Source organism: Danio rerio, chromosome 8 (assembly GCF_052040795.2).
Source record: "Danio rerio strain M-AB ecotype USA chromosome 8, GRCz13ab, whole genome shotgun sequence".
Classification (NCBI taxonomy): Eukaryota; Metazoa; Chordata; class Actinopteri; order Cypriniformes; family Danionidae; genus Danio; species Danio rerio.
This window is the reverse complement of record NC_141028.1, coordinates 15,385,941-15,674,298: the sequence shown is the minus strand read 5'-3', so window position 1 is coordinate 15,674,298 and position 288,358 is coordinate 15,385,941. Positions and strand designations below refer to the sequence as shown.

Here is a 288,358-nt window from a genome sequence, read left to right as displayed (position 1 = left end):
TTGCGATAAACTATATTATTTATACGTTTATGCTACTTATTATATAATGCCAGAATGACAAAATAATATCATCCCAATGCAGGTACCCACCTCCAAAAAACACATTTTATATTTAAGAATATTCATTGAATATTTATTTAATTATAGTCATTTTAACAATTTAATAATCAGGCATTTGAATCAGAATGTGAAAACAAAAATCCCAAATAAATCATAATAAATATTAACAAAAAAGTGTGAGGTAAAAAGTAAGAGAGCCTGCGATATTTGCTACCAGATCTATTTTCAATTGTCAAACACCACATGAAAATATTCTGACATTGACACCTCCAATAGAGATAGAGATGTTGTCAGAATTGTTTTTTTATATATGGAAGATATATATATATATATATATATATATATATATATATATATATATATATATATATATATATATATATATATATATATATATATATATATATATATTGCATCACCAAAATTGATTGAGAACATGTATAGTTTCAAACTTTATTTCAAGAAAACAAGAATCTCAACTTCTGGACATTGTTAACAGACTCTGAAAAGTAAAGTTGTTTTTTAAAAGTGCACAAAAAAAAGCAGATAGCAGAAGAAGTGTTTGTGTGCGTAAACCTACCTTGGCCTTGTGGATGGTGCAGTGCAAGCAGTTATTTTCTTGGTCAAATAGCAGGTTGAACTCCAAAGTTCCCAGGTAGGCTGCAAGAAACAAAAGAGGAACTTAATCCCTCGCACGCGCATTAGCAAAAATAGCTTAGCTGGGAATCAGTCTTGCCTGTAACGACCTAATCAAGGCTGTGCACATACAGAGGGCTTGTAGTGTTTATGCACCATTACAGAGACTAATGAAGTATTTAACACTCCAATCGCGTAGCTCAGTTATCACGCGCACTCACACCAATCCAGCAAACACCACACAAAGCAATCAATACTGAACAGTATGAGATGAAGGTCCGGGCCGATGGGAAGTATTCGTGCCTCATTTGCTGCTTACTGGTGAATAAAATCGATCCAACAAAGGGAATCCACAACGAGATGCATCAATGGATTCATGTGTGTAGGTGTTTTGCAATATAGACGTATGTTCTTACAGGATGTAAAAATGCTGGGTTGTTTAAGATGAATGTTGTAGGTTCAAAGCCCATGGGGATGCTGCGTGTCCTTGAAAAAAAGGCACTTAAACTCAGGTCATTCCAATTGGATGTCAGCTGATTTGTGAAATGTGGATGTGGGTGGTTCGTGTTTTTGGAGAATGCAGGGCTGGACGATTTGGCCTAAAATTAAAATCTTGATTAATTTAACATTTTGACTAAATAATAGTATTAATACTATATAATGAATGATTATTTAATTATTTTATTTTTTGTTATCATAGTTCACTGACAGGTTTTGTACAGTAAATATGCTCACATAATCCATGTGAAAGATATCTGAATGAAGGGTGCATTGCTTGATTTTAAAATTCCTGTGAGCAGAGATGGGTTGAAACTGAACATAGAATAATCGCAGTTGTAAAGTCTCATGCTTTTAACGTTGTGCAGAGAATTTGTAGAAAAAAAGGATGTATGTATGGGTGCGGCCAACGGAGGACTGGAGAATTATTGACAAGTGACAAATTCCACTAAACTCCACCTGTTAATATTGACTGCGTATAAAAGCTGGAGTTAGGAAACAAATATTGTTGTGCACCTCCTAAATGTAATTCTTGCATTGTATTGGGGATACCAAAATTCTGTGATTTGAATGATTTATTTTTATCTAATAAATTAGTAATAGGTTTGGCATTGAAGAAAACCCTCTTCCGACTTTTTTAATTGAATACACATGGAATTGAATAGATATTCCTACAAGTTGTACCCCAATGTTGTGGGGACATTGCATTTTGTTTGGAAATGGAAGTCGGGTTGACGTCAGAAACCAATGTCAGGCTGATGTCAATGTCCAACGTCCAATCTAAAAATCAACCAAAAAATAATGTGTAATGATGTTACAGCTTGACGTTGTGTGAGCATTACTATTATGACATCTATCAGACAAATAAATCTATCTGACAAATAAATATCAGTATTTGAAGCCAATATGACTGTGGTCACTTTCCAACACAACCTAAAATCAACCAAATATCAACGTCATTTGATGCCGTTATTGAACATTAAAAACACATTATTCTTAGACGCTGGTTAGACATGGAATTTTGGTCACCTGACGTCATGACCTAAATCTAACCAAATATTAACGTCTTATGACATTGTGTGCCTGCTGGGTAGTTTTAACATGTTTGAAAACATGAACTTTTTTGTTTAATTTAGTGTATTTCTCAAATGGTCTCAAATTTTTTTCCACAATATCAATAATTAACATTAGCCATAAAATGACACTAATGATTTTAAAAAGGAATCAGCGTTGGCCAGTTTTGTGGTGTACAGTATTTTTTTTTCTTTTTTGTTACATGAAGGTCAAATTTAAACTTAAGTTTTGAAAACTTACATTACACTTTTCCTTGGATGTACAAATTTAGCATTCAACGCTTGTCTGAGATTCAGATTTAAAAAAACTGAAAGCAGAAACAGATTTGTTTTTGTACAGTTTAGAGGAAGAATGTAAAAAGCAAGTGAAACAGTCACTCGCCAGAAGACAAACTCATCATCATCATCCATGAATAAACCCTATTTAGAATCATTCAAAAATTTATTTCACAGAAAATAAAAAAAATTAATGTTTTTGTTAATTGTATCTTTAATGATTGAAAGTCACAGTTGTTTCGAGGTAGTTAAAACATTGGTATTGTGTCGAAAACTACCCAGCAGGCATAAGACATCAACATGACTTCAGATTGACGTTGTACCCCAATGTCATGGGGACTTTGCATTTTGTTTGGAAATGAAGGTTGGGTCGAAGTCAGAAACCGATGTCAATGTCAGGCTGATGTCAGTGTCCAACATCCAACCTTAAATTAACCTAAAATCAACCAAATATCAAAGTCTAATGATGTTACAGCTTAATGTCGTGTGGACATTACCACTATGACGTCTATCAGATGTTGAATTCTGGTTGCCATACCTGACAAATAATAGTCAGTTTTTGATGTCAATATGATGTTGGTTTAAGATGTTGGCTTGACATTGGATTTTGGTCACTTTCCAACACAACCTAAAATCAACCAAATATCAATGTCATTTGATGTTGTTATCAGACAACAAAATAACGTTTATGTTTAAACGCTGGTTAGACATCAAATGTTGGTCACCTGACATAATGACCTAAATCTAAGCTAATATTAACGTCTTATGACATTGTGTGCCTGCTGGGTAGTCTTAACATGCTTGAGAACAAGGATTTTTTGTTAATTATTTTGAAGATTTTCAAATGCTCTCTAAATTATTTCCAAAATTTTAATAATAGGCCATAAAGAATCAGCGTTGGCCAGTTTTGTGGTGTATAGTATTTATTTATTTATTTTTTTGTTAAATAAAGGTCGCATTTAAACTGTTTTGGAAACTTTATTACACTTTTTCTCTGATGTACAGATTTTAGTACTCATCTTGTCTGAGATTCAGATTTTAAAAACTGAATGCAGCCACTGTTTTCTTTTTGTACAGTTTAAAGGAAGAGTGTAAAAAGCAAGTGAAACAGTCACTCGCCAGGAGACAAACTCACTGTCATCGTCATCCGAGTCGGCGAACTCTCCATTCTCCTCTTGCTCTCTCTCCCTCTTGCGATCTTTCTCTCCATCTCTGTCTCCGTCCTTGTCTTTGTCCTTTAAGACCTGCTTCTCCCGGGGTGGAGGGGGCGTGATGGGGAAGTCGTGGAAGCGAGGGAAGAAGTCGGAAATCTGTGGGATGGGGAGGATTGGCCCGGGACACACATTGATGGCGAAGTGCTCCTGCATGGAGATCTTGACTGGAGAGGGAGGAGGAGGCACTGCTGGACTTGGGGGTCCCGCCGCTGACGGAGGCGTGGAGGGCGACGGGGTGGACGAGGAGGACGGAGGAAGGGGGAGGTGGGAGGTGGTGTTATTGGGGGGGAAATGGGACTGGGGTGGAGGTGGTTTGGAGACGCTCATTGGGACCACTTGAAAGAACTGTGGAGATTGAGAAAGTTTTAAAACAATGTACATTACTTTAAAAGCAGTTTGATCAAATATTTATAGACTACATAAAAATTACATAACAGATATACTCACAACACACACAAACACTGGGAGCATGCTTCCATCACATAAACTGCTAAACTGATGTATAAAAACTAAAAAAAAAAAAACTTTTATTTTATTTTTCTATACATCACATAATCAGATAATAATATTTAGGCTTGGTCAAGAAATATTTAGATTAAATGCTAGCCAGCTTCAGCGCTTCCAGTGAGCTGTTTTTCCCTTATAAAATTGCCACGTTTAAGGTTTGATTTCTTTAAAAATCAGTGATCTTCACTGCCTGATTGATATACAATATGAAGTGTGTCTCAGGCTGGACAAGAAGCACTGCATTAAATTACATTATCCCCTGCCATGTCTTTAAAATATGACAGTTTATTTTACCCCAGTATTTTCAATGGGGATTCTACGCTCGACTGCTGATACGGATGGCGCTAGCGGTTACACGGTCTTTCATCTTGTTTTACGCTTGAACAACTAAATAAATGCTTAAGTCTATTTAACTGAATGTGTTGTTACAACATCGATGCCGTCAAACACACAAACACTGGGAGCATTCTTCCATCACATAAACTGCTAAACTGATGTATTAAAAATGTATAATGTAATATATAAAAAATAATTTTTATTTTATTTATTCTATATATTAAAGAATCAGAAAATAATATTTAGGTTTGGTCAAGAAATATTTAGTTTAAATTATTTTAAATGAATAAAATAGAGTAAATATACGGAAAAAGAATTTAAAATATTTAATTATTTAATTATATTAAAAAAATGATGCTTTCCCTCATGCATTACAAAAGATTATGACCCAAATATTTATTTGAAACTATTATTAAGAAAATATTATTAAGTTGAAACTTAATTAATGTGACACAAAAGCATATGTTGTCATGACTTTGCAAGATTTAATTAAAAATAATTATTTGAAAATTTTAAAATTATTTTACAATTATTTTGAATTATTTTAAAATTTTAATAAACTGGAAAAATCATTAATTTAATAACGTTGAAACGTAATTAATAAAATATGCCATAAAGTGATAATGAACCAAAATATTTATTTTAAACAAAATCAAAAAAATCAGTCAAACAATCAATTAATCAATCAATTTTACCTAAACATGAATAACTTTCCTGTTCCATAAAAAAATCTAAAATTATCATTTTAAAATACAAAAAGGCTACTAAATCTCTTCTTTTATGTTCCACAAAAAACAAAATACATGTTTGAAATGAAAGAGTATTAACAAAATAGTGAGATCGTACACATTTCCAACCAATTTTGCGGTGCCAAATTCTGTCCTCAGCGAAACTAAATTAAAATGTTTGAAGTGACACAAAAGTGAAACAGAAGAATGCCCCATGGCTCCCAATCCAGACAGATAAAGATGCGTGACAGACTTTCTGCTGATAATATCTTTCATTACCAGTAATGCGGCTGTTTTGATTACACTACCTCCCTAAGGACAGAGATATAGAGTCTGTTTCATACTCATCCTCTTCTCTGTGATCTATCTCTGTCTCACACATTCTCTTTCAACCTCTGTTTTTCACATCTTTCCCTGTAGTTCGCAAGATCGCCGTCTCCTAGACTGTCTAACAAGCCAAAAATAGAACGAGAGAGATAAAACGGCAAGTCAAAACAAAGTTTATTTTGCTTTGTTTAGTGTGAGATTTCTGAAAATGCCACACAAATGGACGATAGCGCAAGTCTAAACGTTCAAAGCTACTACACACTTCTCAGATTTACCAGACTCAAAATGAAGTGTTTACACCACAAACAACCCAATCCACAACATTTGCGCTTCACATGTGTGACAAGACTTATTACCATAAACATACACACAGCGTGTCTAGTAAAAAACAATACACATGCACACCAAGGCTGTCAGCCTGAATAACATACACACATAGCCTTCCACATTCAAGAGATGCATCATACGCAGAGTTAAGCAGAAGTGCAAATAAACAGCTACAAGCGTACGATGATTAAAATGCACAAATACGCTCTCACCTAGAGGCAACATCACATTCACACACAACAGAAGCACATGCATGTGGACACAGACATAGTCTCACACACACACACACACACGCGCGCGCGCACTAACAGGTGGTCAAGCTGATGCACAAACCCACATTTATCTAGCAGACAGAAACACTCGTCCACACACTCACCCAATGACAGTCTTCATCTGTTCCAGCGCTCCATCTTGTCTCCACTCATGGTCTCTCTCACACACACTGAAGAGAAACCACCGTCGTTTTGTATCAATATATCCTCCCTCGTTGTCTGTCCCTCTCCCTCCCTCCCTCTCTCTCTCTCTCTCTCTCTCTCTCTCTCTCTCTCCTCGGTTGTGACGTTTTCCTGAATTTCTCTGCGCAGAGCGTGCACTGATCTGTCACTCTTTTAGTGCTGCTGAGATTTAACAATGAGAGAGCGAAGCGAGAAAGAGAGAGAGAGAGAGACGGAGGACGGAGGAGATAGAGAACAGACATGGGGAGTTCGTAAAAAAAGATGAGGGAGAAGGAACTGCGGGGAAGTTATGAACTGAGCGCCGGGGATAGTTGTCAACAAATTATACTTTATGTAATAAAACAATTCTGCTCTCGCAATGAACGTGGGGAGAATGTGGAAATGGTAAAAATGTCATCATTACCATACCGTTATAGCGGAGAATACAAGGCACACGTCTTAAAGTCATCGAAGTCTTATGATGGATTGTGTATAAGGTAAAATACTGCAAGTTCATTCATTTTCCTTTGGCTTAGTCCCTTTTTCATTAGGGGTCGCCACAGCGGAATGAACCACAAAGTATTCCAGTATATGTTACACAGCAGATGCCCTTCCAGCTGCAACCCAACACTGGGAAACACCCATCCACACTCATAATCACACACTATGGCCAATTTGGCTTATTCAATTCAACTATAACGCATGTGTTTGGACTGAGGGAGCACCGACACAGACTCCACACAGAAACACAAACTGACATAGCCGAGGCTCGAACCAGCAGCCTTCTTGCTGTGAGGTGAACGTGCTACCTACTGCGCCACCGTGTAGCCCTAGTTCAAAATTATTTACAAAAAACGGTGTTCATGTGGAAACTAGCTATCTTTTGATTCAAATCTTTTCAGTAAATTGGATGACCCAGATAGGAAAAAAGGACTTAATGATTTATTTCTAATCAATCCAACTGATTAAAATCTCAACTTAAAACCGTTGAAGGGATTTGCTGATAATTCACACGCCAGGTCACTGAAAATGATTCAAGGTCATTTTTTTTTCTTCAGAACATCAAAGCTGCAAAATTTTATTTATTTTTGTTGCCGAAACCTCTGTGTTTGTGATTCATAAAATGCAAGTTGGCTAACAGTACACTGAGCATTAGGAAAACATATTCAGTCAAAACTAAATGAATATTTAGCATATTTCAACATAATTGAGTACAGCCCATTTTGAAAATGAATATTTGTATCCATTTCTCAGTGAATATAGGCAATTTATTTTGGTGCATTTAAACAAAACAGATTAAACAGATATATTTATTACAATAACATTTTATGTACCAAACATTTTTAGAAACTTAAAGATAATACACTTAAATCAATTAATTCAAGCAAAATATTGGAAAAAAAACACATCCAACTAAATTATTATTACTATTTATTTATATATATATATTTTTTTTTGCTTTTCTTGATTTTTCCTCTTTTTTGAAAAAAATTGTATTTAATATTTGTCTATAACGTGAATTTGGGTGTACTAGTTTTTGGACCGTTATCATAAATTATTTTGTTAGCTCCAGATTTAGCTTCAGTACTGACTAATCTAATGTAAACGCACAAATATAATATCGTATGGCTTTTCATTAAAATTAGAATTTAAAAGAGATTTGTGAGTGTGTATTTACACATGTATATGCTGAGCACTGTAGCATTCGTTAAGGACTTATGAAGCTAAATAATTGGTTTGTGCAAAAAACAGAGCATGATTTATAACTAAGGGTGGGAGAAAGAAAACAATTAATCGAAGCACAGTAACTCTTACTTGCCATTCTAAATGGATTCAAAAGTTTAAAACTCATTCTGTATTCAAATTAGGTTGCGACAGTGTGGACCTGCGCATACATAAAAACTGACAAAATAATAAGTTTCTACAGATGCATGTACAGTACATTTGCTCATGAATTCACTTCATTTGAACATATGGACAAACTAACTGATTTTAAAGAAGAGACGAAATGCAAACGAACGAAGCATTGTAAAGTTCTCTGTGATTCTGGATTAAATCCATTTACTATATAATTTCCAAATATCCTTTTTATATAAACATTCAAAGAGATGTCTTTGCTTATTAAAAAAATGAAAGAAACAAACAAAAAACAATGCTCTCTTTTTTTGGAATAAGTATTGTTTGTTCTTTTCAATAGCTCTTTTTTATGTAGCATTTCAATGTTAAATTCAGATAATTTTCCTCCTGAATATAACTGTTAACAAAATAAATAATTTCTAAGATGGCAGCACTAGGTTCCAGTCATAAACGAAAGCATAGAAACTCCAATTCTTGTTTTAATTGTAAAGTTAAAATGCATAAAAAAGTGAGGGTTAAGAATCGTTTTGGAATCAGGTTGTATGATTCACCATTTACAACATTATTATTTTTAATCCACAGCCTCTTCAACCAGTACTTAACACAGCCAGCAGTCTAAAGCAGAGTTGCCATATCTGAGTAAGAAAACACTTCCCATTGTGTAATAATCAAAACTACCCAAAAAATGGGTGGATGGCAGTGTTCATTTCATTAACGAAAATAGGTTGACACAAACATAAGCTTGACATGTATGCTGTGACTGAATGTGCATGCTCTCATCCTCTCAGCTCAATACAGGGGATTATAACAAAAATTAGCGTTGCATCGTTATTTTTATGTTGGTTAGTATCTTTTTGACTACATTTTCATCACCTTTACTACTGACTACATTACATAATCTTTTTTTGGCAACAATGTTGCCCTCTTCATTAGATGAGTGAGATGGATTCTGTATGTTACTAGCTGTGTCAAGCTGTAGGCAAGGAACATTTTCCCCTTATTTTCTTTGACAAATTTAACCCTGGTGGGTGGTCCCACTGCATTAAACTGTGTTTTGGATGAGCCCACCTCGGGTGAAATCCCATTCTGTGAAATCTTTGCTAAATTGCATTTTTGTGGTCTCCCTTGAAGCAGCGTTCATTTCCCCTTGAATAAACCTGCAGACAAAAATAAAAGGTAAAAGTCAACATAAAGAGATCCGTATTGAAGAAAAACATGCATTTATTATCTATAGTATATAAAAATATTATATTTTTTTAATAAAGATATTTTTTTTTATTACATAAAATTTCCTTTTTAATCATACACCCAATATTCAACCTAATTATGCCCTTTTTGTTCAATGCATTTTTAAAAGACCCACTTTATATGCTGGTAAAAATCTTAAGTCAGGAAAAAATCTATTGTTACAAGAAAAGAACACTGCACAAAAGCCTCTGTCATCAAACCTTTGCTGAACCACTAGCTATAGAAAATGCCCCCCAAAAAGCATCATGGGAGCTAATACGTGACCGGTTGGTGCTGAGATTTGCTAAAGATACAGTCATATTTTACTGTTCTGCCTCCTCAGGAGTTCTGTCAGAAAAATGTGCGTCATGAAAATCAGTCTCTAGTTTAAAAACTCTGCTGTCACCACACAGACCTAATATTCAAGTTTCAATCGGCTTATTATCTACATAATTACAACACTGAATTGCACACCATTTTCATCAACTACAGTACATTATGTTCCTGCAGCAATGTGGCTCAGTGGTTAGCACTGTCGCCTTACAGCAAGAAGGTCGCTGGTTTGAATCCCGGCTAGACCACTTGGCATTTCTGTGTGGAGTTTGCATGTTCTCCCCATGTTCGTGTGGGTTTCCTCCAGATGCTCCGGTTTCCCCCACAGTCCAAAGAAAATGTCTTATTCGTTTGCGCAGCCCCTTCACATGCTTCAAACTTGCCGCAAATTGTCTCATTCGTTTGTGCCGTTGAAAGTTCCATTTGTGCTGTTTCTGTTATTGAAGTGTTACACTTTTAAATATCGACGATGACAAAACCAGCCCTCTCGACATGTCCAAATTTAACCAAAAAAGTCCCGCTTGTTTGTGCTGTTTTGGTTTTTGAGATATTAAAATAATATTTATAGGTCATTCAGTGGTCACGCAGCCTCCTAACATGCTTCAAATTCACCCCGAAACCGTCTAGTTCGTTTGTGCTGGTTTGTGGAGGTGAAAGTTCTGTTTGTGCTGTTTCTGTTATTAAAAACATTACACGTAGAATAATGGATGATGATGTCATAAGCCCTCAGACATGCTCCAAACTGATCCAAAATAGTCCTGTTTGTTTGTTCTGGTTTGTGCCGTTAAACGTTTGATAAGTGCTGTTTCAATTTTCTAAAAATTAATATAATACTTATGTTTATTTTTTGTTTTTTTTTAAAAGTCATATATTAAAAGGTAAGGCAAGATTCAGACACCAAATTGCATTAAATACTGGAATCCTGAAATGTTACAAACATGTTTTCAAAATTGACCTCAGAGTCAGTGGATCAGAAGATGTGGACAGCATAGCACAAATTCAAAAGTAAGTGTTGTCACTTTAATTCATTCCTTCATTCATTTTCTTTTCGGTTTAGTCCCCTTATTCATCAGGGTTCACCACAGCGGAATGGACCGCCAGCTTATCTAGCATATGTTTTAGGCAACGGATGCCCTTCCAGCTGCAACCCCTCACTGGGAAACGCCCGTACACTCTCATTCATACACATACACTACGGCAGGGGTGTCCGTTCTCGGTCCTGGAGGGCTGGTATCCTGCAGAGTTTAGCTCCAACTTGCTTCAACACACCTGCTAGGAAGTTTCTAATATATCTAGAAAGAGGTTGATTAGCTGGTTTAGGTGTGTTTGATTATGGTTGGAGCTATACTCTGCAGGACACCGGACCTCCAGGACTGAATTTGGACCCCCCTGCAATACGGTCAATTTAGTTCTAGGTCAATTCACCTAGTGCATGTCTTTGGACTGTGGGGGAAACAAACTGGAGCGCCCGGAGGAAACCCACACGATCATGCTACCCACTGTGCCACTGTGCCACCCGTTGTCACTTTAATGTAAAAAACAAAACAAATCCACAGTTTTACATGTATGACTTATGTGTGAAGTGAGATTACTCACTTAAAACACAATGTTTTTTTTTAGCATATTTGAAAATCCCCTTATCATAAAGTCAAAGCTTAGAAAATCCATCAATAACATTGTCCAGTTTGTCACTTGAGTGAGGTAAGTCAGTCATGCTAGAAAGGCAGCATTATCACCATTAAATTAGAGTGGTCTATACACTTAAAGTCAGAGTTATTAGCTCTACTGTAAAAAAGGCTACTCAATTATGGAAAAAATCATAATCACGATTATTTTGTTCATAAATGTAATCACGATTACTCAAAACAATTATCAGTTGAAGTTCAAATGATTCGCTCTCCTGTGATTTTTTTTTTTTTATATTTCCAAAATGATGTTTAACAGAGCAAGGAATTTTCACAGTATTTCCTATAATATTTTTCTTTTGGAGATTCTGATGTGTTTTATTTTGGCTAAAATAAAATCAGGTTTAAATATTTTTAAAACTATTTTAACAGAAATATTATTAGCCCTCTTCAGCAACATATTTTTTGATTGTCTGCAGAAGAAACCACTGTTATACAATGACTTGCCTAATTACTCTAATTAAGCCTTTAAATTGCATTTTAAGCTGAACGTTATTAGAAATGAGATATTAAAACTATTATGTTTAGAAATGGGTTGAAAAAAATCTTCTCTCCTTTAAACAGAAATTGGGGGGAAAATATAAAGGGCCACTAATAAATGAGGAGGGCTACTGATTCTGTCTTAAATTGTCTAGAACTGAAAAAAAAAAACTTTAATTATAGCTACAAAGTCAAGTCAAGAGCAGTGAGGAATTTTCTCCTTTTGTTGTTTGATTATTGATATAAACAGTCGTCAACAGGAATATGCATGCTGTCACTTTAAGAGCAGTGTAGTTCTGATTTATGGTTTCTCTTTCACATGTCTTTTAAATCTCAACTAGTTTGTTTATTACATAAATGAGGATAAATATAAATAATCTTGACTTTAGATGTGTGAGCTCTGCTCGTCTCTGAGACTGAGCGCACACACACAACAGCATGCGATCTCATTCGAGCTTTTAAAAACATAAATGATTAGAAGGTACATCAGTGAATGATGCACATCCCGTGCTGCAAAAGCTACATTACAGTACATGCTTTTAGTCATTTTCATGTGGAACTGAGCTTTGCAGATCAACAAATGAAAGCAGCACAACTGGAAAGGGGGCGGTATATTAGTCCCTTTATTAATCAGGGAACGCCACAGCAGAATGAATCGCCAACTTATCCAGCATATTTTTTACGCAGCGGATGCCTTTCCAGCTGCAACCCAACAACAGAAAACACCCTTACACTCTTACATTTGCACACATACACTACGGCCAATTTAATTTATCCAATTCACCTAAAGCGCATGTTTTTGGACTGTGGACTGACCCCTCCAACTAAACAAGCCGTAACTCGAACCAGTGACCTCCATCCTGCAAGGCGATCATGCTACCCACCGTGCCACCAAGGACATAATGTTACTACATTAAACAATTAGGTCACTTGAAAGAAAAAAATACTGATCAACTACTTTGTATTTTCTTGCTATTTAAAGCTCTGCTTATGAAGTGAAAACAACTCATGTTTTTTTGCAGATGGTGTTGCTTGTGACTTGCATAGTGAAGATAGAGAGTGTTAATTTCCACTTTATTTAAGTCCCAGATGTGGCACATCTTGGCTCAGTTCAGTAAGAATCTTGCTGAGGTGCAAAAACAAACTCGGTCAGCTTCTGTAAACCCCTCACTATAGGGAAAAGCAGGAACAAGAAAGATGACGCTTCCAGCTTTGCCCGAAAAAATTAATAATGCTGGTTACTCCACAAAAATTAATGAACAGAGAGATGTGTCTGGTTTTCACTTTGGGCATCATTTGCGCACCAAATTAGAAACATGTCTGCAAAAATAGCTAACAATTAGAAAGAAAAAACGTTCAGTGCTGGTTTTGAGCTGAAGGTCAGCTTGTCACATGAAGGTCAAGCGTCACAATCTCAGTGTAATTGCGCAAACGACTGTTTCATGACACAGAAACAGCAGCATATTAGAGCATTCAAACATGTTCCTAAAACTCCAGCGTATAATAAATGCTTAAGTATGACTCACAGCAGAAATCCCACACTGCACTGACAAATGCACAGGCATAAATACAAAATAATAGAGTCTGTTAATAATGAATTATGTATGAAAATCTATTTTCGCTGTCTGACATAAGGAAAGCACGCAATGAGAGATGGATCTGCTGAAGCAAAGCAATAGTCTTTTATTCAAAACATATTTGCCTGCAATTTACATTTGGTGCATATTCATTAATATACGTTAATGACTAATGAGTGCGTAAATGAGCATGTTGGATAGAGCCGCATATGCACAAACACAGTGATGCTTCGCTGACTCTTTCTTAAGTAATGATCACTGGCTGATCCACCGCTACAAATAAGCTGTCATCCTCCATTACAAATGCTATGGCCGACCTATTCTCTACATTAGCATGGGACACAGAACGAATTCACCTCGATTTACATACACAAACTGAAATGCCTCTCGAGCTGATATATTTATCTCTGGCTTTCTCTAATACACTGGGAATTGATGGATGTTCTACAGCTGCCCTTGCACATCTGTCTCTGTCCTCAAACACACAGACTTGCCTGTTCACTCCTTAGGGAGTCAATCCTGAAAAAGAATCAACTCTCTGATTCCGCGCGGAATCGATTCTGTTCTAGGATTTTGGAGTGACATGACTAATAGTGTGTTCATGCTCGATTACCAAACTATTACACATCCCTGAAAAGCCTTAATAGCCAGTGCTGGGGCTTTGATTCATGCCAGTGACCTTTTTGAATCTGCTATATAAAAAAAACACACATACAAATGTACTGACAAACACGGGCTGAATCATAAATAACACACAATGCAAATCAAACTTTGAGAACATCTAAAATCTCCTTAATGTCAAGGTCACTGGATTTGTCATATGAAAAGTCACATTCTCTTTAAATCTAAAAATATGTAGTTTTTTTTATTAAAGTATCCAAAAACGACAACATTTTTATGATTTGTGTACTTAAATGTGTTGAAGAATGTTCACAGGCAATTTTAAGTACTGACAGGGATACACTCTCAATTTCAGGTTTTATAGAAAACATGGAAACACCAAATACGCTTCAATATGCCATGTGTTTTATCAGACTACGCAGTGCAGCAGAACAACAACCCTAAAACATATTTAGCATGACAAAACAGTGCTGTTTCTCCATGTGATCATGAGCAAAAAAGAACTGAAAGTAGTGGATTGTGGCATAATAAAAGCTCTGCTGCTTTCATGCTGCATTATACTCGTCTCTTGTCTCGTTTCACTTTGAGGGCTTTCAGTCTTACTGTGCTTTTTACTACCATGATAATACTTTTGAATAGTTTTCCACATCCATGAACAGGATTTCTGCAAGAGTCCCGAAAGACAAAGTGAAGACAATTCCACACTCAGACATGGTGTCATGCATACCTTTGTTTATTGTGAATGCATTTTAGCTGCAAAACCGTAAATACTAAAACATTACAATTAATTAGTATTTCGGAGCTAAACAGCAATCTATTTTGACTAGCTATAAACTTATAAGCTTTTATTTTTTAACATTTTTGTTGTACATAATTTTACTGATATTTTATGTGTAATAATGTGTTTTTAAATTAATGTTGCCTTTTTAAAAAATCTGGCAGGGCAACAGATGAAAATTAGCTCTTGTGGCTAATTCTGGCTTATTTAGAGTTTTTACTGTTGATTAATGAACAGTGTCCCTGTTAAATAAAAAAATAAAAATAAATTGCCTTACCAGACTATTTGGGATATAAACTATTGATAGACTGGATGACAATTTAGTGAATGTCTTTTTTTTTATTTTTAGTCACTTCAGCATCAACTCTTAAGATTTTCAAAATGCATTGTTATACTCTCTTGAATCGATTCAGGGCTTGGTTTTTAATAGCAGATAGTGCTCTCGCTTTAAAAACAACCATACTCTGCTTGCATCTAATTCCTTATTAATACCACTTGAATCTAAAAAAAAAAATCTGCAAAAAAGTTTGGAAAAATTTAAGTGAATTACAAGAAATTTACTGGTGAGATGATTTTATGTTGATTTTCTGACATAAAAGCCAACTATAGTGTGCTAGGACTGCAAGATGCTGGAAAAATATGCAATGTTGTTGAGTATTGGGATAACGATATTACTTAGGATATACCGTAACATTACCCTTGAAAATGATATTTTTCTTAGATATGTCAAACAAACAGCAAAATATATTTTTCAAATCTAATTCAGACAAAAAAAACTGCCAAGTTGCAAACATTTAGTCTTTAAAACATGAATGAGTGAAAACTTCAGTAGGGTGACATTGTGGCTCAGTGGTTAGCACTGTTGCCTCACAGCAAGAAGGTTGCTGGTTCTAGCCTGGCTGGGTCAGTTGGCATTTCTGTGTGGAGTTTGCATAATCTCCCCGGTTTCATGGGGGTTTCCTCCGGTTGCTCCGGTTTCCCCTACAGTTCAAAGACATGTGGTATAGGTGAACTGAATAAACTAAACTGTCCATAGTGTATGCATGTAAATGTGAGAGTGTTTTCGGCTTAGTCCCTTTATTAATCAGGGGTCGCCACAGCGGAATGAACCGCCAGTGAACAGCGGATGCCCTTCCAGCTGCAACCCATTACTGGGAAACACCTATACACTCTTATTCACACACATACACTACAGACTATTTAGCTTACTCAATTCACCTATAGAGCATGTCTTTGGACTATGGGGGAAACCAGACCACCTGGAGGAAACAAACACCAACACGAGGAGAACATGCAAACACAAAGCAGAAATGCCAACTGACCCAGCCAAAGCCCGATCCAGCAACCTTCCTGCTGTAAGGCAACAGCGCTACCCACTGCACCACTGTGCCGCCCAACTTAATGATTCACCATATTTAACCAATCAAATGGGGCCATAGTATATTTGTCACCACCTCCTCAGTAGTTCTCCTTGGCTGGAGTGGCCTAAAGGTGAGCCCAGAGCTGAAAATAAATACTTATGGTCTTAAATTCCATCATAAGTATTTATTTTTAGCTCTGGGTTCACCTTTGGGCCACTCCAGCCAATAGCAGAACAGGAACTACTGGGGAGGTGGTGATAAGTATACCATGGCCCGATCTGATTGGTCAAGTTAAGATAAAAAAAAAAAAACGATGCATAAAATAGATGTAATTTATCATGTCTGTATTGCATTATCATGTTGACAATAATTTGCGATATTGTGCAGCCCTAGAATGTAATGTACTGTTCAAAACTAGCCTGCAACAAAATCTGCTGTTAAAAACTAAACTTAGAACTGATTCAAGAGAGAATATAGCGATGCATTTTGATAATATCAAAAACTAAATTTCTCCGCAGTTCTAGTAAAAATTCATGATTTTCATTCATTTAATTTTGATTAGAACTGAATAACAGAAACAGAGCACATTCTGGGAAGAACTAAATTTAAAGCTTTGTTACACCTTATTATAACACTACTGTATTTATGCTGATTTAAAATTCAAAATAATATATTAATAATGCATTAGAGCACATAAGGAGAATTTTTACCTACACTGAATTAAAATTTGATTATTTTCTGCGTAAATGCTGTCGCACTTCACTTCTGCTCTGTCCCATTTCATTTTTCATTCCAAAGAAATCCACCTCTGTCATCTTTCACCTTCACGTGCTGATAACATAACAGTGCCTGTCCATTTGCCACTCTTTGAATGTTCGCCTCTTCATTCCTCTCTCCGTTTTGCTCTTTTTCGCTTTCATAATAGACAGGCAGGTCCTATTAGCCCTCTGCCAGTCTCATCTGTAGTCCTGACAGCCAGTAACCACCGCTGTGTCAAAGTCTCTCTCTCTGCTCAGTTCAACGGACATATGACTTTTCTGTGCAGCTGTGGGGGAGAACAACTAGTTTCCAGTCACCAAACTACCTGAACAAAAAAACAAAAATAAAATAAAAAATAAGCCACCATCACTCTCAGAAAAGCTGAAAGCGGTGTGTGGGATGCAGAACAGTCAGAATTTATTAGCAGCTTTCTAAATGGAAGCATGAGTGGTTTGTTGATGATGCACTGAACACATCTTGAAAAACTTCAAAGTAGGGTTATGATAGACTGGTCAAGGCAGGATTGAATTTGTAAAGGGTTTTAACTTTCTGTGGAGCTGTGAATTGTATGAAAATATTTAGATAAATGATCACATATCCAAGTGATATGTGATTTTTGCTCTAAAGTTAGTAGGAAACTGCTGTGTACTTTACAAAAAAACACTATTCAGTCTAATTAAAACATATGCATTTAATGAACATTTCTATAAATATGTCTTTAATTAATTTATTCTTCATTTAGCATTTAAGCAATTATTTATGAAATCCATCACTTGCTTCTGTTTGCAACAATATGTGAAGTTTATTCATAAACTAATTTTGAGAGGTTCACATGCTTATGATTGACCACGACTGGTCCCATGCACGTTAGCTAACACATGATCCTCCAATCAGATGAATCCCAACTCACCTTAAATAACCAGTTTTTACCTCAGTCATCTTCATCTTGAAGAATCCCCCCTTCCACCCCTACTTCTCCTGCCTATCCAAAATAAGGTGGCATGGTGGCTCAGTGGTTAGCATTGTTGCCTCACAGCAAGAAGGTCACTGGTTAAAGTCCTTACTAGTCCAGTCAATGTTTTTTGTGCAAAGTTTACATGTTCTCCCCATGCTCGCGTGAGTTTCCTTCCGGTTTCCTCACACAGTCCAAAGACATGCTACACAAGTGAATTGGCCCAAAACCAAATTGGCACCATAGATGATCTCTTAGTCAGCAGTATATCTCTCTTTAGCAGTCCCTCACTTGTCACTAGGCTGAATAAGTCAAGGGAGTTCTCGAGATCTACATGAGCTCAAACTCCCCTCTCACCCTGCAAATGGGAAAGAACCCCAGGCTCGAAGATCTCATGAGCTAAGGGCTCTCTCCTGGGACAGCATGCCAAACATGCTTTACAATTAATTATCAGCTAAGTGTGAACTCTTGAAATGCATTTTAATAAATTTTGTTTATGAAATATTTCAAAATATTTACAAAAAACATTACATTAATAGACAAAATAGTAAATATAAATAACAACAAATGATATTGTTTTTTTCATATACATATGTACACAGTACAGTACATTATTCCCTTCAGTCAAATATTCCTGAAAGGGGGTGATTAATAGAGAAATAAATTTTTGACAATATTTCCTATAATTTTTCTTCTGGAGAAAAGTCTTGTTTTAAATTAGATGTAATAATAGCAGATAATATTTTTTTCTAGCTTTATTACATTAAAACTATGGAAAACATATACTCACCGACCTCTTTAATAGGTACACTTTACTAGTACTGGGTTGGACCCACTTTTGCCTTCAGAACTGCCTTAAACCTTTGTGGCACAGATTCTACAAGGTACTGGAAATATTTCTGAGATTTTAGTCCATATTGACATGATAGCATCACGCGGTTGCTGCAGATTTGTCGGCTGCACATCCATAATGCAAATGTCCCTCCCCACCACATCCCAAAGGTGCTCTATTGGATTGAGTTCTGGTGACTGTGGGGGCCGTTTGAGTACATTGTCAGGTTCAAGAAACCAGTCTGAGATGATTTGTGTTTCATGATATGGTGCATTATCCTGCTGGAAGTAACCATCCAAAGATGAGTACTGTGGTCATAAAGTGATGGGCATGGTCAGCAACAATACTCAGGTAGGCTGTGGCATTGACACGATGTTCAATTGGTACTAATGGACCGAATATGTGTCAAGAAAATATCCCCCACACCATTACACCAACACCACCAGCCTGAACAGTTGATACAAGGTAGGATGGAGCTATGCTTTCATGTTGCTAATGCTAAACTCAGACCCTATCATCCATTTTATGTGTTTTTCCATAAAACAAGCAAAACAATGAGTCATTTGCATAATTCAAATGACCTTGCTTTTGTTTTGAAATAGGAATATTTTATTTACACCACTAGCAGATTATTTAGTTTCAGGGAAAAACTTACTGAAATTGAATTAATATTTTTAAAATCAAAACAAAATTTTATTAATTGTCTAGAAAATGCTTCTTGATTTAGGAATTCTTAGATGTTTGGACTAGAAACAAGACAGAAAGCATTTAATTTGCACTGTGTAAAAATAATTTTCAAAGTATAAAACTTGAATGTGTTACTTGCAGTTTCTTAGTAAATGTGAAATGTATTTTAAAGATACTTCACTTTCACTGCATGACTTTCCAGGGTCGCGTAAAAAATAAAATAAAGCACTGAGCGGTGAGTTTCTTTCAAGGCTTTGAAGTTACGTAAGTCTTACGTCGCAGTGTGTGGAGCTATGCAGTATTTATCACAATACATACTCAGTCTGTCTGTGAACTTGTCTCTCCGGGGTTTAAATTAGTCTCTCTCCAGGGATAATCCCGAACCGAGGACTAACCAACCACAGCACTCTCAGCTGGGTGCAAACTCAGCCACTTCACATCTCCAAATGACCCACTTTCTCCCTCCCTCTTCATCTCTACAGTCTCACTCACTCCTATACATCATCCTCGTTTCCACCGTTCGTCCTTCTCTTGTTTTCTCTAATTATTCTTTTATTTTACTGCTGTTTCTCCCTAATGGCACCTTGCTTTTCATGCCGTTGACATGACTGATAATAGGTTAGTTTTTGCTGGAGAAACTGACATGACTGTGATTGATAGTTTGCTCTCATTCTCTGTCTAATACACCAGAGAGGGAAGATGCATATATGTAGATATATACGGTGTACAGATTGGCTCTATTCAGGAAAAAAAGAGAGAAATAGAGTGTGCCAGATATTAGCCTGAGGGCAGGATGATAGACCAGATCTGAAGGTGACTGTGGTGCAGAGAAAAAAAATAAAGATAAAAATGCAAATATTAAGAGAAAAAAGGAACGGGAGAAAAGAGAAGGAAACAGAGATAAAAACTAATAGCATAAATCAATGCTGTGAACAAGCTCACTGAAAAACTTCACACAACAACAACAACTGGATAAGATGTGAGGATGTGCACAGGGAAATAACAGGGGAAAATGGCTTGGAAAAAATTACACTAATAATAATATTATTATTATTATTATTATTATTATTATTAATAATAATAATAATAATAATAATAATAAGTAATGCATTGAACTAAATAGAATATTTAGAAGAAATACTTCTTAGAAAAAAAATTAATACCAGTTTAACATGTATTGAAGCACCTTTAAAGTCACTGACAGTAAAAATTTGGCTAATAACCATAAAGCTATAATTATTTTTATGTTCTAGTATCCAACGTTATTTTGCAAAGTAAGAAAATGTATATATAGTAGGATTGTAAAGGAAAAACATATCATAATATAATGTTTAATACTATTCTATATCGATATTATAACTTTTTTTAAATTAACCATTTTATTTTAATTTACCAACATTCCTAAAGCAATTAGTTTTAATAGTCAAAAACTAAAAATAAACAAAAATATCTCGTCTCTAATGTTTTAAAATAAACGTAAGTGCTAAACAGGCTCAAACTTAATAAATCCAATAATACAAAGTGTGTGCAATGATAAAGTGTAAATGCTGAACAATCAAAGCAAACTTCAAGGTTGATCAACATCTGTAAGGTGTCAATAATAATCTCACAGTAAACCACAAACTCTATTATTATTGTCAAATATTATAAGACAAAGTGCAGCTTCGAAATACTATAAACTCCAAATAACTAACTGTGCTTGGCAAAAATGAACTGCAATTAATTGCATATAAAATAAAAGTTTGTTTTGACATCATTTAAGTGTGTGTACTGTGTAAATTGCTTGTGTGTGTATGTATGTATGTATGTATGTATGTATGTATGTATGTATGTATGTATGTATGTATATATATATATATATATATATATATATATATATATATATATATATATATATATATATATTTTTTTTTTTTTTAAGTGTTTATTTATATTATATGATAGAAATTATTTTAAATTGTAATATCTATGTAACAAAATTGCAGCGTTTAATTTTTTCTTTGTGTGTATGACATATAAATAATAAATAATAATAACACACAAATATTATGTCAAAACAAACTTTTACTTTACAAGTAATTAATCGCTATTAATCTTTGCTCAGCACTAATTCATAACTAAGCTAATAATAATTTAGTATATTAAAAATATACTAAATATATTCAAACAAGGTGATTACATTTTTACATAAATATATGTTACAATAAAGGACAAACACAATTTCACCCATATTTTAGAATTTAACAATCACAGACATTAGAACAAACACCTCAACATGCTTTCAAATATTTAAATAAATGTATATAAATATGCACTCACCAGTCACTTTATTAGATATACCTGTCAATCTGCTCGTTAACGCACATTTCTAATCAGCCAATCACTTGGCAGCAACTCAATGCATTTAGGAATGAAAACATGGTCGAGACAATCAGCTGCAGTTCAAACCGAGCATCAGAATGGGAAACAAAGGTGATTTAAGTTACTTTGAATGTGGCATTGTGGTTGGTGCCAGACGGGCTGGTCTGAGTATTTACTGGCATTTTCACGCACAACCAACTCTAGGGTTTACAGAGAAAAAGAGAAAATATCCAGTGAGTGGCAGTTCTGTGTGCGCAAATGCCTTGTTGATGCCAGAGGTCACAGGAGAATGGCAGACTGGTTCGAGCTGATAGAAAGGCAACAGTAACTCAAATAACCACTTGTTACAACTGAGGTATGCCGAAGAGCATCTGAACGCACACAACACGTCCAACCACTGTACTCAAAGAGCTTCCACAGTCACCAAATCTCAATCCAAGAGCACCTTTGGGATGTGGTGGAATGGGAGACTCGCATCATGGATGTGCAGCCGTCAAATCTGCAGCAACTCCATGATGCTATCATGTCAACAAGAAACTAAAATCTCAGAGGAATATTTCCAGTATCTTGTTGAATCTATGCCACGAAGGATTAAGGCTTGAAGGCAAAAAGGGTCCAACCCGGTACCTAATAAAGTGGCCAGTGTGTGAATATAAATGTTTATAAAATCCCTTTTTCAAGCCAAATTTAAGGCAAACACTGAAATGCTATGTCTCAATCAGATAACAAGAGAAAATGTATGACAATGCTTTGCGTTTGTGTGTAGGAGTGTGTTGGATCTATTCATGCATTTCTCAGCATGAAACCAACACTCGACGCACATGCCAGCGTGAGACATCTTATTTTTCGGTGCGTCTAGTGATTTTCAAAGCCATGTTTAATGAAGCCGAATGCTGCTATTATGCGCTCATGCAGCAGCATCATCATCATTCACCTCTAGCTTTCCACACCATCACACCTGAACCCTCATCTATACCTCCGCATTCAAAAACACACATTACGCTCAACCCACATCAATGCAACCCACTGAACGCTGAAATTTAAACATGATCGTCTCTCTTCAATCCACTCAATGGTTGAATAATTTGCCATTCTGAGAACTTCATATCATGCACGTTCAGAGAAATTCACTTAACTGTACCTCTCAGAATATGGTGTTTATGTATCGGCAGAGGCAGCGGGCGTTTTATTCGCTGACTCTAGTTTTGTTCCGCGGCTTTAAATGGCCCACGTCTATTGGGAGCTCACACTAGAATAACATTATTGCTTGACTTGCCTTTTGGTTGTTTCTGAGAAGGCAGAAAAAAAAGTTGCGCGGGAAATGCACAATGCAAAATCAGGCCTTTTTTAGAGCACAGTAAGCATAATTGAGTGTAATAGACTATGACGGCACGCTCACCTCGACATTACACCTTCTGCCAAGTAAAGATTAGGAGAGGGAACTGAAAAAACTGCATCTCGCTTTCCTTTGACAAATGCTATGAAGGACAGCGATGAAGAAAGCATCAATAATGTCTGTTGCTCCCTAGTGTCAAACCTGAAAGTTGATGGGCAGCGTTTTGACATGTTTTCATTCTGCCAATTTGCTTTCTAATGATAACTTATCATAAATTGTAATTAGGGCTGCATTATTGGAAAAATCTGACATTGTGATATTTTGTTTGTCTGCTAATTACAGTTAAAGGCTAAGTTATTCACCCTAAAAAATATTTCTGCCTTAATTTTTTGGTTAAATCAAATGAACTTTTCTTGTCATCATCATATGGAGAATGAATGAATTGATTATCAAATCTGATCTTTATTTTGTATTTTATATTAGATTTAAATCAGGTGATTGTCTGGTCAATCCACGGCTTGATTTTCTTTCTCTGAAAGCATTTGAGAGTTTCATTGGCTGTGTTTTGGATCATTGTCTTGATGAAATGTCCACCATGGTTTCATCTTCATCATCCTGATAATGTAAATATTGGACTGAAGCAGCGAATAATAATTTACAATGATGAAGGGCAGAGGGTTGCTGAAGAACTACTGAGAGATATCAGCTGCTGTCTGGGCTTTCACTGCCTTTCTACACCACCCTTTCTTCATGTGTTCAATGTTTTATCACACATAACGTAATTTGTAAACTAATTAGATTAGTTGCATATATGGATCTAGTTTGTTGTTGTAACATCCGGGGAAGATTTCAAGTCAACAGCACCTTAAGAAGTATGTTTTCTGAGAAGAATTGTAACATGTTCAATAATTATTTTCCCTGCTGTATCAAGTTAAGCTTCACATAACTTAAATGTAGTTAAAACCTGATTAACTTATAAAGATAAGTTAAAGTAACTTAAAAACATTTGTAGTCATGAATTGTCTTGTCATATCATTTTCTACAGTGTATTGTGAATTTTTCCATCTTTTTCACATATTTCCCATGTGCTGTTTAACAGAGCAAGAAATACCTCTACAGTATTTCCTGTACTATATTTACTTCTAGAGAAATTGTTATTTTTTTAAGTTTGACTAAAATTAAAGCGGCGACGCCGTGGCGCAGTAGGTAGTGCTGTCGCAACTGGGTCAGTTCGCGTTTTTGTGTGGAGTTTGCATGTTATTCCAGCGTTTGCCTTGGTTTTCTCTGGGTGCTCCGGTTTCCCCCACAGTCCAAAGACATGCCGTACAGGTAAATTGGGTAGGCTAAATTGCCCATTGTGTATGAGTGTGTGAATGAGTGTGTATGGATGTTTTCCAGAGATGAGTTGCAACTGGAAGGGCATCCACTGCATAAAAAAAACAGATGCTGGATAAGTTGGCGGTTCATTCCGCTGTGGCGACCCAAGATTAATAAAAGGACTAAGCTGAAAAGAAAATGAATGAATGAAAAAAAATAAAAGCACGATGGCGAAGTGGATCAGTGGTTAGCACCTCACAGCAAGTAGGTCGCTGGTTCGAGTCCCGGCTGGGCCAGTTGGCATTTCTGTGTGGAGCTTGCATGTTCTTCCTGTGTTCGTATGGACTTCCTCCGGGTGCTCATTGCAAAAACATGAGCTATAGGTGAATTGGTCGTAGTGTACGAGTGTGTGTAAATGAGAGAGTGTATAGGTGTTTTCCTGGACTGGGTTGTAATGTAAAATGTAATGTGTATTTATATAGCGCATTTATCGTTTTATTTAAGTTACAATCATGAGGGGGGTCTCAGCATCCAGTAGATGATGCGATGGAAGCCACAGGACAACGGTGCCAGTGTGATCATCACACACCGGCTATAGGTGGAGTGTAGAAACCATGTGATGATTAGGAAGCCATGATGGTAAGGGCCGATGGAGGGACTTTAGCCAGGACACCGCGGTTACACCCCTACTCTTTACAAAAAGTGCCATGGGATTTTTAATGACCACAGAGAGTCAGGACCTCGTTTTAACGTCTCATCCGAAAGACTGCACCCACTGACAGTATAGTGTCCCCTTCACTTTTACTTGGGCATTAGGACTCAGAATGAGCGCCCCCTGCTGGCATCACTAACACCACTTCCAACAGCAACCTAGTTTTCCCATGTGGTCAGCTCTGCTTAGCTTCAGTGAGTAACTGGTCTTGGGCTGCAGGGTGATATACCTGTAGGTTGCAGCTGGAAGGGCATCTGCTGTGTAACACATATGCCGGAATAGTTGGCGGTTCATTCGGTAGTAGCGACCCCAGATAAATTAAGGACTAAGCCGAAGGAAAATGAATAAATAAATGAACGAATGAATGAATGAAATAAAAGCAGCTTCACAATTTTTTAAATCTATTTTTAATTAATAGCCTCCTTAAGGAATACATTTTTTTCCATTTGCTTCACAATAAACACTGTTGATTAATGACTTGCGTAATTAACCTAAATTAATTAGGTTACAATTAATTAACCTAGTTAAGCCTGTTAAATTACACTTTAAGCTGAAGACCAGTATCTTGCAAAACAACTTGTAAGATATAATAATCATGGCAAAGACAAATTAAGTTATTAGAAATGTTTAAAAAAAAAAAGTTATGTTTTACAGCACTCTGGAAATGTTATTGTAACAAAAGCCCCTTTCACACATACAGACCTTTTTGGAAAATTACAGAAAATTTTCCGGAAAGGTGTGTATGTGTGAACAGGCCCTTTTTGAAAATACCGGTAAATTCGTTCTGGCTATTTTCCGGAAAGAGAAGTTGTAACATTACCAGTAATTTGCCGGAATGCTGCGCTGTGTGAACGCAGAAGGAAGATTGCCGGAAAGAGCACGTGCACATCTAGAACGTGCTGACGTGAGACGTCTACTTTAGCCAATCAGAACACTCAGATGCATTCCATCCGCGCGGTTTGTGAGAATAAAAGCCTTTGAATATTTTTCCAGACACATTTAGCTGCTAGAAATTAGTCAGATCACGTTTATATGTTCATCTTAATGTAATTAATTATCGATACAATGCTTATGATAAGCTGTTGTTTACCTTCAAGCTTTGGGTGTGCTCGTGAAACAGCCCGTGAGCACCAGCACACACACATATTATGTACATCTCGACATGCGAAAGTGTTTCTCCATATGTTTTCATCTGTTAGGAAACGGACGGACAAACAGGGTGAGTAGAAAATATAAACGTTTATTTTTACAGCAGAGCAATAGAAGGATACGCAGGGTTTCGTTTAGTTGAGACGAAGGAGATGTAACTGTCCGTATTCCTTTTAGTATGGATGATGATATTGATGCTGACCGAATACACACACCAGATGAGTAGGGGATGAGACAGAATGATGGAGCACACACTAGATGAGTTGCGGAGACGACAATGATGAAACACACACCTCCAACTGGACACGGGGCTGACTGGACAGACTGGGGATAAAACAGAGAATAGGTAAGTTTCGGAATAGTCAATCGCTGATAATGAATACGTGGAGAGTATTCGTTATAAGTCCGCTTCGTATGAACGAGCCCGGACAAAGAGTGGTGTGAGGTGTGTGTTTATATTGTCTCACGGTGATAAGGTGCAGCTGTGCATGATTAAAACTCAGGTGATGATGGGCATTGTGTTAAATTGGTGGAAGAGCCTGGCCAATCTGTGACATTACCCCCCTCCCCAGGGCCCGCTCCTGAGGGCCTAATAATCCAACGCCGTGGTGGTCTACCTCGTCCACGAGGTGCCGGGCACTCAGGGTGATTGGAGTGGAAATCTTCCATCAGTGAGGGATCTAAGATGTCTGATCTGGAGACCCACGATCTTTCTTCTGGTCCATATCCCTCCCAGTCAACGAGGTATTCTAGCTGACCACCACGACGCCGGGACCGTAGAATCTCCTTGACAGAGTAAATGGAGTCTTCTAGCATCAGTGGTGGAGGGGTTTCCTCTTCGTGGCCAGGCTCTGTGGAGGGAATCAGAGGTTCGTGATAGGGTTTAAGGAGTGACACGTGAAATGTGGGATGGATCCTGTACTGGGGTGGTAGTTGTAATTTATAGGTGACAGGGTTGACTTGTTCTAGGATGGTAAAGGGACCAATGAATCTGGGACTAAGTTTTTTGGAGGGCAGTCGCAGGCGGATGTCTCTGGTGGATAGCCAGACCTTCTGTCCAGGGTTGTAGACGTGACCTTCAATCCTTCTCCTGTCTGACACCTCCTCGGTTCTTCGGACTGCCCTCTGTAGATGGTGATGGGCCTTGTCCCAGACCCTCTCGCTTTCCCGAAACCAGTGATCCACTGCAGGTACATCAGACGGTTCATCATTCCAGGGGAAAAGTGGAGGTTGGAATCCCAGAATACACTGGAATGGCGTGAGTCCTGTGGTGGGTTGCCGCAGTGAATTTTGGGCATATTCCGCCCAGCCAAGAAACTGGTTCCAGGAATTTTGGCGACCGTGACAGAAGGTCCTGAGAAATCGTCCCACTTCTTGAATCTTCCTCTCCGTCTGGCCGTTGGTTTGTGGATGATAGCCAGACGAGAGGCTGACGGTCACACCTAGGAGTCGGAAGAAGGCTTTCCATAGTCTGGAGATGAACTGGGGACCTCGATCCGAGACTATATCTTCTGGTAGACCAAAACATCGAAAGACATGGTTAAAGAGACTTTCAGCTGTCTCTAGGGCTGTGGGGAGACCTTTCAAGGGAATCAAACGACAGAATTTTGAGAATCGATCTATGATAACCAGAATGCAGGTATTACCGTCAGATGAGGGAAGATCCGTCATGAAGTCTACCCCTAGGTGTGACCAGGGACGATTCGGGATGGGCAAAGGGTGGAGCTTGCCTGCAGGTAGATGGCGTGGACTCTTTGACATGGCACATTCTTTACAACCTAGCACATACCTTCTCACATCTCTTGCCATGCTCGGCCACCAAAAGCGTTGGGATAGCAGCGAGAGGGTATTGTTGACCCCAGGATGCCCAGTGCCCAGAGAGGTATGAGTGGAGTGGATGAGATCTACCCGTTGATTATTTGGAACAAACTGTCGATTTGGGGGGCAGCCCGGCGGAGCTCTGATTTCAGGAGTGGCGACGGCTGGAGGAGCAGACCATCTGATGGGACAGACATCTATATGATCTGGAAGAATCTTGGCCGGGGTTTCGATGGTTTCTTGATGATCATGAATTCTGGATAGTGCGTCCGCTCGGATATTTTTTGATCCTGGTCGATAGGTTATGGAGAAATGGAATCTGGAGAAGAACAATGACCAGCGGGCCTGGCGAGGACAGAGTCGTTTAGCATCTTTGAGATATTGCAAATTTTTATGATCTGTGATTACCTGGAAGGGCTGTTTAGCACCCTCCAACCAATGTCGCCACTCCTCCAGGGCGAGCTTGATGGCTATCAGTTCTCGATTCCCGATGTCATAATTCTTCTCCGCCGGACTAAGTTTCCTGGAGAAATAGGCACATGGATGGAGTAATTTGGGAGAACCGTGGAACTGAGATAAGATGGCTCCCACTCCAGTGGTGGAGGCATCTACTTCTACTATGAAGGGCAAATCTGGGTCAGGGTGAGTCAGGAGTGGAGCTCGAGTAAAGGCTTCTTTGAGATTTCGGAAGGCTGCGGCGGCTTCAGAAGGCCAGGATAATTTCTTGGGTTTATTTTTGAGAAGGTTGGTGAGTGGGGCGGTGACGAGACTGTAGTTATAAATAAATCGTCGATAGAAATTTGCAAAGCCGAGGAATCGTTGGAGTTCTTTGATGGTTGTGGGTTCTGGCCAGGAGACAACGGCCGTGACCTTCCCCTCGTCCATACGAACCCCTCTTTTATCTATGATGTATCCCAGAAACTGAACAGATGGTAGATGAAATGAACATTTCTCAGCTTTGAGGTACAGTTGATGTTTCCTGAGGGTTTGCAATATCTTCTCTACGTGGTGGCGATGTTCGACCTCATTTCTGGAGTAAATCAAGATATCATCTATGTATACAATGACGAAGAGATGAAGGAACTCTCTGAGGACTTCATGGATGAAGTTTTGGAATACGGAAGGGGCGTTGACCAGACCATACGGCATTACCCGATATTCGTAGTGGCCAGTAGGGGTCACAAACGCGGTTTTCCATTCATCACCCCTCCGTATCCTCACCAGGTTATATGCGCTGCGGAGGTCCAACTTTGTGAAGATCTTGGCAGATCGAAGTTGCTCTAGGGCCGCAGGAACGAGAGGAAGGGGATATCGGAACTTGACTGTACCTTGGTTGAGAATTCTATAATCAATGCACGGTCGCAGCCCTCCATCTTTCTTAGCCACAAAGAAGAAACTGGATGCTGCGGGTGATGTGGAAGGACGGATATACCCCTTATGCAGAGCCTCCTGAATATACTCCTCCATGGCCTTGGTTTCCGGGAGCGACAGTGGATAGATTCTACCTTTGGGCATTGGGGCATCTGGAACCAGATCTATGGCACAGTCCCATGACCGATGTGGAGGTAGCTGGGAAGCTTTCTTGGGGCAAAACACGTCCTTGTAAGGAGTGTATATCTCAGGAATGTGGACGGATCGTGACTCGATGGGGCTTTTTTAACTGACGTGACATAGACAGATAGGGGTTTTTGAATCTGTACGGGAAGATCGGGGAAACAGCCTGGTGTACATCCTTCACCCCATCTCTTTATCTCTCCTGTGCCCCAAGAGAGGATGGGATCATGCTTCACCAGCCACGGTCGCCCTAGGATGATATCCATGGTGGCTCCCTCCAAAACCAGAAATTGTATATCTTCCTTATGCAACCACCCAATTTGGAGACTAACGGGTTCACATTTACGGTGAATACGTGCCTGTGACTTGATATTGTTGGTTATGGGTTGAATCTGGTAGATGTGCGTCGAGGCTTCGGTGCGGAGGTGGAGCTGGCGACAGAGGGAGTGTGAGATGAAATTCCCAGCTGACCCTGAGTCGATAAGGGCGGTGGCTGAAACATAAGAAGAGTGGGTAGTTAACAGTACCTTGGTAGTGAGAGGATTCATCTTCTCAATATCAAAACTGAACACACTCACCGAGGGGCGTATGGGACGGAGAGGACAGTCCAATCTAACATGTCCTCCGGCACCACAGTACAGACACAGACCCCGGGTCAGCCTCCTCTGTCGCTCAGCGGCCGTGAGTCTACCGGCTTCAATTATCATGGGTTCTGGTTCTGGAGGGATTGTGGGCTCAGATGGACGGAGGAGTGCTTGAGGTAAGTGATCTGGGTTTTGTTGATAAGAGTTTATACGATCAGAACATCTAAGAGACAGTTGGATAAATTTTTCCAAACCCATATTATCATCTAGTGCTGCTAGCTGTAGACGAAGTTTGGGTTCTAAACCGAGCCGGTAAGTGGTGAGAAGAGATCGCTCATTCCATCCGCTGGCAGCAGCTAGAGTACGGAACCGAAGGGCATAGTCCTGTGTGGACATAGTTCCTTGTTTTAGATGGTATAGTTGCTCTCCAGCTGCTACTTCTCCATCAGAGCGACCAAAAACCTCTTTGAAATATGTGGTGAAGGCTTGAATGGAATTAGTTACCGGCCCAGCTTGATTCCAGATGGTCTCAGCCCACCGGAGAGCAGATCCAGAGAGAAGTGAAATGATGAAAGCAATTTTAGACCGATCTGTGGGATATAACTCCGGTTGCATTGTGAATACAAGGGAACATTGTAATAGGAATCCGTTGCACTCCTCCTCCCCGCCAGAGTAGGGCGCTGGTCGAGCCATGGGACTGGATGCTCTGGGGGAAGCCGAAGAAGTGCGCGGTGCTGGTGGTGGGTCAGGAAGTGGTGCAGCTGGCGATAAAACTCTCTTCATCGCATCTACCAGCTCCTGGATTGGATCGGAGTCGCTCATGCTGTTAACTATATAGGTCCGGGCTTCTGTTAGGAAATGGACGGACAAACAGGGTGAGTAGAAAATATAAACGTTTATTTTTACAGCAGAGCAATAGAAGGATATGCAGGGTTTCGTTTAGTTGAGACGAAGGAGATGTAACTGTCCGTATTCCTTTTAGTATGGATGATGATATTGATGCTGACCGAATACACACACCAGATGAGTAGGGGATGAGACAGAATGATGGAGCACACACTAGATGAGTTGCGGAGACGACAATGATGAAACACACACCTCCAACTGGACACGGGGCTGACTGGACAGACTGGGGATAAAACAGAGAATAGGTAAGTTTCGGAATAGTCAATCGCTGATAATGAATACGTGGAGAGTATTCGTTATAAGTCCGCTTCGTATGAACGAGCCCGGACAAAGAGTGGTGTGAGGTGTGTGTTTATATTGTCTCACGGTGATAAGGTGCAGCTGTGCATGATTAAAACTCAGGTGATGATGGGCATTGTGTTAAATTGGTGGAAGAGCCTGGCCAATCTGTGACATCATCGAAGTTGTTCACAATACTGATCCATCCACAGAGTTTGAGATGTAGTCAGATGTATACAAATACAAGCGTAGCTGTTTAGAGCTCATTTCTAGTTAATGATGTACCAGTTTACCAGTATGTTGGAATGGATTTGTGAATGCTCTTTTCCGGAAAAATTCCGTAACATCCTCGCCTGTGTGAACCGCGCTTTTTTGAATTTACCGGTAAAGTTGTTCTGGAAATTTTCCATATATTTACCGGTATCACTGTGAATGGGGCTTAAGTTACAAGCACTGAAACTCTAACAGTATTCAGCTACAGAATTCGAATAATCAAATGTAGTATAACACAGAAAAGTCTTCATTGTATAAATAATAAAATAAATTGCATCTTTAATAAAGTTTTTACGAAAGTAAAATTGTACAATGTTTTGTGCCTGAATGCTTTAAACCGTCTTGAAATGTTCACACAGCCACAGCCCTTAAAAACACATGGAAGCAATGAACTTTTCCTCCATTATGATTAAACTTTATAATAACTTCACAAATCTGACATGTTCTGAACAGTGGGTCGGGTCCTGCTCAACTCTAATCACAACTCAACATTCTACAAATTGCAATATTGATGCTGAAACAATCTATTGTGCAGCCCTAATTGTAAACAGAACCAACTAAGCTGCAGAAAATGGCTAGCATTGTGTAAACATGTATACTCGTGAATAATATGAACCCACGACCTTTCCAAGAGTCATGAATACATTAAAAACCATCTGGCGTAATTATGCAGATGGGAATTTGTGCATAACGTACAGTAGACTACAGCACATTACTCTGTGTGTAATTGTGCAACGTTCTCCTAACATTTTCCCAAGCCTTAGAGCTACAGAAACAGTGAGGCGTTTGTGTTGTGCCCAGCTGTATATTTGGCTCCAAGCATGATTTTGAGATTTAATTAATTCAACTTTCATCATAAAGCTTGATTGTGAAGTTTGAATATACCCCAGCTGTATTACTATCCGTTTTGGTAGTAATTAAAATGTTTAATGATTATCTTGGAGACACAGTCTGCTAACAAGATGACACTCGGCCCTAGGGTTAAGTTGTGTGGCTTAATTAAAAGTCCATGCAGTGATGTGGCCGAGTATATGATCCACATCTCTGTCTTCATGACAGCCCTTCATTAGGAACTTATTATAGGCAATAGTTTGAGCTTATTTATGTCACAGTTTGGAGCCATAATTACAACCCCGAAACTTGCAATCAGCTGTCACTGCCGTGGTAAGAGTTCATTTACAATTTATGAACGAAGTTGGAATCAATCTCCTGGATAAACTTGGGTCAAATGCTGGATCTGTATCTTCATTTTCAACACACAAACACAGTGTTTAAGGCCAGGGCTATAGCAGTCACAGTTGTTACTCAGGATCAATGTCTGTATAGACACATAGATTAAAGTCTTGGCAACAAAAAATGCTATTGATCATTTCCACCACAGTCACTGCCCAGGAAAGAGAACAGTTCATTTAACACACACTCTTTTCTGACAACATGGCAAAATAGCTGGCAAGGTTTCACAATATATGGGTATGCTGTTATAATGGAACTAGATATTGGACTTTAAAAAGTAGATAACCCTTTATTTTACAGTGTACTTGACCTTAAAATTCATCCAAATATTAAATGTCATACTAGAGCAGTTTCTGAATCCTCAAAGAACGTTTTATCAATCTAAAAAGAAACCTTTTCTATTACAAAAAAAAAAAAAGTTTTGTGGAATGGAAAGTTTTGTGGATGTTAAAGCAGGGTTTCTGCAGGTTTCACATAGTCAGATTTAAGTCTTTTTAAGACCTTTTTAAGACCGTTATGAATGAAATTCCAAGACTTATTCAGGGCTAAACACTAAGGATTTTTTTTTAATAGCCCGGTTGGTCCTGCAGAAAGGGTTTACTAGCCTCAGGGTGCTTTCACACCTGTGAATCGATTCAGTTGTTCCGAAACAGAGATTACAATTGTTACATTGTTGCTCTTTGCTCTTGGAGCGGTTCGCTTTCACACTGCAAAGTTTCTAATCGGACCAAAAGAGCTAAAACAAGTCACGTGCGAGTAAACTGTCCTTACATTGGTCAGAGTGTCAGGGTTTATTTTGCAGTGTCCTGCTCAGCTGTCAGGAGAGGTGGTGGTTTGATGGTAATTGACAGGGTGCGCGCGCGCGACATGTCTGAGGAGAAACACGGTAGCATGGGTTGAGAAGGGTGCGCGACGATGCCTATTTGAGGACTGGGAGAGAGACGCGAGATTACCGGGAGATCATCACTCGTTTGCGGGCATCCGGAGACTCGCGAAACTTCCCGCCCTACTCATAATTCTCTTTATATAGCTGTAAGCCTATTACATATCCATAAAACACTGTGATATAACCGGGCTCGGATCGGATCGCTTTCTCACTGCAATCAAACCGCTCCAGGGTTCATTTCAATTGAGCCGAGACCACCTCATTCAAGCGATCTCGGAGCGATTACTTTGGCGTGGAACAGAGCGCGATTGCCCTGTTCACATATGCCAATCGAACCCCGCTAACTGGGCAAACGAGATACCATCCGAAACAAAAGTGTAGGTGTGAAAGCACCCTTAATCAAAAAAAAAATTCTAAAAAGTTATTTCTTTGCCACATTTTTTGAATTATGTGTCAAAACAAGCAAACCCTGGTTGTATACATGAATTTTTTTTTAAACAAACAAAAACAAACCAGCAAACACATATTGGTAAGTTTGGTTGAAAGTGTTTTTGAAATTGATTGTTATTGATTGGAAAGATTGACATATCAAAATTAAGACTTGTTTAAAAGGCTTTAAGATCTACAAGACAAAATTTCAGTGAATTTAACACCTAATCTAGTTTTTAAACCGAGGTAAACCGAGGTCCTGACTCTCTGTAGTAATTAAAAATCCATGGCGCTTCTCGTAATAAGTATAGGGGTGTGACCCTGTTGTCCTGGCCAAATTCCCTCCATTGGCCCTTAACAAACATCGCCTACCAATCATCCCCATCCACAGAATTGGCTCTATTACAGTCTCTCCACTCCCCCTATAGCTTGTGTGTGGTAAGCGCACTGGCACCGTTGTCCTGTGGCTGCCATCGCATCATCCAAGTGAATACTGCACACTGGTGGTGGTGTGGAGAGACCCCCTCATGATTGTGAAGTGCTTTGGGTGTATGACCCTACACAACAAATATGCTACATAATTACACATTACATTACAAATTTAAGACATTTTAAGACTTAGTAGAAACCCTGTAAAGGTTCTTGGTGGAACTATCAATGACAGTACAAATGGTTATATTAAATAATGCATAATTATTAGGGCTGTACGAATAATTGCATTTATGATAATATAGTGATATTATAAAACTAGAATTTTTTATTTATTTGTTTTCTTTTATTTTTATTTATTTTTTTTTAATCGCAGTCGTCACATGAGATGAGGGTAACACAGGCTTAAGTGGGAGCATCAGGTTATGGATTTCAGTATTTTCTTACAATGATAGGATGTCCTAAGTGTATATATAATATAGTCATTTAATGTAGTTTTATAATACAAGCATTGTAGTTGTCAAATATGAAGGGAAATAAAATAGTCTTTGAATGCACTTTCACTTTCCACTTTGACTTTTGCATTTGTTTACACGCAAAAATGAAAGTGAGTGAAAACCATTTTTGTTCACTGAACTACAGTAATGATATAAAAATAAAATAGGATAAAAATTACATGAAAAATATCTAACAAAATATAGACATTGCTTTACAATTATTTTAAATTAAAAATAGATGCAAGCAGGTTAATGAAATAGACTTTCAGTGAATATTTGCTTTTTACTTTGACCTTGGCTTAACATACAAAAATTGAAGTGATTAAAAACCATGTTTCTTTACTGAAATAGTGATATAAAAATAAATAGGATAAAATATACATATCAGATGAAAAACGTCCAACAAAAGTTAGACATGTTGGTTTACAAAGAATTGAAATTACTTTTTTCTTTTTTTCATTAAAATGCTTACAATAATTGGCTAATTTTCATAAATATTACTTTTTTTTTTCAAATAAAACCTAAATGAAAGTAAGTCATTTTGCGATTAAATAAAATGAAAATAAGTTTGGGTTAAAATACTAAAATTGCAAACTACAAATTAGTACAGATCAAGTTAAAAAAACAAATGTACATAAAATGATCAAAAAACCACTCATTCTAAAATTAAAATAAATTATCAAAATAGTAATATAAAAATGAAAATAAAATGATAAAAAACTGGAGTACATACATATTTATGTGTTTAAACATGTACTTAAAAATGCATTGTTCCTGTGTGACAATTAGCTCAGCTTAATATCTATACTGAAATATACACAATCACAATAAGAGCAGTACATCTGTTCCAGACAGTCACATTCACAGGAACACTTTCACAGCTTAAGCCAAACACATCATCATTGACATGCTCATCTAACATGCTAATCCCAACACATTTAGACAGATTATCAGCTCCTCAGATTATCAAAGGAGGGTGAAGGGTCACTTTCTACAGTCAATCTACACCTTCTCTCAGAGGAGCGTCAATTGATTTTAAAACATCGACTCAAGTGGTTTTTGGACGCTTTCATCTCCTCGTTGTGAAGGTAAGCTGAAAAGAAACAATGTATTGTAGTGAATAGAGTTGTAGTGTTACTTTGTGTAAATACTTTATACTTTTTAAATGTTGCAAAAAACGACGCATTTAAATTAAATGTAATTTTTGCTGATTAAAATAAGTTAACTAAAAAAAGTTCAGTTCAACTTCAGGCAACCTTTTCAGCTTTTAGTTTGAGTGACCAAAACTACAGAAAATATTTTTGTTAATTGTTATAAAGATTAAATAAATACATTACAAAAAAAAACTTAAAAGTTAGACACTGGTTTGCAAATAGGTGAAATTTAAGTTTAAAAAAAACAAAAACTACTGAAAATCATTTTTGAAATACAGATAAATAACATAATTTTGAGGTCTTGTAATGATCTAAAATGTAAATAATAAAATTTAAATAAAAAAATATTAAATTAAACAATTCCAAACAGATACTAATAAAATAATGTTTGTTAATTTAAAAAACAATCAAATAAAACAAATATTATAGCAAAAGCATACACAGCAATGAACTGAAATTAAAACATGCTTAAAGGTGCAGTAGGTGATCTACCGAAATGCAAACATTAGCATAATAGTATTGAAAACACAGTCCCTCCCTGACAGTAGACAACCCATCAGATCATGTCATTCACCAGTTAGAAAACTTTATAATACTTCAATTCAGAATGAAAAACTGTATTATATCTAGCTTATTTTCATTTGTGTAGCAAGCAAAACTCATAGTGTGCAATATTTCACTTACAATATTAAGTGTGCATAGTGTGCAATGTTACTTACATGTTATTTCAGACCGAATATTTAGAGTAGCGGTATACAATGTAGGGTAAAGTCTAGATCGAATATGCAGCTGGCCGCATATAGCAGCATTTTTTTATGACACTGTATAACAATAAATAATATTTTTACAGTACTGTGACGGTTGGGTTTAGGGTTGGGGTAGGCATTAAAAAACACACTTTATTGGGTAATTAAATAGATAGCAAAAATAATACTCGATACAACTACTGTTTTTATGTTACTGTGACGGTTGGGTTTAGGGTTGGGGTGGACATTAATAAAATACAATTATTGGGAAATTTAATAAATAATATAAATAATCCTTTTTAACTTCCAGCCACAATCGTATCCGATCTAGCAACAACCACAATATAGGAACTGTGTCGCAGTTTGTCATTGTTCAAAAATGAACCAATGCGAATATAAAACCAGGCAGAATATTGCTATTTACTTATGTTTTGTTGTTAAACTAAATAAAAAGCTACATTATCAATGCTGTAAAAGGACCTTATGAAACTGAAAATAGTCACTTCAATCTTTCACCAGTAGATTTCAGTTGCTGAACGACCCTTCTGTGCATATAACCCATTCATAATACAACACAATCTACATCAACTTTGAGTGACTGAAATAGTTTTGAATGTTGGCAGAAATAGCCTAGTGGTTCCTGCATCGACACATAACACCAAGATGCTCACCCAAGATGCTCAAAATGAACGACCCGAGTTCATTTCCCAGCACGAGGTCCTTTGCCGATCCTTCCCCTATCCCTGCTCCCACACTTTCCTGCCTGTAAAATCTCCACTGTCCTATCCCAATAAAGTCCTATCCCCCCCAAATAAAAAAATAAAAATAAATAAAGGGTAGTTTTAAACAACATTATCTGTCTAAAAGAAAGACTTCAGCAAGCAAAAGTAACTCTGATTCAGGATTTTAAAAAGTTTTGATTCAGCATTTATTTTTAACGCTGTCACTCTCTCATGTGCACATTGTACGCACAAACGGTAGTTCTGTCTGCATGAACAGGGGTGCTGATGTACAAATCTACATTTGTTGACAGACAGTTTGGGCTACTTATCAGAATTATGGGAATTATCTGCCTGAGAAATTTTTATTGGATGAACATTTTTCAGTCTTATGCCTCACCCAGAATATAAAAACACATATAAATACATTTAGATCATTTACTTTAATCATTACTATTGGACTATGACGAGACTTTCAACCAGCACAACAAAATATGTTTCTGAAGACAATCAACTACAGCACCTTTAAGTACAAAAACATAAAAAGACATTTTTATTATCTGAACACAGCTCAAATAAACCCGAATATCTACAGCTGCAAAGACCAAATTAACTTCATTAACATCCCAAACAACAAAGCACGTTCAACAGCAACATATCAGACACACATTGACAGCCAAAGCTGCAATCTCTTTCAAAAGCTCTGCTGTATTAGTACAGAAACCGACAAGGAGAGAAGCCATCAGACGGCAATTACTGAAACAGACTCGGGGAATAATTACAGTAATGTCGAGTGCATGAATGACAGCCATAGAGAAGTGATGGGCCTTTGAATGCAGTCAGTCAGAAGTAAAGTTGTGTCTGGATGTAAACACAGCAGCTGATGGTGGATTGTCAAGTCGAGCAAGATAAATCCCATCGCCGCGTGCCCGTAATGGCAAAGGAGGGGGTCGGCCTCATTTCAGTGCCATGACACAAAATCGGTAATGGGGATCGATCGCGCCAGTCTGAGCGCTCCATGGGTATTGTTCTGTGGCTTGTTTTCTGATGTAACCCAGGAAAGTTCTTGCAATCTATGATTGATCTAGTGCCAAAGGGCTTGTGATGGATCTCACGAGGAGACCAACACAAGACAAGGCACACAATGATGAACAACGGGCCCCCGAGTAAACGTTTTATACTGTACATGTGGCCGCGCTCATACACGGCCCTCCAATATAAATTAGTACTTTTGTTCAGCAGGGACATGTTAAATTGATCCAAAGAGACTTTGGCATTGTTGCAAAAGATGGTTTTCAAGTAACTGCAGCTGACACTGAAGACTGGAGTAATGATTGATGAATAGACCCAATCTCAGTACATTTTTTTTACCCTTACTTCTTCCCTTTGGCCCTTGAGTGTGGAAGGGAAGGGTCTCAAAATTTAGCCCTAAGAAATGGGACACCACTGCAACCTGCACACGTCATCATATTGCGATCTATTACTTCATATGAGAGCAACAAGTGGCTGATGTAGTTATTCCAGTTGCGCTATTTTTTTTTTATTTATCTTCGTGAAATCACCGAAGGCAACGATGTTATGTTATCATAACGATATGATATTGCAGTAAGCTGGTAACTGTACTGTGCATTTACACTGTGGTCATATTAGTCTATGCACACACAGGAAAACAACAACAATGTTATACCAGACTAGGGCTGGGCGATTAATCGAAAAGTAAATAAAATTCAGATCCTATAATCGATCAAATGTTTTCTATGTCAGTTTATTCAATTACTTTCCCTACCATGTGTGGAGTCATGGGATCCCACTCTGTTAAGGCTTATTTATACTTTTTATATTATGATTTATACTTATTATATTTTCATGATATTATACTTGCACGTGTACGGTTCAGCACAGCCTTCGTATACTCGCGCACCTCTCAAAGAAATGTAACATCACAACGACGTGTAGCGCTAGCTTTGTGATTTGGTCGGTTTGGTAGCAGTAACAAGCGTGGGCGTTGCGGAGAGCTGCGTTTTAGGCAATGTGTGTTTTAATTTCAGTAGTTCAGTGTGGATGTTCAATAAATAATCATAGATAGTAGATAGTGTGTGTGTTTACTTCAATTATTTTAAATCAAGTTATGCACCCTTCAGTCATAAATCTCTTGTAATATTTGCTGTACAAAACTTGTCAATGAACTAGGTAGGGCAAATAAATAAATAAATACATTAAATAATCGTTAACTAATCTTAAACGAGTTTTCAATCAATTAATACTGTAGTTTTAGGCCAAATCGCCCTGCCTTACAGACACCGTAAAACATAACCAGACTTTTCTAACAGGGTATTCAAGTGTAACTGTGTGTCAGATGTGAAAGTATGTTGTGGGATTACTATACAGGAGTTATTATTATGGATTATAAATAGCTAAATTTTGCTTTTTTTTTTAAGTTTTTTTTTTTTAAACACGACGGTTAAACACAAACACGGTTATGAATATATTAAAACGAAATTACAATTTTTGTACCCCTTAGATTCTGGAGTGTTCCTGAAAAATCTCCATTTCAAGGGCTATCTAGCGCTTCCTCTTAGCCCTACGCCTTCAAGCTGAAGAGAACTGGGACAAGGGGAAGGGCTAAGGGGTAGAATTGGGATTGAGCCTTACTGTTTATAGTTGACTAAAACTGCAAATTCTGATGGTCGGAGGATCATATTTTAATGTACACGTCTCAAGTAAGTTCATTGCACAATTTGTTGAACACTGTCATATACGACACAATTTTGTGACCTGATGAAGCAAATGTATGGAATTCTGTGCAACAAACATGGACAGAGGAAGACAATGCTCTCAAAGTTTTCACAACCACTCTCTCTCTCATAACAACTATTGATACGAGCCGTAAATGTTTGCTATGCAAAACATACAAGTTCTTTTTCAGCTCTGGAAAGCAATGATGCCTGGTCATCGTTTTTGTGAATTATTAAGCCTAGTCTATGGCAAAGACTACAGATGTACAAAGATGTAAATTGCAACACTCAGTTTGGCCGCCATAGCAAAGGATGTCGTGGCTTCCAGTCAGATTAGTCAGTTGTCAATCTTAATAGCTTTGGGAGAGGGGTTTGTACAAGTTTGATTGTTTGTTAAGTTAATCCTTGTCATTTGACAACTAATGCATTTTTGCCCTGCTTACAACAAGAAAAATGACATCCCATCACATATTGTGTATTTTATTATATTTATTATACATAAATCATATTAAATCATAAATTTTACTATACATAAAATAATTTTACTGACTCAAATCTTTTGATGGTTGATCTTTTGGTAGTTTATGTATGTTTTTTTTTAGATTGTCTAGACTTTCAGTTGAGTCAGAAAAAGAAAAAGGTATGTTTAAACTTTTATAACCAGTATATAACCCATACTTAATGCATATTCTTACTGACATTTTGTATGTTTAGTAAGACATTGAACACACAACTCACCTCCATTATATGCAGCCTATTAGTTTCTAAATATCATATCTACAGAAGCCAGTTTTATAATATATATATATATATATATATATATATATATATATATATATATATATATATATATATATATATATATATATAGCAAGTCATCATCATCATCATCATCATTTTCATCTGGTTATCCGGGGCTGGGTCGCGGGGGCAACAGTCTTAGAGAGATCTACAGACTTCCCTCTCCCCAGACACTTTTTCCAGCTCCTCCGTGGTGTTCCTAGGCAAGCCGAGAGACTTGGTCACTCCAGCGTGTCCTGGGTCTTCCCCGAGCCCTCCTCCCAGTAAGAGTTCGCCCTGCCACCCTTTGAAGAAAACTCATTTCGGCTACTTGTATCCGAAATCTTGTCCTTTGGGTCATGACCCAAAACTCATGACCATAGGTGGGAGTAGGAATGTAGATTGAGAGCTTTGCCTTTCGGCTCAGCTCCTTCTTTACCACAACAGACTGGATTACTGCTGTCACTGCACCAATCCGCCTGTCAATCTCACGCTCCATCCTTCCCTCACTCGTGAACAAAACCCCAAGATACTTCAACTCCTCCACCTGGGGTAAGGACTCTCCTCCAACCTGGAGATTGCAAACCACCTTTTTCTGGTGAAGCACCATAGCCTCGGACTTGGAGTTGAACGACATCGTCTGCGAATAACAGAGATGAAATCCTGTGGTCCCCGAACCAGACCCCCTCCAGCCCAAGGCTGCACTTTGAAATTCTGTCTATAAAAATTATGAACAGAATTGGTGACAAAGAGGAAGCCCTGCCGTTGCCCGACATGCACTGGAAGCAAGTCTGACTTAATGCCGGCAATGTGAACCAAACTCCTATGAAGCAAGTAATTGTAATAAATCTGCAAATTCACCTCAAATTCACACACCATAAATTATAATTGCAATCACAAGATAATGAAGCATTATTCACAAAATAGCCATACTTAGAGATATTGTTGTTATTATGATAAACTCAAACTGCAAGATACAGTCTATATTTGAACTTCCATGTAGATCTCATATATAAACAGCTAAAATAATTAAGCTTTTAAAGCCTTCGGTTTTTAATTAGACTTCTACATCATCTTCAATATATCTAGGACTTATTAAATAACTATACAAATACATAACATTAAACTAAAATGCCATTTTATAACATTAGAAAAGTAACAAAAGTTATCAAAGTTCTAACACAAGCATGACATCAATAAAATGCCGGTGCCCTAATGATTCTATTCAGCATTCACCTGTCAGACAGTAAGACAAAGCCATCTGAAAGCCTGTATCTGATGCCCTTGGCTGGGATAGAAATCTCAATGGGATTTAGTCTTTCTAGGTGCGAAAGATTTTTATCTATGAAGGTCCACCTTTGATTTAATCTGCATCTGTCAGGTTCAGTCATATTCGAAAGGCCAGCTCAGGAAAAAAAAAACTATACTTTATGAACTTTACTTATTTAGAAAAGTGCACAAATATCACTCTTTCCATGACTCCAGCAAACTCATGTCATTTCAGAAGTAATTGCTTTCTGTGTATCACAACGTGCATCAAAAAGTGTTGATATCTTATAATTAGGAGTAAAAAAAACTGAGCAGTCTGGTCAATTTTTGGCTCAGCACAGCTTTCACTCTCTTACACAATTCTATCAGTTTATCCATAATTATCCCCATACTCCTCTGCTAAATTATTCTAATTAGAGGAATTAGGAGCTAAAATTGCTTGTGTTAACCTGCTGATTGACAGCAATTGGTCACTTAGTTTAATAACTCTTGTAGATTAGCCAGGCAGGTTTTTCCTCTTGGTGAGTGTCACTGGTGCGCTGAAATAGACTCAGCAAATTACCCGGAGCAGAAGGAGCCCACGTTCTGTTTTAAGTACATTTCATCGCATATGAATAATCTGTTTGCTGTGACTGTGTGCCATGAAGACTTTAAGTAATTAGGGATTTTCTAAAGTAGGCATTTATTTAACATTTTCTTTTGATTTAAATTATTGAACCAACATACAAATTTATCAAAGTCAGTTTTTTTTATTGCACACTAAATATGATAAGAATTACACCAGAAGGTTGCTTTTTTTAAAGTTCAAGTATTGGTCAACTCATTTTAGAGATATTATTCAAATAAGTGATATTAATTTATAGATTCATAAAAAATTAAAGCTTCCACAAAGACAATTGTGTCATCATTTACTCAACCTTCATTGGTCGTATAACAGTTTGAGTTTCTTTTTTCTGTTAAACACAAAACAAGTTTTATTGAAAAAAGCTCAAATACTATAACCATCGATTTCCATAGTGGTTATTTTTTATGAATGCTTCTAATTTTTTTTCAAAATATTTTCTTTTGCGTTCAACAAAAAAGCAAACTCTTAATGGTTTGGAACCACTTGAAGGTGAGTAAATGGCAACACAACCCATGGCAATTCTTAACTTTTTTTAAACTCATTTTTAATAACCTAGGCGCAAAGTCTAAAGTGCAGGGTGCAAAAGCATTAAGGGCCTGTCCGAATCCACTAGCTATTTTAAAGACAGAAAAATACGCTCTGCGCCCAGGCGAATGGTCTAACAGGGTTTTGCTTATTCTATTAATGAATAAGCCAATCAGAGTCTCATCTCCCATTCCCCATAAGAGTCAGTTGCGTTGCACCATAGCACGTTTGCTATTTATATGGCAGACTTTGTAAGTGGAAAAATTGAACGTTTCACTAGCAAGAAAACACTTAAACAGACCATCTGTAGTGTGAGGATAAAGAATGAGCCTCTTCCATCCGGCCTCTTTACTTTCTCTTTCATTTTCTCTTTTTCGTGGCTAAGGAAACAGTGTTGTACGCACTCCACTGAAGACATCCATTAACCTACATATTTAATTTAGTTTGTTAAGCACAAAGATTTGTTTTAAAACTATTTATAAATTCAGTTCTCATTTTCCAGCAAACGAATAAATGAACAATAACAACGAAGTGTGTTCAAAAAAGTTTTATTCAAACACACGTTCTATGTCTCAAATGGTCCAAATCCTGACAGGTGGGCAAATCTAAGCTTGTTTTTAATAAAACAAATATAAATAAATATGCATATAATAAATACTACTACTAAAAATTCTAATAATAACATTTTACGAAAGCAAGTTTTAATAATAAACTGAAAAAAGCCCTCGAGGCATAGGCATAGACATAGTGGTTTTTATATTCATGTAGAAAATTAGAATTTTTGTACTATTTTAATCCTTTCATTATTTTTCATTTGTAAAGGTATAAGCGAGGCGCACAACAGGCGCACAACTGATGAGTTCTGTGTTGGACTTAAGATCTCCTTTCAGCCGGTCAACAATGCGCCTTAACACAACACTTTTCTAAACCGGAACACCCATGAGTCCACAAAGTGGCGCAAATGTGTTTACCATTTAAACAACGAGGCGGAAAATGGGAAAATTACTGTTGTGCTGGTCTGAAAATAGCAACATGTCAGGCCAAACACATCTTGCGCCTTATTGCACCAGGTGTATGATTGGGCCCTTAGTGGCTAATTCGTATGAATTTGTACGATATCATCAGGACAATTTTATTACAATTGGCTTATCCCCCAATGACGATTGGGTTTAGGGGTGGGGTTTAATGTCATGCCTCCTTTCTAAAATCATACATTTTCGAACGACTAAATTTGTACAAATTAGTTACGTTGTATAAAATAGTTACGTTTCCTCGTGAGATCAGGCTGGTAAATTTATATTTTTGGGTTAAGCGAAACTTTCTTTTTATTTAAAAAAGGCTATGAGGAGAATCACAAAATTTCAAAATTCGGATTCAAAGCAGTCAACTTATTTTTACAAATCTGAAAGTGACCAAACCAAATAACCTCTTTTTACATTTCACTTCATGCAATTCTTAGTAAAATCATCGGTAATGTAATTTTTGGCAGGTATTCCGCTGTTGTATGACATTATTCATTCATTTTTCTTCAGCTTAGTGTCTATTTCAGGGGTTGCCACAGCGGAATGAACCGCCAACTACTCCAGCATATGTTTTACACAGTGCTTCCAGCTCCAACCCAGTACTGGAACCATACACACTCATTCACACTAGGCCTGTCACAATAAGTCATACATGTTGTTGTCATAGAAATGATTGCGATAAGTGTTGTTATTGTCATTTTAAGACCAATGCATGTCTGTGTTTATATATATAATTACACAAAAGCATATAAATAGTCATAAACAAATTCAAGGGACAAAAACGACATGTAAATGTACAGGTAAAATGGCGTTATTCCTGAATCATCACTTTTCTGGAAGTGGACAGCAGATGAACCAAGCTCATTTGGACATCTCTTCTAAACCTGTCAGTAGTTTTCAGGAAGTTGAAGATTGATCGTCTCCAATGAAGATTAGGTGAGATGACAGAAGCTGTGCAATCAGCTAAACTTTTGAAGACATTTCATTTTTAGGTAATCATGTTGAAGGATATGTATTGTGTCGCCAAAAATGATTGAAGTCATATTCATGTATTGCACGATATGTCGATATATTGAATATTGTGACAGGCCTAATTCACACACACTCATACACTACAGCCAATTTAGTTCATCCAATTCAAGTAAAGCGAATGTCTTCGGATTGTGGGGGAAACCGGAGCACCCGGAGGAAATCCACGTGAACACAGGGAGAACATGTACACTCCACACAGAAATGCAGGGACTCAAACCAGCGACTTTCTTGCTGTGAGGTGACAGTGCAAACCCCTGAGTCACCGTGCCACCATGTATGACATTACTTTAAACCAATAAATAGATGAGAACAGAGTAGGATCAAAACGTAGGAGCATGCGAAATAAATGTTTTCACATGAATGATTAGCTCATTTTGAATTCATGCTTGCTGCTTGTAAGAAGCCATTGACAATTTTGCTTCTAATGACTTGTTTGATGGGCAGAGGACAGACAGGGGTTCACTGGTTTGCATGGGCATATTAAACTGTTGATTGTAATTTATAGGCTGTCTGGTGCGCCTGTCGGCCTCCATTGTAATCTAATTCAGCGTTTGGAGGAACAGTCCGTCCTCTTGGATCAGCCGCTAGCATGCGTTTGATTAAGCCGCATGTCCTTCTCTTCAAACAGAAGCCTTTCTACAAAGCGAAAACAATCGCATCAAAACGCTGCCATTTGGAACGGTCATTGTAATTCCAGTCTATGACCTTTCTGACTATTATGCTAGTAAGCAACCCAATGGGCATTTTCTCAACTGGAATCAGGCCTCTGCCCAACCGCTGAACTCAAGGGCAAAACAGGTTGAAGTAACTAAGCTGGAGAGCTGCTGTTGTGTTTTACGCATGTCAGAATCACTAGACTGTGCACGGCTTCATGAATGTTACATTACAACTTATGTAACTACAATGTCAGTGTGGAAGAAGAGGCGAACGAGCTGAGCAACAGCTTCTCTGAACATCTAAAAATCTCCCCTTTCTTCTTGTTTTCTACTAGTATGTCTCAGAGGAGTAGAACGTCTTCAAAAGAAAGGTACAGGACGCCTCTGAATCAATACTTGCATCGTGACATGATGTGCGGTTTGGTCACTACAGATCTTCTCTCTTTCTAACAGCAGCTCTGGTCCTTCATCTTCATCAGACACTCCTCCTCCACGCTCCGCGCTCCGCAACTCCTCCAAAGACTCAAAAAACTCTGGCCACAGGGGCTCATCTGACAGCCAAGGACGCCGCGGAAGCAGAACATTCAGCCAGAACTCAGCTATTGCTGCAGCGTATACGCAGTATCTCAATTCTCTATTCGGACAGGTGAGTTAGAGAAGAGCTGTTGATGATTTCTTAAGGGTTTTGTCAAGAGATTTACATCTATATGCATTGAGTGAGTCATTTTAATACTTGGAAAAACATCAGTGTGTTGACATCTAGGAAAATCTTAAAGGGATGTGCTCGATCAGGCCAAACATAATAGAAAAAGTCCAAAATCTCAGCACAATGCCACTTTAGCTCTCAAAAGACTAATTTAATTGGAGAACGTTTCAACCTACAAGGTTGATGAAGACCTGATGAAGAACTTGTAGGTTGAAACGTCCAATTAAATTTGCCTTTTGAGAAATAAAGTTGCAATGTGTCAATTTGTTTTTGACTTTTTCATTTTAAAGGGCATCTATGATGAAAATCAACTTTTGTAAGCTGTTTGGACTGAACTGTGTGAAGGTATGGTGCGTCCACAGTCATTTTGGGGTAATATAAACACGATAAGTCTCTTTTTTGAATTTTCTGAAGGTAAAATAGGATCCAAACCCTGTCAATTCTAAGGCTCACCACAACGTGACGTAGGAGTGCGGTTCCCCCGTCCATCGAATTGATGGACAGCTGTGTATTAACATGTCAGATAAGACTTGCGCAAAGCAACTGGGATTAATAGATCTGTTAAGCTCTCTGTTCATACTCTAGTATGGGAGATCTGCATCCTTCTTTTCAGTAACTGTGCTGTTTATCTACATAAACAAATTGACAAAACCAAAAGAGCCTATAACAAGCTGTCTGTATAAACACATACACACACACACACAGCACCAAGCAAGTGACACACAGACAACATCACGCTCTCTCTCATTCACACACATGCATACATGTGCTCGCTCACTCACTCAGGAGTCAGGAGCGATATTGTTAGACTGCCCGCTCCCGTTCAAATTACAAGTTACCGACCGCTCCCGCGCTTTTTTCGAAAATTAATTCCCGCAGACCTCGACTACAGTGTCCTAAAAGATCAAATTTCCCATATTGGGAATGGTATAATAAATAATCTGATTGGTATTTTTAGCTGAAACTTTACAAACATGGATACACAAAAGATATTAAATCTCAAAAAATGGGTAAAATATATTTACTTATGTTAATTTCCAAAGCAACATCTGTATTTTTTTATTTATTAGTCAAGTTTAATATTTTAATACGGTCAATGTTCAAAAAGACATTTGTAAAAGTTTTTGCAAACATCACAATCAGATAGTATTACTATCTGGTAACATCACACTGCTGCTGTATAAGTATACTACTGTTGTAGTAGTAGTAATAATAATGATAATAATAATAATGATGATGATAATGCTGATGATGATAATGATTATAATGATAATAATAATAATGGCGAAGCAGTGGCGCAGTAGGTAGTGCTGTCGCCTCACAGCAAGAAGGTCGCTGGTTCGAGCCTCGGCTCAGTTGGCGTTTCTGTGTGGAGTTTGCATGTTCTCCCTGCGCTTGCGTGGGTTTCCTCCGGGTGCTCTGGTTTCCCCCACAGTCCAAAGACATGCGGTACAGGTGAATTGGGTGGACTAAATTGTCCGTAGTGTATGAGTGTGTGTGTGAATGCGTGTGGGTGGATGTTTCCCAGAGATGGGTTGCGGCTGGAAGGGCATCCGCTGCGTAAAAACGTGCTGGATAAGTTGGCAGTTCAGTACACTGTGGCGACCCCAGATTAATAAAGGGACTAAGCTGACGAGAAAATGAATGAATGAATAATAATAATAATAATAATAATAATAATAATAATAATAGTAGTAAAAAAAAGATCTTAACTGGCTTAAGATGGTCTCTCTATCAGGCTTTGAATATGATCGACTAGTATACAAGTGCTGTAAACCACTTTAAAACCACCAAACTGGACTGGCTTAAAATCTTTTGGGGGATTTATAGTCTGTGATATGTCTGCTGAAAAATATTGCTGCCTGTCACCACTCCACCCTCCTCCTCAATCAGGTCAACAACAAGTGCCAAGTCAAATTATTTTGGTATACTGAAACAGACCTAAGCTAGGCTCTTGCTCCTGCTGTTAAAACTGACGCTATGAATCTGTCACGACTTATTGAATTACGCTCGTTTAAACTCAGAGACGCTTGATTATATTTTCAAGAGTACGTCTGGAGATCAGAGGAAGCCAGCGAGCAAGAGGAAGCCAGAATACAGAGAGAGGGAAAAACAGTAAGAGAGAGATAATGGATAGAGTCTAGGAGACAAACAAAGCAAAGGTGCTCCAACACAAAATGGGGAATATTCCAATATATGCACAGCCTAAAGCTTCTTGGCTCCTGCTTGGCAGAATTGGAGGGACGATTGAAATAAAACACATAGACAGGGGACCTTATTAGCATATATCCAAGGGTAAATAGCCTGCAGCAATCCACCAAGTTGTATAACCGCTATACCTCTGCCAGCCAAATCTATGAGTAATGTATTATTCTTAATAATAAAAAGTGTTTTGGGGGAGTTTGGAGGTTAAATGTGCAATGAGAGCTGTGAATGAAAAATCTGAAGGATGCCAATGCCCATGGGCAATGAAAACAACAGTTTCTTTGTCAGATCAGCCCTACAAATCTATTAGTAGAGCTTTTAGTACATATCCATGCATCATTACAAGTTTATCTATAGCTGGTTGAGCACAAGAAAAATACATTCAGGTGAAACTGAAGTTGCTGTTTTTATGTAAAAAAAATCATTTGTAGAAGCAATTCTTGTTTTATGGTGGATTGAAAATATCTCTCCGATTAAAGATTCAGACTTGACAGAAAAACTGGCTCAACCAACAGCTTGAGTTTGCAGTTAGACAGTTTGATGGCCGGAGGAAGACGGGAAAGTGTATGGAAGCATAATTTATGCAATTTCATTTCATAAAGCTGGAGGCTCAAAAATTGCACACTTCAACTTTAACCCTCTGGAGCGGTTCAGTCATTCTTGACAGGAATTTATTTTTTGGTTTATTAACATTTCCAACTTTACTGCAATGTTACACTCAGTGAAGTTTCAGTAAAATAAACGCAATTTCTAATAAATACACAATTAACACAAAATTTCATTTTGGGATTTTGGTTTGTTTGCCGTTTTGGAGTATGACTCATTTTGAACAATATATACATATATATATATATATATATATATATATATATATATATATATATATATATATGGTATGAAATGTAAAATTGTATTATATATACACTCACCGGCCACTTTATTAGGTACATGATGTCATATGATCTGCCAGGGGTCAGAGGAAAATGGCCAGACTGGTTGGAGCAGATAGAAAGCCAACAGTAATTCAAATAACCACTTGTTACAACCAAAGTATGCAGAAGAGCATCTCTGAACACACAACACATTAAACCTTGAAGCGAATGGGCTACAGCAGCAGAAGACCACACGGGGTGCCACTCCTGTTAGATAAGAACAGGAAATCGGGGCTGCAATTCGCACGGGTTGTCCAACAAAATTAAACTAGAAGATTGGAAAAATGTTGCCTGGATGAGTCTGGATTTCTGCTGGGACATTCAGATGGTAGGGTCAGAATTTGGCGTTAACAACATGAAAGCATGGATCCATCCTACCTTGTATCAATGGGTCAGGCTGGTGGTGGTGCTGTAATGGTGTGGGGGATATTTTCTTGGCACACTTTGGGCTCATTAGTACCAATTGAGCATCGTGTCAACGCCACAGCCTACCTAAGTATTGTTGCTAGCCACAGTGTACTCATTTTCTGATGGCTACTTCCAGCAGGATAACGCACCATGAAGTGTGAATCATCTCAGACTGGTTTCTTGAACAAGACAATAAGTTCACTAGACTCAAATGGCCTTTACAGTCACCAGATTTCAACCCAATAGAGCACCTTTGGGATGTGGTGCAATGAGATTTGTATCATGAACGAGCAGCTGACAAATCAGCAGCAACTGCATAATGCTATCATGTCAGTATTGACCAAAATCTCTGAGGAATATTTCCAGTACCTTGTTGAATCTATGTCACGAATGATTAAGGCAGTTCTGAAGGCAAAAGGAGGTCCAACCCGGTACTAGTAAGGTGTACCTAATAAAGTGGCCGATGAGTGTATTATATTAAATATAGTACATTCTATTCACTTAAATTAAATATACCATGTGAACAGTACCATAGGCTTTAGTAAATGATTTTGTATAACATCATCTAAAAAATCCTAAATTAAAAATAAAGTTGCATGCCAGGTTTGAATAAAAAAGTAACATTACACTTACGTTTAGTCATTTGGACGCGTTTGTCCAAATCAACTTACTGTTGTAATCTAATGACTTCTGTTTAATATAATTACATGCAAATTGGAATTTATAACTTGTGCCATTTTTGTAAATGTGCTAACATAAATTGTTAATAATCCAAATATGCGCAAGTGTTTATAAGCATACCAATTTTTGGTATGGAGCAATGTTTAATAATAAAATCGCTCAATAATATTTATAAGCCGTTACTCTCCCACTCTTTGTATTGGTTCTGTGCACACATGCCCCTTAACTATATAGGCAGTTTATGTTTGCAAAATGATTTAATCATTTTTTCCTCCCTGCATCTCTCCCCCTTTCTTTGTTTGTATAAACGCTGGCGTGAGGCATGGTAGGGCATGTTATGGTGTAATCCAATTATACAATCTCCCCCACTCCACTCTATGCGTCATTGTGCTACTGAGCAGCTTTGATAAGCGTGCAAACATAAACCTCAGTTATTAGTGATTAAAAATGGACGACGTCTCGATGGACGTTCAGCTCTAGTGCTGTAATAATTTCCATATTTAGCTGTTTTTTCTGTCACATTTTATTCCCTATTGTCATGTTACTCTCTGTCCTTATACCTCTCTCTCTCTCTCTTGCTTTCACCAGGACAGAGATTTACTGCCAGAGGAACTGGATGGTATGTACAGAACATGCATATTTAATATCTGAGCCGGTGCACGGTGCCTAGACAGACACAATACAAAATGCGACACGCATTCAGCATAAATAACTGACTGAATCCAATAACATCTGACACAAATAAATTTGATTAAAGATGGATTGGTGTTGTCATGACTGGTGAACGGAGCACAGCGGATGATGAAGTAAGCTGCATTAATAATACCAGAGCTGTGAGTCAGCCTGTGTTGATGGTCCTGCTATACCTGCTTCAGCTGCACTGTCATATGCATTATATAACTGTACAGTACAGTTTGTGGCATAAAGTAAATGTGCTTGTGTAGTGGTCAATAAGAATACATATATTTATGACGCTATATACAGTGCTCAGCATAAATGTGTACAACTCATTTTGAAAAATATTTTTATCCATTTTTCAGCGGATACATTTTGGTGCAAATGACCAAAACAGATTTACTGAACAGACATATTTATTAAAATAACATTGTAGTCACTTAGCACCTTTTGAAATAAAAAAAATTATACATTTAAATTCAAGTAATTGCAATAAAAAAAAGACATGAACTAAATTTTATATATTTTTTGTTTCTTTTGATTGTTCCAGTTTTTTATTTTATTTTTATGATTTAATATTTTTCTTTCACATTAAATTTGGCTGTACTTTTTTTAGACAGTTATTAAATATTTTATTTTGCTAGATTAGCTCCATATCTATATAATGTTTGTTCAAACTACTTCATTAAAATGACAACACAATTCCTGAGGGTTTTTGGGACAACTATTTAAATGTATCTACTAAAACTTGTAAAAACTAGTAAGTTAACTTCTCATGTGTCCCCAACAAAAATCGATATTGTGGAACCCAGTATTTTTTTACAGTGTGACGTATATGGACAAATACAATAATGTAAAGCATCTTATAGAAATACTACCTTAAAAGAGATTTGTGAAGGGTGTACTCGTATATGCTAAACACGGTATATGTCAAAGACTTGTTATGGGTCTAAATCGAATTAAAGTTATAAAAGGCATTTTATATACAGTTGAAGTCAGGAGTTATTAGCCCCCCTGAATTATTAGCCCACTGTTTATTTTTTCCCCAATTTCTGTTTAACAGAAAAGATTTTTTTCAACACATTTCTAAACATAATTGTTTTAATAACTCATTTCTAATTACTGATTTCTTTTATCTTTGCCATAATGGCAGTACACAATATTTGACCAGATATTTTCAAGAGACTTCTATACAGCTTAAAGTGACATTTAAAGGCTTAACTAGGTTAATTAGGTTAACTTAGCAGGTTAGGGTAATTAGGCAAGTCATTGTATAACGATGGTTTATTCTGTAGACTATTGAAAAAATTATTAGCTTAAAGGGGCTAATAATTTTGTATCTAAAATGTTTTTTTTTAACTGCTTTTATTCTAGCTGAAATAAAACAAATAAGACTTTCTCCAGAAGAAAAAAGATTATCAGACACAGTGTGAAAATTCACTTGCTGTGTTAAACATCATTTAGGAAATATTTAAAAAAAGAAAAAAAATATTCAAAGGGGGACTAATAATTCTGACTTCAACTGTACTAATAAACCATTACTTGTTACTGAAGTGAATACTGTAATAATTCAAATAAAATTTCAAATTGCGGGTGAAAATGAAACCGTATTCAAACACACCTACATATCTATAACTACATGACTTTAATTACTTTGGCCAGCAGAAAACAGATAAAAGCATTATTATACTCCACAGACTCCCCCCGAAAATGTGCCACTTTTTTAAAACAAAGAAATAAAGACTTGTTAACAGAGAATATGTAACTTTTTGCTTAAATGGTAATGCGATTACATACAGCAGTTTTAATGTCTATCAAAGGTAAACATTTGCATCTTTATGCTTGGCTATAGGGTAAAATTGATTTTAGATAAGAAATGAGGGTGAAATATTAAAATAGTTCTCTTACCAAAATGTAAGCTGTTTGCATTAACATCGACAATCCCACAAAAATGTCTTTAAAGGGAAAGTTCATCCAAATATGAAAATTTACTCTATTTACACTTCTTTTATGGTCAAAAAACCTTTCACATGGGGCATCAGCGTCAATACTTCCCATTCACTTTGAATGGGTGATGTCAAGCATTGCCGAACTAAATTCAGGGTTCTTAGGCGTTGCTTCAGTAGTGTTGTCACTGCAGAAGTTGGGAATTTCTCAACTTTTCAAGCACCAACAGAAGCGTCAGCCGTATGCAAATACACTCAGACAGTTGCTAATTTCATTGGCTGGAACTGCTATCCGATCAAAGATTCACATCATGGACGTGCACGCAACAAATATGCAAAAACTACATGATGCCATCATCTCAATTTGGACCAAAATCTCAGAGGAATATTTCCAGTACCTTTTTGAATCTATGCCAAGCTAGTTTCTTTGTTTAACGTTTAAAACTCTCAGTTACACAGTCTATGGTGACACATCTCTGTTGCCCATTATTACACTGAATGACAATGTCAAAGTATAGAATTTTAGTATCCCATTTATATTTCAGAGAAATTTGAAGCATTGACACATGATAATAAATACTATTGGTCTAATGCTGGGGTGTCCAAACTCAGCCCTGGAGGGCCAGTGTCCTGTTTATTTTAGTTCCAACCCCATTTAAACAGACCTGAACCAGCTAACCAAGCTCTTTCCATGTATACTAGAAACATCCAGAGAGGTGTGTTAAAGAAAGTTGGAGCTAAACTATGCAGGATAACAGCCCTCCAGGACTGAGTTTGGACACCTCTGGTGTAGAGCATTCATTATATTTTTAATGTATGCTAGATATGACCACCAAACTTTAGCATTTTACTATGGTTTAACAAGTAACACTACTAGTGGAGCACATGCATATCTATCATTTTCTAAAATGAGGCCTATTACATATAGCAGTATACAGCAATTTGGGGGGAACAGAGTTGACGATGTGATAAAAAGTGATTATATTTTCCCTTTCAGAGCTGCTTGAAGCGTTTAAAGAGTTCGACTATGACCAGGACGGGTATTTGCACTACAAAGATGTGGCAGACTGCATGAGAACTATGGGATACATGCCAACAGAGATGGAACTGATTGAGATCATTCAGCAGATAAAAATGAAATGTGAGTGCGTGTCTGTGCATATTTATAAGCAGATTCTACAACTTAAATTGCCATTCAAAACGTCTGGGGTCAGTAAGATTGAATTTTTGTCTTTAATAAATGACATTTCATTAAGCAGGGATGCATTAAATCAAATCAAAGATGACATTAAAGCTAAATGTACTTTAAAATGACTTAAAGGGTGTTACAAAAGATTCATATTTCCTCTAAAAACTTTCAAATACACCACAAATACATGTTTCTACAAAATAATAAGCAGCAAAAGTTTGTGACACTGATTATTTAACCTGCACTGTAAAAAATGGTGATAAATATAAAAATGCTACAGTAAAACTCTGTAACATTTACATTTACATTTACATTTAGTCATTTAGCAGACGCTTTTATCCAAAGCGACTTACAAATGAGGACAAGGAAGCAATTTACACAACTAAGAGCAACAATGAATAAGTGCTATAGGCAAGTTTCAGGTCTGTCAAGTCTAAGAAGGGAAGTATTAGTAGTATTTTTTTTTTTTTGTACAGTTAGTGTGATATCCAGAGAGGCAATAGCAGATTAGGAAGTGTAGTGGAGACTAAATAGTTGAGTTTTTAGTCGTTTCTTGAAAATAGCGAGTGACTCTGCTGTTCTGATGCAGTTAGGGAGTTCATTCCACCAACTGGGCAGATTGAGCGTGAGCGTTCGCGAAAGTGATTTCTTCCCTCTTTGGGATGGAACCACGAGGCGACGTTCATTCACAGAACGCAAGTTTCTGGAGGGCACATATATCTGCAGAAGTGAGAGCAGATAAGGAGCAAGGCCAGAAGTCACTTTGTAGGCAAACATCAGAGTTTTGAATTTGATGCGAGCAGCAACTGGCAAAGTTCAAGCAAGTTCAAGTTCAAGCCAGTGCAAACGGACTAGCAGCGGAGTGACATGTGCTCGTTTAGGTTCATTGAAGACCACTCGTGCTGCTGCATTCTGGAGCAGTTGAAGAGGCTTGATAGAGTTAGCTGGAAGCCCAGCTAGTAGAGAGTTGCAGTAATCCAGTTTGGAGAGAACAAGAGCTTGAACAAGGAGTTGAGCTGCATGTTCAGATAAGAAGGGTCGGATCTTTCTGATGTTATAGGGTGCAAATCTGCACGATCGAGCAGTTCTAGAAATGTGGTCAGAGAAGTTTAGTTGGTCATCAATCGTTACTCCAAGGCTTTTCACCATTTTGGATGCAGTAATGGTTGCCCCATCCATCTGGATTGAAAAGTTATGGTGTAGAGTCGAGTTGGCAGAAACTACAAGCATTTCCGTTTTTGCGAGGTTCAGCTGAAGATGATCTTTCATCCAGTGTGAAATATCCAACAGGCAGGCTGAGATACGAGTTGGAACCGAGGTATCATCAGGATGAAAAGAGAGGTATAGCTGGGTATCATCAGCATAGCAGTGGTAGGAGAATCCATGTCTCTGGATGACTGGTCCATGGTTAACAGTATGTTTCTTTTAATACATGCAGTGAATATTTAAACTTTCCCAGAATTCCCTGCATGACACTTGACTTTTTTGGTTGTTGTTGACAATAAAACTGTATCGTTTATTTGTTTTTTCCTCATGATTTATGCACATGAGAGTTTTATGCTACATCTAATGTTAATAATCTTTATTGAATTACTTTAATTTCATGTGTGTTATCATGATGGGGTGTGAATGACACGGAGCACCTTTTACGTATGTTTCCCTGCTTGTGGATAATTTGTTTGTGATGAAAATCGCTTCATCATGATTAAACTCATCACCACATGCTTTTTGTTGAGCTTTTGAACCAAAGAAACAAAGTTTAGATATTAGTACTTAGGCATGGGATGATAACCGGTTTCAAGGTTTACTGCGGTTTGGAAAAGTCAATGGCTGCATCAAAATAGCCTACTAAAAGATTCTAGAATACACAAGACATGTCACTCGTATACTTTTAAATGGGGGAAAGTGTTTACCATACCATCAGAAACCTATACGGGCACATGCCTATTAGTACTTCAAAACATTAGTGAATTAACAACAATAATTATTGAACTATGGTAGTTTTAGAAGTAGAAATTTCTTTTATTGTTTCAGCCAGATTTTAAACTGCAAATTCTGGCAACCACAGCTGCCGGTTTTTATCATCAATGTTATTGATTTTGTTTTACAGTGTGTTTAATGCTATTTTTATTATTGTATTTTGAGAATATACATTTCATTCCCCAGACCTCCCTAACACACAAAATTTGAGCATCTTTTGATATTAGGTTGAATTTTAAAGGTTTTATACCCAGTCACATTTATGTAAACTGATCTGGTCATGTGACATTAAAGCATTTTTTTAAAAGTTGAATTTCCCAAAGCCAACTAGACGCTTTTAGAGCTTCTAGCAGGGTTCTTATACTTTTTCCAACTTCAAATTCCAGCACTTTTTTAAGCACTTTCAATGTGCATTTGTATGCTTTTCCTAACAACCATGGTAAACCTGTATGTACTTTTTTACATTTAAATCCATTGTGCTATTTTAACAAACACAATATGACATTTCAACTTAAATTATTGAATACTTTGGAGCATAGATTTATTGCGATAGTTCACCCAAAAATGGTTAAAAAAATGTATATATTGGATGAAGTATCTTTTTAAGTTTGGTCTCATTCTACCAAAAGTTGATATCTCAAAAAATGAGCTTACAGTCTGTTTTAAACTATTATATATAAACTATTATTTATAAAATGAGCAGACATGTCTGTTTTAAACTATTCCTGAGTGCTTCGTTTGGCGTTTTTCTGCATGAATGTCTCCTAGTCGCGTGTGCTCTGAACATTTTGCAGTGAAAACTGGTCGCACTGCAACAATTTTATGCACTCACACAAATGTTCCTAAACATATTTTGACCTTGCATGGATAATATTTCAGGCGCATATACAACCAAAACAGTCACAATTTCGAGCCCTGTAATTTCAAATTTAAGCAGGTTCAAGCACTTTGTCTAAAACTCAAGCACTTTTCTAACCTGAAAACACTATATTAAAAATCAAGCATTTCCAGTACCCGTACGAACCCTGTTCTAGAAATAAGTAAAGAGACATGGTCACAAATGTTAAGAAATGCTACAGAAAATCCAACTTTTCAATACATTACAACTGTAAAAATATTTCATAATATTAATTTTTATACTGTGTTTTTAATTGATTGCATGCAGCCTTAAATAAGCACAAGCGCATACATCTTACCATCTACAACATTGTGAATGGTAGAATACAGTAAGTTTGTATAGCAGTGAAGATCAATGTGTATGTGTGTGTGTGTGTGTGTGTTTAGGGGGAGGTCATGTGGACTTTGATGATTTCTGTGAATTAATGGGGCCCAGAATGCTGGCTGAAACGGCTCATATGGTGGGACTAAGGGAGCTGCACTGCGCTTTCAAACAGGTGCGTGTGCACTCTAAAGTTCACTTCAAAGGAAGCTCACTTTAAAGTGGACATTAAATAGAAAACAAAAAGCCTGCAAACATCAAACTGGCATTACATTGCATATTTTCCCAACTCATAAATAATATTAGCGATTCAGTAAAAGTCCTCGGTGTCTCTCTAGTTTGACTGTGACGGTGATGGACGGATCACCTTTGAGGAGCTAAAGGAGTCCACAAAGACGCTGCTCGGGGAAAAGCTGAAAAAAGGAGAGCTGGAAGAAATTCTGACAGACATCGACCTCAACGGAGATGGAAATGTGGACTTCGATGGTGAGGAACGCAGCGTGCTTCTGAATATGTACTGATGTGTGTGTGTGTTTACAGGTGAGAAGAAGCTGTTCTCTGGACTATTGATCTAAGCAGATCAAAGATCAAGATGTTCACTGAGCAGTGAAAGAGTGAAACTCGTGATGTAACAAACAAGCAAAGCAAACATCAGGTTAACTGAGGTGCAGCAATTTGATAGATCCCCCAAAATAAAAATATACTCACAATTTACTTCCTTCAGAGTGGTTCCAAACTTTTAGGAGTAACATTTTGCCTGCTTAATCAGTAGCCATTGATCAACCTAGTTAGAAAGAAAAAAATTAACAATAAATAAATAAATAAATAAATAAATATATATATATATATATATATATATATATATATATATATATATATATATATATATATTACATACTATACTAACTGTAAAAAAAAAAATATATATATATATATATATATAATACATACTATACTAACTGGCCACTTTATTAGGTACACCTGTCCGACTGTTCGTTAACGCAAATTACTAATTTAAAAGTCACATGGCAGCAACTCAATGCATTTAGGCATGTAGACATTTTCAAGACGATATGCTGCAGTTCAAACCGAGCATCAGAATGGGGAAGAAAGGGGATTTAAGTGACTATCTACAGGGATTTTCAGGCACAACTATCTCTAGGGTTTACAGAGAATACAGAGAATGTACACTGTACTCAAATGGCCTCAACAGTCACCAGATCTCAATCCAATAGAGCACCTTTGAGATGTGGTGGAACGGAAGATTAGCATCATGAATGTGCAGCCGACAAATCTGCAGCAACTGCATGATGCTATCATGTCAATATGGACCGAAAGGAAGGAATATTTCCAGAACCTTGTTGAATTTATGCAACGAAGGATTAAGGCAGTTCAGAAGGCAAAAGTGGATCCAATAGGGTACTAGTAAGATGTACCTAATAAAGTGTCCAGTGCGTGAATATACATATGGTAATAATATATAATACATATTAAGGCTGCACAATATTTTGTTTTAGCATCGATATCGCAATGTGCACAAGTGCAATAGTCCCATTGCAGAAGTTTGGACATACATGTAACAGAGCAAAAGTTTAGCATCTTTATTTTTTAAGCCTTTTGACTGTGTGAGAATTTCAGGAGTTTTAAGCATTTAGACAAAAAAAAGTATCATTTGTTACGTTTGTTACTTTTTTTTTTTTTTTAGTTTCTAAAAACCATCAAAAAACCATAACACATTGTTAATTTAAATTTTAAATTTGCTCTGAAAGAAAGAATAGAACATCTTTATCAATCTATATTAATGACTTCTTTCCAAATAGAGCTCTGTTCAAGTCATCTAGTGAAACTGTATTCATATTGCAATATGTATCGCAGAAAAACTAAATATCGCAATTTCAGATTTTTCCAATATTGTGCAGTCCTAATATATATAGTTTTTTCCTAAATATATTTATGTTCAAATGAAGGAAGAAACATGTAAATCTTAAGTTATAAAAAATTTACATTTTTAAACAGGGTTCCTATTCTAAGCCACATATCAATTTCCCTGACTTTTTCCTGACTTTCACTGACTAAAAAGCTTATTTACTATGACATATAATTAACGAAGAGAAGAGACAGTGATTTCCATATATTTAAATGTTTTAAGCATGAATATCGTTTTGTGGGGGAAACCAGAGCACCTGGAGGAAACCCAAACGAACACGAAGAGAACATGCAAACTCCACACAGAAATGCCAACTGGCCCACCCAGTACTCGAATCAGCGACCTTTGTGTGGAGATGACAGTGCTAACCACTGAGCCACCTCAATATAAAACATACATTTAATATTTTATGTTGAGATATGGAAACTAATATTTAAAGCAACAAACAAAAACCTCCAAAATTCTGACTTTCAATGTTTGGAAATGACCTTCTAAAATGACTTGATATTCTAGAAACTCCATGCGTGGGAAACCTGTTTTAAGTGAACTCTTTGCATCTGCTATTTAAAAAAATAACTCTAGGGCGCTATCTAGTGGCCGGCAAGCGATACAGCAGCAGCAGTCCTCCTTTCACTTGAAGTAAATGTGGCTCTTGGGATCTGCTTTTCTGAGGATGTATAATTTATGTTGCCTTGAGGGTTTAAAAAGGTTTAAATATGGGGTTGTCCCCATTTGAACACTCTGAGACCAGTGCTGGCTGAAATCAATCTTGTACTAATGGTGGACTGACTACAATCTGCTTCACATTCAACCAAACTCGCATGTCCACTTTATGACATCTCTACTATTGGGATTCACTTTTGAAACTAGGTCAACTCTGCTTAACTGCTGTACTGTTTTATCCTTGACCTGTCCAAATATCCATAACTTAGTTTGGTTGGTTTTTCAAAGGTCACATACCTCATAAAAAGTACTATGGTTATATAACATTCACTCACTGGCCATTTTATTAGTGCACACCTTTCCAACTACACATTAGCGCATATTTTTAATCAGCCAATCACATAGTAGCAACTCAATGCATTTAGGCATGTAGACAGGATCAAGATGATCTGCTGCAGTTCAAATGATCAGAATAGGGAGAAAAAATTATTTAAGTAACTTTGAATGTGGGATGGTTGTTGGTGCCAGACCAGCTGAAGGTAGAAAGGGGTCCAACACGGTACTTGTGAGTACCTAATAAAGTGGCCGGTAATTGAGAGCACATCTGTAAAACCAGGGTTTCATCAAGTCAAATTTAGAACCTTTTTAACACCATTATCAATAAAATTTAAGCCTTACACAAGACTAAATGCTATGGAATTTTTCAAATGGCCCACTTAAAGCATTTAAATAACAATTAAAAACAAATGTTATTGTAAGGAAGTGACATTAACTAATTATCTTTTGTTAAAACTTTTACTGAGATGGAATGTTAAGTGATGGACTAGTGTTACAGTGACATAGAAAAATTAAACCTGCTTAAAACGATTTAAGACCTACAAAACAATATTTTAACGAATTTAATACTGTTTAAGGGCTACAATTTAGTTTGTGAAATGTAAGACTTTTTAAGACCCTGCAGATACCCCGAAAACACACTAACATGGGTTAACGATTAATGGCAAATACAGTAGTAAACCTTCATTTTTAAAGTATATTATTATATGGAACATACACTGAAATACAATAGGCTATAACACATGAACTGAAATATACTTTGCCACAATTTAACAAGCATAAACCGTAAAGGCGTGTATGAAATTACCTTACTCTGGGAACAATTGTCGCCATTGATGAAGTAGCCCACTTTAGGTGACTGAAAGTTCGAAAAACAAGTCAACTTCGTTTACCTTTAATGTTTAAATGTTATGTTTGTATTTTAACTTCTGAATCTTCAAGCTTCATTATCAAACGACTTACATGGGTTTGTACGGAATCCCTCAAGCGACACTTTTATGGACAAAGGCCTTAAACTTTCAATCACATGGGATCTAATATTTGGTGATAAACTAGTCTACTGAGTTAGTTTTGAACGGAGATAATAATAACTAAAAACTTGTCTCTGTTTTCTTTCAGAGTTCGTTATGATGTTGTCTCTCCGATAGCTGGGTGTGTCTCCATTCCTGAGAGCTCAGTGGCGGATCATCATAGGCCTGTCTGTCAGTCAAGATGTTAAGTACGTTGTAAATAAACTTCTGAGATTCATATAGAAATGTAAAAAGCATATACCTGAATTCAATAAAAGTCTAAAGTAATGTTCTAGAATCTAGTTGTTTCATCCAGGATGGTTGTTTATCTAATAAGCAGAACAGGACAACAGAACTGCGAGTTATAAAACAGCTGTTGCATAAAGCGACGCTACTGCAGCCTAGCGGATGGTGTGAGTAACGACAATAACTAAACCATTCAGACGAGTGCCCTGGTGGTCACATACATTGATGTAGAACAGGGGTGTCCAAATTTTTTGGGCCGAGGGCCAGATGCAAAAAAAACAACGTTGTCGCGGGCCAAATTTTACACACATCACACAGACACGCATATATATATATATATATATATATATATATATATATATATATATATATATATATATATATATATATATATATATATATATATATATATATACAGTTGAAGTCAGAATTGTTAGCCCCCGTTTATTTTTTCCCCAATTTCTGTTTAACAGAGAGAAGATTTTTTTTCCACACATTTCTAAACATATTAGTTTTAGTAACTCATTTCTAATAACTGATTTATTTTATATTTGCCATGATGACAGTAAATAATATTTGACTAGATATTTTTAAGACACTTCTATACAGCTTAAAGTGACATTTAAAGGCTTAACTAGGTTAATCAAGTTACAAGTTAAGGTAATTAGGCAAGTTATTTTATTACAATGGTTTGTTCTGAAGACTTAAGGGGATAATAATTTTGACCTTAAATGGTTCATAAAAAAATTAAAACCGCTTTTATTCTAGCCGAAATACAACAAATAAGTCTTTCTCCACAAGAAAAAATATTATCAGACATACTGTGAAAATGTCCTTGCTCTGTTAAACATCATTTGGGAAATATTTAAAAAAGAAGAAATAAATCAAAGAGGGGCTAATAATTCAGACTTCAACTGTGTGTATATAGATAGATAGATAGATAGATAGATAGATAGATAGATAGATAGATAGATAGATAGATAGATAGATAGATAGATAGATAGATAGATAGATAGATAGATAGATAGATAGATAGATAGATAGATAGATAGATAGATAGATAGATAGATAGATCGATCATAACAAGAACTGCTGCTTAATTGAATGCATGTAATAGCGACACCCGGTGGTTATTTATTGAATTACGTTCATTTTTGTATAGCGGGCCAGATTCTATTGATATTTATAAAAAGCCTCGCGGGCCACCACAAAACTGATTGCGGGCCGCAGATGGCCCGCGGGCCGTAGTTTGGACAAGCCTGATGTAGAATGACTAATGTGGTCTTATTTTACAGAAAACCTCCCAGTTTTACGATGCATGTAGGATATTGCATATTTTTGTTTATTTTAAGGTTTTATTTATGGTCTGTTTAGTCCATGACCTTTCTGGTTTTGTTATATTCCTCTAGGTGGCAGTAAAGTATTTGTAATCTTGTTTTGAACAAAATAAAGTTTGTATCTTATAAAAGTGACAAGGTCATACTATTGTCATTGTTGTTATTAGGTAGACAGCTATTTATTAAATGTTAATTTAAAATTACTCAAATAACTCAGTTGTATAGTTTAAACCCGTTACTGTACTCTTCTTGCCAGCAAAAACATCAAAATCAAAATTGAGTCATCAGATAAACTCTTCATATATTTCCATCATTCTTTATCACCTAATTCTGATAACTGTCATTGTTATTAACCCCTCCTGTGATTTTTATTATTATTATTATTATTATTATTATTATTATTATTATTATTATTATTATTATTATATTATTATTATTATTATTATTAATAATATTATTATTAATATTATTATTATTATTTACTATTTTCCAAAATACCCCAAGTGCATTTTTCCCTTTGGCTGGTCAAAGTCTCGTTTCTTTTAGTTTGGCTGGAATAAAAGCTTGTTTTGACCACTGGCCTGGGTCAACATTTTATTAGCCCCTTTAAGAATTGTTTTTTATATGACTTGCTTAATTAACCTAGTTAAACCAGTTAATTTGCACTTTAAACTGAATACTAGTATCTTGCAAAACAAGTAAAAATACATGTTATGCACTGTCACCATGCAAAGAAAACAAATGAGTTGATAGAAATAATTAAAATGTTAAGCCACCGTTAAGCCACCCTCTGGAAATATTTTGAAAACAATATACTGTGCACATAAAACAAATAAAACACAGTTCAGGTGTTTAGAAAGCGTATATTTTATTTTGTTTGACCAGCAAACAAACGAGCAACAAATACGTAATATTCTTCGCCATATTGCGTTTATGTACGCAAACCGTGAAGAACAGCACAGACGGGCCCGAGTGAAGCTTTACGAAGCGGACTTCTTGAGTTTGGCGTGGCTCCACTCGTACCGTCGCTATTGAACTCACCTTGGTCAAGTACAAAAAGCAACACAGAGTGAACTGACAACACTGAGAGAGAACCGACGTCTGTCTGTCTGTGTCTACACACACACTTTGCTCAAAAGTTGGGGTTTTATATTTTTTTTAATAAATTTTTTTAAAGAAAATTATTCTGTTCATTCTGGCATTTATTAAATGCAAAAAAAAAAAAAAAGTTAAATATTTATTAAAATTGTAAATAACTTTTCTTATTGTATAGTTTCAAATGAAATTATTACTCCAATCATTATTGCTTATATTACTGTTACCATTGATAATAATAGTAGTTTATTTTAAAGAAACGCTTTAATGTTGTGCAAATGTAAGTAGTGTTGTGAGAAATGCACCAAAGTTACTGAGAAAACCTGTAATATTAAGTTTTAAAATTCAAATTAATAGCGGAATTTTTTCAATAGTCTACAGAACAAACCTAATTCCTAATTACCCTAACCTGCATAGTTAACCCAGTTAAGTCTTCATATGTCACTTTAAGCTGTATAGAAGTGTCTTGAAAAAAATCTAGTAAAATATTATTTACTGTCATCATGGCAAAGATAAAATAAATCAGTTATTAGATATTAGTTATTAAACTATTATGTTTAGAAATGTGTTGAAGAAATCTTCTCTCCGTTTAACAGAAATTTGTGGAAAAATTAACAGTGGCGCTAATAATTCTGACTTCAACTGTATTTGTTTTTTATTTTGCCTTATTTGTCTTTACATTTGTTTATTTGGCTTATTTTACAATGCTTGTTTGATTGTTGTTCGTGAAGCGCTTTGATTTGCATGTATAGGAAAAGTGCAATACAAATCAAATGTATTATTATTATTAACTGTATAGCAAGAGGCAATTTAATCATAACTTAATAAAACAGCTATGATAACATCAATATGTGGCTCTTTTTGGATTAGCTCTAGAAATTAAAAATGGAAAACAGCAAAAACGTTCGGACCATTGTTTTTGTTAACATCCCTCAAAATGGTCTAAATCAAAGATGCCCAAACTAGGGTTAAATTAGAGCATGGCTTTGATTTGGCCTGCCATCCTATCCAATGAGAGAGGGAGAATGATGGTTATGGTTTAGAGATGGTCAATTCAAATGAAATGTAACCCTTTGTTTGTTTGTTTTATTGTTAAAGGCTAACTCAGATTAAATGGTGTAGATGAATCAGACTTTGTTTAAATGTTGTCACCCGACAATGCAGAGACTTTGGTGAGCAAACCAAGTCAGAGGCAGATTCTGCTTGACTAGTGAGGCCAGCATTGAACTCCGCTGTGTTATAAATGTGATTGCTTTATGTTTTTCATTGCAATATGTTATTATAAAAAAGCTGTAATGCATTCATTTATTTGTTTTAAAGATATGTTTTCGATTTATTTTATATTTTAAAATATGAACATGGGGCGACGTAGTGGCGCAGTAGGTAGTGCTGTCGCCTCACAGCAAGAAGGTAGCTGGTTCAAACCTCGGCTCAGATGGCGTTACTGTGAGGAGTTTGCATGTTCTCCCTGCGTTCGCGTGTGTTTCCTCCAGATGCTCCAGTTTCCCCCACAGTCCAAAGACATGCGTACAGGTGAATTGGGTCAGCTAAATTGTCCAGTGTGTGTGTGTGTGTTTCCCAGAGATGGGTTGCGGCTGGAAGGGCATCCGCTGCGTAAAAACGTGCTGGATAAGTTGGTGGTTCATTCCGCTGTGGCAACCCCGGATTAATAAAGGGACTAAGCCGACAAGAAAATGAATGAATGAATGAATATGATGAACATTTTTTGGAAATTGCACATGGCAACTTTAATGTAATATAGTTTGGAATATTTGCCTTCACCCCACGGCTCTCAATGATATTTGGCTATTTATACGAAAAAGTTTGGGCACCCCTGGTCTACATATATCTATATATAAATGAATAGTGTGAGTAAAAATGAATGAATGCATAAAAAATAATTACAACAACATAGATACAATGGGGAAAATGTGCCTTTATTTATTTGAAAAGGTCTAAAAATAATAACAAAAAGAAACCTAAATTGGAAACAGTTTATAAAATTATGGTATAATAATAATAATAATAATAATAAATTAAACACAGATTTAATGAAAAAAGATGTGCATTTTATTTGAAAGTTGACAACTTAAATATTTAAGCAGAGCCGTAAAAAATTACTTTCGAAACAAAACGATTTACATACAACAAAGCCATTATTTAACATTTTTTTTTACACACTTGAAAAGATTTTGGCCAAGAGGCGAATGACAAATTAAACCACAGAATTATTCCTCCGGCAACAGGAATGAAAAACTAAACAAAAACAAGCCGATGCATTATACCATAAGAGCAGAATGCAACAAGCCGTTATAAGGCAAAAGTTAGTAGGTCTGCACACAGCAAGCACCACACGGGTATGAGTTAGCATTAGCATCCATCACCATCAAAACTGCAGAATGCTTCCTGCGTCTCCTCTCAGTGTGGTGCCGGTCGCAGTCACTGATAGTCTACGTCAGTCAAAATATTGCAAGTTTCCCTTAGCAATGTTGTTTCTACTGTTATAAAAATGACATCAATGTCTCATAATGACCTATGCATGCATCAGAGTGCAGCGTGTAACTAAAAAGAGACACTTGCAACATGGTGACGGGTTGTTTACCCACCGCAAATATCAATGATATGTGTTTAACTACTGAGAGTTCTGGAAGTATTTCATTTCCCCGGCACAAATAAACACCATGGCAAAGGCCTTGCATGTTTCATTAGTGTCCATTACTGCAAAAGTGTCACAAACGAATGCAAGTGCGTCTTAAAAAACGACCTCTTGTGCGTGATTGACTGGTCAAGACAGAAGCTCAGCCGAATGCTGGATAGCTGTTAGAAGAAAACACATCGAAATGGTCTTGTCTTCAGAATTGGTGTCTAAAAATCCACCTTTAAATTATCTTGTTCTCTATCTTTTCACACACACACACACACACACACACACACACACACACACACACACACACACACACACACACACACACACACACACACACACACACACACACACACACACACACACACACACACACACACACACACACACACACACACACACACACACACACACACACACACACACACACACACACACACACACACACACACACACACACACACACACACACACACACACACACACACACACACACACACACACAAATAAAAATGAGGAATGCTCTCCGACAACATTTGTGCCCTCAAAGCACTGTATGGAGGCTACGGGCATCAGACAGAAACGTAGGTCATTTAAAAATCAAATCAAATCAAATGAGAACGGACAATAAATACTACAGGACTGAGTGTTCAAAAATGAGGTCTGCATGAAGAATCAAATGACACACACTTTCCTTTCTTGCTTCCGTTTCTCTGCATGAATTACATGTGTGCTGGTCTTTCGGGTGGAGTTTCTGCTAGTTCTTTTCGTCTTGTCTTGGCTAGCATGAGCTGGTGTGTCGTCTGTGTGGAAGCTCTATTTGCTGGGCAGGTTCTGCAGGTACGTGAGGATGTGCTGGATCTTGACTAGTCGCTCTTTTAGTGTGGTCATGGAGAGGACAGAGAGCTGGTATCGTGGATCGACAGGAAGAACAGCCAGCAGCCACCAACAGCACGCTGGACCGTTAGGAGTGGCCTGGAAAACAAAGAAAGGGTGGTTAGAGATTTAGTTGAGCGATTTTTTTTATTGTTAACAAAAGTTTGTTAAAGGTGCCCTATAATCACAATCTGGGTATACCAAGGCATGGTAGAATAATGAGAGATCAGTATGGAAATGGGCATACTATGAGCCTCAGACACCAGTTTCCTCGTTCTCATGTAAATTCCAAGAGTGTAAAACCCCGGTGAACAATGGGCCAATTAGATGACAACACAAACTGTGACGAGACTCATGGACCATGTCCTCCTCATTTGCATGTATGCCTGCTTTAGGTCATTCATCCGGACCTGACAAGTAGCTCATATACAGCTCTGAGATGATCAAAAAGCTCTGAAATCATTCATCTGCACGCCACAGGCTGCATTTGATAAGTTAACGATTTCAAGTGACACAACAGTGATCATTTTCTTCCTTTAGTTATTTTAAGCGTATATTTCACTTATTATGTATGTGGGACTTTTTCTTTTGAAAACGTGAGCCCCAAATTGTTTACTGTGCATTACTACAGCATAAGACAAACTCGCCTCAGGACGCAAAATGCAGGACTTACAGATTCTACATTCATTCATCTCTACTCTGAAGAGGCATACGGTATGTTTAGTTACATATTTAGTTATTTTATCATGCTAATTGTGAAATTTGATGCATACGTTTCAACAAACACATGTAGACTGCTGAATCTTGTCAAATCCCTCAGCTCAACTGTTAACTGTTAACTATTAATTTCTGGCTGTGTTTTCTTTGACTGTGCTGTTCAAAATACAACTCAATACATCTCTAACACTCTCTTTCGTCAAGTTCAATTATATTGAACTTTATCCACAACAGATCTGGTAAGCAAAATAGGTTAACGTTATTGTGATTGAGTTTATATTTGTCTGTGTTCAACGTATATCGTGTGTGCTTATTAATATTCACAACACGAACCATATATGGTCAATCATGGACCTGATTCTAGGGGTATTTTATGGAGTAATAAATGAGCTTAAAAAACTGTTTCTGGAGATTTCCAGAATCTATAGACCTACTAAGTAGATGGCACCTTTAAAGGTGTCATTTTAAAATGAATAGTCATAATCTGTCATCATTTACTTAACTTTTACTTGTTCAAAACCTATTTCTGGTGAACACAAAAGAAGATATTTTGAAAAATGCGAGTTGCTGGGAGGCATTGACTTCTGTGGTAATTGTAAAGTCAATGGGTGCCAGCAACCAGCATTTTTCAAAATATCATCATTTGTGTTAAACAGAGGAAAAAACTAATGAGAAAGTATAAATGGTGATGTAATTATTATTCTTATTTATTTATTTTTATTAAGGGATGTATCGTTTTTCAGCTGTTTAGAAATTATTTTATATGTTGACTTATCCACTATTGGTTTTACAGTCATTTATATTATATTATATTATATTATATTATATTATATTATATTATATTATATTATATTATATTATATTATATTATATTATATTATATTATATTATACTGTTATTTATTATATTACGATAGTATATATTGTACATTAATAAATTCTCATTTTTAAAAGTGTAATTTTAATTAGTTAATAATGTTTACGTGACCAATGAGAGAACTGCTGTTACAGTATTTATTTATCTCTGCTAACTTAGTAGAAATGATAAATATAATATTACTGTAAAACATATGCAATTGTTGGTTGATGTTAGGATTAAAACTAACAGATACAACTTTTTATTTAACTGATGTATAACTATTTTTGGATTTAGGATTACCTGTTTATTTAATGTATCAGGAGTATTTTACACTGTTAGTTCGTGTTAACTAATACAGTTGACTAATGCTAACAAACAGAACCTTACTGTAAGGTGCTACTGGGAGTCAAAATACTTCTATTTAGATTAATTTTAGTTTTCAAATCATTTATATTTTTCATAAATGTTTTTACACTCAGGATTGTTTTATGCTATAAAAACTACCAAGAATAGTCTAAGAATTACTATCAAATGAACTCAACAAGCTAATTCCTGGTGTCCTCTTTTTACCTCACTATGACTATGCAGATCTAACTTCTTACATCACTGATGTGAGGTTTTACAGCTCTTATAACTCATGAGAAAGTTCTGAGCTGCATAAAGCTTTGTTTTAAATCTCAAACCATTAAAAAAGTGTGATTGCTCATCATATGACCCCTTAAATTTCATGCTCTACTTTGCAAAAAAAAAAAAAAAGAAAAAAAAAAAGAAATTAACGAGCAAAATAAAAGCTCAGGAAACATCAGTTCAAATCTCCATTTGCCCTCTAAAATCACATTTCTGACTACTGAAATCCAGCATATAGGGAAGTGTTTTGCTTTTGGAGCTTACACAAGCATATCATTTTCTGTATAATATTCAGAGCATGTCATTCCTTTTCTGGACAACGCCCTAATATGTTTACCAGACAGAGTGTTTGTGAGAGCTGCCAAATTCACTTCCGCTCTCTGTGACACACTTATGATGCAACTGCACTTATGTAAACGCAACCCTGAATCCACTTTGACCCATTTCCTCATGCTCAGGTTATTGTAGGGTAAAGACTTTTTTGGAGAGAGCTGGATTTGTTTTCAGTGAGCAGGATATATACCTGGATGTCTGCTTCTCTCTCAGGCATCGGCCCAAAGTGCTGCAGGATCTGGTTGCGGAAACGGTTCTCCAGGTTCTGGAACCATTTACGGGCCTGATCGTACACCTGATCGTGCAACACCTGCAGCTTCTTCAAATCTTCCTCATCGTTTACCTGCAATGCACAAACATCATTTCTCAATGTTATTATTCCTTTAATAACACAGTGCCTGTAATTCAAGATTTATTTACATTTTAGTAAGAGTACTAGAAAATAACATATGGGTTCCATACAAGATACTTGAACGAGAGCGCTTTAGTAAACAGTGTAAATTAGTGAAATGAATAGGAAAATCTACCAAGAGCAGCAGGAATTAAAAGTTATGTCAGAGTAAAACAAAAACTTCAGCAAAATATATTTAGCTTTTTTCGTACTTGCATGTTTTTAGGACTGAATCACAGATCACATTCTTTATTTATTTAATATAAAGGAGAGTAAATGTTGTAATAAAGTGGTTAAAACTTGGTCACATTTAAACAGAGTTCCTGTTTTTAAGTCAAACTCAAGACTTTAAGACCTTTTTAAGACTATTATGAATGAAAGTTCAGACTTTTACTGAGAAAACGCTAAGGATTTTTTGTTATGGCCAGTGGTACTTTTTTACACAGATATACACATTTACAGTAGTCAACATTTGAAGCGATTCATTACCTTTCATCAAAGATTACTTAAAACTACTAAACAAAGCCCATTACTGTATTAGGACAATTATGAAAAGATTCAAATGTTGACTACTGTATATATACAGTGCTCAGCATATATAACTACACCCCTCACAAATCTATCTTTTAAGTTATATTTTTAATAGGAAGCTATAGAAAATTAGATTTGTGCATATACATTAGTCAGTACTGAAGCCAAATCTGGAGCTTATCTAACAAAATAACTTACGATAATGGTCTAAAAACTAACTTTAATAGGAGGAAAAATTTTAGAAAAATTTAGTAGGCTGTAATTTTTTGTTATTGCAATTTTTAGCTTGAATTTGATTGCATTATCTTTCAATTTCTAAATAGGTTTGGTGACTAAAATAAAATTTTATTAAATATACACGTTTAATAAATCTGTTTTGTTTAAATTCACTAAAATACATTACCTATATTCACTGAGAAATGGACACAAATATTCATGTTCAAAATGGGCTGTACTCAAATATGCTAAACATCCAGGAGTGTATACCTTTGTATCCTGCAGATACTCAATGTTGGCGATACAGTATCCGTCTCTCATTCCACGCGAGAGGACGTGAAACCTCTTTCCTCCGATTGTGTCCACAACGGAGCGTCCGTCAGGGAGGAAATGCACACTGCGGATCTGAAGCATGCAGCCGTGATCCACAAACCTGAACACGTCATAATGAAATAATTAGCAAACAGACTCGCAAACCCACAAAATAAAAATTAAAAATAAATAAATATACACATAAAAAACGTACCCTTTCTGGGGGTCACTGATGCACATGCCGAACTGACGCGTCCCTGTTTCCATGCAGCGGCGGATCATGAGACGATATCGTGGCTCAAACACATGGAGCGGACAAGGCACAGTCGGGTAGGCCATGGTGCAAACAAAGATGGGCACATTCTTCGTTAAACTAGGGAAAGAACAATAACAGAGAGAAGAGATTGAGGGTGAGTTGTTATTAATGAAGTATGTTTCACACAGGTGAGTGGGTTTGACAAACCACCTGTAGAAACACTTCTCTCTAATAAAAACTAAATAACCCCCCGCCCATTACTCATTTAACACTATATTCTCAGAGCACTAAAGGTTGCTTTGTATAATTAGTAATTCTTATGTGTATTGCCTCTTGCTGAATCGCTGAATGCCTTGATATTAACGCCAAAAGATTAAGCCTGATTGTATGTCTGTTGAAAAAACACTAGAGAATGAGACACTGCCTGTTTTTTTTTCCTTTTAATAGTGATAAAATGCATGTGTTCAGTTTGCAAAACTTTGAAAATGTGTTATTTTTAATGCTGTTTGATCTGTTTTTGAGTGATAAATCCTAAGAGAATTAGATTACGCGCTCTTTTAAATTCCATACAATGATCAATGCAAATAAAACTTCTCATTAACATTTTAAAAATATATATATTTTTTGTGAATCTTATTTCATTAGGTTCTGTGTTGATTTGGATCTTGGTGGAAATTATTATGCACAACAAATGTACAGTACATTGAGCCTGGAATTAGTGCAGAGTCATCTTATGTAACACTTCAAAACAGAAATCATCAAACTATGAATTTGATTAGATCAGATGGTCATGAACAAAGCAGTTGTGCTAACTTACTCTGAGAGCTCTTTAGTTTCTTCTGCATGCAGTTTCACTCTTTCTGAATGCTCTTTGGGAAGATGCTGCTTAATGATGTTGTCCAGCACTTGTGTGACTGTGTACTTTCTAAAGGCAAGATACTGCAAGAACCAAAGTGAAGTGAAGAAGAAGAGAGAGAAAAGGAGAAAGATTATAGAAACATGAGTACAATGCACTTAATGAAAAGCATGTATGAACTGAATAAAAAAATGCTAATTGAAACCTAAATGTTAAATAATACTTATATGATTAGATTAAAAATATAATTTATGAACAATTGTAACTTTTTTGTACTAACATTTATTTGAAGTAATAAATTCTTTTAATTAACTTTAATATTTAAATGTTACATAAAATGAACATCCTATTTTCAGAAAAATATAAAATAATATTAATTAATACAAATGACTTGCATATATTTTTATATGTATATTTCTATTTTAGCTCTCTATTTTTTTTATAAAATAAAAAACATTTTAAAATAAAAACAATATTTTTTACCGTTAAACATTTACCATATAAACCTCACTAAAAATAAACAAATTGAGGATAATTCTGCCTGCAATAACTCATAATAATCTCATGATAGTAACTAATTTGCTACTTAAAACATTAATGCAATTATAATTACTTATTAAGATTAATTAGTTGAATGTTGCTTGCAATGCAAATAATGAAGGTTATGCATGGGATACAAACCTCTTTCAGGCTTTCTTTACACAGAGGGCACTGGGGATTATGGTCTAGACAGCGCTCCAGACAGTTTGTGCAGAATGTGTGACCACAAGGTGTCGTGACGGGCTGATAAAATAATCTAGAAAAGAGAAGAGATCATGTTGAGCTTTATTAAACAACAACTAGCACTTTTCATTTCAGTGAGGTAGTAGAACATGCATTTTTACAGAGACATCAGAAAAGCCATTTGACAGTTTTTTTAGTTTTCACTACAGGCTCTGGATTTAACTCATTTAAGCTAAAGCTCTATTGGTTCAGCTTTTATTTCATTAAGCAACAAACTAGCAGTACTTAATACATGTAACAGTGAATTGTGCATTATTTTTATTACCAATTTTAATGACAAAACTTATTTTGCTAGTGGACACAATTCTCATTTAAAACTTTCCATTTTAAAAAGTTGTAATGTTATATACAAAATTAATGAATCAATATAGAAAATAAAAATAATCAAGCAAATGCACAACAACTGAAACAAAATAAGTTGAAAGTCATTAAGAACTTTGTTTAAAATCTAATTATAAAATGATATTTTACATAATGTATTTGACATATACGAAATACTAACAAATAAAAAACACAAACTAAATCGATTTTATTTACAATAAATAAGTCTACTTTAAATCTAAAAATAAAATATAAAGATCATAAAATTCCAAAAAATACAAGACAATATTATTGCAGAGTAATATTTTTCTGCAGTTACTTAAAATTACTAACATTCTGTTGAACTTTAGGATTTCAAAAATATATAAATTTTAATATGAAGGAATTTAAAATACAAATTACTTATAATTATTATTTTAATTATCAATAATTTAATTATATTATAAATAATAAAACAAGCTAAATTATAATTAAATAAAATAGTAACATAATACAAATATTTGCAATAAATGGTCATTAATTTTTAAAAATAAAAATAACTTTAAATGCAAGTTAAATAGTAATGCCATATAACACATTTTTACTTAATTAAATGTAACAAATCCAATGCAGTTAATATGACTTTAAGTGATAACACATTCTCAAGTTTCTTAGAATAAAACTACACATCTTGAATCGTTGTATTATTCATCATACAGTACACACTAAATAAAAGCATCAGTTTGCTGATTATATGCCCTTGAATTCACTGAACGTGAAAGTCAGATTGACTTGAACACCACTCTTTCCTCACCTCATGCAGAGAGAGCATTCAAAATCGTTCGGGTCCAGCAGGTTTTTTGGCAGAGTTTGATGGGACTTGGCTTCCTCCATGACCACAGGAGTAGCAGCACTAGCGGTCACTGAAGGAGAAATGTTGAGGATTTGTTTAATTTTATTCATTTCCGACTCACTTCACAAATGGAAATGCAAAAGATAGCCTTGTATAGTTTGGTTTGCAGTCACTGAAAAACCACCAGTGTGTTTTAACACAGCGTTTGCACACTAAGTGTTGGCATCGTGCACTAGTCAGGGGGCACAACTTACCTAGCTGTTTTTTACATTTAGTGCTGTGGCTGTGTGCGATGCCGGGCCCTGCTTCAGACACGGAGAGCTTTCTCTTCAACAGTGCACCTTTATCTGGGTCACCCAGCTGAGGGGCGGAGCTAACTCTCTTAAGCCCCTCCTCCACAACTCCTCCAATCCCATGAATGCGCAGAGAGTGAGCTCTGCTGAGGCCAGAGCGCTCCAGACTTTCAGACCGACCTGCTTTCTGCACATGGAAAAAGAGAGACATTGGAGTATTAGGAGCTGCTCGTGTCACGGTCAACTACAGATTTATTTCTTTAGGTGACATATATGAATAGGGTTTAAAAAAAAAAAAAAAAAGTGTACAAATAGTTAGGGCTTTACAATATTGGAAACATTTGACATTGCAATGTTTTTTTAGAGCTTTTCTTACTTCAAGTTTTAGTCTTGATAAACAAGCTAAATAATTTGCAAGTGGGGGGAGGGGGGGTAAGGGGGTGAAGAAAGATTATTTTAATTACACAAATGGCAGATTATTTAGCTTTGTTTTCAGGAAAAACTCATTTGATTTTGACTTATTATTTCTGAAAATAAAACAATATTTTTCAATTGTCCAGAAAATGCTTCTTTATTTTTTGGATTTTAAGTTTAGACAAGAAACAAGACAAAAACTCAGAGTAAAATGTAAAAAATAAGTGTTAGAATATCAAACATTTTTGTTTCTGATATATTAATATAAATATGCAAATAAAAAATGTTTGAAATTTCTGATATTTCTAGCACAAAACGTACTAAAAATTTCTAATGAATGGTTTGACAGAGAGAATTTTGGGAATTTCTTTTTATCAATCCATTATTTTGAAAACTTTAAGAGAAAAACTTTAAGTAAAATAAAAAAATGTAATGCAGTGTACGAAGTTTCCGAAAAGGTTGTGGCAAATATACAAATCAAACATTTCTAGCACAAAACGTATTAAAAATTCCTGATTTAATTTTTGTATCATTATTTTTCCTTTCAGTTTTTTGTTTGTGTACTTGATGTTAAGTGTTGGCGTTTATTGTGCTAAGGGTGTCACTCTTGTTATACGTGATGCCACCATCATGTCAGAATGAATTGTCCCAAGGGGATTGATAAACCCTTAAACTAAACTAAACTATAGGTTTTTACAGATGGAATTTGGGGACTTTTTTTTTTGCTGCTGCAGGACAGACTGGTGTACCTCTGCTGTTTTAGGGAGCAGCTGTGCAGATGTTGTCCACATGTCAGACTGGTGCTGGTTTTGCATCTGGATTTGCTGGTTTTGTTCCTGGTTTTCGGACACCAGGGTTTTACTGCGCAAGTGAGAGCAAGTGTTGTGGGTCGTCTCTCTCAAACCAACCTTGACATTATCACTGGCTGGAGCCAACAGGTCATGCAAGATCTTAAGAGGAGAAGAGAAAAAGGAAACAAATGCATTTAGAAAACAATGTGGAGAAAAAAAGAGAATACTATAACTAATTAATCAAATAAATAAATAAATTAGAAACCATTTATTTGGGTATGTATACGAGTAAACATGTTAATATTTGACAAAATTCCTTGCAAAATTTAAATAAAAATATTACTATTTCGAACATTTTGCTTTAGAAATTAAGGTCAGATTAACAAAATGTTTTAAAGATCATTGTTTATTCCACCAAATATTGCATTCTAATTTTTTCTTAAGTTAAAACATTTGTATTGTGCCATCTTAAGCTTGTCTATAAATATAAACGTTTCTAAAACAAGGCAAAAATTAGGCATGTTTTGCACTCAAAAAAACCCAAACATTTTTACTTTACTTTACAACACTATATAATGCACACAACTTATCCTGTTTCATTCTGTTCAATAGAAAAATATTCAAGAAAATAGACTGCAGGAATTACAAGCAATCCTTGCAAACGTCATTCAGAGATTATGATTTGTCCTTTACAACCATTCGCAGGACTAAAGTAGGCCAAAGAGAAAAAAAAGCACCTAATTACATAAGAGTGTTTTAAGCCCTCTGTAAACACACACTCACACACACACACGCTCTTAAAGATACAGACTATGCAATGCTCCCAGCACAATCGGTGTGGTTTAACAGAAAGGCACAAGGCTTCACCAGTAATAATTACGTCGTATAATAGAATCATGGTCCAGCACTGATAGAAAACATCAGTTTGGCCACAGCACATTACAACAGCTTAACCTTCCAGGACACAAATAACTAGAAGTGTTTCTTGAGCACAGAACGGGTCAGTGTCCACTGCGCTGACCTCTGACTTATAAATCAACGCTATCGTGAGACCAAACCTACTGTGCCAACAATTGGCTTGATATAGTTCTGAATAAACTAAATGCAGGGCCACCGTTAGCTGACAAACCTGCATGTTGATGATAACCACAACAAATCAGCAAAACATGTTATACAACATTAAGATGCTGTGAGAAATTCTGTAACTTCCATAAAAAAAATACTAAATAACATAATTAAATTATTAGAATTGGGATAAATGGGATGCACTTTAAATTGATGACCGAGTTTAATTTAATATACTTAATATAATATAATATAATATAATATAATATAATATAATATAATATTCAGTATTATTAATTCATGTGTAGTTTGCGTATTTGTTTACATTTTATATTAATTTAATTATTTATTTATTTAATACTCATTGAAAATTTAAAATCATTTACAATAAATTTAATAAAAATAAATAAATGAAATAGAAAGTATATTAATTCAAGTGGGGTTTGCTTATTTATTTTTAATGGTACACTCATTTAAAATAATTTAAATAAAAATATAATATAATATTCAATACTATTTATTCATGTGTAGTTTGTTTATTTAATTTCATTTTATATGCATTTAATGAGTTATTATTTTAATATTATTTTTAAATTATTTTAAATAAATAAATAAAATGAAAATTAGTATATTTATTAATGTGGCGTTTGCTTATTTATTCATTCATGCAATTATTTTTGATGGTGAAAAATAAATATAATATAATATAATATAATATAATACTATTAATTCTTGTAGTGCTTGTCTATTTTTTAAATGTAATAAAAACATTTAAAATTACATTAAATAATAATAATAATTACATTAATTCATGTAGAGTTTGCTTATTTTTTATAAATACTATTTAATTTAAATTAAATTTAATTATTTTTATTACAGTGTAATTATTGTATATTAATGCAGGAGGAGATTGCTTATGTATTTATTTTTTTTAATGAAATAAAATTGATTAAATTGAATATTAAGTATATTAATTCATGTGGGGAATGCTTATTTATTTTTTAAAATGTAATACAAATAACTTAAAATTAAATGAGTATAATAATTCAAGTGGAAATTGCTTATTTAATTTACGTAATGGTTCCCTTATTTTAAAAAAAATTACTATTCTTTATTAATGTGGTGCTTGTTTTGTTCCTTTTTAAAATGGTGACCTATTTTAATTTATAAAATAAAAATGTATATAATAACACAATTTTAATATAATACTACTACTACTACTACTAATAATAATAATAATAACAATAATAATTATCATATTTCACTTTAGTTCTGACACAAAAATATAGGCTGCAATACCAAAGCCCAGACTTTAACATCCCTCTATTTACATATAAACAAAGAATTCCATCTCACCAGTTCCACCTCTCGTTTGGCCTGGTGGAAGTTTTCGTCCAATGCCAAACACTGAAGGAAGACTTGCAGGGATTCATCTACATGACCCATTTCTTGGAGAATTTTTGCTTTCTGGAAATAACCCTGCAGGAGAGAGGCAGAGCGGAGAGAGCTTAGCGTCCAGTCATGCAGATGTTTTTTGGGTTAATCTGACTGAGAGTCTAGTCAATGGTCTGAAGGCTAATAACAGAGGGAGACGCTGTGAGACGCAACAGCATTAATACACACTTGAATGACCCACATCCCTCAACCTGTCTGTATCTGCTGAGCTTATTTGGAAACATCCTGTATGCCTTACTCATGTGTTAAACTACATTTCCATAACAGGGTTTTCCACAACAACAGAAGAAACGAGAGATAATTTAACAAACAGTGCTCAGGTGAGGTGGTGCTGAAATTTACATTTAAAATAAATAATCAGATGGATGTTTCCCAGTCATGGGTTGCAGCTGGAAAGACATTCGCTGCGTAAAACATATGCTGGATAAGTTAGTAGTTCATTCGGCTGTGGCGAACCAAGATTAATAAAGAGACTAATGTAAAATGAATGAATGAATCTAAACGAATGACTTCTTTCCAAACAAAGCTATATGGTGAATTTATATTGTTATCACAATATAAATCGCAGCAAAACAAAATATCGCAATGTCAAGTTTTTTTAAATATTACTAGCCTTCCTTGGCATTTAATGCCATTATTTTCCTGCAAAAGTGTTTAGATGTTATAGAAACATTGTAGCAGTATAAATTGCAACCGAGACATATTTTTGTCAAAATATAAACATCAAAAGCAAATGATTGTTAAAATAAAACAAATTAAATAAAAATGTTGAACATAAACATATAAATAAAGCCTCGAATGCAAAGCTGGGTCTTAAATATACTAAAAAAAGTTCCTAGGCAAATGATCCCCCTTTAAACACTTTGAAGAATTTCCTGGTCTTTAGAATAAATGTATTTATTTATTTATGTTTTCTATTTTGATGTCTATTATTTGTTTTTTGTACTCTTTGAATGTTACCAAGCCCTTCATGTCAAATGATAACATATTGATTAAAGAATGTAACATAATGTATTCCCTCACTGTTAACTATATATCTGGAAGCTTTGTGTATCAAGAGGAAATGACCTTTTTGTATTAAGATGCACCTCTTTTGTATATTCCTTCTTTTAGATCTTGCCAAGCCTCTCATGTTAAATGATAGCATATGGACTGAACAAATATGGTAAACTCTGTTTTCTCACTGTTAACTCAGAAAGTCTGGAAAGATGTTTATTTTATTTTTATGTTGTTAGTTTTTTTTTCAATGCCATGGTATGGAAGAGGTAATGTACTACTTTAAATATTTATTTATTTATTAAGTTTTTGGATTTACAATTTAAAGTAAAAAGTTACATCTGTGTAAAATAAATTAAATAAACTTATACAAGAACATAATGTTTGCATTTTTAATTATGTTTAAATAAAATAAAATCAGAGGTTAAAATGGTAACAAAGCAACACACTAGTCCAAAAAAACAAAAACAAAAATATTTTTTGGTGTGTAGATCTAAATGATTATTAAAAAGCGAAAAAAAAAAGGAATTTAATTTTATTCACTTTAAAAAACACACACAAAAGCATTTTGCACATGTATTTTTAGTGGATCTTTCATAAATAAATGAAATAAACCCTTTTTGGTGGTGACCTAATGAGTGCAAATCTTTTTTTTTTTCTTAAAAAAAACTAATGAAAATTAAATTAAATTTATGTTTCCACTTAAAACGCATGAGGCTCACACATTAAGATTAATCTTTTATCCTGTCACATTATGATTAAACACTGACACTCAAACTTGACTATTCCACCTGTTTTTAAAGCAACAATCCAGCTAGTGTAACATTAACAAAAGCACACTGATGTTGCGTGAATAAGCCATCTGTGTTGGCTTGTGTTGGGAAAATTCAGACATACCTCTGGGAATGGGGAAACTGTCAGGCAGGACTCCCAGATTTCCAAAGCCTGACGGTGATGCTTCAGTCCTCGGTGAGCCTCGGCATGGCAGATCTGCACCCACATATTACTGGAGCCTGGGAGAAACAGAGAGATAAAAAGAAACTGAGAAACCATGTAAAAACTCCAGCTTTATCTACTTTTAATTTAAAACAAGATACCGCAGGCAGAAGAGCTGCTTTTCATGCACCAGTCAATAAAGAGATTTGGGGCTTTTTGCAATTTTTTAGGCCATTTTGGTGTTTTAAATGTAAACAAAACAAGCGAAATAAACTCTTTAAAAGTGTTTGTCAACAGATTTCAGTTACAATACATATTTAAAAGGTATTTTTTTGCAAAAATTCCTTATGAAGGTTTTTTTTTTACATAGGAATTGGACTGCACAATATTGGATAAATATAACATTGCGCTATTTAGCTCTTCTGCAATATATATATTGCGATATAAGTATAATTTCACCAGGCAGCTGAAATAGCTCCATTTGGAAAGAATTCACAAATTTAGACTGATTTGGGATTAATCAAGGTGTGAATCACACATAAAATACAATAAAGAATAAAATTGCATTGATAAATACGAACAAGCAAAGAAAAACAATTATATTTAATGTGCTTTATGGTTTTCTGAGGAGTTAAACAATATTTAGGTACAGAAAATGAATCATATGTAAAAAACACACCGTATAATCTACACTGTATTCAATTCAATTCATGTTTATTTGTATAGCGCTTTTCACAATATAGTGTCAAAGCAGCTTAACATAGTTTTAGTAAAGTCCAGATTTAATTTTATTTTAGATTTAACATTGTACATAGTTAAATAAAATAAATATTTACTAAATTTAGAAATGGGGATGCAAAGTCACAGGTGTTAAAAACACACGCAAATAATAAACTTTTATTATGGTTAAACTCCACAAACCTGGTGTTTTGCAAACTTATGGCCAATTATCATTATGCTCAAATACAATCCCAACATATAAACTCTCAACATTGCATATGTAATGTAATTATTGAGAGATGGTGAGATAGCCAGACAGACAGACAGGATGGGTGAGTGTATAAATGTATAAAAGACTCCTCAAATCCCTTCTTTAAAAACTTTTTTCTCTAATATGTCAAAAAAATAATAATAAAAGGAATTTTCAGCCTGACTTCAATCAATGCTCAGATGCTGGTGATAGAAAAGTATGAAAATTAGCACATATTTAACAAAACAATGCCTTATTTGATTAAAATGTAACTTTTTATACAACTGCAATGCAAAATGAGTTTGAAAATCTTAATGTAATCGAATTTTTTAAAAAAAATAGTAATAACTCTTAGCTGTTGCCTTTTTTTTTTTACCCTATCCGGCTGCAGTCTCTTGCCTCTACAGTCTGACAGGCGCTGTGTCATTAATTTTCATACTCGTGATCCCCCAGATTTTATGATGTGTAAGATGAGAAGATCAACAAGAGACATTTGTGAACCGACATGCCACAAGGGAACATGAACTGAGTGACACTGCAGGGCTGCCTTGTTTTTTTTCTCCAGCAGGGCAAATGAGGACACAGCAGTGAAGATGAGACTGCCGCACCATGATTATACTGTACCTCTGATTTGCTCAATGATGTTACTTATCTGGAACACACACTTTTATCAAAACATGTGCCCAGAACACAGTGTGATTACTAAATTACAAAAAGTCCTTCCAATTTTAACTACACAAGATGACCTTATATATATGTTATGCAACTCAATGTTTTCTTGCCTGCCACTTGATTTTTATGAATCAACAATGCATTTAAATAATAATAAGAAGAATATTTTGATGTGAGAAAATATATATAAACTCATATAAAAAGGACAAAGATTATCTCTTTTAAATCAGGAATCACCAGCTGATGTAATGTAATACTGTTTATAACCCAAATAGAGGAATTTGTCGACATCCAGACACTTGGAATAGAAATTCAAGGTTCTCCATAACATAACATACTGAACTTAATGTGTCATGGTTATATATGGGTATTCAGGATCTAAATAGGACAAAATAAATGAATGAAAATGAATATACATTATATATATTACACACACACACACATATATATACACACACAGACACACGCACACACACATACGTGTGTGTGTGTGTGTAAATATATATATATATATATATATATATATATATATATATATATATATATATATATATATATATATATATACACACACACACACACACACACACACACACACATATATATATATATATATATATATATATATATATATATATATATATATATATATATATATATATATGTGTGTGTGTGTGTGTGTGTGTGTATATATATATATATATATATATATATATATATATATAGTCTGCAGTCTTTTCAGTCCAGCTGCTTTTGAATTTTGGTATATACAACTTGCACTTCTATTACGCCTTTTGATAAACTTAGTTATTAGCATAAACACCCAAAAATACACTCATAAAAGGTAAAAACTGATAAAAAACGTTAAATACAAAGTAACAAGTCATGCCTGTTTTGACATTGCAACCTTTTTCAGCTGTTGTTTACCAAAAGCGTTTTAGGATTTAGGTTACTATTCAACCAACAGGTCATGACAGCCCTCACGCATCGGTCTCGTGAATAAACAATAGAACATTATGGCTATAACGCACTGTTCTACTTGTTATTATAAAACTCACTTTGATTCAGATTACAAAACACTCTCTGTGTCACGACCTGCCTTACACAACGCGCGGCGAGTGCGCATGCGCCATGCGAACACGTTTTGTAATGCAGCCACTCTCCTGTTACATGACCGCGGGGGGCGGGGCTAATATGTAAGTTACAGCTGGCCATCCAAATGTTGGTCAGTGGAACTCCTTAAACCTCCTATTAATAATATAAAAACTTGACCCAATTACCCTTCCGACAGTGCATATATTTTACAATAATAATAACAACAACAATAAAACAGGAGGATGCGAACTTACCATAGTCTAATAACCGACTCGTTAGTGCAATCGCCTTGTCGTACTGTTTACTCTTCAACAGGCTTTCAGCTTCCCCTAAATATTTAGTTCTTTTGACGTCTTCTGGAAACCACTTGTCTAAAAGTCCACACAATATCACATTCAGCCGGGGTTCACCTGGCCTCCTAATGTCCTCGTTGCACACTTTGCATTGAGAAAAAGTGCTATGCTGTAAACATCTCCTACAATACGTGTGTCCACAGGTCACCGTCACGGGCTCGGCTATGAAACAGTGGCAACCAGGGCAGTCTAATTCACAGTCCTGTGTCCAGTTCGGCTCACTTCTCGCTGGCGACTCCTCTGATTTCTTCTTGAAGTTGCGCAGGACGCATCCGACCAAACTGCTCAGCTGCTCCGGCCTGACAGGACCGTATCTGAGAGCCATGGCGAACATATCGACAGCCTCTTTGAGACGGTTTTCAGACGCTAAAGCTTCAGCTTTGAGCAAAACAAGTTGACGGTGATCGACATGCTCGTCCACGTCCCAGTCGCCTTCAGTTTCGGATGGTATAAAAAACCGTCCTCTCTCCTTCAAAGCGTAGTCTTGGTCTAGTCTCCGCAACGACATGTTTGCGAGCGACGCCCACTGAACTGGCAAAATATAATAAATGATAAAAATGTCAAAGCATTCTTACGGTTAACAGTGTAGAAGAACGTAGTGACTCGCGCTCCTAAACATACTGGCGTTTTGTCCGCGAGTTACGTAAAAATACACTCACGTGACCGTGAGCGAGCGCGTCCATTGGCAGCCGAGGCGCATTACAAAACATGAAGCTCGGAGTTTTGTAACGAGCAATTCGGGACTATAGCGAGAAAAAGGGCTGATTTGAAAGAATGCATGCATTTAAATCCAGAGAAGTCAGCGTGTCATCAGACTATCATGTGTTATTCACTTTTATGCTGGGCGTTTTGGTGGAAAAACATTTTAACTGACCGGACATCGCGTGTGATATAACATCAGGATTTGTTTTGCGTGTTTCACTGATGTGTATTTGTTTTGAGAAAAGAGATCAATGATTTCCTGTGTTAACTAAATGTGTTTGTGTGAATTGTCTAGGGGCCTGGCATATAGGTTGAATGTCTGGGTCTGTTACTCAACAGTGTTAAGTCTGTCGGAATGTCGGTAGTCATGTAATATATAGGTCAACACACACATACGTAATTCCATATTGCACAAGAGATAAGTCTGATAACATTTTCCCATTGCAAAGCATCAGTGGCCGATAGATATGCGTAATTCAGGGTTGGGAAATCATTTTTATGCGATCACCACTTTATTAAGTTAAGCACAATGTGTGATGCTTGCAGTGTCATATGACCTTGAAGAATCAGTCTAGTATGCTGATTTGCTGTGACTTCGTGATTTCAGGATTGAATTATTTGAAATAAAATCTTTTGTAACATTATGAATGTATTTATTCTTTCTTTTGAAAAATGTTATATCAGTGTTGACTAAAAGAGCTGGAGTTTTTTAAATAATATATTATTACTTCAACAAAAATATGAAGCAGCCACTTATCAAAAAGTGTATATAGATCAGTGGTAGCATATAAAGTGCCGTATAGGATTTAAATCAAACTTTGCTTATCAACACATACATAAAACACGTGTATATACACCTATAAATTACTTGCATAAACACCTATACTACTGGATGTTCAAAACAACATGGATGAAACTTTTTGTATATACATATAAACTTGACGCATGAATACACCCACATACACACGCACATACATATAAACTCGATCCTCACATAAACACCCACATCAACACACGCACATACATATAAACTTGCTGCATGCAAACACACCTATACACACTCGCATACACATATAAACTTGATCTATGCATATACAACCATAAACTCTCACATAAGAATATAAACTTGATGTGTGCATAAACACCCAAATGACACTTGTGCAAACATAAAAAATAAAATTCACAAACATATATACAGTTAGTTGTGTATATACATATATGCAAGTGATTTCATATGTGTGTATGCATGAATTTTCACAGTAAAAGGAAGTTATTTCACTTTAAAAGGAAGTCATTAAATTTCAACGTAAAAGTCCTTTGAGTGTAATGAACAAGATTATTATTTGTCATGAATCAGGTTATTGCAAAGCTTAGGAAACAGAAATAATGTGATTAATAGAGGAATTACATCTGTTGAATTATGAAAATAGATTATGCTAATTATAAATAATAAATAAATAAAAAGGTAATGCAAAGGAATGCTCCTGCAAAATTAAAGGTTTATTATGCAATTAAATGATTGGAAATGTTATTATGGTTTAATAAATATAAAGTTGCTTAAGTAATCATTTTGAATAAAATATGTTTGTCTAATATTAGTTTTTTATGTTTGTTTTATTATTGGTGTCACTATTCGTCAAGGGTTATGATACACACTTATGTCCAGTAGGGGGCAGGAATGCACTTAAGTGGGTTTTCCTGTCACCAATAAACAGGCTAATGCACCAAAATGCTGGATGCCAGCTGCTGTAAAAATATAAGTAGTAGTTATTAAACACAAAAGGAGTTTCCAGATAATATATATAGCTTTTCCATGGGGGTTAACTTGACCAACATGATGAGCAGAGACTTTTAATCAGGGTTTTTTTTTTTTTTTTTTTTTGTCTATGCTGAATAATTAACAATCAAAATGATACCAAAATCTTGCAATTTTGACACCCACATTGTAAAAACATATAAAAAGCATAATAATTATAAAAATGTAAAAAACAAAACAAGAAGACTATAGGCTACATTAACATTTGCAATAGAAAAGAGGAGTTTAGTTTGAGTATATATTTATATTTATAGTTCTGGTTGCTTTTCAAACGTCCTTTAAGGGTTCTATCTGTCCATTTATATTTGTGTATGTAATTACCTAATTAAATGAAAAGGTTTTAAATAAAAATATTTCTTATTTTGAATAGTCTATTCATATATATACTAATATTTTATATAACATATGTTCATAATTTAACATATTTAATCCCTCTATTAATCACATTATTTCTATTTTATAAGCTTTGCATTAACCAGATTCGTGATAAATGTTTGTGAATTTTTTTATTTTATTTTTTTTGTGTGTTTGCGCGAGATGTTGTAGGTGTGTTTGCATGCTGCGAGTTTATATGTATGTGCATGTAAATGTGGGTATTTATGCGAGAATCGAGTTTATATGTATATGCGAGTGTGTATAGGTGTGTTTGCATGCAGCAAGTTTATATGTATGTGCGTGTGTTAATGTGGGTGTTTATGTGAGGATCGAGTTTATATGTATGTGCGTGTGTATGTGGGTGTATTCATGCGTCAAGTTTATATGTATATACACAAGTTTCATCCATGTTGTTTTGAACATCCAGTAGTATAGGTGTATATTCAAGTAATTAATAGGTGTATATACACGTGTTTTATGTATGTGTTGATAAGCAAAGATTGATTTAAATCCTATACGGCACATCATAGTAGCAGCACATTTTATTTAGCATAGAAAAAATAAATAAATACATTTTCTTAAGCACCATATTGATTACACTTAAGACTGCAAACATGATGCTGATTTTTCAAGTTTGAAGCACAGGAATAACACATTTAAAAAATTTAACATCTTTAAAAATATATTCACATGCAAATGGGTTTACTGTTTTGTAAACGTGTGACTGTTTGACTCAATAAATGCAGCATTGGTTTAAAAAAACATGAATGTATGAATATTAATGCTTTCAGACTTTGCACAATTATGATATTGCATATTAAGTATTATACATACATACATACATACATACATACATACATACATACATACATACATACATACATACGTTTAAGTACTATAAAGTTATTTAATAATCTCTGGGGAAAACTGAGGATTCAGACATAAAAGGGGAAATGAAGAGAATTAAATAAAGCAAATGAATGCACAATTCATCAAGTCTCAGTTGGCATTTCTGTGTATAGTTTGCATGTTTTCCCCGTGTTAGCGTGGGTTTTCTCCGGGTGCTTCTGCGTTTCCCCCACAGTCCAAAGACATGCGGTACAGGTGAATTGAATAAACTAAATTGTCCGTAGTGTATGTGTGTAAATGAGTGTGTATAGATGTTTCCCAGTAATGAGTTGCAGCTGGAAGGGCATACGCTGTGTAAAACATATGCTGGATAAGTTGGCAGTTCATTCTGCTGTGGCAACCCCTGATGAATAATGGGACTAAAGGAAAATTAATATATATGAATATTAAACAAAAGAAGAGAGGGGGAGCGGTGCATGAATCAAAATATGTGCAATATATCACTAAACAATATTCTGTTGTAAAAAACAGTGCAAAAATGTTGAAAGGTTGCATACGTATAAATCAGTGGTTCTCAAACTTTTTTCATCAAGTACCACCTCAGAAAAAAATTGTCTCTCCAAGTACCACCAAAATGAGTAGTATTGAAATACAGTAGCGTAGTAGGCCCAGTGAAGCAGCTACAACTCTGCACATTAAAAAAAACGTGGCAGATTAGCCTTAAATATAGGCTATATGTCATATATGGCATATTATATACATGTTTTTTTAATAAATTTTAAAATATATGTAGCATGTACATGACATATTTCATTCATGTACCACTAGAAGGAAGCCCGCGTACCACTAGTGGTACACATACCACAGATTGAGAACCACTGGTATAAATCATACAGGCAGGGGCAGATTTAACTTATAAGCAAGGTAAGCGGCCACTTAGGGTCCCAGGAAATCTGAGGGCCTCCAAATAAATACCTAGAATTTTGTACAGTGAGGATCCCCCGCCTTCAATCATGGAGCAGTCCAGCAGTCAGATCAGTAAAGATTTTGTTTTAAAAACGAAACTTTTCATTTATTATTTTTAGTTGTGAAGTCATCTTAAGTAAACAATTCGCTTCAAAAGTTTTAAAAAGTGCTTTACATGTTATTATTATTATTTAGCATTAAGATAAAATGTAGAAAATGAGATCAAATGATATAAGAAAAACAACAATAATAATAATAAAAATTATAGTACAAAGTGTGAATTTTTGAACTAACGAGCTCCATGGCTGGAATGCTCAGGGCCCCAAAATCACTAAATCCACCCTTGCAGACAATTTGCACTCATTTGCAATGAGTAAAAAATATATCTTCGAAATATCTATTTGGTTTCATACTCTGACTTTTATGAAATGACACTCTTATATCATTCTTATATCACGATCCCAAAACTATTGGGGGGACTACATTTTCTGTAGTGCGGAAATTACGTCAGTGCCTTGCGACACACATGCGCGCGCGTACCTTAGAGGACGCCGAGCAAGGCATGGAACACCTTGGTGCATTTCTACTGCTGTGGACAGGAGTGTCGTGTTTACCTTTAACGGAAGGTGAGTGAATGCTTGTAAATCTGCGTGGACGGAGGAAAATAAATGCACGTGTTTGATGTGTCGGAGTGAATCGCCAGTGTTCAAACTTTCCCATTGGACCTCAGGTTGCGCGCTGCGCGGTCACGCCATCTGATTGGATCGCGAACATGCAGCTGTCAAACTTGCAGGGGCTTTATGTTTCGATTTTCCTCGCGCATTATAAAGATGTAATTACAGACTGAGTTACTATCAAGCGCATACACCCTTATTATACAGCGGATTAAGTAGAGTGTCAGTGTTTCATTTTGCATTATAAAAGCTCGCGCGGGTTGTCCTTGGCGTTGCGTCAGGATCTTCCACGTGCGCTCTTTACATAAATGATTACTGTATTTACAGTGGCGCTTGAAACTTTGTAAGATATATTTCCAGTTAGGGATGAAATCGTCAAATGTTTTGAAATTGAACTTGTCACTTTAAATTTGGGGTTTATTAGTTTAAACAATGGGGTAATCAATGGAAAAACAAGTAACAATGTCTAGATATCAACCAGTATGGGAGCTTTTACGGCAGAAAACATGATCAAGCTTTAAATCTGCAAATCAGAAAGGCATTTCTGTTCCTAATGAACTTTTCAGATTCCATCATAGAGGTGCTCAGTAGGGATTTAGGTCTTGGCTTTGTTCTGGCTAGATCTGAGTAAATCTTATTAAATCCTTTTTTATGATGTTTTTTTAACTGCCTGCCTGGACCAGAAAATGTCTAAAAAAATTGCTGTGTAAACACTGCTTCAGTAAAGTTTTCAAACATTGTCCTCGCTGCTAATACTGAATTTGACACTGTTTCATTTGAAAGGGGAGAGTCAGGTAAGATGAGCCATTTTACTTGTGTTGTCTATAAGGAAAAAAAGAGGCAGAAGTGCAATGAAAGCATTTAACTTAATTTCTGGAGGTTTCCTTTTAATTCAAATTATGATTATGCTCACAGGACAAAGCGTTTTAAAAATACAGCATTCTAAAAAAAGCCCAGATAATAGTGTGATTTGGTATTTTAAGTGATCATATGGTTAAAAATGTCAGAATAAATATAGCATTAAAAGTCTTTTCAGGCAAAAAATAATACATTTCATTTTAAACTAAATTATATACATTTAAAATGCACTTTATAAATGTATTATTAAGCTATTGTTTATAGTCAGGCTTTTTATTGAGCAGTCAATGTTATATATATATATATATATATATATATATATATATATATATATATATATATATATATATATATATATATATAATTATTATTATTATTTTTGTAAGTAAATAATAAATATGGCATACTAAAAAAGTGGTCATGTGGTTCAATTTGCCCCATGTTAGGAGTAAATTGATCTGAGCTAGTGGGTGAACTGACCATCCTTGGTAGGAGCTATTGGATAAACTGACTACTGAACATTAATCGAGCACTGATTAATGCAAAATGTAAAATATAATTTAATTATAAAATATAATCAAAATATTATTGAAATACATAATTTAATGATGTTTTTTCTTTTGGACTTTTAAATGTAAACACTTAAGTTTGATACTATTTAATGAACAACTACCCTACATAGACATCAGTAATCCAATTATTTGACAAATTATTAAATGGTGGACTTTAACTGCAATTTGGCACTTTCATTCAAAAATTTCATTTATGCCTCTTGTGACAAACGAGATATTTGTTCAGAGGAATTGCTGGAAGCGAGTATTTTTAATGCAATGTTTGATACCACACGGCGAAGGAAGGAAGGTAGCATCAGAAAGCCGTGTGTGTTATTCCTGTCGAAAATCCTACACGACGATAATAGTTTGATTGCGGTGTTTGCATGTTTACACTCGGAGAGCAACATTTACAGCAGATTTTTCAGTCATAATATTGTAGCTATACTAACGTACGGTAAACTTAGTAACTTAGAAATAATTTCGACCAAGGTCCGTCTTTAAACACTGAAAGAGTACTGCTGATGACACGAACTAACTTTGCCTCTGAATAAACGAACAAAGATCACTGATCGCACACTTACCAAATCTGTAGAGACAGGACAATCAACACCAACTAGATCCGCATCTTTTTTAAAAGGAGACAAGCAGCAATTCCGAATTTTACCATTTCCAGATGAGAAAAGTTCTCTGGTAAACAATTTTCCTTAGACACATATTTAGGTTGAGTGTCGCGTGCACTGTAATCTACACGTGAGTTCAGCTGCCCTCTCATAGCGGGAAAATAAAAACAAAACCTTTGATGCAGCAAATAATAAAAGCAACACTGACAACTTGTGTCAAACAATTCTTCTTCTTCCACTTGTTTTGACAACACAATGTGGTGTCTCTCTGCCGTCTGAACACTGTACAGGTACAAACAGTCTTCGATTGATTAATTAATATCTTTTAATTAAGTTGCATATTAATTAAGTTGCACCACATACACAATAGAGTGCGCTGATTGGTTTGAGCCAAGTCTTTCTCATGAATGAATGCAGCCCACTCAGAGATGTCACCAAGTACTCCCAGGTAGAGACAGCCAGTCTACACGCTGGAATACACGCAAGAACCTAATCGGTGTGACGCAGCTTCAAAAATAAGTTTCAAACCTGAAGAATGAATTTGCTCGAAATATTGCAAAAACAACCAATTTTCACTTTTCTATGTGAAATATATGTGTCTTAATAGTGTTTATTGCAGCGTGGGACACGTATATGACTGTCAACATTAAAAAAAAAATGTGTTTTGGTGTTTCGTGACCCTTTAAATACCTCTTTTGCACAATAGCTTGCACAATATAGTTTTAGTACCTGTATAGTCTGTCTTGGGTTATAATCAGTTATTAAACCTGTTATGTTTAGAAATGTGTCGATAATCCTTCTGTTAAACTGAAATTGGTGGAAATATACAGGGTGGTTTGTAATTCAGGCCAGGGGTTTAATAATTCTGACTTCAACTGTATGTATAGTAAGATTACTGCTCAAGTATGTTAGTCATGCGTAAGCTTAAAACCTGCTCTTACATTCAGTGTTGTATTTTTTTAATGATTATGTTTATTTAAGTAGCACCATGACTTGCGACATGCAACATTTCATGGTATTTCCACCTCATAATTATGAACTGACTGTTTATTATTTTTATATTATATACCATAATATCTTAATTATTGTAATTTTTTATGGTCAAGTAGCAACATTTCACACTTAGGTTAAAGCATTAGTTCACATTCAGAATAAATGGTTCGATAATTTACTCATACAAGATATTTATTTCTCTTCAATCAAAAAAAAAAAAAAAATGAAGGAAAGCATGCAGGGCAACAAACTCGTTTGACACTACATCTGGGGTGCAAACTTTTGTGGTTAAAAAAAATACATATATACAGTTGAAGTCAGATTTATTACCCCCCAAATCCCCCCACACCCCCTGAATTAATAGCCCCCCTGTTTATGTTTTCCCCAATTTCTGTTTAACAGAAATAAGATTTATTTAACACATTTCTCAACATAATAGTTTTAATAACTCATTTCTAATTACTGATTTATTTTATCTTTGCCATGATGACAGTAAATAATATTTGACTATTTATTTTTCAAGACAATTCTATACAGCTTAAAGTGGCATTTAAAGGTTTAACTAGGTTAATTAGGTTAACTAGGTAGTTTAGGATAATTAGGCAAGTTATTGTATTACAATGATTTGTTCTGTAGACTATTGAAAAAAATATAGCTTAAAGGGGCTAATCATTTTACCTTAAAATTTTAAAATAAAAAAATTAAAAACTGCTTTTATTCTAGTCGAAATAAAACAAAAGACTTTCTCCAAAAGAAAAAAATATTATCAGGCATACTGTAAAAAGTCCTTGCTCTGTTAAACATCACTTGGAAAATATTTAAAAAAAAAAGAAAAAAAGGGGGTTTAAAGGGGGGCAAATAATTCTGACTTTAACTGTACATATATTTTAAGAAAAATGACTGATCATTTTGCTATAGGTGCATAAAAGATATATTTAATTAACTGGTTCCATATTTCCTGTGCCACAGGATTGCCATTTATTTATGGTTGTTAATGGCATTATGGGACCCTGATCTCTGCTCTGTCAACTTGATTTTGAAATTTTAACTCTGCAGTTTAAAAAAAGACTTTCATTGACATTTTAGTGTTTTGAAACAATATATTGCTATATATATATATATATATATATATATATATATATATATATATATATATATATATATATATATATATATATATATATATATATATATACACACACACATAAAATAAAGTCTATAAAAAAAGTACTGGCATTTTATTACCAAGCCATTGTCTTGTAATTTACAAAACGGACCCAGGCAATATATCATTTCAAACTAGGCATGGGCCGGCATAAGATTCTAATGGTATGATAACTTTGGATAAAAATATCCAATATTGTGATTACTTCTCTAAAATGTATGTTTTAAATGTATGTATTAAATGCTTTGGTAAAATCAAAACCTTTTCTCGCTTTGAACGCAATGACTGTGTCCGAAATCACATTTTTCCATACTATATAGTATGCTAAAAACAGTATGCAAGCTGAGTAGTATGTCTGAATTCATAGACTTCTGTATAGAATGTACTGTTCTATCGGTCGAGTAGTACATTCAAATTCAAATGCAGGGCCTACTGAGTAGTAGGTGATTTCAGACCCAGCCGATACCAATATGTGTTATTTTGAGAAACATTTAAAATAAAAATATTTCGGAACAGGAGACATTTCTGGATAAATAATTTAAATGAAGACTTCTGTTATCTTCATTAGTTTTAAAACGCACATTTGAGAATTTTAAATGATTTAAAAACGGCACCTTTAGATATCTTTTCTGCTGGAGATACTGTTGTCCTAAAAAACAAACAAACAAAAAACATTTTGGCGGTTTAAAAACACTGACTTTTCCAAACCTGCAGACTTTTTTTTTTTTTAAACAGTTGAAGTTAATACTCTTGCTGATTTAAAAAACTGCAATTTGTAAATGTCCAACCACTGATAGAAACCCACTATATGACAACAATTTTTTAAATATTATTCCTAAAAAGTCATAAAAAAGTAATATTATTTTTTAAACTGTACATTTTGGATGACAAAGTGCTGAGCAAATTTTCAGAAAATGTTAATTCTGGAAGTGAACTAAATCCATCTTTAAAGTGAACTCCTAATAATAAGAGCTGTTCTCTTATCTGCCACAGGTTTCCCAAAGTGCACCGTGCTTCAGTTTGTGTGTGCGAACAGCAGATGTGTATCTCTGTCTTCGCGCTGTGATGCTGTGAATGACTGTGGAGATGGCAGCGATGAAATCTCCTGCTGGAACTGCACTAATGGCTCTTTCCACTGTGTGGCGTCAGAGAGCTGTGTTTCCTCCAGCAGTGTGTGTGATGGCAGGCCGGACTGCGCTGATGGAGCAGACGAACAGTTAGACACATGCACATCATTTTCTCAAGCACAGCCATGTGCACGTTCAGAGTTCACATGCACTAATGGACAATGTGTGCCCAATTCATGGAGGTGTGACCACTCCAGTGACTGTAAAGATGGCAGCGATGAAGAAGACTGTGGTATGTTTTTTTTAAGGAATAGGCCATTTTTTCTTTATTTTTGGACTTTAAAGTCATAGTTTAACCAAAATTTACATTCCTGTTAATTTACTCACCCATGGGTTATCCAAAATGTAGGCGACCTTTCTCTTAGGTAGACTATTAAAAGGATAGTTCACTCATAAATGAAAATTTACTCACCCGCAAGTGGTTCCATACCTTTATGAATTTCCTTTTTCTGTTGAACACATTCAAAAAAGTCATTTTGTAAGATGCTGGAGACCTGTAATCATTGACTTCCATTGTATTTAGTTTTCCTACTGTGAAACGCAATGGTTAATGCAGGTTTCCAGCATTCTTCAAAATAACTTTTTTAAGTGTGTTCAACAGAAAAAAGAATCCCAAACATGTTTTGGTTCAGTAAATGACAGAATCTTCTGTTTTGGGTGAACTGTTTTTAGCTATATCTGTGATGTATATTAAGACCATTTATGTAAAGCTGCTTTGACACAATCTACATTGTAAAAGCGCTATACAAATAAAGCTGAATTTAATTGAATTGAATATATTGGCAGTCAATGGTCACGCTTTTTTAAAAAAAATATTATAAATAAACACATACAAACAAGTCCAAATCCACATTCATGGCAACACACTGCTGTCACTGATGTTTATTTGATCAGTAACGTAGCTGTAATGTGAAATATGGGTTTAAAATAACCTTTTCTGTAATTATGAGCATTGACTACAGTTGCGCTTCTAAAATGTTAGCTTGAATTATTTCTGATATATATAAAGTTAATTAATAGGAAACTAAATTGTGAGTAACAATGTATTACAGTATTTAAAAATTACAACACACACACAAAAAAAAACACAAACGTGTCTTGTGAGAAAAAGATTGTAGAGATTGTAACAAATCTGTCTGTATATACACACACACAAACAGTTGAAGTCAGAATTATTAGCCGCCTTTTTTATTTTATTATTTTTTTTTAATTTCCCAAATTTTGTTTAACATGGCAAGGATATTATCACAGTATTTCTGATTTTTTCTTCTGAAGAAAGTTTTATTTGTCTAGAATAAAAGCTTTTATTTAAAAAAAAAATAAATAAAAAATTTAGGACAAAATAATCAAAGTTAAATTTAAGGTAACTTTTTTTTGATAGTTTACAGAACAAACCATCATTATACAATAAATTACCTTAACCTGTCTAGTTAAAAATATTAGTAAAAAAATGTTAAAAAATATCTAGTTAAATATTATTAACTGTCATCATGGCAAAGATAAAATAAATAATTTTTTAACTGATGAGTTATTAAAACGATTATATTTAGAAATCTGATGAAAATTTTTTTTCTCTGTTAAACAGAAATTAGTATATATATATATATATATATATATATATATATATATATATATATATATATATATATATATATATATATATATATCTCACCACCTTGTAATTATAGGGTTCTATCTGACATTTTTGTCAAAATTTAGTTATTGACATATTCTTATTAAATGACAACTTACATTTACATTATGGGATGTTTGTTATAAGTTGTTTACATTTTAAAATTTTATTTAAAAAACAAATTTTACACACATACATGCTATGGAATGAAAAAACTTTGAAGCTCAATATCTCAAAATCATTCAGAACACAGATAGAACCTTAATAAAATGATATTAATATGATGATAATTTTGGCAACTTTATGTATAATTTAATATTTTTATTTTATTTTATTATTATTTGAAATTGGTTTGGTTGTCTATTTTATCATTCATTTTAAATATTTTTTTCTGTCTTTTGCTTTTATTTTAGCTTTAATTTTTAGTAGTTTATTGTTCTGTCATAACTATTAATGTTTTTTTGTAGCTTTTCAAATTTTTAATTTCTAATTTTACTGCTTACATTGTATGAACTTGTACATAATAAATAAACATATATTAAAAAAAGAATGTGCTTTATTTATAAACCACTTTTAATGCTCTCTCTCTCTCTCTCTCTCTCTCTCTCGCTCTTTTCCTCTCTCTCTTTCTCTACGAGAGAGAGAGAGAGAGAGAGAGATACAGTTGAAGTCAGAATTTTTTTCTTTTTTTAAAATATTTCCCAAATGATGTTTAACAGAGCAAGGAATTTTTCACAGTATGTCTGATTATGTTTTTTCTTCTGAAGAAAGTCTTCTTTGTTTTATTTTGGCAAGGATAAAAGCAGATTTTAATTTTTTAAAAACCATATTAAGGTCAAAATTATTAGCCCCTTTAAGCTATATTTTTTTCGATAGTCTATAAACCATCGTTATATAATAACTTGCCTAATTACCCTAACCTGCCTAGTTAACCTAATTAACCTAGTTAAGCCTTTAAATGTCACTTGAAAAATATCTAGTCAAATATTATTTACTGTCATCATGGCAAAGATAAAATAAATCAGTTATTAGAGATGAGTTATTAAAACTATTATGTTTAGAAATGCGTTGAAAAAAAATCTGCTCTCCATTAAACAGAAATTGGGGGAAAAAAATTAACAGGGGGGCTTATAATTCTGACTTCAACTGTATATGAGAAGCACATTCTTTTTATCATTATTAAAAAATCTATTTGATCATTGTCTCTTTTGTTGTTCTTTCTCTTATGGTGTAGATCACAATGAATGTGCGGTCAATAACGGTGGCTGTTCACACACATGTATCGATCTGCCTTTCGGCTTCAGATGTGACTGTCCTAAAGGAATGAGGCTGGTCCAGGACACACACTGTGAGGGTGAGCAATGGGTAACTTAGTAATGACATTACATGATCCAATGTAAACACATTACAGCATTGCTGCAGAAACGCTGCTTTGGAAGCTCTTCATTCACAGTCAATGATTGCCCTTTTTCCATGAACAGCATTGCCCAGAACAGGGTGGTTTCTGAACTGAAACAAGTAGTATTCTCAGCACGTATGATCTAAACATGAGCTGACCTGTTACATTTGAATTAAAAATCACCATTAATGTGTATTTGACTGTTCAACGGGAATACTGTTTTTCATGTACTTGTCAGTTTTGCGATTTTAGGCTTTTAATAGAGTTCTTGTTTTTAGTTTGAAGAAAAGAAAAACCTGCTTCACTCTTTATCAGTTTATTCCTGTAGGTTTCATTTACAATTTGTATTTTTAAAGGCCTCTTTCTTCTGCATTGAGCTGTTAATCTCCACTTCATCAGCTCTTCCATACATCAGTCTCCACAATTTTATTTATATCTGTATTCTGAAGGTTTCATACATCATTCGCCTGTTTATATACAAGATTTTATTTGTTTTTGGCTGTATTTTTAGAAAGTTGGGATGACAAAGAGATTCCTAAAATCTAAATTTAAAAACCATTTAAAACCAAATTTAAACCAGACCTGATTCAATGTTCCCATGTTGATGCTGGAAATGTATGCAAATTAGTGTATATTCACATATGACTGAATTTGCATATTTAAACGTGTTTAAATATACTTTTGAAAATGTGTCATAAAAAGTGCGTAACACTTTAGTTTAGATTCGATTTCCCACTATTAACTAGTGGCCTATTACCTGCTTATTATTTCCATATTGGCTTTGAATTAGTACTTATAAAGTATGATCTTATTCTACATCCCTAGACCTACAAAATACCTAAATCCAAATTACTACCTCACTAACTATTAATAAGCAGCAATGCAACACCTATTGAGCTAAAAGTCTAAAGCTGCAGTCACACTTTACTTTTCGCCTCATAGACTTCCATATATACACATTCGAATGTGACAGACAGGATACGCAAGCTTGTGCGACAAGTTTCACAGTTCGCTGTGTTGCAAAATTCAAGCTTGGTGGACCTGCGAAATTATGTGACTGTGTGAGACCAATCAAAAATCAAAAGATGACCGCTCTGTATAGAAATATAAAACATGGAGAAATCGCATTTTATATGCTTACAGTGTGCGGCATGAGGCTAAAAGTAAAAATAGTACCTTAAAATAAAGTTTGATCAAAGAATGTTTGCAATTCCCAATGTAACCAATCATTGCAGAAGTAGGTTGATGATGATATTAATAATAATAATAATAATAACAATAGTAATTCTTCTTATTATTATTATCATTACTATTATTATTATTATCATCATCAACATCTTTTTTCCAAAATTTAACCATTACGAAACATCTCTTTGATTATTATTTAAAAAGTATGACAATCAACGCTCTCTTCCATATTTTAGTATTACGATTTCCCTCAAAAACTCACTTTTCACTTTCAGTTGTGGACCAGTGTCTTGACGCAGACGTGTGTGATCAGATTTGTGTCCATTCCAATGGCTCTGTTGTTTGTGACTGTCAGGATGGATATCAGCTGACCGCCGGGACGGGACAGTGCAGGGCAACAGGTTAGAAGGAGATTTCAATATTGTCCTGTAAAGACATACAAGATATTGTTATATTTATATGTAAGATAATGTTTTGTGTGCAAATTTGGGTCAGTGTTAATGTAATATTATTTATACAGTGTATAAAAGTATTTAGTAATGTTTTAAGTGAGCTTTTATTCTTATTTTTTTCTTTAATTTAATTTGTGGTTATAATTTTTTATATTTCTGTTTAGTTGTATAACAAATGAATTTTATTTAATTTAATAAATACACAAAAATAAAAATCTAATTTTAGTTTGCAGATACTTATGAATTTTTGACTGGATGTTTATGCTATGATGAATATGTTTCTGACTTATAATGTATATTGTAATATGTTTATGTTTTTATTTAATGCTGTAAATTGTTTCATAAATGATTATACATTTGTAAACATTTTATTAGCATGTGTTTTATAAAAAGGAAGAGTAGTAGTTATTATTCTAATGTTAGCCAGATGAACCAAGCTCTTCATAAATCAAAACATGCTCTACAGCAGGGGTTTTCAACCTTTTTCACTTCGGGCCCCACTTCCTGTGCTGATCAGTTTTTGAAGGCCCATTTAATTATATATAAAACAAATTATATAATATATACTATATATTATAACTATATACAAATATAATTTTATATATCTTTTTTAAAAACGTATACCGATCCAAAGAGAACCTTCCAAGAGAAGATTCCAAAAGACCAGCTTCTGCTTTAAACTGGATTGATTGAATATCTACAATTAAATATCTACTATATAAAAATACACAGACAAATACAGTAAAACACTCTAAATCTGGTGAAATGCATTGATCTTATGGCGGTTGAGTTTGCAGCTGGATATTATTGAGAGATCGCTGACAGGAACAGTGAAGAGCTCAGTCAGAGCGCGTCTGAAGCTCATATGTAACTTTATTTTACATTCTATGGCAGAAACAACATTGAGCCTCGCTAGATCCTCCTGTGTGGGTGCACATCCGTAATAAAAGACACATAGGACATTTATTTGGACAACTATGCGGATATATTAAATTCACAAAAAAATACACAAAGAGAGACTTTCACTTCATGCATAGATAGGAATGAACAGACTGACGTGTACTAGTTGAAGATGCGATCATCAGGCTGTTTTTGCGCCAAATTTAAAGTAACCAATCAGAGAAAAGGAGAAAGTGCAATACTTCAATCATTTTAAAATGTCATATTAATAATGAAATCCAAAAGTTATAGTATAATATTGTGAGTTAATTTTAATCTCGCTGCCCACCTGCAGGATTGCTGAGGCCCACTAGTTGAGAATCCCTGCTGTACAGCAGGGGTGCGCAAACCCAGTTCTGAAGGGCCAGTGTCCTGCATGTTTTAGTTCTAACTCCAATTAAACCTACCTAAACCAGCTAATCAAACTCTTCTAGGTATACTAGAAATTTTCAGGCAGGTGTGTTGAAGAAAGTTGGAGTTAAACAATGCAGGACAGTGGCTCTCCAGGATCGAGTTTGAACAACTCTGACTGCACTACAGTATAATAAAATAGCACAAATTATATTTTAATGGTAATAAATTGTAGTGTGTAAGTTTGTGATTTATTGTATTCACCATTCACACATCACTAGCCATTTGACTATTCCAGACATATCTAGCATTTGACATTTGAGCGATTTAAGCCAGTGAATTATTTGTTGATTTGTATTATTGAAATTGGCTCAGATGTTTGAAAGTTTTGTAAATAACCATTTCTGCTATCGCTAGCATTAACATCAGTAATTGTGGAATTGGTTCCATGCAGGTGGCCTTGCTCATGTGGCGGTCAGCACTCAAGAGGGCATTAAAATGATGGACCTCAGCGGCTCTGAGGAAAGAAACATCACAGATAAAAGACTCTCACCAGGACCTGTTTCTGCACTGAATGCTCACAACACACTATACTGGAGCAGTCCAGAGAATGACATCATCTACAGGTGCAAAGCAAGATCCAGCATTTGTCTGATTCATCACTTATTGTTTGCACTTCCGCTTTGGGTAACTTCCATTAAAAATAACTAAAAAAAAATCTTTAAAGCAACATTATGTTTCTTTTTTGCCCATGGTTCCTCATTGCGGTTGATAAGCATAAATGCGTTTGCTACTAGTGTCATTAATCTCTCACACTATGAACTTCCTCGTGGGCAGCGTGTGTTTGCTGACTATAAGCTGATAGAACTACATTGCAGAAACCTTATTTGGAGACCATATCCATTGAGCAGGTAAAGTCTGTGTTACAGCTATAAATAAGGGGTGTGTTTGATCACACTCTTCATTCCAGATGAATTAGATCCAGCCCCGTATGCTAGATCTTGTCAGGAAATGCCAGTTTCTCCAGGTTTCTACACAACAAGTCAGCAAAGTTTCCAATACCCAAACCTGTTAACCAGTAATTAACTGAATTAACAGTCTGGTCTACCATCAATATAGGAGTTGACTGTGGAAGGAAGCTAAAGAAGAGCAGAAGCAGGAGAAGAAGTGATGGTAATAAATGAGCAAGGTTTATTGAATAATCTTAGTTGTGTTTTGGTGCGCTCTCGTTCTTCACCTGAACAGCACAAATATAACAAATGCATTATTATACATCAGGCCAAAAGACTTCGAGTTAGACACATACCCTCATATCAGTGGAGAGAATAATTTCATGAAACATTGTCACTATAAGACTAAACTATAAGCAGAACAATAATGCCGCAGTCTCACTAGAGTTTGTGCATGCAAAATTCTGTCGTACAGTGCTGTGAAAAGGGGTGGGATTAAACAAGATGATTAGACATTTAAAAAAGCGAGCGATTGGTCCATATTTTAAATTTCTGTCCAGAGAGGTCATGTTTTGATCCTTGATTGGTCTCACGCGGTCACGTGATGTGATTTCGCAGGTCAGAGTTCACCAAGCTTGAACTTTCCTTTGCAGCAAACTGCGGAACTTGTCCCACAACCTTGCGTTTCCGGTCTGACACATTCGTGTGCTTATGAATGGAAGTCTATGGGGAGAAAAGTGCTGTTTGACCGCAACTTAAGAAATATATATATATATATTAAATCAATAAATGATTAATATAATAAACAATAAACGTAAATTAATTAAAAATATGAATAAATAAATGGATGACTAAACGAATATCTAAGATTTATAAATGATTATATAGCTATAAATGCTATATAAATTATAAGCTATAAATTATTAATGCAAAACAAATGATAAAGAAACATAAAATAACATAGAATTGATTTCATTTAAAGCACACACAGGTTATTACAAATTTCTGATTTTACAGGTGAGACTCAATATATCGTGATATTTTCGGACACGATACTTTATTGATATTCTGGCACCAAGTATCGATATTGAATGAACAAAAACGGTTGAAGGAAACGGCAAGATGCGCAAAATGTGCAACATAAAAACAGAGTAGGATTAACTTTTTTTTTATTAGAAAATATGCACATAAACTATGATGGAAAAACTTTTACTGAACAAATTGCAGTATACACATTAAAGAAATAATGTAATTTTGTTATAAGAGATCATGTGATGATAATAATGTGGCAGAGCACATTGTAAAACATCTGAAATGTTGTTTTGGTTATTCTAAAACACCTTTACCATCTCAGTATTAGTGTTATTAAATTATTAATGATCTCCAGAATCAAGAGCATCTGTGCTCCGCGTCTCATGCCTTCAAATGCTACTGCACATTCACTGCATGTCAGGATTGCCTTCTGAGGCACAAATTATTTATTAAATAAAGAAAAGATTGACGCAGCTTCTCATACCATTGCAAATTCTGTTTTTACTGTTGATATTTAACGCCAGATAATCAGGAAGTGACGATATTGTTCGCTTTGACTCGTTGGATGGAAACGCTGCTTTATTTTATATTATTATATAATCCACTTTTGCCCATAAAGTTAATTCGCATTTTTGGATGGAAACATAGCTTAGGACACACCGGTGTCATTTACCTTTTTAGTCACAAACTGCTCTCTTTAAATCAGCATTTTAAGCTTGTTTGACAGCTCTGAACTTGTTTTACATATTTTCAATTCTATAAAACATGCTGTTAATAATTTGTGATATATCGTGGAATCGCTGATGTTGTGATATAAATATCAGAGGCAAAATATTGTGACAATATCTCTACTATAAATGTACTAATAGCTTATACTTAGGGAATCGTCATACGTTTATGCATATTTGTTTAGACTTAAAGTACCTTTCTTAAAAAAAAAAAAAAAAAAAACACCCACTGAATTGAATTAATGTTATACAAATTAAAATGTGTTTTTTTTTTTTTTTTTTTTGCTCCAAATTGGAGATAGTTATGTTTGTAACTCTAGAGCATGAAGAATGACTGGGCTATTTTGCCATTGAGGTGACTGGTTTAAGTTTCCAGTAAAACTAGTTTTCTTCTTTACTCAGTATATGAAGCTGATAACTGAAGGGAGAGGTAGAAGGATAAAAGGAAAACTGAGACAATTGAAAAGAAAACGGAGGATACGATAAATGAGAACTGAGCCTTTAATTATTTGCATGGCCCCAGTAGTATCTAGATCTCTTTTTTCAGAACCATCCACTGCAAAGCGTAAAACAAGGCCTTATATTCTCTTCAGCAAAGACCAAACACAGCAGGAAAAGATTGATGTACAGTTGAAGTAAGAATTATAAGGCTCCCTTTGAATTTTTTTTCTTGTATAAATATTTCCCAAATTATGTTTAACAGAGCAAGGAAATTATTACAGTAGGCCTGATAATATTTTTTCTTCTGAAGAAAGTCTTATTTGTTTTATTTCGGCTAGAATAAAAGCAGTTTTACTTTTTTAAAAATACATTTTAAGGTCAAAATGAATAGCCCCTTTAAGCTATATATTTTTCTATAGTCATCTGTACAGATCAAACCATCATTATACAATAACTTGCCTAATTACCCTAACCTGCCTAGTTAACCTAATTAACCCAGTTAAGCATTTAAATGTCCCTTTAAGCTGTATAGAAGTCTTTAAAAATATCTAGTAAAATATTCTTTACTGTCATCATGGCAAAGGGAAAATAAATTAGTTATTAGAAATGAGTTATTAAAACTATTATGCTTAGAAATGTGTTGAAAAAAAATCTGCTCTCGGTTTAACAGAAATTGGGGAAAAAATTCAACAGGGAGACGAATAATTCAGAATATATTGAAGAGTCACACTCTTTATACTGTTCATGTGTCTGGCCCTCAGCCAGTGAGAGTTCATTTATCAAAGGATGGCCTTGCTGGGTGTGGGATTTCCCGGCACTGAAATTGTGTCCCAGTGTAGCCCTGGGCCTGATAGGTTGTAAAGTAACAGAGCCTCTTTATTTGAGTGTCTTCTATTGATTGTTCTTTGGCCTTGTGTCTGAACACTTTCTGTTTCTTTGCTGGCTCTGGCATGGCATTAGTTTTGAGACTTGCATATTAGGCTGAATGAATGAATAAGCTGTGAGGAGATCTGTGACGACACCCTGATGTATCCAAGTTTTAAAGTGTTGCTCCCATATGTCACACAAAGTATCATGGTGTGTAGGAAAAAAGGTCTATTGGTTGAATGGATAATCAAGTCCAACACAAAATGCACATTTTAAGCCAGTTTATCTGTCTGTTTCAGGATGTCCTTAGACTCCGGTGACCACAGACCAGCTGTGTGGTTGAAGGCTTCAAAAGGCATTGTGGGATTGGCAGTGGACTGGATCCATGAGAGTCTGTATTGGATCAGCAACAGTACTCGTGCTTTACACATGGCCTCTCTGAATAACACCAAACAAAGGCTGCTTATCTCCGGGCTCTCTAAACCTACTGCTGTTGCTGTCCAGCCACTGTTAGGGTAAGGAAATGCAGCTTTTCTATGCCATAACAGGGCTTGACATTAACACAAACTTGCCAAATGCGGGTGGATTTCATCTGTGGCGGGTTACACAGCCACACCAGCTAGCCACTTTGGCTGGTTAAAGTTTAATTGTAGTTTTCTTAAAAAGCAGAGTTTAGGGCCAGCGTTAGAGATGACAAAAACCTATTTTTGTGTTAGTAAATGAGAGCATGATCACACGCGAGGTGAGCAGTGTTGGGTAAGTTACTTTAAACAAGTAATAGATTGCAAATTACTACTGGAAAATTGTAATCTGATTACATTGCTAATTACGTGATGTAAAAAGTAATCAGATTACTAATTACTTTGAAGTTACTTTTAAAACGTATGAAATACAACATATAGGGAAGCTCTTTCAGTAATTTAAATTCACAAAGAAATATTATAATGGGTTAATCACAGCAGCTTGACATTTTCAAAAGACTTAAGAGTTCAACCAAACTTTACAATTCTCTCATCATTCACCTGTTCCAAACTTGTTTGTTAGTTAGTTAGTTTGTTTGTTTTAACAAAAAAAGAAGACATTTATAAAAAAAAAACCTGGATACCTGAAACCATTGACATCTAGAATATGCAAAAGCACTGCAGTGTTCTGTGTGGTAATTAGTCTACCGAAATGTGTATATTCCATACAATGCATGAAGCTGACCAATCAGTCCTTGTCACATGATTCGTGGTTTTTAACTGGTGCACCTGCAAAATGCGAGTGTGCACAATATGAGCTCTGGATATGTGTGTGCAAGCCGTGCGCCTCCATTGGAATTAACGAACTTGCACGTGCAAAAGACGCAATATGTGAACTCTCTTCACATTCAGAACACCTTCACTCCTGATTCTACACAAAAATTCAACTTCCTCTTTCCTGACGAATTGTCATAGAATGCTTTTTGCTCAATCGCTCGAACAAGTTGCTGGTCGAGGTTAAAAGCAGATGAAAGCTCTTCAGAGACTAGACATAGACTGCACAGCAATAGTTTTGTTCTTTCGCTCAATGAAATCAAAGTAATGTCTGTATTTACACTCGAAAAAGCAAACACACTCGTCAGCATCCATCACCATTTCAGCTCATGTTCTCCAGCAATTTACTATTACTATTACCAACTCTTGAGGTGAGAAGCAGGCAAATTTTTTTTTTTCACTCACTAATGTGATGCACATGAGTGTTTATAAGTTTTTAAAAAAACTGTTCTTTATTGCGTGAAGCATCTGTGCCTAAAAACGCAATTGGTGTTATCGGTTCTCTTTGAAACAGACTGGACAAAAAGTGACGCTCTTGCACCCACAGTCCTGCTACTTTTAAGAGCTTGAGATTTTTTTTTTAGATGTCTTTTTGTAAGCAGCAGCGGTTGCTTTCACTTTAACCATTCTATGAACAGATTATTAATGGGCCCAACGTTACCTGTGTGACGTGATCATCTTTTCATTATCACACACAATATGTTTTTCACCTGCTTTCTTTTGCTTAGTTATTTTAGGCTAAGAATTATTATTTTTATGTATTTGTTTTTGGTGTGGCTAGAGAAAAATGTGGCAAATCCTGTTGAGGCTTAAAAAGTCATGTAAAATAAAAAAATAGTTTCAATTTGAAACTATGAAACCACAACCCATTTGTTCATGCTCACTGAGCAAGTATATACACGGCAAACAAAAAAGTGAAAAGAATGAGGTGGCATGTGGACAGAACACAGAATCTGAATCAAGTAGTTTAAGCATGACAAAGTCACATTTTATGCATATAAAATATATTTTCCCGACTACAAAATTGTGACTAGTGAAAATGGCGAGTGGCTAGTAATGTTGGAAAACTGCTAGCCACAGTGTCTGGTTATCAAAACAAGTTAATGCCAAGCCCTGGTCATATATACAGCTGTGGAAGAAAATTCTAAATTTAATGTGGAATAATGCTTTATAGTTGTGTATTTGTGTACAATTGTAAAATCATTTTCACATAACCATGCAAAATAGAAAAAAAAGTCATCTAGAGCATTTTGTGGGGCATAAAATAAGAACAAAAATATTTTAGACAATACAACACCAGTGAATCTTATTTCAGTTCCTCAGTCTAGGCTGAAATGTAGAGGGGACAGAGCTTTCTCTGTGGCGGGTCCTTGGTTGTGGAACACCTTGCCCCTTGAGATTAGAATGGCTCCATCATTATCTATTTTTAAATCACTTCTTTTTTTGTTTGTTAAAATTATTATTCAATGATAATAACAACAATAATAATATAATAGTAATATGTTATTAGACTTACGCTAAATAAATTGTGTTATATAATATCTTAAATAATTTCGACTTTTACTTTCATAAAGTATATTATGCAGCTGTATTAAAATGTAGTAATATACTATTAAATATACTATATGTTATATACAGTACTTAAAACAGAATTATAATTATATATCTAATTTAAAATTGTAATGAATTGGGATTATTTTTACAGGAACATCTTTAAGCTGATGATGCGTGTGGTGATGTTTCTTTTTCAGCATACGATTTTGAAAAGCTTAAAGGTATAAGTCATGAGTTTGCTGGTAATTTACTCATCCAAGGTGTAGGTAACAAGTAATAGTCTATTATAATGAAAGTGAATTGATATGCTTCATAAAAACATGTAAAGTGAACACATCCTTTGTTTTGTAAAGGTAAATGATAAGTGTGTGTAAAACAAATATTAACATTTTAAACTGTAGACCACTTAATTTAGCCAGCGGGCAAATGAAGCAGTATGTCAACATTTCTGCATCTACAGATTGTGAAATAAGATGTACTATGAAACTTACAGACCATATTTAAAATGAATGAACAAAAGACAGCCAGTACTTACGCAAGTATAGAGTGCGGGAAGTAAGTATTGGACACGTCATGTTTTTCATGGGAAAAATATTCCTAAAGGAGCTGTTGACATGAAGTTGAACCAGATTTTGGTAAAAACCCAAACAATACAAACATAAAAATAAAACAAAACAGAAAAATGAGTCATGTGTAATAACAATGGAATGACACAAGGAGAAAGTGCTGAACTAGCGGAATGTATTTAATATAAAAGGCTTTATTGGTGATGGCAGCTTAAAGACGACACATGCTTTGTTCAGGTGGGATTTTTTTATTTATTTTTTTTTTACTGACTTGAAGTATAAAAATCTTGATGGTTCTGTGGGTTTCGTCTATCAAATCTGGTCTTTATTTTGTATTGGATTCAAGCCAGATGGTTGGCTAGGCCATTCTGCAGCTTGATTTTCTTTCTCTGAAAACATTTGAGTGTTTTCATTGGCTGTATATTGGATCACTGTCTTGCTGAAATATCCACAATTAGGGGTGTAACGATTTATCGTTGTACAATTTATTGCGATGCAAAAATGTCACAATATGCATCGTGGCGTTATGACGATTTGATTACGATACGACGTCCGTTTTCTCTTATTAGTTGAGCTGTTTGCAAGTGAGCTACGTTCCACCGGCTGTCGCACGTGAGTTCAGATTGCAGCAGCAGTAATGTTAGCAGACCAAGATGAGTGGAGCTGAAATAGAGGATGGCCCATCCTCTCAAAATCAGACGTCTTGCAACATTTCGGTTGTACAGTCATTGCTTTAGACTCGTCCGCTTTTTGACACGCATACTGGGTCAAACATAGCCGAAGTTTTAAAGTCTTCACAGTGATTTACATTCTTTGCACAGCGACAGGGATACCTTCTAATGGTGTTGAAAGAGTCACATACTGTATTTATAAGGTACAATTCACCCTAAAATATCATTCTGTCTTCATATAATGTTCCCGCCGCAAAATCACACATGACGTGAGCTGACCGTGAACTGTTACTACAGAGGGCGGACTATGATAGACGCGCGCGTATGGCAAGCCGTTTTAGCATTTAAACCTTTGTTCTGACTATCCATAAATATATTTAGAGATATCTCTAATTATATTTTGACTAGTCATAATTATAATTCAACTAGTCAGAATGACAATTAGAGATATCTGCAATTACAATTGTACTAGTACGAAATCAGATTGGAGATATCTGCAAATATATTATGACTAGTCATATTCCTCCATTGACTTCCATTGAAAAATATTTGCAGATATCTCTAAATGAGTTTTGACTAGTCACAATTGTAATTAGAGATATCTCCAAATTAATTTAATTAAATATGAATTAAATACCTGGAAATGTGGATTTTTTTTGCACACACAAAAAACGCAAGTGACCAAGCAAAGCCTTAAGCTCTTACTGTTAAATTCAATTGAATAGAAAGCTTATTTTTTTGCACCTTTACTTAAATTTTTCCTTAATTTTGTCTCTGTCATTTCAATAATATTTTTAAGAAGTTTTTAAATTGTTTTATTTTCCAAAGACAGGCCTGTTTAATTTATTTTCTTAAAGAAGGTTCAGTTTAACAAGTTGAAACAAAAGAAATACATAAAAAATAGTTTACTTGGTAAAATTTGCATTTCAGTTTAATTTTCAATTTTTATTCCAAATATCGTGATACATATCGAATCGTGAACATTATATCGTGATACACATCGTATCGTGAGCTGAGTGTATCGTTACACCCCTATCCACAATGGTTTATCTTTATCATCCTGCTAATGTAGATTTTGGACTGAAGCAGCTAATATTCTTTTACATTGATAAAAGGCAGAGGGTTGCTGAAGAACTACTAAGATTTCAGCTGCTCTCTGGGCTTTCACTGCCTTTCTTCATGTGTTCAATATATTTCCCAGTGTCTTTTCCTTTTATAACGCATCCCTCCATTTGTAAACTAATATGTTGTTTTTCCTTTGCATATATGGATTTCTTTGGTTGTTTCCAACATCCATTTAAAATTTCAAGTTAACAGCACCTTTATAAATATGTTTTCTGATTGAAATGGTGACATTACATACTTTCCCCTCCACTGTATAGCAACCAATATATTTGTATAAACACAGCTGTCATTTCGCAAACACAGCACATACAGTATATTCATCTTATAGTATGCATTAACAATGTGTCGTTTTGAAATGTCAACCTTAAGCATCCCACCCAACTTGCATTATATGGACTCACTGATGGATTGCTTTTCTTACTTTGTGTACAGCATTTAACCAGTTTTTCTTCCTAAAGGTATGTGTTTTGGGCAGAAGGTGGGGAGTCTGCCAGAATTGAGCGTGTCGGTTTGGACGGGGAAAGCAGATTTGCATTGGTAGTTTCATTTGTACGTAACCCTGTCGCAATCTCACTAGGTAAGTATCTGCAGTACTAGCTTAGTTGTAAAGTCAAACCTCTTTTCACTCCATATGTTAATTCACTTTAATTTGCTTTTATTCATACATTAGTTTAAGGATGAGATTTAACTATACTTTATTATGTAGAATGGTGGCCAAGATTATTAGTATACTACATATTTAAAAGGTTTTTTTTAATTAGCCACAACTATACAAAAATCACTGTCAGTTTTGCAAATTCACGCAGTCATGAGACTTTACAGAAGAAACCAAGTTAGTGTGACATTCTCAGGAAATATATGGCCTTTATGCCACTAGATGTGCTAATTGATTTGTTGCAAAAGGAGGAACTCAGCAAGCATTTTTGTTTTTAAAAGATGCCTAATAGATGTCTAATAGACATCTAAACATAGTTATCTTGGCTAAAACAAGGCTAAATCAGTAAAAATCTACTAGACGTTTAAGAAAAGCCCAAAACTAGACTAGTCATCAAATAAACAGAAATGAATGACTAAACATATAAAGTCTAATCTGTATAGATTTGGTTTATTTTTAGATGACTATTAGATTTGCACTGGCAGCCCAAGTTTAGCCTTGTTATACCCAAGCTGTCTACATTTAGATGTCTATTAAACACAGAATTGTTTGCTGGGTACCGACTTCCACAGTTTTTAAAACCTTACACACGAGTATATACTGTACTGTACTGAAAGATTTTTAAAACCAATTCATTGAGATAAATGATTTCATGAAGAACCTTAAACATTAAGGGAATATTTTTATTTCACAAAACCTTTTTAATATTGGAAACAACCCAGCAGGCACACAGCGACATAAGACATTATTATTAGGTTAGATTTAGGTCGTGACATCTGGTGACTAAAATTCAATCTCTAACCAGCATCTAAGGACAACCAGGAATAGAGATTTAGCATGGACGGAGGGGACGCACCCCTCACCAAAACCCCTCAATTATAAAAGTTGTTTGCTGGGAAATCTCTCAGATAATCTTTTCAGATCTTTCAGATTAATTATTAAAACAAATCATTTTAGCCACCACTGTAGAAAAGATGTCTCTTAAGCAACTGTTTTTCAACTTCATATTTTACTTCACTTTTCATGCATTCAAATAATCAGTTCTCCCAAAAAACATCATTATATCATTAATAGGATATTTTACATGAAATCTGAGAGCTGTCTCATACTTCATAGACCGGAATGAGGGGACTTGTGGAGCTGCGCATTGATGGATTTGCTCTTCAGTGTTTGGAAGTTCAGCAGTGAAATTTAAACAACTGAACTGAACTTAAACTCTGAAAACTGGAACTTCTGTTAAGCTGCTTTGGCACAATTTACATTTTAAAATGACAGAAGAAATAAACAAATAAACAATGATCCAAATTCAAAAAAGAACAAAAAACATTGTCAAAACTGTCCATGTGACTTCAGCAGTTTAGCTGTAATTAAACAAAGCTCCAGAAACAATCTTTTGCACCAAAAAAAGTAAAAATGACAATGTTGACCAATGTCTTCTCTTTTGCAATTGGTCAGGGGGTGTTTTTACTACAGTACGTGCAATACAGCGTGTTGCGATTATAACATAACATAAGTGTTATATTACCAGAAGTAAAAGCACAGCCTGAACTTTACTATTTTTCCTGCTGCACAAAAGTGTTTTTGGAGTTTGATATGATTACAATTGAACCACTGAAGTCACATTGAATGCTTTGACAATGATTTTAATTATTTTCCTAATGGTTTGGAGACCCTTGCTGTCTATGAAGGATGAGAAAGCCCTCAGATTTCATCTAAAATATTGTATTTTGTGCTCTGAATATAGAATAGAACAACATGAGAGTGAGTAATTATTAACAGCATTTTAATGTTTGGATGCACTGATACTATAAGGATGCTTGTTTCATGTCTGAATAATAATTGTCATCTATGGTTGTTAGTTGTCATCACTGAAATATGATAAAAAATTATTTCTTTGCTCATCTAGATATCCCTCGTGGGCTTCTGTACTGGGCCGACTCCGGTCTGCGCTCAATATCAAGGGTTTCATTTGATGGACAATATAGAAAGACGGTTGTAGAGTCCAATGGATACCTGGATCAGCCATTTGGACTGGCCATATTTGAGGTACACAACACAAGCCTTTGCATTTTCATTTATTCATTTTCTTTTTAGTCCCTTTATTAACCAGGGGTCACCACAGCGAAATGAACGGCTAACTTTTGCAGAATATGTTTTACACAGTGGATGCCCTTCCAGCTGCAACCCATCACTGGGAAACACCCATACACTCTCATTCACACACATACAGTATGGATAATTTGAGAGGGTGCTAGATGCAGACCTGGTGCAGTGCAATCTGATGTGCATCCAATGCTTTTTAATGCTCTCACCTAACCCCACCCCTAACCTTACCCGTCACAGTGAAGTCACTCACTCCATTGAGTGCATTGTGTTTGAGATTGCATCGCTGAGTGATGCAATCTCAGCTTGCATCATAAAGGCTGCATCCAGATACTATTGGATAATTTAGCTTACCCTATTCACCTATAGCGCACGTCTTGGACTTGTGGGGGAAAGCGAAGCACCCGGAGTAAACCCACTTGAACACGTGGGCTTTAAAGCAGCAACCTTCTTGCTTTTAAGTGACAGTGCTACCCACTGCACCACTGCATGCTTTGCCTTTGTAATATTTAATTTATAAAACATACCAGTATCTATGTTCATGCTACTAGGACAGGAGTTTTGTTTTATGTTGCTAGTATTTTTCCATACTTAATTACTTGGATACTAGTTATTGTTAGTTACTAATACTCATTCGTTACTACTGCCTAATAAATAGACACTGGAAGAGTACTTATTTATCCGATACTAGCACTTTTTCATTAGAAATGTGTACTTAATTATCATATTATAGTACCAATTAAGCAAAGTAGTACTTCTTATTAGTTACTAGTACTTTAGGTACTTATTAGATACTAGTAGATATTTCAGTAGGTACTAGTATCTATTGTAATATAGGTAAACATATTTTAAAACATATTGATTAAATAGTGAGTCAAATATTGTTGTTGACTTCTTCGTCTTTAATATATGATCTGTTCAGTTTTGGATTAGTTGTATTCTATATGCATATGACAACTCTACATTTTATGTACTAGTTGTAGTTATTCTTTAGGCAAGTACTTATTAGATGCATACTAGTACCTATTATTATATGCTCATGCTTAATCATTAAAAACAAATACTTATTTATTTGATACTAAATAGAATAATTATATATTGTATTATTAGATACCTGTTTTTAATTATTTGGTGTAAATAGAATGTCATCGTGGTAATGGACGCAATTATTTCTCTGTACATTTTATGCAATTTTTTATTGTTTAATGAAACTATTGGTAATGTATATACTATATGTAATGAATTTTATAATGAAATGGTGTTTAGTTGCTATTGCTGGATTTTTTTTTTTTCTTTTTCAGAGTCGAGTGTACTGGAGTGATCAGTTGACCAACTCTATTTGTAGTGCAGACAAGCACAATGGCACCATGCTCAGAGTGCCTCAGAGACTGGGTTCTGCTTCACCAGCTGGACTGGTCATCCTTCACCCACTGTTACAGCCTGCAGGTAGTCTGAAATCTTAACACTGTTTTCTAAAATCCCATTCAGACTGTCAGGTTACCTAACGCGGAGTTCAGACTGCATGATTTTAGCCCCAATTTTGATTCGCTGACAGATTTTGAGAAATTGCAGAGAAATGCTGAAATCACGGGTAAATCAGTGCTCGTTCACAGAAGGAACAATTACACAGTTTGAACTATCAAAGATGCAATCTGAGAGAATCGCCGATAAGTCGCAGACTCCAGTGAGGTATTTGGCATGCTGAATATCTGGAGCTGTCGGCGACTCTAAATCATGCCATGTGAAATGTGTTCTGATTGAAAATAACATTGGCGATCCCCTACAGCCAATGAGAGAGCAGCATCCGCTAGTATGGGTATCTGCAGGCCAGCCGGGAAGGTTGGGGGAGAATTTTAAAGCGCTTCTTTTCTGTCTATTTGGACCCAAGAAATCAAGAAAAAACTAGTGTATATTTGGCAGCAGCATTGTCTGTTTGACATGTCATCTGATCAATACCACACCACCAGTTCGAAAAAGAAAAAAGTTTTAGACAAAAATGCTAATTTCCTTCAAAGGCGAGGTGAGTAAAATACGAACATTTTTACCCCACTAAAAGCTGCTTTCTCACTATGTCGTTAATAACGCATGTGTTTGGTTGTGAGACGTAGTTTGTGGACCGAGACAAAGTTATCGGTAATTTTTTGATATGTAAAGTCATGCAGTATGAAACCCCTTTTCACCGATCTATCCTACAGTATAAATACAGCACCAACAGAACGCTACCCCAGATAGTCATGCAGTGTAAAAACATCTGTGGCATGACTACTTTGAAAATCGTGCAGTGTGAACTCAGCATTGCCCTAACCTAGGGGTGGGCCAGCTCGGTCCTGGAGGGCCGGTGTCCTGCACAGTTTAGCTCCAACCCTAATCAAACACACCTGCTTATAGATTTCTTGTGATCTTAAAGACACTGATTAGCATGTTCAGGTGTGTTTGACTAGTGTTGGAACAAAACTCTGCAGGGACACCGGCCCTCGAGGATCAAGTTTGCCCATCCCTGCCCTAACCCATGAAACTGAAGAGTAGATAAGCTAAAGCAGCAGAAGATTAAATGCACACTTGTTGACACTCCTTTTAACAAAGAACAATAAATTAACTAAGGTTTTTTTTTCTTTTGACTCTATTATCAATTAATTATATCATTAATCATGCTCAATAGTGTCAACACAACATTCAACACGCAGCATTCTGCTAAATGAGTTGAACAAAGTTAGGCACTTGAGTAAAAGTGCAGATAGCTAAATAAAATATTTCTACAGTAGAAAAATAAACTTCTCTTTTTCAATATTACTTGAGTCAAACTAACAAAGTACTTTAGTTTTTTTTTATTTACTTTAGTAAATGCACTTAGTGATGTTACAGGATGTTTACTTTGCAAGAATGGTGAATTTCCAGACTTACTGTAATAATCACACTGATAATTAGTGATAATTCAAGTGAATACATGTGAAACCACATTCACACGCTGAACCCCACCCAGATCAGTTTGCATAATCAGTGAATCTTTCTGTTTAGATCATTTGATTCAGTGAGTCATTTACTGGAGACTCGCTATGAAGGGATCATTTAAGGGTTTAGTTCACTCCAAAAATAGTAGAATGGGAAAACAAAATTAATCTCAATTCATGCTGCATCAGAATTTAGCATTAAAACATGAAGACATTGATCCAATATTTTACAGCAAGCAGGATTAGTTAAAAGTGCAGTAGGTGATCTGCCAAAATGCTGATCCGATAGGATATTAGCTTTGAACGGCAGGGAGGGACTGTGTTTCAAATCCACTTCTCTTGAAATCACGAGCGCGCCCACCGAGACACGACAGCAGACAACCTAATTGATTCGCCAGTTAGAAGTGGATGGCCGGGCGGCGTGCAGGAATTTCACCTATTACTAAGCCACACTTACACGCTTTTTTAGACTGAATATTCAGAGTAGCAGTAAACAAAATCGGGAGTGCGTCACAGGCTGTCATTGCACAGGCGGCAGGCATGCACATGCTAAAGGCGGATATGCGTGAACGGAGACTCTCAAAAGCCCAAATCTGCATTTGTTGACTGACAGTTTGAGTTACTTATCGGAATTATGAGAGATGTCGGTCCGACTCTATTTAATTTGATGAACATTTTTTTAGTTTTATGCCTTACCCAGAATATAAAAATACATATAAATACATTTAGATCATTTACTTTAATCATTGCTATTGGAATATGAAGAGACTTTCAACCAGCACAATTAAAAATGTTTCTGAAGACAATCACCTACTGCACCTGTAACTACATTAGTTAACATATAACGAGAGCTGGGGGAGCAGAGCGAGGCCAGGGGAACAAACGTTATTAATGAGCAACACTTTTTTTTTTTTTTGTCTCAAGAGTGCCAGGGAGGAGTGAATAAAAATAATGAATGCCAAATGAATTAGGGATTGGGATGCACATCCATCTAATACTTTGTTTAGCTTAGATGTTATTTTATTTTTACATTTTAATAAAATGGAATTTGAGAAAAAAAGTTAATGTTTTATGTAAAAATACTAGTACAGCATTTATTCATCTTAGTCCTAACACATTATTAAAATCCAAATTTATGCTTTTTAACATTAGTTAACAAGAGCTAATAATGAATGACTTCAACATTAAGTTAATTTTGTTGAGAAAAAATTGTCATAATTTTTGTGATGAACAAGTTTCTACCGATGAAAACTAAATAAAAATTAAGTGATAATGATAACAACTATAATGAATAAACCCTGACATTATTGTTGACTAGACGAGAATGTGACTGAAGGATGTTTTTTTGGAAAACATCTAATCAAAATTAATCTTGGTGTGTGTGATGTATGACACACATTCGCACAGTATCTGGTCCACAGTAGATGTAGGATTTAATTACATCGTCTTCCATAGGAGCGTCTGTCTGATTAAACTATAATAAAATGGCAACAGCTGAGAGAAAAGGAAGATTCACAGTAGATGTCAAGACAAAAAGAGTGTTAACCTTATGGGAAGGAAATACCTTATAAAAATAATACAACTAAAGCGACATAAGCAGAATCGTCCTGAAAATCACGCAAAGGTATACTCTGATTTTTCTATTTACCAGAGTGTGTGCTTTTGCCCAACTGAAACAGAATAGCCTGTCGCTAGAGTAGATTTAGTCGATTAAAAGCTTATGAAATGTAGTCGACTAAAACTAAATTGATTCAGAAGACTAAAACCATGATGGAATTTTAGTCAAAATACTAAAACTAAATCTAAATCAAAATTTGCTGTCAAAATTAACACTGGTTTGGGATAAAGTACATCCAGGAGGTTGTTATTACAGAATAAAGCCTGGCAGGCTTATCGGCAGCCTGACACGATGCACTATCACTATTAGAGCATAGAGCGCTGTTGTATAAGACTGAAGGCCTTTATTCTGAAAACAACCGTCATGGATGTACTTAATCTTTTTTGTTTAATAACTACTAGCCACAAAGCCTAAAAATTTCTCTCAAAACAATGTTTCTGAGCTATAATAATTTATTAATACATTTATTAAAGGCAGCGACGTGGTGGTGCAGTGGGTAGCGCATTCACCTCACAGCAAGAAGGTTGCTGGTTTGAATTATAATATTTTGTAATATTAATTAAAATATCACAAAATTTCTCTTTCTTTCTTTCTTTCTTTCTTTCTTTCTTTCTTTCTTTCTGTCTCCTTCCTTCTTTCTTTCTTATTTTATATTGTTTAATTGTGCACATTTACTTTCATCAATAACAATGTTTCTGAATATATGATTGTGGTTGAATGTTAGTATTTAGATGATTGTCTGAGTACATTTTATGTGTACAGATTGGCTCTATTCAGGAAACAAACTAATTTATATTCACTTATTTAATTTGTACTTTACAATATGAAAAGTACATATTGTACCCCCCCCCCCAAAAAAAATCTCTCTCTTTAAAAAAAAAAGTAAAGTTTGATTTAAAAAAAAAAGTCCTTTAATGCCAAGACTCTACTCTTACAACTAGAAAAGGTTGTTTATTGTCACCGAGTATGTTTGTATGGACACTAATACAGTGATTTTAATAAGATTAAGACAATATTCTGATTGAGAGTCTACTATATAAACAGCGATTTTTGATTACCCTAATTCAACTAAAGTCATAATCAAACTAAACGGAATTAAGATATGTGACGTATGCAGATTTTAGTGGCATTATTGAAGTGCAAAACAGACATGTAAACACCTTAATCAAACCATTACCGTCGTGTACGATTTTTGCCGCATTTTGCGACAGGATAGTCAATACAAACACGGCTGTTTGACACTATTCTCTGCACCTACAGAGTCAGTGACGGACTACAGACACCTGCATTGTGAAATGCTGAGGTTTTTTTCCCCATACGCCGCGCAGTATCACATACCATGACAACAACACTCTTCTAGCAATTCCTCACATCCAATATCTCGTTTGTCATGGGGGCATGAATGAAATGTTCCTGAATGAAAGTGAAAGTGCCGAGTTACATGAAAGTTACATGAAACTCCGGAGGAAACAAGGATAGTGTGGCGATGCAATGACTTCAATTGAATTATGTGCTATAACATGTAAAACGGGATCATGAAAGGAACATTCATAAAGCAACTCATGTAAACATTTTAATCATATTATTGCCTTACTCAAATTAAAGAAACTAATTTGATTACTGATGTCCATGTAGATGGCGACACAGTGGCTCAGTGGTTAGCACTGTTGCCTCACAGCAAGTTCGCTGGTTTGAGTCCCAGCTGGGTCAGTTGTCATTTCTGTGTAGAGTTTGCAGAACATAGAAGAAAAACTATTATTTTATTTAACAATATATGATTGTGATTATTTGCATTTAATTTCTTCTTGCATTTTTAGACAAAGTTCTATCGCCATCAGAAATAAATACTTCTTCAAACAAAGAACTCTTACCATCGGAAACAAAAACAGCACTTCCGGATTCACAGTTCACGCTGATGCTCACTTTGATTGGTGGGTGTAATTTCCATTATAACCTCAAAGCATTTCCCTTTTAATCTTTGTACTTTTAACATTGCTCACCTGTGTTTGTGCTGTGTCTAGCAGTCATCCTCAGTGTGCTGCTGTTTGGTTTGGTTCTGTGGTGGCAGAGATCTGAATTATGTGCCCATCGTTCAGTCTCTCTGCTTGGAAACGTGACGCTTAAAGAATCCCAAGATCCTCTTCTGTTATCCAGTCTACCTGCAGTACATGAACATCAAGTAAGAGCCAGTCAGATTACAGAGACTAATCTCCAATCTCTCAATCATTTCAGTTCAGATAAATTAAGGAATATAAAAACTCCTCCCCAGTGGGATCTTTAAGCATCAAAAAATGTGAGAGCAATAAAGGTTTACTTACATCACACATTTTATATACATGTAGCATCAGCCTCTACTATGTGTTTTAAAATGAGACTTGTAAAAGAAGACGTGATAGTGTTGATGCCACATTCTTTAGGCTTTTATGGTCGACTAGGAAGAGCAAAGTTGACACACCAGAGCTCCAGAAGCAGAAAAACACAAATTGCAGTTTTCCTTACAGGTTATATGTCCAGCCTAGGTCTTCATCAGACTTAAATAAAAATATTTGTTACTTTTGGAGATGTGGTGTGCCAACTTACCTCACCCAGTTTCATATTGTTATTTTTGTTTTGTTTTTATACCCACATTGAGTTTTTAGCTTGTTGCATGTCAAACCTGTGTTATTTAGTGCCATATATATAGTGTCAAAATAGCTTAAAGGGGCTAATAAGATTGACGTAAAATTAAAGCCGAAATAAAACCAGTAAGACTTTCTCCAGAAGTAAAAATATTATCAGACATACTGTGAAAATCTCCTTGCTCTGTTAAACATCATTTGGAAAATATTTAAAAAAGAAAAAAAAATCAAAGGGGGGCTGATAATTCTGACTTCAAGTGTATATATTAAAATTATGATACCTTTTACAGTAGAAAAAACTAATACTTTTCACAACCTTTATGATAGTAGCTTTATCGTTTTAATTTTATTATACATTACTTGTTCTTTATAAGTTCTTCCAAGGTTCTTTGCATGCACAATAATTAGAACATCCAATATATTGCAATGAAATCAAACTAATTTGGAAATGGATTTTAAGATGGACAATATGGCTGCTCAATATATAATTTCATCATCAATATCGCATTGTTTGCATCTGCAATAGTCACATCGCAGGATCTGCAATGTCGAATCGAGATTATAGTTGACTGAGAGGCAAAGTTAAAACACTCATGAAATTGTTAAGTTACTGAAATGTTTTTAGAGCTCGTGAATGTGTGTACAGTTCAAGCCAGGTGAGTTATTATACTGTTTATAACAATAAAAAAAATATTATTTGTAATAATTAGACTCTCAAAAAACTGTTTATTTCACTTGCTTTTTTGCTTTACTGTATTTATGAATGCTTGTGATTGATTTATTGTATTTTTTTAGCATATGTACCTCGCTACAAAATTATCACACAGTTCGTCTAAAATGATATTATTCCAGTCATCTGGTGAAAACATACTCAATATTGCAATATGTATCACGTCAGTTTTTTCCAATATCGTGCAGCCCTAATGGATAGTGAAGTAAAGCAGTGGAGGAAATCACTATAAATTGAAATAATGTAATAAATTAGAATTAAATTTGCAGTAGGTGATTGTCTTCAGAAGCATTTATTGTTGTACTGGTTGAAAGTCTTTTCACAGTCTAATAGTAATGATAACAGTAAATGATCTAAATGTATTTATTTATATATTTTGGGTAAGGCAATAAACAAAAAAATGTTCATCCAATTATATAGAGTCGGACCGACATCTCTCATAATTCCCGATAAGTAGCCCACAATCGGTAAAATCATGCTGAATCAAAACTTTTTAAAAACCTGACTCAATATTAGAGTTACCTTTGCACGTTGGAGAAAGGATGACACCATGTCTGAAGGATTTCTCTTAGACAGGTAATGTTCTGTTTTAAAACAGTTTTAGCTTCACGCAAAGCTGATGTAAAGTTAGATGTTGTTGTTATAAATGGGTTATATCTTTACAGAAGTGTTGTTCAGCTACTAAAATCTTTCAATGAAAGATTGATAAAACTATTTTCAGTTTTATAACGGACCTTTTACCGCATCGATGATGTAGATTTTAATTAGTTTAACAACAAAACACAAGTAAATAGCGCTATTCCACCTAGTCTCTCCCTATGTTGTTTACCATGCAACTCTAAATATATGCTTTGAAATAGCATGTCAGCTTGGCTTGCTCGCTGCCAGATGAGAGAGGGTTCTTTTGCGGTGCTCGTGTTTTAGGAGGCATGGCTCTAGACGGCAGGGGAGGGAGTGTGATGATTTATGCTAAGCTGTTAGCATTGTGGAAGATCACCTACTGCACCTTTAATTATACTTTATTAGCTTATTCATTAGAAGGATGATTTAACATTTAAGTTAAAGGTGTTATCCAAAGTTTCTTAAAAAAAAATAGCACTATATTATACTACTTTTGTTTTCCAGTTCTCAGTCATGTATAATTTAATTTGACTTCAAATTGAAGTGACTTTTCAAGTTATGATTAAACAGCTGATCTGCTAATGATTTAAGGAGAATCCAGACTTAATCTAAACTTAACCTTTTTTTTCCCAGGCAAAAGATTGGTACACAATCCTGACACAACTTAAAATTATTCTGAATTTCTGCCAAGAGAGAAATAGACAGAGAAGATTGCATAAAATCCAAAACATAATGTAAAAAATTGTAAAAATAATTCTCAATTTCTGCCAGGAGAGAGATAAACAGAAAAGATCAGCATGAAATCCAAAACACAACTTAAAAATAATTCTGAATTCTTGGCAAGAGAGAGAGAGAGACAGAAAAATCTGCATAAAATCCAAAACACAACTTAAAAATAATTCTGAATTCTTGGCAAGACAGAGAGAGAGACAGTGAAAATTGGCGTAAAATCCAAAACACAACTTAAAGATAATTCTGAATTCTTGGCAAGATAGAGAGAGAGACAATAAAAATTGGCTTAAAATCCAAAATACAACTTAAAAATAATTCTGAATTTCTGCTGAGAAAGATAGCAGGAGCATGAAATGGAAACCACAACTTTAAAAAAAAATTAAGAATTCCTGGCAATAGAGAGATAGACAGAGAAGATTTGTAGGAAATTCTTGTTATAGATTCTCACATTAATAGTTTGACAAATCTCTTTAAAAGGCCAGATAAAACAAAAGAATCCTCAATGTTTAGCACCTAAATTTATGTAGCTTTTGTTGGACCTTTTCTGGTGCCATCAAGAGCCATGCGCCTGTTTTTTTGGGGGGGATGAAGACAAAAGCTCATTAAAGACCATTCTTGGGGAGTTTCCTCATCAGAATATCAAGTATTGTATTCTTTGTTTTGGCCTGCTCTCTTTGTTTTGTGGGGGATTAGATTGATCTAAATGTTGACCTGCTTTGTCTTTCTTGCAGACCCTCTCTTCAAATTCTACACAATGAGAAAGACACCATTTTCCTGTGGGGAAACTGCACCCATCCTGTGGTGGATTTCACAGCCCACATTTCCTGTCACGTGTGGACCAGGACACAAAAAGCACAAGCAGAAACTGAAATTTCCTGCTTGGATGCCCCAAACATGCTCTTAAATATCTACCAAATGCCTAATAATGATCGATTATTGCACAGAACAACAGTCGAACTGAATTTGCACTCAGTGAAACCTGTTTGTCTGGTAAATATATATGCTATTGTTTGACTATTATTGATATTATTTACTTTCTGAATAATTGGCGTATGACTGTATGTCGTGTCCTTCTATCTATCTCTGCACATTGTAAAAAATATCTGATTTAGGTTTGTGAATTGCATTATGGGATCTTGATCTCTGCTCTGTCCACTTTTTATGTTGAAAATTCAACTCTACAGTTTAACAGAGTGACTTTTTGGTGACATTTTAGTGGTTTTAAATAGTATAATGTATACGAAATAATATACAAGTCTGTAAAATAACAAAATTTAGTGCAGTTTAAAACAATGTTTTTGTACTGTAATATACAACACACCAACCCTTACAATATATTACTTTAAACTATTAAAAATGTTAATAAAGGTCACTTTTTAGGTTAAGACAGATCAAGATCACATAATGCAATTCAAACGCATAAATAAATGGGGGAAAACACAAAATTCGAATGACAAAATATGGAAAACTCCTCATTTACGGGCATTTTAGTGTAAATTTTCTGCCGTTATGCATTACACTGGACATACAGCAGTAAAAAAATCAGAAACAGTATTCTGTCAATAATTAACAGACCACATCCTTACTCAATAAGTTTATGAGTTCTGAACTTGTTTCAAGGTGTTGTCCTGTTTAGTTTATGCTGCTGTAATCAGTAACAAAGTGACTACTGTCCATCACTGTTGAATTTATAGACGCACAAGTTGACCAATCTGTCTTTGAATGTGTGTAATGTGTCCATTGAGACCATGTATTTTATTTAGAAATTTACTGATGCTGGAAATGACCACAGAAGTGGTTGTGTTATATTTATTATGTGAGGACAAAAAGAATGGCTATTTATTTTCCCGGAAATCGGTTAGCTTTAAAACAGGGTTTTTATCTTCTTTGGTACAGGTTTGGTTTAAAAGATTGTTTTTTGAATCATTTTTATGACCTGTGGCATGGTGATATGTTGGACTCGAAGAAATAAAATATGGGTTTCATAATAATTCTTTTTTTTTTATTATCATATAATTAGTTTTTCTTGTGTACATTTATGTTTTTTTCCCCCCTTTTTTTTAAGAGCTTCAGCAACCTTGACTCTATTGGAGAAAAAAAGGCAACCTGACATCTTTAGAGTTAAAGGATTTAGCGATCCATAAATAGAGTAAGAATGAATAAATGATGATAAAGTTCAAATTCCAACAGTAATTGATGCTGGGTCACTGGAAAAATAGGATGTGAGTCACAAGGTAATTTGAAATGAAAGTCAGTAAAAGCTACGTTATATGTGCCATCTGCCATAAAGAACCGTGAATGTGTGAGCAAATGACATATCAGTAGTTTGACACATTTAAAACTGTGTTCTCTCTAATACTGTGCATTAGGAGAAGAGCCCCAGACTTCCCTGTCCCCAGACACTTCCTCCAGCCCCTCCGGGGGGATCCCGAGGCTTTCCCAGGCCAGCCGAGAGACATAGTTTCTCCAGCTTGTCCTGGGTCTTCCCTGAGGCCTCCTCCCGGTGGGACATGCCTGGAACACCTTCCATAGGTAGGTGCCCAGGAGGCATCTGAAAAAGATGCCTGAGCCATCTCAACTGACTTCTCTCAATGTGGAGGAGCAGCATCTCTCCTCTGAGTTCCTCCCGGGTGACAGCTCCTCACCTATCTATAAAAATGCGTCCTGCCACCCTGTGAAGTAAACTCATTTCGGCCGTTTGTAACCGAAATCTTGTCATTTCATTCAAAACCCAAAAGCTCAGAGGGAGTAGGAACGTAGATTGACTGATAATCAAGAGCTTTGCCTTTCAGCTCAGCTCCTTCTTCACCAAGACGGAGCGGTATATCAACCGCATTACTGCTGCCGCTGCAACGATCCGCCTGTCAATCTCACGTTCCATCCTCCCATCACTCGAAAACAAAACCCCAAAATACTTTAACTCCTCCACCTAAGTTGAAACCTTTAATACATTTTGAGAAAAAAAATACAGAAGTCAAGAGAGACTACATGCCTTAAGTGTTTCAGTTAGAAGTTTATCAAGCTACAGGGATGCATTTGTGCGCGCATGCACAAAATAAAAATGAAGACTTTATTCAACAGTTTATTCTCTCCTCAGTATCAGTTTTGTGTATGAGTAAAACTGTACTTTGATTAAAATGTCAGATGACAAAATGGTATCACATTTGACACAATGCTTAAAATGAAAGTGCTCTTGTGAGCGGATGTTTGGTGGTAACTTTTGAAGACTTCACCATATTAACCAACATATAGTTGCACTTTTTGTGTCATACCACACTGTTAACAATCGTGTCAGTTGTGCCTTTTCTGCCCTGAAACCTTTGATTAAATATATAGTCACTCCATAATGTAAAGCAAACCCATTGGATTTGTAGGCAAGTGACACAACAACAGTGTAGCTGTATATTAAGGGTTTCTCTATTGACCTTCAGTTTAAACAACTTCCATTACCTGGTAGTTTCAGCTGTTTTTCTTTTCACTACATGTCCTGTTTCAAGTCCTTATTCATTTAATCTAAAGCCATCCTCCCTTTTAGACATTAGATGAAACACATTTCAAAAAGTCAACAGAATTGTCCTAGAACCAACATAAGATGCTGACACAGTGAGGTTATACACTCTGTAAAATCACTTTATTGCGGATTATGTTGTACTGTCCCTTGGCAAATATGTGTATGTTTTATTATACTGTGCTTAAAGTGTTCTATATTACACTTGATGCACAGCAGTTATGTTTTATTGGAAAAATCCTCATAGAATATAAAACCTCCATAGAACAAAATCACATAGAATTAGTATTAGATTTAGTAGAGATATAAACTGCATTGCAAAGGGGTTTAAAAGAAATAATTTTGTGAGCCTCGTTAAATGTTACGCAAATTAGAGATACGTTATGGTGACGAATATGCACGTCAGGTTTTGAAACTTAAGTCATAAGTTTTCGGTTTCCTTTGAGATCTGCACCACAGCGAGTCATTAGAGGAAGGAGTTGGAGCTGTTATCAGCAGGGCGCATATGGTCGCTGTAGCTCATTTCCACATTAACAGAATCAATATTTGTGTCGACGTTAGCCCATGAAGCGAGTTAACAGTCAGGTAAGGTAAATGCTTTCTTTCTGCTTCGTTTTGGCATTTACGTTAAATTACACAGCAGATTACTTTGATTTATTTTGAGCCAAAGGTAAGATGAAAATAGCAAAAAATGGGTTTAAATTATGTTTCGTTTACGACTGCTCTTTAAAAATAAAATTTGTCAATGTGGCAACACAATGAAAGTTTTGCGATATAAAATGTTTTACATGATTCTTGCGTGTATTGGTTGTCGAACATAACGGGTTAGAGAGTTTAGAGCTAATTCGGTCATTATATAATGATAAAGTAAACATCTAATTATTTGATGTAAAGCTTGAGAGACCATCAGCAGATATCTCTTCTGATACAATCTTAAATCAAATGTAAGTTTAAACAAAATTTGACGTCAAACTGCACTTTTTTTGCTTAACTTCTCCTTTTGCTGTCAGTCGATCTGAAACAAAGCAGTTAAATTATTATTTAATCAGTATGTATACGATGTGAGAAAATAATTACTATACAAAATGCATTTTCGGGGCAAATGGTTAATTAATTTATCTACTAAGCAAATTCAAATCGGTTTTACGCAGCTAAATAAACCTGTTCATAGCTATTTTGCACAGTTCTCTTGACGTTATCCTAATGTTTATCATAGACATATTCATGTTCGATCAAAATGATTAATTCTTTATCAACAAATTTTATTCAGCTGAACACTCAAAGTTTACTATGACAATGCATGAACAATAAATGTAACAACTGTCGGTAAAACTATAGAATATCTTGGAAGTAATATACATTAAATAATGCTTAACTAAGCACAGACGTGTGACTTATGCAGAACTAAACCATAATATCCTTCTGAATCATAGATTAAGTAATCAATAGATTGTAATTAGTTAATTGTGTGTGCTAATGTATAAATTGTCTATTAACGTAGACCTATAGTATTAACTAAGAGTGTACATTCACATTTGGCTCTTTAGAACATTGCATGTCATATGTAGGCAAATAGCCAGGAGGGTTTGAAAGACCTATCCCCCTACAAAGTCCAGAATTTGGCCCCTTTATGAGCTCCTTTGTCTTATTTTTTGACAGTTCACAATCTGTAGATGGACAAATCACAGGCAGATTCAATAATAAAGTTAGTTCGTACAAAAAAAAAAGTATATTTATTTTGATAACCTATTGTCAATTTTTTTTAGCCCCACCCCACCTCCCCCACAAAAAAAGAAATAAAAAAGGAATAGATATAAATATATTTCACACCAATCTAAAACAGTCTATCCCTGCTGTTTTAAATTTGATTGAAATGTTAAGTGAATTCTCAGGGTATAAATCAATAATTCTAAATATGTATTGTTATTCCTCCATAAAGCAGAAATACTTCCCTCAGTTTAGGCACCCTTTATTGTTTCACAGGATGGTTTTACTCATCTTGGGATCAAAATTACACCAACTCTAAATAAAATTGTTATTACAGGTCTATATCAGAAACTGTAAGAGGTTTGTTGAATATGTAGATGGACAAAACTCTCTTTGAGTGGTCTTGTTAATATTAACCCAAATTGTTATAGAGCAATTCCATTGTTTTGGATGTCACATTTGGAGTAAAAATCCAAAACATAAATTCACAAAGAAAGTAAACGTTAACATTATATTGAAACATATGTTTATATTTTACAAAACAACTAACCACAAAGTTATGGGATCAGAAAAATATCAAACTGTAAACCTTTTTTAGATTTGAAATGAGGAAAATAAACGTGTTATAGTTAACTAAACACTATAGTTCACTAAAAAGTTAGTGAATTCACAACATAATTTGTTGTAATTCTGTCAATTAAACTGCACAATCCAAAAGAAACAATGCTATGGATATTTTGGATGTGACATTATAGATGTGATAGAGTAAATCAAATACAGTTGTGTGAAAACATTGCAGAGATAGTTTTTGAGTATTTTGAAAGTACTGTAAAATACAAGCTTACACAAAAAATGAAGAAACAGTTCACTATTTTGGTGAAAACTTTTGACATTTGCAATTGCTCTATATATTCTTTTCATATCCCTCTAATGAAAAGAAAAATATTTACCAACTTCATCTGGAAAAAAACAAACACCCACTTATCAGGCTGTCCTTGCTATATTTGCCTTATAGGAGAGCGGAGTTAAACCTACCAAACTTAAAATGGTATCACTGGGCCGCCAGGGGCAATGTTCTATTTTGAGTAAGTGTAACACCCACCTGTATTTCTGTAGAGGCCAACTAAATTTGAAAGGCATTGAATTTATATTTGTATACAGCCGATACTAAAGAAAGTGAATACATTAGACTACAAATTCATTTATCAGAAATACTATAGCAGTTTGGTTTGAGGCTCTAAGGTGGATTAAAACAACTCTCGCATTTCTCACCAGTTTTTGATAATGAAAATTTTTATCCTGGTAGAGCCATTATAGGTTTGGTCAACTGAAGTTATTAGCAAGCTGTCTGATCCCTATGATCAATGCTTGGCTTAACCTCCTCTTATTATTGTGGAGAATATTAGAATCAAGTTCAAGTTCTGTTTATTTATATAGCACGTTTCCAACTGCCACAAGTGCTTTACAGAGAGAAAATAAACACATGATATGAGCATAAAACAGTAAAAACAGCAATAAACACATATTAGGAAGGAACATACAAAGATTATCAATAAAAGAACAAAAAATAAAAGTAATAATAATAATAATAAAATATTTGTTTCCTAATTAAAAGATGCTACCACAGTTGACCAACACTAAACACGATAGAGAACATGACCGTGATCAGAAAGAGCTTTATCGCCAGGTATGTTCACACATATAAGCAATTTGTTTTTGGACAGAGCTTTTACAGTGAAACAGAATGACAGAGACAAAACAAACAAACAAAAAAAAAAACTGATAATAAATATATTTTAAAAATAGAAGTGAATAGTGACTGCAAATATACAAATTGACAAGTGTATGTACAGGTATATTACTATATACAATGTAATATATGCAGCTGTTATGCGCAAATTGGCATGTAAAGTATGCTGTTTAATAAATAAGTGTATATGTGTGTAAAAAGTAGTAATTATTTTCACAATTACTATCATAAAGTGTTTATGAGATGGATTGGCTGAGGGAAGAAACTGTTTCTGTGTCGGGCTGTTCTGGTGCACAGTGCTCTGCAGAATTGATCAGAAGGTAAAAGTTCAAAGAGGCAGTGTTGTGGGTGTGAGGGGTCCGGAGTGATTTTGGCAGCCCTTCAGCTCGCTCTGGATAAGTACAATTGTTGGAGAGTAGGAAGGGTTGTACCAGTGATTCGCTCAGCAGTCCGAACTATCCACTGTAGTCTTCGGAGGTTAGACGTGGTAGCTGATCTAAACCAAACAATTAATGTCGTGCAGCTGACTGATTCAATGATGGAAGTGTAGAACGGTTTCAGCAGCTCCCTTATAAGGTTGGCAGCTGACTAAGGAAGTACAGCCTCTATTGAGCTTTTTTGACAATGCAGTCAATGTAAGTGTCCCACTTCAGGTCTTAAAAGCTGGTGGTGCCAAGGAACCTGAATGACTCCACTCCTGCCTCAATGCTCTCCATGATGCTTAGTAGGGTGAGAGCAAGGGGGTTTCTCCAGAAGTCCACTATCATCTCCATTGTTTTGAGCGTGTTGAGCTCCAGGTTGTTGTGACTAAACCACACAGCCAGCTCCTTAACCTCCTGTCTAGAAGTAGACTTGTAACACTTAACTGTTTAAAAGGTTGAGGCCAGGTATCTGTTTTTTATAAACCAGTGATCACCAAACTTGTTCCTGAAGGGCCGGTGTCCTGCAGAATTTAGCTCCAACCCTAATCAAACACCTGATAAAGCTAATCAAGGTCTTACTAGGTATACTTGAAACACCCAGACAGGTGTGTTGAGGCAAGTTTGAGCTAAACCTTGCAGGGACACCGGCCTTCCAGGATTGAGATTGGTGACGCCTGTTATAAACAGTTGGTGAACAAATCAAAAAAGTCATTAATTGACAGACTTTATGTTTGTTGGTCTGACCTCTATACTGATATAACAGAGGAAGAGTGGCAAAAAGCTTTTTTTAAAAGGCCAAACTCAGACAACAAGCACCCATTTCAGATTCCTTTAATATAAATGGCTGATATGCACTGAGTCTTTTAGCATCACAAATCAACAGGTTTCTCTTTAGTGGCCATATTTTCATATACAGGGTATATACAGAACTTCTTAAGTTGAATTTAATACTTTTTACTACCTTTTTTAATACCTTCAAAAATTTTTTTTATACCAGCACAACTTGCACAAGCTGCAGCTGTAGTGGCGTAAATGAAATATCTTTTCAAATGAAATAACATATCACAGATAATTTACATTTAAGTAAAGCAGAGGGATTAATCAAGGTGCCACAATGGGCCTTTGTCCATAGTTTTTAATTTAATGTTATCTATGTCATCAATGTCAATAGTCGCTTATCTAAGAACAGTTTGGTATGGTTGTTTCTCCACTGAGCATGGAACGGAGTGGCACGATTACAAACGTTTCTCAGCCCGGAACTCTCAGCATGGTTAGACAATCATGTTGAAATGTGTCCATAAATTCTGTGTGTCAGGGCTCGAAATTAACTTTATTCACCGGTGCTCCTAACTTCAAATATTTAGAAGCACCATAAAAAAAAAATGTAGAAGCACCCACTAAAAATGAACGAGCACTATAGCATATTGTAAATTAAGGGATTTATTGTATTTGAAAACAACATTTATTAGCTCTAACAAAAATCAGAAACAACTAATGCTGTGATGAAATTAATATTTGTGCAATAATTCCAAAACGAATGTCTAATAATTATAAAATATTAATGATGATGATGATGATAACAGTGATGCTACTAATAAATTACATTTCCCATTATCATGCTGCCTTTAATGTGAGTTATCTGCTATAAAAAGTCTTACTGTTACTTTATGAAAAATAACAAAAATGAAGCATTGCAGTGAGAAATATTTATTTTGCACAATTGTTTTTTTTATGCATGTCAGTTTAATAAGTAATATTTATGCTACAAAACAAACGAAAGATTATAACAAATCATTCAATTCAAGGCTGAAAGCTGCAGTCATCAGTTATTAAATAGAAAAATAATATACATCTTAAGAAAGAATGGACACAAGAAAGTCTAATTTCTGCCACCCTTTAAAAGTTCTGGTGTCGGTTTGTGTCATTTTTAATGCTCAGCCTTGTTTTGTGCCGATTTACATTTTTCTGGGTTTGTGAAAAAAAAAGCAGGCGAATCAGCTGACCGGGGCAGAGCAGTATTCTCGCGATGACCACCCGCTCAATACCGTTCTTTGTCATGAGCCACAGTTTCCGTGTAAACTTAGTAAAGGCGAGCTTGTTTGGGGATAATGTGAAGTGTCAGATTTTACATTGAACAGACATTTTCACTGAACACGCAGTGAATTACGCATCGAGATTTGGGCACCTTCTCCGAAGACACTCGATTGATCTCGGCGGGCAGATCAACATTCACCACATAATTTCCTGCAGTCACAAAAGCTCCCTGTAAATCCACGCAAAATTTAGAATAAAGGCCAGCACTTAAACAAATCAAAAATTGATCTAAAAATACTGGGCCCGAAAAATTAATACCTCGTCAGATGATATTTATTACTTTTTAATACTTTTTATTGCCCTTAATTTTGGCAAATTTCATTTACTACCTTTTACAACCCCACGGACACCCTGATATAATAATAAAGAAATAATATAAACCAATGAAAGTTTTGAACCATATTTTATCAACTTAACTTCAGAGATCCATAACTTAACTATAAAATAATGCAACCATGCATTTGATTTGCTTTTGTTTCAGGTCTGAAAGCCATTGTTTAAATTCAGCTTGCCAAGGATTACTGCCAAGACACCCGCCCTCCCATTGACCCTGATTGGCCCTGGCCTGAACCAAAACTGGGGTATATATTTTAAAAGGTACCTGTACATAATAGTACCTAAAGCAAACAAAAGTGTACTGTTCCTATTAAAAAGTACCACTCAAGTAACAGATTTTACATTTGTATTTCTAAGAGTGTGCTTTAGTTTTCTCATAAATGGGACAATAATAATAATAATAATAATAATAATAATAATAACAATAATAATATATTTAGTGGATCAAACTTTACAATAAGGTTCATTAGGTAATGTTAATTAATGCATTTACTAACATGAACAAACAATGAATAATACATCTACTACTGTATTTGTTCATGTTAGTTAAGGTTAGTTAATGAAAATACAGTAGTTCATTGTTAGTTCATGTTAACTCATGGTGCATTAACTAATGTTAACAAGCATGGACTCGGATGTTATTAATGCATTAGTAAATGTTCATATATGATTAATAAATGCTGTAGATGTGTTGTTCATGATTAGTTTGTGTTAGTAAATGCATTAACTAATGAACCTTATTGTAACGTGTTAACATTTAGTGTATAAAACATGAAAAACACTGTACACACATTCAAAAGATACTTAAAGGCAGGTGCTAGATCAAGGCAGACTCAATTGAAAAAATAAGAAAATCAGCATGCTGCCACTTTAGCTCTCAGAAACAAGTTTGATATTACAATTAGTCATATTAAATTAGTTTTTGAGAGCTAAAGTGGCAGTGTGCCTATTTACTTACTTCTTCAACTGGATGAAAACAAACAATAGCACTACTAAAATTAGCAATGAGCAGAGATAAGCTTAAACAGGAATGCTTTATTTCAATTTGCATGTCTGAAAACATTGCTTATCTTCAGAAATGTAAAATGCACTATAAACTCAGTGTTGAGTTTCAATATTCCTCAAGCCATTTTTAAGCAATAAATATAAGAAAATGAATATATACAGTTGAGGTCAAAATGAATAGCCCTCCTCTGTCAAATGTTTATTTATTTTTTTCAAATGACAATTTTTTTTAATTGAAGAGATGCTTAACCAAGCAAGGACAATTTCATTTCTGGAGAAAATCTTATTTATTTTAGTCTGGCTGTAATAACAGCAGTTATTTAAATCTTTAAAACAATTTTAAGGTCAATATTATTAGCCTCCTTAATAAACATATTTTTTTGATTGTTTACAAAACAAACTCCTGGGTTCCAATGACATTTCTAATTATCCTAACTTGCCTAATTAACACAATAACCTTGTTAAATCTTTAAAATGGATAATAAGCTGAATACTAGAACCTTGCAATATAAGCGGAAATATATTTTGCGCTCTCACCATAGTAAAGACAAAAGAAATTAGTTATTAAAAATAAGTTATTACAAATATTGTGTTTTAAACATGATGTAAAAAACGTCTCTCAATTAACATTCACAAGACTGCTAATACTTTTGACTTCAACTGTATATAACAAAATTGTAAATGCAAAATAGATATTTCAAACAAGAATAAATGACAACAAAAATACTCTTAAAAGTATTTAATAATAAACAGCGTAAAAAGTACACCTGACAAAATTCTTGTTGTCAATCCCAGTTGTAAGAGCAACAAATAATAACTTGAATTCTAGTTGATCATTTGGAAAAGTGGCAGAAGGTAGATTTTTCTGATAAATCATCTGTTGAACTGCATCCTATTTTAAACCCAAAGGGACCCAGAATTCTCACAGAAATCAGTAAAGTTTGGAGAAGGAAAAATCATGGTTTGGTGTCGCATTCAGTAGGGGAGAGGGCAAATTCTTTAGCAGGATAGCGCTCCTTCTCATACTTCAGCCTCCACATCAAAGTCCTTGCATAAGCAAAGAAGGTCAAGGTGCTCCAGGATAGCCAGCCCAATCACCAGACATGAAGATTATTGAGCATGTCTGGGGTTAGATGAGAGAAGGCATTGAAGATGAATCCAAAATAATCTTGATGAACTCTCGTGAGTCCTGCAAGAACGCTTCCTTTGCCGTTCCAGATGATGTTATTAATAAGTTATTTAAGTAATTGCAGAGATGCATAGATGCAGTCCTCCAAGCTCATGTGAGTCATAGACAATATTCTTTTTCCACTGCACCACGACTTTATATTCTATACTGTACATTATCTCTGTTAAGTGAGAAGGCTTTTATCTAAGCAAAGTCAAACCTTACTGTCCTAATTAAGTAATTAATAATCAAGGCATGATCATATTTTATTGTGCTAAAATAAGCGTAATCTAGAGAATATTGCCTCTTATATAAGCCATTTCTGATATCAAATGATCAACTAGAAAGCAAGTTATTATTTGTTTTTCCTAAACCTTGGATAGGCGACAAGACTTTTGTCAGGTAGTGTTGGAATATTCAATCAATTCCATGCGTGTTCAAGAAAAAAGGTCATAAGAGGTTTGTCAATGTCAAAAATCTTAACAATTTACTGGATACAAAAGAATAATTTGATTCACAGCATTCTTTTATCCTCAATGCAATGCAGAAGTCACATTAAGGAGGAGGTGCGCAACAGTTTTCATTTCCTGACTTCAACTTATATAGGCAGCTGATATTTACAGGTGGAGTTTAGGGAAATTCGTGATTTGTCAATCATTGTCCAGTCCTGCATTGGCCGCACCCCAGACATATGTCCGCTTTTTCTATATGGATGTTCTGCACAACAATAAAAGCATAAAACTTTCTGTTTTCAGTTTTTACACTTTTCTTCAGACAGGAAGTTTCTGCAGAGCCTAATTAAATTTTGGACCAGCATTTATCTACTTCTGCAAAAATGCTAATTTGTATGCACAGCATCCCACACACAACAGTAGAACTTCAGTTAATATATGACCCCTAAATGACCAACACCAACATTTGTCCGATGAAAATAAAAAGATACAAAAATAATAAAAATATATTCCTTTTCCTAACAGTAGTGTATAAAAATACTATTATTTTGTGCTCCACATGAACACATTCCATTTTAACAAATAAAAACCATGCACTCAGTCCTTGCAAATTAAATTACATAGTGGGCATGGGACTTTAAAAATGTCAAACAGTAAAATGACCAATAAAATTTCATTCATACATTACAGAGATGAGTAGTGTATATTTTGTTTGTGTGTGTGAGTATACTGCATCATTTAGGGCAGAATGCACAAATGTCTGTGTTGAGTGTTTTTGTGACTAACAACATCATCAAGTGTGTCTCTGTTCATCAACAGGTGCAAAGATGAAAAAGAAAACAGTGGACATTCTAGCATTATTTCTGACAGGTGTTGTGTGCCTGCTCATTATCATAAACAAAAATGACTCTAAAGAAGAAGTGAAAGAAAAGAGCAAAGAAAAGCATGAAAAACTTCATGACCTAACAGATTTCCCCAGAACTGAAACTCCTCAGCCATTATCTACACGTTGTGAGCTGAATATCTCAGCTTATAATATTACTGAATTCTCTACTCTGCCAGATCATATCAAAGACTTTCTGCTTTACCGACACTGTAAGAGTTTTCCCATGATTCTCGATGTGCCTGATAAGTGTGGTGGAGCTCAAAACTCTGCAGATGTCTTCCTCCTGCTGGTCATCAAGAGTTCTCCGGAGAATTACGATCGCAGAGAAGTTCTGCGGAAAACATGGGCTGAGGAGAGATTGCACAAAGGTGTGTGGATCCGTCGAGTCTTTATAATTGGTACAACTCAAAGTGGCTTTGAGAAACGCAGGCTGAATAGGCTACTGAAGCTGGAGAACAATGAGAACAAGGACATTTTACAATGGGACTTCAATGATTCATTCTTCAACCTCACACTGAAGCAGATCCTTTTCTTAGAGTGGATGTACAGAAGGTGCCCGAACGCCAGATTCCTTTTAAATGGAGACGATGACATTTTTGCCAATACGTTTAACATGATCGAGTATCTTCAGGGTCAAGAAGACAATGATGGAAGGAGACATCTCTTTGCTGGACACCTAATCCAGAATGTAGGGCCTATAAGAAATCCTTTAAGTAAATACTATGTCCCAGCTCAGATACAGGAGTCCGAGAGTTATCCTCCGTATTGTGGTGGAGGAGGCTTTCTACTGTCCGGCTTCACAGCCAGAACGATCTACAGCATGTCACACTCTGTAATTCTGCTACCCATTGATGACGTTTATATGGGAATGTGTCTGAAAAAGGCTGGCCTCAAACCTACATCCCATTTTGGCGTAAGAACTGCTGGTCTGAGTGTTCCATCTGAAAATGTCGACAAATTTGACCCTTGTTATTACAGAGAAATCATTTTAGTCCACAGATTTTTGCCACACATGATCTTTGTGATGTGGAATGAAATACAAAACCCAGATTTGAAATGCGGAAAGACCAATGTCAATAGAACAAAAGAACAGGGTGTGTGAAGACATTTTGCAAAGGGAAATATAATAGCTTGCTGGATTCATTATGATCAGGATTTTTTAATGAATGTTGACTTTTGCACTTTAACTGGGTGGTTGATTCATTCACAGCAATATTTATTGTATTCTTCATTGTTTTGAAGAATCAAAGAGAGCATTCAGTATAAAATCTCTCAGAAATAAGGTACAAAGCTATCAAAGTTAACGTTCAAAAGCTGTGACCTTTAACATTGTTTCAGGGCTTTTTCTAACTTTGTCTGGGGGTTGAGGGGGTCTTTGAGTGTTTATATTTACTGTGTATTGTATTTAGACAATACTGTTACTCTGAACATTTCTAAAAATGTTGTTACATTTGCAACTGCAACCTGCAAAATAAATGACTGGAAAGGTACTGTCTGCTCCATACAGAAACTGAATTAAAGTCTTTTATTATTCAAGTCCTTCTGAATTGAAAGGGTTCATCAAGTTTATTCTAATTAAATCGTAAATCACAAATTAAATTAATTAAATAATGTGTGTATTTTTAAGTTATAAAGTATGTTGAGAGTCTTTATCTTACTTATAATATGAAATGCAGATTAAGGGACTTACAGAAAGCTCCTGCACCCATAACAAGCTGTGCCATATGTAGAATTATCAGTGAACTAATGTTTTATAACTTAAAGATTTTTATCAAGTCAATTTGTTATATGAAGACTATACAACACATTTGAATCTCAAAGGTTGGATGTGGGGATATTCGTACTGTGGTACAGATTTCCAATGTTAAATGTTTGTAAACTGTAAAAGTGTTTTTTTCCTAATTTAATATTCATGTTTATTTGTTTGTGTTAAGCTTTGTTGATGCCTGTTTTTAATATTCTGGTAAATATGGTGTTCTGAAGGATTATCTTTGCACAAATTAACTTATTGGTTATTGCACCTACCTTACATTTATAAGCCAAGCAAACGTCTCTTTTATAGCGGGTTTTTTCACAACTTTATTCTTTCTTTTTGTGGGATTTATTTATAGACATTTATAGACTCACTGGTCACTTTATTAGGTACACCTTACTAGTATCAGGTTGGACCCCTTTTGCTTTCAGAAACACTTTAATCCTTCGTGGCATAGATTCAACAAGGTACAGAAAATATTCCTCAGAGACTGTGGTCCATATCGACATGAAAGCATCACGTAGTTGCTGCAGAGTTGTCGGCTGCACATCCATAATGTAAATCTCCAGTTTCACCACATTCCAAAGGTGTTCTATTGGATTGAGTTCTAGTGACTGTGGAGCCCATTTGAGTACAGTGAACTCATTGTCATGTTCAAGAAACCAGTCTGAGATGAGTCGCGCTTAATGGCATGGTGCGTTATCTTGCTGGAAGTAGCCATCAGAAGATGGGTACACTGTCTTCATCAAAGGATTAAACATGGTCAGTAACAATACTCAGGAAGGCTGTGGCGTTCACACGATGTTCAGTTGGTACTAATGGGCCCAAAGTGTGCCAAGAAAATATCCCCCACACCATTACACCACCACCACCAGCCTGAACCGTTGATACAAGGCAGTATGGATTCATGCTTTCATGTTGTTAATGCCGAATTCTAACTCTAACATCCGAATGTCGCAGCAGAAATCGAGACTCCTCAGACTAGGCAACATTTTTCCAATCTTCTATTGTCCAAATTTTGGTGTAGAGTGGCACCCGGTGTGGTCTTCCGCTCCTCAAGGTTGGACGTATTGTGTATTCAGAGTAGCTCTTCTGCATACCTCAGTTGTAACGAGTGGTTATTTGAGTTACTGTTGCATTTATATCAGCTGGAACCACTCTGGCCATTTTTCTCTGACCTCTGGCATCAACAAGGCATTTGCGCACACAGAACTGCCGCTCACTGGATAATTTCTCTTTTTCAGTCCATTCTTTGTAACCCCTAGAGATGGTTGTGCATGAAAATTCCAGTATATCAGCAGTTTCTGAAATACTCTGACCAGCCTGTCTGACACAAACAGCCATGCCACATTCAAAGTTACTTAAATCACCTTTCTTATTCTGATGCTTGGTTTGAACTACAGCAGATTGTCTTGACTATGGCTGTTTCTCAATATGCATTCTACAGCGATCTTGTGTCCTCGTGTATCTTCATCATCAACTGCCAAAGTGCATTTCAAATTCTTTAGACCGCAAGAATGAAAGATGCGTGAATCTTCATAGATGTCTTCTTGAAATCGAGGTTGCATGGATGCACACTTGAGCACCGTACTCGCTCTACAACTCCCAGAAGTCATTATGACTGGAGGTGGGAAGTGCAGCATTTTATATAGGTTTATTATTAATGTTTAGAGATATGACTTATTTACCTCAGACGTTTCCCTAAATGAAACAGTGAATATAAACATCACCATGAAAATCTTAATAAAGGAATAAACCCATTAAGGGTGTTTATTTGCTGAAATTCATAATAAAATCTGTTTTACTTTAATTGTGCAACATATATTTGTAATTTTTGTATATTTGTCTTTATACATAGTATATATTTTAAAAAGGAAAAAAAATAATTGTGTATGAATGCTGTAATTGAATAATTTACCATTAAAAAAAGCAAAGCAAAGCAGGAAAAAACACAGCTTCTCATTTCTCAGAGGACGCGTTCTGTTCTTGTGGTCTCACAAGTTCATTCATCCGTGGTGACCTGGCAAGACCAGTCTTCTCAAGAACGCAAGTCTGTTCTCTGCGTTCTTGGAATTGAGAAACAGCCCATGTCTACATGCTTAAATGCGTTGAGTTGCTGCCACGTGATTGGCTGATTAGAAATTTGTGTTAACGAGCAGTTGGACAAGTGTACCTAATAAATTGGCCAGTGAGTGTATATTTGACTTTTTACAATGGATTACAGAATAATCTGTCATTATCTGAAAAAACACAAGAATGTATTTTTAAAATGGAAATTAAATAGAAACCCATAATACATTTATTGTGTTTCATTGAAGTAAAAGTGAAATCAAAAATCAGAGCTCATCGATTATCTAGACATAAAGAAACATTAATCAAAACACTTAAACAAAAGCTTTCATACATGAATGTCATGTGATTATTTTTAACCTTAGGATTTTCACTAGATCAAATCATGAATTCCTCCATCAGTTAAGTTACAGGACATCATCAAAAAGAAAATCTATTCATTGAACCTAAACAAACAATAATAGACATCAATAGCAAAGAAAGTAGATTTATTGTTCTATTATAATATGAGTTCTGATAACAGAATGATCTCTCTTTCATTGTATTCAGTTTAACAAAGGTCTTTCTCTAAATCATTTATCAGGGTGTGGCATTAATGCAAATCATTTGAAGCTGACAGTAACAATATGTGCAAATAATGCAGTGTGCTATTTAATCAGATAGATAACAGCGGGGGATTTACACAGTCCAAATTTCAGCTTCTTCCTTGCAAGTACAAACAGTAATTTAATAGCTAAAGTGTCTTCTTGTTAAGTCTAAAATTCCCAGCTCCAAGATGCTTTAACAGATGCTAAAAGGAAGCAACAAATATACACTCAAAATATTCACGAGTCTCTCTTGTAGTTTTGTTGACTAGTGTTAAGTTCCCATGTTTCATATCCACTTTGTATTTTAGTTCCTTTACCCTATGCTCTCCTTTAGTCCCCATGGTTACCCCAGTTAGTTCCCCTGTGATTTGTGTTCACCATCCCATTGTTTAACCCTTTATTCTCCCTGTATATAAACCTGTGTGTTTCTGTTGTTGAAGGTCAGTCATTATCTGGTGTTTGGATGTAGTACCTCTTTTATTGTGCTAAGTTCCCCGTGCATTACGGCTTGCTCTTGTTTGAATTGTAAATCTTTGGTTCAGACGTGATCCAACAGTCACAGTCGTCTTTCTCCGAACTACATCTCTATTTACATTAATTTTGCACAAAATTATATATATATATATATATATATATATATATATATATATATATATATATATATATATATATATATATATATAAAAGTTTCATCTAAATGTAGTAACAATGACAAAGAAAAAAAACTGTAAAACAAAGAGCGATTCTAATGTGATAACATCCAGAATGTAACATCGTCTTCAGTTTGACACAGAGACTGAGGGCGGAGGTAAGCACAAAAGTAGAGTTATGAAAGGCAGGATAAAAAAAAAATGCCAAATTTGACCAGTTTCATCAGTGCATCATAGCCTAGCCCACTGCACATTTACTAATCTAGGATGAGAATGTGCTGCTATGTCAAGCCTGGTGTAGATAGCCAGGATAAGTGCACATTCATGGCAGTAAAAAACAGACCACGGGATTGGTAGCAGAATCAGTGATGCAGATAAAACCTGTTGGGTATTGCACAAAATGAGGATAAGTTATCAAGCTAAGTTTTTCAAGCTATTCCGGATTAATTTAACCTTGACTCAGTTATTATTATGTATTATAATTATAATATTATCATTATGAAATTATGTAGATTTATTTTTTGCAGCTAACCTGCTTTAAAGCAGGCTAACAAGATTAATCCTGTCAGTTTCGCTGTCTGTGCTACTACAAATTAATGTGTTTTACACAAAAATATGCATGTTAAATTGTAGGAGAAAGATTTATTCATTCATTTTCCTTTGGCTTAGTCCCTTATTTATCAGTGATCGCCACAGTGGAATGAACCACCAACTACTCCGCCATATGTTTTACACCACCCCAGTACTGGAAAATGAAGAGATATTTAAGAGAGATAAAATATATTTAAATAAAATTTAAAATGTTTAATATGTCTGTTGATCCAGGAACATGTCCTGCTTATGGAGAATCATACTAATCGAAATAACTAATCTTCTTCCTGGTTAGTGAGGTTTCACCAAGTAAAACAATTTCCTGGATCAACATCTGTGTTGATCCTAGAACAACATTTCAAAACAGCCAACCAGACAGATTAAAGAATAATTTTAACGTTCTACATCTGTATTCTACATCATTGCTATTCAGCTATTAATTGCCTTTAATTTTGAGAATAATTTACAGTTGGTAATTTTAGGGATAAGGTATGGATTGCATTTTCAAACAGGAATGATGTTCATAACTGAACATAAATGTTAATCCAAGGACAAAGGGAAGAAGAAGCGATGGGATGTGAAGTGATGGTGCTTTATAATGGTGTTTTATACATGTCAGATCATGGTCTAGTTCTAGTTTCTACTGTGTGTATACAAATTTCCAAACAGCTTCTGTTTAAATATGGTGAAATAATCATATTTATTTACCAATAATAAGGGCTGTTGCACTTTATTACTGCGAATACTGCACCGCTTCTAGTCTTGACCGATCTCAACATTTCCTTGGTAAGTTTAAAAACTATGTTGGCATTAATGATTGCATTGGTATTGTTCACAGACTTCTGGTTATTTCAGACTGTTTTTTTAACACTGTGCATGTTACACCAATGAAATATCATAAAAGGAAACTTCCTCTAATAACAAAACATACACATTCAAAGTTAATTTTGCATAAAGACAAATCTCTTTGCATAAAACATAACAAAAAAAATCTTCATATTCAAATCTCATAAGGCTGCATTAATTTGGGCAACCAGAACAAGGGACAAAAACAAAGAAAAGTTATTGTAAAGAGATTGGTATCCACATTTATGCTAATCTCGGTTTACTTATCCCAGTTACTAGGAACTGTCTGTATAAAGCCCAGATGATTGATCTGCACTTGGGAAGATGACAGCAGCCCTTAATTGAAGGAAACAAAAATATGCCTTTAAATTGGAAAGAAATATAATTTGACATTTATTGTGATAAATTATCAATACTGACTGATATGACCATTTTATTGTAATTTATCTTTTGCCTATTGTCCTTACTCAAAGTGTGTGTATTGACCTTGGAAATTGTAAAGAAATAGAATTATTTTTTTTAAATTTCTCATTACAGTTATCCTTTATTATTTATTAAAACATATTGGGGCCTATGGGCCTAGTTCAGTTCTAGTTCATTAAGCATGTGCCGTTCAGTTCTTCTGTGCAGAAAAAGAGAGTGCAGAAAAGCAGACAGGGAGAAAACCCACCGCCTTCTTCTGTGATTATAACATTGGTCTTTAGTTCTGAGGATTGTGTGCAGACAATGTTTAATGATATGTTTTCTCCGATAGTACTGTATTACTGATGGAATATATCTGTGTGACCTAGGGCTTATGGAATTATTCATTTGCACTTAATAAATTACTAATACTTTTGACATTGATCTCTGCCTCTAAGGTTTGTATTGAACACGCATGGAAATATAGAGCTATATTCCAATACTAATCATAGAGGCTAAACCATTTTGTAGCAGGGTTGGACTGGGACAAAAAAAAATTGGCCCTGGCACTTTGGACTGGAGCGGCCCACTACATTAATCAAAATGTTCCCCATCTGTGCACGCCCTTGAATATGTTTACCAACTCCTATTCAATAAAAGCACAAAAGTATGGAGTATTAGCTGGGTTAATCAGCTTTATCACGATTGGACAGGTAACAAATAGAACATTCTCTGAATAGAAAACATAGATTACGTCTTACGGCACCCCTGCTAGGAAGTATTGTTCCATTGGAAAATGGACTTCGAAATGGAGTTCTCAGAGTATTTTAAAATGTGTTCGAACGTGTTCCATTTGAAGGGCACCGCGGCGCGAACACTAAAATGAGGTAAGAAAGCGTTTATGCCGCTGAGGTGTAATTACAGGACTTAATTATATGCAAGTGTGTAATCTACTGGTTGCCAGTAGGCCTACATCGGTAGTATAGAGGATTAAAACAGAATACGAATAAAAAGATATTCAAATTCGTAGCCAGCCTATTGAAAGATGTGGTACTTTTTCTTAAAAACTGGACGTTTTTGCTGTGATTTTCTATTCAATTATGAATTATGAATACTGATTTTTAGTGACACCTTTTAAGCACTAATCTTTGCTGGATTAGCTTGTCGAATGGTGATCATAACCACACTTTCTGATAGGCCTACCAAAAATCTTTTCTATAATTTTATTAAAGTGCATACCATACTATTTTACTGCAAAATAAATTCAAACTGGATTTAAAATACATTTAAATTGTAAATTATTACAGTTTTTTTAATAATATTATGCTTTTTAAATTAAACATTTTAAATTAAACATTTTTAATACTTTTTTAATAGTTATTTTAAAAAACAAATGTATTATCATCTATCATTAAAAAAAAAAAAAGGAATCAGTTTAAACTTGTTTTAATTAAAGGCAAATAACATTTATTCATTCATTTTCTTTTTGGCTTGGTCCATTTTCCAGCTTATTTACCAGCTTAATTTGAATAATAAAAAAATATGTTTGTCTTAAAGCTTTCTTCTATGGGTTTTTTCACAATTTATGATGGGATAGCAATCAAAAATGGGACAAATGAGCTCATGTAGGGGAAAAATTCTTGACTTTGACAGTGAAGGGTGAATCTGATATTTATATTCACTTTTTATAAAACGATATTGTTTGTATACTAAACACTGCTGCTGCTTTTAAGCACATTAAAAAAGCTATGATTTGATGTAAATTAATTGTAGGATACATATTGTTTCAATCTATGCTTTTGAGCGTACATAGACTATTTTTGATATCCATGTTAAATGCAAAATGTACTATCAAAAAAAAAAAAAAAAAAGCTACTGAGCACTTAAAAAAATATTAGAAGCCTAATTTAAGGACTCTTTTTAATTTTTCCGCTTTGGTTTAAAAGCCTCATTTGTCACAATTACTGGAATAGAGTAACCTCACTCATGTATTACTGTAATGTATTGAGCATGTTAGTAAGTTATTAACTCAAAATTGTTACATATCTTTGGGGAAATATACATTGTGCAGTTAATGCTTTTATTGCATTTTACTAAAAGGGACAGTACACACAAATGTAAATGTATTCATTAATTACTCACCTTCAAGTGGTTTCAAACCTTTATGGGTTTTTCTTCTGTTGAACACTAAAGAAGATAGATTTGAAGAATGCTGAAAACTTGTAACCACTGACCTTATATAGGAAATACAAATGACTGGTTTACAGCAGTCTTCAGTATATTTTCCTTTTTGTTCATTCAATGAATAAAAACTTATAAATGTTTAGAACAATGGAGAATGAGTAATTTATGACTGAATTTGCAGCTTTGGTTGAACTTTACCTTTAAGCTAGTTTGAGAGTCAGACATGAAGCACTGCCTGGCATCAGTCCTGCATGCTCTCACTGAAACATCTATGATGCTGGTATAGACGTTGGACTGTGTGACATAATTTTTGGTGGGGTTTCCTGAAGAGAGTTTGAGAAGAACTTTCTGAAAGAGTGACGTTTCAAAGTCAAATGAATTATTGACTGAATTAAAATAAAAGATGAGAGTGACACAGTGACTCGGTGGTTAGCACTGTGGTACAGGTGAATTGAATAAGCTAAATTGGCCATAGTGTGTGAGTGTGAATGCAAGAGTGTATGAGTGTTTCCCATTGTTGGGTTGCCGATGAAAGGGCATCCGCTGCGTAAAACATATGTTGCATAAGTTAGTGGTTCATTGCTGTGCGGTGACCCCTGATGAATAAACGGACTAAGCCAAAAGAAAATGAATGAATGGATAAAAGATGATTGAGATTGATAAATGACTTTTTATTTAAGATTTTCTACAAAACATTTCCCTTTTATTTAGATTTTGCCCCAAGTTTTATTTTTTTTGTGTGTTGCAGCCATTAAAATCTGAACTTGATTTTATAGAATACAATTTATTTAGTCATGTGAAAACATTAGACATTTTTTCTTTTTAAAGAGAATTAACAAGTAATTATAACCAAATTTACAAAAATTAAATTGCATTTACTTAAGTGTCCCACCTTTTTTGGAATTGGGTCTGTAAATTTTTCCATGCAAATGTAGACTTTCAACATGCTTAACCTTTATTTGAAACAAACAAACAAACAAACAAACAAACAAACAAACAAAAGTCATGAAAAGCAGTGGTTCAGATTTTTCGATTTTTTGTATTATTTTTTACATTGTGTGTTTTTTTTTATCTTTACAAAGCTGTGAAAGGACTCCAATAACAGTAAGATATTCATATTTTGGTTTAAAAGAAAATAAATCGTATAAAACAGGATTTTATGTTGTCAATTTAATAGTTGTGAATAAAAATGTAAAATTATATCTAGAGATATGTGGCTTCACAGACATTCGCTGACAAATTCACAAATCCCATTCAGATTATATGATTCCTCTTGGCCGATTATAACAGTCACTGTGTTAAATTATGTGATTCTGTCTGGATAAATTATTCTGTCATCAAGAAGCCGCATAAATGACAAATGTAATTGTCTGCTTTGTTAGTTTACATGGTGATTCCAGTACTCACTTGCAAGGCTGCAGAAGTGTCTCTGCAACATTTATTTATTTTATTCTGTCATGGTAGTTCCATGATCACATGTTATACAAATGTACACATCATACAAGCGTTGCCAGAACTCGCAGTACTCAAAGCCTTTCATGAAAGCAGTTCTCTCTCTTTCTTGACATTTTAAAAGCTGGGCACAGAAAAGATTCTGTGCTGCAATTGGTCAGTGTCACCCATGTGACAGAACTTATTGAATGATGGGGAAAAAATGAAACATGACTTTCTGAGATGAAGTCATGAAGCATGGCAGACAGGGCATTCTTTGTCATGCACTGACACACTACACGAGAAGAATGATTAAATCAATATGCCTATTATTTGTTTATGAATCCCCATAACTGACACAGTGGCTCAGTGTTTAGCACTGTCACCTCACAGCAAGAAGGTCGCTAGTTCAAGTCCCGGCTGGGTCAGTTGGCATTTCTGTGTGGTGTTTGCATCTTCTCCCTGTGTTCGGTGGGTTTTCTCCACGTTCTTTGGTTTTCCCCAAAGTCCAAAGACATGCAGTATGGATGAATTGAATAAACTAAATTGGCCGTAGGGTATATGAGAGTGTATGGGTGTTTCCCAGTACTGGCTTGCAGCTGGAAGGGCATCCGCTGCGTAAAACATATGCTTGAATAGTTAGTGGTTCATTCCGCAGTGGCGACCCCTGATGAATAAAGGGACTAAGCTGGAAAATAAATGAATGAATCCCCACAACACCCTACAGTATACGGAAATCGTCTATGAAAAAAAGCCTCAGAAATCAAGGCTTTGTTGTTTGTTGAACTTGGTTTATAAAGTCAATACAATATTTGCGATCATATTCATTCTGATATTGATGCATTTTTCTTAATTATAAAAGTGTCATTATTTCTGTGCATGTTTCCCTTGTAGCAAACAAATTGTAAATAGTGTATGATTAAGAATATCAACATAGAAGCAAATCTGCACTACAATTATCCTGCTGAGACCCACTCAATTTTTTTTATCTGTGATTTTCTACATCCTTTGGGTAAAAAAAAAACAATTTAGAGTTTTTCCATTTTGTTATTATTTTTACAGCATGTCCACTGTAGTGGACTACAGGACCATTTTAGTTTGAATCGACCGCCACTCAGACAACAATACTGTACAGGATATGGCTGAAAAGGGATATTAATCCAATATTAATGTAACAAAAACAAAACAAAAGCCATTTTTCCTTTTGTATTGAAATTCCTAATACAGTTTAGTCTGAAAGACAGCCGAACTAAAAAAAAACACAAAAACACAAAAGAAATTATGTTATTCTAAAACAACATAAAACATAAAAGCGTTTAAAAATGATTGTCAGTCTCTCTAATTGTCTTTAATTTTCTAATTGTCTGATTGTCAGACTCTAAATCAGAGTTTTCCTCATCTATTTTATAAAGAATCCTCTCTGCTTCAGTTCTGCCCCCTACAACATGCAGTCATTAATTACATTAAGATGTTCCCGGTTTCCACTATGATGATATTTTGAAACACAAACAAGTTAATAGCTTTAAAAGCTAAATGTATCGTTCCTGACACTTTAATAAACAAATATATATGTAATAATATTAGTTAAAAAAAGCTAAATTTTACATACCTCACTTCCCATAAAATGTGCTTTTTTTGTTTGTCGGTAATTTTGGATGCAGTGTAAGAAGTGGCTCCTAACATGCCAGCCAATCAAATGACATATTACTAGAGAGCCCAGGATGTCCTCTGAACAGTACAACACAATGACTGTAAAAAATATGGACGACGCGACAGCCCCTTTTCCCATTGAACGCCTTGAGGGCAAAACGCCTGCTTGACGGGCACAAACTGTCGCAAAAGACTGCTGAAATTGGAGCCTTGGAGAGGAGGAGCCTCGAAAATAAGCGGAGTCGAGCTTCCAACCAAACGCTTTATGTAAAATCAACCACACCCCCGAACTTTTCAGCATGCGTTTGCTGTCATATCAACACAAATGGATGTAATAACGTTAACAAATATGAGGGTTTTATATATTCAATCGTGCCAGCTCCGGGCCGCAGCGCATAACCTACTCGCGGCATCGCGGGCTAATTCCGGCTCGCATGCGACAGCGCCGGCTCGCTCGGCCGCCGCATCTAGCTCGATTGACTCGGGCTGGAATCGGGCAGTGAGTCCAGGCATCCGGAGTAGGTCCAGCAGAGGTAGTCAGTCTGAGCTTTGAGGGGTAAGTCTCCGGCAGGCGAGAATCTAGCTGGAACTGGCCCGAGTGTATTTTGCTATGTGGGTGGCTAGGCGTACGTGTATCAGCAAACTAATAAAGCCCGAAAAAAGCCCTGACCTTAGCGAATAAACAGTGTTCCACCAGGATCATGTATGTCAGAAACTGTAGTTTACTGCAGAACTCATTTTGTCATAGAAATCACAGAAATCACAGAAATCGAGTAATAACACTTCAGTCTTCTGCCTAAGCTCAGACGCGCTGCTTTGAGAAACTGTCAATCACAACTGTCAATCACGATGACACGCCCAGCATTAAATTACTGCTAAAAACAAACTGTTTACAAAAATGAAGATCTGCACCTATTTCAGCACAATAATCAGTGCCTTAATCGACCAGAACCATCTTTCGGGACATTTTATTGCAAGTGTAATAAATTTTTTTATTTAGGCTCAAGTCTCCTTCATTAACACGGAGGAGGCGGGCTTTATGACTTGTACTGCAGCCAGCCCCCAGGGGGCGATCTAACGGCCGAGACCTTCACTCAAACGCAGGCTTGCGGCACACTTGGACAACATTACTGACAGAGTAGCTCAGAAAATTCAAAGAAAGTTCATGAAAACGCAATGTCCACTACAGAGGACACAAGTCAATGAGCGGGGTCTCAGGAGTTATAAACGCTGATTTCACACAGACTTTAAGGTAAAACAGAAATCTTACCACACTTCCTAAAGTTTCTCTTTATATTTGACCATATTTTTAAAATATTTGTTTTTCTGTCCAGGTAATCTAATTCTTGCTCTGTAATCTTGAGGTCTGGACTCTGTGGAGGCCAGTTCATGACTACTGAATATCAATTCAGTGATCAGGCAGAGAAAGAAAGACTAATACATGTAAGTAGTAAGTCGCAAGAGGCTGTGATGTGTTGTGAATAAGTCATAGCTGAAGGGCCTTGTTTGGCATGATACAAAGCACATCTGTAAACCCTTTATTCACAAAGCATCCCAGCTTCTCATACCTTTTGCTTTTATCTATGCGGTTACCACATATAATTTTGGAGCCTCCAAAAGGATTAAATGTTCTAGAATGTTCCTGACAGCAACAGAAATATAATTGTCTTAGTTAAACTATCTAACCATTCAAAATCCTATCAACGAAATCCACAAGAAAAAGAAAAACTCCAACAAAGACACACCCAGGCCTGATTACTGCCACATCTGTTTGAAATCAGGAAATCACTAGAATAGGACTTGCCTGACAAAGTGAAGTAGACCAAAAGCAGATCTGAAACAGTAAAAGTAAGACAAATCTGTGGAAAAAAGAAGAAGAAATCAGTAAGAAACCCTACTGCAAAGCCTACAGTATATGTGTGAGTTACGATTAAGAAACCAAAGCAACAATCAAAGAAATCAAAAACTTTGTTAGTGGTATAAATTGTATGACTTCACATTTTATGAGTGCCGAATTTCATGATGAAGATGACCCGCCTTTATTTTTAATTAACAAAAATGTCTGAACTTGTATATTAAAGTGCACCGATCATGTAAAATCAACTTTTGGAAGCTGTTTGGACAGAAATGTGTGTAGGAATAGTGTGTATACAGTCATATAAGAATGGTACACAACGATTTAAATGTATATATATATTTTCTAAAATTAAAACAGGATCCAAATCCCAGCAATTCTGATTCCAACTGCATCTTGACATTTGCATTTAAAGTCATAGGCGCAAAACAGCTAAAATTGCTTCTGACCCAAAAATTGGCATTTTCAGCAGGGTATAATAAATGATCTGTTGGGTATTTTGAGCTGAAACTTCAGATCCTTTCTTTAGGCTTGTATTTTATAAAGGGGCATAACAGGAGCCCTTTAAAGCACAACCATTATGTATGGGGACACATTGAATCTTTTAAATTAAGTCTCTGAGTAATTTCTTGCCTAAAATAACATTCAGTTGAAGTCAGAATTATTAAGGAGGTGGAAGGGGGGATTCTTCCAAAACAAACATAAGGTAGTTGGTCTATTTATTGTAAGCTTGAATCAATCTGACTGGATTATTGCTGATTACAGATGAGAGACCAACATCAATCAATCATATCATATACTCCCCTCAAAATTAGTTTGTAAAACTTCATTTCAAAGGGTCCTTCAAAATGGACAATTTTGTGTACTTCGGGTATGAGCTGAGAATTCAATATGTCAGTCATGTTTAATTTTGAGGTGCCCTTGGAGGGCAATAGGTCCGATTTGAAATGCACTGTGAACATTACAACTTATGTCAAGTTCACACTGCACGGTTTTCCCTCACCAACAAGTCTTGTGAAATCTTAGATTTCTTAAATCTTAGAGGTAAAACTGTCCTTTTTCACAAAGTGTGAATTTTTAGAGATCTGATCTGAGACAACAATCAACATATCGCAGATACCTGTTAAATATTTGGCATGCTAAATATGTCAACTGAATCACATGACCTACAGCCAATAAGACAGCAAGAAACAGGGCAGCAGGGAATTTGGGAGGTGTTTTAGACCACAATCTCAGAATAAATAAGCTTTACAATAACATTCAAAAGATACAAAGCATAAACATTTGCAGCAGCACATTGCATTCTTATTGATTGACCTTCATCTCCCAACTTCAAACATGTGATTTTGATTTATTTTTTTTATCACTTCTGAAGTCCGCTAGGGAATCAAACAGAATTATAATATATTGTTTATGGTGTAAGCATGCAGTGTGTCACCGATCCATCGTGCAGTGTGAACACAGCAGCAACTGAATGCTACCGCAGAGAGTCATGCAGTGTGAAAACAACGACAATCCGACAACTTTGAAAATCATGTAGTGTCAACTCAGCATACGTGTGTTGGAGCAGGGTTGAAATTAAACTATGCAGGACTGCAGTCCAACCTTTACAAAAAACTCTGTCAAGATGGACAATTGGCTAATCTGACCAGAAGACTTTGGTTTTGTGAAATCATCAACAAATGTCTGAAATCAGAGGCAAATCAGTGCTCGTACACACAAGCAGATATCAAGCAGTGTAAATGATCAAAGATGTGATCTGAGAGAATTGCCAGTGGAATATTTAGCATGGTAAATACATTGGCGATGACCTACAGCCAATGAGAGTCAAGATACAGGGCAGTGTGGAGTTCTCAGAAAAAAATCTACTTTACAACATCATTAAACAGAGACAAACATTTACTGCAGCAGCCACACATTGGAATATTATTGTTTGACCTTCAATGGTCCACTCTGATCACACAAGTGATTTTGTGTCATTTCCTCATCCCTTAGAGACAGATTTTTTGGCTATAGTGTTGCTTTGCGTAACTGATTCAACAACTTTGAAAATTGTGCAGTGTGACCTCAGCATTACCAATCCTTATAATTTGAGTGAACCATATTTATATTCTTTGACACCTTCCAGGAAGGTGAGAACACATTATTTGAATGCAGGATAGTATTACCATCACAAGCGGTCTAGCCATTGCAGATGGCTGGAAACCACTCACTGTCACCCGAACTACAATTCTGCCATCAAACTGCACTACATTTCCCATCAGGCACCTCACTCACACATCCGTTCTGAATCACCCCTGATTACTTGCACACAGCTGTAGTATATGAAGACAGACTATATGGACTATATATAAACCTGACATCACACACATTGCTGAGTCTTCGAAACCGTAAGTGCAACGTTTAGTTAACAATATGAAGCTGCAGGCCCTGAGACCCAACCGCACGCTCAGACCTGCTCGCTCAGACAGCTAGCTAGACCTGCACTTCCAGACCTTCACAGTGCCACCTGCTGTTTGAAAGATTGACTAACCTGAAGTCAGCTGTTTATAAATTGTAACTATTTTACTACTATTAAATATTACGCTATGATTGAATACATTATTGTATAAAATATTAAACATACTAGATTTTGATTTGATGCATTAATTCTGTTGAATTTTTATTAATTGAATTTGTAAGAAGATATTGTTCAGTTATTTCAATATTTTTAGACATTTTTAATTTTTTTTAATCATTAAGGATTTATCACTGTTTTGTATAGAGTTGAGGGAATGAATATTATCCTCATTTACAATACATTTCTTAACATACAATAAAGTATAGTACTATGAGTAATTTTCTCACAACAAACTTTTTCATGAGGTCCTACAAGTCATTAAGCTTTAAACAATGCAGAGAAAAATGGAGAAAAATAATAATTGGAGTAATAATGATTTTTTACGTAGAAAATAACTGTTGGGGAGATTTTTCATTTTTAGAGCAAAAAACTAGAAATATCTGCAGCATTTGGTGCACTGTATTAGTGTTTGCAGAGACCGCTCTTTTTGAATGGTAATATCAATCTGGGAAAAAATACACAATTCACAAGCAAATAATTTTTCTATTATTCTATGCAGATGAACAGATATTTTGATTTCCAAAAAATGTATTTGTAATCATTACAGAACTTTTTAAAAATTGATAAACTGTTATTGTGTTGCTGTTATTGTCTTTGGTAGCACTTTCAGATAGATAATACAGATGTACAGAAGACCTACATACCACTAATTTATGTTACAAATAATAAATGCATTATATATTATACATTTTATTTTATTTTGCCAGAAAACATTGCAAAAAAGTGTCCCAGAATGACACAATAACACCGAAAATAAGAGCAAGCTGTAAATATCACACAATAATGCTCTTTTGACATTAATTTTGATCAAATCAAACACTGAAATAATTGTTTTTTAGTGTAATATTTTACACCACATTGACTTATGCCATAAAACCTGCTCATTTTCAGGAATCGCTTTAATAATCAATAACCTTATACTGGCGTTTCTGATGTTGCTGCTTGCTAGAAAGTGCTGGTCTGAGCATACAGTTGGGTCTCCGTACCTGCCGCTTCACCCAACCCAACAGCTGGTGGCACTGTCTGAGAAATCAATAGGTGTGGAAGTGCAGGTCTGTACGCTCAGGTCTGAGCATGCAGTTGGATCTCTGGGCCTGCATCTTCACCTTATTCCAACATGGGCAAAAATTATATCCGGTATTAGGAGGGATGACGATTTACGATATATATCCGGTATTTTTCCATAAATGGTAACTTGAGAGTTAAAGCTTTTATTAAAACTTTATTAAACATTTTTTTAAGCAAAATATAATTCAAACACTGGTGATTCCCTCCCTGTTTACAAATAAACAGCTGCATGAAAAATAACAGCTGCACAAAATCTCTGATAAATAAAATACAGTACAGGTTTTTCTCCTGCTTAAAAACACTGTTGCCAGCTACTCTCTGTAATGGTTCAGTTACAGTAACCAACTGACAACACTGTTGCCAGTTACTTACTGTAACCAAACTTTTATAGTGAGTAGCTGGCAACAGTGCTGCCAGTATTCTACTGTAAAAAAGCCTGGTAAGGTTTAACAGTGTGCATTTGGATCCTCACCTCTGTTGCCAGAGCCAATCATTACAGATAGTATCTTATGCAATGAGAAAAGTAGAACAGGTTATTTTAATTATTCAAGAGGCATGAAAAAAATTTTAATGGCATATTTGCAACTTGCACCAATGCGAACCCTCGTTTGGTGAAATGAATATAAATCAGTTATAGTGTTGCCTTTCTGGACTCCCAAGAGCTTGATGAAGGAATCACTGGAAAATTGGGCATTTTCTCAGGCTGCATGACATGGTACAGTAGTATGTTTATTCACTGTCGTTAGGCTGACACATTTTGAAGAGATGGACTGAAGTGGTTTTTGCCAAGGCCTGGCTAAAAATGCAGGTGCAGTGACTCGTTTGTTTGTCTTATTCGTTAGATTTACATTTATTGCATATCCCCTATCATAGGTAGAATGTAATAAATGTAAATGTAATGATTAAGAAACACAATGTGCCATAGACAGAGAAATGAACCGTCTTTTGAAAATGTACTCCTCAAATAAAAAATATATATATAATTTTTAAAGATTTTCTCTTTAAAAACTCATGGACTCATGGAAAGATTAAAAGATGAATGTGCAGAACAATATATTAAGGACATGTTTTGCAGCTGCATAAATAAGTAAAAAGTGGGTGGCCATGAAGAGCAGGCTTGTTTTGTTGCCAACAGAGTCTGAGGAGGAGAAGAATGTAAGAAGTAGTTTAATGAAAACAGGGACTCCCACAAGTGAATGAGCGAGGAAACCTGTCCTGGAGTGTGATCACACCATAAAGATGCTGACTGTTGAAGAAGATTCTGCTCTAAGTGTTCAGACAGCACAGCAGAACTTAGTTTTTGTAGATAAGGTTGGTTTTCTCAGACAAACATTAATTTCCCTGTAACACATTAACTATGTAATATTTTGGGCAGTGTTGCTAAACAGTGTTGATGATCATCCAGGCTCATAGTCAGGAGGGGTTTGTGGGGTTCCAAAGACCAACCCCTCACTGACAAGGGTCCAGAATTTGTCCCAAACAAGTGCTCATTTTTCTTATTTTAGTTTACTTTGCCATTATAAATTGTGAAAAAAGAAAAAAACATCGAAAGAGGTTTTAAGACCAAGTGGAATCCTCTGTTGGCTGTTGTGACTTCAGCTAATCAGTTTTGGCCAATGCAAGTTATTAATTTTCATAAGTCCAACATTCAGCTGTGCAAGAAAACATGCGATCTGACGTAAGTCATCCTTCGCTACTTTATTGGTTTTAAATAGATAAAATATTTTACAAGTGGTATTTAAAATCTTGGACTTTTTTCTCAAAACAAAAAGTTATCCCAAAAGCAGCCCATATTACTATTAATTTGAATACTAATTTGGCTATTGTTGTTGTCCATGAATTTTCAAATGGACCTTTTTACAAGAGTTGCTAAAAAAGTCGTGAAGCACTACATTATTATTATTGTTTTAGTTTTTTATTATAGAAATGGCCGAAATCTGACAGAGAAAAGTTTAATGTTTGTTATTTGTGTAATAAATGACAACAGACTACAGTTTTTTTTGTTTTTTGTTGTTTTTTATATAATGGTAGATGAAAGAATAAATTAGTATTTTAAAAAACAAGTACCTTTTTCCTTATCTCTTTATTCTAAATCTTTAGGTAATATTTCGGTTCATCAAAAAGTTTGGTTATGATGACCATCCGATAAGCTAATACAGCTAAAAAGAGTGCTTACAATGCAGTATTTAAACCTCATAGTTACATAGAAAATGAGGCAAATAACTGCAAAAAGGTCCACTTTTTGATAAAAAAAGAACTACCGCTTCAGGCTGCTACAGACCTGTTATAATTTTATAAAGTTGTTGTAGCTGCTACAACAGATTAAACATTAGTGTTCAACAAAACAAATAAATGATCTGAACTGTGCAAACATTAAAAGGGTATGTCATTTACTCACCCTCCAGCCATTCAATGTGTTTAAGTGTCATTTTTCATTTCTTATGAAAAAACAAACAATAGAAACCATCACAGAGATTCTAATGGTTTCACTAAAAAACATCATTAAAACTTTAGCCATCACATTTTACCAGTGTGTCATGTATAATTCATAAAGATTTATTGTTTTTATCTTAAAAATTCATTATAGTTTCCATTAAAACCATACAAATTGTATTATATTTTGTATTGGCTTTTTTTTTTTTATTGTGGCAGCTCATACCAACAAACAGATTAATGTTTTAATAGGTGAAACGATCGATCAATGCAAAAAACAGAGCATTATTTACTTTATTGCCTTTCAATCCAGCTATAATCATAACGATTCTTATTTATATAGTTCTAAAAACAATTTTTAAAGTGTGGATGATCAAAATGCATCATCATAAAGTAGGTAATCAAAGTAGCCTACCCTCTGGTCCACCTTGTTGGGGGTTGAGCATTGGGCTAATGACCCAACTCGTAAAATATAAGATGTTTTAAAACACCAACATGATGTGGCTAAATATCAACTTCGATATAAATGGCCCTGGGAGTAAGTAATCAATCAAAGTACCCTGTGCATAAAGTCAAATTGTGCAGGCTGTCAGACTACAATGTTATTTAATGTACAATAGTGCCCTCTATGGGTGGAAAGATTTGTGCTGCATTTCCCATGAACAGAAATAAATCACAGGTATCTCATTTTAAAAATAATCTCTTGCAGCTTTTTAAACAAGTACAATTTCTTCTAGAAGGTATTGCTATTGGTGAGTGTGTCAATCGCATGAGGGATCTCATGATAGATGAATAATTTGAATCGTTTATTATTATTTAGTTATACATGTATAATTTGAATTAATTTAATAAAGTGTTGGAATGTAGCTTTTTAATTGTCTCTCATTAAAAATGCAATGCAATAATTGTACTGTTATTAATATGGATTGTTGCAACATGTGGCAAGAAAATCAGATCATTTGTTTATGGGAAAATAATAGCCAAAGACTCAAATGCTAGAGACACCCTAAGCCAAACAATGATTTTTTGACAGTATTTGCATGCTGACTTTTGACTGGTTTTGAAAGCCCTTGGTTGGCTTCAGAGTGTGCAAAGTAAAATACAGCTCCAGTTGTACCTCTTTCATGCAGAAACCCACAAACATCCATCAATATATGTGCAATTCTCTTTGTGTCACACACACTGGCTTTACTTAAATCAAAAGTGCTAAAATTTCTCAGGGGCTAAAAGAGGTGAGAAGTTTTGTTCCCCTTCGGGGGGAACTTCAGCACTATAAGTGGATTTGATTGTAAAATCCACGCATTGGGAGGTTCGGTTCAGAAGCTACTCGTCTGAAAGAGTATTGAACGGGCCAATTAAGAATGAATTGGCAGCGCAAGCCTGCGCAGGTGAGCGGCATAAGCAATCAACTGAGTATATAAGCTCACCTGGCGCCAGCAGACGCTATCCTTTTCGCTTCAGAGACTTTCTGATCGAGTCGATGAGGGTTCCTCCTGCTGTGACCAGCGATTCTGAGCGAACGAGAGCATTCTCCCGGTCCAGAGTGTGTACACGCAGTGGCAGACGGTCGAGCTGGGTTTCTCCCTTGCCTGGCGTTCTTTGGGTCCGGTCCTCCAGAGCGGTGCGTATAAAGTTGCAAACTTCACAGAAAGAGCAACACAGTCGTGCAGCACGTCCTTATCAGGACGGCGCTCCGACTGTGCATTTCTGGATGCGGTGGTTTCCTGTCCTCGGATGATGGGCGCGGGCACTGTGTTACATGTCTGGGGGTCCAGCATGTTAATGCGCTGCTCGCGGGCAGTTCATGTCGTCATTGCGATGCCATGACTGTTGCGCAAGATCGCGGTTAGCCTTTGCAAAAGGGCGAACCACCCCAGTTGTCCCCTGCTCTGCAGCGGGCACTCGGGCAGATCTGAGGGTTTCAGCGAGAGATAATCCGTCGCCCACGGGCCCGCGGACCTCCCGCTCCTCTAAGCGCTCCATCCAAGCTTCGGGCGGGGGAAGCGATCCGTCTAACAGATGGTAGCCCTTACGCCCGATGACACCGGAGACCAGATGTCCACCGCGGCATCGGAGGGTGGGCTTTCATTGTCCGATGATCCAGACCCGCTCGCCCCCTTCGGGCTGGTGAGCGCTGTCACTACGGATCCTGAAACGGACATGTTAGCCGTGCTTTCCCGGGCTGCTTCGGCCGTGGGTTGGAGATGGTTTATCCCCCAGCTCCGCGGTCGGACCGACTAGAGGGGCGTTCCCTTCTTCCCGGAGGTGCACAGTAGGCTCACGCGGTCTTGTAAAGCACTTTTTTCTGCTCGTGCTGCGTGTTCCTCCACCCTAACCACTCTTGACGGTGAAACAGCCAGGGGGTATGTGGCGTTTCCTCAGGTTGAGTGCGCGATGGCGGTAAATCCGCGCGGCGCCTCTTCTTGGCGGGTTCGCCTCGTCTCCCATCCAAAGCCTGTAAGTTATCTACCTCCCTCGGAGCTAGAGCTTACATAGCTGCGGGCCAGGCTGCTTCCGCCTTGCATGCGATAGCCACCTACCAGCGCTACCAAGCGCAGGCGCTGGCCGAGCTGCACGAGGGTGGGTCCAACCCAGGCTTACGAGCTTCGCACCGCCGCCGACTTAGCTCTTCGGACTACTGAGTCCGCTGCGTGTGCGTTGGGGAGGACGATGTCCACATTAGTGGTCCAGGAGCGCCACCCCTGGCTGATATGCGCAAAGTCGACAAAGTCCGCTTTCTTGACTTTCCCATATCCCCAGCCAGGTTCGGCGACACTGTCTGTGAATTGACCCAGGAATTCAAGGCGGTGAGAGAGCAGTTGGTGGGTGATGTCTTATCGGCGGTCCGTAGCCCGCTCCGCCCGCCGTGCCATTCATACCTGCTCCTCGCCGAAGGCGCCCGCCTACGAGAGCTGCTCCGCCCCCGCACACGCCTCAGGCGAAGCGAGCGCGTCGGGCACCTCGGAAGCAGGCAGCCCCCCTGCCCAGAACGCCGCTAAGTCCGGCAACGGACCGCGAAGCGCCCCTGGGACAGGCCATCTGGAGAAGAGGGAACTTGCTCTTTCCCCGCTGGAGGGCGGGGCCCCATTTCCAACGGCACTTTTTACTGCCATGAAAACATTATGAAAGGGCACTTTTCACTTCCCCAGATGTGACAGCCCGAAATCTGCCAGTCTGGGACGCTATGCTTTCTAGCTTGCAGATTCGGTGCGTTTCGCCAGTGGCTCACGAGCGCTGGGAGGACGGTCTCCTTTCTCCCACCCCTCGAGCCTCCCCTCCGGAGCTCGGGTTTGGAGTGAGAGCAAATATCTCACCTCCAGCTTTTCCGTGGGACCCGCGAGCTTCCCGGATCAGCACACCCACTCCGCGCTGCCCCACTGCTGGTACGTCAGCGATTGTAGCGATGAGTCCATTAGCGAGAGCTCTGCCTGCCTGGTTAGCGCGGGCCAGCTCTTCGCGGTGGCTCATACGCACAATCAGACTCGGCTATGCGATTCAGTTAGCGAAACGGCCCCCCAAGTCACGGGTGTGTATTCACCAGGGTCAGCCCCCTGTCTGCCCCTGTCTTGCGAGAGGAGATTGCTGTCCTCCTGGCGAAGGATGCAATCGAGCCGCTCCCTCCAGCCGAGATGGAGAGCGGGTTTTACAGCCCACGCTTCATCGTGCCCAAAAAGAGCGGTGGGTCACGGCCAATCCTAGATCTGCGCGTTTTGAACCGCTGCCTGCACAAGCTGCCGTTCAGAATGCTCACGCAGAAGCGCATCCTCCGGTGCGTTCGTCCTCTGGGTTGGTCTGCAGCATTAGACCTGATGGACGCGTATTTCCATGTCTCCACTCTTCCTCGCCACCGACAGTTTCTGCGGTTTGCGTTTGAAGGTCGAGCTTGGCAATACAAAGCCCTTCCCTTCGGGCTCTCTCTGTCTCCGCGGGTCCTCACCAAGCCCGCGGAGGGTGCCTCAGCGCCCCTTCGGCTCGCGGGCATCTGCATACTCAATTTCTTTACGACTGGCTGAATTGCCCTCTCTTTTGATTATGCACAGAGTTGATTATGCACAGAGACAAAGTGCTCTAGCACTTCCACCTGTGGGGGTTTCAGGTCAACCGAGAAAAGAGCAAACTCGCCCCCGTGCAGAGGATCTCTTCTCTCGGGCTGGAGCTGGACTCGGTCACCATGGCAGCGCGCCTCTCCGGAGAGCGCGCTCAGCTGATGCTGTACTGTCTGAGAGAGCTCGACAGTAAAATAGTGGTCCCACTGAAACTATTTCAGAGGCTCCTGGGGCATATGGCATCCGCAGCCGCTTCATGCCGCTCGGATTATTCTATATGAGACCACTTCAGCACTGGCTTCACGATCGAGTCCCCAGACGCGCATGGCACGCGCGCGCACACCGAGTCTCTGTTACTGCGCTGTGTCGCCGCGCCCTCAGCCCTTGGAGCGACCCCTCGTTCCTACAGGCCTGGGTGTCTCTAGAACAGGCGTCCAGTCTTGTTGTCGTTTCAGCAGACGCTTCCAACACGGGCTGGGGGGCTGTGCGTTGCGGGCATGCGGCTGCGGACCTGTGGAAAGGTAACCAGTTGCATTGGCATATCGCCTGGAGCTGTTGGCAGTGTTCCTCGCTCTCCACCGTTTTTTCCGGTGTTGGAGCGGCAACACGTGCTGGTCAGGACGGACAGTACGGCGGCGGTGGCGTATATCAGCCGTGTAGGGGGTATGCGCTCTCGCCGCATGTCTCAGCTCGCCCGCCGTCTGCTCCTCTGGAGTCATCCGCGGCTGAAATCGCTGCACGCCATTCATATTCAGGCAAGCTCAACCGTGCAGCCGATGCGCTCACACGGCAGCCTTGCGTCCTGGAGAATGGAGACTCCACCCCGAGTCTGTTCAGCTGATATGGGCGCGATTCGGGGAAGCCCAGATCGATCTGTTGCTTCCCCCGAGATCGCTCATTGCCAGTTGTTCTTTCCCTGACCGAGTGCTCTCGGCACGGATGCACTGGCTTACAGCTGGCCTCGGGGCACGCGCAATACGCGTTTCCCCCAGTGAGCCTGCTCGCGCAGTTACTGTGCATGGTCAGGGAGGACGAGGAACAGGTTGCTGGTTGCGCCCCTCTGGCTCAACCGGACCTGGATGTCAGAGCTCTCCCTCGCGATAGCCCTCCCCTGGCAGTCCCTTCGAGAGAGCACCTACTCTCTCAGGGACAGGGCACCACCTGGCACCCTCGCTGATCTTTGGAGATTTTTAGACGCGAGGAAGACTTAGGTAACCTCCGATTGCGGTGGCTAATACCGTCACTCGGGCTAGAGCCCCCTCCCCGAGCGCGCCTATGCCCTGACGTGAAGTCTATTCACTGAATGGTGTGTCTCTCGCTGAGAAGACCCCCGTAATTTGCCAGATCAGCGTTGTGCTTTCTTTACGCCGAGAGAAGTTGGAGAGCAGGCTGTCGCCCTCCACACTCAAGGTTACGTGGCTGCCATCTCCGCTCTCATAACGCGGTGGCTGGCAGCACCGTGGGAACGCATAACCTCATCATCCGGTTCCTCAGGGGCGTTAAGCGAATTAATCCACCCCGCCCCCTCTCATGCCCTCTTAGGATCTCGCCCTCGCTACACAAGCCGCGTCAGATCCCTTCGATCCTCGACTCAGTATATTTCTGTCCCTGAAGACAGCTCTGCTGGTCGCGTTGATATCGATTAGAGGGTCGGGGACCCGGAGGCATTTTTCGGTCAGTGACTCGTGCCTGTAATTGGGCTGGCTTCTCTCACGTCCTGAGACCCCGCCCGCGATATGTGCCCAAGGTTCCTACCACTCCGTTTTAATACGAGGTAGTGAGCCTGCAAGCGCTGCCCTCGGAGGAGGCAGACCCAGCCCTTATTTATTGTCCAGTTCGCGTTTTGCGTATTATCCGGACCGCACTCAGAGTTTAGATCATCTGAGCAGCTCTTCGTCTGTTATAGCGGTCGGCAGCAGGGAAGTGCCGTACCGAAATAAGTTCCCACTAGATTGTGGATGCCTTTCTTTCACTATCAGAGCCGAGATGAGCCGCGTCCCCCGAGAGCGCGTGCGCACTCCACTCGGAGCTTCGCATCCTCTCGAGCGCGCGCACGCGGCGCCCCTCTAACAGACATCTGTAGAGCTGCGGGCTGGGTGACACCCAACACATTTGCAAGGTTTTACAATCTGCGAGTGGAGCCGGTTTCCTCAAGGGTATTAGGTAACCCTTGGTGATTGAGGGAACAATTCGGTAGGGTGTTGAAACACGCTTGCTGCGCCATTTTCCCTAACACGGAGATACGTGCGCCTTTTTATCTGTCAGTAAAGTTCCCCGTCAGGTGAGCCCTGCAGATTCCTCCGTGGCCCCCAGCACTGACTCAGCGGAGGAGTCACTTGCTGGCCCACTACGTTGTAGGTCTGCCCGCTGGTCAGCCCGCGTTTTGGGTAAAGGTGCCTGCTATGTGTGGTCCCCACTAGGCGATCCCATATGCTTATTCAGCCACGGTTAAGTCCCCCCCCCCCCTGGGCGGACCCGTGTCTTCCCTCCCCGCTAACCACTCTTTTGCTATGCGTACTCCCCCTTTTAGGGCTAGTCCATATGTAAATTCTGCCATCTATCCCCCCTTGGGTAACGGATGGCCCCCGCAGCGTCCTCCCTATCGGGATTGCACGCTTCCCAACGTACTGTCGTATTTTCCTAGAATTATCTAGATGCTCACGACTTCCCAAAAAATATATATAAATCCGTAAAACTTCTGTTGAAGTAGGATAAATTAGGGCCAGGGACACGTTGGAGGACCGCGCCCCCCATGATGTGGGTGCGTCACGCTTGCTTGACTATCTCCTCATCGGGGGTGTTGGTAAGGTGCAGTCATTATGGCGCTTTCAATGGGCTCCCAATGCGTGGATTTTACAATCAAATCCACTTATAGTGCTGAAGTTCCCCCCGAAGGGGAACGTTCGAGGTTACTAAAGTAACCCTTCGTTCCCCGAGGAGGGGAACGGAAGCACTATACTCCGTCGCCATAATGACTGTCCCTTAGCTGTTGAAAGTCTCTTCAGCTTAAAAAGGATAGCGTCTGCTGGCGCCAGGTGAGCTTATATACTCAGTTGATTGCTTATGCCGCTCACCTGCGCAGGCTTGCGCTGCCAATTCATTCTTAATTGGCCCGTTCAATACTCTTTCAGACGAGTAGCTTCTGAACCGAACCTCCCAATGCGTGGATTTTACAATCAAATCCACTTATAGTGCTTCCGTTCCCCTCCTCGGGGAACGAAGGGTTACTTTAGTAACCTCGAACGTTTCCTATATAGTTACTGTACACAGTTACAATTTGAACCTTATGTACTTGAGGGAAATTAAAGATTATTTTATTAAGATTAAATACATAAGTAATTATTTACAAAATAATTACAATGTATAATTAAGATTTTGTTTGCAATTCTTGTTTTTTGTTAAATAATTATTCTAGAGTACTTATACAAGGGTACATATCAACTCCATATAGTTTTCCTAATGTCTTAAAGGAGACAATTAAATTATGGTATTGAAGCTCTCTCAAGCTTTCACATTGTCATGTTGTCTTTTATTCAGAGTATTATTTCATTATCCAGACTGAAATGTTACCGATTCACAGAATTGAAAGGAATTTCACTGCCTCGTCTGTTTACTCTATTGGTATTTGCGGTGCTGGTCTGTCACGTATTACTGGTTTTCATATAAATCAAGTTTGACAACTATAGAAGACAAGTGGCTGTGCACCTCTGTAACCAAAATTAGAAAGAAAATGTATATTCTGTTAATATATGCCCTTTTACTTTTTTATTAAAGGGTTAAATATTGCAAAAAATATATTATTATTATTATACCCCCAATAATAAAAATATTATTAGCAGTATTGTTATATGCATCTTTATCTATGTTTTAATATAAAAAGTTTAGATTTGTCCACCTGTTGCGTTTTGGAGACGTTTGTATTAACATATAGGGCATAAGCATGGGATGTGTTTTTGGAAATAACATTTATCCATTAGCTGGAAGTAAAAAATAGTTTTAAAACAAATCTTTGCGCTTAACAAACAAAATTTCAACATGTAAAATACAACCAAACCCTTATATGAGGCTTTGTAAATTAAATTTGTGAACTACAAAAAAGTTGCATAATGAAATATTTATTTTGGATGTTTAAAAGAAGAAGAAAAAAAAAAAAAAAAAAATATATATATATATATATATATATATATATATATATATATATATATATATATATATATATATATATATATATATATATATCAAAGATTTAATAAGGCAGATTCCCAATTTGGTAATTTTTTTTAAAGTGATATGCTTATTTTGAATGTGATTTTAGAATAGATCACCCACTCATTGGGTAATTCCTGTGTTTATAAATGCGCTCAAAAAATTATTATGGATATTTTTTTTACTTGCCTAAGCCACATATCTGTATCTAGATATCAGAGAACAAGTAAACATATTGAATCAATGCACTCTACGGCACCTTCAATACAGACTAAAACGGCTGGCAAATCAATATAAAACCAACAGTATTAAAAAGATGTATACCATGTATATTATATTAAAATGTATCCATCATATTAATGCTGAGTATTTTGTGCATAATAAACTTTATTGTAATTATAGAACACACCTGACATTTCCTTAAAATGGAAAAGTGAAGTTTAGGATCTTTCATTTGAACATGTTTTATTAGCAAAGACATTAGGCTTTGTACATCACAAACATTTCATTCTTTTAATCCATAAACCATTTGATGAATATCTGTTCCATGACTGTTTACAGTTTAACTTTAAGTTTTTTTTGATACATTTCTCAGATCAGAATGGCAATTCTCAGAACCTGTTCAGTCTTCACATCCTCATTATGTAATTTGTGCTCATCATAAAAGCAGTTTCTCATTTCTTTGAACAAGTTGCAAAAGCTTTGATTGATCTTTTCAAATGACTATTAGCAATTCTTTGATGTTTCCAACATTATTGTTTACTTATGTAATGTAGATCAAAATGTATTATAATGAGCTCTGTTGAGTAGCTTCACCCCACACAACATTTAGGTATTAGTTATAGCACAAGTCTTTACATGCAAAATGGATGAACAACTTAATATTTTGTCATTATGCATTTTTAGGTTTCAATTAGATTTAAAAAAAACCTTATGGAAGAACAAGGTTTGTGATGTGGATGAGAATTTGCCGCCCAAAAGACAGGAACTTCAAGAAGACTGCACTGTAATTTCTACAGCACTGCTTACAGTTTTCTCTAAGGAGATTGTCTCATGTTCACATTTCTATTTTCTTTTTTTGTGTGTGCTATGCAGTGCTGTCTTTACCTTTCTGTATATGACATAGTCTGTCAACAAATTACAGTACAAACAAAGCATAATGTGAATCTTGTCATGTTTCTTGCAATCAAACACCCATATGTGTGAAGGTGTAACCTACAGTTTGCAATAACTGTCATCAAATCTGTAGCCATAGTTTACTATAAATCAGAACATCCCCCATACATTGACTGTATAATTACAGCACTGTTACATTGACATCATGACCAAGCAGTTTGTCTTATCCGCAGATTCCGCACACAATGACGCAAGAACTGCATGTTCATTGACGCATTTAATTTTGAGAGATGAACTAAGGATTTTGAGCTAGAGGTTGGGTTTTGCAGGTAATTCATGGTGTTTTGCTATTTGTATGCATTGTTTTGCAGATTTCAAGTCTGATCTGATGAATGTATCAAAAGCCATTGATAAAAACTGTCACAGAAACAGACATATGTTTTCCAACTGCATTATGAAGTTTGCTGAGGAGTGAATTTGTACATACTGTATGTAAAAGTAGGGTATTGTTATGTTATATTATGTTCCTTTAAAAGTATTGGTTTTCACTGAATTCACTTTGTTTGAAGAACAACACTGGACAGGATGTGTAATAACAGTTATTCATTTAGTAATTTATTTTCATCTAAATAATTATTTTAACCTGATAAATCAATTATTTTAATCAATTAACAGATGGTCAAGGTGGTGCAGTGGTTAGCACAATCACCTCACAGCAAGAAGGTCACTGGTTCAAGCCTCGGCTGAGTCAGTTGGGATTTCTGTGTGGAGTTTGCATGTTCTCCCCATGTTTGCGTGGATTTCCTCTGGGTGCTCCGGTTTCCCCCACAGTCTAAAGACATGCGGTATAGGTGAAATGGGTAAGCTAAAATTGTTCGTAATGTATGTGTGTGAATGGATCTGTGTGTATGTGTTCCCAGTGATGGGCTGCAGCTGGAAGGGCATCCACTGCCTAAAACATATGCTGGGTAAGTTGGTGGTGCATTGTGGTGACCCCAGATTAAAAAAGGGACTAAGCCAAAAGAAAATAAATGAATGATTGGCAGTCGAAGGAGGCCATTGCTTACTTCGCTAACATACAATTACCTTGATTAACCAGTTTAAGAGTTTCAGGCTAATTCCAGAGAGGGGTTATTTGACAGAATTTGCATGCTGACTTACTATTGGTCTTGAAAGCACTTGGTCGGCCCTTCAAAGTGTGCAAAAAAGTACCTTTTATGTGCAGAAACTGTGATTCCCTTTGTCTTGGAAACACTGGCTTTACTTAAAACAAAACTGCAAACATCTCTCAAAGGCTCTCAAAAGAGGTGAGGAGTTTTGTTTCCTATATAGTTACAATTTAATCTTTTTTACTTGAGGGAAATTAAAATAAATTCAAATCAATATAACAAAATTATTTTGTTTGCAATTTATGATATTGTTAAATTATTCAATAAAAAATGTAATTATTGTTAAATTGTGAATATAACTATTGTTAATTAAAAATTAATTAGGGTATGTCAACTCCTTACAACTCCTAACTTTACTATAACATTAAAGCTTTCAGGTGTTGTCTTACAAGATTATTTATTGAAATGATGTTTCAGTGCTTTATTACTTCATTATCCAGATTGAAACTTTAATGTTGTATTTAGATCACATGTGTCACAGAATTGGAAGAAATTGCACTGCTTTGTCTTTTTACTGTTTATTGTTATTTGTAGGGCTGGTCTCTCTGATTACCCTGTATTACTGGTTTTACCATGTGTCCATCTACACCGCCTAAACCAATTACTTTAGTAATGACAGCGACTTTCTAACTCCTAAATACATTTCAAACTTAGAATAGAATAAAACAGAATAAGAAAACATTCACTTTAAAAGCAAATATTTTCTCAGCCATATTCAGAGACCTAAAATATCTTGTACTTTGAACGGCCACAATTAACGAATTTAGAGGATCTTCTAGGGAAAAAGCTTCAAGGGGCAGTGTTATATATGAAGGTTGGGCTTCTGTATCATTGCCACATATTTCCTATTCAATAGAACACACAAGCGTGGTAAATACCAAAATGTAACAGTGCAGTGGTTTTCCTTTTAAAATTCAGTGGTCGTACAGTAGGAGTCTGGGTTTGACGATTCAGGGAATGTTGTTTAGAAGGCTAATCAAGTGGAGTGAATGTACACAAATGTGCCTTCGTTTTCTAAAGTCTGGTCTATCTCTGTTGAGGCCCTGCAAGATAGTGTTGCCACTGGCTTGCTTGGATTGGGACTTGTGGAGCTGCGCATCGATGGCTTTGCTCTTCAGTGGTTGAACTTTTAGTGAAAATTAAACCCCACTGAACCGAACTTCAACTCTGAACTTACACAGTTCCAATTTACTAGAACTTCTATGTTAAGCTGCTTTGACACAGTCTACATTGTAAAAGTGCTATAGAAATAAACTTGAAGGAAACTGACCCTTCACTAAGCCACACCCAAAAATCGCCACCCAACGATCGCGGCTTAGCAACCGTAGGCGAGGTGACAATGTTCACAACTGCATAATTGTCCAACAGTAAAATTCTGTTCATATTACAATTAAATACTGTGTAATTTGCAAAAATTGATGACAGTGTTGGCTTTATGAATGGGGTCGGATGGGTTAGTCGATATCAACCTGATGTATTATTATTCATGAAAACAAGCCAATGAATTCTCTTATGGACGTGTGAGATTTTATAGACCTAACCTATAAAATCGGCCAATTTCAAACCTTATGACTTTTTTCTGCAGAGCACAAAACAATGTATTTCATGTCCACACAAAAATATAAAAGACATAAAAAAACAACACAAAAGTAGTTTTTTATATACTTGTTTAGTGAACTTGCATGACTAACAATAATGTAAATTGTGTCTCTGTTCTTAAACAGGTGAAAAGATGAGAAAGAAGAATGTGGAATCTGCAGTATTATTTCTAACAGGTGTCGTGTGCCTGCTCATTATCACCAACAAAAATGACTCTAAAGAAGATGATGTGAATCTAAAGAGCAAAGAAACAGAAGAAATCCTTCATAATCAAGAAGATTTCTCTAGAACTGAAACTCTTCCGCCATCGACTTCATATTGTCAGCCGAATATGTCATTTTATAAACTTCCTGAATTCTCCACTCTGCCAAATCATATCAAAGACTTTTTGCTTTACCGACACTGCAAGAGTTTTCCCATGATTCTCGATGTGCCTGATAAGTGTGGTGGAGCTCAAAACTCTGCAGATGTCTTCCTCCTGCTGGTCATCAAGAGTTCTCCAGAGAATTACGATCGCAGAGAAGTTCTGCGGAAAACATGGGCTGAGGAGAGATTGCACAAAGGGGTGTGGATCCGTCGAATCTTCATAATCGGTACAAGTAGTAGTGGCTTAGGGAAACGCAGGCTGAATAGGCTACTGAAGCTGGAGAACAATGAGAACAAGGACATTTTACAATGGGACTTCAATGATTCGTTCTTCAACCTCACACTGAAGCAGATCCTTTTCTTAGAGTGGATGGACAGAAGGTGCCCGAACGCCAGATTCCTTTTAAATGGAGACGATGACATTTTTGCCAATACGTTTAACATGATCGAGTATCTTCAGGGTCAAGAAGACAATGATAGAAGTAGACATCTCTTTACTGGGAACATCATTCAGAACGTAGGCCCTATAAGAAAGCGTTCAAGTAAATACTATATCCCGGTTCAGATACAGGAGTCTGACATTTATCCTCCATATTGTGGTGGAGGGGGATTTCTACTGTCCGGCTTCACAGCCAGAACGATCTACAACATGTCACACTCTGTAATTCTGCTGCCCATTGATGACGTTTATATGGGAATGTGTCTGAAAAAGGCTGGCATCAAACCTACGTCCCATTTTGGCATAAGAACTGCTGGTTTGCGTGTTCCAGTTGGAATTGTTGACAAATTTGACCCTTGTTATTACAGAGAAATCCTTTTAGTCCACAGATTTCTGCCACACATGATTTTTGTGATGTGGGATGAAATACAAAACCCAAATTTGCGATGTGCAAAGAACAATTTCAAAAGAACAAAAGAGCAGGGTGTGTTTCAAAGGGAGATATAATAGCTTGCTGGATTCAATATAATCAGGATTTTTTAATGAATGTTGGCTTTTGAAAATGAGGTTGACTTTTGCACTTTAACTGGGTGGTTGATTCTTTCACAGCAATATTTATTGTATTCTTTACAGGCCTTATGTTTGTTTTGAAAAATCAAAGAGTGCTTTCAGTATACCTCATAAGTTACAAAGCTGTCACTCAAAAGCTGAGAGCTAAATCTTTCTACCTTGTTTGTTTTTTAACTTTTTATTTTAAGAGAGAACAAGTATCAAAATATTTGATCTTGATATTTGATCTTGCCCCTTCAAATCAATTTTATCAGGGGAATTACAGGTTACAAATAACTGTGGGTTACTTAAGAGTTTCTAATTTATTTTTATATTGCAGAAATTGACGGTATTGTTAATTTTGTTACATTTGCAACTATAAACTGCCAAATAAAGATACTGATAGTTCTATTCAGAATCTGAAACAAATCTTTTGATCAAGTCCTTGACTGAAAGGATTCACGAATTTGAATCACTGAACCCTGATTTACAAATCATCATTCAACCTGCAATGTGTAACTTCAGAAAATAGCCGTTAGTTTTCATTTTAAAATTATAAAAATAATATAAAGTATGTGGACAGTCAACATTTTTGACATATTGACATTATGAAATGCTAATCAAGAGTGGTGCATAAATCCCCATCACCCATAACAAGCTGTGTTAAGTAAAAATTACATGAGTGAAATTTAATAAAGGTATTGTTTTCTTACTTTATGGAGACATACATTAAATCACACTTATGAACATTAAAAACTGAACAATATTTAGATATACCCTTGGGGTATGAATAATTCCGGGTTTGACTGTATGTTAGGATATTTTAGAGATTTCCAATGAAATGTTTGATGATTTTAACTGCCTGTCAACATGTCCTCACATACCTCTGTGTATCCTGCTCTGTTTATTTGCTGTGTAGACTGATGGATATGGATACAAGAGGCAAACAGAAACAGCACCTGCACAGGAAAAGGAAGTAGGAAAACGTGTTGCATTTAATTCCATTTTCAATAAAACTGTATAAACAACTTGATTTCAAAGACAGATGGATTTAGACAGTACAGAAAATTTAATTTAATTCCATTTTCAATAAAACTGTATAAACAACTTGATTTCAAAGACAGATGGATTTAGACAGTACAGAAAATGAGCTGTTTGCATTTATTATTATCCAGATAATGTTATGTGTTTTGTACTATAATGCACATGTAATATCCCAGCAGGCACACAACATCATAAGATGTTAATATCAGGTTAGATTTAGGTTATGAAGTAAGGTGACCAAACTTCAATGTTTAAGGAAAACGTTATTTTGATGTCCAATAACGACATTAAATGACGTTGATATTTGGTTGATTTTAGGTTGTGTTGGAAAGTGACCAAAATCCAACTTCAAGCTAACCTCTTAAACCTTTCATAGTGACATCAAATACTGACATTTATTCTTCAGGTATGGCAACCAAAATGCAACGTCTGATAGACGTCATAGTTCGTCCACTCAATGTAAAGCTGTAACATTATTAGACGTTATTGTTTGGTTCATTTTAGGTAAGCATTGACGTTGGCCTGATGTTGGGTTTCTGACGTCAACCAAATTTTAATTTCCAAACAAAATGCAACATCCCTACGACGCTGGGGTACAACGTCAATCTGATGTCATGTTGACGTCCTGTGCCTCCTGGGATAAATGCATTTTAAGCAATGGTGCTTTTTAATGTTGTTTTGCACAACTCAGATCATGACCTAGTATTTACTGTATTGCAAAACCAGTTCTGTTAAAATATGTCAGAATAATAACTTCTACGGCCGAAGACTGCTTTGTAAATAAACAAATTTGTCAAAGCATCACATTTGCTCACTTAAAAAACAGCAGCCCAGAAAAGGATCTGCATCAAAATTTAAATCCCAAAAGGCAGGGGTGTCCAAACTCAGTCCTGGAAAGTTTAGATCCAGCCCTAATCAAACAAACCTGAACCAGCTAATCAAGCTCTTATAGATATACTAGAAACTTCCTGGCAGGTGCGTTAAAACAGGTTGGAGCTAAATTCAGCAGGACACCAGCCCTCAAGAACAGAGTTTGGACACCCCTGCCATAAGGTAATAATGGGGTATAAGGAACTTTTGAGGGGTTTGAATTTTAGCCTTTCTGAAGGAAAAAAATTGACTTTAAATCTACTGGATTTATATAATCTTTAAAGTTATTTAGTTTTTAACTTATAAAATAGGAAGAGTTAGAGAGTTAAAAGGTTCAATAAGAGAAAATGAACTGGGTAAATGAACTTCACAACTGATTACAAATTGAACAACCTCTGAATAGAAAACGTGTACCTCTGTAACCCTTATTTCTTTTCTCTTTTTTTTATTATGCCAGAAAGAATAATTACGAAGACACCATATGATTAAAAAGACAAAAAGGGTTACATAGTTTGTGAAATAAACTTACAAATAAAGTTTAAAAGACTTACACCAAGAAAAAAGTTTTGCATGAAATAAAATTATTAGAGTCTTTAAGGGGTTCACAAACAAGTCTAAATCCTTTCTGAAAATAAAAAGTAAGGTTGTTTCTTAAAAACTGCACTATTATGCATGTAAAATTTTGCCAGAAAAAGCAATAAATTATAAATAAATTTACAATCAGAGGGGTCTAGGTTAAGAGAGTAACCAAAGATTACATATTTTTGAGATGTGCAAATAGTTTGGAAGAATGTTTTAACAAAACTGGAAAAGTCAACCTAAAGCACTTTACAGTAAGTACACTCCCAAAATAAATGATTTAGTGTTTCTTCATACAGTATTATGAAGAAATATGAGCATTTGGGTAAAATAGTGTTATTAAATTTTTTTTTCCGATAAAAACCCTTTTTTCTTGTTGGGTATCATAAATAAACACGGGTTACCAGGGTGATAATTCATGGTTAATGAGTACTGATTAATTGGGGGATTTTTTTTTTCTCTGAAGCATCGATTCTCAGGGTAATTCAAAGGGAGTAAACATGTTTGGAATAAGAGCACCGCAAAGGAGAAAGTTAATGGTGTAGCGGGAAGTTTTATTATTGGCTTTTATTATTAGCAGGTGTGTAAGTTACTGTTGTACGCTGGGTAGGCTATATCAGGGGGACTTTAAAACTCAAATAGATTACAGGCTAGCATCTCTTCAAAGTGTTTCATATTCAACTTAAATGAAGTGTGGCGCCATACAAACTGTTTACCCAAGTCTCAAAAAATTCCATTAGCTCCGCTATGGTGTTATTTCACTGACAAATGTCATAAGCGCAGTATTACAAGTCAAGAGCGCATTCATGTAACACAAGCAAGCGAATGTCTTTGCTCGTGCACCGATTTCCTCTGTTTGTGGTCAAAACTGTCTGCGAGCTCTCAAATATAATACGCTGCTCGCATACAAATTTTCTCACTCTCAGTCTTAAATATGCACTGCTCATGCACACATTTTCTTGCATGCTCTCAATACTGTTCCCTCTTCCTTTCATGCTTTTTGATATGATTTATATCAGTAAACTATTTGTAACCAATAACCAAAATACTAAAATAGACTTACATATTACATTTTTATTCTAATATACCATCAAATGTTTGGCTGTATGTTATATGATGAGATTTTCCATGACTTAAATACACAGAGAATAGTTTTATTTCAAAACATTTATTAAACATCCAAAAGGCGCACCATACTAATAAAATAAAACACATTTAATTATAACTAATGCAAGCAGAAATGTAACTGTGATAGAAAATAGGTAAAAGCTTGATAAGGTATTATAGCCTACTGCACTATTCACTCTTCAAATAAATCTCACTATCAAATCTCATTTTATCATGGCAACTAAAATAAAGTGACTTAGTCTCTGCTATCTTCCACATTGTTGATGAGATTTTGGAGGATATTTTTCCATCCCCTTCATTTTGAGGAAAAGCTGTTCCACAGGGCCCCTGAACACTTATATTTGCATGTAGTGTTTTGAACAGTGCTATAGTAAAGTACTTCAATTATTGTGTTGTAATACTATAGTTGCTATGGTAACACAACAAGTGTAATATAAACAAATTACCCAATGTAGTTTTTTTTTTTTTTTACAATATAGGGTATATTAATCTACAAATCACCACACTTTACTGTAGTCAAACTACACTGTATTTCATTTTATCAGTTTTATCACCCGACTTGTAATACTACGCTTACGACATTTGTCTTAAATAACGACATAATCCCCCAGCTGAAATCATGTGGCGAGCACCCACAGCGAAGGTCTGCAAACACAGCGATGACGTCACATTCGATCACATTAAGGCCTTAAATTTTAAGTTTTAAAATTTTAGACTTTTTAAGACCCCACAAAAACCCTGTTAATTGGTTCAGACTACTGTAGATCTTATTTGTCGAATAGAAGTTTTGTGTTAGCAGTGGACAGGCTTTTTCATCCTCTATAGTCTACACCTTTGGCATGTGGGTCCAATCTTGGCCCATTTTAGTTTTGCTATATATATTTTACCCAAGTTCATTTTTGTGTAAATAGGGGGTGGGTTTTCATTTTATGCTGATGACAAACACATTTAGGTGACCTTTAAAAACAATGAAAGGTTAAGACATGGCTGTTGCTTGTACTCTCTACACATGTGTATATATATGTCACTCATTTTAAAATATATATGATATATTATGATATATAAATGATAATATTAACAATAGCTGCAACACAATTATTTAAAGTTAAATAATTTTATATTGACTATTTTAAAATATTACTCACTGTAACGTCAGTGATCCACCTCAAGAGGGCGCAAAATGGCCTTTAAATGCACATAAAAACAGTAAAAAATGCATGTATAATATGAGGATACACAGAACAGTATCTGCAGATTTTGCGTGGATGAAGGAGTTGAACACTGGATAAACACCCTTAAAATTCACTTTTAAAACGGGATCAATGCTGGGTTCATTTGTGAAGGCTATTCCTGTTGGGGTGTTAGGTTAGAATTGTATTATGAGATTGTATTAAGTTTAATCAAACTGGGTTTATTGAATACTAAAGACTTAGTGTGTGTGTGTGTGTGTGTGTGTGTGTGTGTGTGGTTCTACAATGAAACAAAAATAAAAAAATAATCAGTGTAACATGATTAGACTTCTATGTAAGAGCCCTTGCCCCGTGCTGCTGATGGGCATTCCGGGATGCTGGCTGACAAGGTTTATAGAAACGGGCTTTCACTCCCTCTCTGGACTGTGAAATCTTGGCTTAGAGACTTGTTGAGGAGCACTTCCTCTTTCAAGTCAATTCAATTCAATTCAGCTTTATTTGTATAGCGCTTTTACAATGTAGATAGTGTCAAAGCAGCTTCACATAAATGGTCATATTAACTGGAACAGTGTAGTTCAGTTTTTAGTGTTTAAGTTCAGTTCAGTTCAGCTCAGTTCAGTTTGATTTAATCATTACTGAGAGTTCAAACACTGAAGAGCAAATTCATCGATGTGTAGCTCTACCAATCCTGAACCATGCGAGTCAGTGGCGACAGCAGAGAGGGAAAAAAAACTTCACCTGATGGGAGTGAAGAAAAAAAACCTTGAGAGAACCAGACTCAGTTGGGCACGACCATTTTAATTTCTCCGCTGGCCAAAAGTCTCGTGCAGGGCTTCAGTCACTGTGGTGGAGGCTGAAAGATGGCCTCAGCGAAGACTCGTCTGACCCTGGAGCGTCGCTGGAATCGGACACATGTTCTCCACTCCCCACGACCATCAGTGCAGCAGCAGCTCAGGATATGGCCTGGTCCCGGATATGGAATCCTTGGGATCATCTCGTCGCTGGTCTTGGATCCAATCAGTGACTCCGCATAATCTGAGGACCTCGGGATGAGTATCCCCAGGTGAAAATAGAGAATAAAGAGAATAATTAGCGTAGTCATCCCGAAGGTTTGTGACAGTTCCAGGTAAACTCTGTCAAGTTCATCTTTTAGAGCAGGGATGCTCAACCGTGTTCCAAGAGATCTACCTTCCTGCAGAGTTCAGCTCCAACCAACCCTGATCAAACACACCTGAACCAATTAATTAAGACCTGACCAGCACTTGATAATTTGGGTTGCAACTGAAATCTGCAGGAGGGTAGATCTCCAGGAACAGGGTTGGTCCACCCCCGTTTTAGTGAGTCTTTTTGTTGGATAGTGTATTAGGTTTCTGCAGGTGGCCTTCGGAGGCCTTGCCCCAAGTTTTTCTGTCTTTTAGTTTAGTCTCTGCTCTTAGCAATTGTGTGTCAGCTTCTGGCAGCCTTACACTCAGTTCATATCTGACTTTCTTCTCTTGTTGTTCCCTGTGTTCGGTGTCCGCTTGTAGAGGGATACTCTGTAGTTCAACCACTTACTCCTGAAGGTCAGCGTCCTTTTCCCTCATAGTCTCACATGTGTCCTGGGCCTCCTCAGCCTGATGCTCCAGTTGGTTGAGATCCCTTTCGATCGAGCTTGAATGGGCAAGAAGAAGGTGTGAGATAGTCCCGGTGAGTTAAGTAAGCTCATCGCGGTTGTGGCTCTGGGCCAGAGCACATCAGTTGATAAATGCGGGCATTCAGCTGTTCTCTGCTTAGCAGCTGCAGCTGCGTGACGGGGTTGGGCAGGAGGTTGTGGGTTAAGGCACTTAACCAGGCCTTCAGTTGATCCCAGTGAGCTGGGTGCACATGACTCTCGGATCGCTGAGGTAAGACAGAGCACAAGAGAGAGAGCCAATGCAAATTCGAGTGAAGTTTAGCGGTGCGCTATATTACGAGGCTGACAGTGTCGTCAGCTAGGGGAAATGTGTGGGCCAGACGTCAGTTCTCTTAAAACCACTGTTAGCCAGACACTGATGTTGAACTAGGGTGGCTATATAATAGTTGATATCTATGTAATGGCCTCAAGGCTTCATCATGGACTATGCTGGCAGTTTATCAATCAATAATTCAGGTCACCCTAGTGGTTCTGATAGGGGAAATTTTTAGGTGAGCTAGATAATGGCTAATGTTTACATAATGGCCTCAAGGATTAAGCTGTGTACGAAATCGCATACTTCCATACTATAAAGTACGCTAAAATCAGTATGCGAGCCGAGTAGTATGTCCAGTATGTGAGAAGTACCTGGATGACTTACTACTTCCGGCGAGATTCGGGAGTGCACATCACATGCACGCTGCACTATTCTATGATGCCCGCGAGAGAATTTATGAATGGGAGTGAAGCTACACAATTGACTCAGGCAGGTCACATGACCATGACAAAATGGCAAATGTAGTATGTCTGAATTATATTCATACTTTTCACATTCATACTGTATAGAATGAACTTTTCTAATGAATGAGTAGTACGTTTAAATTCAAATGCAGCACCTACTGAGTAGTAGGCGGTTTCGGACGCAGCCTTAGTCACATGCTATCAATCAATTATTTAGATCACCTTGGTGGTTCTCAGAAGTGTGGTCTCTGAGCAGGTCAAAGTAAAAGAAAACAACAAAAAGTAAATAAAAATATACAGTAACTCAAAAAATAAGTTAAATAATACTCCTCATTATAAAATAAAATAACCCTCCCTCAAATAAACGAGTGTCAAGAGAAATAAAAAAAACTAAAAAGAAGTAGAGAGAGAATAGCAAACCTATTGTTATGTCTGGGGTTCAGACTAGGGTTTACATGCTCGTTAAACTTGTTGGTGAGTTAAGGGCATCAAAATGAAAATCAAAAGGCTGGGCTGTTTGGCTAGACTTTCCCCAGCGCCCAATGCAGGCACTACCAAATCACTTGTCTACACTGCAACCAGGTGAAAACTCCCAAACAGTATGGGCCTTGTAGCTCAATACTTACAGTAACATTCAATTACGAAGTCACAGAGTGCATGGCACGATTCAAAATTGGGTTTCACCTGAAGATTCCCGTGCCCCTCTAAGCCTTTAAAGTGAGGTCGCGTATCTCACTGAGGTGGGCAATTATACTTCTTGTGCATTTCTACATTAACACCATAAGAGGTCTATTGGTTCATATATACAGGAGAAGAATTTAATAAAGAAGATAAGCAGCCGCTTAAGGCCCCAATGCATCTGAGAGCCCCCAAATAAATACCTAGAAGTATTAATTAAACCTAAAAATCATATATAACATCATTTTCTATCATATTTTGTATGATGAGGGTCTAAAAAAAAAAAAGTTTAATGTTTGTTATATCTGCGCAAATGTATCCCCAACTCTCAATCATGGAAAAGTCCAGCAGTCAAATTAGGAAAAGATTTCGTTTTAAAAACTAAATAGTTTATGTATAATATTTAGTTTAGGTCATTTTAAGAAAACAAACCATTTAAAAGGTTTTACCAAATGCTTTACATGTTGTTATTATTATTTTGCATTAAGACAAACTAGAAAAGCAGTTGGTGTGAGTAAGGATGAAGCCTGCAAGGTTTAAAGTTCATATTAATGAGGCAGTTAGGTGTCTGTTTCACCATCTAATCACAGTGCAATGTTAGGGTATATGCATCAAGTACAACTCAATGTCTACTAGCAGAGTAGTAAACATGATAATAAGAGTGTTACAATCCTTATGCAATGAAATCGGCACGTGAAAAAATGAAAGTATTCAAAACTGGCAATAAGCCTAAAACAAAGGACTTCTTGTGACACTTGACATTCTCACTATAACAGCACAATGACATACACACTTACTAACAGAACATAATTCACATACCACTAGCGATCTTGATTGATCGTGATTGTGCTCTAGCTGAGCTTAACCTCGTCACTTCTGAATGTCTTGCCTATTCAGTATAAATGCCAAATCACTCGATCATCAGATAAAGAGATGAGAATGATTGTTCTTTAGATTATAATGTGTAATCAAAGTTCATTAGACGCACACAATAGCACACAAAGGCCCATAGAATGAGGTCATTTCCCATAGCTGCGGGCGCTTCTCTGCATAGCTCTGTTTTTGCTGCATCATGAGAATGACAGACAAGTATGTCAAGCCCCGCCTCTCCAACACATCCTATCTGCAATCTACTCCTTACATTTTTAAACCCGGTTGCTTCTTTCCTTTTAATGTGTTTGGCTGCACTTTCTATATTATGTCTTGTTATTGCGCAGTTTTAACACCTTTTTGGTTCAGTCAATTCATTTTCTTAATGAGGTATATGCACACAAACTTTTAATTTTAGTCAGCCATCCTGAGAGTTTTTAGTGAACTGTCTTTCCATTATAAAACTGCCAAGATTTAAGATTTGATTTCTGAAAAAAATCTGTGATCTTTACTGCCTGATAGTTATACGATATAAAGTAGGTTTCAGAGCGGACAAGAAGCACTGCATTAAATTCCATTCCCCCCCCCCCGCCATGTCTGTGAAACAGAGATGTCAAACTTAATTCCTGGAGGGCTGCAGCCCTGCAAAGTTTAGTTCCAACCCTGCTCCAACACACTTACCTGTAGGTTTCAAACAAGCCTGAAGGACTCAATAAGTTTGATTGAAGTCATCTGTGCAGGGCTGCGGCCCTCCAGGAATTGAGTTTAAAAAGTGACAGTTTTTTACCCTATATTTTCAATAGAGTTTCTGCGCTCACCTGCTGTTCCTGATGGCGCTCATCTCGTTTTACGCTTGAACTACTGACTGAATGCTTAAGTCTATTTAACTGAATGTATTGTAATTACATTACAACATCGATGCTCTAAAAGGACCCATATGAAAGTGAAAATAGTCACATTAAGCTTTCACTGGAAGCTTATCATTGGCTGAAAAACACTAGCTGAGCATATAACCCATTGCGCGTTTGTCTTAACCCATAACCCATGTTGTACATGCACCAAAAGCAGGCTTGTTTTAGATTGCTGAAGTAGATCAATCTGATGGAGTCTACAATATAAAAACGATTGATGCTGCTTTGTTTACACCAGGTAAAAATATGTGTTTTATTCGATCTGATCACAGGTAGCCTAAACAAGACAAATAAAAAATCTTTGAAATCCATTCAAATTTCAATCTTTTTTCCACTTCTATCTATGGTTTACTGTACAGGCTTTCTCGGATATTTCAATCTATACCGCACAAAACATTAACAATCATGTGCTTTTTGTCAACATTATAAAGTTAGTACTACTACTAACAAATCAAGTGCAATATGAAAGATTTTGAAATTGCCTTTATTTGCTATTTACTACTTACTATTTCCGAATGCAGACTTATATATACAGTTTTAGTCAGAATTATTACCCCCTTGAATTTTTTTTTTTTGCCCCCCCAAATTTCTGTTTATGGAGAGAATTTTTTTTCAACACATTTCTAAACATAATAATTGTAATAATTCATTTCTAATACCCAATTTATTTTATCTTTGCCATGATGACAGTAAATAATATTTTACTAGATATTTTTCAAGACACTTCTGTACAAATTAAAGTGACATTTAAAGGCTTAACTAGGTTAATAAGGTTAACTAGATAGGTAAGGGTAATAGGCAAGTTATTGTATATCAATGGTTTGTTCTGTAGACTATCGGGAAAAATATAGCTTAAAGGGGCTAATCATTTCATCCTTAAAATGTCTTTTAAAAAATTAAAACTGTTTTTATTTTAGCCAAAATAAAACAAAAAATATTTTTTCCAGAAGAAAAATTATTATCAGACATACTGTGAAAATGTCCTTGCTCTGTTAAACATAATTTGGGAAATATTTTTAAAAAGCTGCTGGAAATTAGAACTGAAATTAGAAATAGTTTTGAAACAAATCTTTGCGCTTAATAAACTAATTAATTTTGTATAGGTTAATGTCTGTGCGTACAACACGTTTCCCTATCCACGAGAGTGAAAGTGAAAGTAAACAATGAGGAGGCTCATCACTCATTCTCAGGGCTGTAGATGCTCTGTTTAACTGTTTTTCTCGTTAGTGAAGCGCTCAGTTTTTCCACTTACGAAGTCCGTCAGGTTAATAGCAAATACGCTATGGTGCGACGCAACTGACACTTAAAGGTAATGGGAGATGAGAGACTCTGATTGGTTTATTCTCAAAGCACACCTCTCAAAGCTCAACCCTATAAGAACATGCGCCACGGCGCAAAACAGATTTTTCCATCCTTAAAATAGCACAAGTGGATTCAGACACGCACTTAATGCTTTTGTGGCCTGCGTTTTGCAATTTGCGCATGGACTTTCAAAATAGAGCCCTAAATCTGGTGACTGCAATAGGAAACTGAAGAAACAAGTTAAAAATCAGACAAATATTTTATGAAGCAGTTGCATATTAAATAGTCCAGAACAATCAAAGTTGTTATTAAAAATCTTAGTGAAATATTTGTACAAAGTCTCACAGTGCTATGAAGAGTCCTCTAATAAGAGTTTGTATTTTTTATATGGATTAATGTTATTTTTTAGTAAATTTATTAAATGCTCTTCATCTATTAGAAAGATTATTTCTATCAATAGCAAAAATAGAAAGTTCCTTTGTGTGTAATATGACACAAACAACAAAAAACAAAAGTTCTAATGTTGTGTCATTGATTTTGAAAAGTTATAAAGTGATTTGCATATAATGCACCATTCTGCCACACCCAGTGGTAATGTGTGGTAACTGTTCTGAATATTTCAGAAATGTTGAGAATTTTTGCCTGTGCCACAGCTTGTGTAAAGATTGTGTAAAGCCTATTGACAGTGGACTGACAGTCAAACCAAAAGAACATAGGGAGAACAAAAGGAATGAAACACAACATGTTTATCAAAACAAATAATGAAAGAAGAACTGACTACTGTACTGTATGTGTTATTTCACTCGTACTTCACTGTAAGAAATCCATGTGTACAATAAGAAAAAAAAAACAATGCAAAACTTATTTTGGTGAAATAAATACTAATCAGCTACAGTGTTGCCTGTCTAAACTTCCAAGAGCTTGATGTAATAATCACTAGAAAAGGTTAATCTTTTCTGCCTGCATGACATGGTAGTATGTTTATTTTTGTAATTGGGACAACACATTTTGGGGGTGATGGACTGAATGTGTTTTTGCTAAGTTCTGGGAAATCATCCAGGGGCAGTGGTTCATCTGTTTGTCTTATGTATTATACAGCATAAACCCTACATCACAATGCACCATAGACAGAGAAAGCAATCATTATTTGCTTAATTTCTGTGTTTTATTTATTCACTTTAATATATATATATATATATATATATATATATATATATATATATATATATATATATATATATATATATATATATATGTATTATCTTTCTCTATCACTAAAGATGTTAGGTGGCCAAACTCTCTTTTTTAATGAAAATAACTGTTTAATAAAATAGTTTTGTTTAAATGCACCAAAGATTATTGGCTGTCATGATCACCAGCGATGTAGTAGCTGGTGATGATTTACCGAAACTGATTGCATTTTGCTCCTCCTTTAGACATTTGTTGGCGAGAAAACATACCAGTTCTATGTGGTTTGTCACCTGCTCTTTATTTATGAAGCTATATATATATATATATATATATATATATATATATATATATATATATATATATATATATATATATATATATATATATAAATATATATATATATATATATATATATATATATATATATATTTATATATATATATATATATATATATATATATATATATATATATATATATATATATATATATATATATATATATATATTAGGGATGTGCGGAGCAGCCGGTATTTGTATTTGTATTAGTTGAGGGGGGAAAAGTATTTGTATTTGTATTCGAGTAAAATTCAAAATGGCGCAAAAATATATATTTTTTCTGTTACACTTCTAATTTACGTTATAGTGAAAGTATTGTTTAATTTTACCCATTATATAAATTATAGACATGCAATATTGGTTGTTGTTTTTGAACATGTGACAAGAAATGTCATTGAAAAGAAAATAACATAGAAGCCATTATCTCATCCATGGTTAAACCAACAACTAATAAAATCCCATTGTGAATATTATGAACCCCACCACCACCGTTCTTGTTGAAGGACACGAATAGATGTTGAATAGACAGAATAAAAACAAATAATATTTCAAAAAAACTGTTCTTCTTCAGAAAAAACTTTTTTCCAATGGACAGAATTTCAAAAACTAAAATTAACTAAATAAATCTAAATAAAACCCTGCCTGGGGGATCTGGCAGAACAAAAGTATTCTATATAATACTAAAAGATACAGCCCTGCTATTTTTATCTGCCTGCCACAAAACAGACACAAAGTTTGTTTGGTTTTTTTGTTTTTATGTTTGAAACTGACTTGCTGGGGCAGAATGTGGCTGTGTTGATGGTTTGGTGCTTGTGGAGGATTTAGCAGAACATAGCTGTGCTGATTGAGGGGATTGATGCTTGTGGGGGGTTCACAGACAGTATCAGGAGAGGATGCTTTTAGTGCATGTGATAATACATTACATAGAAGATTGCGCGGTGGCACAGTGAGTAGCACTGTCGCCTCACAGCAAGAAGGTTGCTGGTTCGAGCCCTGACTGGGTTCTCCCCATGTTGGCGTGGGTTTCCTCCGGGTGCTCCGGTTTCCCCCACAGTCCAAACACATGCAATACAGGTGAATTGGGTAAGCTAAATTGTCCCTATTGTATGTGTGTGAAAGAGTGTATGGATGTTTCCCAGTGCTGGGTAGCAGCTGGAAGGGCAGCCACTGCGTAAATCATATGCTGGATAAATTGGTGGTTCATTCCACTGTGGCAACCCCAGATTGATAAAGGGATTTAGCTGAAAAGAAATGAATGATTATGCATAGAAGATGTTGACAGATGTTTAATATCTCTGTCTCTGCTGATTTCACTTTTGCACACATTATACAGTATCACTTTGTTTTATCTGCAGCTTCACTGACTGTAAAATTCTTCCACAAAGAACATCAAGTTTTTTTTTTTTTGACTGGTGGAGGACCAAGAAATAGCTCAGAAGCAGTCTCCCTCTTTTTCTATTCGGGTGCCCAAATGTATTTGAGGAGTTTCAAGTTAATAAAAAGTGACGGGAAGCTATGCTAAGGTTAACTAGCCTATAGCATATATCTTGCTGTCTGCAAAAGACAGTAATGTAGACGTACCATATAACTCCCATAGGTGCATACTATTCGACACAACTGCACAAGCATCGTTTTAACCTTTATAAAAGAACGTTAACGTTACTCTGTCAACAGTCTATTGTCTAAATTACCGCGCTAACAGAGCTAACGTTGCGTAAACAGAGAGCACCCAATGTAATATCCGGAACAAACTCCGCTACAAGTTTATAAACTGCATCTGGAACCCAATTAAGGTACAAAAATCTATTTAACAAAAATAGTGATGCAGTGTAGTATTTTTTTCGCTCAGCCGAGCCTTCTATCTGTATCTGTGGAGAAGCTTGTGCGAGACCGCTTTTACCTCCGCCCCGCCCTCCGACTGAGTGCGTCTCTCTCTTTCTCTCTCTCTCTCTCTCTCACTCACTCACTCACTCACTCACTCACTCACTCACTCACTCACTCACTCACTCACTCACGCGGGCATGCACTGTGGTCTCATGAGGAAACGCTGCTTTTTGATACAGTGTTTTTCTTGCTCCCAAATACAAATAATTTTTCAAGTATTTGTTCGAAATAAGTATTCGTAAAAACACGCTATTCGTGCCTTTCCGAATACCATATTCGGGTTCGGCTCCACCCTTAATACATACACAGATACATACATACATACATATTAGGGCTGTAACGATACACAATATAAAATCGAAATCGCGACACTCAGATCTACGATCATGTGTCTCGGTGTGATAAGGGAGAATCGCGACACACCCCGTGACTACCTTTCCAATAACGTCACGCGTGCCTGCAAAAGTTGAGCTAATTAACACTTTTTTTCGTTCGACATTACAAGCACTGCTCCGTTTAAGCCAGGGGTCTCAAACTCGCGGCCCGCGGGCCATTTGCGGCCCTCAGTGCAATATTTTGTGGCCCGCGCCGACCGCTGTACACTGACAGAATCAGCGAGCGGGGAGAAAGAGCGCTCCCCGCTCCGCTGATTCTATCCGTACACAGCGGCCACTGGCATTCCCCGCCCGCCGTGTAAACAAAGGGGCGGGGGTGCCGGTGACGTCACCACGCACCCCACCCCTTTGTTAGACGCTGTGACGGGCGGGAAGTGTTTATACTTCTGCGTCAAGTGACCGGCGTAACCCACGGCGCAGGCAACGCGCGTGGCTGTGCATTTATACTTCTGCGTTCTGTCTCTGTCGGTCTGCATTAACACTTCCGAAACACTAGTGGGCAGTGAGGTGTTAATGTTCCTCTGTGTCGAGTTTCTTCTCTGCTTTTTTGCTTTTCCTGAACACTTCCGGGATGTACAAGTGGCTCAAACTCGCTCATTTTGAGGCAGGAACCGGCGGACGTGCAACAACTTTAACTATGAGGTAAACACAAAACAAAACTTTCCATCCCGGAGCTCCTTCACGGGACTCCACACTTGTAAACAATCGCTCGCGCCATTCGTGCGGCTCTCGGCCCCGCCCAGACTCGTCAGCGCTACCAAGCCGACCAATCACAGAGCTTACGCTACGCGTCGTTGCGACGTGTAGTTACATTTTTTGAGAGGTGCACGTCAGTGACGGCGATGGCCACGGCGAAGGGCTATGCATCAGCACCGTAGCATACGCCGACGTTTGACGCAGAAGTATAAATCAGCCTTGAGGGTCTCAACTGCTTCCGCTCTAAAGCCAAATGTGGTTCAGATTTGTGAGAAGCGCTGTCAAGTAGGCAAAGGATGCCATGTTCAGAAGAACCGTTCATAATCTTCACTCAATGTTCTATTAATGTTCAGGACACTTCATGTTCAGAAGAAATAATTAAAACTGTTAATAATGACATTTGAGGACTTTTTTTTGTGAAATCCCTTATGCGGCCCAGCCTCACCCAGACTTTGTCTCCTGCGGCCCCCAGGTAAATTGAGTTTGAGACCCCTGGTTTAAGCCCTCGCAATATTTAGCCGGGAGAGCTCGCATGGAGCTCTTAGTAAGGGACCGTCTGAATGTGTCAAGAATATCAAAAACAAAACCAACTTAACCCCGCTTGACAACCGACAACGCCAGAAACATTGCCAATGCTGTCAAAGCGGACGGATTTTCAGCGCATATACAATGATTTGCTCACACTGGTAATGTGGCTGCGCAGAGAGGGATGGGCATTCACCAGATGTCAGGTAACAGCGCAAACTTTTCTGTAACCGTGCTGTGCGATTTCTGTTTGAATCTTAGAGAGTGCTGACAGGTGCGTGATGTCAGAAAATTCGACGAAGCTTTCAGCTAAGATGAACACAGTTTCTATAGTTATACTTTAGAGATAAAGGTATATGGCTCTGCATATAATCACTCTATCTTGCTAGAGTTTATAGCCGTTTCGCTTTACTTCAGGACGCATTAACGCCGCTCTGAAGGTCTAATCGCTGTTTTAAGTTATCCAGAGCTGTATGAATATACAAATCTTGAATATCAAAATATTATTAAATATTACAATTGTAACAACACAGACAGCAACACTTTTGCACAATCGATACCCAGCTGATTCAGTCGTTTCATAAGAGGACCGCGCCTCTTCTTTTTTCCTTGTCAACATTAAGGCAGTGAGGTGCGCCTTGTTTTCGGCCACTTGTTTAACTGCAAGGCATACTTAATTTGCGGGACAATAACGTATAACCCGTGCCTACAGACACATTTGCCAAAGAAGCAAAATGGAAGAAGAATATTGCTGTTTGATACAGACCTGTTGATGCTTAACCAGCGCTTATGTTGACCTGGATCTGCGTAATAAACACAACAAATAGGCTTTACTTTTTATTTTACAGCTTAAAGCATGTACACAGATTAATACAATATCATATTTAAACAACAAAACTGTTTACAAAAAGTCTACATATGCGCGCGTTGTTGCTGTCTTTTCATCACGCAGCGCGCGCACTTGAAACGCAAGGGAGAGAGGAAACCATAGGCTATATCAGGAAAGATTCTTTAAAATAATGATTTCTATTAAAAATGTAAAAGGTTTTGTGATTATAATAATAACAGCGGGGCATTAAATAAATGCATATTTCCGTGAAGCGAGCAATTTGAGGAATTCAGCTATTTTTAATTGATGGAAGAAAAAAACATGATTGGAAAAAAAAAGCCTATGCCGGTTATTAAAAATAATCAGTCAGTATTTTCGTTTTGTAATATAAATTAATTATTTAAGTCAAAATAATTTAGGGCAGTCCTATTTATTTTATTCATTTTATTTAAATTATTCTGCTCTTCTGTGCTAAACACTGCAGGTGCGTGAAGATGCTCTGTTGTTCTGTTCCGCTATTAATATATAAAAATAAATCAGTATTTTAAAATGCAATATTTAATGTGTCAGACACAAAATAGACACGTCAATTTGTTTAATATAAAATTAATAGTAATCTGACCAGTTAACCGTTAATAACCGATTAATGAGCGGCGGTTGTCGGTTAGCAAAATTAACGAAATGAGCATCCCAAGTAGCTATTTAATTTACTTTTTCTATGTAAGAGAACTTGATTGAAAAATAATTTTCAACATGCTTGAACCATCTACACAATGGAGTTTAGTTCTGTTTGGTTTTTCAACTGTATTTTGTTACAAAGAAAACAGAAGTGATATAGCTTTGGCTATTTATTTATTTTATATATGGCTATTTATATTGTTAATAATTTGCATAGTTAATATTGTTCTTTGATGTTTAGTTTATAAAGATTTTTCAAATGTTATTTAATAAAAAATAGTTTAAAAAAATTTTTTCCCACCCCACACGAAAAAAAAAAAAATTGTGACACGAACCGAATCGTGGGTCAAAAATCGTGATACGAACCGAATCGTGGGTTTGGTGTATCGTTACAGCCCTAATACATATATACACACACACACGGTTATATATATTTAAGTAAATAAATAAAACAGAAATTAAGCAAATGATGATTGCTTTCTCTGTCTATGGTGCATTGTGATGTAGTGTTTATGCTGTATAATACATAAGACAAACAGATGAACCACTGCCCCTGGATGATTTCCCAGAACTTAGCAAAAACACATTCAGTCCATCACCCCCAAAATGTGTTGTCCCAATTACAAAAATAAACATACTACCATGTCATGCAGGCAGAAAAGATTAACCTTTTCTAGTGATTATTTCATCAAGCTCTTGGAAGTTTAGACAGGCAACACTGTAGCTGATTAGTATTTATTTCACCAAAATAAGTTTTGCATTGTTTTTTTTTTCTTATTGTACACATGCATTTCTTACAGTGAAGTACGAGTGAAATAACACATACAGTACAGTAGTCAGTTTTTCTTTCATTATTTGTTTTGATAAACATGTTGTGTTTCATTCCTTTTGTTTTCCCTATGTTCTTTTGGTTTGACTGTCAGTTCACTGTCAATAGGCTTTACACAATCTTTACACAAGCTGTGGCACAGGCAAAAATTCTGAACGTTTCTGAAATATTCAGAACAGTTACCACAAATTACCACTGGGTGTGGCAGAATGGTGCATTATATGCAAATCACTTTATAACTTTTCAAAATCAATGACACAACATTAGAACCTTTGTTTTTTGTTGTTTGTGTCATATTACACACAAAGAAACTTTCTATTTTTGCTATTGATAGAAATAATCTTTTTAATGGATGGAGAGCATTTAATAAATTTACTAAAAAATAACATTAATCCATATAAAAAATACAAACAAAGTCTTATTTGATGCGATTATCTTCTAACTCATATCTTATTGGAGGACACTTAATAGCATATTGTGAGACTCCTTTCAAATATTTCACTCAGATTTTTAATAACCCTATTGTCTGTTCTGGACTCTTTAATTTGCAATTACTATATAAAATGTTTGTCTAACTTTTATTTTGTGTCTTCAGTTTCTTATTGCAGTCAGCAAATTTAATCTCAGGGATGAAATGTTTATGTTCCAAGATATTATTGTGGCGTGTGTTCCTACTTTTAATCCTATAGTAACAGCTATAGATAAAGGGGGTATAATACCACTTTTAAATTTTACTGTTATTTACTGTTTTAAAAAGTTAAGTTAGATTGTTATAGAAATGAAGCGCTATAAATAATTTAATTATGAAGATTTATTATGAAGAGTGGATTGTGATAATAAATATGAAGAGTGGAACTTCTCATATGGCCACTTCTCATGGTAGCAAGCACATGTGCTTTTTAAAAAAGAATCTCTGCCATGTTGCCAACAAATAAACCGTTGTTATGCCAACTTGCTCCTCTTTATTTTTATGATTGCTCCACTGCTTTAAAACTGACATTGTTGACCAGCGCTTCATGTAAATATAAATACTTTATCTTGAAACTTCATCTAAAAAACACGGTGCTCATGTGTGAGACGCAGCAAAAGGCTCGAGGTATAACATGTAGGTCTGTGCATAAACAATGGAAATATATAACATTGTCCCATCTAGTGTCCTCCAAAATATCTACTAGATCGCTGGTGATCATGACATTGGCTATATTCACCGAGAAATGAATAAAAGGTTCATCTTCAAAAGGGGATAAGTTCAAAAGTGGTACTGAAACCCCAAGCATTGAAACATTACAAGATGAATGTGTAAAATGGGCAATGGTTGATTACACGTTTTGCAGCTTCATAAATAAATAGCAGGTGACAAACCACATAGGGCTGGTATGTTTTCTTGCCAACAAATGCCTAAAGGAGGAGAAGAATGCAATCAGTTTTAGTTAATCATCATCACCCATAAAGGGAAGGGGGAAGTAACCTGTTTTATAGTCACGCAATAAAAATGTTGACTGGTCATAAGTAATCAGACAGCGCAGCAGATTTTTTATTTTTAAAATAAAATAATTTTATTTTAGTAGATAAGGGTTAGTTTCCTCAATCAATCATTCATTTCACTGACTCTTGCAACGCATTAACCATAAAGAATTTAAGTCAGCTTTGCCCTTGCTAAGCTCTCTGTGCTATGAGTGAATTTAATGATCATTAAGTAGTGTGGCTGTATAATAGGCACCTACAACACCTCATTAAATTAATGTTCAACAAAACAATGTTGAGTGTTAACATTAAAAGTTATTTTATTTACTTAACCTCAGGCTATTCAATTTCTTTGGGTGACTTTTTTACTGCTGCTGCTGCAAAAAAAAAAAAAAAGAACCATCACAGGAGTACTAAAAATACCATTAAAACAGTTGCAACCTTGACATTTTAACCAGTGTGGTCAGAATGTGGATTTAACACAGGCAAAATTTCCAAGTGTAGATCATCCATTACACTTTCTGTTGAAACACAAATTATATGATGTTCCTATTGTGTTTAGTGTTTAACTGTGGAAATTCATGAAAACGAATAAATACAAAAACTTAATTACAACTTAAGGCTCCTGATACCAGGTGAGGTACTAAAAATGTAAATGATGGGTCTAGGAAATATAACATTATTTACATTATTTGTTTATTTTTATTTCAGCTATTTGTCTAGTTATCAAAGCAAACTAGAAAGTATGAACTGGTAATCACACACTTATGCATCATAATTTAAAGCAAGAATCTAACTATCCATTAAGTCAAGTAAATGTATCATCAATGAATGCTTTCCTAGTGTTTAAGCTTTGCTGCAACAGGCTGGAGTGTTAATAAATGCACAAAATTAAATTATACGGGTAAAAAGAGTCTCTGTGTTTGTTTTTATTAATTTTAGTAATATATTTTTAACATAATGAATCAATAATTCAAATAACAAATCAACTACTAATTGAAAATAAATTGATAATCTATAATACTGTGTTTAATCTTGAGTTACAGGTGTCCAGCCCTTTCCTAACATACTGTTATGTTGTTTAACCTGTTCGAGTATTTCAGGTTAATTGAAAACAGTATTTACATACTGACATTTGATTGGTCTTGAAAGCTCTTGGTCAGCCCTTCAAGTAGTACAAAGCAAAATACATCTCAAGTGGAATATTTTTTATGCAGAAACTTACAAACATTCAGTGATTCCCTTTGTATCGGACACACTGCACTGGCTTAACTTGAAACAAAACTGCTTATCTCTCAGGGGCTCTTAAAAGAGGTGAGGAGTTTTGTTCCTTCAAACTTTCAATTTGAATTTTAGTTATGAGTAAAATTAAAATGAATTGAAGTGAATATGACAAATATTATTTTGATTATTGTTGCATTTAATTATTGACAATTGTTCTTTATTGTTAAAAATGAATTACTTGGGGTACATGTCAACTCTATTGTCATAAATGGGACAACTACAGTATACTTTATATTAATACATTACCTTCAGGGTCTCACATTGTTGTGTTGTCTTACATACCTCTTTATTGAAATTATGCTTCAGTGTTTTATTTTTTCATCCAGACTAAAACTTTAATGATAATCTTTAAAACAAAAAGAATAACAAGTCCTAATTTTTAAGAAATGTTACTGCCTCATCTTTCTATTCGTATTTGCAGGACTGGTCTTACTGTCTTGTATTACTAGTTTGTGGTTTTCGTACTGTTTTTCCAGCAACACTGCCTAAACCAATTACTTTAGGATTGAAAACAACTCTTACTCTTTAAATATATATTATACTGAGGACAGAATAAAACAGAAGGAGATCCCTTTGAGAGCAAATATTTTCTCAGCTACAATCAGAGGCTCAAAAATTCTAGAAACTCAGAGGTCAAGTAATCATACGAGTGGTTTGACAATCAATTAGAAGTGAATGTTCACAAATGTGCCTTCATTTTCAAAAGTCTGGTTTATCTCTATTGAGGCCTTGCCCACGTGAAGAAGGTACTTTCAGAACTGCAGTGATGTGGTTTGGTAATTTTATACACAAACCCAGTTTTGGGTTGCTAGAACAAACAGTAGATTCAGAGGGCCAAAGACTGAATGTTTAACATAAACAGGTTTAGTTAAATATCACATTTAACAAATAAAAACACATCAGGAGATGAAGGAAACTGTTTTTGTATGTAATGTCATTGTCGAGTGAACCTTAGTGTTTTTGTGACTAAAATACTTTGAACATTTTCTTTGTTCCTAAACAGGAGCAAAGATGAGGAAGAAGAATGTGGAAATGATAGTGTTATTTCTAACAGGCGTTGTGAGCCTGTTTATTATTATTAACAAAAATGACGCAAAAGAAGATAATGTGAATCGAAAGAGGAAACAAACAGAAGAACTGCTTCCTAATCAAACAGATTTCCCTAGTACTGAAACTCTTCAACCACCATCTTCACATTGTCAGCCGAATATGTCAGCTTATAAACTTCCTGAATTCTCTACTCTGCCAGATCATATCAAAGACTTTCTGCTTTACCAACACTGTAAGAGTTTTCCCATGATTCTCGATGTGCCTGATAAGTGTGGTGGAGCTCAAAGCTCTGCAGATGTCTTCCTCCTGCTGGTCATCAAGAGTTCTCCAGAGAATTACGATCGCAGAGAAGTTCTGCGGAAAACATGGGCTGAAGAGAGACTGCACAAAGGTGTGTGGATCCGTCGAGTCTTTATAATCGGTACAAGTAAAAGTGGCTTTGAGAAACGAAGGATGAATAGGCTACTGAAGTTGGAGAACAATGAGAACAAGGACATTTTACAATGGGACTTTAATGATTCATTCTTCAACCTCACACTGAAGCAGATCCTTTTCTTAGAGTGGATGGACAGAAGGTGCCCGAACGCCAGATTCCTTTTAAATGGAGACGATGATATTTTTGCCAATACGTTTAACATGATCGAGTATCTTCAGGGTCAAGAAGACAATGATGGAAGTAGACATCTCTTTACTGGACACCTAATACAGAATGAAGGACCTATAAGAAAGCCTTCAAGTAAATACTATGTTCCGGTTCAGGTACAGAAGTCCGAGAGATATCCTCCGTATTGTGGTGGAGGAGGCTTTCTGCTGTCTGGCTTCACAGCCAGAACGATCTACAACATGTCACACTCTGTAATTCTGCTACCCATTGATGACGTTTATATAGGAATGTGTCTGGAAAAGGCTGGCCTCAAACCTACATCCCATTTTGGTGTAAGAACTACTGGTTTGAATATTCCAGCAAGAAATGTCGACAAATTTGACCCTTGCTATTACAGAGAAATCATTTTAGTCCACAGATTTCTGCCACACATGATCTTTGTAATGTGGGAGGAAATACAAAACCCAAATTTGCGATGTGCAAAGACCAATGTCAATAGAACAAAAGAGCAGGGTGTGTGAAGATATTTCAAAGTTCACAGTTGACTTATTGTTTAATTGTCTTACCTTAGCATTTAATAGTCTATAATTTGACAAAAAGTAAACAATAGAAAGTTTGAATGTTATTAAAGTCATGAGAATGGTCAATAGCTTGTGTTTCTGGTGTTTGTAAATCAATCTGGGAAGTAATTTTACAATTGATCAACAATAGTCAAAGTGGTTTCAAATCTGTGTATGATTGATTTGGTCTGAATTTGCATTAAATATTTCAATTGCCTGTCAACATGTACAGTACTTGCATACCTCAGTGCAACCTGCTCCACGTATTTGATGTTTAGACTGATAGAAAATGGACACAAAGATAAACAGAAACTGTATAAACCAGTTTCTTTTTACAAATGTCAGAACTATAACTTCTACAACTAAAGACTGCTCTGTAAATAAAATGATTTATCTAAGCATCTTAAAAAAAAAACAGACAGCCCAGAAAATGATCTGCAGTTGGAAGAAAACAATACATGTATGTACTTCGTCAATCTGTACTTTTCAAAGGTATTAAAAAAAGGATAAAGGAGTTGAACTTTAATCTTTCTGAAGGGCAATCACAAACTTTCTACTGGATTGATATGAACTTGATATGCCAACCTGCCCTACTATGCTCAGTGTAGCTTATAACTTAGGACAGGAGGATTTCATTTGTAAAGAGGTAGGAGAGATTTTTGGATTATACTGCAAATGAACAAACATCACCACTGATAACAAATTGATCCATCTCTAAATAGAAAACCCTTCTTTGTTTCTTTTTAACACATCACTATCTTCAACGTGGGTATCACAAAATAACAGGGGTTACCGGGATGATAATACCTTTCTTTTTTTTTTAAATCTGAAGCATCAATGACAGCATTACAACAACTGGAATCTTTAACCTGTTCACTTTTCTTTCTCTTCTGTTTTTTAAATAAAGGGTGTCATCACAAAGTGATTTCCTAACTTTTGGGCTTTCCTGCAACATAAGTGCACAATAGTGCCCTCTATGGATGAAAAGTTTCTCTGTGATTTTACAGTCTGTTGTATTTTCTCCACACAAGAGATGAATCCAGTGGTGGAAAGAGTACTGAGAAATCATACTCAAGTAAAAGTACCATTACTTGCCTAAACATGTAGTGTAAGTAGAGTGAAAGTATCTGTTGTAAATATTACTCAAAAGTACACATAAATAGTGAGTAGTGAGTATTACGTTTTAAAAAGCTGATACGTTTACATGTAATTTGTGCATGTGTGTGTAAACATAACATTTTGTAGTGCATTGAGTTATTGCCCAGCAGGCACAATGTCATAAGACATTAACATTAGTTTAGATTTAGATTGTGATGTCAGATGACCAAAAATCAATGTCTAGCCAGCGTCTAAGGACAACGTTATTTGTTCAATAACAACATCGAATGACGTTGATATCTGGTTGATTTTAGGTTGTGTTGGAAAGTGACCAAAATCCAATGTCGAGCCAACATCTTAAAGGGCACATAGTTTACCCCTTTTTTATGATTTAATATTAATATTATGGTTCTACTGAGTGTGCCAGTTTAGATTCAGTTCAACATATGGTTTAGATGTTTTTTTTTATAATGTGTTCAAAAGTGTTATGTTAAGGGCATGCACACAGCTCGCTGTTTTAGGGGCGTGTTGCTTCACATAGAAATTAGTTTCGGCTTCCCGCCCAATGTAACAGGGGGGCGGAGCCAAGAGCTCCCAAGCTCTGTGTTTGCAACATAAAGGCAGACAGAGAGAGAAAAGCCAAGCGTATCAGCATTCAGCCGTACATGTACGACTCAGACACAGACCAAGCAGCGAGTACAAAATCATTTGTGTCTTTGTAGAGTTTGTATAGTCTCGGTGTACAAGTGCCGAGCTTGTACACTGAGACTAATAACCACACACACTGAATTAACTTTGACTGAGGCACAGGATGCACCGTGACACGGCACAACAAATACTCTCAGTGGCGTGGCATAAACATTAAGTGTCAAGCAGCACCATGCACTCAAGAACTCCAAACACAAGCCTCCACCAGGGCAAACACAACGGCACCTCAGCCGCCGACCCGAAGCTTCGTGGTGTGCACCTCGACAAAAACCCACACCCAGAACTCTGAAATGCACGATGTGGCGCCGCGCCACGCAGAGAGGCGCTTCTGGTGTGAGACCAGCAGGCAAGTTTTTATTTTATTTCCTATGGAGAGACGCGCACATGAGGCAAATCGCTTGCACTTTTCCAGCTGCACCTAAGATCACAAGGAGCTTCTGTGTTTGCGAGAAATGCAAACGGCTGAAGTTTAACGTAGACGCAATGAAAAGTACAGATGTTTACAAACCTAACAAAAGGTACAAGCAATAATTCCAATTAGAGATCTGTCCAAAAAGCTTGAAAAGTAGATTTTTCACCATAGGTACTCTTTAAACCAACGTCGATTTGGCATCAAATCTGACACTTCCATGATTTTCATGGAAAAACAAAATGAAACATCCCCATGACACTGGGGTACAACTTCATTCTGACGTCATGTTGACATCTTGTGCCTGCTGGGTGTTTAAGGCCATTTCGATCATCATACAGTAAACATCCGTCATCTTCTCATCAGTGACATGCATCTTAACAGTCTCTCGGTCAATGCATGTAAAGATTTTGTACATCATGTACACTTTTAATGTTTCTAAACAGTTTGCTGCAATTAAAAAGCGCACATGTATTAAGGTAGGGTTGGTTATCGTTTGGGGTTATTTCAATACTGGTGATAAATCGATACTTTTAAAACGATACCGGTGCCAAAACGGTGCCTGAACCGATACTTTTTAGCCACAAAATTATTTGACAAAAAATTGTTTTAATCATTAATATTGAACAATATAAATATATTTATTTATAATAATAAATTCATATAGTATATATTTGAATTGCATTTATATATTTCTTTTCATCAACCCAATTTTGAGGTAGCTCATTATGATGCGATTTACCTTCAATGTGTGATTTGATTGGACGGGAATCACAGGACTGATTTTTCTAAAAAAAAATAATAATAAAGTAGTGACTGCAGATTGAAGGAAAGTAGTGGAGTAAAAATACAGATTACTGCATTAAAAAAGTACTTAAAGGAGAGTAGAAGTACACATTTTTAAAACTACTTACTAAATTACAATTAATAAAATTTATTATAAAATATTTCACATACCCTAAAATAGTATAATAGAAAATGTTGGTGGTTTTAAAAACTTGATTTTTCTAAACCGTAGTATACCTTGATAACAGTTATCGACCAATGCCTAATAATCATATCACACTCACAAAAGATTTTTGAGGTGTGATCAATGCTGGGTTCCATTTTGAAGGACTAAGCAAGGATTTAAGATGTGTGGGATTTTGAAAATGACCTTCCATGTAGTGTGTAACAGCTCTAAGTGAAGTGAAATATCCAGTTAAGGCTTAAATCTTATAGTGCTTCAAATGAATCGTCTTGATAACGAGTCTTTAATCGTTTCAGCATGAAACTTAAGCCCCGCCCTATTGTTGTGCGCGCAAACCCGGGAAACTTGAGACCTGCAGCCCAGACAATTAAAACTAGCAAAGCAAGACAAACACTGTAGCAGATCCTGGTTGAATCAAGTTGTGTAGATGCTGTGCTCAGCTGGAATTATTAGAAGTGTGAGGGGAAAGTTATAGTTATTTTCTTAACCCAAAGATGAAACTGTGAAGAGTAAGTGGTTGGGATTTATTTTTGCAAAAAAAAAAAAAAAAAAACTCAGCATTATAGCCCTCATTTTTCTGATGAGTGCTTCCGCAATCTACACTCTTACAATGGGGTATTCGTCGGCCGTTTATTAAAGGAAGGATTAGCCAGCAGTTCCTGTTATGAAGTAAAACAAACTGAACAAACTGAAAGAAACACAATTCATAATCACGTTTTGGCGAGGCATGGCACAAGCAAGAAAAAGGAAAATCAACAGTGAGTGCAGGAAATTTCAGTCACGATGGGGCAAAGAATATTTCTTCACAGAGGTCAGTGGAATATGTGTCTGTTTAATTTGCCAGGAATCAGTTGCAGTAATGAAGGAATATAATATTAAAAGACATAATAAAATAAAACATCAGGCCTTCAGCTCTTACACTGGTGCCGAACGAGATTAAAAAGTAAAACAAATAGCAGCTGGCTTATCAGCTCAACAACAGCAGTTTTTTTCGTGCTAATAAAGTGCAAGAAAATTCTACGCTGGCTAGTTATGATGTAGCCCAGCTAATTGCACAGCACAGGAAACCTCACTGAAGGAGAATGTATAAAGGATGAGTGTTGCAAGTGTAATTTGGTCAGAGAAGAGTCAAGATTTTAAAAACGAAAGTCTTTCTAGAAACACAGTTGGATGATGAATTAAAATAACAAATTAAAATAATTCCATAACACATACACAAATACATACATATACACACACACACACAAACACATACATATATACATATATATGCGCGTGTCTGTGTAATGTATGTAATATATGGCCCGGGACAACTTTTTTTTTTTTTTTTGCATCTGGCCCTCGGCCCAAAAAGTTTGGACACCCCTGGCTTATACTGTATATGGCTAACTCTTTAAATTCTCATATTGCATCTAAAACCACGTTTACGGATTTAAATGCGTTTGTGAGCTCGTGTTCCACTGCCGTTTGGCGTTGCTATGGCCACCGTCAGCTGTTCCCACACACGTGCGGTGGTCAACGTTCAAAATAGTTCAGTGTTTGTCGCTGTGTGGATTAATACTGAATGTGTGTCATGGTTAAGAGTAGAGCAATATGCTGGTGTTTGACTGCACTGCTTTAATGCACTCCCAGTGTTTCCTCTAGGATTTTTTCCAGCTGTGGCTGGAGGCCTTTTTTTACACAGATCTACCAACTACCTGTGGCGTTATTATTTAAAAGACAAATGTCATGTGCGCAGTATTAAAAGTCGGGATCGCATTTATGTAATAGCCTATGAGCATGCCAATCTCTGTGCTTGCGTGCCTATTTCCTCTGCTCATGCACAAAACTTCTTACACGCCCCCTCAAATATAAGCTGCTTCAAGAGCTCGCAGATCTTCATGTGCGCTCTCAAACAAACGCTGCTGGGTGCAATTTAGTGCGTTTATGTAACGAGTATGTCTCCAGCATTTATTAGATTTGCTAGGAATATTTATGAATGTCTCCAATTGACCTACAGAGTAGCATTAATGCGTCCTGAAGTAAAGTGAAACAGCTATACAACGTGTTTGCTGGCCTCACGCATCAAGCATCTGTCAGTTTGTCACTCAGTCAGTCAGTCAATCAATCAGTTAGCACGTCACCTTAAAGGGAAAACAAATGACGCACAGCACTACTACGTTACAGAAAAGTGTGCGCTATTATAATTCACTTACCCTTTAATACGTTTTGGTGCGATTATTATTATTATTATAAAAAAATTAAATGTTTTGAATGAAAAGCTGTAATGTAGCCGTGGCAAGATGAATTTTGGCATGGGGCCTCGCCATGGAAGAATGAATGTAGCGGAAACCATGCACTCCAGCATTGGGCTCACACACATGTTTTAGGCAGCCGCTACAGCGATCCATGGGCTTCACAGACTGTATTAAATTGCTAAAGATCAGGTGGGAGTAGTAAGAATAACGGGAGTTTTCCGAGATAAATACCAAAGCGGGAGATAGGTCTGAAATACTTGTTGTCATGATCGTACATACACTATGCACTCTGACTACTTCAATAATGTTGATAAGCCGTAGTGGGCATTTCACTCTGGCTCACGCTAAACACTGTCGACCAACCACTGTCGCTAACCACTGTCGAAAGCAACAGACTTTCATTGGTCCAAACAGTGCAGATTAACAAAATGTCCCTAAAGATTCAGATAAAAAAAGTCTAAAAGATATCTTTGATATTGTGGTGGAGGAGGCTTTCTACTTTCAGGCTTTAAAGCCAGAGTTGCACTCTGTAATTCTGCTGCCTATTGATGACATTTACATAGTAATGTGTCTGGAAAAGGTCGGGCTCAAACCAAAGTGCCATTTTGGTGTAAGAAACCTACAAATGTCCCCTCTAAGAAGGAAGACAAACTTGACCTTTGCATTACAGAGAAATCCTTGTAGTACATGATTTTTGTGATGTGGGATGAAAAACAAAACCCAGATTTGCAATGAGCAAAAACACATTTGTCACTTCACACAAACTCAGCATTTCTCATGTGAAGTATTCTTACTCAGCAATTAAAGTTGCAATCATCATTATATATTGAAAATTCTCAGATTATTTAAAATAAGATTTTTTTATGCAATTAAACTATATTTAAAAGTGCATAATTTGTTTTAGTACCACCTTAGTATCAACTTTGAAGTTTTTTCTAAGTGTAAAGTTTGATTGTGAGAAATTTTTAGATTTTCTTTTCTTATATTTAGAATTAATTAGACCTCATTGGTGCTCCTGGTGTTTAGTCTACTTTTTATTTTCACACTGGATCAAGAAATAATCTGGATACTAATGTTATGCACAATTAACAGCTGTGTACACATACACTGAAAATATATAAGGATTTTAAATAAGGCTAATAAACTTAAGATCAGTGTCCAAATATGAGTACACCCAAACTAATTTGTTGGAGAAAAATAAGTAATATAATTGAAATAAACAGGAAAAATCAAGAAAAACACAAAATATTTTAAATTAGTTTAAATTTGTAGTATATCGCTTTTCTTCACAGTAACTTGTTTGAATTTAAATGTATTATCTTTCTCTATCACAAAAGATGTTAGGTGGTCAAACTCTTATTTTAATTAATATAACTATTTAATAAAATAGTTTTGTTTAAATGCACCAAAGATTATTGACTATATTCACTAAGAAATTGATAAAAGGTTCATCTTCAAAAGAAGATAAGTACAAAAGTGGTACTGAAACCCCAAGCATTGAAACATTACAAGATGAATGTGTAAATTGGCCAATGGTTGATTGTTTTGCAGCTTCATAAATAAAGAGCGGGTGACAAACCACATAAAGAACTGGTATGTTTTCTTTACAACAAATGAGAGCCAAGAGGAGGTGAAGAATGCAATCAGTTTCAGTAAATCATTCCTCATGAAGGAAAGAGGGAAGTAATAGTCACGCAATATAAATGTTGACTGTTCACAAAAAGTCTACGCTAAGTGTTCAGACAGCTCAGCAGAAGCCATTTATTTTAGTAGATAAGAGTTAGTTTCCTCAATCAATCATTCCACTGACTAATGCAACACATTAACCATAAATTAACCATATCTTTTAGTCAGCTTTGCCCTTGCTAAGCTCACAGTGCTATGAGTGAAATTCGTGATCATAAAGTAGTGTGGCTGTATAATATGCATGTACCTACAACACCTTATTACATTAATGTTCAACAAAATGGTGCTGAATGTTAACATTAAAAGTTATTTTATTTACTCAACCTCAGGCTATTGAATTTGTTTGGGTGACTTTTTTCTTTTCTGCTGCAAAAAAAGGATCCATCCCAGGAGTACTAAAAATACCATTTCCGCTGTCGCCACTGCCTCGCATGGTTCAGGATTGGTAGAGCTACGCATCAATGAATTTGCTCTTCAGTGTTTGAACTCTCAGTAATGATTAAATCACACTGAACTGAGCTAAAACCTGAACCACACTGTTCCAGTTATTATGACCATTTATGTGAAGCTGCTTTGACACAATCTACATTGTAGCTATACAAATAAAACTGAATTGAACCATTAAAAACAATTCCAACCTTTTTTATTAGCGTGTTCTTTGTTAGCGGATTTAACAGGTAAAAGCAAGTTGAGACCATTATTTTCTGTTGAAATACAAATTATAAGATGTTTTTAACGGGATGCACGGTGGTGCAGTGGGTAGCAATCTAGCCTCACAGCAAGAAGGTCGCTGGTTCGAGACTCGGCTGGTCAGTTGGCATTTATGTGTGGAGTTTGCATGTTCTCACTGTATTTGTGTGGGTTTCCTCTGGGTGCTCCAGTTTACCCCACAGTCCAAACACATGCGGTACAGGTGAGTTAAATTGTCCGTAGTGTGAATGAGTGGGTATGCATATTTCTCAGTAATGTGTTGCAGCTGGAAGGGCATCCGCTGCATAGAACATATGCTGAATAAGTTGGTGGTTCATTCCGCTGTGACAACCCCAAATTAATAAAGGGACTAAGCCGAAAAGAAAATGAATGAATGATGTTTTTATTGTATTTATGTTTAACTGAGGCAATTCATGATAACGAATAGATACAATAAACTAAATTAATACTCAAGGCTCCTGATACAGTGAGGGATTAAAAGGTGAAATAATTGGTCTATAAAGTAGAACATTATTTACATTATTTGTTTATTTTTATTTCAGCTATTTGTCTAGTTATCAAAGCAAACTTGAAAGTATGAACTGTATCATGAAAGTATGAAAATCACACACTCACGCATCATAATTAAAAACAAGCATCTAATAGTACCCTATCCATTAAGTCACACAAATGTAAAATGGAGTGTTAATAAAGGCACAATATTAAATTCTATGGGTAGAAAGGGCCTCTGTATTTTATTTATTTATTCATTTTAGCAATATATATTTAACCTGATGAATTGATGACCTGATGATTAAAGATGATTTGTTCATCTATAATACTGTATATTAATCTTCAGTTAAAGGTGTCCACAAGGTCCTGTGTGTCCATAGAGGCAACCCAGGTGGCCGCCTAGGGTGGCAAAATAGAGAGGGCGGCATGCATGACACTACCCACCCCTGTACTCGCTGTTGTAAGCTCAATCAAAACCCCTCGTTTGCCTAGAGCGCCAGTTCATCTTGCTCTGGCCCCGTGTCCAGCCCTTACCTAACATACTGTTGTAGATTAACCTGTTCAAGTATTTCAGGTTAATTGAAAACAGCATTTGCATACTGACATATGATTGGTCTTGAAAGCTTTTGGTTAGCTCTTTGCGTAGTGCAAAACAAAATACGGCTAAAGTGGAATGTTTTTTTTAATGCAAAAACTTTAAAAAAAAAAACATTCAGTGCTTCCCTTTCTATCAGACACACTGCACTGGCTTTACTTGAAACAAAACTGCAAACATTTTGTTTTTAAAAGAGGTGAGGAGTTTTGTTCCTCCAAATTTTCAATTTGCATCTTAGCTACATGAGTGAAACTAAAATGAATTCAATAAGACAAATATTATTTTGATTATTGTTAAAGTGTTTATTTCATTATCCAGACTAAAACTTCAATGATAGTCTTTAAAACAAAAGAATAACAAGTCCTACTTTTAACGAAAGGCCACTGCCTCATCAGTTTACTGTATTGGTATTTGCAGGACTGGTCTTACTGTCTTGTTCACTAGTTTGTGGTTTTCATTCTGCTTTTCCAGCTACACTGCCTAAACCAAGACTCTTGTATATATCATACTGAGGATAGAATAAAAGAGAAGAAGATCACTTTGAGAGCTAATATTTTCTTAGCAATATTCAAAGGCCTGAAAAAGGCTAGAAACTCAGAGGTCAAAGGAGTCATACGAGGGATTTGACGATCAATCAGAGGTGAATGTTCACAAATGTGCCTTCATTTATCTCTATTAAGGCCCTGCCCACATGAAGAAGGGTACTTTCAGAACTGCAGTGGTGTGGTTTGGTTGTTATTTCATTCACAACCCAGTTTTGGGTTACTAAAACTTAAGCTCCTGCCAGGGTGACGGTTTAGGTTGGTTTGGCATGCTCTTGACATTGCATCATAACTTATTTTTGCATTTTTATGGTGACGGGCATTTAAAAAAATAAATAAATAAAAGAAAGAAAGAACAAAACGAAACTGCAATAATAAAAACCAGCAAGTCCATACTTGTGCTTTCAATCTGGCTAATCTGGTTATCCACACTAAAGTAAATACAAAAAAAAAAAAAAAAGAAAAATGGAATAAACAAATACCATGAAGCAAAACTCTGATTTAATCCAATATGCTAATATTCAATATATCAAATTGTTTCATTTGCTCAAAAAAAAATTACTTAGAACAAATAGTAGATTCATAAGGCCAAAGGTTTAATGTTTTATAAAACAAGTTTAGTTAAATAAATTATAAATAAAGACACATCAGGATGGGCAATGTGCCCATTGTATGCTTTTAAAAAGGATCATTATGGTACTCTGATTGGTCTGCAGATTGTTACATTTTGTGTGTTTTTTGTGACTTTGTCCTTGCTGAGTGAAAATTAGTGTTTTTGTGACTAAAATACTTGTGTATTTGTTCTTAAACAGAGAAACAAAAAAACGGAAAGTATGTGTTATTTCTAACAGGTGTGTCAGAGTTTTGCCCTTTGTTATTTTAGCTTTTCCTGTAATGCCCTTTTCTGTCCGCTAGATGTGATTTAGTAGTTTTCATTTTGGTATCCGTAATCATTGTCATTGATTTCACATGTGCCTTGTTTAGTTTCTTGTATTTAAGTAACCTCAGTTTCATCTGTGCTTTGCTCAGTTATTGTGGATTCAAGCCTGTCAACCACTGTGAGTTACTTTTTGTAAAGCCTCTTAGTTATATTGCTAAGCTCTTTAATTACTTAAATCTTTTGAGTTCAACTGTTCTGGAGTTTTTTGCCTATTTTTCGAGTTTTGCATTTTTGAATATTGGAGGTTTTTGCCTCACTTTACTTTTTATCACTTATTGAAGATTTTTTGTTAATAATAAATTTCCACTGATAACCAACTTGCCTTCCTCATTTGGTTTCTTCACGCCAGAGACCCGGGTTCTATCCCCGGTCCTGACAAGGTGTTGTGAGCCTGTTTATTATCATTAAAAAAAATGACAATAAAGATGATGTGAATTGATAGATGAAACAAACACAAGAACTGCTTCATAATCAAACAGATTTCCCCAGAATTGAAACTCTTCAGGCCCCGTCTTCACATTGTCAGCCTAATATGTCAGCTTATAAACTTCCTGATTTCTCTACTCTGCCAGATCATATCAAAGACTTTCTGCTTTACCAATAAGAGTTACGATCTCAAAGAAGTTCTGCAGAAAACATGAGCTGAGGAGAGACGACACATAAGTGTGTGGATCCGTCGAATCTTCATAATTGGGGCAACCAGGGCTTGACATTAACTTTTTTTTTTAAATCACCAGCCACTGTGGCTAGTAGTTTTCCAATGTTACTTGCCACTCTGCATTTTCACTAGCCATAATTTTGTTGTTGGGAAAATATATTTTATATGCATAAATATGACTTTGACATGCTAAAACACTTGATTTAGATTTTGTGTTATGTCCACATGCTTTCTCATTAATTTCACCGTTTGTGTGTCGAGCATGAGCTTGCTCAATGAACAGGAGCAAATGGATTGTGGTTTTATAGTGTTATATTGCAATTAGTTTTTTTTTTTTTTAATTACTTTACAGAGCCCAAAATTTAGGATTTACCAAATTTATCTCTATAACCACACTAAACAATATTATTTCTTAGCCACAAATTTTAAATGTGTCAAATCAAGCTAAATATAGCTGTATACTATACTTTTTATTTAACAAAACATTTCTTAAAAAAGAAAGAAAAGCAACTGACTTTTAAAAATAATTATTGTCATGCATCAGAACTATGCACAGGAATCTGTCCTGGCTAAAGATCTCTCAGATCACCACTGCATATAAATAGAAAGTTACTCTCCCATTAAAGCAATAGTGAAAAAAAAATTATATATAAACCATTTTAAGAAAAATAAAAGCAAATAAAATCGCAAGCAAATGAAAGCAGGTGAAAAAACATACCGTGTTTGATAAGGAAAGGATGATCACATGTACACGGTTAACTTTAGGCCAATTAATAATCTGTTCAAAGTGAAAGCAACCGGTGCTGCTTTTCAAAAAGACAAATTTTAAACACTTGAAAGCATCACGCCTGTGGAAGCATGTTCATCACTTTTTGTCTTGTCTATTTGAAAGATAACCGATCACAGTTGCGTTTCCAGGTCCTGTTCCAGACACGGTTGCTTCACGAAAGGAAACGGGAGCGTGCACACGTTTTAAGCAGTCGCACGCACGTGTTTAAAAAAGTCGCGCGCATCATATCAGCTTTTAGCGCAAGTGATCATTCGGTAGTTACTTGCTTTCTTCTGCTTGCGTGATCACAATTACTTTACTTCTCGATTTTAAGATCACATTTGCATGCATATTAGGTCATACTTACATTGTCGAACCCTGCTTTTAAGAAAACTACAATTTGAAAATAATTTTCAACCAGCCAAAGTGGCTATTGGGATTGTCTGTCTGAAATCTACCTTCATTTGGTGGGTGTTAATGTAAAGCCCGGGGTACAACTATAAGTGGCTTTGAGAAACGCGGGCTGAATAGGCTACTGAAGCTGGAGAACAAAGAGAACAAGGACATTTTACAATGGGACTTCAATGATTCATTCTTCAACCTCACACTGAAGCAGATCCTTTTCTTAGAGTGGATGGACAGAAGGTGCCCACACACCAGATTCCTTTTAAATGGAGATGATGACATTTTTGTCAATATGTTTAACCTGATCGAGTATCTTCAGGATCAAAAAGACAATGATGGAAGTAGACATTTCTTTACTTGGTACATTATCCAGAACTTAGGACCTATAAGAAAGTGTTCAAGTAAATACTATGTCCTGGTTCATATGCAGGAGTCTGACATTCATCTTCCGTATTGTGGTGAAGGAGGCTTTCTACTGTCCGGTTTCACAGCCAGAAAAATCTACAACATGTCGCACTCTGTAATTCTGTTATCCATTGATGACGTTTACATGGGAATGTGTCTGAAAAAGGCCGGCCTCAAACCTACATCTTATTTTGGCGTAAGAACTGCTGGTTTGCGTGTTCCAGTTAAAATTCTGCCACACATGATTTTTGTGATGTGGGAGGAAATACAAAACCCAAATTTTCGAATTTGGAAAGAACAAAGAAATTGCAAAGAACAATTTCAAAAGATAAAAAAAGCAGGGTATGTGAAGATATTTCAAAGCGAAATACAATAGCTTGATGGATTCAATATGATCAGGATTTTTTAAAGTAATGATAAAATGAATGTTGCCTTTTGGAAATGAGGTTGACTTTTGCACTTTATTGTGTGTTAGGATATTTTTTTGGGATCTAATTTACTGTTTGTATTGATTTTCTTTTATTTTGTATTTAGATTTTTTTTGTATTGATTTACTTGATTTTCTAATTCATTATTCACGTTTCTTTGACCAGTCTGTATTTTGCTTAATGAGTGTTTGTTATTGTTAAATTTGGTGTTCTGAAGGATATTTATTTTTACAGTGATTTATTGTTTAATTTTCTTACCATTGCATTTAATAGTCTACAATTTGCCATGAATATGGTAAACAATAGAAAGTTTAAATGTTATTAAAGTCATGAGCATGGTCAATAGCTTGTGTTTCTGGTGTTTGTAAATCCATCTTGGAAGTAATTTTACAACTTTATACCAACAATAGCTAAAGTGGTTTCATATCTCTGTTTGATTGATTTGGTCTAAATTTGCAATGAACATTTTAACTGCCTGTCAACATGTACAGTACTTGCATACCTCAGTGCATCCTGCTCTGCTTATTTGCTGTGTAGACTGATGGAAAATGGACACAGGAGGCAAGCAGAAACAACAGCACCTGCACAGGAAAAAAAGTTCCTTTTTTAATAAAACTGTAAAAACAACTGGCTTTCAGACATAAACCATTTAAACATTAATTGTAAATGGGCTTTTTACATTCATTAGTATCCTCATAATGTAATGTCTATTTGCTATAATGTCGTGTAACATAAATTCCTTTTTAAGTATTGTTGCGTTGCTTTACAATGTTGATCATGATCTATAATCAAGGGTTATCAGCAGAGATGGGGGACTTACGTCACATGATTTGAGTCAAGTCTTACGTGGGTCACAAAATTTAGGGCTTTAGACTTGCTTGACAAATATCCAAAAAAGACTCGACTCGACCTGGACTTGACTATCATCATGACTTGAGACTTGAAAATAACATGGACTCGAAATAACATGTTTTTGTTAAATAAATACCTGTTTTTATATAATATGCATTACATACAACACTGAAAGTTATAAATGTAAATATAAAAAGCAAAAGAAATTGCAAAAGTTTAAAAATCAACAAAAGTTTGATTGACTTGAAAGTGACTTGCTAGACCAAGCTACTGCATGACTTGACTTGAGATAAGCAGTAACTCTATTTGACTTGGACAAAAATTGACTTGACTTGCTTGATACTTCAAGGTTATGTCTTGAGACTTGCGCATGTGTGATTTACTTCCACCTCTGGTTACCAGGATGATTTTATTATTTTCTTTAATCTGAAGCATTGACAACAGCATTGCAACAGTCAAACTCTAACCTTTTAGCTTTTTTTTTCTCTGTCCCTTCTGTTTTTTCAGACCTTGTCCATTAGGTCAATAAAAGATGTCATCACTGAATGATTTTCTAACTTTTGGGCTGTCCTGCATCAGAATGCTGTGTTATTAAGTGTACAATAGTGCCCTCTGTGGGTAAAAGATTCTCTGTGTTTTTTTTTTATTTATGTTGTATTTTTCTCAGGACAGAGATGGATCACATGCAGCAGGCTATATCTCTTCTCAAAAATACCCCCTTGTTGAATTTTGAACAAATAGAGTTTTTTTCCAGAAGCAATTTCTCTGGTGAAGTGTGTCAATCAATCAAAGCCAGATCTCAAAATCCACAGAATGAACATATTATGAATGAAAAGCTGCCATCAGGTTTCCATGATTTAGGACAAAAAAATAAAACTAAAAATAAAACATCCATATGAGTGAATCATTTCTAATGAACAGTATATAAGTCATTAGTTACATTTATGATAATGATTTATAGTATTAGTTGAATGATAATGATAACAACAGCAACACAATTATTTAAAGATAAATGATGTTACATTGAATATTTTAAAATAATATTTAACTATCAGTGGTCAACCTCAAGAGGGCGCTTAACAGCCTTTAAACACAACTTTCTTTGCAGAATGGAATCAAGACTAAATGTTGTCAAGTCTCAAGCACATAAAAACAAGGGATTCGTGCATTACCATTATAGCCATGGGCATGTCAGGCTAAATATTTCAAATGGATCATTGACTTCTTCCGTCTTCATTTGTTTTAAAAATACAGATTTACTAACAATTTTAAATGGCATCTTTGGATATCTTTTCTGCTGGAGATACTGTTGTCCTAAAAAAACAAACAAAAAAGTAAATAAAAATCTCACACATATCGATTACGGGGACTTCCGGTTTCCGCCCGATGGAGTAAGTTGGAAGTGCGCTGCTCTGCCGAAAACAATCTATTAATATGAACATCTGAACTGTCAAAACTGAACAACACAACAACCTGATGTAAGTAAATCTATACTAAATCATCCCTAATGAAGAAGAACGAAAGAACGAAGAAGAGTCACTGGCCACTGGCCATCTATCTACGAACTCTAACTTGATTATAGTGGTATCATTCGAGAAGGTGGGGAACATAAAGTATCACTTTATCCTGATGATTTATTATTATATATCACCAACCTATGGAAATCTATACCTGCAAAAATTGCTGCTTTAAAAAAGTTTGGAGACATTTCAGGATATAAACTTAATATGGAGAGGAGTATACTATTTTCAATAAATAATTTAGCTGATCAACAATCTTTTGAAACCCTACCTTTTAAAACCTCAACTCAGTTTAAATATTTAGGAATAAAAATCACTAAAATGTACTTGGATCTATATAAAGAGAATTTTCTAATGTTACTTGATTAAATACCACAGGACCTACAGAAATGGTCTCATATAACTATATCATTAACAGGAAGAATTAACATAATAAAAATGACCATCCTTCCAAAATTTTATTTTTTGTTTCAATGTATACCAATATATATATATAAAACAGCTTTTTTAATAGGCTGGATAAAATAATTTTAGAATTTATTTGGAACAGAAAGAAACCTAGAATAAAAAAAAGGTATTTTTGCTTTCAGGTATACTATTGGGCAAGTAATCTAAGGATGATGGCTTACTGGACACAAAAACAATCTCAGTTATGGGTAAATATAGAAGAAACTTGCTGTTATCCTTCATCACTTTCAGCTTCACTATTTTCCCCCTTATCTACTATACGTCCTGATCTATTAAAAAATCCAGTAGTTTCACATACTCTCAAGATATCCCAGATCCAAAATTGTTTTGGTTGGCAAGCTGGCTCCCTTCAAAGTCCCATCACAAAAAATCATTCATTTGCTCCCTCATATAAAAATACATTATATGATGACTGGGTGGAAAAAGGAATTCATAATTTTCTAGACATATTTATTGATCAAATATTTTCTTCAATTGAGCAACTACAAGGTCCAATTTTTTAAAAATATTTACAGGTGCGAAACTTTGTGAAACAAAACAACTCACTGTACCCTAATTCCCCAAATCAATCATCAATGGAAATGATAATTTTGCGTGACCCTAATAAAAAGGGAGGTATTTCATATATATATGCAATTCTCTTCCAATTAACAAACACGGCAACTTTAGAATACCTAAGATCCTCCTGGGAGGCATATTTAGGTGTTGAAATCACCAACAAGCAATGGGAAATAGCCCTTGAACAAATCCACAGATCATCGGTATGCACAAGACATGGCCTCATACAATTTAAAGTAATACATCGTTTACATTGGTCCCAACAAAAACTTAATAAGATATTTCCAGAAGTGGACCCTGCATGTAATCGGTGTGGGCTAGAACCGGCGTCACTGGCTCATATGTTTTGGAGCTGCCCCAAATTATCATCGTACTGGGAAAATATATTTCTAACATTCTCAAAATGGGACAAAAGCCGATAGATCCAGATCCCCGTATGGCAGCTCTAGGCATTACTGATTTCGAGATAACTAAAAACAGTACTGAACAAAATATAGTTTCATTTGTCTGTCTACTAGCACGAAGATTAATATTATTACACTGGAAACAGAAAGCCGCTCATACATATACATCTTATGAGAGATGTAATGAAACATACGGAACTAGAGAAAATTGGATTCTCCCTAAAAAAGAAAGAAGACAAATTCTATCAAATCTGGCAACCTTTCATGGCTTACTTTAAAGACATAAATTCAACAGGAAATCGTCAAATTAAAGAGGATAAGACCAATTTAGTTTAAAACAGAAAAGTATTATTATATTATTTTAACTTTTCTTTACTCTTATTTATTATTTCAGATTGTATTTATTATTTGTTTCCTTTTTGTAACTTCAAATGAATTCAATTTTATTTTATATATTTTTTTCTGTTTATTATTATTATTTTTAACATTTTTATTATTATTATTATTATTCTTTTTTTGCATTAATCTATCATTGCTACATTTATATATGGATTGTTTGTATATTACATGCTTTATTGTCAATTTTGGTGTGAATGTTTATAAGACCAAAGATGTAAGTTGTTGTGTTATAAAATAAAAAAATATATATATAGAAAGTTATGAAAAAAAAAATTCTTACACATATCTTAAAAATGGTTTAGCAGAAAATGTTGGCGGTTTTAAAACCTTGACTTTTCTAAACTGCACTATAACTTGAAAATGACTATCATCCCATGCCTAATAATCACATCACACTCACAAAGGACTTGAGCTTGAAGCGCAAAATAAGTGTCAGAAGTGTACACTGCTGCAATTTTTAACTTCAACGCTGCTTGTTATGTCAAGACCTTAAAAGAATAGTTTTGTCACATCCTTGGTCTGATCATGCTGTCTTTTTTCCCATTTCTGTTTTTACCAAACTTGACCTCCAGAATACTTACCATCTTATTTGTAAATGTGAGGGATATGATTGGAAGACTGCTTTTAACACCCCTACGGGACACTTTCATTACAGGTTTTACCATTCAATCTGACCAGTGCCATGGTTAATGATGTATTCAAGGGGTGGTCCAGAATGTAATTTTAAGGCTTGGTTGTGTTAATAAGATGCAAAGCAATGTGTGCTCATGTTTCACTTGAAGGAAATTGTGTTATTTTTTTATAAATCTCACTTTGATTATACATAGCTACTCAGCTAACATGAAAACGACTGTCATATTTCCTAGTTCCTCTAAAAGGCCCGCCCTCAAGTGACTCTGATTGGTCATCATCATAATGTGCTGTGATTCGCCGATCGGCTCCACGTCACGCCCTGACAAGCACGCACGTTTTGTGTAAACGGTGGGTTGGTCAGTTAGTCAGTCAGTCAGTCAACACGTGTCTGTAACGAGTAAAAATGGGATGCGGCTCCTTTAAGTGTTTCTGTGCCTTTTAGTGTGTTTATGTGTGTATACGATGAAGTATCTGTGACACAAGAAGAAGGAGAGATATTTATTGTTCTTTTTCTCTCATGCTCGGATTAAGTTATTTTCTGTGGTGACAGAATAAAGCACAAGATGTGAGATGAGACCTTTGTGAGCCTGGATTGATTTGTTTTTGATGTTACACTCCAGTTGGGAAATCATTGCTGTATTTTTTTTAATCAACGCGTTACAGGACGTCTTTCACACATATCCGGAATATGCCTGTGTAAGTAACATGAATCGTTCACATATCTTTTGCGACTTTATTGTCCGAGTTGTAAAACGCATAGGAAAGCTGCCTATAGAGAGAAACTCTGCCCTCTCACACAGAGAGACGCAGGTGCTGTCCAAGAGTGCGTGTATGTGTATGTGTGTGTGTGTGTGTGTGTTTACAGCCGTTTGATAAATATGGATTTGTAACGTTAGCTAAGTCGTTAGCAGTTACAATAATTTCCCGTTGTTTACATCTTTGCTACAACACACCGTTAAGGTTAGACACTGTACATGTCATGATCAATTTTAACAAATAAAAACATTTACAGGTCATGACTCAGAGTTCACAGCGTCTCCTTGCTCCATCTTTGAGGAGATTTTAGCCGAATCCAGCACTGAACTGAAAGAGATTCTGGAAGTTGCGTTTTGTCAAATCATGCTTGATATGTATTTTATAGTTCTATGGAACATAATTAATATTGAACTGTAAGCACTTCTGTGTTTGGGTCGTGTCATTTGGAAGCCCAACAACAGAAGCAGAACAGCTCTGTGGAAACAGCAGGATGGCATTTCTCCCTCTGCACTGCAGTAACGTTACAGCGCCTCTGGCCACGGCCTATACCTGCGCAGTGTGGAATGCGCAATAACAAACTTTTGTGATCTCACAGGGGGCGGAAGTATTTTTTGTTGTCCCCAAAATTCGTTTATTGCAGGCGTTGCTAAGCTAACTCTGTATAAATCAAGGTCTCCCTTTGCATTGAACTTTGAGCATTTTACATTCAGAGATGCTGTTTATGTTCACACAGCTACATTACATATCAACTGAAGTTTAAAATATAACATCGTAGTGGACCACCCCTTTAAGAAACATGGTCAATCGTTTTGTCTTTGTGTACATTGATAATATCTTGATATTTTTTCTATCTACACACTTAACATGTTCTCCAGGTGCTACAGTGGATACAATTTTAAGGTGGAGAAGTGCATTTTCCATGTCCAGACTGTATCTTTCTACGGATTCTTTGTTTCGGCTAAAGAAATCCAGGCAGATGCATAAGGTAAGGTCCATTGGCAACTCCACACTCTCGTAAGGCTCTGCAGCACTTCCAGGGGTTTGTCAACTTTTGGAATTTGGGTCAGATTGCGGCACCGTTAATAGCACTCACCTCTCCCCCAAAGTACTGTTCAACTGGAAATTTGATGCTCTTATCTCTGCTCCTGTCTTTTCTATTCCAGATCCTGAACAACATTTATTTTTTGAGGTGGATGGCTCGGACATCGGAGTAGGTGCGGTCCTATCTCAGCGATCATGCCTGGATGGGAAGGTCAACCTTGTCCTTTTTTTTCCCCTATCGCCCATTCTGGGTAGAATTACGACACAGGTAACAGGGAACTATTTGCAGTCAGGTTGGCTCTGGAAAAGTGGCGTCACTGGTTAGAAGGTGCAGCTCAGCCTTTCCTGGTCTGGACAGATCATATTTTAATTTTACCTTGTCTTACAGGCCAGGGTCCAAAAATATCAAGCCATTTGCTCTTTACAGTCTGTTTAAGGCCCCAGGAAAGAGGGAACCACCTGAAACCATTTTACCTAAGGAAATGGTGGTGACATCTCTTGCTTGGGTGGATGTGTCCAGGATATAATACCAGGACCAGGGAGGGTTCCAGTGGGTAGTCTGTATGTTCCAGCCAAGATGGAAGTAATCTAGTGGGGTCATTCCTCTAAGTTGACCGGTCACCCAAGATTCAGGAGATCGCTGGCTGCCATCAGCAATTCTGGTGGCCATCCATGGCCAAGGGTGTCAGGCAGTTTGTGGCCACCTGCTCGGTTTGGGCTCGGAACAGTAATTCCAATCCACCCCGTGTTGATTTTCTCCATCCTCTTCTTATGCCTTTCTGTCCCTGGACACATTTGACACTTGATTTGTCACCAGCCTACTATAATCTAAGGGCAACATCGTCATTCTTATGCTGGTGGACTGCTTCTCCAAAGTGACTTACTTTATTCCCTTTCCCAAACTTTCCTCAGCCATGGAGGCTACTCAAGTTGTGATTGATCACGTTTTCCTGATTCCGCACCGTCACATCCCTCTGATCATGCTGTCTTTTTTCCCATTTTTGTTTACATGCGGCAAGCACAAAATGTTTATTTTGATCGCTCTCCGTATCGCCCCTCCCTATATCAGGCCACGCTTCAGCATGCCTCCTGCTGGGTAACGTCATAATAGAGGCCATTTGTTGTGCCTCACACATGAGCACTGTGTATTTTTAGGCAAAGTGTCATATAGCAGTTGCAAATTAAAGGTTCAGGACACCCCGGAGAACTTTTTTTTTTTTATATTAAAAGATGTGTGTGTGTTGAGCATCAGTTAAGACAATGTTAGCACCTGTCAGCTTTAATTGTGGGGAAAACTGGATAATTTTGAGCTTTTGTCAGCTAATTTCAGCTTCCGGGTTTAAAATGATTTTTGGGACGGGATCAAAATCGGCGACGTAGCGCAGAACTGCAAGTGCAATGATGACGCGTCGGTTTCTCATTATTATTCATAGCGGAGTTTTCTTATCCTATGAGAAGAGCCGGCTGCTTAATTATTCATGAGACCTGCTAGACCTGCCAGAGTCAAGCCCGAGCTGAGAGACACGGAAACCACAGCACAGTATTTAGCCGTTAGACCTGCTGCACTGAGTCTGCTGGATACGGGGATTGAGGGAGAAGTCCTCATTTATAGTGTTTACATGAACACACATCTTTATAACGATATAAATTGTGGTTGTCTGTATATGAAATTATGAATAACAAATGTAGCAGGGCATTAAATCACTGTTTATTTCTTTGCATTTTAACTTTGTAAACTTATGCGTCTCCTCTTTGTGTCTCATTTTGTGAGCTGACAACAACAGTTATTCGCTCCCCTTCTCCCCTGCTGGCCACGCCCACTCCTGCCCGATGCTCGCAGAGCTCCACGCCCATTAATCATGCATCTTTTGAAAAAATTCTGAAGTAGACTTTAACCGAAAGTGGGGGGTGTCATGGCCCTTTAAATAGTCCAGAATGGACAATAGGGTTATGATTAAAAATCTGAGATAAATATTTGTAAGAAATCACACAATGCTATGAAGAGTCCTCCAATAAGATATGGGTTAAAAGATAATCATACCAAATAAGACTTTTTTTTGTATTGTCATTTATTAATTGTGAATTGAAATTAAAATTAAGTACACATACATGGATAAACAAAAGAGTTGCTTGTTTAAAAAAACTTGACAGAAAGTCAGTCACTACCGGCATTCACTACAGACTGTCATTCACCACAGGTAATTCAGTCAGTTTTTATTAGTCAAAATAAAAAATAAAAAACATTTAAAAAAAATTTGCAGGAACAACTGGCTGTCATTGAAAAATAAATAAATAAAAGTGATGCCCTAATTACAACATATTTGCAAAACAAAAAATAACAAAATATGTGTCTAAATGGTCAACAGCATTATACTACTGTTTTGTTTATTTGAAATGGTGTATTATCAATCATATGCAATGATACTCATATACCGAGCATTATTCATGACTTGGAAAAAAAGGGTTATACAAGCTGCATGTCTTAAATGATTCATTAAGCAGTATTTTAGTTGTTTGGAAAAAGAGTGATTTAACATTTATGACATATATTATGACACACAATAAAATTACTACCAAAGCTCTACTTATAGGTCCAGTAGGTGATTGTCTACAGAAACATGTTTTGTTGTGCTGGTTGAAAGTCTCTTTACAGTTCAATAGTAATGATTACAGTACATGACCTAAATGTGTTTATATGTATTTTTATATTCTACGTAAGGCATAAAACTAAAAAATGTTCATCCAATTAAATATTGTCAGCCCGACATAATTCAGATGAGTAGCTAAAACTGTCTGTCAACAAATGCAGATTGGGTTTTTGCGCATCTCTGTTCACGCATATCCGCCAATAGCATGTGCACGCCTGCATAAGCACCGCGCGTTCATGACAATTTCTGTTTAACGGAGAGCAGAATTTTTCCAAGACATTTCTAATCATAATAGTTTTAATAACTCATTTCTAATAACTGATTTATTTTATGTTTGCCGTGATGACAGTACATAATGTTTGACTAGATATTTTCCAAGACACTTCTATACCGCTAAGTGACATTTAAAGGCTTAACTAGGTAATTAGGGTAACTAGGCAAGTTAGGGTAATTAGGCAAGTTATTGTATAACTATGGTTTGTTCTGTAGAATGTCCAAAAAAAGTAAGCTTAAAGGGGCTAATAAACTTGTCCTTAAAATGGTGTTTAAAAATTAAAAATAGCCTTTATTCTAGCCAATATCAAGCAAATAAGACTTTCTCCAGAAAAAAAAAATATTATCAGACATTTCCCTGCTCTGTTAAACATAATTTGGGAAATATTTAAAAAAGAAAAAGAATTCAAAAAGGGGCTAATAATTCTGACTTCAACTGATAAAGCACTGTTAGTAAAGTCCTGGCTATATATATATATATATATATATATATATATATATATATATATATATATATATATATATATATATATATATATATATATAGCCAGGACTTTACTAACAGTGCTTTATCAGCTTTATCAGCAAACATTCAGTTTTTATGCAGAGACTAAGAGACAATTATAGGTAACCAATGAGGTATGTGAAGCACAGAAACTCCATCACCATGTCCTTTAGAGCATGTTTTTTTTTTTCCAACATAGTGTATAATTATAAAATGATTTGCTTATCACGCACCATTCTGCCACACCTAGCTGTTATGTCTGGTGCTGTTCTGAACATTTCGGAAATTTAAGAGTTTACTCGGTAATTTTCTGTCAAAGAGAGGTTGAATAAAGCCTGTTGACAGTAAAGTGACAGTCAATCCAAAAGAACACAGGGAGAAAAAAAGGAATGAAACACAACACGTTTATCAAGGTAAAATGTATTGAAAGAACAACTGTATATGTTGTTGTTGTTGTAAGGCTCACTTATACTTCACTGTAAAAAAATGCATATGTCCAATTATAAAAACATCATTGCAAAACCTATTTTGGTGAAATGAATACTAATCAGCCACAGTGTTGCCTGTCTCAACTCCCAAGAGCTTGATAAAGCAATTACTAGAAAAGTTGGATCTTTTTCTGCCTGCATGACATGGTAGTATTTTTATCCACTGTCATTAGGTTGACACATTTTGGGGGTGATGGACAGAACGTATTTTTGCTAAGATCTGGGAAATCATGCAGGGGCAGTGGTTCATCTGTTTGTCTTAACAATAAATGTTATATCACAATGCACCATACACAGAGAAAGCAATTATCATGTTCTGTATATACAGTCAGGCCCATAAATACTGGGACATTGACACAGTTCTAACATTTTGAACGAAGGAAACAATGTGCTTTAACTGCAGACAGAGTATTTACAAACAAATCAGGTGGACCATGTGAGAATTACAACAGTTTGCACATGTGCCTCACACTTGTTAGGGGATCAAAAGTAATAGGACAAAATAATAATCATAAATCAAACTTTCACTTTTTAATACTTGGTTGCAAATGCTTTGCGGTCATTTACAGCCCAAAGTCTGGAATACAGACATTACTAGATCCTGGGTTACATCCCTGGTGATGCTCTGCCAGACCTCTACTGCAACATTTTCAGTTTCTGCTTGTTCTTGGGGCATTTTCCCTTCAGTTTTGTCTTCAGCAAGTGAAGTGCATGCTCAATCGGATTCTCAACAGGTGATTGACTTGTCCATTGCATAACATTCAACTTATTCTGCAGTATGCTTTGGTTCATTGTCCATCTGCACCGGGAAGCGCCATCCAATGAATTCTGTAGCATTTAGCTGTATATGTGTCACCATCTGAGCTGTACAGTGGCGCAGTGGGTAGCACGTTCGCCTTTGGTCGCTGGTTTGAGCCTTGGCTGGCGTTTCTGTGTGGAGTTTGCATGTTCATGTGGGTTTCCTCCGGGTGCTCCAGTTTCCCTCACAAACATGTGGTATAGGTGAATTGGGTAGGTTAAATTGTCCGTAGTGTATGTGTGTAAATGAGTGTGTATGGATGTTTCCATAGTGATGGGTTGCAGCTGGAAGAGCATCCGCTGTGCTGGATAAGTTGGGGATTCATTCTGCTGTGGCGACCCCAAATTAAAAAAGGTACAAAGCCGTGAAGAAAATGAATGTATGCGTCACAATCTCGGCCCCGGCTATTCCATCTAATAACCAGCAGACGGCATCATCGCCTGAGTACTAGAAATTCACCGGACTACAAGTCCCATAATCCCGCCCTGGGCTGATTATCCAACAGCTGAATGCAATCCCTACTCGCACATGTACAGTATACAGACTTCCAACATCAGTTTATATCACTTCCGGACTGCTTACCTGTTACAACCTGCCTATACCTTTGAATGTAAGTATTTTCTGCTTGCCCCGAACCTAGCCTGTCTCATCGCTTAAGATCCTTAGCTGTCTACCTAGATCTCTGCCTGATTTTCTGATTATGATACCTCTTTGTGTTGTCTTGACCATTGCTCTGCCTGACCTCGCTCATATCACTGCCACTTTCGTATTGCTGTTTCTAGCGATTATTGAATAAATCTTGCAAATGGTTACACAACACTCTGAGTCTACTTTACAATATGAGCCGATAATACTGCCCGAAACGCTTCAGAACTTATCCTGCTGCTTTTGTCTGCAGTCACATCATCAATAATTACAAGTGAACTAGTTTCATTGTCAGCCATACATGCACACACCATGACAATACCACCACTATGCTTCACTGCTTTGGATAATAAGCTGTCAGTGGTTTACATCTTGTGGGGAAACATCTGCAGTGTTTTTTTCTAGGATTTTTTCCAGCTGTGGCGGCAGACCTTTTACATAAATCTACCAACTACCTATGGCGTTATTACAATGACAAATGGAGAAATGTTGTGAGTGCAGTATTACAAGTCAAGATCGCATTTTTGCAATACTAGCATGCAAATCTTTTTGCTTGTGCGCCCATTTCCTCTGCTCGTGCAGAAAACCTCTTGCACACCCCCTTTAAATATACACTGCTCAAGCGCAGATCTTCTTGTGCGCTCTCAAATAAACACTGCTGAAGTGCAATTTAGCCAGTTTATGTAGTGAGTATGTCTCCAACATTTATTCGCTTTGCTAGGAATATTTATGAATGTCTCCACTCGACCTACGGAGCAGCATTGATGCATCCTGACGTAAAGTGAAACGTCTATAAACTCCAGCAAGATAGAGTCATTGTATGCAGAACCATAGACCTTTATCTATAAAGTACAATTATGGAAACAGTGTTCATTATAACGAAAAGCTACGTCGTGTTTGCGGACCTCACGCATCACGCACCTGATCAATCTGTCAGTCAGCACGTAACCTCAATGGATTAAACAAATAACGCACAGCACTTTAACGATTACAGAAAAGTTTGTGCTGTTATAATTCACTTACCTTTTAATACGTTTTGGTGCAATTATAACCCGCTATTAAAAACAACAACAATTAATGAATATTTTGAATGAGAAGCTGGAATGTAGCCGTGGCGGGATGCATTTTGGTGTGGCGCCCCACCATAAAAGAATGAAGGATGTTTTCTTCACCAGGGAAAGAATTTTTTGGTCATCTACCACAGTTGTTTTCTGTGGTTTTCCGGGTCTTTTTGTGTTTTAAGAGTGTTCCAAACAGTTGTACTGGCCATGTCTAATGTTTTTGCCTATCTCTCTAATGGGTTTGTTTTGTTTTTTCAGCCTAATAATGACTTGCTTGACTGATAGTGACAGCTATTTTAATTTCATCTTGAGAGTTGACAGCAACAGGTTCGAAAAGCAAATAGCACAAATCTCAAGATCTGTGTCCAAATATAAGTACACCCAAATTAACTTGTTGGAGAAAAATATTAAATAAAAATGATTTAAATGTATTATCTTTCTCTATCACTAAAGATGTTAGGTGGCCAAACTCTTAATTTTAATAAATATAACTGTTTAATAAAACGGTTTTGTTTAAATGCACCAAAGATTATTGGCTATATTGACTGAGAAATTTATAAAAGTTTAATTTTCAAAAGGAGATAAGTACAAAAGTGGTACTGAAACCCCAAGCATTCAAACATTATAAGATGAATGAAAGAGTGAAAGATTAATTACATGTTTTGCAGCTGCAAAAATACAGAGCAGGTGTCAAACCAGATCAAGCGGATGTCTTCTTGCCAACAAATGAGAGCCAAGAAGAGGACAACAATTCAATCTGCTTCAATAAAGCATCTGCATGAAAGGAAGAATGAAGAAACCTGTTTTATAGTCATGCAATAAAGATGTTGACTGCTCATAAAAAGTCTACACTAAGCCTTCAGACAGCCCAGCATAATTTTTTATTTTTAAAATAAACCATTTATTTTTGTTTTAGTTTAGTTTCCTCAATGAATCATTCTTTTCACTGACTACTGCAACACATTAACCATAAAATATTTTGGTCAGCTTTGCCCGATTCTATGAGTGAATTTGGTGATCAAAAAGTAGTGGGGCATTTTAATAGGCATGTACAACACCTTATTCCATTAAAGTTCAACAAAATGATGTTGACTGTTAACGATAAGTTCTACAAAACCATCACAGGAGTACTAAATATATAATTACAAACAATTCCAACCTTTTTTATCAGTTTGTTCTGTGTTAGTGGATTTAACAAGCCACTGATAAGACAGCAAAAATTACAAGTGGGGATAATTCATTACAGTTTCTGTTAAAATACAAACTATATGATGTTTCTATTGTGTTTATTGTTTAACGGTGGCAATTCAGGATAAGGAATAGATACAAAAAACTAAATTATTACTCATGGCTTCGGATTAAGGTATTAAAAGGTGAAATTATCAGTCTATGAAACAGAATATTATTTACAATTTTTGTTTATTTTAATCACACATATAATCACAATTATTACGTTATAAAAGTAAAAAAGCATCATATTTTAAATAGTATCTAACTAAAGTACCCAATTCATTTAGTCAGTTTCAGTTTCAGTTTCAGTTTCCTTTATTTATGTCATTCAAATCATCACAATAGAATTGTAATGCAGAACGAAATTACGTTGCAACAGACCCAACAAGAACATAAAAAACATCACTATAAAAACACTATAAAATCCTTACATGATAAATAAGCTTTTATAATTCCATAAAATCTAAAAAATATAATTATATAAGATATAACCCATTTTTAAAAATCTCTGAAGAGAATAACTTAATACTTAAATACCTATTTCACCATTTGTTGTAATATTAACAATTTATGCTAGTTTAACAAATGTATTTATTATTTAACACTAGCTTTCAACAATGCTTAAGAAATGGTATTATTTAAAAGTCTTATAATGACAGGATAAAAACTATCTCGAAACCGCACTGATTTGCTCCTCAGACTTCTGTAACGCCTGCCTGATGGCATGAGTGAGAGCAGGCTATGACCAGGGTGGGTTGGATCCCCTAAAATGTTATTTGCCCTAGACAGACAACGGCGTTGGTAAAGTTCCTCGATAGATGTCATTTTGACTCCAACAGACCTTTCAGCTGACTTTATGATCCTCTTAATGGTGTTCTTATCAGACACACTGCTATTCTCATACCAAAGGGAGATGCCATTTGTAAGAACACTCTCAACAGCTCCTCTGTAAAAAGTTGTGAGGATTGATTGGCTGAGATGTGCTCTTTTCAACCTTCTCAGAAAGTGCAGTCGCTGGTGAGCTTTCTTCGCAAGACAAGTGGTATGGAGAGACCAAGTCAGGTTATTTGTAACATGGACCCCCAGGAATTTTATCTGCTGAACAGTCTCCACAGCAGTGTTATTAATATATACAGGGGAATAAGTGGGGCGTTTCTTTCTGAAGTCGATCACCAACTCCTTAGTTTTATCAACATTCAGAACTAAATTGTTATCACAGCACCACTTTGTGAAGTGCTTTACTTCCTCCCTGTAGTTCCTCTCATCATTATCCTGGATAAGACCCACTATTGTGGTGTCATCAGCATATTTAATAATGTGATTAGTGCTAAGTTTTGCACAACAATCATGGGTCATCAGAGTGTATAGCAGTGGACTCAAGACGCACCCCTGAGGGGAGCCTGTATTGAGCAGAGTGGTAGATGACGAAATACCCTCCACTCGCACAAACTGTGGCCTATTAGTCAGAAAGTCAAGAATCCAGTTCCGAAGAGGTGTATTCAGACCTAGAGATGCTAATTTGTTGACCAGGTGCTGAGGAATAATAGTATTAAAAGCAGAGCTGAAATCAACAAACAGCATCCGTACCGATGTGTTTCTACTCTCCAAGTGTTCAAGACTCAAATGCAGTGCAGTGGAAATAGCATCATCAGTAGACCTGTTTGGCCGATAGGCAAACTGAAGTGGATCAAGTGAAGTAGGCAGGATGGAGGTGATATGACTTTTTACCAGTTTCTCAAAGCATTTCATTATCAGTGAAGTTAAAGCTATCGGCCGATAGTCATTTAAAGAAGTGACTGAAGGTTTTTTTGGCACTGGAATAATAGCAGATGTTTTGTAACATGATGGCACAACAGCTTGATGCATAGAGATATTAAATATGTCCGTCAGTACAGGCGCAAGTTGTTCTGCACACCCCTTGAGTACTCTGCCTGGTATTTTGTCAGGCCCTGCCGCCTTACCAGCGTTTACTTTCTTTAGGGTCTTGCGGACATCAGTGATATCAAAGCTTAGCACCTGCTCGTCATGCTGCAATGTGGCCTTCACTGCTGGTGTATTATTAACAGCATCAAACCTTCCAAAGTAGTTGTTAAGATCATTAAGAAAGTCAATGTTATTTTCACAGGACAGTGAGATGCTTTTATAGTCTGTAACAGACTGAATACCCTGCCATAAACTTCTAGTGTCTTTGTGGTCCTGGAAGTATTCTTTAATCTTATTTCCATGGGCTCTTTTTGCCACTCTGATTGCCCTATTCAGATTGGCCCGAGCAGACCTAAGAACAGCTGCATCCCCACACTTAAAAGCAGAGTTTCTTGTTTTTAGCAAAGCCCGCACCTCTGCAGTCATCCAGGGTTTTTCATTTGCTCTGACTTTAATGTTCTTAGTGACACAGACATCCTCCATACACTTAAAAATATAACTGGATACAGCATCAGCATATTCATTAATATCTGTGCCTTGACCATTTGTGGAGGCCTCTCTGAACACAGTCCAGTCTGTGCAATCAAAGCAATCCTGTAATTCAGACATAGCTCCCTCTGGCCAAATTCTCACTTGTTTTATAGAGGGCTTGGTACTTGTGAGACGGGCTTTGTATGTTGGTATTAACATAACAGAAAGGTGATCTGATGAGCCGAGATGGGGGCGAGGAACTGCTTTGTATGCCAGTTTAATGTTTGTGTACACATGATCCAATACATTCATGCCTCTTGTGGCAAAATTTACGTAGTTAAAAAAGTGGGGGAGCACTTTCTTCATGTTTGCCTGGTTGAAATCACCCGCAGCAATGATTACTCCATCTGGATGAGAAGTATGAAGTCTGTTTATAAAATGGTATAATACATCAAGGGCTTGTTTTGTATCTGCATCTGGAGGGATATATACAGCAATAATAAAAACAACGGAGAATTCTCTCGGAAGATAAAAGGGGCGGCACTTTACTGTCAAAACCTCAATATCAGGCGAACAGTATGAGTAGATCATATTTACATCCTTGCACCATCTATTATTAACATAGATGCAAAGACCACCACCTCGGGATTTCCCGCTGAGTGTGCTGTTTCTATCAGCCCGGAATACAGTTAGCCCCGTTAGGCTTATCGCTTCATCCGAAATGGAATCGTTTAACCACGTCTCGCTAAGAACTAGTGCACAACAGTCTCTCACCTCCCTTGTCGATGTTAACTCGAGTCTGAGGTTGTCCAGTTTGTTTTCTAATGATCGGACATTTGCCACCATCAGTGAAGGCAGCGGTGTTCGGCAGGGAAAAGCTCTTAGCCTAGCTGCTGCTCCACCGCGAACCCCGCGTTTCTGCTTGCGCATACACCGCCGCCGACGCCACCTCGTCCGGGTGGTGTCATTAGATGTCTCCTGTACTCGGCGGGCCTCTTCGCGACAACTCAGTATTCCGTAGTCTTTTAGTGTTTCTATAATCTTCGGATCAAACCAGCAGAGTTTGCCGGCAGATTCTAGTAGCAACAGATTCTGCCTGTCATATATCAGTTTCGTTTTACTCATTCTAACACTATCTCTAATCTCTATCTCTAACACTAGTCACGACAATGTATCATCAATGAATGCTTTCCTAGTGATTGGGCTTTTCTGCGACAGGCTGGAGTGTTAATAAAAGTACAATATTGAATTATAGGGTAAAAAGAGTCTTTGTGTTTTAATTGATTCATTTTAGTAATATATTTTAACCTGATGAATTGATAATTTGATTAACTAATCAACTACCAATTGAAGATGATTTGATCATCTATAATATTGTATATTAATCTTCAGTTACAGGTTTCCAGCCCTTACCTAACATACTGTTTTGTTGATTAACCTGTTCAAGTATTTCAGGTTAATTGAAAACAGCATTTACATACTGACATTTGATTGGTCTTGCAAGCTCTTGGTCAGCCCTTCAAGTAGTAAAAGGAAAATACAGCTCAAGTGGGATATTTTTTTATGCAGAAACTTACAAACATTCAGTGATTCCTTTTGTATCGGACACACTGCACTGGCTTAACTTGAAACAAAACTGAAAACATCTCTCAGGGGCTCTTAAAAGAGGTGAGGAGTTTTGTTCCTCCAAACTTTTAATTTGAATCTTAGTTACCTGAGTGAAATTAAAATGAATTCAAGTTAATAAGAAAAATATTTTTTTTTATTATTGTTAATTGTTCTTTATTATTAAAAATAAATTAATAGGGATACATGTCAACTCTAATGTCGTAAATGGGACAACTACAATATACTGTGTATGAATACATTACCTTCAGGCTCTCACATTGTTGTGTAGTCTTACATGCCTCTTTATTGCTTTCTTTTATTTCTTTATCCAGACTGAAACTTCAATGATTTTCTTTAGAACATAAAATAAATAAAAAATAACAAGCCCTACTTTTCAAGAAATGTAACTGCCTCATCTGTTTACTCTATTAGTATCTGTCTTGTATTACTATTTTGTGGTTTTCATACTGTTTTCCAAGCTACATTGCCTTAATCAATTACTTTAGCATTGAGAGCACCACATTGAGGGGTGGGGGAGAGACCTTGCACCTTTGAGGGGCACATTTAAAAATTGCTTAAAAATCATTTGAAGTCATTTTTTTCATGCATCACTTGAACTAATCATCCTTGTTAAATTTATTTGACAAGTAACTTTGTACTGGTGTAGGATAACACATTTATAACCTTTAAGTACATCAAGGCACATTGTTGCACCTGTAAACTTTAACAGATAGACCTACAGTTGAAGTCAATTTATTTTGCTCTCTCATTCATTTAAAATAATGTTTCTGAAAATTTTCAGTGTTTCCTAAAAAAATAATTATTCTGGAGTCATAATAAGTTGTATTTCTTATTGTTTATTTCTTAAATAAAAAATAAGGTCAGTTTTATTAGCCTCCTTAAGAAATTTACTGTATATTTTTTGATATACACAACAAATCAGTTACAAAATAATTTGACTATTTCATTTTTCGTAGTTAACTAATTAATTCTTTCAATTGCACTTGAATCTAAATCAAAGACTATAAAATACCTAAAAGGACTTTGTCTGAATACAAATGTCTTGCAAAATAGGATTTAAAAAAGTAGATATTAGAAATGAGTTAGTTAAACTCTTATGTTAAAAAATGTGTTGTAAATAAATAATGTTTTGAAAAAGGAAATCAAAAATGAATGAAGGCAAAACTAAACGAGTTGAATATGACTTACATGAGCGTGACTGAAAACTACATTTGATCAATGTGTTACATCTGTTCTTTGTTACTTGTCGACGGTTTATAAATTCAAGACTGCATTTCCTTATGTAAAACTATGTACACTAGATTTCTGATTTAGAAATGGCCTCTGCATAGCTGAGGCCTTCCTATATTAAAAGTGTTAAAATCGCTATTGAAAACAGAAGCCTAATATAATCAACAGTGGACATTTTGATGGTGTTTCACAACACGAACATGACTGAAGTTGAATCTTATTACCTGTGGGCGTCAACTTCTGATGAATGCGGAGAACTGATGCACACAGCACCGTCAATGACAGAGAGCAAGTGTGGTAGAAAGCAGAGGGAGCGAGTGTCAGAGGAAGCGAGTGCCAGAAAGAGCGAGTGCACATGACACTTAGAGCGTGCGAGAGAGGCCTCAGTCATATCTCCGCAGTCTGTCTCCGATGGCTGATCTCGCTTTTCCACGGCATTTTGAAACATAAATACAAGTCCAAATTAAGGGGGGACCAGAGGCGGGACCAAGCTTGTTTACAAGAGGACTGGTAGAAGAGTGCTCTTTTGATGGAATTTAATACCACATGTTAAATAGAAAGAAAAAAAACTCTGCATTTCGTGACACAGGTGTGTGTGGTCCTTTTAAAATAATCATAAATCACTGTTTACATAGTAGTGTAGACTCTAAATCAGCGTATTGTCTAAATCATATTAAAATCTGATTCATTGAAAGTGCTAGATGATGTCGCAAGCTTTCAGAGACAGGCTTTAAATGTTTTATTTTGATGAGGTTTCCCCTTACAATCACCTTTTGTAAACCATCTGCTTCACGTTGCTTTCAGAATCATTGCAAGTAATAAATCTGAAGAGTTGCTCTCGCTCACCGAATGCGCTGTATTGCGTGCGTCCGTTCCCTAAGCAACAAGAATAAACGCCTGACATCGCCTGTCCGAATTCCTCAAAGTTGTTTAGATTTAAATGTTTAGAGATGGCAAAGAGCTTAGAATGACCAAGAGGCGACACTCTAGTGTAATTTGGGAAACAGCCACTATAGGGCGCGGCGGCCATTTTGGAATGAAAACTCCAATAGAACAACAGCATATTATAAGTCTGTAAAAAAACTATTAAAAGTGCTGATGATTATGATAACAAATGTTGCATTTTCGTCTTTCAGGTTGTATCTTGGCTTTAATGTGCTTTTTAAATAAATTAATAAAAAACAACGCAGCTGCTTGCCATCGCGACAGTAATGAGATCCGACGGACGGGCGATCATTTTCACTCCAAAATGGCGAAATTCGGGGCTGTTGCTGGGCGCTGCTGTTGCAATGGAACGTTCTATTGAGTGTTGCCTCTTGGTCATACTAAGCTCTTTGGAGATGGTGTGACAACGGGTACTTATGTGTGTCTTTAATGCACACCTTGCTGCTTCTTACGTCCTTGTCGCAGCACCAGTGGCACCGAAATTCATATGCTGATTCGGTTCAGTACATAACGGTTACAAAGGTACCGGTGCTATAATGGCACCGGGTTCCAGTACCCAATTCTAGTAAAAACACACACATCACCAGCACATGTGTGTCTCTCTATAGGAAACTTTTCTGTGCGTTCTACATCTCATATAATGAACTCGCAAAAGATATGTGAACGATTCATATTACTTACACATGCATATCCAGATATATGTGAAAGATGTCATGTAACACGTTGAGTTAAAAAAAATACAGGATAGCTAGCTTAACTCGTGTTATAGCAGAAAAATCAATCAAAGCTCACACAGGTCGCATCCCACATCTTGTGCTTTATTCTTCTGTCAGCAGTGTCACTGTGTATTACGAAAAAAATAACAAAATCCGAGTATCAGAGAAAACGAAAAATAAACATTGGTCCTGTACACATGCGCATATCGTGTTACACGCATCTACAGACAGTTCACGCCACTGTTGCCAACTATTTTCAATGAAAAGGCACTAAGCTTTGCCCGAAAAGTCGCTAAAAGATGCTAAATTACGTCATACGTCAATTTGCATATTACCGACGTCATCACGTTCTACCGTTTCTGTTTGTTTAATGGCCTATGGTTAATAAAAGGTATTTATATTTGCATTACGCTTTATGTAAGCATGTCAATTTAACTAAATTTATTGTTGTTTGAATACAGTATATCTATATAGACGTGTAGTTAATTTGCAGTAATCTCTCAAGACATAATATACTCAGACAAGTTCCAAAACTGTCACTTAAATATCTGTGATTGTGAACAAGAAAAGGTCAAATTAAATTGTTAAAATAAAGCAGAAGCAAATCGGTTTGACTGTACAAGGGAACAACCTTCACACTTCCAGTGCTAAATCATTTGCCGTCGGTACGCAGAGGGGTGATCTGCTGTCAGGCTGCAGGAGGGAGAGACTGCTGTACGAGTGCTCTGAGGCGGAAAAGGGGCCAACGGCACTACCCGCAGCTTGTTCAAAAGACTAGGGATGGTACAGTATGGACAAACGACTATAAAAATCCCCAGTAACACTCAAAAAAAGTGTCTAGATTTGTCGCTTGTCGCCTTTTTGAAAATTTGTTGCTAGGAGCGTCTAAAAAGTTGCTAAGTTTGCAACACTGGTTCACACACACACTTTGACGATCTCTCTTAAAGGATCCGCATCCCATTTCACTCGTTACAGATACTTATCAGATTTTAAAGCAGGCATGATGTTGACTGACTGTTTACACAGCACATTATGTTAGATGACCAATCAGAGTCACTTAAGGGCAGGCCTTTCAGATGAACTAGGAAATATGACATTCGTTTTCATGTTAGCTGAGTAGCTGTACATAATCAAAGTAAGATATATGAAAAAACAATGTTATTTTATTTAAGTGAAACATGACCACATATTGTTTTGCATCTTATAAACACAACCAAGCCATAAAACTACATTCTAGGCCACCCCTTTAAAAAAACGAAATAAAGAAATATATTAAAGCAAAAATCTGTTCTAATCTAATGTGATAACATTAAATATTTAAAATAGTTTTTTTATTTGCTCAGCCAAAAAAAAAAAAAATACAGAGATCAAATAATAGACTCATAAGGCCAAAGATTGACTGTTTATAGACACAAATGTAGTTATCACAAAAAGACATCTAGAGACAAAGGAAACTGACAGTTTAGTAAGATTCTGATTCACTCAGGCACTTACCCTGTGATTGTTATCAGTATAGGAATATTTATCATTTCAATTTATAAAATGTGTCGATTTCAAGCCTATATGGCTTTCGTTAGCAAAACACAAAAGCATAACTTCATAAATAATACAACAGAAAAGTAGTTTTTGTATATAATGTCCTTGTTGAGTAAAGGTCAGTGTTTTGTGACTAAAATACTTTAAATTGTGTCTTTGTTCCTAAATAGGTGCAAAGATGAGAAAGAAGAATGTGGAACTGGTGCTATTATTTCTAACAGGTGTTGTGAGCCTGCTCATTATTACTAACAAAAATGACTCCAAGGAAGATTATGTGAACCCAAAGATCAAAGAAATAGAAGAAATGCTTCATAATCTAAGAGATTTCCCCAGAACTGAAACTCTTCAGCCAACATCTTCACATTGTCAGCCGAATATGTCAGCTTATAAACTACCTGAATTCTCTACTCTGCCAGATCATATTAAAGACTTTCTGCTTTACCAACACTGTAAGAGTTTTCCCATGATTCTCGATGTGCCTGATAAGTGTGGTGGAGCTCAAAACTCTGCAGATGTCTTCCTCCTGCTGGTCATCAAGAGTTCTCCAGAGAATTACGATCGCAGAGAAGTTCTGCGGAAAACATGGGCTAAGGAGAGACTGCACAAAGGGGTGTGGATCCGTCGAGTCTTTATAATCGGTACAAGTAAAAGTGGCTTTGAGAAACGCAGGCTGAATAGGCTACTGAAGCTAGAGAACAATGAAAACAAAGACATTTTACAATGGGACTTCAATGATTCATTCTTCAACCTCACACTGAAGCAGATCCTTTTCTTAGAGTGGATGGACAGAAGGTGCCCGAACGCCAGATTCCTTTTAAATGGAGACGATGACATTTTTGCCAATACATTTAACATGATCGAGTATCTTCAGGGTCAAGAAGACAATGATGGAAGTAGACATCTCTTTACTGGGCATATAATTCAGAACGTAGGCCCTATAAGATACCCTCCAAGTAAATACTTTGTTCCAGTTCAGATACAGGAGTCCGAGAGATATCCTCCGTATTGTGGTGGAGGAGGCTTTCTACTGTCCGGCTTCACAGCCAGAACGATCTACAACATGTCACACTCCGTAATTCTGCTACCCATTGATGACGTTTATATGGGAATGTGTCTGGAAAAGGCTGGCCTCAAACCTACATCCCATTTTGGCGTAAGAACTGCTGGTCTGAGTGTTCCAGCTGGAAATGTTGACAAATTTGACCCTTGCTATTACAGAGAGATCATTTTAGTCCACAGATTTCTGCCACACATGATCTTTGTAATGTGGGAGGAAATACAAAACCCAGATTTGAAATGTGCAAAGACCAAAAGAACAAAAGAACAGGGTGGGTTAAAACTTTTTCAAAGGGAAAAATATATTAGCTTGCTGGATTCAATGATCCAATAATTACATGATCAGGATTTTTATGAGCAATTAAAAAAAAGAATTTTGCCTTTTGGAAATTTTGACTTTTGCACTTTAACTGGGTGGTTGATTCTTTTCCAGTAATATTTATAGTAGTTTTCATGTTTTTTTCTTTTGAAAAAGAAAGAACAGAAATTGAAAAATCTGTCTCTTGCCCTTACAAATCAGATTTTATCAGCAGACTTAAGAAATATTTTGAAGTGGTTTTGGCATGTTTAATGATGTTTTTACACCTATGCCTCTTTTTTGTACTGTATGTGAGCTACAGTACTTATGAGATTCTTTAATTTATGATCAGAATTGTAGACACTAATACTTTTTGTTACATTATCAACGGCATACTGCTAAATTAACCAAAGGAAAGTTACTGATAGTTAAATTCAGAATTTGAATGAAATTTTTTATTATTCAAGTTCTTCTGGATCAAAAGAATTCACAAAATGTGAATTAATAAATCCTGAATTGCAAATCAGATTTATTAAATAATCTGTAATATCAGAAAACAGCAATCCATGTTGGTTTTAAAATTATAAAAAGATTGTAAAGTATGTTGACATGAGTGAACATTTTGACTTATTGACAAGATTAAAAGCTGATTAAGTGTGATACATAAAACTCCAGCACCTATAACAAGTTGTTTTAATTCAATACTTAAGTCAGATTCATTTATGGCATTGTAATCTTACTCAATGGAGACATGCATTAAACTAAACGTAAAATCCTGAATATTTGACTAAAGTTTCCTAATTCATTATTCATGTTTCTTTGACCTGTCTGTCTTTGGCTTAATGAGTGCTTGGTATTATTAAATTTGGTTTTCTGAAGGATATTTTTGCACAGTTGACTTATTGTTTAATTTTCTTACCTTAGCATTTAATTGGCAATAGTTTGCTGTAAAAATGGTTAACAATAGAAAGTTTAAATGTTACTAAAGTCATGACCATGATCAATAGTTTCTGGTTTTTGTAATTCTATCATGCGTAGCTTGAAATTGCTATTTATTTGTTAAAAGTCTTTTCACATCTTGATAACAAAGTGGTTTCAAATCTGTGTATGATTGATTTGGTCTGAATTTATAATGTACATTTTAACTGCCTGTCAACATGTTCTTGCATACCTCAGTGCATCCTGCTCTCTTTATTTGCTGTGTAGACAATCGATACAGCAGGCAAACAGAAACAACAGCACCTGCACAGGAAAAAGAAGCAGAAAAAACTTGCATTTAATTCCATTTTTAATAAAACTGTATCCACTTGCTAAGTGTGACATCAAGTGAAGTGGCTTGCGAGTCCAAGTGCTCTATCAAACTGTATGGGGAGACTCATCAAATGGTAATAATAAACATTTGCAAAGCAATGTAATACTTTCAAAAAACCACGATCCCCATATATAAGCATACATGCCTAATTTCAGATGGCCAAAAATTTATACATTTTTCTATAAATAGTTAAAATATTGATGTATGTGATGCAGTAAGTCCAGAGACTGTTATGTACACTATGATTTTATATAAAATGAACTTTAATGTGTGTTATGACTAAAAAGTGGTCATAAACGATTATTTTCTCAGTTCAAATGAATAGCAGCCTGCACCCAAAAACAGTGCTTCATACATCACGACTTAACAAGTGAATAACAAACAAGCTGTTGGACATAATCCATTTAAATATTAGGTGATTTAAAATGTTGTTTTATACATTTCAAATGATGATCGAGAATCTACTCTATTGCAAAAACAGGTTTATTTTACACATGGGAGAACAATAACTTCTACCACAAAAGACCGTTGTATAAATAAACTGATTTATCTATGCATCTTAAAAAAAAAAACAATGTATTTTGGATAGAACTGAAAGAAAATAGCTAGTCTTTTAGATCTCTCTCTTTTTTTTTTTTAGGATAAGTGACTTATGGGAATTTTAATTTTTGCCTTTCTGATTGACCAAACCAAACTTTTAATCTACTGGATTTACATGAACTGTCTGCCGACATCCCCAATTCTACCAAACCCCGTGTAGCTTGTAAAAGGATAGAAGGAGTTCAACTAAATTAATTAACATCATGACTGATAACAAATTGAACAACCTCTAAATAGAAAACTCTTCTTTCTTTTATTTTTTACACACCAGTCTCTTCAACGTGGGTGTTGTAAATAAACAGGGGTTATCAGGATGATTTTCTTTTTTATTAATCTGAAGCATCGACAAAAGCATTTAAACAGCTAAACTCTATAACCTTTGTCTTTCTTTCTCTTCAGTTTTTTCAGACCTTGTGCATTTTAAGAAAGGGTGTCATCATTGAGTGATTTCCTGTGTTATTAGGTGAACAATAGTGCCCTCTGTGGGTGACAACTTTCTATGTGATTTTATGTTGTATTTTCTCCAAAACAAAGATGAATCACATACAGTCGGCTATAATCTCTTCTCAAAAACATCCTTTTATTGCCTTTTGAACATGTTTTTTTTTTTTCAGAAGCCATTGTTTTTGGCAAGTGTGTCAATCGAACAAAGCAAAATTACAAAATCAGAATGAACATATTATGAATTAAAAGCTGACTTCAGGTTCCCATGATTTAGGACAAAAAATTGAAATCTATATAAATCAATAATTTCTTGTAAACAGCATGTCATTAGTTACATTTATATAGATTTATATAGATTTATATTAAAAGTTGATTGATAATAATAACAATAACAGCAACGCAATAATTTGTGACGAAGTTTACTTTTGAGGTGGGATCAATGCTGGGTTCCATTCGAAAAGGCTCATCCTTATGCCCTTATCCACAGGTGTCAAACTCAGTTCCAGGAGGGCCGCAGCTCTGCACAGTTTAGTTCCATCTCTAATTTAAACACATCTGATCAACCTAATTGAGTCCTTCAGGCTTGTTTGAAACTATGAGCCAATCACAGTCATATTTGTTGAGCGTAGGGCTGTGACGGTCACCGTGACAACTTCGTCACTGCGGTGGTCAGTTGCCACCGCAGTTGTCCATTGCCACAGGCGGCAGTACATGACATCACGCACTTTAAAACACAAATTACCGTTATGTTGCCAAGTATTACATTTATATAAAATTATATATAAATATAATGTTATATATTAGGGTTGGGCATCTAAGCTATAATGCCGATCCGATACGCATCTCGATACAAAGAATACGATCCAATATATTAGCGATACATTTGTGACATATTGCAATGCAACGCGATACGATTCACACCCATATCACGATACAATGCGATAATTTAGCACTAACTAATTAGATCAAGTTTATGAGATTATGTGAAAGAGGATGCTGTGCCATTGAATGAGTTTGATTATTTATTAACCAAGCAAAACCAATACTTTTTTACAAACTGGCTTTTCTCTCAGAACCAGAGTGTCAGTTTACAGTAGAGGGCCATTTTAGAACATATAGCACATATTATTTAAGTATTTTCAAGATAAACAGAATGTATAAGTGCAATATATATATTAAAAAATATATATATATTTGCACTCTTTCAACATAAAGGATTACCATTGCACAACAAGAATTGTGATTTAACTTTTCAACTATGAAAACAAGTTTTACAAAGATATTTTGCCACTGAATATTCAAAACTTAAGGTGGTGAACTAGCAGTGTTATGCTGCTTTGAAACATCACTGTCACTGTAAACAACAGGCTAATAAAAATATAACAAACCAGCAATCTTCTTGCTGTGAGGTGGTCAAACTACCCACTGTGCCACAGTGACACCCATTATTTTTATCATTATTATTATTAATATTATTATTATTATTATAATTAAATAAAAATTAACAGGAAGAGGTGTTTAAAACCTTCGTTCTCCGTGACACTAGGCTGAATATCTTTGCAGATGAACATTGCAATGGCATTCGTTATTGGCGTAGAGCGCACAAAACTGTTGCATGGAAAAAAAACTTGCAATGCTTTTCTCACCACTTTTGGAGCTGGTAGCTACAGTTGAAGAAGCAGTGCGAAAGCCGGGGATGCAGGAACACTGGAAGATGCTTCCACAACAACACCGTGGCGCCGCTTCAAGTGAGATTTCACATTAGTCGTACTGCCCGCGTATTTTACATTTCACATTTTGCAAATTGCATCTGTCCTGTCATGCCGTCCATCCTTAAATCCATAATGTTGCATACTTTAGATTTAAAACTCAGTGAGGAATAAAATGTTTGTTTTGCTTCTCAGCGCTTTCTGAGGGTGCACCACTAGCTTCATCCGCACACCTGATACACTGAGTTGTAGTGTAAGTGTACACATCCGCAAATCCGTTGCTAAGGCTTACTTTATGTAGGTCGATTAAATTATGCGCCAAAAACAGGTCGACAACACTTGTTAATAAATAAAAAATACATTCTATATTAAAAATATAAGCTGTATCTCGGAAAAATCGGTGCATCTCGCAAAAACCGATGCATCTCGATTTGCTTCCAAAATTTCATTCATCCTCTGCTGCACAACCGATGCACTCGCATCGTGCACGCGCATGACTGCGTATCGATACATATCGGTTAATCTTCCCATCCCTATTATATATAAATGTAACTTGCGATTCAGCAAGTTCAAATTCAACCGTGAGTCTTGTTGGAAAACCAAATCTTACATCTGTGGGAACAATTTGGATTCGTGCCGACCTAGAAACGTAAACCAATTCATTTGGATTAAGCTTTGCAACTCAGTGGCGATTGATAGCAAAAAAAGCCACGTAGACTATAATCAACCTTTCTTCTAAATGCAAACACCCAGCTAGTCAGCCATGTATGGCAGAGGCATTTCCAAAAATAGCCAGATACAAAAGAGAAAGTGATAAATGAAAGACATTGACGAGAAATGCTACATATTTGGTAGTTGAGAACGCCCTGCAGTGAGAAACCTTCTTTCCGAGAAATGCGGGCAGCGGATTAAAATCAAGAAACCCTCTCGCACGTTTGTGAAAAAGTATCTGCATTTGCGCTACAAGCACACCATCTGAACGTGTATTCAGTCCTGCTGGAAACATTATAACCCCAATTAGGTCTTCACTTAAACTGGACAAAGTCAACATGTTAGTTTTTCTGGCAAAGAATTTAAAATATAAATACTTTATGAATATTTATATAGAAAACAAAAGGTGGAGAGAACCTACGCGATTTTTAAAAAAACATCTGACTTATATTGTTACTAGTATTATAATATTCTTATAATTATTACTATTTATATTATTACTGATTACTGAGTAAAACGCCATTTATGCTATTTGTAAAGTTCTTAAAAATTTAATGTTTAATTATTATTTTACAGTAATTATTTACGGTTATTTTACGGTACCAAAATTATTATTTTACGGTTAACTTTAACTAAAATTTATTTAGTTAAAGTTATTTCATATTTAACTACGTTTATACAGATGTTTTGTTAATTAATATTTAATTAAGATATAAGTTATTCCTTAATTTTTACATAAAAGGTAAATTAACTTAGGTAGGCTACTTTTTTTGTTGGTGGTAGGGGAGGAACATTTTTGCAGAACAATGTAATCACCACTTAAAAAATAAATAGATAAATAAAATAACTTGCGAAAAGGATGCAATAAAAAATGCAAGCTCTTAATCATTCTTCATAATCTGATTCGTACATGCAATAAATCTTTATTGCGCCGACAAGAACAAGCCATAAAACATGGTCTAGGAAGAGAAGAGTTATTAATATGTTAGTTAAATAATATTAGTTAATATTAATAATCATAAACACGAACTGTGTTGTATGATAAACGCCTTCACAATGTTGTGATCTTTTCTGAAGAACAGATAATCCATGTTATCTCCGTCTCCCAAGCCAGGTTTTCATCTGTTTTTTTCCTTCTCGTTAAACAATAAAGTATCAGCGCCAGACCAGTGGTTTAAATTACATTTACTCCTTATTTCTTTCTGTTTTATTTAAAAAACATGAATGTTTAAAGTTTTGTATTTTTGTATTTTGTACATCGACAATCAGGACTGCCCGATGGCCCAGGGCCAGCGTGCGAGATGCTCGAGCCAGTGTACAGAATGTTACTGGCTCGATCGGGCCAGTGCTGCCTTGTTGCCTGCCAGATCGGGCCAGTGCTGCCTTATGCGACTTTCTGTCAATTGTGTGCAAATACAGCTTTGGGCTGCTTTCACACATAGACATTTGTTTCGGAATCTGACTCGTTTTCCCCGTTAGCGCGGTTCGCTTGGGATATGTGAATTTAGCTATTGCGCTCGCATCCGCACCAAATCAATCAGTCCGAGATCGCCTAAATGAGATGGTCTCTGCTCTATTGAGCGGATTGATTGTAGTGAGAAAACAAAACAATGCAACGAACTAAAGACCTAGGCTATACCACAGTGTTTTATGATTGTGTAATAGCCATACACGGCTATATGAAGAGAGAATGATGAGCAGGGCGGGATGTCATTTCTGCTGGTAAATGTGCACTTCATGTCTAATGCGAAAATGAAAGCATGATGAAATATTATTGAGAGCTATTTATACGCTAGAAACATTGACCGAAGATAACATCTGATAATTATTCCATATTTTAATCTTATAATATGTTGTGTTAAGCGAGTTGTTTTGTACATTTCCGCACTGACAGCTCGAAAGAAAGATCAACATTGATCTGCTTTATGATCTAATGGGAGTAGGGTTGTAACGGTATGAATTTTTCACGGTATGATAATCGTCTAAAACAATACCACGGTTTGACGGTTTCGCGGTATACGGTATGTTACAAAATAATAGAACAGTGAAGCAAATTTGACTTTGTCCAAATAATATATTTTTAGTTACTATAAACAACACCACTTACAATGAACAAATAAAAATAAGAAAATAATAAATAATGTGTCAAAGTCCAAATAAAGTCCAAATAAACATGGTGCAAATCCTCAGTAAAAAATAGATATAAATATTTACTATACTATAAATAGTTACATAACGAAACTAGATTCAATATGGAACATCCTCAGGTTTTATGTGCCAGTATGGATATGGTTGTCTATCGATATGGATTTGGATGTGGTTGTATGCAATGCAGACAAACAGCTGCATCTTCATTTGCGTCTTTTGAAAACAGCAAGAGCAGCAGTTCGTCTTTGCTGTGTCACTGTTTTGTCATGTTTCTGTTCTGCTGTGCATGCAAAAGTATTTAGTATGAGAATTATTTCATGCAAAACTTTTTTTTTTTTGCGTTTTATTTAGCCGCGCATAAATGTATGCCTATCTCTCATTCCGTATTGTTCAAAAACAAGTGGTGCTCGCTGCAGAGCCATTTGAGGAGAGGTGAGCTCCAGAGAGGGGGAGCTTAAGCTTGAGCTCCACCTTTTTTGCACTTCTTCTACGAGTGATGTCACTGGGGGTAGGGTTAGGGGTGGGGTTGGTGTACGCATTAAAACAGCTTACAGGAGGAGGAGCGACAGCTCATGCTCCCCCTCTCTGGAGCTCACCTCTCCTCAAATGGCTCTGCAGCGAGCACCCTCTCGTTCAAAAAGCTCATTGTTGGTCCACAAACAAAAGCGAAACCTATGCTTATTGGTTGTGATATAGCGAGTTTGAACCAATCTGGGCATGGAGGAGGGACAATGCATCAATGTATCATGTCTGATTTGTCCGGAGACACAGTGACGAGCGTTTCTTTGTCAAATCAGCGTTGTCAAATGTTGATGACGTAACCGCACTGATTCCGGAGCCTCTGAAAGTCCGCGAATGTTATGTGATACAGCACTGGAAAGCTGAGATTCTCTTCTTTATGCCAATCTTTGAATTGTATGAATCGGATCAGCGGATCAAAAGTTATTAAACATTTAAGAGCAATACTTATTTTTAGCCGCGGGCGGCTGTCTCGGTCTTCAAGGGTTAAAACCGTTGATATGCAATTGTTCATGGTATGATAATCGTGCACGTTCAAATCGTGGTAGACCGTCATACCGGTATATTGTTACAACCCTAAATGGGAGTCTCGGTTCATATGCTATGTCTCTCTATAATTTAAGCCTATAATGCAAAATTCTAGCCAACGTTTCTTTAATAGATTGATTAATTCAATAGATAAATAGATTTTTACAAAACTTGACAACTGAAATGAGGCTCTGTATAAGAAAGGCTGACCTCTCTGATTTATATTTAGTGACGATGTCTGTGGGTTGTTAAAATTAAAGTGCACATTTTTGCTTATAAAATATTCTATACACAACTGCTCAAAAGTTTGGGGTCAGTATGATTATTTAATATGTTAAAATAAGCTTCTTCTGCTCACCAAGGCTGCATTTATTTCATCATTAATACAGCAAAATTGTGAAACGTTACAGTATAAAATAACTGTTCAAAAGTAGTTTATCATTTAATTTAATTCATGCCAATGATTTTAAAGATGAATTTTCAGCTTCATTACTCCAGTCTTCAGAGTCACATGATCCTTCAGAAATCACTAAAATTAATTATTATTGTTGTAATCATTAATGTTGTTATTATTACTAATGGTAATAGTAATAAAAGCAATAATGTCTGGAGTAATGATTTTATTTGAAACTACATACAATAAGAAAGCAGTTTGTTAACATTTTAATAAATATTTAACAATTTAACATTTTTTACATTTAATAAACGAAGCCTTGATGGATTGAATAATTTTTCTTTAAAAAACATTTAAAAAATTAATAAAACTTTTGACCTGTACCGTGAATATATATACAGTTGAAGTCAGAAATATTAGCCCCCATTGATTTTTTTTTTTTTTTGGACATTTTGGACAAGGACATTTTGATAGTATGTCTGATAATATTTTTTCATCTGAACAAAGTCTTGTTTGTTTTATTTTGGCTAGAATAAAAGCAGTTTTAAATTTTTTATGAATCATTTTAAGGTCAAATTTTTTAGTCCCTTTAAGCTGTTTTTCAGACTGTCTACAGACCAAAACATCATTATACAATAACTTTCCTAATTACCCTAACCTGCCTAGTTAACCTAATTAACCTAGTTAAGCCTTTAAATGTAACTTTAAGCTGTATATGGCTGATTCCAGCGTTATGGACGTGACATTTGCAGAAAAAAAATGAAACGTATATACTCGGAGAATGTATATGTTAACAGAATATTGAAATATCTGTTTATATTTTTATCACCCCTTAACCATGGAGTTTAGGCATCAAAAAAATATCAGTCTATGCAGGTGTTTTATATTTAAAATGACGGCAAAATGAATGCGTTACGGACGTGACAAAAAAAAGACATGAGTTCTGTGAGTTGACATACTTTGTTAAAATTCTGTGAATAAAAATGCAGAAGCCAAAAATATTTATAACAGTCAAAAGGATAAGGGTTGGCTCTGCATGGGACATATATAATTCATTTTATTTACTTTTTCATTTTTGCATTAATGAGGGAAAACTATCGTTACGGACGTGACTTGTCTTCGTTACGGACGTGACTGCTCTGAAATTGACAGTTGACACATTATGAAAATCAGATAAATGCTTTCAAAACTTGACAAAAGACCTATTTGTGGATATCTGTTGGGTGTGTAAACCAATAAACTTTAACCTCTGAGACATCTGAATGGTAAGGTTGCACAATTTATCAAACTTAAATAGATATCACCTTGTTATATTTAATTCGTATTATGGCATGTGTGTTGTTAAAGGTTAACGCACGTTCGAATGTTCAAAACTCAATTCAGAAACAGTGGTGCATGCTAACATGGTGCTTTTATTCTCTGAATAATATAGAATTGATAATAAACATAATCAGCTATAATAGGCCTATGTTTATCGGGCTCCTTTCCAGACAAACTTGAATTGAATCATTGCCCGACTGTTAGTGCGCAAGACCGTGTCTACGTGGCGAATATTCAAAATCTAGTTGTGTCACAGTTATGGCAGTATTATATTTGACAAAGTTTATTTTAGTTTATTCTAGTTAATGTGTTAGTCGATTGAATAAATAGCTTAATTTGTCCACTCGCGCTTGCTTTCTTTTTCTCGTCGGCAGTCACTTCAGGACAGGTTGAAAAAATTTAAACAGAGGACCAGGATGAGAGAGAAAACTTTATTATGAAAGGTTTTGTGAAAAATAGCCATTAATTGCAGGCATGTACGATGGATGACTATAATGTTTATATTTTTAGGCTATAGTTTATAACCGATTGTGTAAAATATTGAATGACATTACAGCTGCAGGTGCTATCGATTTACTAACAAATTAAATACTCCTATAATGTAGTTAAAGCTTAGATCAATATCAAGATTTTATTCTTATTTTGCCGCCTGTAAAATAATTTTAATAAGCACTCAAGCACATTTGCCGGGTGCTGGAAATCTTTGAAAATGTTTTCATTTTAATGTAGGCTATAGCCTATTTTCCAGCTTAAAGTGCTTAGATTTTGGATAAAGGGCTTGGAAAATTAATTGTGTCGCTATGATAATTTATCTTTATAAATAGTTATTTAATTAATAAAATAAAAAACATATTTATGCTCTGCATGAAATGAAAACTCCGCTGTGGCCTGTGCAAGTGCCTGCAGCCTGACCCACGGCGTGCGCATTTTGAGCAATGGGAAAAGACCAAATGCATGGAGGTTATTGATTTAGCGCCCTGCATGCGCGCCTCGCGTTTTGCCATTGCCCGCTTTGTGAGCTCCAGAGGAAAAGCATGATACCTCAGTGGCGTCTTTCATTCTTCAATCAAATGAAAGCAGAGGCGGGGTTTCCTTTGAGGTGACAAAGTGTGTTGTCAAGATACGGCGAACTTTTATTAACGGAGTAGAGACTTGTGGTCGCTCTTTTAAGTCATCCAAAGTTGTATGACTTTTACAAATCTTGAATTTTATAATATTATTTTAAAAATTAAATTATGACAAAATTGACAGCAACATTAGCGCACAATATACCAGCTGATTCAGTTGTTACCAATAGTGACATACAAAAGAGCACCGTGCTCCTTTTTTTTCTTTTTAATATAAAATGCATTGCGGAGCGCCTCACGTCTCTGGAATGAAAAAGCGCGTTCGTTGTGATCGGCCTCTATGAGCAACACATATTTGTTAACTCGCAGAACAGTAACACGTGCAAACACGTGCTTACAGATGTATTTTGCCAAAGAAGCAAAATGAAAGAAGGATATTCTGGCCACAGTTTGACACAGGAGTTGACACAGGAGTTGACGAACCAGCGCTGATGCTGGTCATCTGTGCAGCCTGGAGCCGCGTCATAAACTCAACAGCTTATAAAACATGTATGCAAATTAATACAGTATCACATGTAAATAACAAAATTGTTATATCCTTAGCCTATATTTAACAAAAAGTATAGGTTCAAAGCCTTATGGTTCATTGTCATTATCTTTCACTATACTCAGCGCGCGCGCGCACATGAACCGCAAGTAAGACAGAGGAAATAGGCTAATAAATCATAATTAAGACATAATCTTTAAAATGACTTCTATTAAAAATGTTGACAGGCTTTGTAATATTATAACAGCGGAGCATTAATTGAATGCATTTTTTCCGTAAAGCAATCTATTTGAGCTAGCCTAATATTTTTTAATTGACGGAAGAAAAAAAAAACACGATTGGACAAACAGTCTATGCCGATTCTTAAAAAGCATTCAGTCAATGTTTTCGTTTTGTAATCTTAATTTGTCATTTAAGTAAAAAGGTTTAGAGCAGGATTTATTTTATTATTTTTGTTAGTTTATTCAGTTATTCTGTGCTGCTAAAAAACACTGCAGGTGAGTGAAGATGCTCCTTCTGTATGCTGTTTGCATGTTAAAATAACCTAAATCAGTATTTTAAAATGCAATATTTAATGTGTCAGACAAAATAGGCACGTCAATTTTTTTTTTATTAAATAATATTTTGATATTAATCTGTTAACGGTTAATATCGCTTAACGAGCGGTTGTTGATTGGCAAAATGAATCGAAATCAGCATTCCTAGTTTGGCATAAATTGTATCTTAACTATTTGATCTATTATTTGACAGTCAGTTACCCTATCTACAAAAGAAACAAGAAGTGCTTCAACACAAGGTGCTGCATCGCCAAAACACCAAGATTATGGCATGTAAAATGTTGTTCTCTTTATTAAACATTTATTTTTGAAATGTTACTAAAATGGTTTATAGCTAACTGAAATGTTCAGTTCTTGATATAACATATGGATGTTATGTAATGTAAGTCAGTAATTGTAATGCAGCATCATAATGAACAAATATGCGCTAGTCATTGGCTTATATTAATAAGGAGTTCAAAAATGGTCACGTCCGTAACGCAAAATTCTAGTTGTTTAAAGCAAAGACCTGAGATGAGTTGGCGATCATAATTAGTATGGACAAATTTTGGCTTTGTATACAAAGTTTCATTTTATTTGTTATAATATTTATTCCACAATATAAACTTTTTCATTAAATCGTTACGGACGTGACACGTGACCGAAGCTGCGTGATGTCTTAAATATGTAGCTCATAAATCAAAAGGGCAGTAATGTTATGAAAAAGTAAGGATAATTATTTATACTACAGACTCCAATCCTTCTGCAGAATGATTACTGTTAACATAAAGCATGGAAAAGGTGAGTCTTTAATCCCTTATTCTAAAGCACGAAATGTGGTTGGATTATAATGAAATTTACCATTGGCACAATCCTCATATTTCATGGATAAACAAACCAATTTCCTTAAAAATTCAACAAGAGCACATCATTACAATAAAATATAGACCTTAATGAGCAAATTTAAATAGGTTTTGTTATTTTGGTCAAAAGTTTATTTTTTCATGATAAGGTTGACATTTTCATGGAATTGACCATATAAGTGTCTTGAAAAATATATAGTCTAATATTACTTACTGTCATCATGGCAAAGATAAAATAAATGAGTTATTAAAGATGAGTTATTAAAACTATTTTATGTAGAAATGTGTTGAAAAAAAAATCTGCTCTCCGTTAAACAGAAATTGGGGAAAAAAATAAACAGGGGGGGCTAATAATTCTGACTTCAACTGCGTATACACACACACACACACACACACACACACACACACACACACAGTCAAACAGCTATTAACTTCTTTTTTTTTTTTGGTGGGGCCAGTGAAAATTTTGGCAGGGCAAGTAAAAATCGGTACCACTGGCCCGATCGGGCCAGTAGAAAAAATCCTTAGCGTTGAACCCTGGCATATATTTTTTTTATAGATTATCATTTAGCCTGAGAGTTTGATGCGGCAAATCCCTTTTACTCATGCACTACACCCATTTAATTTATCACACTTTTAACTTAACTTCGCAGGCTGATCATCTTTAAACTCAAAAGACATTTTTAAGTGTCCTAACTTGAGACTGTTGCTGCATAATGGGATGTGCATAAAGAGGGTTTTGCGTTTTATCTATTGTATAGCTTAGTTATAATAATAATGAATATAATAAATTATAATATTAATAGTGTAGACTACTGTGCAGTGTCCAACAAAACCTTTTATTAGGTTACTCTAACAGACCTAATCCCCAACTGACAAACGAATGTGAAAATGAAAGGCAGTTGCGTCTGCTAAAATTAATTTAACGACAAATTTCTTTTGCGTTTTTTCCCTTTAGAGAGAGTTGTATTTAAAGAATTAGTTAACTAAAACATGAAATGAATGTCCAGTTCTTTCCCGTGTGAGTTTAGTGCGCCTCTGCAAGAACTTTCACTTTTGAGTGAACTGTCACAAATAATTTTAGTATGATAGTATGATTGACAACCCCCCCACCTACGTACAGTGCTATGAAAATGTGACATTTTTATGGCTTTTTAATATAGATTTTTATTTTTTGTGGGAATTTATTTTCTAGGGATAGTTCTGGATAGTTCACCCAAAAATGAAAATTTACTCACCCTCAGGTGGTTCCAAACCTTTATGAATTTCCTTATTCTACTGAACACAATGCAAGATAGGAAAAATGCAAGTTAATGGTTATCAGTTTTCAGCTTTCTTGAAAATATCCCTATTCATGTTCAAGAGAAGAAAACAAGTCAAACAGGTTTGGAACAAGTGAAGGATGAGTAAATGATGCCAGATTTTTTCTACTTTGAGGTGTTCTATTCCTTTTAACAAACATGTAATTTCTAGGAATTTATCAAAAGAGGGTATACTGCCATCTTCTGCTGATAAAAAAAAGGCATGAACGCACCAGACATCATACTTGGAATGACATAATTAGTACTTGTCAACTGATAAGTATGAACGTCACTGAAGGTCGAAAGTCAAGTCAAGTCATGTCAGATAAATTGTATCTTTGAGTTAAATGCACACGCACACCACCGCAAATGGTGTGGGGAAACTCAAAAATTACTTTTGCCCACCAAGTTTCCGAGATGGGGGTGTTACTGAGATTTATGGTGGAATAACCTATCTATAATACAAAATTATAAGCTCTCCTGTGATGTTTTTTCTTTTTCAAACATTTAACTTTAACAGCAAAGAGTTTTTCACATTATTTTATATCATTTTTTTCTTCTAGAAAAAGTCTTATTTGTGTTATTTATTTATTTATTTTTTTGGCTAGAATAAATGCAGTTTTTAATCGCTTTAAAACACATTTAAGCAATATCTTAAGCAATATTTTTTTTGATTGTTTACAGAACAAACCACTGTTATTCTTGCCAAGTTAGACTTGTAGTTACCTAATTTAGCTAGTTAAGCCTTTAAATTGCACTTTAAACTGAATACTAGTATCTTTTTGTATAAAAAAAATCATAATGTATAAATACTGTAGGTGAGCATAGATTATTTTTTAAATCTAGATTAATCTCACTGTAATCTTAGAATTAATTTAATAACAATTGGCGTACGTTATTAAATTCCATAACACTTTCAACAGTCCTTACTCCTTATACGGGTTTTTTTTGCAGCTTTTTTTTCATGAATCCCACAGCAGCTATGTACAAAATAAAAATGACATGCACCCAAACGTAGCGCTGGCTACATAATTTGCGCTCTCCAGAAATGTATGCTGTGGTACATTTTATATGTTGCAACATAATATAAACAATAAATCAAACTAAAGGAAAATCTATGGAAAATCTGTAGTTGCTTTTTGTTGTGTTGCTGCTGTCGACACGATACTGTACATCATAAATTGCATGATGATATTTTTTTTTTTTTTTTTTGACAAACTTGTCTCAGTGTTATTACCTTATACTAACTAGAACATGCACCAAAACACAAGCAAACATAACAGCAATTTTACAGCACCATCACAAAACAATAAAGAATTTTTAGCCAGACTGATGGAATAAGAGACAAAATAGAATAACATGTAAAAAGGAAGTGGAGAGAAGAAAAAAATATATTACCAGAAAAAAAAAATATTACAGAAACATTAATAACCTATACATCTAAGGAAGGGGCCCCATGTTTTGTCATACAACTTTTGTTTGCCAAATCTAGAGAAGCGTATCCTTTCCAACTTGAGGGCAGAAACCATTTCAGCTAACCATTTAAAAAAATTTGGAGGTGTTGTGGATTTCCACTCCATCAGAATCACTCTCTTGGCCAACACCATGCCAAACATAAAGGAGAGTTGTTGATGTTTAGGCCAAGTTAGAGCCTGGTCTGACCATCCAAACAATGCTATTTCTACATCAATTTTTATGTCCATTTCAAAAGCCTGGGAGTAAAGTCCGAAGATACTTTTCCAAAATTCAGATACTTCTGGACAGGACCAAAATATATGACCATAGGTCCCGACTGCGCCTTTGCATTTATCACACAGAGGAGAGACAGAAGGATACAGCTTATTAAGCTTGGCTTTGGTATAGTGCAATCTATGCATCACTTTAAATTGAATGAGCTGTAGCCTTACATTTATAGAACAAGAATGAATACGACTCAATCCCTCCTCCCAGGTAGAGGATGAAATGTCAATTCCTAATTCCCTCTCCCAAGAATCTTTCAGATGTGCAGTAGAGACCGAGACGTGAGAAGAAAACAGATCTATAAATTTGGTCACTAAATGTTTCTCCATTGGGCACTGCCTCAAAAGCTTGTACAAATCATGGTCAAGAGAGACTTCCTCGCACTGTGGAAAGTTGTGTTTGATAAAATGATGCACCTGTAAATAACGAAAAAAAGTGTGATTGTAAGAGTCCAAAAGTTTTATATAAGTATTCAAATGTGGCCAGTTTGTTATCTACATAAAAATCCTTTACTGAACGCAGTCCTTTGTTACTCCAAAAAGTGAAGATCTTATCAAGTTGTCCAGGCACAAAATCATGATTTTTGCAGATAGGTAAATAAACAGAGGGATGCTCGATCTTTAATGCCATTTTCACTTGATTTAAAATTTTAATAGAATTAAAAACAATAATATTCTTACATTGAACTTTTTTCAATGATAGAGCTTTCGACCACAAAATTGCAGCCAAAGAACTGTTGCCAACTGAACAAGCCTCAAACTGTAACCACTTAGGACATATATCTGACTGATCGGAAGCAACTTGATCACACTCATGCCAAAACATCATAGCCCTCATGTTAGCTGCCCAATAGTATTGACGGAATGTGGGCATTGCTAGCCCTCCCACTTCCCTAGACTTTTGCAAATGGGGTTTTGAAATTCTGTGTGCCCTATTGCATGATGATTTAAAACAGGGAGTTACTCTATGTCCCACCCGCTTTTCATGTTTCAGTAAAGCCTATGCCAAGCACTGAATACAAATACCCTTTTCTAAGCACTTCACGGGACCTTTAACATGAAAGCATATTTTACTAATTTCAAAGAAAATCATATTTAAACTGTTTGTATCCCTATTTAGTACTAGCCTATTCACCAACTAAAAAAACACGGTAACAAATTTCAATTCCATTCCATCTCATATTTCGACTAATTTCAGCATTAGCAATAACATCTTGAAGGAGGTGTGACAAATCAGATACTAGATAGCATCTTATTTGGTCACATTTGATGAGAAACTGAAATATGAGAATGTCAAATAATTTATTGGTTAATTTTTCTGAAAGTGACAAACCTGAAGATTTTAATGTTTATAACTTCGAAATGCAAATTATGTCACTGTTTCAGACCCCATTAGCTTACAGATATCCTTAATACTAACATTTTGACACCAACACCTACAAAGGTTATTTTGATTTCTCAGGGACTTAAGGGATCAAAATGTTGTCTTTATTGCCAGTACAAACTGCCATTGAGAATCTGAAGGAAATGTAAAAAGAGTATCAACTATTCCTGTTTCCCCTTACATCTCTAAAAAATGTGTCCGTGGCATCCACATTTTGCATATTATTTTGCAAACAACACAGAATATTACACTCATATTCTTTTTGCTAAATAACAGCAGGCAAATTATGTAACATTAAAACCAACAATTTCAAGGATTTTGTGGATCATTTGGGCTCTACCTAATACTTCAGAGCAAATAAAGATATACTGCTGCAGTTCTTTTTAAACCAAAGTGTATGTGTTCTGCGGCATGAAAAAACTACTTCCTTGATAACACAAAATCTCATTTGAAAGTTTGTAGTGAGTTTTAGTCATTTTTCTACACCTAGTGCTAAATTATTTCCTATTCATAATCATATGTAATGGAATTATATTATTGTAACATTCTGTAATGTAAAACACATCATGGCTCTTGTAGGTTTCACAAAGTAGAAAACAGTAAGAATACAAAACAAAAATACACTTCCCCCCTAACCCACCATGGCTCAATAACATGGATGAGGCGTTTATGTCACATGACTTCATGAAACATTATCAGATCAAGTTAAATTGCACAGCATTATTTAAAACAGATCGTTTTGATTATTGCTCTTAATATAGATCTGAAGATATCCCTTCTGGAATTAAAACCCACATGAAACCGCACATTTGCACTTCTTGTTTTGCATAAAAACAAAGCTTGCATTCACGAGGCATTTTGGCTTCTAGCTTTATGAAACTTCTCACACAAACAATGCCAAGATCACACACTACTGCTTTTCTAAGAAGGGTCTTAAAGGGAGAGTACACCGAAAAATTCTGTCACAACCTATTCATCGTCAGGTTGTTCAAAGTTAGTCTTTTTTCTGTGCAAACAGATTTTACTATGGAAAATACTAAACCACTGTCAGTATTATCCTCAAATTTCAATGTTTTGTATTGAGTATATGTGATACACGTGTTAGAAAAAATGTTTTGGCCGAGGCCCGAGACTTAGGATTACAAAGAGTGATGTGTTTGTAACAGGTTAAATTTCACCTGTTATGTATTAACTTCATATGCATTTCAGTTACAGAATTGCACAATGTATACCTCAGAAGATTGTCAATGTGTGTGTCTTTACATTTCTAAAGAAGATTAAGTTTGAACCATTTTCCCTTTTTGTGCATTGATTGCATATGGGAGAGGTGAGTGTCTGCTAAGCTCCTAATAAGCTTATATCCTATGAACTCTTAAAATTACCTTAAATTATATTTTTCATGTTTACATAATATTTATCATTTCATTTTTTTACATATATTTCATTATTTTTATGTTTTCACCATATTTGAGGTTAAATGTATTGCACTGTTCCTTTAACAGAAGAGCTATAATTGTGCATTTACACCGAAGGCGGTGAGAGTAGCCGGAAGTTATTCGTTTTCAATGGGAGCTGGTGGCGATAAGTTGTGAAAAGCATTGCGTTGCGTAATCGCTGGTTTGGACGTTGAAGAGAGTTGAAATCAAGTCAACTTTAAGGTAATGAGCTATGACGTGGTTTGGCGGCAAGCAATCGGAATATCGAAGTCCTCTGCTTGAGACGAGTCCAGAGAACACTGTCCAGTAAACATTGGTTCTTCTGACCACATTTGTCCCCAGGGGTTTGACTATTGTGGTCAGATTTACAATCATTCACAATGTTGTCTTACAGCGACATACAGTAAAAAGATTACTAGTGAGTTGACAGGCTTTTTTTGTCTTAAAAAATAATTTAATAATTAATCTTATGCTAACTATAACGACAATACAAAACAATATTGCTGCTTCAGAATATTTCAGACATATGGACATATTGGATAACACACCACATGCAACAACTTGAGCTTCCATTGTTAAGTTAAAGTGCTTTGAGTGCTCAGAAAAGCACCAAATAAATGTAAGGAATTATTATTATCATTAAATACATTTTATAAAAAAATGTGCAGCATTTAAATGCTAGAATGCAGGGTTTTATGCTGTAACATAAGCGATATGCTAATATGCTGCAATGGTTAATTTAAATACAAGGCCAATGTAGTGAATTTTGACGCTCTCGCTGCCTTCGGCGTGAATGTACAGTAAAAGTGAAGACACACTAAAACCTGTGCTTTGTGTTATCATATATGTTTTATCACTAACTGGTTTTATTTGGTTTAAGAGTTACCCCTTTCTGCACTGATTACACATGGAAAAGAAGATCTATAAGGGCGAAGACATGACACACTGTAAAATCTGTGCTTTGTGTTAACAGATTAAAATGCCAAATCGTCACAACTGATATACATCTTATTTTTGAGAAGAAAAATAAACAACACAGACAGCATTAACTTTACATGTGCATATTTAAAAGAGGTTTATTAATTAGTTAGGCTATCACTTTCTTAATACACTGTAAAAAAAAAATTCTCACTGCCTTAAATCTTTTCGTTGAATCAAATGAACTTTTCTAGTCAACTCAACTTACTTATCACACTGACTAAAATATTAAGTTTAACTTTACTTTAACTTTCCTTTAACCTAAAAAATGTTGAAACCTGATTAACTTATTTGAAAAAGCAGCATAAGATTATTTGTTTTGACTTTTTGTCGTTACAATTTTTACAGTGTAGTAATGATTAGCACTGAAATCACTTTGTATGGAGAACAGTTTTGGACAGGATATAGATTAAAGGTTATTAATTTTAGTTATTTATCTTTTTTATCTGCAATTAGTTTTTTAATAAAATTAAAAAATCATTTGAATTCACAATCAACAGATCTGTCAATTATCAAAGAAAAAACATTACTTAACATACTGTTATCTCGATTAACCAGTTCAGGTATTTTGGGCTAATTCCAGGCAGCGGTTATGTGACGGTATTTGCATACAGACTTACTATTGGTTTAAAAGCACTTTGTCAGTCCTTCAAAGTGCAAAGTAAAATACACCTTCAGTCATAACTTTTTCATGAAGAAACTCACAAACATCCGAGGATTCCCCTTTGTGTCGGACACACTGGCTTTACTTGAAACAAAATATCTCTCAGAGGCCCTTAAAAGAGGTGAGGAGTTTTGTTTCCTGTATATTTACAAAGTGTTTGTACATGAGTGAAATTAAAATGAATTAAAGTCAATGGGACAAAGATTATTTTGTTTGCAATTCATGATTATTGTTAATTCAATATTTAACTTAATATATCAACTCAATGCAGTAAATGTCATGAATGGGATAACTATACGATTGTATTGAAGCGTTCGGACTCTCTCATGAGTTGTCCTATTTGCCTGTTTATTGCAATAAAGTTTCATTGTTTTATTTCATTATCAAGACTAGAAGTTTAATAATTGTCTTCTAAATGTCAAGCCAAAAATTTAAAGGAATTTCACTACCTTGTCTGGTAACTTCACTGGTATTTGCAGTTCTGATCTCTCTGACTTTCCTGTATTACTGGTTCCAAACAGCTGGCCAGTTACTCTGCCTAAACCACAATATATATACAATTACTTTGGCAAAGACAGCGACTCTCTTTTTGATGCAGAAAATAAACTTATTCTTCTGAATTTTTTTTCACTGACAGGTATTCTATTGTAAATAGACTAACAGTAGAGAATGGCAGTGACTGTATATTTTTTGATAGTAATTAGCTTACAGTATTACACTGTTAATACATTTGACCTTATCTTACTATGCATATTACAGTAAATTAGAATTACTATTTAAATTACAAAACAAACATACACTTAAAAAATAGGCAGGAAATGGCTGGAAAATAATGTGATATTAAAACCAACACTATCAAAAAAGTTTAAGAGAGTAAAAGGGCAGTTTATTTTCCTTTTATTTGAACGAATTTATAAACGGAGACTGTGCTTTCACAAATATTATTTCTTTTAAACCATGAGACTATTTATAAAACAACTGTTTCATCATTGTTTAACAGAAACAGACTCATTTATTTATTGTTTCAATTGTTGCATTATGAAATCTTGATCTGTACTCTGACAACTTTTGGTATTGAATATTTAATGGAACAGTTCTCCCAAAAATGAAAATTGAAAATTCTCCTCTCAAAAGAAGATGTAAAAAAAATGCTGGAAATCTGTAACCACTGACTTCTATAGTAAGAATAACTAATACTTTTCCAATGGAAAATTGTGGAATAACAGTTATTAATTTTAGTTATTTAATTTTATTGACAGTAAAAAAAATATTAGGCTAATAGTCAACAGATTATTTGATTATTAAAATAATTGTATAATTGTAGGTTGCAGGTGTTTATCACTTACCCAACATACCGTTATCTGATCTGAATTATCTGTAATCTGATAAACCAGTTCAACAGTTTCAGGCTAATTCCAGACAGTGGTTTTGTCTATAGTTCCAAAGTTACAATTTGGTGTATCTTACTTGAGTGAAATTAAAATGAGTTAGATTCAATGGAACTAAATAATTTTGTACTTTTAGAGTACATATCAACTCCATTTAGTGTCATGAATAGCAACTAAACTATGGTATTGAAGCTTTCAGGCTCCCACATTTTTGCGAGGTCTTACAAGCTATGTTCTTTGTTATTGAAGACTAAAATTTATGATTTCCTTTAAAGGTGCAGTCGTTGATTGCCTTCAGAAACATGTTTTGTGGTGCTGCTTGAAAGTCTCTTCATATGTTGAAATGCTCTAAATGTATTTATATGTGTATTCATATTCTGGGTAAGGCATAAGACCAAAAATGTTCATCCAATTAAATATTGTCAGGCGGATAATTCTCATCATTCTGATAAGTAGCCCAAACTGTCTGTCAGCAAATGTAGATTTGAACAACTGCATACCTGTTCACGCAGATCCACCGATGCGCATTCACGCAAGCCGTGGTCACGTGGACACGAGTGACAGCTCTTAAAACAAATGCTATATCAAAACTTTTAAAAATCCTGAATTAATATTGGAGTTACTCTTGCACGCTGGAGGAAGGATGACACAATGACTGAAGTATTTTGTTTAGAAAGGTGAAGTTCTGATCTAAAACTATTTTGGGTACCCAAAGCTGATGTAGATTGTGTTGATTTACAAATAAGTTATATGTATAGAAGCAAAGACTATGCAAAGACTATAGAATACACTTAAAAGGACTTTGACAGAAGTGTTGTTCGGCAACTGAAATATTCCAGCAAATGATTGATGTGACTTTTCAGATTCATAAGGGACCTTTTACAGCATTTATTTAGTTTAACAACAAAATATAAGTAAATAATGGTATTCCGCCTAGCCTCCTTTACTGAGGTGAAGATTTTATACTAAATTGGTTTATTTGTGAACAATGACAACCTGTAATGTGCTCCCTATATTGTTTCCATGCTGCTTTGAATATTAAGTCTGAAATTGCATGCAAGCATGGCTTAGCAATAAGTGTAATACCTGCAGCCTGCCGGCCAAGCACTAAGCATACAGTAGTTTCTTTAGGACAAAGTGCATGAGAAAGTGAGACTGATGAGAGAGTGACGACAAGTTTTGCTTGCTAACTACATACCTGAAAATGTGCTAGAAATAATACAGTTTTTTTGTTGGGAATTGCAGTATCATAAAGTACTAATAAAGTTTTCTAATGGTAAATGACATGAACTAGTGGGTCTCTGTCATCTTTAATGTGCGTATTCCCAATTTCAGGAGGGGTGTCTTTGGACGACATGGGAGGGACTGTATTTAAAAGATATTATGCCAACCGGTTAGCATTTAGGCAGATCACAAACTGCACCTTTATATCACAGAATGTCAAGGCCAAATTTTAAAGGAATTTCAGTGCCCTGTTTGTTTACTCCATTGGAAATTGAGGGACTGGTCTCTCATATCCAGCCAGCTTTTCAACTACAAAACACAGCCCAAACCACGATGTATAGAAATTTACTTTGTCAAGGACAGTATCTCTCATTCTTAATATATTTTATACTGATGACAGAAAATAGTAAAAAGACTTTGACAGCTGATAATCTGACACACTTTTTACCATAACAAGATACCTAAATAATGTTTGAAAGGGCTCTCGAGCATGCATCATGTGTTTTTTTAACTCATAACTTTTTCAAACATATATTGCACAGCATTATTTAGAACTGTCTCTCATAATTAAAAAAAAAACAATCCTGAGTTAAACAGATGATTAAACAGACTCATGGTGTGCACAATTCAACACAGGTGCAAAACAAAGTTGTTTTGCAAAAAAATAAAGATAGATTTTGTGTTTGCGCCTTTTCTCATGCAACCTTTTTAGGTTCTGGAGTGTCTGCTAATTTGCTGATGAGTGGAATTAGGTGTGTTTTACCAAGAAAACTTGCAAAACATGCAGTTTGGGGTAAGGGGGTGGGGTAAATAGTTTGTCTTTGACAGCTGACACATTGAAACTTTCCCATATGAGACACTGTTTAAAAGAGAACTTGAGCATGCATCATGAAAATAGTATAAATTCACTGATCTATGCAATGACTGAGTTGCTCATTGTGTTGTAAATTGCCACAACACAGAGAAGCGCACAGGATGTGTTCATGCGGCCATATTATTATCGCCTTCCATAGGGGCGGTTTAGTTTACACCTGGTCACTTCATACGTTTTTCTGCTTGGATAGCTTTCTGATCATTGAAAACTGTTTGATTTACATTTAACCACAAAAATGAATCTTCGATGAATCCAGTCTTCAAATCTAAATATGACAATTTAGCTAGGTTACTTCAACTATAGCATCAGATAAACCTGCACATTTCCCTAAACATAAGCTATATCTTATTTAGCATACAAATTATTTTATATTCAGGCTGCAGGAGGCGATATTATAGGTCATTAAAGGCTGAATGAAACATCTATTTTGATACTAATTTAACATTTTTATTTTATTCAAAAAATAAAGCTAAATGAAAAAATAAAACAAATTTCTCAAACTGCTATCTGTGGTGTTTCCATTTTATACTGCATTTGCACCATTATCTGACTGTCATATAGCCCATAACATAAAATTTGCATATGTGGTTTCAACAACCAGATGCATTTTCAGTGAACATGTCCAGTTTAGTCTGGAATGAGTCCCAGATACCTCTTGAATGGTTTGTATGATCAGATTTATATCCATCTCGAAAGCATTTCGGACAGCATTTGCAACTGCCCATTTCATGATTAAAACTGCATAAAGTGCCCCAAAGAGTCACTGTGCACCTACAGGAGTGATACGAAGAGCGCCCATGTTCATAGGTTCAGTTTAAGCTATTTTAGCCATTTATGTACAAATTTTAAGATGTTTTTCTGAAGCAAAAGCAGTGCCTAATTAAATTAATAATGAACTAGTCTTTTTTTTTAAGTGTTTTTTAGAGCCATATGTAAATACTATTGAATTCATTTATTCATTGTTTATTTACTAGTACATGTGTTAATCTATCAATAATGTGTGAACATATTACCTCCTAGCTAAACAAACACGTTTGTATAACTAAACCACTGAACAGGGCTCAAAATTAACCTTTTTGCTTGGTAGCACCGGTGCTACTAAGTTAAAAAATTCTGGCGATTATATGAAGGATTAAACAGAAGCTCGTGCTAGATGTGGCACGCAGTTTCCTGAAAATTTCATCCCACAGACTTTTCATAGTGCACTTGAAGCCAATGGAAGTCTTTTATCCACTCTTCGAAAAGTGTAGATGGTGGATTAACATTCAGCACATGATCACAAGTAAGATGTGTCATTTATAACTTTAGATGCCATGTTTTTAAAACAAAATCTGTCAGTGTTATCTTCATTCTCATCTTCAGCGTTTTACAATTTTTCGCGGTAGTAGCTCTCTCTGTCATCCCAGCCAGAAGGCATTGACTGAGCTGATATTTCGATGCTAGAGAAGCGGTGGGCCAATAAGAAGAGTGCAAAGGCGGGGCAAGCATTACGGACTTGGCTTTGTTTACTGCAGCAAGTTGACATGACAACTGTTTTAAACCATTCCTGAGCGCTGCGTTTTGCGTTTCAAGTGCAGGGATGCATTCTGCGTGAATGTCTCCCAAATCCGCGCATGTGGTGAACATTTTGCAGTAAAAACTGGACGCACACAACAATCTTTTGCACTTGCACAAATGCTCCCAAATATATTTCGAGGTCACATAGATAAAATTTTAAATAATTTAAAAATAGTCGCAATTTTGAGCCCTGCTGGAATAACTACAGCAGTCGTGATCGTCTGATCTTATATGAAGCATGAGATTGTGATGACATATGATGACGTGTACAGGTTTTGTAGTGCTGTCCCAATTTCTAGGGGTAAATTTTGAAGCCGCTCCCCTTCAAAGGGCCATGGGGAAGGGGAAAAGGGAGAGGTAGGGGTATAAAAATAGATTTGGGATTGGGCCTAAATGTTAGAAACTAACTGTGATTCTGACAATTGAGACAAGATCATCATAGGTTACCTGACTAGTCTAAAGCTTAATAGGCCCATGCTTAGTATAGGGATGTCCCGATCCGATGTTGATATCGGTAATAGGTCCGATATCAATCCAAAAAAACTATATAGGACTGCTTTAAAACCTCCGATATAAGCAGTCCGATGCGCTCTAAACATTACAGCTATTCTATTCAGCAGCGTCCAGAGCCAGCGTGCAAAGCCCAAGAGATCACAAAACTGCTAAGAACTAACTGCTTTAAGAATTAAGTCCCTTTAAAAATTAACATGCTCTTTACACTAAGTTATGGTGTATTACGATAGAAATCTATTGTGATGGTAGCACACGCTAACGCTATTAATAACAGCACATCTGGTTTATTTACTTCACGTCAAGCGATCTTTACATTGTTTTGTATACACTGCTAAGCAATGCAAGGCACCGAATTGCAGCGAATACTCCTGAGAATACTCTGCCACAGTCTCGCATGCTCTGCTGCTGCAGACCCACAGATATGCACTGGACACCTTTTCTGACTTTGGTAGTAGCTTTGAGAAGAGACGCAGAAACGCAGAAAAAATTTGTTTTTTTTACTTGAACACACTGAAAAGAAACAGTGTCATGTAAAAGGTGTTAAATGCTAAACATTTTTGTTGTTTTAATTGTTTGTTAAATAAGAATAAGAAATTATTCTGTTGCTGAGGGCCGTTACAGTTTAGAAGAAAGAGTGGTATTACTTTCAGGTAGAAGGAATATTTAATTAGAGGCATTCCCATGTTTAACTCTTCTTTAAAAAGCCCAAAAAGATAAAGTGCTCTGTTAAACAGTGTCAGCTTTGCACATAAGTTTGCAGTTCTGTCTTTATTTAAATTGTCGTACTTTTCCCATGTGGGAAGTAGGGTGGAATCCGTGCAATATATTATGCAAATAAAATTAATTTTGATAAATAAAATTATTCTTAAAAGTCACATTATTTTATGTGTTGTGGAGAAAATTTGTGTTTCAATCCAGCAACTGCAAGTATATTTATGCTAAACAATGTGTGCAATATATATTATTATAAAATTAGTAATGTTTTGCTTGGGAACATTTATACAGCCGTAATCTTCGTATGATACAAACACCGCTTAAATTGATCTGATTATGTAAATGTTTGTACTAACTATACTGCACATTTTTATTATTTTAATAATAACTTAAAACAATAACTCCCTATTTCTGCTGCCCAGTGTAAAATATATTTTTTTGCTTGAAACTGGATCAAAAATTAATCAAAAAGCTGTGTGTGAAAATGAAATTTTGGACACTCAACCTTTAGTAGTTGGTCAATTAACAATATTTATTTTTTCTTATGTTCCTACTTTGAGCTGTTTCTACCATTTGCTGATGGTAAAAAATAAATAAGTGAAGTGACCTTTAATTAGTATTTTGCACTTTAAAAATATTTTTTTGTTTATTCAATTAAGATATTTTTCAGGGTCCTAATATTTATTCTTTTATTCTTTTTTATATATTCCTATGTAAAAGGTTCACATTTATGCAACCAATAGTTAATAAATTGGTCATTTTTGTCCCTACTTACTGTTGCTCACATTTGTTCTCAGTTTGATCTAGTCGTTCGTACATTCCACTCAACGAAATCGGTAAAAGCAAAGTATTCATGATTTGTGCTGATTATTGTATCGGATTTGTATTGGTATCGGTTAGTACTGAAGGCTGCAATATCGGTATCGTATCAGAAGTTAAAATGTTGTATCGGGACATCCCTAATGCTTTGCAAAGGGCAATGCACTATGTAATGTGACACATCCATTCAATAATCATCATTCAACTTTTGTGTGACTCTGATCCAGTCAATTTGCCTAAACAATTTAGTCGCTGACAGTAGATTCTTATTGATGTAATGAGAACTGACTGTTAGGTTAAATCCTGATCCATCCATAACTTAATGATATTAGGGAGGATATCATAAAGGTATGATAGGTATAATAGACATTTTTACCATACCATAAAGGTAAAATTGTATATAATTTCAATTATGTAATTTTTTACACCTATATGAATTTCTTCTGCAGAACAAATACTTGGCATATAGTTGTATATGTTTTGATACTAAGAACACTATGATTTGTGTTTTTGTTCTTAAACAGGTGCCAAGATGAAAAAGAAGAATGTGGTGATGATTGCATTATTTCTGACAGGTCTCATGTGCCTGCTCATTACCATTAACAAAATTGAGTCTAAAGAGGATGTGAGTCCAAAGTGCAGGCGAATAGAAGAAATGCTTCATAATCTTACCAATTTCCCCAGAACTCAAACTCCTCAGCCATCATCTGCACCTTGTTACCCAAATATGTCAGCTTATAAACTTCCTGAATTCTCTACTCTGCAAGATCATATTAAAGACTTTCTGCTTTACAGACACTGTAAGAGTTTTCCCATGATTCTCGATGTGCCTGATAAGTGTGGTGGAGCTCAAAACTCTGCAGATGTCTTCCTCTTGCTGGTTATCAAGAGTTCTCCAGAGAATTACGATCGCAGAGAAGTTCTGCGGAAAACATGGGCTGAAGAGAGATTGCACAAAGGTGTGTGGATCCGTCGAGTCTTTATAATCGGTACAAGTAAAAGTGGCTTTGAGAAACGCAGGCTGAATAGGCTACTGAAGCTGGAAAACAATGAGAACAAAGACATTTTACAATGGGACTTCAATGATTCATTCTTCAACCTCACACTGAAGCAGATCCTTTTCTTACAGTGGATGGACAGAAGGTGCCCGAACGCCAGATTCATTTTAGATGGAGACGATGACATTTTTGCCAATACGTTTAACATGATAGAGTATCTTCAGGGTCAAGAAGACAATGATGGAAGTAGACATCTCTTTACTGGGCACCTTTTGCAGAAAGTAAAGCCTATAAGAAAGCTTTCAAGTAAATACTATGTCCCAGTTCAGATACACGAGTCTAACAGATATCCTCCATATTGTGGAGGGGGCGGCTTTCTACTGTCAGGCTTTACAGCCAGAACGATCTACAAGATGTCGCACTCTATAATTCTGCTGCCCATTGATGACGTCTACATGGGAATGTGTCTGGAAAAGGCTGGCCTCCAACCAACATTCCATTTTGGTGTAAGGACCTTTGGTATGAATGTCCCAATTAAAAACGCAGACAAACTTGACCCTTGCTATTACAGAGAAATCCTTGTAGTCCATAGATTTCAGCCGCACATGATTTTTGTGATGTGGAATGAAATACAAAATCCAGATTTGCAATGCTCAAAGACACATTATTCTCTTCAGACAAGCAACACTAGTTCAGTATTTATGTGAACTATTCCTACTCAGCAATTATTGTAATGACTTTCATGCTTAACATAAAATAAGCTATAAAGCTGTCACAGGGCAGAATCCTAATGGACTTTAATTTTTTATTATTACATCTAAAGTACATATTTTGTTTCATCAGGTAAATTCTCAGTAAATGTTTAATTTTCTCTTCTTGTCTCATTTCTTATACATTATAATTTCTTTGTGCAGTTGGCGTTTAGTCAATGCTTTTTCTTCTCATTTATTTTCAAAATAGATCAAGAAAGAAAGAAAGAAAGAAAACATAAGGGAAAAAAAGAACACCTGAATATACATATTAGTGTAGAGTACCAACTAAATTTACATGGGTTTTAGCATCTCTTTCAAATATTCTGTACTTTTGTTTAATGTTGGTCCATAGTTAGATGGCCTGTGTCACATGACTGTCAGAAGTGACCATATGTGCTGCCACTCTGGGTTTTCTATGCAATAGGAACAGGAAGAGGCCAAACTGACTTAAAGCTACAACGTTACTTTTCCACAACATAGGTCTGAGTGAAGTTTTTTATAAACTAATTTCGAGAGGATCACGTGCTTATGATAGCTTGCAGCTGGCCCCACATTATTCAATTCATGATTCACCAATCAGACAATTCCTAAGCTACTATAAATACCCTAAGTTCCAAATGACAGTCATCTTCGTTTTGAAGAATCCCCCCTTCCACCCCTACTCCTCCTCCTTTCCTAGATGGGTGGCAAGATGGCCCAGTGGTTAGCACTCATCACTGGTTCTAGTCCTTACCAAACCAGCCAACGTTTCTGTGTGGAGTTTACATGTTCTCCCCATGCTCACATGGGTTTCCCTCGGGTTCCCCAGTTTCCTAGCACCGTCAAAAAACATACAGCCTTATTTAGTTGACTTATCCAAATCATCACCATAGACATGCTCCTAGTAAATAGTTATCTCTTAAGAGCAATCACTATCTGTTCATTAGTTACTACAGCAGGGGAGTTCTTGAGATCTACCTGAGCTCAAACTCCCCTTTCGCCTTGCTAACGGGAGGGTGCCCCGGGCTCGAGGATCTTTTGAGCTCAGGGCTCAAAGCAGCATGCCAAACAAGCTTTATAATCAATCATCAGCTAAGAGTAAACCCTTGAAATCTTAACTGACATACCAAGACAGATTGAGATTATTCACTAATAAAACAACAACCATTGGTGCATTGTTCTTTATACCAAAAGACAAACAAACACATCTCAGTTGTACTTGGGTGTTAAAACTTTAAGACTTGCCAGAGCAGAAATCAATTCATTCATTTATTTATTCATTCATTTTCTTTTCAGCTTAGTCCCTTATAATCTGGGGTCGCCACAACAGACTGAAACATCAACTTATCCAGCATATGTTTTACCCAGCGGATACCATTCCAGCTGCAACCCATCACTGGGAAACATCCGTACACATTTATTTACACACAACACTGCCGACAATTTTAGCTTGACCAATTCACCTATAGTGCATGCCTTTGGACTTGTGGGGGCGATCATGCTACCCACTCCACTTCACCAACATGCAGCCCGCTTCCAAATCCTTAATTCTATATATTAAAAAATATTCTGCCGAAATACTTTTTCAATGGGGAAAGCAAAATAATCTTATATTTTCTTTTCACATAATATTATTTTACTTACCCCATTGGCAGATTATTTTGTTTTTTAAAGTAAAAACTCACTTAATTTTGGCATATTATTTCTTAAACAAGACAATAAATTTGTGCTTCATGAATTTAAAAATGAATGAATTCATGATTTTAAAAAATACCTAGAAATAAGACAAAAATCAAAGATAAAAAAACATTTTTGCAGTGTATGCAAAACTGAGGAACATGAGACATGATCAAATTCAGGTCTGGACACAAAATGTAGAATTTACAGATTATATATTTATTCATCTACACCCCAAAAAGAGATATATTTAAGTGCCTTTTGCTAATTTAACTCATTGTCCTTATTGTAAAATTTGATTTGTATGTCATGCCAAATCATCTGTTGATGCAAATTTAATATCAATTTCTGGTTGTGTTTTCTTTGACATTAGAATGTCAAATACAACAATACATCTCTGTCGGTCTCTTTTGTCAGGCTTAATTATAATTTACCCTTTATCCACAATCGATTTTGTGAGCAAATGAGGGTAACTTTACTCTGATGTACTGTAGGTAAAATATTTCTAAACCCACAGTTTTTTTTTGTATTATTATATTGCTATTGTTCATGCTGTGTGTGTGTGCATGAGTGTCTGTGAGGGCTGTATGTCAGAGTGGAGCTCATTAATAGGGTTGGGTATCGTTTGGTTTTTTTTGGAATACCGGTGCTAAATCGATACTTTTAAAACGATACCGGTGCCAAAACGGTGCCTGAATCGATACTTTTTAGCCACAAAATGATGGTGGATGACTCTACAAAAATATTTTATTTTTATTTTTTTATTATTTATTATTTTATTATTTAAAAATCATTTTAATAGAACAATATAATTACAGTTTAAAATAAACATCAATTCATATTGTATTACATTAATACATTTAATTTGATCATTTGTTGGTTAGCATGAATTTAAGATTTGCATTATGAAATTACATTGGCTTACTATTAACCTGTGGGGGGGTGGGCAGGGGCCACGTACTTTTAGGAGCACATTCTAACATGTATATTACAAAATAGTTAAAAAATTATTCAAAGTCATTTGTTTTCATGCTTCACTCTGCAGTCTTCATAAACAAGATAGTTAAATAACTTAAACTCAAAATAATCTTCCTTGTTCATTTATTGGACAAGTAACGTTATACTGGTGTAGGATAACACATTTCTAACATTCAAGTACATCAAGGCACATTGCTGCACCTGTAAACTTTAACAGGCCTACAGTTGAAGTTAATTTATTTTGCTCTCCCATTCATCAATGTCATCAATGTCATCCTATTGTTTCCTAAAAAAAATATTATTCAGGAGTCATAATAAGTTATATTTCTTATTGTTTATTTCGTGCATTGATAATGACCCAAACAAATTGAATGACAGTAAAACGTAGCAATTTTACCCAATAAATGCGTTAATAATATCAACTGATTTATATATAGTCAATCAAATGAACTTAAACGAAAATTAAAAACTGCAGCAAACATTTATTTAGCCCCGAACTACAAAACCAAATGTAAAACAATTTTAGTATCAGTTTTGCTTAAGTTGCACGCTAGTGTTGTAGGAGAGGGGAGTGGTCGCTTTAAGACTTGCTATTTAAGGGAGTTGTAGCCCATAGCGAAGTGGGTAGTGTAGTTCGACACGCATGCTGGATGATGTGAGCTCGCTGTGTGCTGTGTGTGCAGTTGAAGCAGAGGAAAAAAGTTTTACTCGGCTTTGTTTTATGTTCATTCAAGTTATTCCACCTGAGAACTGTTTGCACCGTGAACCTGACAACACGAAAATAAGTAAAAGAAGGGCATGCATTGATTACTTTTGTCCATCTCATCCTTTGCACGAGCTGTTACTCTGCCACTGGACATTACTGAAGCGGAGAGAGTAACACTAGTTTGATCATGTATAAATATCATTATAACTATATTATAGAAATATTATTATAACTATGCCTAAAACATCCCGACAATCAAAAACCAAATGACATATCACAGGCGATTGTCTTCTGAGTGCACCAGACAAGAATGACACTCCTCATAGAGCTTGAGAAGCATACATGATCTACTTTGTAAAATAAAGACTTGCAGGTTAAAGAAACGGCGTAGGAGGAGGTTGCTGCGGGCCTTAGTGCAGATAAAAAAGTTTTTTGTTTTTTTTAAAGTGTATTTGTATATATAGAGAGATACATAACTAGATAGAATAGACATAGAGATAGAAATAGAAATAGGTTGATCTCTGCAGCAGCTGCCGAAGAGCTGTGCACTGCAGACGCAGCTGGTATGAAAGACAAACGCCTGCGTGCTACTTCTGCTCTCCATACGCGCTGCTCACGCACTGCTTTTGCTTGCGGTCTGAAACAGGCATTACACGCAACTTTTAAAAAAGACAGTTGCTGTGTAAGAATCCTTGCTTGTACAATACGCTTTAGAATGCTTAGTTTAAGCAAATTGGACGAATGTGATCATGCGTGTAGATCTGAAGAGTGCCGCTCTCGCTGACCGAAAACCAGGCTAAATGCGCTGCACTACGTTGCATGCGTCTGTTCCCTAGCGACAATAACAAACGCCTGATATCGTCTGTTCGTATTCCTCAAAGTTGTTCAGAATTAAATGTTTAGTAATGGTGTGACACAACGCCTATGTGTGCCTTTTGTCATGCACCCTTTGATGCTTCTTAAGTTTTTGCCGCAGCACCGAAATTAGGCACCGAAATTCATTCGCTGATTTAATACCGGTACATACCGGTTACCAAGGTACCGGTGCTATAATGGCACCGGGTTTCGGTACCCAACCTTACTCATTAATATTCACGATCAATAGAACTATGGTCAGTATGGGCCTTCTAATTCCCAGGGCACTTTATGGAGTAATTAATGAGCATATACATTTTTTTTTACTTTACCAAGCCACATGCCTAGTATGTAGATATCAAAAAACAATTTAACTTGGTTGAACTAGGTATTGCGCTCCTAATTCAAAACACTTATCCAACATTATGAAGCTGCAGGCTCGGAAACCCAACTGCATGCTTAGATGGCTCAGACCTGCACTTCCAGACCTTTTGTTTTCTCAGACAGTGCCACCTGCTGTTCGACAGATCACCTAACCTGAATTCAACTGCTTATAAATTGAAATTTACACAATTTTTCTACTATAAAATATTACACTATGTTTGAATACACTATTATAAAAAATATTAAACATCCTAGATTATACAGGTGGTGAATGAGGACATTCCCCCCATTGTGTAAAGCGCTTTGAGTGCCCAGAAAAGCGCTATATAAATGTAAGGAATTATTATTATTATTAGAATATGATTTAAAGCATTAATTCTGTAGTATTTTTAGTAAATAGATATTGTTCAGTTACTTACAAATATTGAGTCATTTATTGTTTTATTTTAATCATTAATGATTTGTCATGATTTGAGGGACTGAATATTACCTCTTTCTTCACATACAACAAATTTTAGTACTCAGTAACTTTCCCACAAAAACACTTTTTTTGTGTGCTTTTTCATGAGGTCCTACAAGTGGTCAAGCTGTAAACAATGCAGAGAAAAATTATGAAAAATAATAATTGGATGAATAATTGTTTATTATGTAACAAATAAAATAAATGCTTTACATTCTTCTTGGGAAGATTTTTTATTTCTTGAGCAAAAAACTGTGGAAATATCTGCACCATTTGGTGCACTTGTATTAGTGTTGGCAGAGAACCCCCTTTTTAAATTGTAATAACCTAAGAGAACTCATATTGTAAATTCTATGCAGATGAACTGATATTATGATTTCCAAAGATCTTGTCATTATTACAGAACCTATTAACAATTGTTAAACTGTTATTGTGTTACTGTTATTGTCTGTGGTAGTACTTTCAGATAGATAATACAGTAATACTTACAGTAGACCTACATAACACTAAAATAAGTTACAAATAATAATTGTGTTACATATTATATATTTTATTTTAACATTTTTACTTTAAAGTTTTTTATTTTATTTTACCAGAAAACACTGCTAGAACACTGTCCCAGAATGGTACAATAACACAGAAAATTAAAGCAGTCTTCTGACATTAATTTTGATAAAATCAAACACTTAAATAATTATTTGTAGGTGTAATAAGATGCCACATTGATTTATGTCATAAAACTTGATAGTTTTCAGGAATGGCTTTAACAAAATCAATAACCTCAGGCTTACTCACATGTTTGATGTTGCTGCTTGCTAGAAAGTGCTGGTCTGAGCGTGCAGTTGGGCCTCCGTCGCTGTCGCCTGCCCCAACCCAACCGCAGGTGGTACTGTCTGAGAAAACGATGGGTCTAGAAATGCAGGTCTGAGCTTGCAGGTCTGAGCGTGCAGCTGGGTCTCCAGGCCTGCAGCTTCACCCTACTCACACTTATTCACTAGGCTCCTCCTCCGATGACTCTACACAACAGGGCATATGCAGAAGTATGCAGAAGGACCTTTAATTTCGCAGTAACCTGGGTCAATCGATTTCAGTGAACTGTATGCAGTTACAAAATCGGCTTGTGTAAAGACTTTATTTTTAAACTAATGATCTCCACTGCCTCATTTAAAGCGGGTCTCAGATTGTACAAGAAGCACTGCATTAAATTCAATTTTCTCGCACCATGTCTTTAAAAATAGGAAAATTTATTTTACTACAGTATTTTCAATGATGTTTCTGCACTTGCCTGCTAATCCTGACAGTGCGTTAGGGCTGTGCAATTAATCGAAAATCCGTGTACACGTGTGAAAACTCTTTGTCTCTGCAAAGCTCAGTTCTACGTGAAAATGACTAAAAGCATGTGCTGCAATGTAACTTTTGCAGCACGGGATGCGCATCATTCATATTTTTAGAAGCGCAAAAGAGCACGTGCTGTTGTGTGTGTGCGCTCCGTGCTTAACTTCGGACAGGTAGTGTGTGTGTGTGTGTGTTGCGTGCGGGTTGCGCGCGTGTTTGCGCCTCGGACAGCAGAGCACACACATCTAACGCGATCTTAATGTGAGCGCTTTAATGGTCAAATACATGCACATTTGTGTCAGAGCGCGGTGTTTAGTGATTATTCATATTAACCCTCATTTGTGTAATAAACAAACAGGTTTAGAATCAAAACACACGAGAAAGAGAAACCATATCAGAGCCGCACTATTCTTAAAGTGACAGCGTGCGATATACCTGCTGCTGCCAACTGTTTTTATTATTAATCAATAATAAAATCAAAAATACAGTGAAGATGCTTAAAGCACAGTTTAAACAACAGATTTATTAGCTCATTTCTAATAACTGATTTCTTTTATCTTTGCTATGATGACAGTACATTATATTTTACTAGATGTTTATCAAGATACTAGTATTTGGCTTAAAGTGACATTTAAAGGCTTAATTAGGGTAAATAGGCAAGTTATTGTATAACAGTAGTTTGTTCTGCAGACAATCAAACATATATATTGCTTAAAGGGGCTAATAATATTGAGCTATTAAAATAGGTTTCAAAATATTCAAACCTGCTTTTATTCTAGCTGAAATAAAACAAATAAGCCTTTCTCCAGAAGAAAAAATATTATAGGAAACACTGTAAAGAAAATCCTCTGTTAAACACTATTTGGGAAATATTTATATATAAAAATAAATTCACAGGAAAACGAATAATTTTGACTTCAACTGATAATCGTGATTACAATTATGACCAAAATAATCGTGATTATGATTTTTCCCATAATCGAGCAGCCCTACAGTGCGTGCGTGTAAAAGGCTTTGAATCTCGTTTTACGCTTGAACAACTAAATGAATGCTGAAGTGCGGATTAAACGATTATAGATTTCGGTTGTATGATTATAGTCTGAGAAATAATCAGGATTTCACGGTTTTCACGATTATTATGCATTCATTCATTTCAAACCCCACTAGTTTAGAATAAGATGAAAACTCCTTTTATTTTACAGTGTTATTCATTGCTGCTCAGTAACTAATCAATAAAGCACAAAATAATATAAAAAACAAAAACTAGTAAATTTCTTTCTTTGTACTTAAAACTAAGTGAATGTTTTTGACATTTAAACAGAAATAGTTTTACACTGTAAATGACAAAACAATAAATAAATAAAAGAAAGAATAAAAAAAAACAGTATTTATCTAATGCAGGGCTTGAAATTGCCAGTGCTCCCAACTTCTTTAAAATTTAGGAGCACCAGAAAAGATTTAGGAGCACCCACCAAAAATTAATGAGCACCACTGCAACTTGTATATTAACGGATTTATTGTATCTGAAAACAGCATCAATTAGGACTATCAAAAACCAAAAACAACTATCTAACTAATACTGTGATAACTTAATATTTATGCAATAATTCCAAAATGAATGTCTAATAATTATAAAATATTAATGATGTTGAAAATTACAATAATACTTACGATGAATTACATTTCTCATTATCATGCTGCCTTGAATGTGTGAGTTATCTGCTATAAAAAGTTCTATTGTTACTTTATGAAAAATAATTCTATGATTTCCATCAAAAAAAATGAAGCATTGCAGTAAGAAATGTATATTTTGCACTATTGTTTTTACATGCATGTCAATTTAATTAACAGAAAGAATGGATAAAAAAAGGTAAGAAAAGTCTCACTTCTGCACCTCTTTAAAAATGTTCCTCTGATTTTCATCTTTCTGCATTTGTGAAAAAAAGCAGGCGAGTCAGCCGGCCCATATAAGCGGAGCAGAGCAGGATTCTCGCGATGACCACCAGCACAATACTGTTGTCATGAGCTGCAGTTTCAGTTTAAACTTAAAGTAAAGGCGAGCTTATTTGGCGATGGTATGTACAGTGTTAGATTTTACAATAAGCGGACATTTACAGTGAATGCAACACATTGAGATTCAGGCCATTAAACAGCTGTTCCACTCTGAGTCTTTCAGCGCTCTCTACGAAATCACTTAGTTTGATCTCGGCTGGTGGATTAACATTCACTACATGATCGCTCTTATCGACACCATTATTAATAACTTTAAGTAAGTTTGCAAACCTGTGTACTTTTAATGTACTGCTTCTTCCTCAAACTTAAACCACAAAAGCCCCCCATCATCCCAACAAGGTGTGCCTGAAAAGCATGAGTGTGCTGCGTCGTGTGCGCGTCCCTCCAATGGAAATAACGAACTTGCATGAGCTTGCCTTAGTTAATAGCCTCAGTCATAGTTAATCAAGTGTGTGTGGTTATTAGTCTCAGTGACAAACTAGCGGACAGTTTAGTTGCATCAGTTTTGTTCCGTGCAGAAACACGATGTTGAGAAGCCTTTACGATTAATAAACCATGACGAATTAAAGTGTGGTTAATAGTGAAACCGGTTAATCGTTGCATCCCTATGCTTAGGTAAATTTTCTTGATTATATTTTAATTATATTACAACATTGATGCTGATGCTACATTAACTGTTTATCAGAAGTTTATTAGTATGGGAGGAAACACTAATGTAGACTAACCATGTTCGTACACGATGTTCTATACAGATTACTTTTAAACACAAATCTTTGAATAAATACGTACTGGTCATAGACAAGCTATATATCCGTGTAATCTTTATTTCTCACTCTTTAACCCCCAAACACAACAGAGAGCTTCCTGCCATATGTTACAGAGAAAATTCAGTAAGTTTGCTACATCCACCTAATGCTCATGAAAATAGACAGTGGGCAAGCTAAAGGGACGAGTGTTGCTTTGGAAGGGAGAAATTTAGAGCAGCGCATTTATATGCATTTGGATTTAAAGGGCACCTAGGTTACCCTTTTTCCAGATTTAAGATAAGTCTTTTGTGTCCCCAGAATGTGTGTGTAAAGTTTCAGCTCAAAACACCCTACTTATTATTATTTAAAACTGTCTGAAGTTTCTGTTTTATAGCTGGTAAAAGCTTGTTGCTGTTTTTTTTTTTGTACTGTGCCTATAACCCTGCCGGTCCTACGCCACCCAACCCGCTTTGAACTGGTATCGGTCACTCTAACAAGGAGGCTAAAGACCATGACCTCTAGCATCTGTCACTAGAGCACCTATAGAGGTCAGAGAAGTCAGGTTTACCTGCACAGCACTTAAGGCTAGTCCTCCCCACCCAGCAGGTGCCTGTCAGTAGTATACCTCAATCGCCACCCTCGGCTACCTCAGGAAGCAGATCTTACGTAAAGTTGTGAGAAATACTACAGTAAGAACTTAAACAATGAATATTTGATGCATTTGTTGTGGGGTTGCATCGATGAGTCACACACAATGTCCCCACAAAGTTCACGTACACACACACACACAGATGCACGTGTTTAGCTTTGCACTGTTTTTGCATGCACACTGTATGTGACAGGATGCAGGATAATCTCCACTGCTGTTAATATTATTATATGCGTTAATAAGGAGACATATTAATACGCAGCTGTCAATCAATATTGGTGGGTGGGGGGAAACGAAATCCTGCATCAAGTTGCAGTCGGTCTGAAAACAACTCCATTTGGTCCACTGTTTTTTTATGTTGTTACATTTGAAAAAAAAAGAACTGGGTGTGTTTATATCACCTCAGCATGACGGTCTATACACTATACCTACACATCTGTCTGTCCAAACAGCTTTAAAAATAGATTTTTCACCATAGGTGCCCTTTAATTTTGCATCACAAAGTATTACAGTCTTGATGAAATAAATATTATGTTACCACAAGTTTTAAATAAATTATCTTTTGTTAAATAAATGCTTAGAAATGGAGATATTTAAACGTCAGTTACGGGTGATGATCACATGGCCTAGCTCTCCGCCAGAGAGAGCCTGAGAGACAGGCTGCAAACGCTGTTTGGATAATGTTTGTGCAGTGATGATGTTTACATTCATAAAAAGCCAGTTAAGTTAGCTTTAATTTGCATGAATTTAATGTTTTAATAAATAAAATATGTAATAAAATAAACAGATATAAAATTAAATGATTGCAAAGTTATATCATTTTAAACTTTCATAAAAAGATATTAAACCTAAGATTAACTTTAAGTTAAACACAATAATAGCATATTATGCCGTTGGTTTTTAATAAGACTTAAAATAATGTCCATTTTTGCCGATGAATTGAAGTTGTGCGCCTTTCGTACACATGCATAGGCGGTATTTTTCCCATCTTTTCTGAAAAACTACTGTTCCACAAGACATCAATCAAAATCTGGCTTGTACAATAGGTATTCACTCAGAGAATGACCACACAAACATGCTTATGAAGGAGTGGTCGTTTGTGTGCGCTAAATATCGAAAAGTGTACGGAACATGGTTAATCTAAGCTAGCTGTGCATATAGCCTATTAGAAGCGTAACTACGTGTGACAAAAGAAAAACTTTCCTCGACAAAATGAGTTTTTGTCTTAACAATCACCTAAAATTTCTATTTTAGAAACGTTTTCTATTTATTTTTCAGAGCTGAATAACAGCCAATATCTTGAAAATAAAATAAACAACGTTAGCCTTAAAGCATGAACTCAGTTTTACTGTCACACGTTAATTATGTTGGAGGCAGCAGGCTAATACCCATGCTGTTTGTTTTTATGTCGACATTACTGAGACTTGCACTTGGTTATACTTAAATATGATTTAACAGAACTCAGTTCTCACCGTAACTTTGTTGAAGGAAACCCGTTAAATATGATGTTTCGTCGGATTTCTGCCGTTGCTCCGCTGGAATTTGAATCTGCTCCTTCCAAACCAACGGCCGTCTCACTCACGCGCAGTCGCGCACGCGCACACGCGATTTTTGCTTTAAGATTTTATTCGTCAAACACTAATATTTCACTGCTGTTTGATAAGTTGGCTAAACACAGTTTAATATGTTTAGTGAATATATTTTCATAATTTTATCTTCAGACCGTGAGCTAAAATTATTTTGTGTAGGGATAAAAGAAGTATATTGATTCAATATTTAACTTTCAGTTTCCACTTTTTTAAAAAAAAGTAAAATATTTCCCAAACCTTACCCTGTTGAAGTGTCTCAGTTTGATGTACAAAAAGTGCTTTTTATTTGTACAAATAAATGTTAAATGCATGCTTTCTAATTTTTTTTTTTTTGCTTTTTCACACTGAAGTAAAACAATTGAATTTGTTGTTAATTTTTTTACATCTTACAAGGTAAATATTTTATTCATGAACAAGTAAACAGAAATTTGCATATTATTATTGTATTATTATTATATTATACTTTGTTATAATTTATCATTGATTTTTTTTTGTAATATGCCTATTTCTTGATCAATTATTATTATTATTATTATTATTATTAATATTATTATTATCAATATTATTTCTTGATGGGCGTCATGGTGGTACAGTCGGTAGCACGATTGCCTCAGAGCAAGAAGAAGGTCATGGTTGGTTGAGTATTTATTTTTTTTTCTCTTCCTTTTTTTTTTTTTTTATTTTATTTTAACAATACAAACATATTAATCATAACAATGGATGACAACAAGTACAAAGGTAAATAAAAAAAAAAGAAAAAACAACCGAGTACAGAGGCAAATTATCAAATTAAACGATATTCATAAAGTCTATATAAAATTTCACAGTTTTAACTCTTTTTTTGCTGTAAACATTTTGTAGAGTAGTTATTAAACAGTTTAAGTCACAGAGAAAATTCTGCAGCTTAGGTAATGATAAAGAAAATTTACATTTGTGAATATAATATTTACCCAATAAAATAAATAAATTACCTATAAATTCTATGTCATATTTTTCATGATAAAAGTAACAAATTATATCACACATGGAAAAATGAATGTTAAACTTACATTTTGATGAAAAATAAACAGATAAATCAGACCAAAACATATTAACATGTGGGCATTTGGCAAAAAGATGATCAATTGATTCGATGCTTGATTTATAAAAGACACAATTTGAATTAGAATTACCAAATTTAGAAACAATCTCATTTGTGGGGTAAATATTGTGTAAAACTTTTAAATGTAGTTCTTTAACTTTGTTGGGAACACACAATTTGTAAGGTAAGAGCCAAGCTTTTTTCCAATTAATTTTATCTATTAAAGCATTCCAAAGAAATTTTCCCCTCGGAGTAATTATTTTTTTTTGACTGAAACACGTTTCTTATATTTTTATTACTACATTTTGGGTCGTAAATGCATTTGTCTTCAACTAAAAACTTTGGTTCCTTTTTAACAATTACTTCAAATGACAAGTGGCATTTCATTAAATGAGCAAGGCCATTAGGTATGGCTTTAATCACAGTATAAAATTCTTTATGAATTACAGGGAAATTATATTTAACCATAAAATCACCATATGAATATAAGTTCCCTTGTGGATCAAATAAATCACAAACATAATTAATATCTTTTTCATGCCAATTCTTATTGAAAATCGATTTATTCTTTACTAAAATGCTTTCGTTGTTCCATAGCTTTATTTTGTGCGGGGAGAAATTGTGAACAAAACATAATTTCCATGCCAAAAGTGCCTGTTCATGAAATTTAGAGAGTTTTATAGGGAGTTTGGATGGAGAAAAACTACAAGTTAACAAAAATTTGAGACCTCCAATCTTTTTATAAATATTATGTGGGATAAAGTACCAAATCGAATCTGGAGAGCTTAGACAAATTTTAATCCAGTTTACTTTAAAAGTGTAATTGACGTCAAAAAAGTCAATCATGTCAAAACCACCATCAGCTTTCTTACCACAGAGAACATGTTTCTTCAGATGCTGGTGTTTGTTTTTCCAAAAAAAATTAAACAATAAACTATTAATTTCTTTACATGTTTTGTCATGAACAAATAAAGAAAAAGAAGGATAAATAATATGAGACAACCCTTCAGCTTTTAATAAGAGAACTCTGCCAAGGCAGGTTAAGTCTCTCTGAAGCCAATTGTTAAGTATTTGTTTTGCTTTTTTTATTTTAGGAAGGAAATTTAGCTCTTGTCGTGAAGAACTGCTTTTACAAATATGAATACCAAGATATTTAATATTTTCTTTAATAGGAATATCATTTACTGCTGATGTATGATTATCATATAAACAAAGAATTTCACATTTAGGAATATTTAATCTTAGTCCAGAGGCCACTGAAAAGGTATTAATGATTTCAAGGATTCTAGTAACCTGATTTGTGTTTTCTAAAAACAGGGTTGTATCGTCCGCGAGTTGAGAGATTCTAATCTGACGATCAAATATTGTCAAACCTTTGATATCAGGATCATTTAATCTTCAAAGAAAGTAGTTCCACTACTAATAAAAACAAAAAGGGTGAGAATCCACAACCTTGTCTAACTCCTCTATTTATAGAAAACCTGTTAGAAGTGTTAAATTTTAAAAGAACTGAACTGTTGATATTCTTATATATCATTTTAACCATTTTTATGAATTTCTCTCCAAACCCAAACAATTCTAGGGCAGAAAATAAAAATTTATGTTCGATAGTGTCAAAGGCTTTGTAGAAATCTAAGAATAGTATAATGGCATCAGATTTAATGTGGTGTGCATAATCTGTGAGGTCCAATATTAGCCGGATATTACAACTTATATGTCTTTTAGGCATAAATCCAGTTTGAGTTTCATTAATTATTTCCGCTAATCCTGATTTCAATCTTTTTGCAAGAGCTAGTGATAGAATTTTGTAATCTAGATTTAGCAAAGTGATTGGTCTCCAGTTATCAAGGGAGAGAAGATCTTTACCTGGTTTAGGTATTAAGGTTATAATACCCTGTTTCATAGATGTACTTAGTTCCTCTTTACTAATACATTTATTGTACATTCTAAATAAAGGTAACTTGATCAGATCCCAAAAGTATGCATAAAACTCAATAGTTAGCCCATCTGAGCATGGGGATTTACCCTTCTTCATAGTCAGCATTGCTTTGGTAAGTTCGTCTAAAGAAAGTTCGTCATCACAAGTTAATTTGAATTCATTAGAAATTGCCGGAGTTGACGGTTTAATTTCCTGTATAAACGAATTAGCTAATTTATCATTATATTCAGAGCAGTATAATTTGTTATAAAAGGAATATACAAATTTATTAATTTGACTGGGATTTTTGTTTATATTGCCATCAATTGTTAAAGCTGATATACAATTTTTTTTAATATTTCTTTTTTCCAATGCAAAAAAATAACTGGTATTTTTCTCTCCCATTTCTAACCATTTAGCCCGCGATCTTATAAATGCACCCTTAGCCAGATCCAGATAACATTCATCTATTTCATTTCTCAATTTAGATAAATAGGTTTCTTCCTCTGTGTTAAGGGATTCTTTAGATAATAGCTTGTCAAGCTCACTGATAATTTCTTGACATCTTTTAGAATTTTCTGCTTTAAGTTCTTTCCCTCTATGCATCGCTAATTGTCTAACTTTGAATTTAAAAAATTCCCATCTTTGAATATAGCTCATGGATACATCATCCAAAATAGAAGCAGTTTTTTTAACAGAGTCTATGAATTTTTTATCTGATAATAACCTATTATTAAACTTCCAATAGCCTCTGATTCTTTTGCAATTATCAATATTTCCCTTCAAAGAGATTGAGATTAATCTATGATCTGATAAAGGTGAGTATGCAATTGAGGTGTCTGATACAAACTGCACTGCATTAGTAGATAAAAGCCAAAAATCAATTCGTGATTTACGTGTAAGCATTATTTGTCCATGTATATTCTTTATGGTATGGATTTAAAAAACGCCAGACATCAGTAATCTGTAAATTATCACACATCAAATCAAAAACTTTGGATGTACTGTTCTTTGGAGGAAACCTATCTATGGATTCATTAGGAGCTTCATTAAAATCACCTCCAATCATTAAGTAGGCATTTGTGTATTTTTTTTGTAGGTCTACTAACAACAGACTAATTTTTTTGAACGTGTCTAAATTTAACAAGTTATTATTATGTCCATAAACATTGCAAATGATAAATTTCGTGTTGTCCAAATTTAAAATCATTATAATCCATCTCCCTTCTCCAGAATACCGGGTTTCCACAATTTCTCCCTTAAACTTATTTAATAAAACAGCGACCCCTGCTGAATGATTTGTTCCGTGACAAAAGTATGCCGAATCTCCCCACTGCGATTTCCAAAACTTAACATCATTATCACAGGAATGCGTTTCTTGAAATATAATAATTTGAGCTTCTCTTTGTTTAATGAAAAGAAAAAGTGCCTTTCTTTTATCAATATCTCTTAGGCCTCTGACATTAAGGGAAATAAAATCTATTTTCTCAAAATAAAATTCTGTCATCCAAAAATAAAAAAATAAAACGTAGAACAATGAACAAGACCTCCTAGATTAAACTAATCTAAGTTACTCTTTTACAGTGCAAATTAGACTCACCGAACGCTTACATGCAACAAATGTCAACAGATAGGCTATTAAAAGTACAATGTAAACTATTAGGGTAATGAATTGTCCCAAAGAGAACATCGAAAATAAAGTGTCTATGTGTTCAAAATGTCTTTTTTATTATTATTATTACTTACAAGACATCAATGTTAACTTTTTTCCCTTCGATATAAGCAAAGGCACCGACAAATGATGCTCTCTTGCCTTCTTCTCTGGCTTTCTTGACCAAAGGCCAGGCTTTGGCCCTCGCCGCTCTTTCCTCGGGTGATAGGTCTTCTTTTAAACGGAGATGGGCTTCCTCCAGGAATTTCGAACCTCTTGCATCCCTCCATTTGATATCGCGAAAGTGACGCATGCTGAATTGAATGATTATACCTCTTGGTGAGTTGTCGTTCTTCCTTTTTCCAATTCTATGCACCGAATCCACCACCTCCGACAATTTATCAGCGATTTGGGGAGAAACTTTACCGAGGATTTTGATCACAAGATCCCGAGTGAATTCTTTATCTTCTTCCTTCATCCCTTGCAGTCTCAAGCCCCATCTTCTTCGATAACTGTTTGCCTCCAGCACTTGAAGTTTAAGCTGTTTATTTCCTTCACTCAGGTCTGCAGTTTTTTTCTCCAGTGTTAAGATTCTCTCATTATGATTTGAGGTATCTTTAATGAGCTTTTCCACTGATTCGTTCAAAAAGGTAATGGCATGATCAGTATTTCTCACCGTTGTCTCCATAGATGAAACTTTTTCAAAGATAGTCTCACATTTTGCGGAGAGAGACTGAATAGCGGCCATAACCTTGTTAATGTCGCAATCAGGTGGAATGTCGTTGATTCGTCGTGTTTTTGGCGCTGGGCTTTTAGCTGGGGTGCATGGAAGTGGAGTTGTCAGAGACACCTCTGGATCGTCGACGTTGTCAGCAGAGTCACTAGTTTCGCCCGTCTGCATTGCATCTTCAGGATACAGAGCAAATAGTTGGGATGGCAAAGTTTTTTCATTTTTCTCCATGTTCGCCTCAAAGTGTTTTCCTTTGCGTTTGCCCATATGACAGAGTTTTCAGACGAAGCAGTGTTAACCCCTAAAACTTCATTAACATAAAATAAAACAAAAATGTAGTTTTTCTTCACTTATTGCATGTAAAACACGATGAAGTCTGAGGATTAAAGTCGCAGCACGTCTGCATAGAACAGCGCCATCTTGGCCCCATGGTTGGTTGAGTAAAGTGGCATTTCTGTGTGGAGATTACATGTTCCGTGTTCACATGGGTTTCTTCCGGGTGCTACGTTTTCCCCCACAAGTCCAAAGACATACAGTTGAAATCGGAATTATTATCCCCCCTGAATTATTAGCCTCCTGTTTATTTTTTCCCTAAAATTTCTGTTTAACGGAGAGAAGATTTCTTCAACACATTTCTAAACATAATAGTTTTAATAGCTCATTTCCAATAGCTGATTTATTCTATCTTTGCCATGATGACAGTAAATAATATTTGACTAGATATTTTTCAAGACACTTCTATAACTTAAAGTGACATTTAAAGGCTTAACTACAGGTTAATTAGGTAGGCAGGTTAGAGTAATTTGGCAAGTTATTCTATAATGATGATTTGTTCTGTTGTCGACTATCAAAAACTAGCTTAAATTGGCTAATAATTTTAACTCTAAAATGGGTTTAAAAAGTGAAGAACTGTTTTTATTCTAGCCAAAATAAAACACATAAGACTTTCTCCAGAAGAAAAAAAATTATCAGACATACTGTGAATATTTCCTTGATCTGTTAAACTTCATTTGGGAAATAGGCCTATCTAAAAAAAAGAAAAGAAATTAAAAGGGGGACTAATAATTCTGACTTTATTCATGCATTCATTCATTCATTAATTTTCTTGTCGTCTTAGGCCCTATTAATCCGGGGTCGCCACAGCAGAATGAACCACCAACTTATTCAGCACGTTTTTACGCAGCGAATGCCCTTTCAGCCGCAACCCATGGGAAACATCCACACACACATTCACACACACACATATACACTACAGACAATTTAGCCTATACCCAATTCACCTGTATCGCATGTCTTTGGGCTGTGAAGGAAATCGGAGCACCCGGAGAAAACCCACGTGAACGCAACATGCAAACTCCAGAAACACCAACAGAGCCTCGAACCAGTGACCCAGCGACCTATTTGCTGTAAGGCGACAGCACTACCTATTGTGCCACTGCGTCACCCGGAGATTATTCATTCATTCATTCATTCATTTTCTTTTCAGCTTAGTCCCTTCATTAATCAGTGGTTAGTGGTTAGTAATTAGTGGTTCATTCCGCTATGGCAACTCCAGATTAATAAAGGGACTAAGCTGAAAAGAAAATGAAATAATGAATTATTTCTTGATGTTTTTATAGCGCTTAGGGAAATATCTTGAGTCTCTATTCATACTCAGAGGTCATGTAATGTTCAAATGCTTATAATTATAGTAATAAAAAATAAATAATAAAAAAGACATCTTGAAATTCACGGCAAACATCATATATGCTGATGATGGTCAGGACAACAGCGTGATGCAGACAGAATTTTTTATTTAAAGCATTTTAGTCACACAGAAATGCCAACTAACCCAGCCAAGACTCAAATCAGCGACCTTCTTACTGACGACAGTGTTCACCTTTTTTTTTTTTTATTTAACAAAAATTAACAAACCCATTTTTTAAACAAATTTTTTAATAGAGACATTACTTGTATCCTAAAACTGTTTGACTGTTTTGGGAATATTTTATCATATGAACAATTTGAGTCTATTCATAAATATGTTTCAGTTGTTAAAGCTATCAAACATATTCAACTTGTTAAAAATCATATTTGCTTAAGTACTCTATCTGTAAAAAACCCCAAATTACTGTAGATTTAGAAGCTGTTGATTTAACTGATGAAAATATAATAACAATAATTACGTAGCGGATGCACTTCCAGCCACAACCCAGTACTGGAAAATACACATACACTCACTCACTCATTCACACACACACACACACACACACACACACACACACACACACACACACACACACACACACACACACACACACACACACACACACTCACATACTACAGCCAATAGTTAATCCAACTTACCGATAAGCGCATGGGGAAAGCTGTGGGTTAACCCAGGAGGTAACCCACACAGACACAAGGAAAACAGAAAAATAGGCCTATTAAAAAAAAGTATTTTAAAAGTGTAAAATTCTATATAAATATTATTTAACATTTTTATATATTATATAATTATTGTTCACTTTTTATGTGTGAGAAGAAAAATCAATTGATGAAATTAAAATCAAGACATGGGCGATATGGTGGCAATGGTTAGCACTTTCACCTCACAGCAAGACGGTTGTTGTTTCAAGTCCTGGTCAGTTGGCATCCCCGTATTGGCGTGGGTTTCCTCCGGGTGCTCTGGTTTCCCCCACAGTCCAAACACATGCGGTATAGGTGAATTGAATAAACTAAATTGGCCATAGTAGTGTGTGTTGGAATGTGTGTATGTTTCCCAGTGTTAGGTTGCAGCTGGAAAGGCATCTGCTGTGTAAAACATATGCTGGATAAGTTGGCAGTTCATTCCGCTGTGGCGACCCCTGATAAATAAAGAGACTAAGACGAAGGAAAATGATTGAATAAAAAATAAAGACAGTGATGTTGCTCAAGGGGGCGCTAAAGAGTGGTCTCAGACACTTTTAGACAACCTGCTCTCTTCAGACACTCATCCTGGACTTCTTCTTCTTATTATTCTTCTTCTTCGTTTTATTTTCTCCAGCTGGCTTTAATTTAATCCATTGCTCAATATAAAACCGTTATAGGCTAGGCCAGAAACACAATGTAGACTTTTTGTAGATATTTTTGTAGTTGCCATAAGTTTTATGAGAACAAATCACTAAAGACAAAAACTTGATCTTATGTTTTCAAGAAATAAGTTTTCAGGCTAGATTTTTTAGATAGATTGATTAATTAGCTATATTAACTACTTGCCACTTAGCAACACTGAATACTAATAAATATAATGCACGTGCTTTATTAGGCCTATAGTATAATGAATTTTCCAGAATGTGACAGCCAGGTTTGTACAAATAAATAGATGATCATGAAGGATCCTGCTATTACTGTCTAATTTTCATACACAATCATATTGAGCCTTTGGGCTATAAAGTACAAATGAAATCAAAACTAACCATATGATTTTGCTAGCACAAATTGGCTAGTTGTACAAGATGGCTCCGGTGAGCTTCCGAGACACATGTGCGTGTTTACTTCCGGTCGTAGAACTACGAAGGAAAGGTGAAGATTTCGCATTTTCGGTACCAAAACTGAGCATGTTTAAAATAAAATATATAAAAAAACAAATAGTTTATCGATCAGCGACAGGAGTGAACATCCTCACTACATTGCTGCATACCGCAGTGCATTCTTTCCCTGTTGATGCTTAAGTTCGTGCTCAGTGGTAGCAAAAAAAAATTTGTGGTTAAATTTTTTTTTGCCTTTTAATCTTTAATTGAAATCAGAAAATGCACTTCTTTTTTTCTTTCAGTTCTTCAGATTACGACTGTCTGAGGTATTGGGCGTGATAAACATACTTAACCATGCCTCTCCAACAGCCAGTTGACAACAATCAGAAATGGTGAGGTGGCTATTAGGTTTTAATAATTCTTCTAAAACTCCTTTCCCGACCTTTCTGAATAAAATGCCTACTTTACATCCAACAAGCCATTCCCACTGATTTCTCATTTAATAATCTGTATCTCTAGGAACAGCTTCACAATATTTAAAATAATGGTTGCAGCTTTTAGTACACGTGGACTTTAAGCTTCAAAGAGAATGCAAAGCAGTTTGTGTTTTAAGGGCCAAATAAATAAGCACATAATTGCACAGAAACAAAGACAGCTGTCTTATATACGCTTGAAAAACTTAACCAAGTAATTCTCAGTAATGGGCTTGTTTTCTAGTTCTGTTAATTGTGTTTCTTTGTTTAGTTACTTTTCAGGCTGTGTGTTACCTATTTGTCATTTGTCAATTAAAAGTTCAACAGTCTTTTATTAGCATAGAATGGACGCATAACTTCCACAAATATTTGCTCTGCACACAGTACAAACTTGAATTTCATTCAATTTCATAGCTGCCTTTATTTTTACTTGGACCATTTGGGCTGCATATCTGCGGCAGCTCAAAAAGCTTCCGTGTCTACATTACATGCCATCATGATATAGCATATTGTGTTAAAGCAGAAGAATATATTGGGAATTAGATAGGGGATAGGCGAGAGTTTAAAAGTAAACACATGAAAATTGGGATCATCAATTTATTTATTTTGCAAGGAAAACACCATAAGCAAACTGCATATTACATATGCACTTATTATATATGTATACATACAACTGCATTGTAAACCAACACCATTTAAATTTAATATGGATTCATGCAAATGTTACTGAAAAACAAAAATTCAAATATATGTGGTTAATAGGTTTAAAAAGCTACTTCACAATCTCTTAAAAAACAAACACAAACTAAACCATGAGAAAACTTTTCCTAAATTGTATTATACTGTTATTTAACATCTATTGATCATGAAAACCCTCCATGAATTATAAATTTGTACCAGACCAGAAATAGGTAGAAGAGCTTTTAAAATTTTCAAAAAGTACATATTTCTTGTACCTTCATTTTCTCAGAAATAAAGGTACATACATATTTCTCATATCGCTCAGAAATAAGGAAATGAGAGCTGTCATTGGGGCAGTACCTTTTTAAAAGGTACGTTGAGTCCATACTGATAAGCTAAATCAGTACCTAAAATCTAATGTCTACTAATATGTAACCAAATATTGGCCAAACATACCTTTTGAAAAAGTACCGTCACAGTGACGGCTCGCATAACTTTATTTCTGAGAGTGTAACAAAATCTGAGAAACATTCTGCTAATTAAAATACCATTCATATAGATCATGAGCCTCTTTATAATGCCTGTGTCGTGCTATATAGTCACAAGCAGTGCAGATAGGCAGAATAAACTCTTGTGTTTTCTGAATCAAATGAGGGGTTGGAGAGAGATGTTTCCTCCAATTGAAGAACCTGCGATAGGCAGTTTCATCCTTGTCCAGCTGAAGCAGATATTCTGCTAGTGTCTTTGCATCGGGGAAGTCGTTGACATGAATGAAGGACTCAGCAGGAACGAAGGCTTCATAGTTTTTTCTTGGAGGACCCAAAACCACAGGAACGGTGCCTACAGCAAGCGGCCCATTTAACTTCTCCGTGATGTAGTCCTTGTGGATGGAGTTCTCAAAGGAAAGGTAAAACTTGCAGCTCGCTAAGGTTGGATAGTACTCGTTATAATCAAGAAACTTTGCGTAAGCCTTTCCGAACAGATGCACTTTGATGTGCTTGCTGAATTCTTTGTAAAACTCGTTCCTTGTGCCGACTCCTGTCCAGGCAGCATTGTTGCTTACGATCCAACACACCAGTTTGTCTTTTTTGGGAATTACAAACTGCTCATCTGCTTTTTTTCTGGTGTTCAAGCGCAGCCGGACAGTAATATCAGCATCCTGTCTGTAGCTGAGAGTGAGATTGAACAGGTTTTCCAGGCCTGGTATTTTTATGGTGTTGGTCGGTGATTCAACATGAAACCAAATCCACCTCTGGAACAGAGGACGAGGAGACCGAGGAAGGTTGGACAGGTCCCGACTGATGGCTTTGTGAAAAATAAGGACAGCATCTGAACTGTCGTAGAGTGATCTATTGTCGGTCAAATGACAACCATCAATATTGTAAATGGTTTTACAGTCACTGAAATCAAAGAAGTAATTTTCAGGCCAGAACCAGAGCAAAAGAACCGGTTTATCTTCTGCTGCATCCGTAAGAGAGTCGCTGTCCTGCCCAAAGTAATTGTCTATATATTGTAGTGGTTTAGGCAGAGAAAGTGAGCAGCTGGTTTGATATGAAGATAAGAAATATAGAACTGTGAGAGAAACCAGTCCTGCAAACACCAATAGAGTAACCAGACGAAGCACTGAAACTCCTTTTAAATTTGGGCCGGACATTCTGTGATCTAAAGAGAAGCATTAAAAAATATTTAGTCTTGACAATGAAACACAACAATGTATTTAAATAAATTTGAAATAGTTGAATCACAAACAAAATAATCTGTCATACTTTAATCAATTTTAATTTCACTAATGTTAATAAGATTACATTTTTAATTGTGAAATAGAATTAAAACTCCTCACCCCTTTCAAGAGCCCCTGAGAGATGCTTGCAGTTTTACTTCACGTAAAGCCAGTCTGTCCGACACCAGATGTTAACACTTATATTGAAGGATGTTTGTGAATTTTTGCTTTAAAGTGAACTGGAGCTAAATTTTACTTTGCAGACTTTGAAGGACTGACCAAAAGCTTTCAAGACCAATCACAAGCCATTATGCAAATATTGTCAAATATCCATTGTTTGGATTTAGCCTGAAACCCCTGAACAGGTTAATCAAGATAACAGAATGTTCGGGATGTGCTAAACGCATGAAACTTTTGTTCTGACAATCAATGTCATTCATTCAGTATGTTTAGATGTTTGATTCAAATTAATAATTTTGAAAAGGTGCACTCAGCCTAATCAATTTACTAGAAAGTGATGAGTAAAAAAAAAAAGGCAACAAAAAAGCAGGAAAAGGAGAGGTGACACCGACAGAAATTGTCTCTCAAATAAAGCAAAGATAAAAAGAACAGAATAAATATATGTACATATTTAGTACATATTTAGTACGTTTTGCCTCGACCTAAAGACAGTAACAGGTGAAGTTGAAGCCTTGAATTTAAAGACACCTCAGCGCAATCTGTGAGTGACAATGTTGAAAGTTTATACCCTTTGTGAGCCAGAGAGGGAAGGACCTCATTATCAATATGTGTTGTGTTTTAGACCATGAATTAATTAAATTACTTTAGTTTAGCTTAAATATTTTTATTTGAAAAACATATATGTTTTACAACTAAATCAAAGTAAAGTTGTACTTCGTGCAAAACAGTTTTAATACATGTAATGTTAGCCTATATGCTATTACTAATTCTTTTGTTTTAATAGACCCAGCCAGCATTTTTCAATAGTATCTGGATGAAGCCTTTATGATGCAAGCTGAGACTGCATCACTCAGCGATGCAATCTCAGACACAATGCACTCAATGGAGTGAGTGACGTCACTGTGACGGTAGGGTTAGGTGAGCGCATTAAAAAGCATTGGATGCAGCTCAGATTGCACTGCACCGAGTCTGCATCCAGACCCCTCTCGCATTTTTGGTTTTTAAAAAAATGTTCAATAGACACCTAAACAAGGCTAAATTTGGGCTGGCAGTGAAAATCTAATAGATATCTAAGAATAGTTATCAAATAAACAGAAATGAATGACTACACATATAGGGCTCTATTTTGACGGTCCATGCGCAAAACGGAAAGCGCAGGGCGCAAACACTGTCAGGGCGTGTCAGAATCCATATTTGCTAATTTAAGGAGGGGGAAATCCGCTTTGCGCCGTGGCGCATGGTTTAAAAAGGTTGAGTTTATTTTCTTAATGAGTTATAGGTGTGTTTTGAGAATAAACCAATCAGAGTCTCATCTCCCATTCCCTTTAAAAGCCAGCTGCGTCGCGCTATAAGCGAATTTGCTATTTAAAGTAAGTAGAATTGGAAAAACTGAACATTTCACAAACAAACAGTTAAAAGTTAACAGTTTTTTTTAAACAGAAAACAGTTAAACAGAGCATCTACCGCGCAAGAATGAGACATAATCTATCTACTTTCACTTTCGCTCTTGGATAGGGAAACCTTTACGCACAGACATCATTTAGTCTATAAATAATTAATTTTGTTTGTTAAGCAAAATATTTTTTTCAAAACTATTTCTAAATTCAGTTCTAATTTCCAGCAAACGAATAAATGAACAATAATAGTTAACAGGTTAAAACCAGAAACTATTAATGGTGGATTTTCTGATCTGTGGAAAAGTCTATCTGTGTTTTAAACAGGCTAAAACACCTATGTATGACGCAGTTAGTGAGGTTATGTGGTAGTATAAATGTTACTGATTTGACATTATAAGCAGAGTACTATACGAACTCTTTTGAGTGTTGATACTGACTTCTGCTTGATAAAACTTTCTTTGACTGAATCTCTGACTCCGGCTCTTCTTCATCATCATTATTGGGTTTAAACACCATAGTTTTTTCATTTAATCACAATTTTTTCTTAATGTCTTAATGACCTGTTATCTAATCTCTTCAAAAGGTGAACCTGAGTTTACTGACACCACCCAAGTGTCTCTGAATAGCTGACATTGTTTTCAAAGTTGAAAACAAATTCCTTATTATGGGACTGGATTTGGATCTGTTGATATGTGTATTTGATAAATATGATTATTTAGTTATATACAACTGTAGTTAAAATGTTAATCAGTTCAGTTCTCAGTTCTCAGTTTCCTTTATTTATGTCATTTAACACATCACAACAGAATTGTAATGCAGAATGAAATTACGTTGCAACAGACCCAACAAGAACATAAAAAAAATCACTATACAAACACTATAAAATCCTAACATAATAAATAAGCTCTTATAATTCCATAAAAATATAAAAATGTAATTATATTTGATATAACCTATTTTAAAAAATCTCTGAAGAGAATAACTTAATACTTAAATACGTACTGTACTTCATCATTTGTTGTAATATTAACTATTTATGCTATAGTTTAACAAAATTTATTGTTTAATTATTTAACACTAGCTATCAACAATGTTTAAGTAATGGTATTATTCAAAAGTCTTATAATGACAGGATAAAAACTATCCCGAAGCCGCACTGATTTGCTCCTCAGGCTTGTGTAACACCTGCCTGATGGCATGAGCGTGAGCAGGCTATGACCAAGGTGGGTTGGATCCAGCCTGATCTCACAAGAAAACGCAAGTATTTTACGTTTTGCCAGTTTAGTGTCTAATTCATACGAATTCGTACGATTTCAGTCGTACGAAATGATACGATTTTAAAAAGGAGGCGTGGCACCTAACCCCACCCCTAACCCCAACCGTCATTAGGGGAAAAGCAAATCGTACTAAATTGTACGAATTAGATCGTACGAATTCATAAGAATTAACCACTAAATGAAAAAGTTACGAATTGCCGTGAGATTGCCTAGATAGACAACGTAGTTGATAAAGTTCCTCGATAGATGTCATTTTGACTCCAACAGACCTTTCAGCTTAACTAGTTTGTTATTCCCACATCCTGCCTAAAAGAGCAACTCTGGCACAACTCACACAGAAAAACCCAACAATAACGTAAAAGAGAGCAATGGAAATTCAGCAAAAATCATTACTATAGAGCAGTGGTCACCAAACTTGTTCCTGGAGGGCCGGTGTCCAGCAGATTTTAGCTCCAACCCTAATCAAACACACTTGAACAACCTAATCAAGGTCTTACTAGGTATACTTGCAATTCTAAGGGCCCATGCCGGTTTGGTGTCCCCAGAGTTAATATTAGGGGGCCCAACCAACATCATCCCAACACAACCTTCCCCCCCATCTGCGGCACTTCTCTTCTAGAGAAAATCTTATTTGTTTTATTTCAGGTAGAATAAAAAGTCTATTAAAAAAAAACATTTTAAGGTTAAAATTATTAGCCCCTTTAAGCTATTTTTTTTCTTTTGATAGACTACAGAACACACCATCGTTATAAAATGACTTAACTAATTACCCCAGTTAACCTAATTAACCCAGGTAAGCCTTTAAATGTAACTTAAAGCTGTATAGAAGTGTCTTGAAAATTATCTAGTCAAATATTATTTACTGTCATCATGGCAAAGATAAAATAAATCAGTTATTAGAAATTAGTTATTAAAACTATTGTGTTTAGAAATGTGTTGAAAAAATTTGCAGTCCGTTAAACAGAAATGGTGGGGGGAAGGGGGGGGGGTAATAATTCTAACTGCATGTTGACCAGTTAGGGTTACGTGCTTCTACATTCTTATCCAACTACTAATTTCCTTTGATTTTGGGAATAATTTACAGTTTAGGGGTAGGGATTATGCATGGGTAATATTGAGAGCTGGCGGACACACCAAGGCCATTAGCACTCATCTGAACAAAAGCTGCGTGTGAACAGATCAAACAGACCGAAATAAGAGTCCACATTCTGCACCTGCATAAGAAGAAAACATTTGACAAATGTAGTGAAATTTCAGCTGTCTCCTTTGCATTTCTTTTAGACTTGAATTATTTGCTTGGGTACGTCACTTCAGTTTTTGTTCTCACCCTCAGGTTTTTTGATGCATAACCAATCCAATAGTATCTGGATGCAGTCTTTATGATGCAAGCTGAGACTGCATCCCTCAGCGATGCAATGTCAGACACAATGCACTCAAATGGAGCTAGTGACGTCCCTGTGACGGGTATGGTTAGGGGTGGGGTTAGGTGAGCCTATTAAAAAGCATTGGATGCAGCCCAGATTGCACTGCACCAGGTCTGCAGCCAGACCCCTCTCAACCAATCAGAGAGATCTTTTTTTGCTGACGACACCCAGATTTACTTACCTATTAAGAAGAATGACCCTCTCGCACTTAGTACCTTACTAAGGTGCTTAGATGAGATCAAAATCTGGCTGTCCCACAATTTTTTATCATTAAATGAGGATAAAACAGAGGTGATTGTCTTCAGCCCTATATTTATAACGTTCAGGCCTCTTGATCAGGCCTAGATTTGGGCTGCTTATCTGCCTTCAGATCGCCCCATGTCCGCAATCTGGGTGTCATCTTTGATGAGTCATTGAAACTTGACAAACAAATCAGTTCGGTTATTGGCTCTAGTTTTTTTCAATCCCACCACTCTAGAGATGGCTGTGCATGCATTTATTACATCTTGGTTAGACTACTGCAATGCACTTTACTGTGGCATGTCAAAATCCCAGGTTTCTCGCCTTCAGCTGGTCCAAAACGCTGCTGCTAGATTTATTTGTAATAGCAGAAAATATGACCACACTACCCCTCTTCTAAGAAGCCTTCATTGGCTGCCTGTGCAATTCAGAATTGATTTTAAAGTGTTTTTACTGGTTTATAAATCCCTCCATAATCTAGCCCCATCCTATCTCTCAGAGCTGCTTTATCCTTACACTCCTGTGAAATCTCTTAGGTCGAGTGAGCAGAATCTTCGTTCAGATCCACAGTCTGAAACGTAGAGGACAAAGCTTTCTCTGTGGCAGGTCCTCGTTTGTGGAACACCTTGCCCCTTGAGATTAGAATGGCTCCATCATTATCTATTGTTAAATCACTTCTTAAAACCTACCTCTTTAGCTTGGCTTTTAAAGATTATTTTAATAGTTCATTCTACCGCTATTTTATTTTTTTTACATTTTTACAGACGTCTCTCTTACTTTATTTCTATGTTTTTATATTCTGTCTTTTTATCTTTTTTACCTTGTCTTATGTACAGCACTTTGGTCAGTTTTGTGACTGCTTTTAAATGTGCTTTATAAATAAATTAACTTGAACTTGAACTTGGCATGCTCAATCTAAATTAACCTGATGAGAGGCAACGTGTTATGATCCAACACACCAAACCAACTAGCTGGATTTATGCTGACCAACAGCCCAACAAAGCCCAACGGCTGGCCATCGGCTTAGTGAGTCCTGCCCTCAAGCGAATGCTGACTGAAAATACTTGTTTTCAAAGACACTCACACACTTGGAAGGGACCGAAATGTCCTCTGGCACTTGAAGTTATTTGAAAGTCATGTGTCAGTATTTGAATGCCATGTCAACCTACTGACAGCTAATAGACGCAATTTTCAAACGCCCTCAGGTCTGTTGAGGCGTGTGATCATTAGTGGGTTAGTATTTATGATGATAGACATATTTCTAGTACATATTTCAAATACAAAATTGTTTTTTTCTTCCCATACTGATAAACTTCTGGTAAACAGTTAATGTGACTTGTTTTTTTCATTTTATACGGTTCCTTTTACAGCATCGATGTTGTAATGTAATTAAAATACAATCAGTTAAATAGACTTTAGCACTATTTTAGTCGCTCAAGCATAAAACGAGACGAAAAGCCTTTTACTCGCACACGCCCGCCAGGATCAGCAGGCTAGCGCAGAAGCTCCAGTGAATATACTGGGGTAAAACAAATGTTCACATTTTAAAAGACATGGTGGGGGAAAATGTAATTTAATGCAGTGCTTCTTGTAAAATCTGAGACCCACTTCATATTGGATATCACTCAGTCAGTGGAAATTGCAGA

General features: G+C 35.8%; 9 protein-coding genes, 1 long non-coding RNA gene and 2 pseudogenes across 55 annotated transcripts in view; 9 read left to right on the top strand and 3 right to left on the bottom strand.

The window, feature by feature from the left end:
• The window catches only part of doc2g (double C2-like domains, gamma), a 170,529-nt gene extending 107,646 nt beyond the window's left edge, over positions 1-62,883 (bottom strand). For 2 of the 9 annotated variants that reach the window (XR_015496720.1, XR_015496719.1), the window contains exons 1-3: positions 6,359-6,426; positions 3,679-4,102; positions 641-720 (exon numbers count right to left, since the gene is read on the bottom strand). Coding sequence is in view for 7 of the 9 variants with exons in the window: in XM_087262535.1 (XP_087118661.1) it covers positions 641-720; positions 3,679-4,084 (486 nt within the window). In the remaining 2 variants the exon portion in view is untranslated. 9 annotated transcript variants of the gene reach the window in all.
• cabp4 (calcium binding protein 4) lies at positions 36,186-64,193 on the top strand. Of its 5 annotated transcripts, none has more exons than XM_087264000.1 (9): positions 36,186-36,416; positions 46,927-46,962; positions 47,045-47,237; positions 52,112-52,142; positions 55,142-55,285; positions 58,598-58,707; positions 58,871-59,018; positions 62,578-62,941; positions 63,983-64,193. In XM_087264000.1, the coding sequence occupies exons 2-8, from the start codon at positions 46,928-46,930 to the stop codon at positions 62,604-62,606; spliced, it is 690 nt and encodes a 229-aa protein (XP_087120126.1). In that variant the 5' UTR covers positions 36,186-36,416; position 46,927; the 3' UTR covers positions 62,607-62,941; positions 63,983-64,193.
• Positions 64,194-67,062: 2,869 nt separating this feature from the next.
• lonrf1 (LON peptidase N-terminal domain and ring finger 1) lies at positions 67,063-270,436 on the bottom strand. Of its 7 annotated transcripts, none has more exons than XM_087262622.2 (19): positions 270,333-270,436; positions 264,913-265,133; positions 250,689-250,777; positions 231,211-231,281; positions 206,458-206,536; positions 170,497-170,571; positions 119,954-120,112; positions 99,921-100,084; positions 81,611-81,726; positions 79,619-79,741; positions 77,156-77,356; positions 75,954-76,179; positions 75,661-75,769; positions 74,445-74,559; positions 73,725-73,846; positions 72,866-73,024; positions 72,610-72,772; positions 71,392-71,544; positions 67,194-68,765 (listed from the first exon to the last, which is right to left on the bottom strand). In XM_087262622.2, exons 9-19 carry the CDS (start codon positions 81,713-81,715, stop codon positions 68,607-68,609), a joined length of 1,635 nt encoding a protein of 544 aa, XP_087118748.1. In that variant the 5' UTR covers positions 81,716-81,726; positions 99,921-100,084; positions 119,954-120,112; positions 170,497-170,571; positions 206,458-206,536; positions 231,211-231,281; positions 250,689-250,777; positions 264,913-265,133; positions 270,333-270,436; the 3' UTR covers positions 67,194-68,606.
• LOC100536757 (low-density lipoprotein receptor) lies at positions 89,957-124,841 on the top strand. Of its 4 annotated transcripts, none has more exons than XR_015497638.1 (13): positions 89,957-90,073; positions 95,305-95,670; positions 98,306-98,425; positions 99,934-100,059; positions 101,855-102,026; positions 105,718-105,933; positions 111,088-111,206; positions 113,191-113,330; positions 114,689-114,833; positions 119,771-119,884; positions 119,978-120,132; positions 123,386-123,644; positions 124,720-124,841. XR_015497638.1 is itself a non-coding variant. In XM_087264369.1 (12 exons), exons 1-12 carry the CDS (start codon positions 89,974-89,976, stop codon positions 123,410-123,412), a joined length of 1,800 nt encoding a protein of 599 aa, XP_087120495.1. In that variant the 5' UTR covers positions 89,957-89,973; the 3' UTR covers positions 123,413-124,645. The 4 variants fall into 4 exon arrangements, 2 of the variants coding, with proteins under 2 accessions (XP_087120495.1, XP_087120494.1); XR_015497637.1 differs by having other exon boundaries at positions 119,975-120,132; XM_087264369.1 differs by lacking the exon at positions 124,720-124,841 and having other exon boundaries at positions 123,386-124,645.
• b3gnt3.4 (UDP-GlcNAc:betaGal beta-1,3-N-acetylglucosaminyltransferase 3, tandem duplicate 4) lies at positions 123,481-137,521 on the top strand. 21 transcript variants are annotated; one of them, XM_087263527.1, is made up of 5 exons: positions 123,481-123,644; positions 124,720-124,803; positions 125,054-125,186; positions 132,643-132,732; positions 135,916-137,521. In XM_087263527.1, the coding sequence occupies exon 5, from the start codon at positions 135,924-135,926 to the stop codon at positions 137,082-137,084; it is 1,161 nt and encodes a 386-aa protein (XP_087119653.1). In that variant the 5' UTR covers positions 123,481-123,644; positions 124,720-124,803; positions 125,054-125,186; positions 132,643-132,732; positions 135,916-135,923; the 3' UTR covers positions 137,085-137,521.
• Positions 164,824-170,645, top strand: b3gnt3.3 (UDP-GlcNAc:betaGal beta-1,3-N-acetylglucosaminyltransferase 3, tandem duplicate 3). 3 transcript variants are annotated; one of them, XM_087263516.1, is made up of 3 exons: positions 165,706-165,819; positions 166,166-166,350; positions 168,384-170,645. In XM_087263516.1, the coding sequence occupies exons 2-3, from the start codon at positions 166,278-166,280 to the stop codon at positions 169,568-169,570; spliced, it is 1,260 nt and encodes a 419-aa protein (XP_087119642.1). In that variant the 5' UTR covers positions 165,706-165,819; positions 166,166-166,277; the 3' UTR covers positions 169,571-170,645.
• b3gnt3.2 (UDP-GlcNAc:betaGal beta-1,3-N-acetylglucosaminyltransferase 3, tendem duplicate 2) lies at positions 190,630-192,863 on the top strand. The gene is given in 2 exon segments (NM_001128552.1): positions 190,630-190,718; positions 191,692-192,863. A coding segment is annotated over 1 exon segment (1,164 nt). The 5' UTR covers positions 190,630-190,718; positions 191,692-191,699.
• Positions 202,500-205,903, top strand: LOC147842601 (N-acetyllactosaminide beta-1,3-N-acetylglucosaminyltransferase 3 pseudogene; annotated as a pseudogene).
• On the top strand, positions 210,278-215,724 carry LOC147842600 (uncharacterized). Its single transcript, XR_015498659.1, has 3 exons — positions 210,278-210,861; positions 212,338-213,773; positions 214,516-215,724. It is a non-coding gene; the product is annotated as an uncharacterized LOC147842600 (long non-coding RNA).
• LOC147842599 (N-acetyllactosaminide beta-1,3-N-acetylglucosaminyltransferase 3 pseudogene) lies at positions 228,854-230,075 on the top strand (annotated as a pseudogene). Its single transcript, XR_015497368.1, has one exon. The product of XR_015497368.1 is annotated as an N-acetyllactosaminide beta-1,3-N-acetylglucosaminyltransferase 3 pseudogene (transcript).
• b3gnt3.1 (UDP-GlcNAc:betaGal beta-1,3-N-acetylglucosaminyltransferase 3, tandem duplicate 1) lies at positions 250,279-259,197 on the top strand. 2 transcript variants are annotated; one of them, NM_001009903.2, is given in 2 exon segments: positions 250,279-250,360; positions 257,853-259,117. In NM_001009903.2, a coding segment is annotated over 1 exon segment (1,173 nt). In that variant the 5' UTR covers positions 250,279-250,360; positions 257,853-257,860; the 3' UTR covers positions 259,034-259,117.
• Positions 270,437-280,380: 9,944 nt separating the features above from the next.
• fut9d (fucosyltransferase 9d) lies at positions 280,381-282,370 on the bottom strand. The gene is given in 2 exon segments (NM_001077246.2): positions 280,381-282,136; positions 282,315-282,370. A coding segment is annotated over 1 exon segment (1,119 nt). The 5' UTR covers positions 282,129-282,136; positions 282,315-282,370; the 3' UTR covers positions 280,381-281,009.
• Between the last annotated feature and the right edge of the window lie 5,988 nt (positions 282,371-288,358).

What these genes read in the sequence shown, in the direction of transcription:
- cabp4 (XM_087264000.1), top strand. Translation starts at nt 46,928, where the DNA reads ATGTCTCAGAGGAGTAGAACGTCTTCAAAAGAAAG. An exon ending in AGAACGTCTTCAAAAGAAAG is followed by an intron (nt 46,963 to 47,044) that starts GTACAGGACGCC and finishes TCTTTCTAACAG; the next exon opens with CAGCTCTGGTCCTTCATCTT. An exon ending in TGGAAATGTGGACTTCGATG is followed by an intron (nt 59,019 to 62,577) that starts GTGAGGAACGCA and finishes GTTTTCTTTCAG; the next exon opens with AGTTCGTTATGATGTTGTCT.
- lonrf1 (XM_087262620.1), bottom strand. Translation starts at nt 85,247, where the DNA reads ATGTCGTTGCGGAGACTAGACCAAGACTACGCTTTGAAGGAGAGAGGA. An exon ending in GAGTCGGTTATTAGACTATG is followed by an intron (nt 81,727 to 84,640) that starts GTAAGTTCGCAT and finishes TGTTTCTCCCAG; the next exon opens with GCTCCAGTAATATGTGGGTG. An exon ending in GAAACTAAAGAGCTCTCAGA is followed by an intron (nt 73,025 to 73,724) that starts GTAAGTTAGCAC and finishes TTCTTTCCCTAG; the next exon opens with TTTAACGAAGAATGTGCCCA.
- LOC100536757 (XM_087264368.1), top strand. Translation starts at nt 89,974, where the DNA reads ATGCGCGCGCGTACCTTAGAGGACGCCGAGCAAGGCATGGAACACCTT. An exon ending in GTGTTTACCTTTAACGGAAG is followed by an intron (nt 90,074 to 95,304) that starts GTGAGTGAATGC and finishes TATCTGCCACAG; the next exon opens with GTTTCCCAAAGTGCACCGTG. An exon ending in GAGAATGACATCATCTACAG is followed by an intron (nt 102,027 to 105,717) that starts GTGCAAAGCAAG and finishes TGTCTGTTTCAG; the next exon opens with GATGTCCTTAGACTCCGGTG.
- b3gnt3.4 (XM_087263535.1), top strand. Translation starts at nt 135,924, where the DNA reads ATGAAAAAGAAAACAGTGGACATTCTAGCATTATTTCTGACAGGTGTT.
- b3gnt3.3 (XM_087263515.1), top strand. Translation starts at nt 166,278, where the DNA reads ATGTTTGCGTGGATTTCCTCTGGGTGCTCCGGTTTCCCCCACAGTCTA. An exon ending in ATGCGGTATAGGTGAAATGG is followed by an intron (nt 166,351 to 168,383) that starts GTAAGCTAAAAT and finishes GTTCTTAAACAG; the next exon opens with GTGAAAAGATGAGAAAGAAG.
- b3gnt3.1 (XM_087263252.1), top strand. Translation starts at nt 257,861, where the DNA reads ATGAAAAAGAAGAATGTGGTGATGATTGCATTATTTCTGACAGGTCTC.